This window comes from Rattus norvegicus, chromosome X (genome assembly GCF_036323735.1).
Source record: "Rattus norvegicus strain BN/NHsdMcwi chromosome X, GRCr8, whole genome shotgun sequence".
NCBI lineage: Eukaryota > Metazoa > Chordata > Mammalia > Rodentia > Muridae > Rattus > Rattus norvegicus.
This window is the reverse complement of record NC_086039.1, coordinates 125,491,118-125,755,894: the sequence shown is the minus strand read 5'-3', so window position 1 is coordinate 125,755,894 and position 264,777 is coordinate 125,491,118. Positions and strand designations below refer to the sequence as shown.

Sequence of the window (264,777 nt, the reverse complement as noted above, 5' to 3'; positions counted from 1 at the left end):
CTGCCTTGATCTTCCAGGGAAGGGGTCAAACAGTTTAGGGGTAGAGAAAGAAGCTCCTAGAATCATCTCAAACTAAGGGAAAAGTCCACCCAAGATTTCTATATACTAGACCAGTCCTAAGGCTATCCCCAATCTCCTCAGTGTTCAAAGAGTCAACAATATCAAAACAGACCCAAGGTCAGGAAATTGGCCCTGTGCGTCTGGATTCAGGGAAGGCAAAAACTACTGGGGTTAAGATCCAGGATGAAAGCTGGCTTGTTGGGGGTCAATATGGATAATGGGATGTGTGTTTAGATAGAAAGAATATGAACTAGAAGCCAAAGAGCTGAATGGATTCATATCTTAAATGTAAATAGTCCCAGTTAGTGTGTGCTAACATAATTAGTGTCTGTTAACTGCTAACACTTAGCCACCATGGTCTAAGTGTTCTTTTTGTCTGTTACTTTTTTTCTGTTTTAAAATTTTTACTTTTTTGATGTGATTGTGTGCACGTCCGTGTCAGTATGGCTGTTTGTGTGTGATGCTGTGGGTTTAGAGGTCTGAAGACAACTTTATTTTTTTAATTGGATATTTTATTTATTCCCCTCTGCAAACCCACTATCCCATCTCCCCTTACCCTGCTTCTACGAGGGTTCTCACTCACCCACTCACCCACTCTAGCCTCACTGCCCTAGCATTCCTCTATACTGGGGCATTGAGCCTTCATAAGACCAAGGGCTTCCCCTCCCATTAATGACAAATAAGGCCCCTTCAGCTCCTTCAGTCCTTCCCCTAACTTCTCCATTGGGGTCCCTATGAACAGTCCAATGGTTTTGGCTTCAAGCACCCGCATCTGTATAAGTAAGGCTCTGGCAGCTGAATCAGGCTCCTGTCAGCAAGCACTTCTTAGCATCAGCAATAGAGAGAAGACAACGTTCAAGAGTCTGGAGAGATGGCTCAACGGTTAGAGCACTGACTGCCCTTCTAGAGGTCCTGAGTTCAAATCCCAGCAACCACATGGTAGCTCACAACCATCTGTAATGAGATGTGATGCCCTCTTCTGGTGTGTCTGAAGACAGCTACAGTGTGCTTATGTATAACAAATAAATAAATCTTTAAAAAAAAGAGTTGATTCTCACCTTCCATCATCTTGGAATCTAAGAATTGAACTCAGGTAATCAGGCTTGCAAGGCAAGTGCTTTCTCTCCACTGAGCCACCCACCTCACTGAGCCATTTTGCTGGCCTACAGATTCTTTTGTTTGCTTGCTTGTTTTTCGAGATAGGGTTTATCTGTGGAGCCCTGACTGTCCTGGAACTCACCCTGTGGACCAGGCTGGCCTTAGACTCATAGAGATCCGCCTGCCTCTGCCTTCAGTATTCTAGGACTAAAGGCGTTTGCCACCACCCAGCTTGGCCCTCAGAGTTATAAACAGGGCTGAAGGTATAACTCAGTGATAAGTGCTTATGTAACACATGTAGGGCCCTCTGATCAATTCCTAGGACCTGGGTGGGGATAGGGAGAAAAACCTGACTGTACCAGAACCAACCGGAAAGGATAGAGGAACTAAACTTCTCCCCAGAGCATAGCCCAGAGTGACTGAATCTGAATCATATCCTGGAATTAGTCGTTTTCCAAAAGATCTTCCGGTGACTCTGACTCACCAGCAGGCTTCAGAATAACTGGTCTACAAGTTAAAGTTCAAATCCTTTACAGAGCTATGGATGGAAGCCATTGTATCTCCCCCAATTATATGTTGGATTCCTGTTTCCTAGTTTAAGAACGTGACTATATTTAGAGATATTTGAAGATGTATCTAAGTTATAGTGTGGTGGCCATAGTGGAACCTAATAATACTTGATTGATGTCCTTATAATAGGCAAGGAGGTCACTAAAAGAAATATCAATGATGCACGTACACGGTGATCATATGAGTGCCTAGGAATGAAGGTGGCAATGTGCAAGCCAAGGACCAAGGCCTTAGAAGAAAGGGAACTTTTTCACACCTTGATCTGAGACTTCATCCTTCAACAACAACAACAAACAACAACATTAGATTTCTGACCTGAGACTAAATAAATTTGTGTCTGGTATTTTTGTTATGGCAGCTCAAATGAACTAAGACAAAATGTTTGAATCTGGCCCCAAGTGCTTCTCTCAAGCCTCTTCCACTCTTTGTAGCCTCCCTCCCACTGAGCCATTTTAAATATTGAATCCAGGATGGAGAGATGGCTCAGCGGTTAAGAGCATTGACTGCTCTTTTAGAGGTCCTGAGTTCAAATCCCAGCAACCACATGGTGGCTCACAACCATCTGTCATGGGATCTGATGCCCTCTTCTGGTGTGTCTGAAGACAGCTACAGTTTACTTATACATAATAAATAGCTAAATCTTTACATATTGAATCATCAGGAAACTGTCAACCTCCAGGATTCTATTTAGTAAAATGGTATTAACAAATTACGCCTCTCATAAAGGTTGCATGAAGAACAGATGTGATCCTGTATTATTAAAATACTTTTCATGATGTCTGTTAAGGAAAGGCTGTATCGTGGTGTGTGTGGTGACCACTGCAGGGGAAATTTTGCAGCACAGGAAGGAAGTTAGGTTCAGCTTCAACCATAGGAAGGAAGAATAGCAGCGGGTAGCCAAGGGGAAGGATAGGGGTCAGCAAATGGAAAACTACCAAGAGGAAATGTCAAATCTAGGGGAATTCTTGCTGGAGGCTGACCAGAGTGATGAGCACAGAAGGAAGGATGTGATCAGACACTGAGGGTGGCGGTTGCTAGAGACTCAAATTCTTAGTAAAACTGGACTAACTGGACTTAGGACACAACCAAGAAGAGGCAGACTACAGTTTGATTAAGGATGAAGCCTTTGTCACTATGTAACACGATTAACATAGTGTACCACAGTAAACACACAGTAAATGTCAGCAGCTCCACTCTCGCCATAAAGCATTAACTGCCATACCAGCATCCAAGATATGTTGTTCCATTTCTATGCCTTATTATGTTCTGACCTGTCAGCTTAAATTCCACCGCTTCATTTACCCAATTCTTAGTTGTCCTTCAAGACGGAAGTCTTGGCAAGCTGTGATGCTGCACACCTGTGATCCTAGCTCTTGGGAAACAGACACGGGAGGAACAAGAGTTGAGAGTTATGGCCCAGCTTCATGGTGCGCACTTTTAACGACAGCACTTAGGTGGCTGAGGCAGGTCGATCTCTGTTTAGTTCGAGGTCAGTCTGGCTGAGTTCCAAGACAGCCAGAGCTACACAGTGAGACCCTGTCTTGAAGGAAATACCAATCAAACAAACAAATCCAGAACTAAAAAAGTGTTCATAGCCAGCCTTGGCTATATAGTAAGTTGGAAGCTATCCTGGGCTACATGAGACCCTATATTGAAAAATAAATTAATGCTGAAGTCTAATGTAGTCTGTTTTGATCTGCACCCAGGATCCCTCTTGTTGGCTCCACCAGACAGATGTCACTGCAGGAGTGGGCTCTGGTAAATGAGTGGTGGTGCACTTTAGAGAGAACCTAAATTAAGAGCATCGTGCATGCTTGGCATTCTGCTAGGTTTGCGATCAGAACATGAATTAAAAGAATGCCAGGGGATGCAATACAGTTTAATTGGTAGAATGATTGTGCCAGCATCACGTAAAGCAGGTGTGGGTCACTGCAGCATTGAGTAGGTGGAGACAAGAAGATGAAGAGTTCAAGGTAAGCCTGGGCTCTGTGAAGCCCTATCTCAGAAAGCAACACAACAAAAGAAAATGAAACAACTCTGGCCGAAGTTCGTTCTTTCTTTCCATTTGACTGGAGAGAGAGCTCAGCAGTTAAGAGCTTACTCATTTTGTAGAGGAACTGCGTTTCTAGAAATCGCATAGTGGCTGGCAACCAGCTTAACTCTAGTCCAGGTGTTTTGACTCCCTATTCTGGCCTCCATGGGCACTGTATGCACATACACACACACACACACACACACACACACACACACCTAAGTTAATTAATTAATTTATATTTTAGTTGTGAGACAAGGTGTCTGTCCCTAGGTTGCCCTTGAACCTGCTATATATCCTAGGCTGGGTTCCACCTTTCTGGTTCAGCCTCCCAAGTAGCTAAGATAAGAGCACAGCTATCTATCACCAGACTTGGCAGGTTTACGGTGCAGTAAAGTTTTAGAAATGCTTCTATGGCAAAGAAAACATCAAAAGAGTCACTAGATTTGTGCTTTGTTTTGTTGTATTTCATGTTTCCTTGAGACAGGCTGTATTCTAACTTGTGATCCCCAAGCTTCAGCTTTCCAAGCATTAGCACTGTAGGCCTGAACCCCTCTGCCTGGCCTATCACAAAGAATTGGAAATCAAAGCTGGCTTTTAGAAAATCACTATGACAGCATAATATACTAAAAGGATTTGAAGTTAGAAATGGAAAGGAACTTAGGAAACGATTGCAGTAACCCTGGAAACAAGAAAGTTCCCAGCAGAGAGAGTAGCAGTGTGTCTAAAAGACACGCTCTCAAGCTGAGCTTGATGAAGCGTATCTATCTTTCTAGCACCTGGCAGTCTGTTGCAAAAAGTTAGTGAATTTGAGGCCAGTCTGGGCTACGTGGTAAGGCTCTGCTCCAAGTACAAATAAGCCAAAAAAAAAAAAAAACAAAACAAAACAAAAAACAAAAAACAACAACAACAACGACAACAAAAAAAAACCAAAAATAAAACAAACAAAAAAACCAACTGAAGTATAAAATATAAAAAAAAAATTGCCTAAGCAGAAGTTTCTCAAAAGAAGATACAAGAATGCTAAATGGTCTTTAATACAAGTACTTGGGAAGCAGAGGCAGGAGGATCTCCATGAGTTTGAAGGTAGCCATGTCTATATAGTGAATTCTAAGATATACAGGGCTACATAGTAAGACCCTGTCTCAGAAACATAGCTAAAAGTATGTAAAAACAAAAAACAAACAAACAAAAACCCTCCTCATCACTAATCATCAGGAAATGAAATCAGAGCCACAAGGAGCTATCCACTTAGACCCTTAAAACTAATTGTATTAAAAACTATCGGGGTTGGGAATTTAGCTCAGCGGTAGAGCTCTTGCCTAGCAAGCACAAGGCCCTGGGTTCGGTCCCCAGCTCCGGAAAATAAATAAATAAATAAATAAATAAATAAATAAATAAATAAATAAATAAATAAATAAAAAAAATGGCTGAGATGGTAAATGAAAAAAAAAACTATCAAGGGGGCTGGAGAGATGGCTCAGTGGTTAAGAGCACCAACTGCTCTTCCTGAGGCCCTGAGTTCAAATCCCAGCAACCACATGGTGGCTCACAACCATCTGTAATGTGATCCGATGCCCTCTTCTGGTGTGTCTGAAGACAGCTACAGTGTAGTCACATACATAAAATAAATCTTTAAAAAAAACTATCAAGGGCTGGGGCTGGGGTGTATTTGGGTACTCGCTTGGCATGCCCAAGGTCCAGGATTTAACCTTTGGCACTTCAAAAAGCTGGGCACAGTGACACATGCCTGTAATGCCAGCACTAGGTTAACGTAGGCATGAGAGTCAGGAGTTCAAGATCCTTAGCTACACAGTGAGTTTAAGGCTTACCAAAGATACAAGAGAACCTGTCTCAAAAAAAAAATCAAATTTAACAACGAGGATGAGGATGTAGAGAAAAGAGAACCTTTGTACATAAGTTGGTACAAATGGAGACATGGTCACATGCCTGTAATGTCAGCATTTAGGAGGCTAAGGCAGAAGAATTGCTACAAGACTAGTCAGAAGGGGCTAGGGATTTAGCTCAGTGGTAGAGCACTTGCCTAGCAAGCACAAGGCCCTGGGTTCGGTCCCCAGCTCCGAAAAAAAAAAAAAAGACTAGTCAGAGCTGCATAATCAGTTTCAGGCCAGTTTAATCTGGAAGATAAAACCATACCTAAAGAAAGAAAAAGCATTACAAAAGTTCCAAACCTGACAGGTGTTTGTCGCATGTCTGAGTTCAAGTCCAGCCTGGTCTACACAGTGAGTTCCAGAACATTCAGATCTGTGCTGAGTTACACTGTTTCAAGAAAACAACAAAAGCCTGACAATGGTAATGCAAGCCTTTAATCCCAGCACTCAGGAGGCAGAGGCAGGCAGATCTCTTCGTTGAAGGCCAGCCTGGTCTACAGAGTGAGTTCCAGGACAGCCAGGGCTACACAGAGAAAACCCTGTCTTGGGGAAAATAAGAGAAAGAAAAGAGGGCTGGAGAGACAGTTCCTCTTCCAGAAGTCCTGAGTTAGATTCCCAGCAACCACATGGTGGCTCACAACCATTTATTTATAATGGGATCTGATGTCCTCTTATGGTGTGTCTGAAGACAGCTACAGTGTACTTATATATAATAAATAAATAAATCTTTAAAAAAGAAAGAAAAGAACAAAGAAGAAAAAGAAAATTCCTAAGAGAATCTAAAACATATCTACCATGTGATCTAGCAAATTACACTACTGGGTCATCTGCATTCCATGTTCTCATTAACTGCAGCAGTATTTATAATAACTTCAAAACAGAAATAACCTGAGTGTCTATCAACTGGTGACTGGATAAAAAACTGTGATTTGTGACTTGGATGGAGAGAACTATGTTAAGTGAAATAAGCCACACAGAGAAGACAGAATTGATCTCACACAAGTTGATAAAATGGTAGGTAGCAGACAGTAGAGAGTAAGGGATGGAGAGGGATAGGGAAAGTTTAATCAATGGGTAATTAAGTGGATTTGAATATGATTAAGAAGTTCTGGGGTTGGGGATTTAGCTCAGGGGGTTGGGGATTTAGCTCAGCGGTGCAAGGTCCTGGGTTCGGTCCCCAGCTCCGGAAAAAAAAGAAAAAAAAAAAAAGGAAAAAAAAAAGAAGTTCTAGTGTGTCAGGTGTGGTGACATGCCTTTAATTCCAGCATTCTGTATGCTAAAATAGAAAGATCTTTGTATGTTAGAGGACAGCTGGAGGTACACAATGAGATCTTGTCTCAAAACAAAACAAATTAGGCTTTTGAAAAAATTCACTAAGAGTGAAACTGATAGAAGATATTTAAACACATATACAATGTTTTTAACTATCACTTGATGTCCCATAAGTATGCACAATTTTTTACGGTTAAAAATAAATATAGCTGGGTGTTAGGATGTGCCAGTAGTCCTGACTCTCAGGAGGTTGAAGCAAATGATTGTCTAGGTTCAGGAGTTCAAAACCAACTTAGGTAAACATAGCAATATCCAATTGCTGAGTAAAGGACTAAGGTTGTTGGTCAGTGGGAGAGTCCTTGCCTAGCATGAGTTCAACCCCCAGTTCTATAAAACGTAAAGATATTTTTGTGCTTATTCTGTTGGAGGTCTTTCCATGCAGCCTCACATGCAGCTTCGACCAGCCTAGTACTTGCTATGTAGACCAGGCTGGCCTCAAATCTTCAGTGATCTTCCTGCCTCACATACCTCCCAAGTGCTAAGATTATAGAGCTGCTGCACTGTGCTGTGCGTGTTGGGATCCAGCCGTGTTTCTTTTCTTCCTTCAGCCTTCGTAGGGCCAGGCACTGTTGCACACCAGGTAGGATCTACAGGATCCTGGTCAGGCTGGGAGTACAGGGATGTGTGTGTGTGTAAGGTGGAAGGCTCTTAGCCAAGGATTTTAATGAAACAGCTCTCGTAGACAATATGAGCTTGTGTACATACACTTTAGTTGGTTGACCAAGGGCTATATTTGAACCTTGGAGAGTGGAAAGCTGTTTTCAGGGTAAATGAAATCATTGGCTTGAGTTTAAAGTACTGTGAATGCTTCATTTGTACGGAGAGGCATTCCAGTAATCCCAAGTACTTGCTAGGTAGGTTCTTATCAGGAAACAGGAAGTTGAACTTGTAGGTTTGCCAAGGACAATGTGACATTCCTCAGGTAGAAGATTGGGGGCTGGGCTCCCCAGATTAGGCAGAGAAGAGGAAGCCCCACTAAGAAAAAGGAGTCCTCCATTTTGCACCAAGCTCAGAGGGGCTATCTGGACACGGTAGACTGCTACCTTAAGCAGTGACAAGCACCACAGCACACTTGACTTTTTGTTTCTTATAAGGTCTTGTATAGCCTGGGGGGGTGGTATCTAATTTGAATTCACTATGTAACCTAGAATGAACCTGAATTCCTGATCCTTTTGCCTCTATCTCCCAAGGGCTGGGATTACAAAGCACGCACCACCATTCCCTGCCTAATACTTTGAACACTATATTACTACTATAAAAATCAACCACACACAGGTGAGCACAGTGGGGCATGCTCATAATCCCAGCTCTTGGAAAGTTTGTGAAGCGAGAGGATCAGAAGTTCAAGGTTCTGTTCAATACATAGGAGGTTTGGGGATAGCCTGGGTTACATAAAACTACCTTTAGAAATGCAAAACCAGGTTGGGGATTTAGCTCAGTGGTAGAGCGCTTGCCTAGGAAGCACAAGGCCCTGGGTTTGGTCCCCAGCTCTGAAAAAAAAAAAAAGAACCAAAAAAAAAAAAAAAAAGAAAGGCAAAACCAAGTTGAGCATGGTAGTACATGCTTTAATCCCAGCACTAGGAAGCAGAAGCAGGAAGAACTCTGTTCTTTGAGGCCACCTGGTCTACAGAGTGACTTGAAAGACAGCCAGAGCTACATAATAGAAAGACCCTGTCTCAAAAGCATTCTAATCGTAATCGTCATCAAAACAATAACAATAATAGAAAGTTTGTATAAATCACCTTCAATTCTAATTACTTTTTCCATTATATTTACCCCATTGAATTTCATCTTAATGTAACGTGATTTTATGCTTTATTAAAAAATGTATGGATTGAATTATTTCTTCCCCAAGTTTATATGCTGAATGTATGATTGTCACTGAGTGTCTGAATATAGGGCCTTTGGGAAGTAATTAGGTTTAAATGAGATATCTGAGATCATGTGTGTGGGGGGGTGTTCCAATGGAATTGGTGCTCTCGTAAAGGGATCTGTGTGAGAATCCTTATGTGGGGACATGGGAATCAGAAGCCTGCATGTTTACTGACAGGGGTTGTGTCCAGGTTTCCATCCTGCAGTCATAAGAATATACTATCCCTTGTTTCCATTACCCACTCTGTAATATTTGGTTATGGCAACTAGAGTGGGCACAGTCTTTATTTTTAAGATTGATTTATATTTATATATGTGAGTACACTGTCACTGTCTTCAGACACCGAGAGGAGGACATCAGATCTCATTATAGATGGTTGTGAACCACCATGTGGTTGCTGGGAATTGAACTCAGGACCTCTGGAAGAGCAGCCAGTGCTCTTAACTGCTGAGCCATCTCTCTAGCCTGTGAGGGCAGTTTTTTACTGATCATTTATCACATTTCTTTTCAGCAAAAATGAATATAAAATGACTCTTTAGATTACCATGGTGATATGCACCTGGAATCTCAGTACTTGGGATGTGGCCACCAGAGATCAGGAGTCCAAGGCCATTGTCATCTACACAATGAGTTTAATACCAACCTGGAATACATTAGGCCTCCTGAAATAAGAGTACTTTATTAGCAAGCATAAGTTTTTTTTTTGTTTTTTTGTTTTTTTTTTTTGTTTTTTTTTGGTTCTTTTTTTTCGGAGCTGGGGACCGAAACCAGGGCCTTGTGCTTCCTAGGTAAGCGCTCTACCACTGAGCTAAATCCCCAGCCCAGCAAGCATAAGTTTTAACTATTAGATCTTTTTTTTTCCTCGCATAGGTATAAATGAGTAGTACTATGTCATCAGAATGTGACAGAATTCAGCATCAATTCTTTCTTTTTTTCAAAGTGTGTGTGTGTGTAAATATATGTATATATATGTATATATGTGTGTGTATATATATATCACATACACAGCACACACACACACACACACACACACACACACACACACACACACACACACACACACACATGCTGCCCACAAAGACCATAAAGGGGCATGAACTAACTGCCCATGTGGGTGCTAAGATATGAACTCTGGTCCTCTGAGAGACCAGTAAGTGCTCTTCCTTTTTTTTTTTTTCAAGACCTGGTCTCACTATATAGTCCTGGCTGTCCTGGAACTCACTCTGCAGACCAGGCTGGCCTCAAACTCACAGAGACCAGCCTGCCTCTGTCTCCGGAGTGCTGTGATTTAGCATGCAACACTACACTTACCTTCCAGTAAGTTCTCTTAACCACAGAACCACCTCCTCAGTTTTGGTTCTTGCTTTCTAATTATCAAAAAATATTTTTATTATATGCATCTGAGTATACTTATGCCTGAATGTATGTCTGTTACCTGTGGAGAGCAGAAGTGGGTCTTAGATCCCCTCAACTGTCTGCCAGAACTGCTACTATAGCTTACAGCACGAGAGGGGGGCAGACGATGGGCCTCGGAACTGCTGAGACGGCTGGACTGACGAGAGGCCACAGCCTAAAGGAGCTCTTCGTGTTCGTGCCCGGTCATGGCTCCAAAGGCACTGAAGCAGACTCCGTTTACACAGCTCTTCACACTGAGTGTCTGAAGTGTTGAGTTCAAAGGGATCATTGGATCGGGTTCCGAGGCCAGTGACCGGCACCGGCACTAAGCCGTTAACAGCACAAGAACGCAAGGTGGTCCCAGAGCGTCTCAGAACCCGAGTCTCCCATAGCGTAGCTGTCTCCGAGAGCAAACTCCTGCTTCCCAACTGTCTTTCTTGTATCTCATTTTTTTTTTTGGTTCTTTTTTTTCGGAGCTGGGGACCGAACCCAGGGCCTTGCGCTTCCTAGGTAAGCGCTCTACCACTGAGCTAAATCCCCAGCCCTTGTATCTCATTTTTATAGAGCTATTCATCCTTATTTGGAAAAATCAACAAAAACTTAAAAAAAAAAAAGGCTTCTAGATCCCCTCATCTGAAGTTATGCGTGGTATGTATGGTGCTGACAATGGGACCTGAGACCTCTGAAAGAACAGCCAGTGCTCTTAACCATGAGGCCATTGCTGCAGGTCCCACCCTTGTTTCTATTTTTATAGACATAATACATCAAGAGACTTGTTCAAACACATAAGAAAATGAGAATAGGGGTTGGGGATTTAGCTCAGTGGTAGAGCACTTGCCTAGCAAGCGCAAGGCCCTGGGTTCGGTCCCCAGCTCCGAAAAAAAGAAAAGAAAAAAAAAAAGAAAAAAAAAGAAAATGAGAATAACGTGTCATAATAGCAATGGCATTTACTTATCTGAACTCATCCTGAGTCTTCTGTCAAAAAAAAAAAAGCACAAAAGACACATAGTGACTTATCAAAAATGATATATTGTAATCACTCTATTTAATTAAGCTTTCCCTTAAATTTGGTGAAAATGAGTGATTTGAATCCACTGGAAGTGCAACCGACCTGTCACTCATTATGTGGAGTTGTTTGCGACTCACAGTTTCTACCACCTATACCAAGAAGCTTATTGAATGACCAGTAGTTTTGTTCCTCTGTTGTCTTACTTGGAGATCAGTTAATTTGTTTGATATAGTCAGATAGTGCTGAAAAGAAGCTATTGATAATTTGAAGCAGTCTTTACCACTGTCGACTTTAAAATGAAATGTCCCTATCTTCCCTTGTGCTTTAAATATGCTTTCATTAATGCCTTGGCACTGCTCACTTACATTCATGAGTTTATAGAAATAGTGCATTATATAATCTCATTGACAGAATCAGTCAGACTGTTCAAAACAAATCCTGTCAATTGAGATTTGCACATTTTTAACAATCTGACTTTATTTTCAATTCAAATGAAAGCATTTGAATATAATATTTGTAAGCAACTACCACTAGCTCATTTATGAAGTCTATTCTCATTAACTTTTGCTCATTTTTAATTTAATTTTTAAAAATATTTATTGTTCATTTTATGTGTATGAGTGTTTGGCCTGCATGTCTACACACGGTGTACATGCATGTCCTGAAGGGATCAGAAGGGGACTGAGGTACTTTGAAATGGAGTTACAGAAAGTTACTAACTAACCTATGGGTGCTGGGAATCAAACCCTGGTCCTTTGAAAGAGCAGCCAGTGCTCTTAACAGATGAGCCATCTTTGGAGCTCTAAGATCAATGTTTTAAAGATATTGTCAGAGTCTCACTATGTAGCCCTGGCTGGCTTGTAATTTTCTATAAAGACCAAGCTGGTCTCAACCTAACAGATTCACACTCCTCTTCCGCTCAATTGCTGGGATTGAAGTCATGTGCCACCATCCCTGGCCTTATTCATGTATTTATTTATTTATTTATTTATTTATTTATTTATTTATTTATTTATTATTTCTTTATTATAAGCACACTGTAGCTGTCTTCAGACACATCAGAAGAGGACACTGGATCCCGTTTACAGATGGTTGTGAGCCACCATGTGGTTGCTGGAAATTGAACTCAGGACCTCTGGAAGAGCAGTCAGTGCTCTTTTTTTTTTTTTTACACTTGTTCTGTTTTATTCTTTTTTTTCCCCTTTTTTTAAAAATTAACTTGAGTATTTCTTATATACATTTCGAGTGTTATTCCCTTTCCCGGTTTCCGGGCAAACATCCCCCTAATCCCTCCCCTTCCTTATGGGTGTTCCCCTCCCCATCCTCCCCCCATTGCCGCCCTCCCCCCAACAATCACGTTCAGTCTTAGCAGGACCCAGGGCTTCCCCTTCCACTGGTGCTCTTACTAGGATATTCATTGCTACCTATGAGGTCAGAGTCCAGGGTCAGTCCATGTATAGTCTTTAGGTAGTGGCTTAGTCCCTGGAAGCTCTGGTTGCTTGGCATTGTTGTTCATAAGGGGTCTCGAGCCCCTTCAAGCTCTTCCAGTTCTTTCTCTGATTCCTTCAACGGGGGTCCTGTTCTCAGTTCAGTGGTTTGCTTCTGGCATTCGCCTATGTATTTGCTGTATTCTGGCTGTGTCTCTCTGGAGAGATCTACATCCGTTTCCTGTCGTTCTGCACTTCTTTGCTTCATCCATCTTATCTAGTTTGGTGGCTGTATATGTATGGGCCACATGTGGGGCAGGCTCTCAATGGGTGTTCCTTCTGTGTCTGTTTTAATCTTTGCCTCTCTATTCCCTGCCAAGGGTATTCTTGTTCCTCTTTTTTTTTTTTTTTTTTGTTCTTTTTTTTTTTTTCGGAGCTGGGGACCGAACACAGGCCCTTGCACTTCCTAGGTAAGCGCTCTACCACTGAGCTAAATCCCCAGCCCCTTCTTGTTCCTCTTTTAAAGAAGGAGTGAAGCATTCACATTTTGATCATCCGTCTTGAGTTTCATTTGTTCTAGGCATCTAGGGTAATTCAAGCATTTGGGCTAATAGCCACTTATCAATGAGTGCATACCATGTGTGTTTTTCTGTGATTGGATTACCTCACTCAGGATGATATTTTCCAGTTCCAACCATTTGCCTACAAATTTCATAAAGTCATTGTTTTTGATAGCTGAGTAATATTCCATTGTGTAGATGTACCATATTTTCTGTATCCATTCCTCTGTTGAAGGGCATCTGGGTTCTTTCCAGCTTCTGGCTATTATAAATAAGGCTGCGATGAACATAGTGGAGCACGTGTCTTTTTTTATATGTTGGGGCATCTTTTGGGTATATACCCAAGAGAGGTATAACTGGATCCTCAGGCAGTTCAATGTCCAATTTTCTGAGGAACCTCCAGACTGATTTCCAGAATGGTAGTACCAGTCTGCAATCCCACCAACAATGGAGGAGTGTTCCTCTTTCTCCGCATCCTAGCCAGCATCTGCTGTCACCTGAGTTTTTGATCTTAGCCATTCTCACTGGTGTGAGGTGAAATCTCAGGGTTGTTTTGATTTGCATTTCCCTTATGACTAAAGATGTCGAACATTTCTTTAGGTGTTTCTCAGCCATTCGGCATTCCTCAGCTGTGAATTCTTTGTTTAGCTCTGAACCCCATTTTTTAATAGGGTTATTTGTCTCCCTGCGGTCTAACTTCTTGAGTTCTTTGTATATTTTGGATATAAGGCCTCTCTATCTGTTGTAGGATTGGTAAAGATCTTTTGCCAATCTGTTGGTTGCCCTTTTGTCCTAACCACAGTGTCCTTTGCTGCCTTACAGAAGCTTTGCAGTTTTATGAGATCCCATTTGTCGATTCTTTTTTTTTTTCGGAGCTGGGGATTGAACCCAGGGCCTTGCGCTTCCTAGGCAAGCACTCTGCCACTGAGCTAAATCCCCAACCCCACCATTTGTCGATTCTTGATCTTAGAGCATAAGCCATTGGTGTTTTGTTCAGGAAATGTTTTCCAGTGCCCATCTGTTCCAGATGCTTCCCTAGTTTTTCTTCTATTAGTTTGAGTGTGTCTGGTTTGATGTGGAGGTCCTTGATCCACTTGGACTTAAGCTTTGTACAGGGTGATAAGCATGGATCGATCTGCATTCTTCTACATGTTGACCTCCAGTTGAACCAGCACCATTTGCTGAAAATGCTATCTTTTTTCCATTGGATGGTTTTGGCTCCTTTGTCAAAAATCAAGTGACCATAGGTGTGTGGGTTCATTTCTGGGTCTTCAATTCTGTTCCATTGGTCTATCTGTCTGTCTCTGTACCAATACCATGCAGTTTTTATCACTATTGCTCTGTAATACTGCTTGAGTTCAGGGATAGTGATTCCCCCTGAAGTCCTTTTATTGTTGAGGATAGTTTTAGCTATCCTGGGTTTTTTGTTATTCCAGATGAATTTGCAAATTGTTCTGTCTAACTCTTTGAAGAATTGGATTGGTATTTTGATGGGGATTGCATTGAATCTATAGATCGATTTTGGTAAAATGGCCATTTTTACCATATTAATCCTGCCAATCTATGAGCATGGGAGATCTTTCCATCTTCTGAGGTCTTCTTCAATTTCTTTCTTCAGAGTCTTGAAGTTCTTATTGTACAGATCTTTTACTTGCTTGGTTAAAGTCACACCGAGGTACTTTATATTATTTGGGTCTATTATGAAGGGTGTCGTTTCCCTAATTTCTTTCTCAGCTTGTTTCTCTTTTTTTTCCTTCCTCCCCCCCCCCTTTTTTAAAGATTTATTGACTTATATATAAGTACACTGTAGCTGTCCTCAGACACACCAGAAGAGGGCATCGGATCTCTTCACAGATGGTTGTGAGCCACCATGTGGTTGCTGGGAACCGAACTCAGGACCTCTGGAAGAGCAGTCGGGCGCTCCCAACCACTGAGCCATCTCTCCAGCCCGGCTTGTTTCTCTTTTGTGTAGAGGAAGGCTACTGATTTATTTGAGTTAATTTTATACCCAGCTACTTTGCTGAAGTTGTTTATCAGCTTTAGTAGTTCTCTGGTGGAACTTTTGGGATCACTTAAATATACTATCATGTCATCTGCAAATAGTGATATTTTGGCAGTCAGTGCTCTTAACCGCTGAGCCATCTCTCCAGCCCCATCCCTGGCCTTTATAGATTTATTTTTGTTCACGTGTATGTGCACACACCCACAGAAGACAGAAAACGGGTTCAGATTCCCTGAAGCTGGAGTTATAGGTGGTTGTGAGCCAAGGGTGTTGGGAATCAAACTCTGGTCCTCTGGAAGAGTAGTAAGCACTCTTAACTGCTTAGCCATTTCTCTCTCTCTCTCTCTCTCTCTCTCTCTCTCTCTCTCTCTCTCTCTCTCGACCCCTGCCCCTCGCCCTCTCTCTTTTACATGTCTACAAGCACCATGTCTTCGCAGAGGACAGCTTTCTGGAGTCAGTTCTCCTCCACTGTGCACTGTGTGGGTTCTGGGGATGGAACTCAGGTTGCCAAGTTTGGTGGCAGGCACCTTTGTGTACCTAAGTCATCTCTGCAGTGCTCATTTCTGAATTCTAAGATAGATGTGGCCATGACATTGCTGTCTGGAACAAGGTTCTGCCACCTTTAGTATTTCTTACCCAAACTCTCTTTTCTTTCTTTTTTCCCCATGGGACTATCTGTCAGTAACAGAGAAACACACAAGGCTATGACTCAGGGAGGCTTCTCGCCATCAATACTGCTCGTTTGTCATCCCTTTGATGTGTTATTGTGAAACATTTTAAACAAATGGAGAAGTTGACAAGCTGGCCTTGAACCTCTGAGCCTCCCTGGCTCCTGTTTGCAGATGCTGGGATTAAGGGCATTCGCCACCAGGCCTGACAGTATGTACACTTTGAACATCAATATATTGATTTGCTCCTTTGTTTGGTTTGTCAGAGGCCTTACATCTGATTCAAGTGTGATTTCAGAGGTTTATCATGATTCAACTTGTGGGGAAAGGAGGCAGGCTCACTTGCGAAAAGAAGAGTGAGGAGGGAAACTGAATGGGGGCATCGCACGGGCACTATTGAGAGAAAGGGGCTGGGGATATGGCTCAGTTGTTAGCACTTGCCTGGCATGCACAGTGCACTGGGTTCTATGCCCAGTACCTCATAAAATAATACACAGTGGCACCTGCCTGTCCAAGTCATTCCCAGCTATGTAGCTAGTCCAAGGCCAGCGTCTGCTTCCCAAAACTCAAACAAATAAACAGAAAGCCCACCTTGAAAAAAAAACCCTGGCTGGCCTTGAACTTTTTATAGATTCAAGGATAACCATGAGCCTTTGATCCCCCTGTCTCCACTTCCTGTTTTTTGTTTAGTTTTTTTATATGTATTTATTTTGCACACGTGGAGGCCAAAGAACAACTTGTTGAAGTCTGTTCTCTCCTTTCCTATGTGAGATTCGCTGATGTAACTTAGGCGGTCAGGCTTCTTGGCACACTCACGTTACCGGATCAGCCAACTGCCCAGCCTCACACCCACTTTTATGCAGTTCGGGGACCAAAGTATGGCCTTGTGTAGGGTATGTGTGCACTGTGCCAACTGAGCTGCACCCCCAGATTCTTTTTTTCTTTTTGGAGGTAAGGTCTCATCTAAAGCAGTCTAAGTCTAGCCATAGTTAACTAAGTCATAGTTAACTATGTAGCCCTGGCTGCCTTTTAACTCCTTATTTCCCACCATCTGCTCCCCCAGTAGTCGGATTAGTATGTGTAGTGATTGTTAATACACTATGCTAAGCCATCTATGCGATTATATACCTTAGAAAGTCTTTATATACCTTTTAGGAATATTAAGAATATTCCTCAGAGTTTAAGACTTTTGACTTAAATAAAGTATAAAGTATAAAAGAGAAAATATAGATTTGACTGCATTAAAATTTTTAAATTGTACATAAGTAAATAAACAAAGTAAAAGGACAGAATATGTACAAATATTAGAGACCCACGATTAGCGTCCAGAAGAAGAGCTTCAAAAATATAAAAATGTTAAAAGACAATCAACCCAATAAAATCCAGTAAAGTGCACAGATAAAAAATACAGAGAGTGAGAGGCCCGCCCTAAAATGTGTTCAGGTTTTCTAGTCAGTGGAGAAATGCAGCGTTCACACAACAAAGTGGAGAGAAATCAAAGTCTATGTCCTCAAAAGGGGTTACAAGAATGATGAGGTGGGCCAGCTAGATGGCTCAGTGGGCAAAGGAGCTTACTGCTAAGCTTGGTGATCAGAGTTTAATCCCTGGAACCCACGTGATAGAGGAAGGGAGGGAGGGAGGAAGAGAGAGAGAGAGAGAGAGAGAGAGAGAGAGAGAGCAAGCTAACCCTCATAAATTGGTCCCCGAACTCTACATGCAGACAAACTGTGGTGTCCACATACGCACACGGATGAACACACACATGGAATAAATGGATTTTTACAAAAAGAACAATAAGCACGTTCATTTCTAATACTCTAAAACTGCAAAGAGAAGCGGGTCCATCCCTGGGAAAGCAGATGACCCACCTGGAATATTCATGTAGTCGGCTTCTGCTCACAAGTAAATGGGAACCAACTCCTGACAGATGCGACAACCTGGAGAAACCTCAGAAACATTACACCCAATGAGAGAAAGTGTCCACAAAACAGTCCACAGGATGCAGAACACAAAAAAAGCAGCATATTGTCTAAACGATTTTCTAGAAAAATGAAAGGAAAGCGTTCAGCGTGTAGAGGCCTTGAAGTCCAGGAAAGAGTTCAAAGTCAGTTCAAGAACAGTGTGGGCTACAGGAGTCCCATTCTTAGGAAAACAAACAGGGGAAGGGATCACTCAGCAGTTAGGAGTACACACTGCTCTTGCGGAGGACCTAGATTTGGTGCCCAGCACTCAAATGCAGTTGTAACTCTAGCTCCAGAGGATTGGATACATTCTTCTGGCCTCCTTGGCCATGTACATTCACATACTCACACTCTGACACACACACACACACACACACACACACACACACACACACACACACACACATTACTACATGTATATATATATATATAAAACATTAAAAATAACAAACTAAATATATTAAAAACCTAAAATAAAAACAAAGTACTGGAGCTGGAGAGATGGCTCAGGGGTTATGAGCACTGACTGCTCTTCCAGAGGTCCTGAGTTCAATTCCCAGCAAACACATGGTGGCTCACAACCATCTGTAATGGGGATCCGATGCCCTCTTCTTGTGTGTCTGATTACAGCGACAGTGTGCTCATATACATAAAGTAAATAAGTAAATCTTAAAAAAAACGTAAAAAACCCCATGGTTCCAACCATAGCTAGTATAAACTAGGAATACTGGGACACCCCTATAACTTAACACTTGGGAGGCACAGCCTGAAGGATCAGAAATTCAACGTCATCCTTCGCTATGTAGCTAGTTTGAGGCCAGCCTGGATATGTGGAACTCTGAGTCAAAACAAAACAAAACAAAACAAAACAAAACAAAACAAAACAAAACAAAAACCCCACTGATGCACATGATTTACAGTGAAAGCTCTAACAAAATAGACTGAATTGTGATTAGTGAATTGCATATAAAAGCAACTAAGACAGCATACTTACTAGGCACTACCTGCATTCAAATTTTACATATGTCAACATTTTATATGGTAAAATATTGAGAGAAGTGATAATATATAAGCTCACATCATTAGAGTAGGAGACACAAAATCCAACAATACAAACCATTGATGGTACAGGGAAATGTCGTGCAAAGCTGTCTTGGAGAGTAAGTTAGCAATATCTAGTAATGCTGAAGGTGTCCAGACTCTTTTAAAGATTTATTTATTATATATGAGCACACTGTAGCTGACTTCAGACACACCAGAAGAGGGCATCAGATCCCATTACAGATGGTTGTGAGCCACCATGTGGTTGCTGGGATTTGAACTCAGGACCTCTGGAAGAGCAGTCAGTGCTCTTAACCACTGAGCCATCTCTCCAGCGCAGGTGTCCAGCTTTTATGGTTCACAAAGTGCATCTCATAATTTAGCACACAATTTCATGCGCCCAAAGAAACATATACAGAAATGTTTATTGCAACTTAGTTGGTCCCACTAATACCAATTTCATAATATCTCAAAGTGTCCTTGGCTTCACACAGTTTATCATACAAGCACATTGTGGCCAGACGCTGGAGGTGGTCAAGGATGTTCTGAGCTGCATAGCAAGTTGGAGGCTGAACCAGGGCTGTGTGAGGACCTGCCTCATAAAACCCAAACAATACTTCTGCCCCAAACAAAGCATTTGAAGCATTTGAAAATATTTATTTGTTTATGCATATATGTATGTATCTATGTATGCATGTGTGTGTGCTTTTTATAGCATTCACTTTTTTGTTTTTATGTTCCAATGTCTATCTATATATGAACACACACACACACACACACACACGCACGCACACACGCACGCACAAATATATTCTACTTTGTCTCCTCCATCCCACTAGTCCTTTTTCTTCCATCATCTCCTCTTAAATGGTTTTTCTTCTCCTTTCACATATCATATACACAGACATACAAACACACAATCACAAGCCCACACACACTCTCTCTCCCTCTGTTTCACAGACAGGAATGATTTTATGATTTTATGTATCTATATAAAATCTAGGAACCATAAATGGTACAGTACTAGGGGCCAGAGAGATGGCTCATCCGTTAAGAGAGCCTCCTGTTTTTGCAGGGGACTTGAGTTTCGTGCTCAGCATCCATGTCTGGCTATCACAATCTCCTGTAATTCCAACTCCGGGGACTCTGATGGCTTTTGGTCTCTGAGGGCACTTCCACTCCTTTGCACATGCATGCCCTCACATAGACACATAAAGATATGCATACTTATAGATTAACAATAGGAGGTAGAAGGCTGCTGGAGAGATGGCTCAGCAGTTAAGAGCACTGACTGCTCTTCCAGAGGTCCTGAGTTCAAGTCCCAGCAACCACATGATGGCTCACAACCATCTGTAATGGGATCTGATGCCCTCTTCTGGTGTGTCTGAAGACAGCTACAGTGAACTCACATATATAAAATAAATGAATCTTTAAAAAAAGAATAGGAGGTAGAGAGATTCCTTAGTGATTAAGAGTATTTGCTGTTCTTGTGGAGAATTGTTTGGTGGTTCACAAATAATTTTAAGTACAGTTCTAGGTGATCTGACACCCTCTTCTGACCAGGAAAACACTGGATGTTCATACATATATGCAGAGAAACACTCACACATATAAAATCAAACAAAATGAATATAAAAATATTTAAAGAAAGAGTAAATCTTTGAAAACAATCTAGATACAAAAGTATTTGAAAATGGACCATAGACCTATGCAGGAGTTGGGGTTGAGTTCTGAAGGTTCTAGAACATTGATTGGAGAGGGTTGTGGGTATATACTAAGAGCAGGCAGAGGAAGTAGGGTTGCCAAGGGCAATATGAAAAGGGAGGGATGTGTGTATAACTCAAAAGCAAATGGAGGTCTCAGGGTACTAAACTATCTTCTGTGCTTGGGTCCTTCAGTTGCCTCTAAACCTAAGCACTGTCCTGCAGAATAACTCAGCCTCATGGTCTCAACATTACCCAAATGGACTAAGAAAGGATGTCCACACGAAAACTGTATATGTCTGATTACAGCAGTGCTTTTTTTCTTTTGTCTTGAATTCTTTACGTAGCTGAAGATGACTTTGGATCCCAATCCTTCTATTCCCCCCTCTAAAGTGCTCAGATTAAAGGCCTGTATCACTTTGCCTAGCCTTATGAGGTAGTGTTTTTCATAACTTCCAAAATCTTGGAAGCAACCAAGAGACCCTTTAGTTAGTCAATGAAAAACAAAATCCAGACAATGGACCATTATTCGCATTAAAATTAAATACGCTTCCAAGCCATGGAAAGATTTCAAAGCGCTGAAACGAACAGTATTATATGAAGAAGGGACCCCGAAAGGACTACATCCTATATGCCTGCAACTGTGTGACACTGTGGGAGAGGCTAAATGAGAGTGAGAATAAAAGGTCACTTAGCCCAGGATGAGTTGGTGACAGGGACAAATAGGAAGAACATAGAAGATTTTAAAAGCAATGAAACTATTCTTCATGACAGCAATAATAATGGAAACTATTTGTTTCCACTAACATCGATTACTTGTGAAGAATGAAGCCTCCCCAGGATGAAGGATGACTCAGAGCTGGTCAGTCATGCCTTGGACACAACCCCTGGTTATATGGACTCCGTGAAGACTTGTAAAGTTTACACTCAAGAAAAATCAGAGCCAAGCCTTTTAGTAGTATATTAATGTCTAAAAGACGCGAGTCAATTCAAGATTTACATATTTTAAGGTATACAGCAAAAAATAAGAGTCAACTTAATGCCATCTCCCTGTCACCCCTGCCTGCCATCCTAAAGGCGACTACAGAGAAGTGGAAGGGGCCAAGTGACTGCAGCATGAACTGTGAGGTACACTTCTTTGGGGGATATCAACTGAGGCTGCCTTTGGAGAGGTCATATTCTGTGACTTTACCTTCTATGTAATATCCATTTACACAAATTTGGACTTTGTAGTCACACAAAACTCTGATTTTATGAATGTACATATTCTAAAAGCAGTTTGGTATTCCTCAGAGACAGGGCAGCAACAGCCGTTTCTCATCTGAACCTGGGAAGCAAAACAAACACACACAAAACCAAGACAACGATCACAACAAAACAACAAATAACTGCCTCATGCCTCATTTCCTTAGGAGACAAGAGGACAAGGCGTTCTGTCAGAACTCAGGTGGGTTGTGGGTTGAACCTTTGCCTGTGTGGATATGTGCAAAGCTAGGGCACTTGATGGAGTAATTTCTCCACAATCCTATTTCCTTTCATCATTATTAATTAAATTTCTGGCCTGGAAAGATGCCTCAGTGTCTTGGGTTCTATTCCTAGCACGCACATGGTGGTTCGCAACTATCCGTAAGTTCTGCAGGTACCAGGCACACATGGATGCACACATGTATTTAATGCAGAACACTCATACACATACAAGAAACTAAGGTTTTAAACTGTTAATTTGAAAGGCAGTTTTGCACATGTATACTGACAACTTTCACCTCTCTCCTCCTTATCTCCCCAAAGAAATTTTCTAGATCTCCTCCTTATCTCCCCACAGACATTTTCTGGATCATTCGAGACTCTTTGTTTTGTGATCCACTGGGATTAACCAGGGCTTTATGGTGTGATTTCTCTTGAAGCATGGTGGACTCGGCAGTAGGTACTGTGGAGTAGATGCTGGCCCCTCTTCTTCCGGGGTCTTATCAAGAGCCAGTATTTCAGAGGTAAAGAGTGGGATCCTGTGAGCCCCTCCCCGTTCCTTGACTTATTGATGGGGCTGGTGTTGTACACACCCAGTACAAGCAACTAAACTGTCAGTCAATAACTGTAGGAGTTGTATCAAATCTAAAGAATGGCTTGTCACACCCCTTCATCCTAGCTTTCAGTCATTACAGACTTCCTGTCCCCTTTTCCACAATGCTCCTTGAGCCTTGCAAGGATGATATGTCTTCTTTAGAGCCATGCCTACAACAAGCCTATGTCTTAATTGATGATAGTCACGGCATCAGAAGCCTTGGGTGCAAGCAAGAATGTAGACATCATGCTTCACACAAGGTACAGATGTTATTTTCTTAGTACGTTCATGTTCTAGAAATTGGTCTGCTTCCTCCAGCCAATACATCTGAGAGAGGGGGGGGAGGGAGAGAGAGAGAGAGGGAGAGAGGGAGGACAGAGGGAGAGAGGGAGAGAGGGAGAGAGGTAATTAGTGGTAAGTCGACAACTTTAACCTTTACACCCTGATGATTTCAGTTTTGTTACATTGTTCTTCCTGGAGGAGAGGTTCCCTTTTCTCAATCAACCCCTCTGATTTTCTTAAGTTTTAGTCTGGAACCTAGCTAAGTGGTAGAGTCTTGTGCTTACCATATTAAAACCCTGGGCATTCCATTCTCAGCACCAAAAGAAAATGTTGAGGAGAGATCTTTTCTGTGCGAGGGGAAAAAGCTCTTAAAAAGTGGTTGAAGGAATCAGAGAAAGAACTGGAAGAGCTTGAAGGGGCTCGAAACCCCGTATGTACAACAATGCCAAGCAACCAGAGCTTCCAGGGACTAAGCCACTACCTAAAGACTATACATGGACTGACCCTGGACTCTGACCTCATAGGTAGCAATGAATATCCTAGTAAGAGCACCAGTGGAAGGGGAAGCCCTGGGTCCTGCTAAGACTGAACGTGATTGTTGGGGGGAGGGCGGCAATGGGGGGAGGATGGGGAGGGGAACACCCATAAGGAAGGGGAGGGATTAGGGGGATGTTTGCCCGGAAACCGGGAAAGGGAATAACACTCGAAATGTATATAAGAAATACTCAAGTTAATAAAAAAAAAAAGTGGTTGGGCGTTACCAATGGTTACAGCCACGTCTCTGTCCAGATAGAGCAGACTAAATCAATATTTCCTCTTCTGGATGCTGTCTGAACAAGGCCCATTCCTGTTTGGGTATGCCACATGTTATAAGACATTAGGAAAAATTAAGGCTAACATTCACAAAGTCAATAACCCACAGGAAAACTGTGGATTGCTTAAAAATAAAATAACCTGTTGGAAGCCTGAAAAAAAAATGCCAATGTTAGAAAAAAAATACTAGGCACTTGAGAAATTAAATATGCAGCTTAGTTAGCTGCAAAGTCAAAGACACTATTGTAAAAAAACGGAAAAAGATGTCTTTCAAAACTGGAACTAGATTTTCTGATGGGGAGAATTGGCCGTTAGAAAAACCATGGCAGCTTGGGTACTAGGAAAATTGCACGAGCTCAGAAAGAATGATGACGTCTTTGCTTAAGACTCTCATTCTTCTTTCTGAACCATAGCTGAGAAAAATGCCAGCTGGAGAATCAGTGGGACGAAAGCGATAAAAGGGGAATTTGATGTGTGGCCAGGGGCTGGGAGTTGGGGGTTTCAGGTGGCTGGTGGCTTCCATGAAAGCGCTGCAATAAAGCTTTGTGAGAGGTGACTGAGTAAAAACGTTTCTCTTTCCTTCTCTCACAGCCTATACCTTCTCCTATGGATTCCATCCTCCCCTTGGCCTTTTCCCAAATCAGATTATTTTTGCAACTCTGCCTTGAATGTTCTTCCTGCTTCCTGACCTTATGGGGGTTCCGAAGTATGATGCCTAGAGTAAAAAGGCTTTAAGTTGGGCTTACTGTTCAGACATTAGAGTCCTCACTCAGAAGCAGTCCCGTGACATTTCTGCACCAGATTATCGGGGACCAGGAGCAGGGGAGGGACAAACAGTTGCATTGTTGGACTTTACCCCGCTCTGGTGCCGAATAGGACCATGGACTAGGCCACTTTGGCCTACAAGGGTTTAGCTGTGGGAGGCTGCCACCTGGTGGTCAGATATGGTAGGTGCAGAAGAATTCATAGGGGCCTCCCACCCTTATCATTTACTGACCATCTAATGTGAGCTATTTGCTTAAAGGAATTATCTCATTTAAACGTCACAACATTTAAATGCACCCTGGCTCACACCTATAATGCCAGCACTCAGGGAGCTGAAACAGGAGGATTGCTTAGTGTTCAGGGGAAACCTGAGCTAGAATATGACACCTTAAAAAAATGGAGGGGGCTGGAAATGCAGGTTGGCTGGTAGAATGCTTGCCTACTGTGCTTAAAGCCTTCTGTTCAATATCTGGCACTGCAGAAACCAGGCGTGGCGATGTACACCTATAATCCCAGCACTTGGAAGGTAGAGACTGGATCAGGAGTTCAAGGTCATCCTCGGCTACTTCAATTCTAGCCTGGGCTATATGAGACCATGCCTCAGAAAAGGAAAAAATAAAATAAATACCAAATCAAAAAAAATCCAATAAAAAGAAATGAAAAGAAATAAGCCTATCTCCTAGCAATTGTAGGAAGGCATGGTGGCTGAGGCCTGTAATGCCAATATTTGGGTGGCAGAAACAGAATTGCCTTGAGATCCAGGCTAGCTCAGACAACAGAGCAATACTCTTGTCTCCAAAGTCAAACCAACTCCCCTAAACGATCTCTTATTGCGGGTATCACCGTCACTTGGTACATGAATGATTTATATTAAACTGTTAAGGTAATTAAAGTTATTAATATGTAGCTCAATTGCTAGAATGCTTACCTAGCATGCTTGAAGTCCCGGGTTTGAGCCCCAGTGCCATGTAAGCTGGGAGTGGCTGCGCATGTCTGCAAGCCTGACATTTAAGGGATTGAAGTGGGAGGATCGCTGCGAGTTTGAGACCAGCTTTGACTAACATGGAGAGTTTTAGGATGATCTGGGCTACAGAGGGAGATTTTTATCCCCAAACCCAACTGACTAGTTAATTAGTGTGGTCGGTATATGGTAAATACTCAGCACAAAAGCAGGAAGTTATGTTACCTAATGCTGTTCGTTCATTTGCTTCAACTTCAGATTGTCCCGCCTACACGGGTCCTCACGATGGATTTTTTACTGATAAAAATACTGCTGTCTAGGCAGGGAGATGGCTCAGTGGGTAAAATATGTGTTGCATGGCCTGCCTTTCATCTCTAGAACCCACAAGAAGGGTGAAAGGAGAGAACGTCACAGGGTTGTTCTCAGACCTCCACATGCATACTCTGGCTTACTTGCCCAGCCCACATCGTGTGTGTACATATATACATAATAACAATGAATTAAAACCCAACTGGGTCTGGTGGCACATGCATCTAGTCCCAGAGCTCAGGAGGCTGCGGTAGGTAGATCTCAATGAGTTTGCGGTCAGCTTCATCTATATAGTGAGCTCTGGTATATGCATGCCCAGGATTCTGGCAAGGAAGACAGACTAGTGACATGTTCAATGACAGGCTGGCCAGTATTTTGCTTGACAACTTCAGTGAAGAACCAGTGTTGCACACATGAAACTCATAGAAGCAACGCTAGAAGAATTATTACACAGCAGAAGCAGCCATGATGTAGAGAATGTCAGTTTCACATCTGACATGGTTCTTTTATATAAAGAGCATAAATAAATGAGCATCTTCCATTGGAGAGAGGTGCAGGAGAAGTGGCACCTTTGATTTAGGGCTATAAGAAGATGAAGGGGTGAGAGAAGAACCATCACTAGTCAAATGATGTCTAAAAAGAAGAGGGAGGAGTTGGGATCCATCAGCAGAGAGGCTGGAGTTGCACAGATAATATCCAAGTCATTGCTGTGATTAACTCCCCTTCGTGGAAATGATGGAGTTTAGAAGGTGGGGAGTACTTTTAAAGGGCTGAAAGGTAAAAGCTTTAAAGCCTCGAAAGGAAGATGTTTGCCATCAGTAGTAAGCTACGCTTTGAATCTTGACAATTGAAAGATGTGTGTGTGTGTGTGTGTGTGTGTGTGTGTGTGTGTGTGTGTGTGTGTGTGTGTGTGTGTGTGTTTGCTGGGAATAAAACTCAGCTTTGCACATGCTAGGCAAGTATTCAGTTAGGGGTTTTGGTGTTGTTGTGCTGTGTTTTGTCAGCTTTGCAGGAGTAATCTGGAAAGAGGGAACCTCATTTGAAAACATGCCTCCATCAGATTAGCCTTCAGGCAAGTTCATGAATTTTCCTGAATGACGTTTGGTGTGGAAGGGCCCATTCTACTGTGAGTATTGCTACCACTGGAGAGTGGGCCTGGATTGTATAAGAAAACCAACTGAGGGAGCTATGAGAAATACGCTAGTTGATAGCATCCCTCCATGGTCTCTGGTTTAGTGCCTGTGTCCCAGTTCCTGCCTTGGGTTCCTGCCCTGCTTTCCTCTAATGATGGACTTTAGACTATAAAATGAAATAAACCCTTTGTTCTCCAAGTTACTTTTGTTCATGGTGTTTGTCACAGCGATAGGAAGCAGACTGAAACAAGTGTCCTACTGCCGAACCTATCCACACCCTCTCAGGAATCTCTTTTTAAAAATTTAAATAAGAATTCTTTTTTCTATGTATGAGTTTTTCCTACATGTATGCGTGTGTACCACATATGCCTTTTTGCCCTGAGGTCATAGGAGGGTATCAGTTCCTCTGAGATTGGAGTAGCAGCTGTTTGTGAGCCATCGTGTGGATGCTGAAAACGGAATCCAAGGCCTCTGCATGAGCAAGAAGTGTTCTTAACCACTGAGCCATCTCTCTAGCACTTTAGACATCTTCTGTCATCCTTAGAGATTCCATTAATCTCTCTCTCTCTCTCTCTCTCTCTCTCTCTCTCTCTCTCTCTCCTCTCTCTCCCCTCTCCCGTTTCTGGATCTGCTCATTTGACATTTTTCATAACTGCAAGAAATAAAACAAGACAATTGAAAGCCCATAGAGATCTTGAAGTAGTGAAGAGTGAGCCCGAGGCAGCTTTGTTGTTTGGCCTTGTTCGTTTCCTGCAGGATAAAGGACGTAGGCTTTGTTGGCTGAAATTGAAGGGCTAACTCATCCATCTAAGGTTGGTGTGCTCGCCAAATGCGATAGTAGATATGAATCAGTTAGCATAAAGCAAGGCTGAATAGGGCACAATGTTGACTAAGCATCAGTGTCCATTTAGCATGGTGCCTCACACCTGTAGACCCAGCACTTGAGCAGCTGAAGGCAGAAAACTGAAAAGTTGAGGCCATTCTGAGCTACATATCAACATGCCAGTATGAACACAAAAAGCAGAACTTGTGGAGAGGTCAAAGTCCTGGTTGGGCATGGCTGCAGTGGAGGTAACTTACAAAGGTTGGGCAAGGCTCTATAACTGAGAATGTGGAATGGGTGGAGTAGGTGTGATGGACTTGGGCCCTGGGCAGGGATTAGTGAACAGACAGCAGCAGAGATTTGAAAAAGCAGAAGCCCATGAGCCACAAAAGCCTATGCAAAGCACCCGAGTTCTACTACATGAATTGAATGACCAGTTTTGTTTCGTTTGTTTGTTTGTTTGTTTGTTTTTTTAAAGCATAGATTCTGGCCTTCTCTAGTCTTAAGCTTCGTTCCTTGATAGGTCTTTGAGGGTCATCCATTATGATCCATTACAGAGTCTAGAGGTCCCACTTTGGTCTCTAGGCAGTATGATTAAGTCCTTACCTAAATCAGTAAATAGGAAAAGGAAACAGAGACATGAGGGCAGTTGATGAGCAAGGAGAGCTGGATGAACGACTTTAGGATAGATAGTACACAGCCTAGACTGTGAGGAGAGGCATATGCCTGAAATAAGCACTTGGAAAGTAGAGACAGGGGGCCAGGCCAGCCTTGACTACATAGTGAGTTTCAGGCCAACTTAGTGTACATGAGGCCCTGTCCCCCAATAGACAAAAGAGCATATTTGGGGGCTGGAGAGATGGCTCAACAGTTAGGAGAACATGCTGCTTTTGCAGAGGACCAAGTTTTGATTCCCATCACCCAAATTGTGGCTCGTATCACCTCTAATTTCAATTTCATGGGACCCTATGACCTCTTCTGACCTCCATGGACATGCATGTGGTTCATATAATACATACATGTAGGAAAGACACTCATACAGATAAGATACAACAAATATTTTTAAAGGAAGGCATTGTGTGTGTGTGTGTGTGTGTGTGTGTGAGAGAGAGAGAGAGAGAGAGAGAGAGAGAGAGAGAGAGAGAGAATATGTTGTGAAGCAAAAGAAGGGAGAGGGTTTTGTAGGCTAGCCTGTGGTTGTAAGAAAGAAGGAAGCTAGGTTTAATGATACAGGGTTTCATTTTTATTTTTGATTTTATAATTTATCTACTTTTTAAAAAAATATACAGTGTTTTGCCTCTGTATGAGGGTCTAGGCCCCCTGAAACATGAGTTACAGATATCAATGACCTGCCATGTGTGTCCTGGGAATTGAACCTGGGTCCTCCAGAAGAACAGGAAGTGTGCTCTTAATCTCTGAGCCATTTCTCCAGGCCCGGATACAGTCTTTTAACCCCAGCTACTCAAGAGACACAGGCAGGAGGATTATAAGTCCAAGGCTAGTCTCAAAATAAAAAGTAAACAGAAGTCATGGGATACAGCTCTGTATTACAGAGCTTCACTTAACTGGCAGAAGGCCCTAGGTTGATTTTTCAGTACTGGGGTTAGGAGGAGGAAGCAAGACAGTGAATATGGTAATAAATATGATGAAAGTCCATTGTTTGAATATATGAAAGCATCACAATGAAGCACATTATTTGGTATAATTACCATATGCTGATACAAATGCTGGAGGAAATATAATATCTAGGGCTGGCAAGATGGCTCAGTCCAGGAAAACTTTAAAAACAAATGAAAATGAAGAAACAACAAAGACAGCTCAGTGGGTAAAAGCACTTGGGGTCAGTGCTTAGTCCAATGCCAAGGTCCCATTTGGTGGAAGGAGAGGACCAACTCCAGTACACTGTTCTCTGCCCTCCACATCCTCACATGTGTTTTGTCATGCAGATCTACACACATAATAAATAAAATACAGTAAAAACAAAATGTCTCTCTATGTGTATGGAGAGATGTCTGAACCCACATATGTAAAATCTGGAAGTTTACTTCTAAATATGAACACTAGAAATCTGTAAATTAAGCAATTTTAATTACTGTGGCAAGGGAGAAGCCCGCAGGAGAAGTCAGAGTACCTGATTTTTAAAACATAGCGAGAGAGCAAAGAAATCATTGTTCTGGAAGCCAGGGCACAAATCCCACGGTTTGAGAGTAAATTTGGATTCCTTATTCTGAAATGACAAGCAAATGAATGGGAAGAAATGGGGCGGGGGGTGGGGGGCAGACTGGAGGCTTTACTCAGAGCTGAACCCATGCGCCTGGGCAGGCTCAAAATACAAGAAGACACACATGCACACATGCACACATGAATGCGCACATGCACACGCCAGGGTGGACTAGGCTGTATCCATCCTATTGGCTCTTAGTCAGAAGTAAAACAAGAACTCTATCTGATCCAGCACAAGCACATGAGGAGACAGCCTCCCACTCAGGGCTCCATGTACACTAAGCAGACCATCAAGCCAACCTTAGTCCCCTACAGATGGTGTCCTCTGGGCTCCTCACTGTGTTCTCCAAATAGATCACACAACTTGTGTGGCCTGTGTCTGCCCATAGGTCTCCCTTCACCCAAGGATAATAACCTGGCCATTCCTCTCTGTCACAGTGTGTCAAAGGGATGATCCTAGTGACCTCACTTTCTTACTCATGGACAGGAACCCCCTGTGACTCACCCCAAGTTCCCCAGGTCATGGCTACACAGAACCAGGCTCCTCCCCAGCCAGAGTCCTGTGTGTTAGAAGACCCAGAGGGGAGTGGGTAGCTGTGACCTGCACAGGCCAGTGTGAGCTCCCACAGATCCACAGGAGACGACACATAGGCCAATAGAGTGCTGTGCAAAAGCCAAGGAGGGAGGAGACAAGAGGGGCTGTGAAATCAGGAGTGTGCCCCACAAGTGGCAGGCATCAAGGGCCCTTCTACTACCTCCATAGGGGCAGTCAGTGTGAGTTGAATTGGCTTAGGTGCATGGGTGCAACCTTAGCTATCATGAGAGGCCTGGAGGGTCCTTGAAGTCCTGCCATTAGTGAGGGTAATTTGTCAGGCTTGAGGGAGCCAGAGTGCCCTGGAGGCTGAGGTGAGCTACAGTTGGCTGTAGCTCAAACGGTAGTGATGGCCCTCCAATTCCAGATCAAGTGATGGCTTCTGAATGCCCAGAGCAGCCAGGACTGCTCTCTCTCTCTCTCTCTCTCTCTCTCTCTCTCTCTCTCCACGAAGGATCCCAGCCCCTTTTGGACAGTGGAAGGGAGGTGTCCCATCACAGGGAGACACAGGGCCAACCTTACCAGCTCTCCTAGGCCTGGAGAATTGCCCAGGCTACAGGAGTCAGACTTTTCAATCTAAACATAAGAATAAGGCAGGCACAGTGACACAAGTCTGTAATCTCAGCACTGAGAAGGTTGAGGGGGGAGGATCAGGAGTTTCAGGCCAGCCTGGGCTACAGAATGAGACTGATCTCAAAAACCCAGCAACAAAAAGAGATCAGGGTAATCTGTGCACAGAGGGACATTTGGCCCCCTCTAGGTGACATGGGAAAGCCTGACAGTGTCAGAGCAGAGGAAGCTCAGGAGGTCGTGCTCTGAATAATAGCCCACCAGTGTGTGGCCTTAGGACCAGGGATTCATACCCCATGTGGCTCTTGAGGTAGCATGTCTTTAAGCCTTCATCTGGATAAACTGTAACACCATAAAGGTTTTCTTTCAGCTCATACATGGGGATACGAATTGGTATATTCACAAAAGGCCAGAGGCTGGACTCATACGATTCTGTGAGGTTCTCAGCTAAGGTGTGTGTGTACCCTGCAATTGTGATGGGAAAACGTTAAATTTGGCGTAGCTCCAAACTATAGACTGAGTTTGCCATGGGTTTGTGGTTACAGGTTGTCTCCAGGGTCATGTGTGATGAGCAGGAAGGTGGTCATGTGTCAGTCTCAGTGAAGCTTGGTCTATGCAATGGAAGCATACGCAGTGTTTGAGGGAACGTTAAAAGTTAGCTAAAACCTGTCGTCTGTCTAGGAAGTGTTTTATATGGGTCACAATGTTGGAAGTGATGGATCACTGTATAACCCCTCCTAGGGTATCCCCTGAGAGACGCTAGAGATCAGGGGATGGGCGGTGGCTGTCCCCTAGCAGGAGAAGAAGGCATTTAACCTGGTTTGGTTTGGTTCAGTTTGTTTTGTTTTGTTTTGGTTTGGTGTTTGTTTGTTTGTTTGTTTTAGATGGTGGCCTTCTTGGGACTCATGTTATTTTCATTTGTTTGTTTGTTTTGAATGACCAAACTTTTCATTTAGTTTTTTTTTCCAAACAGGGTCTTAGAATGTTTTTGGTAAATAGCTTAGGAGGACTTTGGATTCCTTATCCTCCTAACCCTACATCTAGACTGCTAGGATTAGTAGAATGTACCACTGTACCTAACTCCAGAGTTTTGTCTAAAGAAATAAATAATAAAGGGGCCTTCAGAGTCTACGTTACTTCTGTCCTGGGCCACTAGGTTGGCCTCCTCTGTGGGCCCTCGGGCTACAGTCTAGGCAGCAGCAAGGGGCCCCCACCTGTGCAGGTGCAGAGTGGGCTGTAGAATAGAGGTCATCATGTCCTGTTTCCAAGACAACAGATGGAGCTGTTTGAGCCCCGCACTCGCCAGCTCCACAGTGGGCCGGAGGGCCTCAGCTGCAGCCACCCTTTTTTCAGTGCCCCATGCCAGCAGGGACCCTGAGCTGACATCTGGAGTAACCAGCGAGGGGCATCTCTGTTGCCATGCATAGACCAATTAAGGAGGCCCTGAAAAACCAGATGCCTGTATTTTCTGGGGTGGTGGCCTGGGCAGAATAGACCCAGGGGAAGAGCTGAGGACAAAGCCCCAGAAGTGGGATGAAATAAATACCCTAGCTACATATCTCCTGCTGGAAACCCATGAACCCAGTGCACCTCACCACAATATGATAGGTGATGATGCGGAGACCTATAGCAGATGATGTCATGACTGCAGGTCTCTTAGCTAAGAAATTAGTTGCTGTCAAAGGCAAGAGCCCCAAAGTATCAGATTCAGGAATAAGAAGGCTGTGGAGATATTCTCCCCCAAGAACCAGAAAAGCAATGGTTTGAAATGAAATGGAAAACCTCACTACAATGAAGGACTGAATATGAAATTATCTAAAGATTTATTTATTTATTTATATGAGTACACTGTAGCTGTGTTCAGACACACCAGAAGAGGGCATCAGATCTCATCACAGATGGTTGTGAGTCACCATGTGGTTGCTGCGATTTGAACTCAGGACCTCAGGAAGAGTAGTCAGTGCTCTTAACCACTGAGCCATCTCTCCAGCCCAATATGAAATTATCTAGATGGTTCATTTCAACATGACGAAGAGAAAGAGGAAGAAATGTGAGAGGCCGCACAATAGAGATGACATGCCTGTTGAAAAGTCAAATTGAGACCCCACAAGTGACCAACACCAAAACAAATCACAAAGTGCAGTTGTTTGTCAAATACAAACTGTGTCACTATATTACACTGCTTCTTGTTTGCTTATAAAAAGTCTGCAAGAAGCTTTGATTGTTTTTTCCTTTTAATCAAAAACCTGTTGGTGGAATATATAGGGAGATATTTAGGCTGGAAGGGATTTTCACTTGTTTTCTTTAGCTGGTTTGTGCTAATTGGGAGGAATTCTAAGAGTTACTTTTGCATTTTTTTCTGATCCACAACTGGACATTCTTGTTGATGTTCCTTGTGCTTGTAAGGAAAGAACTGAATTTTTTCGTACCCAGTCTAGTTTTCCACAGTCTTAACCAAATACATTACCATGTTAAAGCGTCAGTAACCTCTGCCCTGCTTCTTTTTGGTGCTCTGGGCAGACTTCAGATGAGGTTTCTGTACCATGTGGCTAACTCAGCGTCCCCTTTGTAAATCTGTCTTGACCTGCTAGACCCTTCTGCCAGTACACGTGGAATTGGAAGGATGGGGTTGTAGAACAGCAAAGGCTGTTGGACGTGAGGACCTCTTCTTCTCTCAAATATTCTGTCATTTGTTGCAGTGATGAAATTTGTGCATTGATGCCTACCAGTTCTAACACATGAAGGAAATAGATCTGCAGCAGGGAGGACAGCTAAGCTGCCTGATCTCTGTACTTCCCTGATTGACAGCTTAGTCAATACTCAGCTAATATTAGGTCATTGGCCCTAATTAGGCCTTAGAAAACAATTAACTGAGCCCTTTAAAAGTTAATGAAATAACCGATTTTATTTATGCATAGTGACACATTTTGAAAGGTTAACATTTCATATTTTTTAAAAAATGAGATTTGATATCAGCATTTTAATGAGAATTAACTGATATTGTCTTCTTTTTAAAAAAACTGAAGCTTTTTTTGCACAATAAGAAAATTGTATGTAACTAGCTATGTGATTTTTTTCTGAATTTACAGGCAAAATTATGCCTGACCACTTTTAAATGCAAAGATTTTTTAAAAGATTTATTTATTATATATAAGTACAATGTCTTCAGACACACCAGAAGAGGGTATCAGATCCCATTACAGATGGTTGTGAGCCACCATGTGGTTGCTGGGATTTGAACTCAGGACCTCTGGAAGAGCAGCCAGTGCTCTTAACCACTGAGCCATCTCTCCAGCCCAAATGCAAAGATTTTGAGTAGGCCCTGCTTTAAGGGAATATAATAATGTGCACTAAAACAAACTTGTTTTTTCTAACATGGTAGAAATTATTTAGATTTCTGACCCCGCCCCTGGAAATGAGGGGTAGCCTCTGTGTGTCTTAGTAGATGGCTTCCTTTGTAGTCCTCTTCAGGTTTTGGTAGCATCAAATGAACCTGCTATCTGGCAGACATTTAATGTAACTTCTGTTTATTATATACATGAAATAGCTTTTATCGAACAGCTTGTCTTTCACTTTAAATGTATGGAACTGTCATGATGTTAACATTTTTAAAAAGTGGGGCAAATTCAAAGACAAAAGGAAGATAGAAAGGAGAAGGAAGGAAGGGAAGGAAGGAAGGAAGTTGGCTCATTAGGTAAAGGTGCTTGCCACCAAGCCTGAAGGCCTAGGGTTGATATCTAAGATCTACATGGTGGGAAAAGGCTCCTGTGATTTGTTCTCTCACCTCCATATGTGAACTGTGACACTTTTATAATTCTCCCAAATAAATAAATATTTTTGAAAAACGGCAGTGTAGGCTTGGTGAGGCAGCTCAGCTGTTGGATTGCCGAGCTTGTATGAAGCTCTAGATTTGATCACAGCACTGAATAAACCAGTCCTGATGGCTCACATACCTGTAATTCCAACGCACCGGAAGTGAAGGCAGGAGGGTCAGGAATTCAAGCATCATATGCTATATGACGTGGTGGTTTCCAAAACAAAATACCACCACCCAAACAAACACAAAAGAAAAAGATAACAGGTCCCAGTTGAAATCCTTTCTCTACACCTTGGATCGCGTCTCCTAACTCCAGAGGTAACTATACCCCAAAATTGGACGTTTTCTTTCCCATACATGCTGCAGCTCTTAGCTAGTCTTCTTTTTTATTTTTTTTTTTCAGAATTTCGTCATCCAACAAGGGCAAGAAATACTAGTTTGTCAAGTTCATGTAGACTCCCCCAATCATTTTCCTTATGACTCTGATGAGGTTTACTTTGAACTGGTCCTTTGGGGTCGAGTGTCTTTGTTTTTGATGACTCTAATTTATTCACAACTGTGGTTGCCAGGAAGAGAGGAGTACAGTACTAAACAGAGCTGGAGCTGTAACTGAGTCACGTCAGTCACAAATGAGTGCTCCTCAGGCCTGGGAAATGACTCAGCTTGGAGAGGTATTTCCCATCCAGGCTGAAGACAGCAGATCAAGCCCCAGGAGTCACATGGTGGAAGGAAAGAATGTATTCCTACAGGTTGACTTCTAACCTCCCAACTCCATGGCACGTGCTGAACTAGGGATTAAGCTGGTTAGCAGATGAAAACATCTCGGTCAACAACAACAACAAAAACAAAAACAACACAACAATCCAGAAAAGATCTCACTCAAAGTGGTGAAGGACAAAGGAAACTGGACGTGTCTGATCGTGGTCTTTAATTTATAATATGAAATTAGTTACGGAGTAATGACATGGGAAGGTTATGACTGTAGAAAAAGGCCAGTTTAGGACAGATTGAGAAGTCAAGTATGGTGCATAGGCTTCTAATTCCAGCACTTGTGAGGCTGAGGTAAGAGTTTCGGTGTACTTGAAGCCTACCTGGGTTGCACAGTGAGTGCTGGCTCAATCAAGCGTGCATAGCAAGGTCCTGTTACACAAACTGGAACAGTTAAAGAGCTGAGCTGTCATGAGAGGAAAGGACAGCAGGTGCCTGGGGCACATCCTTTACTGATTTGTTCCTCCAGATCTACTGTCCATCTGAAGTGCTCCGTAGCCTCTGGCTGTCACATTGCCTTGGCCTTTGGAGAGGACTGGCCCGCTTTTACAGGGACTTATCCCCCGATGAGTTCCTGCAGGCTTGTTTGCTGGGTTGTTTCATCTGTGAGTCTAAGCTCCTCCTGCCTGCTAGCTCATTTCAGAGAATACTTGCTGTTTCCCAATGCACATGCAAGAAGCCTATCTCTTTCTTTACCATGTCAGGCAAAAGGGCATTCATAGCCTGTTACTTTCTTAGTCTGTGTTCTGCAATATCAGCCGTGGCTTCTCTGCATCCTGCCTAGGTGTTGCAAATGGTTGCTTCATAAGACACTTCTTTCAAAAATATGGAGGTAGGTATGGCGGCATAGTCCTTTAATCCCAGCACTTGGGAGTCAGTGTTAGGCAGATCTCTGTGAGATCAAGGCTAATGTGGTCTAACCAGTTCCAGGGCTATGCAATGAGACCTTGTCAATAAAATAATATATAAAGAAAAGACAAGGGGCTGGAGAGATGGCTCAGTGGTTAAGAGCACTGACTGCTCTTCCAGAGGTCCTGAGTTCAATTCCCAGCAACCACATGGTGGCTCACAACCATCTGTAATGAGATCTGATGCTGTCTTCTGATGGGAATGCATTCAAAGGAATGCTACAGTATACTCAATACATGAAGTAAAAAAAAATCTTTAAAACAAGGAGAAGAACATGTATGGTTGGGAAGAGGTGAGAAGGTATGCTTGGATCTGGGAAGAGTTAGGGGAGTAGTGGGAGCTGAATATGATCAAAATATATTGTATGATATTCTCAATAAATATTATGTTAGAAAAACCACATCTTGGAAGCCTGGCAAAGTGACAGAGAACATGCTTCTCACGCTGGCAAGGCTTCAGTTTAGTCCTCAGTAGGGGGTAGGGGAATAAAAGTATTTAGAAATATTGAGTCCTCAGCTTAGGAATATGTATTCTTTTCAAATGTTCAGATTTTTAGAGATTTTTTATTTACCGTATTATGTATATGAGCACACTGTCTCTGTCCTCAGACACACCAGAATAGGGCATTAGATCCCATTACAGATGGTTGTGAGTCACCATGTGGCTGCTGTGAATTGAACTCAGGACCTCCGGAAGAGCAGTCAGTGCTCTTAACCACTGAGCCATCTCTCCAGTCCCTAAATGTTCAGATTTTTAACATATTTGAGGCAAGTCTTATGTATTCTAGTCTAGCCTTAAACTCTGTGTAACTGAAGATAACCTTGAACTTCTGATTCTCCTGCCTCTATCTCCCAAATCTTGGGGGTTACAGGGGTACAGTACTGGGGATGGGACTCCTGGCTTCCTGCATGCTGGGCCAACACTGCCAATGGAGTTACAAGCCCAGCCTGAAATGTTGAGTCATGCAAAAGCAATTTCTGCTGTGCTCACTTGTGTCCTCTCTGCTTCCCCCACTAATCCTCATGATAAAAGAGACTTGCTTTCTTAATTTGTTAATTTCACAAGGGGCTCTCTGTTGCCCATGCTGGCCTTGACGTTATTGTGTGGGCCAGGCTGGCCTGGAGCTCACTGTAATCTTCCAGTGTAGAGGATGGCCTCAGCCTCCCAAGTATTGAGATTACAGCCATGATTATCAGTGGAATTCACTGCAGTGTCGAGGAGGAGGAGGAGGAGGAGGAGGAGGAAAGCATCCCTCAAAGAGTACTCACGAACATTTCTGTTTGTTCGCAGTGCTGGAGATGGAGCCCAGGGTAGTGTACACGCTAGGCCAACGTACTACCACTGAGTCATATACTTCCAGGTCCAAAAAAAACTTCAAAAGTTTTTCTTGAGTGAAAGCCAGGCCTGACAGCGTACGCCTATTACCTCAGTGCTTGGTAGGTAGAACCTGCAGGGTGAGAATCTAAGCCTAGGCCACATGAGACCCTGTCTCAAAAAAATTCCCAAAAAACCAAAAATCCAAAATTAATATATGAGTAAAAAACATAGAAAGAACGTTGGTGAGAAAGCCTTAAAAATAATAATAACAAGTGAATAAAAACAGTTAAAAGCAGCGATATTAGCAATTAAGCAGGATGGGTTCCTGATGAGTCACTGCCTTCGTTAGCAACAGACTTAATGAGGCAGACACTTGTTTGGACATCTTTCTCAGAAGATCCTGTGACCTCTCCATGGCTTATAATCATATCTTCTTGTGAAGGTGGCGTGGGAGTGTTCGCACATATTTCAGGGTTTCTGCTCAATTAGAGAGATAACAGGAGATGGTCAATTTCAACACAGCAGGCATGGAATTGTTTGAATCTTAGGAAAGCCTTCACACATTCTGAGCTGAGAAATCCAGACCGCATACTTTACAGGGGTGTGCCGGCAGTATCAATGGGAGGCTGAAGGAAACAGGCAGTAATATCAGGCCACCTAGAGATGCTTTAGGTGGGAACACGGGCAGAGGCTTTAACTGACTCGGACCCTTATAGCACCTATTACCAGACAATAGCCTGTATCAGCCCACCTCCTTTCTGTGGGGTATTTGCTTTTTTCATTGCTTCTGACCAATCAACATGTGTTCCTACTATAACCACTATGCCTCCTGTCCTGTTAAGGAAGTGTCCTATCCCCAGGTCTTGGCAAGATGAATAAGACACAACCTGAGTGCAATTGCTCATAGACTCTGGAGTCCACATAGACAATGAAGCCACTGTCACAGTATGCTATGATATGTGCTTTCATGAAGGTATTGTTGTTTGGTTTTCTTTTCTTGAAGATTTACTTTGATGTGTATGAGTCTTTGCCTGCATACATGCACGTATACAATGTGAATGTCTGGTTCCATTATCAGTACTAGGAAAAAAAGCAATGTTTGTGAGCACTGTTTCTGGGATGTTGTCATGATTTTCATAGACAGGGCAGTGAATAAAACAGATAACCGAGCCCATAATCTCAAAGTTTGGGAGGCTGAGGCTGGAAGATTACAGTGAACCTGGGCACACAATGACTTCAAGGCCAGCATGGACTACAGAGGAAGACCTTTCTAAAATTCACGGACAAATACAACGGGCACTTCTCTATTTTCATAGAGTTTAGTAGGGGAAGCAGACAGTATGCTAGGCCAGAAAAGGCCATTTGATTCCCCTGAAGGTAGAGTTAAAGATGGTTGTGAGCTGCAGGGTGGTTGCTGGGAACTGAACCCGGCCTCTGAAAGAGCAACGAGCAGTCTTAACCACTGAGTCAACTTTCTATGTCCTACCTTTTGGTTTCATTACTTTTCATTCAGAAAATTCCCTTTTTAGGCAGGGTTTCACTCCGGAACCCAAACTCACCTCACACTCTCATGAGTGGTCCTCTTGCCACTCATAATAGATGTGAGACATCACATTAGGCTTTGAAGAGAATTTCAAAATTTCAGGAAGAATTCTAGAAGAAAAAATCATAGGAAGGATACTTATATACCAATTACCGAGGCTTCACTTCTTAGTAACTCTATACCCCAGGCGCTTTAACATTTCTGTGCTCAGTGGTTGGGGATTTAGCTCAGTGGTAGAGTGCTTGCCTAGCAAGCACAAGGCCCTGGGTTTGGTCCCCAGCTCCAAAAAAAAAAAATTTCTGTGCTCGCTCGCTCTTCCTTTTTAAAATTAAAGTGTGTGTGTGTGTGTGTGTGTGTGTGTGTGTGTGTGTGTGTGTGTGTGAGAGAGAGAGAGAGAGAGAGAGAGAGAGAGAGAGAATTCATGCCCATGCTAGCATGCTCATGCCCATGTGTGTATTTGGAATTCAAAGGACAACTTGGTTTTCACCTTCCATTGTATGAGTATTAGGTATTGGACAAGTTTGGTGGCACATGTCTCTACTCTGAGTCATCTCACTGGCCATCCATCCATCCATCCATCCATCCATCCATCCGTGTGCCTTCTCTCAACTCTTGGAATGCAGTATAGACCCTGGCTCTTCCTCCCATGCATGTTTCCTAAAGGGTGTGGTAAACCACATGTTAGCTCATGCCTGTAATCCCAGCAATTGAAACACTGAGGCAGGAAGCTTGCCCCAAATGAATAAGAAAGCTCAGGATACATAAGCTATACTCTGTAGCCAAGGCCTGGATATGGAGTGAGACCATGTCTCAAAAAAGAAACAAATAAAAAAAATATAGCATTGCTGGGCATGTTGACACACATCTTTAATTCAAGCACTTAGAAGGTAGGGGCAGCAGATCCCTGAGTTCAAGGCCAGCCTGGTCTACATAAAGAATTCCAAGTCAGTCAGAGCTATATAATGAGACCCTGCCTCAAGAAAAAACAAAAGACAACACACAAAATCAGGCTAGTATCAACTTTTATCATTTTACATTTTTATCAATTTTATCATTTTACATTACTTTACATTTTTCACTTTTATTTAATCTAATGTGCTGTCTTATATTCCAGCTTGAGCATTTGATCCACCAGCTTCCTTTTCACTGATACCCCTTTCTGGTACTGAATGAAGCCTATACTCTGATTCTGTATACGTAGAATACATGCAGCTTAAAAAGATGAATTTCTTTTTTTTTTCTTTTCTATTTTTCGGAGCTGGGGACCGAACCCAGGGCCTTCCATTTGCTAGGCAAGCGCTCTACCACTGAGCTAAATCCCCAACCCCAAAAGATGAATTTCTTTAGAACACTAAATAATCATGGCACAGGCCTGTTAGAAAGTGTTCTACTCATAAGACATCATTTTGATTCCCTTAAAAAAACCAGAAACTAGTATTTTTAAAAATGTTTGTGTGCCTGCCTACGTGTGGGTCTGTGCAGGTGCCTGAGAAGACCAAAGAGGTCACCCAGTCCTCTGGAGTTGGAATTAGAGGTGGTTGTAAGCCACCGTGGGTGCTGGGAACCAAACTCAGGCCTCCAAAACAGCAGTATGCACTTTTGACCATTGAATCATTTCTCTAGCAAGTCTTTTTGCATTGTTAAAACATTTTTTCCTCGGGGGTGGCGTTCAGAACACTTTGAGATAGAGTTTCACTTGGTTGTTTAGATGAGCCTAGAACTCTCTCTAAAGCTCAGACTGATCTTAACCTGTGGTATTTCTGCCTCCACGTGCCAACTACCATGCCCATCCCTTATTTAAATATTTGAAGCAACTTTAAAAATAATAAGCTTCCACAAAAGACCATGCTTAAACATCTGCTTTATTTGTAAGTACATGAGTGTGTTGTCGAAAGTTATCCCATGTGTGCCTGGTGCTTGCGGAGTCCAGAAAAAGGTGTTGGAACCTCTGGAAGTGGAATTTTTGAGTCACTGAATGGTTTTGAAGCATAATGATATGGGTGCTGAAAACTGAACCTGGATCTTCTAGAGGAACAGCAAGTGTTCTTAACCACTGAGCAACCTCTCCAGCCACAAGGAACATGTTTATCTTGCTGAAATTGCACATGCTGGGCGTCAGGATTGTCCTCCCTCCACGTTATCAAACTACTGCAGCTGGAAGCCCTTGTCATAGCTTTTTGTCATCAACATCTTGCTCCACAGGGCTAACATATGTGTCTCTGAGACTAGGCAGGGAAATCGATACCCATGACAAATAGGTACCATCCTCTCCCCAGATGCTCATTGTTGAAACATCATCCACACAGGGGCTTTGTGCAATTTGATATTGATGCCAAATCACTTTGGAGTTGCCTGCCTCTTGCAACCATGGAAACAATGAACACAAAGCAGCAGGCTCACAGTCCTCATCTTCTTAGATGACTACTGTCTTTCCAGGAGTACATCTAGCCACTTAGGCTAGACGACAGGGCTATCTAGCTGGTTCTGGAACATGGTAAAGCTGTCTCCAAGTGTCCAAGCAGCACCCAGTATTGGCACCGCCCTCCTAAACAATCAATGACATCTTAATGTTTCAGTTTCTGGTTCAGATAAGACTTTTCATTCCTGTGAAGTCTGAAACTGAGAGTATTTAAGCTCCTTGGGCACAATCTAGTTAGACAAGTAGGGCAGACAGTGGTTCTGTGCCATCCTCTTTGTTTATGGTCTGGTAGATTTAGTGAAGCCTATCTGCCTCGTCTTACTTTGCCATAAAATGTCCTGGAATCTTGTAATAATAAATGTAATAATCAATGCTTCTTGGCTATTTTTAGGGTCCCAATCCATGGTTAATTTGAGGACTTGTAGACCCCTCCAGACTCACTGTAAGTGATACTACCCAGCCCCAGGTATATGGCCCTTCCTTGCAACTGTTTGTATAAGGCAGGGTCCTGGCAGAAAGCAGCTAGCTTACTCAAACTGAGGATCTGAGATGAGTAGAATGCAGATGTGGGTACAAAGAAGGCAACTGCTATAGAGTCATAATGTCTTCTGGGTTATAATACAAAAAGGCGATTTCTAGTTTTATTAGTCAGGGTGCTCTGGAGGAACAGAACTTACAGGATGAATATATATATATATATATATATATATATATATATATATGAATTCATTGGAGTGGTTTATAGGCCGTGGTCAGTCCAGTGCAATAGTATCTCTCAAAGGAAAGTTCAGCTGGACTTCAGTTTATGTTGGAATCCCAAAGAAATCGGTTCTAATACCAAAGAAGGAATATCTCAGTGACAAGATAGAAAAACTTGCTAGTGAAAGTGAGGGCAAGCAGGCAAAAAGTCAAAAGCTTCTTTCTTCTGCATCCCTTCAGGTGGACTGCTACCAGAAAGCATGGCCCAAATTTAGAGTGAGTCTTTCCACTTCCAAATGATCCAATGGAGAAAATTCATCACTGGTTTGCTTACCTGTTTGTATTTTAGTTTATCTCAGATGTAGTTAACTTGACAACCAAGATTACCCATCATTCTAACCCTCACCTAGAAAGGAGAAAAATAAACATTAACGTTTAATGAGAAAGGAAATTGTGGAAAGGGGATACCCAATAGCCATTATGTCCACTGGGGCATCATAGCATCCTCTCATCATGATGTGGCCATTGTTGCTTTGAAATTAGAGCTTCTGCATTTATATGTTTACCCACAGGACTCCCTCACAATGTTTGGCCCACTTACATTTCCTTGTGGAGAGGATGAGAGCTCTTGTGACAGCCCTTGAGGTTCCATCCCTCCCAGAGGATCTATAAGCAGTTAACGGTTGTTGTGGGGAGAGCAGACATTTCCTTTGGTGGTATAGAGGCCTGCCATTAACTGTCCATGCTCCCGTGAGTAACCACTTACTCTCTTGTAAGTAGCCCAGTTAAATTAAACTTACTATGTTAAGAACAGATGATGCCCAATTCTAAGTGATTCCATATGGTATACAACAGTGGATTTTGGGGCTATGCATGGCTGTAGGAGACACCATTTTACCAGCAGGTTTTGACTCTAGTCTGAGGAAGAAGGAAGACTGCAACCACTGGGTGGACCCAGAAACTGCACCATCTGTCAGGCACCACCCATCCAGCACAGACTGATAAGTGACTTATTCCTGGGAACAGTGAGGGAACCACCCTATACATTTATTGGGGAGACTTGAAACTGTGGGGGCACCTGGGTGTATTAAAATCTTATCAGGGAAGCCAAGCCTAAGAATTTATTAAACACACCAGATCAAGGAAAGGGCGTAACTCCTTCACCTGTATTCCCCAAAGTGATGGGCACCTAATGCTGGGATAGTGCGGCCCAACACTAATGTATCCTCTGACACCTAGTGTGCATTCAAGGACTGATGGCTTTTTTCCACTGTAGTTCATGGAGGATACTCTACTCTCTTGCCCATCCACTTGTCCATCTGGATCTGGACTGGATCAGTTTCCCTCCCATCCTGAATCTGATTTGGCCTTTTCGCCTTCAATTTTTCAATCTCACTGTCAAACACATAGCAGCAGGTTTTACCAGCAGCTCCTGTCCAGCACTAGTCTGGCTCACTATCTTCTCTACGCAGCCTTCTTCTTCAACCCACTTCTGGATCCTCTTGACCACTGTTGTTTTAACGTGTTTTTCACCCCACTCTAACTGTTCACTCTGGAACACATACATACACAGGCACATGCACACACAGTAAATGAATTTACTGTGTGCTATGTGATGAGTATTAACATTAGCAAATAACATTGGAATAAAGGAATCTACATTTTTCTCCACTGCCAAGCTACCAAGGTGGGCAGATTTTATGACAACTGCCTGTCATTAAATCTTCCAAATCTTGTGAATTTGTTTTTATTTAATAAGTTCGGACATTATGGAAGAGCACAAGCTTGTTTGTATATGTTTCTGGAACACTGTCATCCTAACACATTGATTCACCAAGCTAGGCTTGAGTCCAATGGTCTCTTTGCTCTGTCATTACTACCCTACTTGATGTGACTAGATGTTTGTTCGAGTTGTTCCAGGAAAAGTTAATGTGACACATGGCTGGGCATGAAGAGAACAGCACTACTAAGTACTCAGAGTGCTCTTTCCCTGCATTCGGTCTGATGCCACTGCATGCTGCCTACCACAGGCCAAAGCCAAGTGGAAGCCAGTGCTCAAGAGAGGAGTTCATGGGCTACGGACCGTGGCAAGGTCAGCTTCCAGGACAGAGTGCGAGGTAGAGAAAAGCAGAGACAGGAATTTGAGGACCCAGAAAAGGTAGTCAGCACTTTCTTGTCATGAGTGGAGCTCGCAGTATCACACTTCCTGTCAGGTCCACATGGGGCAAGCAAGCCAAGGAAGACTCTTTACAATGGCTGGCAGAACACAGAGGTGAATGCTAAGGTCCAAGTCGTTTGTTCTTGAGACAGGCCTCACTGTATGGTTTTGGCTGCCCTGGGACTCACTGTGTAGGTCAGGCTGGTCTCAAACTCAGAGATATGCAAGCCTCAGCCTTCTGAGTGCTGTGATTGAAGAAGGTGTGCACCATCACAACTGGCAAAGAGCTGAGTTTTTATCCAGGCTATCGTGAAATAGTGGGGTAAGGGGCCTATGTACTTAAGGTGGTGAGATGGAGAACATAGAGATTGGGAGAAAGCCAGGTGCTGATGCCTGTGGTCCTGGCCCACAGGAAGGAGAGGCATGAGGAGCAAGATACAGGCAATGGAACTGAGAGAGGAGATGGAGGAAGAAAGGATGGAGAAGAAAAGCCTTCCAGCTTCACTTCTTTTGTTCTGACAAAAGGCAACTTAGGGAAAAGAAGGGTTACTTGGCTTATAGTTTCAAGTTACAGTCCTTCATGGTCAAGAAGTGGAGGCAGGAACTCAAGTTGGTCATCACATCACATCACATCACATCACATCACATCACATCACATCACATCACATCACATCACATCACATCCATAGTTAAGAGCAAAGGGGAGGGAGGATAATGCATCCTTGCTTGGTTGCTTGGTTATGCTCAGCTAACTTTCTCCATGGCTATGGTTCTGGGCCTAGTTCCTGAAGTACTGCCACTCACCCTCAGTTAGGGGTCACCTTCCCTCTTCAATTAACAACCAAGACAGTCTCCTATACATGCCCATAGGCCAACCTGATTTAGGCAAATCCTCAATTGAGGTATATTTCCAGATCATTCTAGGCTGTGTCAAGTTGACAGTTCAAACAAACCACACACCTGTAATTCTGCACTTGGATGGCAGAGGCAGGGAAATCTCAGGATTGGAAGCTGGCCAGGATTACATAAAGAACTCTGATCCAGCTAAGCTACATAGTGAATCCCTGTCTTAAAACAGGGGGTGGGGGAGATTGCTTTTGTGACAGGAATTGAGAACAGGCAGAATGGCCTTATGGAGGAGGCATGCTTTGGAAATGGATTGACCTTGGGCCTTTCTTGTTCCTACGTGTCACATTATAATGGTATCCTTACTGTGCAGGTATAGCTTTGCCCCACAGTTCTCCTTCCTCAAAAAATTGACAGATAACAGGCACACTTTCCTATCAGAAGGTACCCAAAGGAGTCAGATTGCTAGAGTAGATCTGAAGGCTCCAACATGATGTTGATTACAAACATAATGGTTATTACAGGGGAAACATGCAATAGAGCAAGAACATACAAACCCCAGTACAGGAAAAGGCTGTGGCCTACCACTGGTCTGAAGAAACCAGGGGCAAGCTCAAATTGTCCTATGGGAGGACTTTCTGTTTGCAACCTGAAACCACAAAAGTTCAACTCTAGAACCCTGTGGGAGGGAGGTATGGAACAAAGCCAGGTACAAGTCATTACTCCACTAATGAACTGAAATACTGTGTCATCCAAAATAGGTAAAGAAGTCTGCGAATTGGACGAACATAAGACCTCCATTTAAAATTGGGCAAGGCATCTGAAAAGTCATATCTCTAAAGAAGACAAAATGAGTATTATTGACATTAAAAGATACTCATTAGTTATTAATGAAAAGCAAACCAAACCCTCAAGATAGCACTTTAGAAACACTAGGTACACACACTTAGACATGAGGAAGGGAGGGGGGAGAGAGAGAGATCAGTGCATAGAAGAGAATGCTGTATAATCCCACCTATGGAGAGTATTATGAATTTGAGATCAGGCTGGGTTATATGACAAGGTAAAGTCTCAAAATGAAAATCAACAGAACAGCAACAATAAAAATCAGAGGTAGACACAAATAAGGAAGTGCAAAGTAAAAATTAATAGGGAGTGAACAGGATCCAAATGTATAGAAGGGATGTATAAAGATGTCATAATGAAACCCATTATGACACTCAACTGGCATATGCTAGTAATTTTTGAATGCTGACAAGGATGAAAGGGAAAGGGCACTAGCTTAGGTGGTTATGACATAGGACAGTAACTTTGGAGAAATTTTTTGGTCATTCCTCAAAACTCTAGTGTTCCCATATAACCAAATAATTTCATTCTTAGGTATATGCCCAAGAAAAATAAAGACATGTTCCTATTAAAGTATATATTAGTGTTCATAGAAACATTATCTTAATAACTAAAAAGTGGCAACAAATGATGAGTGGATAAATGAAATTCACAAATAGAATACTATTTAGCCATAAACATAATTAGTACTCATATATGCTAAAACATGGATGAACCTTGAAAGCACCATACCATATTGTGCTAGTTAGTCTGAAATGTCAACCTGGGAAGAGAGCATCACTAGGGAATTGTCTAGATTAAGTTATTCTTTGGCATATCTACGGAGAAGAGTCTTGATTCTTGATTGGTATTAGAGGAGTCATCCATTGTGGGTGGTACCATTCCCTAGGCAGGGGATCCTGAATGATTGTAAGAATAGAAAAAAACTAGCCGAATAGCAAGAGAGCAAGCAGGAAGCAAGGGTGCATTTGTTTTTCTCTGCTTTTGACTGTGGATGTAATATGAATAGCTGCAAGAGTTCCTCTCTTAATTTCCATCAATGATGGACCAGCACCTGGAATTTTAAGTTGGATAACCTCTTTTTCCCTTAGTTGATTTTTATTAGGGTGTTTTATCCCATTAATAGAAAAAAGTAAACACATGCACACACACACACAACAACAACAACAACAACAACAACAGGACACAAGTGAAAGTAGTCAGTTGCTTAAGGCATCATAGAATGTGGTTCACTAATATGAAATGTATCTAATAATAAAATACAAGGAGAGAAAGTAAATCAGAAGCCAGTGGGTGGAGGGAAACTTGGGGAGATATGGGGTTTCTTTTTGTGGCAATGGAATATTCTGGAATTAAATAGTGATCATGGCTGCACAACATTCTAAATACATTAAAAACAAACAAACAAACAAACAAAAACCTGAAACAGGCCTCCAAATGTTTGTCTGTGGTAGAATGTCTGCCTAATGTGCCATAGGTGCCATCCTCGGCAACCTCCCAAATTAAAAAAAAAATTCTATCTTAAAATAGAGAAATGTATAGTGTGAATTATGCACAATTAGAACTGAGTAAAAACAATAACATTGTTGTGTAAACCATTCTGAAACTGTTTGTACTGAAAACTAAAACCACACTATTATATTTCCTTTTTTGATTTGGACAAGGGCCTTGGAAGAACCTTGACAGAATACTCCGATTAATTTCAAGATTCATCTTCATTAACCCTACATCCAACAGAGAGCTAATATCCAAAATATAAAGAGTTCAAGAAGTTAAACTCCAACAAATCAAATAACCCAACTAAGAAATCTAAACAGAGAATTTTAAACAGAGTAATCTTGAATGGCTGAGAAACACCTAAAGAAATGTTCAACATCTTTAGTCATCAGAGAAATTCTAATCAAAACAACCCTGAGATTTCACCTCACACCAGTCAGAATGGCTAAGACCAAAAACTCAAGTGACAACAGATGCTGGCGAGGATGTGGAGAAAGAGGAACACTCCTCCATTGTTGGTGGGATTGCAGACTGGTACAACCATTCTGGAAATCAGTCTGGAGGTTCCTCAGAAAATTGGACATTGAACTGCCTGAGGACCCAGCTTTACCTCTCTTGGGCATATACCCAAAAGATGTTCCAACATACAACAAGGACATCACTCCATCATGTTGATAGTGAGGAGTTCATTTTTCGTTTTATTTCCTCTCAGAAACTAGACGATGGACCATTTGCTATCTATCCTAAGTTTAAGGTATCCTGCATTTGCAGCTGATCTGCCTGACTGAGTCGCTTTAAGGCTGACAACTGCAGCCTTAGGTTAGCACCTCAAAAGTGACACAGCAGGAGGCTAGGTAAAGCCTCAATAGGAAATTGTGCTTCTCTGGAAACTGAAGTCTCTGGAAGAAAAGGGGAGGGGGACTTATCTCTGCCCTTTGTTCTCAGTACTTGTAAGACTCAGAGCCTGTGTTCACATGGTGAAAAAAATCATTGCAGGTCTGCACATTAATCCAGTCATAAATTAAAAAAAGGTTATAACAGAGAATGCCTATGTGCATATACAGTAGGAATTATCTGACTTAACTTTCACCATTTGCTACTAGCTTACAGGGTCATAGAAAAGTTTTAGACCATAATTAAGCCATCCTTAAAGTTTTAACAAATTCAATCAATATCTTATCTTCTGGTTTTGCACTTGGGGTCCTGTGGTGTATATCTTCTTTACTTCCTTCAGTTAATAGTATCTGTAACCCTTTGAAATGTGCCCTAAGACTTAGAAGTCTGCTATTATCTCAGAAGCAATTAAGCAGTCCTGTTATAAAAGGAGCTCCAATGTCTCTGTTGGGGTTGCCATTTTGAAACAATGGCAACCCTTCCATACAAGATGTTTCTGAAGAAAAACACTCTTTGCCTTTGTGCATTATCTGAGTCTGGGGTCTTCCTTCAGTGAGTTTTAGACCCTTACAAATAGCAGCTTTATTCATAATAGCTGGAACTATAGAAACTATAAATAATCCAGATGTGGGGCTGGAGAGATGACTCAGTGGTTAAGAGCACCCGACTACTCTTCCAGAGGTCCTGAGTTCAGTTCCCAGCAACCACATGGTGGCTCACAACCATCTGTAATGAGACCTGATGCCTTCTTCTGGTGTATCTGAAGACAGCTACAGTGTACTTATATATAATAAATGAATAAATCTTTAAAAAAATAATAATCCAGATGTTCCTCAACCGAAGAACAGATACAGAAAATGTGGTTTATTTACACAATGGAATATTATGCAGCTATTAAAAACAAGGGCATTAGATACACTCAAACTAATAGAAGAAAAACTAGGGAAGCATCTGGAACACATGGGCACTGGAAAAAATTTCCTGAACAAAACACCAATGGCTTATGCTCTAAGATCAAGAATCGACAAATGGGATCTCATAAAACTGCAAAGCTTCTGTAAGGCAAAGGACACTGTGGTTAGGACAAAACGGCAACCAACAGATTGGGAAAAGATCTTTACCAATCCTACAACTGATAGAGGGCTTATATCCAAAATATACAAAGAACTCAAGAAGTTAGACCGCAGGGAGACAAATAACCCTATTAAAAATGGGGTTCAGAGCTAAACAAAGAATTCACAGTTGAGGAATGCCGAATGGCTGAGAAACACCTAAAGAAATGTTCAACATCTTTAGTCATAAGGGAAATGCAAATCAAAACAACCCTGAGATTTCACCTCACACCAGTGAGAATGGCTAAGATCAAAAACTCAGGTGACAGCAGATGCTGGCGGGGATGTGGAGAAAGAGGAACACTCCTCCATTGTTGGTGGGATTGCAGACTGGTACAACCATTCTGGAAATCAGTCTGGAGGTTCCTCAGAAAATTGGACATTGAACTGCCTGAGGATCCAGCTATACCTCTCTTGGGCATATACCCAAAAGATGCCCCAACATATAAAAAAGACATGTGCTCCACTATGTTCATCGCAGCCTTATTTATAATAGCCAGAAGCTGGAAAGAACCCAGATGCCCTTCAACAGAGGAATGGATACAGAAAATGTGGTACATCTACACAATGGAATATTATTCAGCTATCAAAAACAATGACTTTATGAAATTCGTAGGCAAATGGTTGGGACTGGAAAATATCATCCTGAGTGAGGTAACCCAATCACAGAAAAACACACAGGGTATGCACTCATTGATAAGTGGCTATTAGCCCAAATGCTTGAATTACCCTAGATGCCTAGAACAAATGAAACTCAAGACGGATGATCAAAATGTGAATGCTTCACTCCTTCTTTAAAAGGGGAACAAGGGGGGCTGGAGAGATGGCTCAGTGGTTAAGAGCACCGACTACTCTTCCTGAGGTCCTGAGTTCAAATCCCAGCAACCACATGGTGGCTCACAGCCATCTGTAACGAGATCTGATGCCCTCTTCTGGTGTGTCTGAAGGCAGCTACAGTGTACTCATACAATAAAATAAAATCTTAAAAAAATTAAAAAAAAATAAAAGGGGAACAAGAATACCTTTGGCAGGGAATGGAGAGGCAAAGATTAAAACAGACACAGAAGGAACACCCATTCAGAGCCTGCCCCACATGTGGCCCATACATATACAGCCATCCAATTAGACAAGATGGATGAAGCAAGGAAGTGCAGGCCGACAGGAGCCGGATGTAGATCGCTCCTGAGAGACACAGCCAGAATACAGCAAATACAGAGGCGAATGCCAGCAGCAAACCACTAAACTGAGAATAGGACCCCCGTTGAAGGAATCAGAGAAAGAACTGGAAGAGCTAGAAGGGGCTCGTGACCCCATATGTACAACAATGCCAAGCAACCAGAGCTTCCAGGGACTAAGCCACTACCTAAAGACTATACATGGACTGACCCTGGACTCTGACCTCATAGGTAGCAATGAATATCCTAGTAAGAGCACCAGTGGAAGGGGAAGCCCTGGGTCCTGCCAAGACTGAACCCCCAGTGAACTAGATTGTTGGGGGGAGGGTGGCAATGGGGGGAGGATGGGGAGGGGAACACCGATAAGAAAGGGAAGGGGGGAGGAGGATGTTTGCCCGGAAACCGGGAAAGGGAATAACACTCAAAATGTATATAAGAAATACTCAAGTTAATAAAAAAAAACAAACAAGGGCATTATGAATTTTGCAGGGTAATGGATGGACCTAGAAAATAGCATCCTGGGTGAGGTAACTCAGACACAAAAGGACTTACATGGTATGTACTCACTGAGAAGTGGATATTAGCCAAAAAATACAGAATACCCAAGATACCCCACAAACCCAAAGAAGTTAAACAAGAAGGAAGACCCAAGTAATGGTGCTTGAATCTCACTTAGAAGGGGGAATAAAATAGTCATAGGAGGCAGAAGGAGGGAGGGAACTGGGTGGGAGAGTGGAGGGAGAGGAGAATGGGGAGGCAGGATTAGGTGTGGGGAGAGACAGGAGAGAAGCACAGAGGTCCAGGAAAATGAGTGGAAATCCGCAGCTGCCTTGGGTTGGGGGAGAGGAGAATCTCTAGGAAGTTCCAGAGATCTGGGATAGAGGAGGCTCCCAGGAGTCAATGTGGGTGACCTTAGCTAAGATATTAGAGACATGGAACCTGAAGAGGCCACCTCCTGTAGCCAGGCAGGACCCTCAGTGAAGGCGATAAGGACACCAACCCACTAAAAAAAACCTCTCAACCCAAAGTTTGTCCTGTCTAAAAGAAATGCAGGGGGGCTGGAGAGATGGCTCAGTGGTTAAGAGCACCGACTGCTCTTCCAGAGGTCCTGAGTTCAAATCCCAGCAGCCACATGGTGGCTCACAACCATCCGTAATGGGATCTGACGTCCCCTTCTGGTGTGTCTAAAGACAGCTACAGTGTACTCATATACAAAATAAATAAATAAATCTTTAGAAATGCAGGGATGGAGCAGAGACTGAAGGAAAGGCCAACCAATAACTGGCCCAACTTGAAACCCATCCCATGGGCAAGCACCAATTTCTGACATTATTAATGATACTTTGTAATGCTTGCAGACAGGAGGCCATAACTGTCCTCTTCAGAGGCTCCACCCCACCGCTGACTCAGAAGGATGCAGAGACCCACAGCCAAACAGTGGATGGAAGTCAGGAACTCTTATAGAAGAGTTGAGGGAAGGATTGAAGGCCCTGAAGGGGAAGGGAACCCCACCAACAGTCAACTAATCTGGACCCCTGGGAGTTCTCAGAGACTGAGCCACCAACCAAAGAACAAACACTGGCTGGAATGAGCCTTCACCCCCAACCCCCCATGTAGCAGACAAGCAGCTCAGTGTCCATGGCTGCCTTATCTGGACTCACTGGAAGAGGATGCACCTAATCAGGCAGAGACTTGATGAGTCAGGGTTGGGGTTGGATGCCCAGGGGAAGCCCCACCTTCTCAGAGAAGAAGGGCAGAAGGGAGAGGAGGAGGGACTCAGTGAGGAAGGAAGATTGGGGCAGAGGTTGGGATGGAAAGAAAGAATAAAAGAAACAAAAAGAGAAACAAAGAAAGAAACAAAGAAAATTTCATTTGCATTTAAATAGAAGCCCTTCGAACCTCTTACTACAAACTTTACCCTCACAGCAAGTCAACCAGGTAGTGTTTGAAACAGAGCTGACACAAAGCGCTCTAGTGTGAGTTCCCTCGGAATAGATCGCAAGCTGCTCCACCTCTGGGGAGAAGTAGGTTGTGGGCTCATAGTCCCAAGCCACACACTGGTGGGCTATTATTCAGAGCACGGCCTCCTGAGCTTCCTCTGCTCTGACACTGTCAGGCTTTCCCATGTCACCTAGAGGGGGCCAAATGTCCCTCTGTGCACAGATTACCCTGATCTCTTTTTGTTGCTGGGTTTTTGAGATCAGTCTCATTCTGTAGCCCAGGCTGGCCTGAAACTCCTGATCCTCCCCCCTCAACCTTCTCAGTGCTGAGATTACAGACTTGTGTCACTGTGCCTGCCTTATTCTTATGTTTAGATTGAAAAGTCTGACTCCTGTAGCCTGGGCAATTCTCCAGGCCTAGGAGAGCTGGTAAGGTTGGCCCTGTGTCTCCCTGTGATGGGACACCTCCCTTCCACTGTCCAAAAGGGGCTGGGATCCTTCGTGGAGAGAGAGAGAGAGAGAGAGAGAGAGAGAGAGAGAGAGAGAGAGAGAGAGAGAGAGAGAGCAGTCCTGGCTGCTCTGGGCATTCAGAAGCCATCACTTGATCTGGAATTGGAGGGCCATCACTACCGTTTGAGCTACAGCCAACTGTAGCTCACCTCAGCCTCCAGGGCACTCTGGCTCCCTCAAGCCTGACAAATTACCCTCACTAATGGCAGGACTTCAAGGACCCTCCAGGCCTCTCATGATAGCTAAGGTTGCACCCATGCACCTAAGCCAATTCAACTCACACTGACTGCCCCTATGGAGGTAGTAGAAGGGCCCTTGATGCCTGCCACTTGTGGGGCACACTCCTGATTTCACAGCCCCTCTTGTCTCCTCCCTCCTTGGCTTTTGCACAGCACTCTATTGGCCTATGTGTCGTCTCCTGTGGATCTGTGGGAGCTCACACTGGCCTGTGCAGGTCACAGCTACCCACTCCCCTCTGGGTCTTCTAACACACAGGACTCTGGCTGGGGAGGAGCCTGGTTCTGTGTAGCCATGACCTGGGGAACTTGGGGTGAGTCACAGGGGGTTCCTGTCCATGAGTAAGAAAGTGAGGTCACTAGGATCATCCCTTTGACACACTGTGACAGAGAGGAATGGCCAGGTTATTATCCTTGGGTGAAGGGAGACCTATGGGCAGACACAGGCCACACAAGTTGTGTGATCTAAGGAGCTTTGGAGAACACAGTGAGGAGCCCAGAGGGCAGCATCTGTAGGGGACTAAGGTTGACTTGATGGTCTGCTTAGTGTACATGGAGCCCTGAGTGGGAGGCTGTCTCCTCATGTGCCTGCACTGGATCAAATGGAGAGGCTGGTTCATTCCTTACTGTCAAAGTTTGGATACTGGCAAGTATTACCTGTAACCATGGGCTCTGCATTACTCTATGTCATGACTGCAGCTCTGAATGAGGTCTTCCTTCTCTCTAGTGGTGTGATATGTGTGTCTCTGACAGGCGTAGGTAGCAGGGGGATTTGCTGTCATAGATACTGCTCTTGTCTACCTCAGCCTTCTCCGTGGAGTGCTGAGGGTTGTGATATGTCAAAGGTTCTCTGTGTGGTCCTGGAGAGTAGTATTTGAAGTTTTGTGTTCCTTTAGGTAATAGGAAGGTTTGACACGAAATGCAAACCCTAATAATTTTTTTGTGTTGTGTTGTTGTTTTTCATTCTTGGCAGTGGGACAAAATGCATTCCCCTTTGTCCTCCACAGGACCAAGGGATTCCTGTCAAAATTCAAAGTAGCTAATGGCAGAGGAAGCTGGCGTGGCTGTTTTGCAGCACTCGGGAACAGACTTGGAGACCAGTGAGATGGCTCAGTGAGTGAAGCCCTTGTTACCAAACCTGCTGACTTGACTTTGATCCTCGGGGCTCACATGGTAGAACCAGACAACCAATTCCCTCAGATTGTCCTGTATCCTCCACACATGTGTTGCGATGCTGCATCCTCCCATCCTCCACACACACCAGCTCCCACCCCATGAGCACAAGTGTGTGCGCAGACACAGACTCTTACAGAAAATCCAGGTAAATATAATACATTTTTGCTTTTTGAGACAGGGTCTCACCATGTAGACACAGCTATTCTGGAACTCACTATGTACAGACCAAGGTGCCCATGAACTCACAGAGATTGGTGTATCTCTGTCTCTTGAGTGCTGGGATCAACAGTGTGCACCACAACTCCTGGCCTTGTAAATATACTTCCTTCAAGAAAAGAAAAAGAATGGCAGCAATGATTACATTGTCCTGGAGATTGAGACACAAATCTTAAGGACGGAGGATGAGGATGTGTTTGCGGACATTACGGGAAGGCAGGGAAGAGTTAGGCAGATCATTATCCCACTTGTGTGCCACTGCACACAGTTGGGCCTCCTTTTGTTGCTGTTGGGGGACAGTGGTGTCAGGGCCTTGGGGTATTGAAGTCACTTCTAAGGTTCCTTAGCTGAGCGTGGTGTAGCAGATCCTTCAGAGTGGTCATCTTGGGCCATGAAGTGCCCTCTCATTGGCCAGACTTAATCCTAAAAAATCAATTTCTAAGACTAGGGAGATGGCTCAGCAATTAAGAGCGCTCAGAAGGATCAGAGTTTGATTCCTAGAACCTACACCAGGTGGCTCAGAACTGCCTCTAACTCTTCTCCCAAGGGAGTTGACACCTCCTTTTGTCCTCCGTTGGCACCTACGCACACGTGCATACTCATCCATGTACATGTGCATACACATACATAAAAATCATCAACAAACTCTAATGACAAGATAAGAAAACAGTATGAGTATATCCAGGTGTGGTGGTGCACACCTGGAATCCCAGCACTCGTCAGGGACAGGCAAAGGGGATGAGGAGTTCAAATCCAGTCTGATCTACATAGTGCATTTGAGGCCAATATGGGGCACATGAGATCCTGTCTGTAAAACTAAAACGAACAGCGAACAACATGGTATGTAGGTAAAAACTAATACAAGGTTCTGAGAGGCTAAAGTGAAATTCTTGATGTTTGCATATGTGAGAACTATGCACACAAACACCTCCACAGTATTTGCGGATCAGTGACTGAGATTATTGAGACAGTTAAACCAGGAGGTTTATTTATTTTACGTTATTATTCTCGTGGTACTGAGGCCAAGTTCAAGGCTTTGTGTAGCCTAGGCAAGCACTGTCCCAACTCTATCTATTCCCAGTCCCTCAGTTAATATTTTGGCTAGAACTGAACCCTGTTCAGTGTTGTGTCCACACAATCTTAGCCAGAAGTTACAAACTGTAAGGTAGAACAAGGAAGAGTGTATAGAGAAGCATTGTAGAGGAGCATAGAGCTAAGTATATGGGTGTGCTGCAATTTCCCATGCTCATCCCAGCGTTGGCACTCGGATCACCAGGCCTCACAGCAAACACTACCCACTCATCCAGCTCGCTTTCATTAATCTTGTTCTAATTGTAATTTGCTGAATGTGATGAACAGAGTCTGTTTTCTGAACTATTTTGGGAATACTAGGAGTGCAAAGTAAGTCTTTTGTTGCTTTAAAGACTGTTTTCTTTGTTTTTTGAGATCCGATCTCACTTTGTAACCCTGGCTGGCCTGAATTCACTTTGTACGCCAGGCTGACCTCAAACTCCCAGGCTGCTTCTCCATGCTGAGTGCCGGGTCTCAACATGCATGCCACCACACCTGAACTTATTTATTTTTAATTATGTGTATTCGTGCCTAGAGAGATGGTTCAGAACACAGGGTGTCTTCCCAGAGAATATGGCAACTTAGAACTGTCTGTGTAACTCCAGTTCTAGAGATCTGACACCCTCTTCAGGCACCAGACATACCTGTGGTGCACAGAGAGATTTGTGCAGGCAAAACACGCATGCACACAAAATAATAAACATTTAGATAAATAAATCTTAATTATACATATGTCAGGGGTAGAGTATGTGCCCTTGAGTACAGTGAACTCTGCACCCGTCCTGTGGAGGATACAAGAGAGCATTAGTTCACTTGGAGCTGGAGTTACAGGTTTTGAACCCTCCAGTGTGGGCACTGGAAACTAAACTGGAGTTCTTAGCAAGAGCAGCTAGTGCTCTTATCTACTGAGCTCTTTCTCCAGCATTCTACCCACTGAGTTTGATCCTTCGCCAAATCATTGTGATTTCCAGTCATTGAGTTAAAAGAAAGAGACAGAAATCAGCATAGACATACCTAGATTGATTGATATAGCCACTCTACCTATATAATAGTCCATGTTCAATGGTAGCCTATAGGAGATGTCCCCTTCAAATACCAGGGACTATGTAAAAGATGATACAGCCCAGAGTATAAAATATATATCTGGAACAAGATGCCTATTCCATGACCGGGAAGACTGAGCTAATTATTTAGACTGCAGACCTTTCTCTCATGTTGCCACTTAGCTGCTGTGAACTGGCCATCAGTAAAACCAGTGTCTGTATCCATGTTATAGTTGGGTAAATCACAGAAAGCTATGGTTCTGGGTTTGTCTGTCATACTCTGATGGACCTAACTACACAATACACACACACACACACACACACACACACACACACACACACACACACACACACACTGGGATATGGCTATGTAGTATAGCCCATAATGTGTTGTCGATGACAGAAGGAACACAGGTTTGCTTTTGTTGATATTTATATTACTTACTGTCTTCTTGCTGCAACCACATCCCCATTAAAAAGCAACTTAAAGAAGAAGGGGATGACTTAGTTATTGTTCTGGAAGATATAGTCATTAAGGTAGGGAAGCTGCAGAAGCAGGAGCTGACTTGTCAAATGCACCCACAGTCAGCCAGGAAACAGGATGGCATTTTTCTCTGCTCAGCTTTCTTTCTCTTTTGTTTTCAGTCTGACACACCAGCCCATGGAATGATTCTATCCTAATTTGGCGTGGGCTTTTCACACCTCAATCTGATCTAGTGAATCAGCAAATGTAAACCCCTTCTAAGCCTACTGCCATGACAGCACAACTCTCTTCTACTAAGCCCCATTAATTCCTCCCCCTCCACAAGACAGGGTTTCTCTGTATAAAAGCCTTGGCTGTCCTGGAACTCATCCAGTAGACCAGGCTGGCAGAGATCTGCCTGCCTCTGCCTCCCGAGTGCTGAGGTTAAAGGTGTGCATCACGACTTCTCAGTACCTTGGTTCTTCATTTAGTTTTGTAATTTTCAGATAGGGCCTCACTCTGTCACCATCCTGCGGCCTTGCCCCTGTCTCTGCAGTGCTGGGATTACAAGTGTGGACCACCACACCAGCTTTAATGCCCACCCCTTAGAGTTTCCACTGAATCTCCATATGGAGAGAGACAAGCAGAGGGTTAGCATGGCAACCTGCATCCCCTCTTGGCTTGAGCTTTCCCCATCCCTTTCTTACAAGGCACTTGGCGATCCAAGACCCTCACCTACATCAAGCTGCTTGGAACAAAACAACTGGTCACTCTGCCCCAATAGCTCCCTAGCAACACATTACCACCTCCCCCCTTTTGTGGCTAAACACATTCTGCAATGTATCCTAAAACTAGAGACAGTGGCCTAGTTGAGCCTGGACCAGTGTTAGATGCATGTGTATAGGAAGACAAGCTGTATCCTCTGAATGTACTTTCAGGGAAAACACCTATGCCTATGCATTCTATGCCTATGCATTATTGTGCAAACATAAGACATGCACAGTGAACAAAGGCTTATATAACCCTAGCCAGAAGACCACTTATGCCTCACACCGAGTGTGGTGGCTAGTGTTTGTCAACTTGACACAGGTAGAATTATTTGGAAAGAGAGAACCTCAACTGAGAAGATGCTCCAACCAGAATGGCCTGTGGGCGAGCCCGTGGTGCCTTTTCTGGATTACTGTTTGATGTGGGAAGGCTCAAATCATCCTGAGTGGTGCTAATCTTGAGCAGCTGATCCTATGGTTTAGAAGAAAGGAGCCTGAGCTAGCCCTAAGGAGTAAGCCCACTCCTCCATGAACTCTACTTTAGTTCCCACCTTGATTCCTATCCTGACTTTCTTTTGTGATGGTCTGTGATATGGAAGTATAAGCCACACAAACCCTTTCCTCCCCGTGTTGCTTTTGATTATGACACATTATCACAGCAATAAAATCCTGAACACCTAGCAATCGACTCTTCCTTCTGGACCAGCAAAATGAAGACCCAGTGACCAGGGCTCTTGGGTAAATCTTACCTAGAGTCCATTGTTCCCTAGTTGTTTATTTACTCCGTGACTTGTTATAAAATCCCTTGTTGGCTTCCTATTTATGTGTGATCCTTCAATTCTCTAAGTAAGACTCTGAGACATTGGATTTAGACAGACTGACAATAGCAAGACTGCCACCGTGAGGACCAAAATTCTAGCACATAAACCTTTAGCACATGTCTAAACTAGAACCGTATCTAAACCATACCATGTGGTCTATAAAGATGCTGTTTCAGAGCTTACAGACCAGTGGGTCAGGGATACCCATATGACCACTATATAGGGGATACTGATTTGTTTTGAATGAGCATAGACATAGGATTTACGTCCATACCTTGCTAGTTATATGTGGTTATGTTAATGAAAGAATTGGCTTGTATTTGCTGAATAGTGGGAATCAGTAACTCAGATGTCTGCAGGTAGATGAATGGATACACAGACTGTGAGTATACACGTTTAACTGTGGGTGAACATTTGTTTAAATAAATCAGCTCTAGAGCTATAGAATGAATTTTAGGAGGTAAAATATTTGCCCACTACCAGGCTCAAAGTCCTGGGCTGTATCCCCAGTGCTGTATAAGCTAGGGCTGCTTGTAGATACATAGAATTCTGGCATTCCACATGGGAGGTGGAGGCAGAATCAGAAGTACAAGGTCATTCTTGGTTGGGTGCAGAGCAAGTTCGAGGCCAGCCTGGGATACACATAACCCCGTCTCAAAAATAAATAGAAAGAAAAACAACTGTTTTTTTTCTAGAACATACTCTATGGAAGCATAGACTCAGAAAAATAGTCTAATATGAGAGAAAAACAAATAGTAGAAGCACAGTGGTGAATGGTAGCCAACATTGGAGCAGAATTGTGAATGGAACAAAGTAAAGGCAGCTGCTATTGTGATGTAGCTGTGCAGGAAAGCAGTTGAGCGCTGCCATATTTCCTAACTTCTAAGCCACTCTGAAGAAATCCAGATTGTGTTTTGAACAGTGAAATCTTCTGATTTTTAAATCTTGGCTCAATTTAAACAGAGTGGAAGGAAGAAGGAGTGAGGGAGGGAGGAAGGGAAAGTGAAAGGAGACAGAAAAAAAAAAGAGTGGGGGCAAAAAATGTGCAAAGTAGATCTGACCTGAAGGACACCACTGTTTTTTTTTTTGTTTGTTTGTTTGTTTTGCTTTTGCTTTCATATAGCCCAGGCTGGCCTCACAGTCACTATGATGCCTTGACTGGCTTCAAACTCCTAATTCTCCTGTCTTCATGTCTCAAGAAACTAGCCACACACCACCATGCTCAACATGCTCCGCAATGCTCGGCAATTTCTCTACGGGATCTGTCCCTGACCTCATATCCTGAACTGTATTAAGGATCTTATTTTGACTGATTTTGTTTTGTCCCCTGGAAAGATTATCTGTTTAGTAAGTTGAAGCCATCTAGATCTGGATATGAATCCTGAACTAGGAAGAGAATATCTCCCAGCTTTCTGGCCACTGGGATTGAGGACAGTGGGCCATGTGAAAGCTCCACATGTTGTAGTAGGACATAGTATACACAGGATTCCTGGCCTGGACAGGCCCATGTTCACTGTGCCTAGCTTTCTTCCAATTTCCCCCTTTTTGTTTTGAAACAGGATCTTGATATGTGTCCAAGACTGTCCTGGAAGTCATTATGTAGACCAGGCTGATGTTGAACTTTTGATGATACACCTGCTCTTGCCTTCCAAGTTCGGCAGTTACAGACATGCACCACCACAGCTGGCTTGAGCTCTCCTCTCCCTCCCCTCCCCCTCCCCTCCCTCTTCTTCCCCTCCCCCCTCCTCCTTCTCCTCCACTTCTACCTTTTCTTCCTCCTCCTCTTTCTCCTCCTTCTCCTTCTTCTGCCTTCCTCTTGTGTTTTATTGATACGGTCTCATTGTATAGCCTTGACTGTCCTGGAACTCACTATGTAGACCAGATTGGACTGAACTCAAAAATATCTGTCTGCCTCTGCCTTCTTTTTTTAATTTTTTTTATTTTTTTTTATTTTTTTATTTTTTAAATTTATTTAATACTTAATAATTCTTTGGTTTCCGGGCAAACATCCCCCTCCCCCCTCCCCTTCCTTATGGGTGTTCCCCTCCAAACCCTCCCCCCATTGCCGCCCTCCCCCCAACAGTCTAGTTCACTGGGGGTTCAGTCTTAGCAGGACCCAGGGCTTCCCCTTCCACTGGTGCTCTTACTAGGATATTCATTGCTACCTATGAGGTCAGAGTCCAGGGTCAGTCCATGTATAGTCTTTAGGTAGTGGCTTAGTCCCTGGAAGCTCTGGTTGCTTGGCATTGTTGTACATATGGGGTCTCGAGCCCCTTCAAGCTCTTCCAGTTCCTTCTCTGATTCCTTCAACGGGGGTCCTATTCTCAGTTCAGTGGTTTGCTGCTGGCATTCGCCTCTGTGTTTGCTGTATTCTGGCTGTGTCTCTTAGGAGCGATCTACATCCGGCTCCTGTCGGTCTGCACTTCTTTGCTTCATCCATCTTGTCTAATTGGGTGGCTGTATATGTATGGGGCACCTGTGGGGCAGGCTCTGAATGGGAGTTCCTTCAGTCTCTGTTTTAATCTTTGCCTCTCTCTTCCCTGCCAAGGGTATTCTTGTTCCCCTTTTAGAGAAGGAGTGAAGCATTCACATTTTGATCATCCGTCTTGAGTTTCATTTGTTCTAGGCATCTAGGGTAATTCAAGCAGTTGGGCTAATACCCACTTATCAGTGAGTGCATACCATGTATGTCTTTCTGTGATTGGGTTAGCTCACTCAGGATGATATTTTCCAGTTCCAACCATTTGCCTACGAATTTCATAAACTCGTTGTTTTTGATAGCTGAGTAATATTCCATTGTGTAGATGTACCACATTTTCTGTATCCATTCCTCTGTTGAAGGGCATCTGGGTTCTTTCCAGCTTCTGGCTATTATAAATAAGGCTGCGATGAACATAGTGGAGCACGTGTCTTTTTTATATGTTGGGGCATCTTTTGGGTATATGCCCAAGAGAGGTATAGCTGGATCCTCAGGCAGTTCAATGTCCAATTTTCTGAGGAACCTCCAGACTGATTTCCAGAATGGTTGTACCAGTCTGCAATCCCACCAACAATGGAGGAGTGTTCCTCTTTCTCCGAATCTTCTCCAGCATCTGCTGTCACCTGAGTTTTTGATCTTAGCCATTCTCACTGGTGTGAGGTGAAATCTCAGGGTTGTTTTGATTTGCATTTCCCTTATGACTAAAGATGTCGAACATTTCTTTAGGTGTTTCTCAGCCATTCGGCATTCCTCAGCTGTGAATTCTTTGTTTAGCTCTGAACCCCATTTTTTAATAGGGTTATTTGTCTCCCTGCGGTCTAACTTCTTGAGTTCTTTGTATATTTTGGATATAAGGCCTCTATCTGTGGTAGGATTGGTAAAGATCTTTTCCCAATCTGTTGGTTGCCGTTTTGTCCTAACCACAGTGTCCTTTGCCTTACAGAAGCTTTGCAGTTTTATGAGATCCCATTTCTCGATTCTTGATCTTAGAGCATAAGTCATTGGTGTTTTGTTCAGGAAATTTTTTCCAGTGCCCATGTGTTCCAGATGCTTCCCTAGTTTTTCTTCTATTAGTTTGAGTGTATCAGGTTTGATGTGGAGGTCCTTGATCCACTTGGACTTAAGCTTTGTACAGGGTGATAAGCATGGATCGATCTGCATTCTTCTACATGTTGACCTCCAGTTGAACCAGCACCATTTGCTGAAAATGCTATCTTTTTTCCATTGGATGGTTTTGGATCCTTTGTCAAAAATCAAGTGCCCATAGGTGTGTGGGTTCATTTCTGGGACTTCAATTCTATTCCATTGGTCTATCTGTCTGTCTCTGTACCAATACCATGCAGTTTTTATCACTATTGCTCTGTAATACTGCTTGAGTTCAGGGATAGTGATTCCCCCTGAAGTCCTTTTATTGTTGAGGATAGTTTTAGCTATCCTGGGTTTTTTGTTATTCCAGATGAATTTGCAAATTGTTCTGTCTAACTCTTTGAAGAATTGGATTGGTATTTTGATGGGGATTGCATTGAATCTGTAGATCGCTTTTGGTAAAATGGCCATTTTTACTATATTAATCCTGCCAATCCATGAGCATGGGAGATCTTTCCATCTTCTGAGATCTACAATTTCTTTCTTCAGTGTCTTGAAGTTCTTATTGTACAGATCTTTTACTTGCTTGGTGAAAGTCACACCGAGGTACTTTATATTATTTGGGTCTATTATGAAGGGTGTCGTTTCCCTAATTTCTTTCTCGGCTTGTTTCTCTTTTGTGTAGAGGAAGGCTACTGATTTATTTGAGTTAATTTTATACCCAGCCACTTTGCTGAATTTGTTTATTAGCTTTAGTAGTTCTGTGGTGGAACTTTTGGGATCACTTAAATAAACTATCATATCATCTGCAAATAGTGATATTTTGACTTCTTCTTTTCTGATCTCTATCCCCTTTTCCTCCTTTTGTTGTCTGATTGCTCTGGCTAGAACTTCAAGAACTATATTGAATAAGTAGGGAGAGAGTGGGCAGCCTTGTCTAGTCCCTGATTTTAGTGGGATTGCTTCAAGTTTCTCTCCATTTAGTTTAATGTTAGCAACTGGTTTGCTGTATATGGCTTTAACTATGTTCAGGTATGGGCCTTGAATTCCTATTCTTTCCAGGATTATCATGAAGGGGTGTTGAATTTTGTCAAATGCTTTCTCAGCATCTAATGAAATGATCATGTGGTTTTGTTCTTTCTGTTTGTTTATATAATGGATCACGTTGATGGTTTTCTGTATATTAAACCATCCCTGCATGCCTGGGATGAAGCCTACTTGATCATGGTGGATGATTGTTTTGATGTGCTCTTGGATTCGGTTTGCCAGAATTTTATTGAATATTTTTGCGTCGATATTCATAAGGGAAATTGGTCTGAAGTTCTCTTTCTTTGTTGTGTCTTTGTGTGGTTTAGGTATAAGAGTAATTGTGGCTTCGTAGAAGAAATTCGGTAGGGCTCCATCTGTTTCAATTTTGTGGAATAGTTTGGATAATATTGGTATGAGGTCTTCTATGAAGGTTTGATAGAATTCTGCACTAAACCCGTCTGGACCTGGGCTCTTTTTGGTTGGGAGACCTTTAATGACTGCTTCTATTTCCTTAGGAGTTATCGGATTGTTTAACTGGTTTATCTGTTCCTGATTTAACTTTGGTACCTGATATTTGTCTAGGAAATTGTCCATTTCCTGTAGATTTTCAAGTTTTGTTGAATATAGGCTTTTATAGTAAGAACTGATGATTTTTTGAATTTCCTCTGAATCTGTAGTTATGTCTCCCTTTTCATTTCTGATTTTGTTAATTTGGACACACTCTCTGGGTCCTCTCGTTAGTCTGGCTAAGGGTTTATCTATCTTGTTGATTTTCTCAAAGAACCAACTTTTGGTTCTGTTGATTCTTTCTATGGTCCTTTTTGTTTCTACTTGGTTGATTTCAGCTCTGAGTTTGATTATTTCCTGCCTTCTACTCCTCCTGGGTGTATTTGCTTCTTTTTGCTCTAGAGCTTTTAGGTGTGCTGTCAAGCTGCTGACATATGCTCTTTCCTGTTTCTTTCTGCAGGCACACAGCGCTATGAGTTTTCCTCTTAGCGCAGCTTTCATTGTGTCCCATAAGTTTGGGTATGTTGTACCTTCATTTTCATTAAATTCTAAAAAGTTTTTAATTTCTTTCTTTATTTCTTCCTTGACTAGGTTATCATTGAGTAGAGCATTGTTCAATTTCCACGTATATGTGGGCATTCTTCCCTTATTGTTATTGAAGACCAGTTTTAGGCCGTGGTGGTCTGATAGCACGCATGGGATTATTTCTATCTTTCTGTACCTGTTGAGGCCCGTTTTTTGACCAATTATATGGTCAATTTTGGAGAAAGTACCATGAGGAGCTGAGAAGAAGGTATATCCTCTTGCTTTAGGATAGAATGTTCTATAAATATCTGTTAAGTCCATTTGGCTCATGACTTCTCTTAGTCTGTCTACGTCTCTGTTTAATTTCTGTTTCCTTGATCTGTCCATTGATGAGAGTGGGGTGTTGAAATCTCCCACTATTATTGTGTGAGGTGCAATGTGTGTTTTGAGCTTTAGTAAGGTTTCTTTTACGTATGTAAGTGCCCTTGTATTTGGGGCATAGATATTTAGGATTGAGAGTTCATCTTGGTGGATTTTTCCTTTGATGAATATGGTGTCCTTCCTTATCTTTTTTGATGACCTTTAATTGAAAATTGATTTTATTTGATATTAGAATGGCTACTCCAGCTTGCTTCTTCTGACCATTTGCTTGGAAAGTTGTTTTCCAGCCTTTCACTCTGAGGTAGTGTCTGTCTTTGTCTCTGCGGTGTGTTTCCTGTAGGCAGCAGAATGCAGGGTCCTCGTTGCATATCCAGTTTGTTAATCTATGTCTTTTTATTGGGGAGTTGAGGCCATTGATGTTGAGAGATATTAAGGAATAGTGATTATTGCTTCCTGTTATATTCATATTTGGATGTGAGGTTATGTTTGTGTGCTTTCATTCTCTTTGTTTTGTTGCCAAGGTGATTAGTTTCTTGCTTCTTCTAGGGTATAGCTTGCCTCCTTATGTTGGGCTTTACCATTTATTATCCTTTGTAGTGCTGGATTTGTAGAAAGATATTGTGTAAATTTGGTTCTGTCATGGAATATCTTGGTTTCTCCATCTATGTTAATTGAGAATTTTGCAGGATACAGTAACCTGGGCTGGCACTTGTGTTCTCTTAGGGTCTGTATGACATCTGTCCAGGATCTTCTGGCCTTCATAGTTTCTGGGGAAAAGTCTGGTGTGATTCTGATAGGTCTGCCTTTATATGTTACTTGACCTTTTTCCCTTACTGCTTTTAATATTCTTTCTTTATTTTGTGCGTTTGGTGTTTTGACAATTATGTGACGGGAGGTGTTTCTTTTCTGGTCCAATCTATTTGGAGTTCTGTAGGCTTCTTGTATGTCTATGGGTATCTCTTTTTTAGGTTAGGGAAGTTTTCTTCTATGATTTTGTTGAAGATATTTACTGGTCCTTTGAGCTGGGAGTCTTCACTCTCTTCTATACCTATTATCCTTAGGTTTGATCTTCTCATTGAGTCCTGAATTTCCTGTATGTTTTGGACCAGTAGCTTTTTCTGCTTTACATTGTCTTTGACAGTTGAGTCAATGATTTCTATGGAATCTTCTGCTCCTGAGATTCTCTCTTCCATCTCTTGTATTCTGTTGGTGAAGCTTGTATCTACAGCTCCTTGTCTCTTCTTTTGATTTTCTATATCCAGGGTTGTTTCCATGTGTTCTTTCTTGATTGCTTCTATTTCTATTTTTAATTCCTTCAACTGTTTGATTGTGTTTTCCTGGAATTCTTTCAGGGATTTTTGTGTCTCCTCTCTATGGGTTTCTACTTGTTTATTTATGTTTTCCTGGAATTCTTTCAGGCATTTTTGCGATTCCTCTCTGTAGGCTTCTACTTGTTCTCTAAGGGAGTTCTTCACGTCTTTCTTGAAGTCCTCCAGCATCATGATCAAATATGATTTTGAAACTAGATCTTGCTTTTCTGGTGTGTTTGGATATTCCATGTTTATTTTGGTGGGAGAATTGGGCTCCGATGATGCCATGTAGTCTTGGTTTCTGCTGCTTGGGTTCCTGCGCTTGCCTCTCGCCATCAGATTATCTCTAGTGTTACTTTGTTCTGCTATTTCTGACAGTGGCTAGACTGTCCTATAAGCCTGTGTGTCAGGAGTGCTGTAGACCTGTTTTCCTGTTTTCTTTCAGTCAGTTATGGGGACAGAGTGTTCTGCTTTCGGGCGTGTAGTTTTTCCTCTCTACAGGTCTTCAGCTGTTCCTGTGGGCCTGTGTCTTGAGTTCACCAGGCAGGTCACTTGCAGTAGAAAAGTTGGTCTTACCTGTGTTCCCGAGGCTCAAGTTTGCTCACGGGGTGCTGCCCACGAGCTCTCTGCGGCTGCAGCAACCAGGAAGATATGTGCCGCCCTTTCCGGGAGCTTCAGTGCACCAGGGTTCCAGATGGCGTTTGGTGTTTTCCTCTGGCGTCCGAGATGTGTGTGCAGAGTGCAGTCTCTTCTGGTTTCCCAGGCGTGTCTGCCTCTCTGTAGGTTTAGCTCTCCCTCCCACGGGATTTGGGTGCAGAGAACTGTTTATCTGGTCTGTTTCCTTCAGGTTCCAGCAGTGTCTCAGGCGCAGGGGTCCTGCCGCTCCTGGGCCCTCCCCTACGGGAACCCAGAGGCCTTATACAGTTTCCTCTTGGGCCAGGGATGTGGGCAGGGGTGGGCAGTGTTGGTGGTCTCCTCTGCTCTGCAGCCTCAGGAGTGCCCACCTGACCAGGCGGTGAGGTCTCTCTCCCACGGGGTTTGGGAGCAGAGAGCTGCTGCGGGCTGGGATCCGCGGGTGTGGGACTTCCGGTAAACACAGGAAGTGCCCGGTCCTAGAGGAATTTTGCCTCTGTGTGTCCTGAGTTCACCAGGCAGGTTCCTTGCAGGGGAAAAGTTGGTCCTACCTGTGGTTCCAAGGCTCAAGTTTGCTCGTGGGGTACTGCCTAAGTCCTCTCCGCGGCGGCAGCAACCGGGAAGATCTGCGCTGCTCTTTCCGGGAGCCTCCGTGCACCAGGGTTCCAGATGGCGTTTGGTGTTTTCCTCTGGCGTCTGGATGTGTGCAGAGTGCAGTCTCTTCTGGTTTCCCAGGCGTGTCTGCCTCTCTGAAGGTTTAGCTCTCCCTCCCACGGGATTTGGGTGCAGAAAACTGTTTATCCGGTCTGTTTCCTTCAGGTTCCGGCAGTGTCTCAGGCGCAGGGGTCCTGCCGCTCCTGGGCCCTCCCCTACGGGAACCCAGAGACCTTATACAGTTTCCTTTTGGGCCAGGGATGTGGGCAGGGGTGGGCAGTGTTGGTGGTCTCCTCTGCTCTGCAGCCTCAGGAGTGCCCATCTGACCAGGTGGTGAGGTCTCTCTCCCACGGGGTTTGGGAGCCGAGAGCTGCTGCGGGCCGGGATCCGCGGGTGTGGGTGCCTCTGCCTTCTTGAGTGCTGGAATTAAAGGGGTGCACACCATGCCCTGCCCTGGCCTTGAACTCTGTTCTTGACACAGATGATGACTAGTTAGAAAACAAACAAATCAAGGAAAAATTGACTGTTCAAACAAAATTTGATGAAATATCATTAGAAATATTGCTACAAGCTTGGTGTAGTGCAGTGCACCTGTAATCACCATACTCCAAAGGCAGAGGCAAGTTCAAGTTCAAACTCATTCTGTTATATGAGTAGTTTGAGACCAGCCTAGGCTACATGAGATACTGTTTCAAAAACATTGCCATAGAAATCCTTTAAAGACATTTAACAAAGATAATCTAGTAGTTCATTAGCTAAGATCAAGTGAGATTCATCCATGGGATAGGATAGTTCTGTATGATGAAATTTATTTATTTATTTATTTATTTATTTATTTATTTATTTATTCATATGCTAGAGATAACATTCAGGAATTTGTGCATGCTAAGTTTTTACCACATCACTTAATTATGCACCTATCTCCTTGTAATAGTTACTGAGTTAATAAATGAATAATAGGTAGAAATCTGAACGAACCTTTTAAATTGTTGACTTTATTACTATTATTTGTGTGGGTGTGCACATGTCAGGAACATGTGTGGTGTCCAGAGCACACCTCACCAGAATCAGTTTTCTCCTTCTAATTGGTCCTGTTCAACAAAAAGGAAGTCATGCTTTATATTGCAAATCCAGCCAATTACCCAGGGCTAGCAAATTCATGGATCTTGGAGAACCTAAAACCACCATTTTACTAAACAGCATACTCCTTAAGTTGTATTATGCATTTAGGGGTATATATACGTGTGTGTGCATGTGTGTGTGTGTGTGTGTGTGTATTTAACAACAAATAATCAAAAAAGAGGCCATGAATTTAAAAGTGAGGGGAGTGTATGGGAGGACGTGGAGGGAGGAAAAGGAAGAGGAACATGATGTAATTATATTATAAATCACAAAAGTAAAAGAAATGATAAAAAGCTTGTTAGCCCAGCAAAAACATTCATTTCCTGAGTGGTTCCCTTTCCCTATGTGCGAATTAGCCAATCAAATCAGAATGTGAAGTCAAACTCCCACAATGGGATAAGACATAGCCACCACTTTAGTCATGGCATAAAGGCGGAAATCATCTTGGTCAGGTGTACCAGGTACCCCAGTTTGGGGCTTGGTATAAAATGAATTCCTTTTTTACAAAAAGAACTGCTGGGCCTGGAGGGACAACTCAGTGGTTAAGAGCACTGGCTGTTCTTTCAGAAATCCTGGGTTCGAATCCCAACACCAACACTGGTTTACAAACTTCCTGTAACTCCAGTTTCAGGGAACAAACATACAGGCAAACACCCACACACAGAAAATGAAGTAATAAAAAATTACAAGACGAATCTATTTGCTGGGCAGGATACTTGGCTTAAATAGACTACTTGGGCACAAAATAATATATTCCTTTAAGTGACACCATATTACTCTCTGTATCTAACAGTGCTGAGCCACCTCACTAACACCCATATTATTGTCTTAATTAATGTGTCCCCAGAATAATCTGGACAAATTCAATGCTTATTTACAATACCCTTCTTTTTGAGGCAAGATCTTGCTATGGAGTGCTGGCTGGCCTGTAGCTCACGACGTAGACTAGGCTGACATTAAAAGGTGATGGCCTTGAATTTATGTCTCTGCCAACCAATTCCTGGGATTATAGGCATGTGCCACTGTGCTTGGCTGATACTATTTTTTTTTAAATTTTAATTAAACAGGGACAGATGGAGATTGCCTTAATATGGTTTAAAAAAATTAAAAAACAGGCCTCAAGTAAAAAGTCAGAATCATGTTTTTTTTTTTCCTCCTGTGTGTTCTTCTGTGATGGAGAAAGCACTAAAGCAGATGCTACAATTTGGAATTGAAAAAACTCTTTTAATTTAACCATCTACGGGAAGAGAAAAACATCTTTCAGTATCAGTCTCTGACTGAAGACGCATTGCTGCCCCTAGCAGTCAATCTGTCCTGTAAATAACACAGGCAGGGGAGATCGGGAACAAGCTGAGGAGGCCCTAGGTGCCCTGGCTGGAAGTGGGACAGCTGGCTCAACCAGAAGGGTCAGTATTTGTGTGTGGGCTGATGTTAAGAAAGCACATCAGATTCCAAAACACAGAATTAAGAGGTGTTATGTAATGAGTGGCCCAGGGCTGGTGGCTGGAAGGGGGGAGAAAGAGGAGGCAGGAGAGAGAGAGAGAGAGAGAGAGAGAGAGAGAGAGAGAGAGAGAGAGAGAGAAGAAAGGTTGATAACATAAAGCCTGTGTGATACCTGGACTATTTGTAAGATGGGGATCAGCCTGGAGAGATGGCTCAGTGGTTAAGAGCACTGACTGCTCTTGCAGAGGTCCTGAGTTCAATTCCCAGCAACCACATGGTGGCTCAAAGCCATCTGTAATGGGATCTGATGCCCTCATTTGGTGTGTCTGAAGACAGCTACAGTGTATGCATATACATAAAGTAAAAAAATAAATTTTTAAACAAAAAGAAGTGGCTCAAGGAGGCTTATGGGAAACCATTTAACTAGGATAGATGAATACTTAAGGACTAGGTAAGGGGTTTAGTGCTCATTCCATACTTTCCTTACCTAGGTTCCTACTGGTTGGTTGGTTGGTTTAAGGGTATGTTTTGCAGTGTTTGAGATCAAATCCAGGGCCCTGTATATACTCTGGATCCCTCAGCTGTAGCTCCAGCACTGAGCTTTGCTACAGTAAACAACATACTATGATTCTAAACTTTGACCTTTACAGCTGTCACTGAGCTTATTCTGCTTCTTCTTTGCTCCCATTTTCAGGTGTTTAGAGTGTTTACAATCTTCACGTTGCACATGTCACCAGTGTCTCAGGGAGACCTTAAAGTTCATACAATAGCAGCAGCAGCAGCAGCAGCAGGATCATCACCATCATCATCATCATCATCATCATCATCATCATCACCATCATCATCAGCAGCAGCAGCAGCAGGACCATACTTGAATTTCTTTACAGTAGTTTCACCCCAACATCTCTCTTTCAGTATTATCTCAGGTACGTTGGTTCCTTCTGTTTTTCCTTTCTTATAGGCCCTGTAGGGTTATTACTTTTTGGCTTCTGAGAATTTTATTTTCCTTTATGAGGTGGAGTCTCATCGTGTTGCCCAGACTGACTTGTAACTTGTAACACTCCTGTGTCAGCCTCCTGACAGCCGGGATTTCAGGCCTGCATTATCATGCTTGGATGGCTGTATTTGATGCTTTAACATCAACATCTGTTTGGCTGAGCCCTGTTCCCGAGTTGACTGTCAATGAGTCACCAAATCCAAGTTTTCTATTTTCTTCTGGAAAAGGCCAACGGATCAAGTACCAGTGGTTAAGGTGAGGAAAAAGATGTATGTGGAAAACTAGCAAACAAAAAATCCAAAGGGTGCTGGGCATGGGGCCCAGCCTTTTGTCTCAGCATCCGAGAGGCACAGGCAGGCGGGTCTCTGTTAATTTGAGGCCAGGCTGGTCTACAGAGAAAGTTCCAGGACAGCCAGAGCTCCACAAAGAAACCCTGCCTCGAAAGAGTCAAACCAAGCAACAAAACAAAGAAAAAAGAAAGAAAGAAAGAAAATAAAAAGCTGGAAGGCAACACAAATCATGTTAGAGAGCTCAGGTTTGCCAAAGAAGGAAGAATCTTGGGAAGATTATGCAGGGAAGAATTGATGTCTGCACGTCTCCAGGGGCTGTTCCAATAACCTGGAACAGAATGTTGTTTTAATCGCTCTTATCTTGGCGTGCTCATTTTTGAAATGGAGGAGAGATTCAGTAACTTGAGGTCAAATTAACCTTGTGCAGTTCTAGACAACCCCTTTTCTAAATGCCTCATCTATCTACATGCAGAATGGAGAGGAAACAGTCTGACCCAAAGGTCAAGGCAGCAAAAGAGATGTGCAGTTGGAAGGCAGATACGACAAGCTTTTCGACCGAGTTAGTCAGTCGTTGGACATGTGCGGGCTCAGTGCTTTCAGCAAAAGTGGACTCCATGTTCCTGAAAAGTAACCTAGGCAACCATTATCCTCATTAGCCACACAGCAGAAGTGGTGTTGACAGCAAGGCTAGTGGGAGACTAATAATATATTGCGCAGCTGCATGACCTCTAAAAACTAGAAATTTTAAAATCGACTGAAAGGAAAAGCAGCTAGCAGGTCTATTGAGGTTACAGATGTTCTCAAGGACATGGCATCATCTTTTAGGACATACATTTAGATGGACTTTACTTTCCTGAGAATTCTGTTTCAATTGTGATGAATTTAAATATAACGTGTGTGCCATGATTTTCTTTTGCTTTATTTTTTCCTTTTTTTAAAAAAATTGTTGGATTTTTTTATTTACATTTCAAATGTTATCCCCTTTCCCCCACCCAACCACCCACCCCTTCCCACCTCCCTGTCCTAACATTCACCTACACTGGGGGATCCTGCCTTGGCAGGACCAAGGGCTTCTCCTCCCTCTGGTCCCCAAGAAGACCATCCTCTGCTACATATGCAGCTGGAGCCTAGGTTGCATTATTTTTAAAAGACATTTTAGATACCCTGAGCCCACCCTTTTCCCCCCTTTACTCCTCGGACTTCATTTGGGTTTTCTTAACTGCTTTTCATTGGCATTGCTTATGTCTTTTACTTGTTTGTGCGTTTGTCTTGCAGTGTGGAGAATTGAAACCAAACTCCCCTGTATGCTAGGGAACTGGTTTCACTATTACCTTATACCCAAGCCCCCTGCTCAATTTATTTTGAGACAGATCCTCACTAATCGCTGACACTGGTCTTAAATGTATGCTTCCTGGCTCAGCCTCCCAAGTAGCTGGGACTACAGTCATCTACCACTAGTCCTAACTTCTTACTATGTTTCAGTTATTTATTTACTTGGAGTCTCGTGGGGCCCCCTTCTGGCCTTCAACTTGATGTGTAGCTGAGGATGGCCTTGAACTCCTCTGATGCTCCTCACCACAGCCTTAAAATCCCTGAGGACCTTATAATTTACGCTTCTCTTCTGGAATAAGTATTTCTTTTCCCTTTGGTGTTTTCTTTGAGTTCAGTTAACATTCCTTTCTTCCCTGTTTCCATTGTTGGTTTTTCCTTCTCCTGTAGTTTGTTAAAAGAAAACATTTGCTTACTTTTATTTTACTTGGTGGAGTGTTTTTGCATCCATGCTTGTGTGTGCCCTGTGCCCATGGAGGCCAGAAGAGGGCACTGGGTATCCTGAACTGGAATTACAGAAGGATGGTTGTGAGCCATCATGTGGATCTGAGGAACTAACCCTGGGTCCTCTGCAAGAACAAGTGCTCCTAGCCACTGCACCATCTCTGCAGCCCAATTCCTCTGCTTTGTGGTTCTTTTATTACCACAGGGTGGTTATTTTTATCCATGGGAAAGTTTTGACTCTTAGAGGCTGGGATGTAGCCCAGGCATAGATTACTTGCCTAACATGTGCAAGGCCTTGACATCAATTCCCAACACCACATACAGACACGAAATAAATAAAGATATATCTATAAAAAAGTTTTGAGAGATGTCATAGTTGTTAAGAGGACTTGTTCTTCCAGAGGATCTGGGTTTAGTTCCAGAATCCACGTAGGAGATAACAACCATCTGTAGCTCCAGGTCTAGGGAATCTGATGGTATCTCCTGGCTTTCTTGGACAACACACACGCACATAAACACACACACACACACACACACACACACACACACACAACACACCACTACACAGACATACATACAGGCAAGCCATGCATACATAAAAAGTTAAAATATATAAGGCTTCTTAAAAAGGTTTGACTCCACAGAGTGTACTGTGGCAAGCATCCGGTACCAGCAGTCTGGAGGTGGAGGCAGGAGAATCAGGAGTTTAAGGCAATCCTTGGCTCTACATTTAGTTCGAGGTCATCAAAAAGAAAAGCAAGCAAGCAAGCAATAAGGAAATGAAAGGAAAAAGAAATATAAAATTAGGACTGAGGAGATGGCCAAGTAAAGAAGTTTGCTGAGCCCAAAAACCTGGATTGTCATCCCTGGGTCCTACGTACCAGAAGGAAAGGCTAGTTGCCTTCTCACCTCCACCGGTGAGCTGAAAGACTCCGCCCCACCCCCAAGTTTAGAACAATAAGGTAATGAGAAGAAGGCTTCTTGTTGTTTTGTTTTGTTTTCTCATCACGACAGGTTCACTGGATCAATGGTAATAATGCTATGGGGCCAACATTTGGATGCCTTATTTGGTTGACTGGCTCAAGAGCACCCTCTTCTGTTGGTATAATGAGGTGCAGTTTCTTTGATGAACCTAGTTTTAGGAGGGAGGAGGAGGAGGAGGGGGAGGAGGAGGGGGAGGAGGGGGAGGAGGAGGAGGAGGAGGAGGAGGGCGACTTGATTAATGGCTGTGATGCTATTCCACCAGCAAGCCATTTTTTTCCTATCTTCTTGCCTTCATAAAGATTTCTAGCTCTGTCCTGTGCAGTGTTTGGCTTCTTCCTTTGGACACTTAGTGAGTGTTCTGATTCCCTAGGCTTCACACCTGCTCTTTGTGTTCACTCAGGGTGGACCTTTTATCCCTTTGAAGTACACAGTGTCGGTGATCATAGGTTTTGTTAGTGTTGGTACTCTACGGAATTCCTTTCTCTTTTTTCCATTTCCTGCCTGACATTTCAAATAAATGGAGTCACACATGTGGGCTTTCGTGACTGTTTTCAGATACGATTTCTTGAGTGTTTATCTGAGCACTACATAGTATGTACCATCAGTATTTTATTCTTTTTATAAGTGTGTAATCTTCCATTGTATAAATATTCTTTATTTTCTTTACTCATACATCAGCTAATGGATGTGTTGGACCATTTCCCATATATGACTATTATCTGGCTCGACTTTGTTTTATTGGTACAGCAGATTGACCCTCATACCTATAAACTGTACAACTCAGGTATACTCTAGCACCATTTTGGCTATTATGAATAATGTCATTATGAAGATTTGTGCAGTTTTTTTTGCAAACATATGTTTCCGTTTATTCATACCATGAGATAGGATTAATAGGACTTTTAAGAGCCTTATGTTTGGCATTTTAAAGAATGGCTAAATGGTATTTCAGAGGGCTTGTATGAGAGACTAGGGATATGGCTCACGTGGTAGAATGCTTGTGTAGAATGGATGAAAGCGCTGTGGTTTCCCAGTACCACATAAATTCTATGTCATGGTACATGCCTATAACCTCACCAGTGGGGGAGGTGTAGGCAGGAAGATCAGGTCCTGCTTGGCTAAATAGCCAGTTTGAAGCCAGCCTGGATTACATAAGATCATGTCTAAAAACCAAACCAAACCAAAGTAGTTGCATCATTTACATCCCTACCAGCACTGCATGACAGTATCCACATGTTCACATCTTCAACATTTGTATATTTTTAACTGTAGCCAGCCTGGTGATGTGCCATTATCATTTTCATTTGTATATCCTTTTTAAAGATTTACTTATTTTATGTACATAAGTACACTGTCGCTGTCTTCAGACACACCAGAAGAGGGCATCAGATCTCATTACAGATGGTTGTGAGCCACCATGTGGTTGCTGGGAATTGAACTCATAACCTCTGGAAGAGCAGTCAGTGCTCTTAACCGCTGAGCCATCTCTCCAGCCCTCATTTGTATTCCCTTAATGATTACTCCTGTTGAACATCTTTTTGAGCCTTATTGGCTATTTGTCCACTATTTGTGAGACAGAGTCTAATATCGACCAGTCTTACCTCAAATTCACAGACAACCCTCTATGTCTACCTCCCAATGTTAGGATTAGGTAAGGGTGTAAACCACCGTGCCTGGCCATTTGTACATTTTTATCAATTTATATTTACTTCTTTACTTTGATCTTTCGACAGTGTCTTACTTTGTATACCAGATTGCCTCGACTTTTTAGTAATCCTCCTGCCTTCACCTCCTGAGTCCTGGGATTAAAGAATCATGCCACGTTATCCAGATTATTTTCAATATTCTTTATGCATAAATATAATTTTATATATAATATTGGCAAATATTTCCCCCATTCTGTTGGCTTTTTTCTTTTTAAAACTTTCATTTATGTATGAATATTCTCTCTATATTATATGCACACACATAACTATCTATATCTCTCCATATAGTACATGCCAGAAGATGGCATCAGATCCCATTATAGATAGATGGTTGTGAGGCACCATGTGGTTGCTAGGAATTGAATTCAGGACCTCTGGACTCTTAACAACTGAGCCATCTCTCCAACTTCCTGTTGGCTTTCTCTTCATTGTCTTCTTACTCACTGTAGCCCAGACTGACCTCTAACAAATTATCTTTCTGCTTTAGTCATTTTCTAGGTATGCCCCACAATTCTCAGCTATCTTTTCACTTAAAAAGTGTTACATTCATTGTGTGTGTATGTGTGTGTTCAGATGACAACTTGTCAGAGTGTGTTTTTTCACAATATGGATTTTTGGGGATTGAATTTAGGCTGCAAGGATTGTTTGCAAGAGCCCTTAACAACTCAGTCATCTCACTAACCTTTTCTTCCTTCCTTCCTTCCTTCCTTCCTTCCTTCCTTCCTTCCTTCCTTCCTTCCTCCTTCCTTCCTTCTTCCTTCCTTCCTTCCTTCCTTCCTTCCTTCCTTCCTTCCTTCCTTTTTTTCATTCATTTGGTTGAGTGTCTTCATCATGCTCCATCTAATTTTTTGAGACAGGGTCTGTCACTGAACCTGAAGCTAGGGAACCTCTCACGTCTGCCTTCCCACAGCTAGGATTACAGACATATACTGCCACTCCTGACTTTTTATGTGGCTACTAGGGTCTAAACCTAGGTCTTCATGCATGCATAGTAAGGACTTTGCCAACTAAGACATCTTCCCAGTCCCTTTGTGAGACAGAGTCTCGTGCAGCACAGGTGAGTTTGAGCTGTGTAGCTGACCCTGACTTTGAACTCTTGAACCTCCTGCCTCTACCTTCTGAGAGCTGGAATTACAAGTGTATGCCACCACAACCAGCTTACTAGGGCTTTTGAGGATGCATTAAAAAAAAACCCTACAATTTAAACCAAAGGCTTTAAGCTTTATTCATTCATTTTAAAATGCATTAAAAAGTTGGAGAGATGGCTCATCAGTTAAGAGTGTACTCTGTCTCCACAGGACCTGGGTTCAATTCCTAGCACCCACATCAGGCAGCTTACAAGTGCCAGTACCTTCAGCTCCAGGAGTATTGGACACCTCTCTCCTCTTGGAGCAAACACACACACATACACACACACACACACACACACACACACACACACACACACACACACACAACAAATTAAGTTTTGCTTAATTTGTCCTCTATCATTATCCGTGTAATTCTTTTGAAGAAATGTCTCTCTTTGAACCTAAAACCCTTCTGGCTAGGCTGGCAAAAGTAATCTTTTCGTCTCTGCTCCATGCAGCACTGGAGTGAGAAGCATTGGTGCTAGTATCCAAACTCAGATCCTGATGGTTGCTCACCCAGCCCTAAGGCCTCCCCCCAGCACTTTTATTCACTCTTGACTCCTCTCACCTGAGAAAATTTTACTCAGCATCAGGTATGTCCATACATAAAATATGTCTGCACAAATCAAACATTTATTGATAACAAATAATAAAGAAATTTATTTTAGGCTTGTCATGGTGGCCTATAACATTAATATTAGCACTGGGCAGTAGAGGCAAGTGGATCTCTGTAAGTTTGAGGTCAGACTGGTCTATATAGTGAATTCTAGGTCAGCCAGGATGATACAGTGAAATTCCAGCTCAAAAAAGAAAGAAAATAAGAAAGAAAATTATTTTAAAAACTCTTGTATATGTGTGATTTTTACCATTTATTGAAGACAAAATTAAGATTGCACACTAACACAGAGCCTATTCTTTGTACATAAAAAATTAAATCCATGGGGTTGGGGATTTAGCTCAGTGGTAGAGCGCTTGCTTAGGAAGCACAAGGCCCTGGGTTCGGTCCCCAGCTCCAAAAAAAAGAACCAAAAAAAAAAAATTAAATCTTAGCTGAATATTTGATACTGCAGGATATAGATAATCTTCAACATTTTTCACAGTTGATCGATACTTTGACTTTATAATTCTCATGCTGTAACTGTCTCCTTGTATAAATAAAATGACAGAAGTTTATTTAGTGTCATTTTAGAGTGTGTTGGAAATTCTGTTCTAATCACAATCCAAAGTGCATTGATTTTTTAAAATGAAACCCGACAAGTCAGCTGTCCGCTAATCCTGAGCTCTGGATCCTGCCACTCAAAGTCAAAGAAGTCTTGGATCTTGGGTGCCAAGGATACGCTGAAGAAAGCATCCTTTAAATCCAGCACTGTATGCCAATGGTGCTCTGGAGGAACAGCACTCAAGAGGTTGTAGGGTTAGGGAATGTTGGGTGGATATCCATAACCCATTTGTTTATCTCTCTTAAGTCTTAAACCAGTCTATAATCTTTAGTACCAGGCTTCTTGACTGGCAGGAGGGGGATGTTCCAGGCTGATTGACATGGTATTAGGATCCCCACATTTATTACCCTCCTGATATGACAGGTTATGCCTTCCCTGGCAATCAGGGGCACAGGGTACTGTCGGACCATATAGGCTCAGCCCCTGACTTGAGCTCAATCCTAATTGGGGTCCAATGTTTAGGTATCCCATCTCCTCCTGTCTTTGCCCAAACATTGGGGAAGCAATCCTGCCAAGTAGTAATTTCAACAACTGGTACTCTTCAGCTAGAGTGGTGGTCAGGACATAGATAGGCTTCCTTTCTGAATCTAATAGTTTGGCCAATTCTGGGGAGAAATGTAGTTGTGCCCTCATTTTAGTCAACAAATCTCTTCCCAAGAGGGGGTATGAACACTCAGGTACAAGAAGGAAGAGTGGATTACCCTGCCAACTCCTAAGTCCACCATTCTTTGGATAGTCCATGAGTACTGTTTAATTCCTGTTGGCACCTGGACACAACATTTCTTTGAAGAAACTTTACCATCAGGCTTCAGCAAGACAGAATGTTGAACTCCACTATCTACAAGGAGACTGGTGGGTTTCCTTCCACTTTTAGGGTTACTCTGGGCTTGGGAAGGGGATACAAACCCCACCTCCCCTCATTCCTCATCTTTAGTTTCATCTTCTAAGGCCAGGGTTCAAATAGGCTTCTTCTTGGGGCATTCCCTGACCCAGTGGCCTTCCTCTTTTTTTTTCTTTTTTTTTCGGAGCTGGGGACCAAACCCAGGGCCTTGCGCTTGCTAGGCAAGTGCTCTACCACTGAGCTAAATCCCCAACCCCAGTGGCCTTCCTCTTTACAGTAAGCACATTAGTTCTTCCTAAAGTGGAGGCGTTCTCTATACTTAGCCCCCCCCCACCTCCTTCTTTAGAAGCCATCTGGTTTAGGTATCTCCTATGGTCTTCTGGTTTGGCTGTGACTGCTAATAGGATCTTTGTCAGGTCTCAAGTCTGTTGCCTCTGCCCTTTTCATCTGTCTTTTCTCCATTTGTTTCTCTGCACTTTCTCTCCCATTAAACACTTTCTCTGCCATTATCACTAAGTCTCTCAGTCTCTTTTCTCTTAACCTCTCAACTCTCTGGAGCTTTCTCATAATATCTGGTGCTGCTTGGTTAATAAAAGCTAGAGATAAACGCTGCTTTTGCTTCTGGTATTTCTGGGTCCGCGGGGGTGTCCATGAGCCTCTCTAAGAAAGCTGCATGGCTCTCATTATCTCCCTGACTAATAGCATACACCTTATCCAGGTTAGTGGGCCTTTTTGCAGTTGCCTTGAGACCTGTCAAAAAAGCCTGATAGTAAACCAAGAGGTTTCCCTTACCTTCAATGGTATTAACATTTCAGTCCAGACAGGTTAAGGGAAAGTCAGCATCAATGGTTGTTTGGTTATTTCGGGGTTCCCCTTTGGAGCCAGGCACTACTTTCCTGGCCTCAATTTGGATTCTCACCCTCTCTTCTGTGGTAAAGAGAACCTGCAAAAGCTGTTGACAATCATCCCAAGTGGGCTGGTGGATGAAGAGGACTTTTTCTAAGAGATTAATTAAATCCCCGGGCTTGTCTGAAAAAGGGAAGCTCTGAATTCTCTAGTTATAAAGGTCAATAGTGGCAAAGAGCCAATAGTGATGAGTTTGGTTTCCATGGTCATTGATTGGCCCCACTGCAGGATGACAGACTCCAACACAGGAGGCAGCCCCCATCAGCTTCATGTCCCTGCAGCAGGTCCCTGCTCCCCTGCATGTGGTGGGGCAGCTGCCTGTGGTAGAGCTGCCTGTGATGTTGGCTGCTGTTTCACTTGAGAGGTTAAATAAAGTAGGAGCGGAAAGATAACCTCCTCCAATGTTCCTCCTTGGAGGACCGGTTGGAAGAATGGTGCAAAAGGAAGTGGATGGTCCAGTGTCTCTTCCTTTACATGCTTGGGATTTTTGGAAGCCAAGTCAAGAACTTCTGCCTGTTGTCTGAGAAGAAAAAAATTTAAGCCAATGGGGCAGGTCCTCTAGGAGGACTTGCCAAATCACCACATAAGGTATTTGGTCCAGATGGCCAAGATTGGGTTTGAAAATGATTTTCTCAATCCTTTAGACAAATCTCAGGTCAAAGGATCCCTCTGGGGGCCAGCCAGTGTTGAAAGCAGGCCATTCCAACCTGCAAAATGTGGTTAATTTCTTTCTTAATAATGAAAGAGAGACTCATTTCCCTTATTTTAACATTCCTAAAGTGGCTAAGGCACAAGTTAGTGGAGTTGAAAGCGCCTGTCCCATGTTAAATGTCTGTCAGAAAATCCCCCTGTAACAACAGCATAAAGAACAAAGTGACAAACACAAAACACACACACACACACACACACACACACACACACACACACACACACACACACACACACACAAACTCGTCCTTTCCTCTCTATCATGCAGAAACAAGAAACAACCAGAAGGTGGCGGACACACACGCACAAGAAGGGAAACTCATCCCTTCCTCTCAGTCAGGAAGGAACAGGAAATAATCAGAATCGTGGGCGTGGAACCAAAGCTACCACAGAGCTGCCCCGGACCCACATAGCACTGTGCAGACAGGCCACATACAAAGGCCTGGAACAGAGGCCACCTCAGAGCACTCAGCCAGCCCTGGCCACGTGCTGTCCAGCCACAGCTGAGGACACCTGCACCTCAGCTGGGGACTCTCAGGTCTCTAAAGGAGAAACAGCACACAGCATTGACAGTTACCAAGAAGTTCATTTTTCATATCCTATTTTATCTCCACCCAGAAATTGGACCACAAGCCACTAGCTAAGTTACTTGCTCTCTGAGTTACTCTGGGGCTGGAAGCTACAGCTTCTGGTTTAGCACCTCATAGTAAGAGCAGCCCAAGCCTTGGCAGGGAATTGTACATCTCTAAGTTGAAGTCTGGGTGGTGGAGGGGGACTTATCTCTGCCCTTTGTTCTCGGTACTTGTACAACTCTCTGTGCATATGTTCACATCATAAAAAAGCTCACTGCGAGTCTGCACATAAATTGAATAAGAGGTTATAACAGAGAATGCCTATGTGCATATATACTAGGAGCTTAACTTTCACCATTTGTTACTAGTCTGCAGGCTCCTGGAAAGTTAAAGACTGTAACTAAGGCATCCTTGAAGTTTTGTTTAGACAAATCTAGTCAATATCTCCTGTTGCACCTGGGATCCTGTGGTGTGTATCTTCTTTTTGACCATTGGTTAATGGTTTCTGGAAACCCTTGAAATGTGCCCTAAGTTTTAGAAGTGTGCTGTTATCTCAGAATCAATTAAGCAGTCCTCTTATAAAACGGACTCAAATGTCTCTGTGGTTGTTGCAAATTCTTAGTGACCCTAGCATGCTGGCTGTTTCTGAAGAATAAACACTCTTTTTGTTTTTGCATACTGTCTGAGTCCATGGTTTTCCTTCAGCAATTTTATGACCGGTACATTACAACAAGGTGGTGAAAGCTAGCCAGCAGAAAAAAATAAACAGGATGGCATGTAGCAGGATCTGCTCATTCCTTCCCAGAAATGAACACCAGGGGCACTGTATCCCTCATGGACTCTGAACATCTCCCAAGGCCCTGTGCTACAACAGACTAGAGTGTCCACTGCAGAAGGATTCCACATTCACTTTAGTCATTTTTGCCGCCAAATATAGATTTTTAGGCCTCTTCATAACAGAATTAGAGTTATTCAGAACAGAATTATTGCAGTACCACACAGACACATAGACACAGACTACATAAACACATGGACAGACACTCAGAGACTCAGACATTACCAGTATTGAGACCCTCTGAGTTGGGTCCTGGTGGCCTTGGAGTTCCTGGCCAATGTATCAAAATGTTGTGCCAGGAAATGTTCATGAACCTCAAAAGACCACCAAGGAGCTGTTTCCAATGTAATCACATTAGAGTTTTTGATTACAAACTCGAGTTTGGGCTTACTCACCACTAACCCACAGGACTGTTTGGTGAAGCAGCTCCAAACTCTCATGGGGAAAAGGTATTATAGAAAATGGAAGCAAGGGGGTTGGGGATTTAGCTCAGTGGTAGAGCGCTTGCCTAGCAACGTAAGGCCCTGGGTTCGGTCCCCAGCTCCGAAAAAAAGAAAAAAAAAAAAGGAAGCAAGTGGGGGTGTGTCCATTTTGGCCACCATCTAATCGAATGACTATTGTAAGCCCAAAGGTAGGTGCTCTGAAGCAAGACTGTATACAATCAGGAACAGTCTGAAAGTACATCGGAAACAATCAGACTGATCTTTGATTCACTGTTGCTAGAAAGTAGCTAGGGAGTGACTCTGGCAAAGGACAAGCACTGGGTCCTTCTTGGTGTGTGGGTGCAGCTTGGCTTCAGCTGCAGGCCAAATTCTCAGGCTTTTTTCTTTTTCTTTTAAGATGGAGGCTGGTTCCAAGATGGAGTAGGTTTGGCCTCAGCAGTAAGTGCTAGCTAGCCCTAGCAACTTTTTATTTCAAATATATTCTATGTGCTTTAGCATGTGTCTATAAGATTTTTTGCAGTGTTTGAATGGCATAATTTCATCCTCATTTTTGTTGTTTTTTATTCAAAACTTATTTCAAACTCACTATATAGCAAAAAAAAAATCATAAATTCTTGACTCTCCTGCTTCCAAGTACTGGAATTGCAAACAGACATGTAACCCCAGGTTTTAAGTATTTCTATACATTTTTCTAATACATTTTTTATTGACACATGCAACTGTGGGTGTACCTGCACATATATGAGTGAATGTAGTGTAACAATCAGTTTTCAATTGATGCATTTAGTAAAATTACAGTTAATATAATTTGATGCACATTGCTTTTTTTTTTAATTAACTTGAGTATTTCTTATATACATTTCGAGTGTTATTCCCTTTCCCGGTTTCCGGGCAAACATCCCCCTCCCCCCTCCCCTTCCTTATGGGTGTTCCCTTCCCAACCCTCCCCCCATTGCCGCACTCCCCCCAACAATCTAGTTCACTGGGGGTTCAGTCTTAGCAGGACCCAGGGCTTCCCCTTCCACTGGTGCTCTTACTAGGATATTCATTGCTACCTATGGGGTCAGAGTCCAGGGTCAGTCCAGCACATTGCTTTTTAATGTAATATGTATCTGTTTATGTCACCTGTTCTGTGTTTACTGTCTTCCATCTAGTCTCGGATGGTTACGTTTTTAAAATTATTCATAGAAGAGGGGCTGAGTAGATCAATGGTACAGATTTTTCTTTTTTCTTTTTAAATATTTATTTATTTATTTATTTATTTATTTATTTATTTATTTATTTATTATATATGAGTACACTGTAGCTGTCTTCAGATACACCAGAAGAGGGCATCAGATCCCTTTACAGATGGTTGTGAGCCACCATGTGGTTGCTGGGAATTGAACTCAGGACCTCTGGAAGAGCAGTCAGCGCTCTCAATCGCTGAGCCATCTCTCCAGCCCCCAGTACAGATTTTTCTTAGCTTGTATGAGACCTCACATTTAATTTCTGAGAGGTAATGAAATGTATTCCCTAAAATAACTCCCTAACATACATTGTTTAATAACTTGGGGGGGGTGTTGTGGCACATCCCTTTAATCTCAGCGTTCATGAGGCAGAGGCAGGTAGATGTCTGTGAGATTAAAGCCAGTATGGTCTACATAGCCAGTTCCAGGACGGCCACTGCCAGAGACACACACAGAGACCTTATCTCCAAAAAATGTTTTTCTACTAGTTGTGATAGCACACTGATATCTGAAGAGGCAAAGGCAGGGAGCTCACAAGGTCAAGATCAGCCTAACTCACACATTCTCTAGGTGTGGTATCATACTACATTAATCCCAGCACTCAGAAGGAAGAAGCAGGACGATCTCTGTGGTTTGAAGACCATTGCGGTGAGTTCTAGGCAGTCAGGGCTACATAGTGAGACTTTTCCTGAAAAGCAAATTGTTACCAGTTTCATATATTTATATTTTTGGCTATCTTCACTTCATGTCGGTCTATAAGATGATCAAGAACACTGGTGAGGATGGGGCGAGTGGGGGTGGGTAGGGAGACCTAGTACCATTGTTTTACTAAATTATCAGTGTCTTTTTCAAACTCACATATTCACCTCTTTCTTTGTTCTTTACTCCCTGCTTCTGCCTGGGATTATCTTCCTTCAGCCTTAAGAACAGTGTTTAAATTTTGTTCACTGACTGATAGTAAATGCTGTCATGTGAAATTGTATTTATTTTGTTTTATTTATTGAAATATATTTCAGTAGCATACAATTGTAGGTGGACAGTCACTTTCTTATAATGTATTTTTCCTTTCTTTTTCCTTGTGTTATAAGTTCTCACTACTGTGAACCAAAGTTCCCAGAACAAAAAGTCATGTTCCTACCAGATGGAGACACCACAGAAAAACACAATCAAATGAAGAAGTTGTGGAATCCAGTCCTCATGAATGCATCTACAAAAACACTCTCACACCAAAAACCCAGGGAACCTTTCTGAAGAGGGGGACAGAAAGATCGTAAGAGCCAGAGGATCTGGGAGTTTGCTGTGTGACTGTGTCTTAGTAACATCAGAAGCTATACCTGTAAAGTCTCATCAACACGACAGCCTAAACATGTGCTGAACAAGGACCATACAAAGGAGCATGTCAAACTCTATGGTTTGGGGTGGGGGTGGAGTCCACAAGGCCTCAACCCTACATAAAGATCTACAGGCAACTGAACAAAACCAGGAGTAGGAGAGGTAGCTCTCCCCAGGGAAGTCCAGTGCCAAATGGTCAACCTTGAAAACATATATACAAGTAATGTCTTAGGGTTTTGCTACTGTGAAGAGACGTCATGACCAAAGCAACTCTTATAAGGACAACATTTCATTGGGTCTGGCTTACAGGTTCAGAGGTTCAGTCCATTATCATCAAGGCTGGAGCATGGCAGCGTCTAGGCAGGCATGGTGCACTAGGAGCTGAGAGTTCTACATCTTCATCTGAAGGCTGCTAGTGGAAGACTGACTTCTAGGCAGTTAGGGTGAGGGTCTTAAGCCCACGCCCACGGTGACGCACCTACTCCAACAAGGCCATACTTCCTAATAGTGCCACTCCCTGGGCCAAGCATATACAAATTATCACAAGTAACATATGAATGAAACAGGTTATATTTGGGAATATATATGTATATACAAACACATGTATGTATGCAATAACAATTGATGAACAAGAAGCCATGAATGTGAAGGGGAATAGGGAGGGGCATAGGGGAGGATTTAGAGGGAGGAAAGAGAAGGCAGAAGTATAATTAAAATACAATCTCAAAAATAACAAAAGAGGGGTTGGGGATTTAGCTCAGTGGTAGAGCACTTGCCTAGCAAGCGCAAGGCCCTGGGTTCGGTCCCCAGCTCTGAAAAAAAGAAAAAAGAAAAAAAATTAACAAAAGAGCTATGAAGGGTGATCAAGAGTGGGAATGTTACAGGTTGGGAGTCGAAATTATCTTAGAGTATTTTAGTCCCCAAGATAGCCATTTAGTGCCTACATATGTGTGTAACCTAACTTCTTTGTGACTAGTACAAAGATACATTTTGGGGTATATAGACTCCCTACCTTCTAGTAACCCAAAGGCTAAGAATTCCACCAGGTAACACCTGCAGCCTATTTGCCCTGTTTTGCTGTAACTGGACTATCTGATTTTCCCACCATTGTATTTAAAGTATCTTGATTTATGATCATGTTTGTTCTATTACTATAAAACTTTATGAAACTATTGATACATTGGAACACAATATTTGGAATAACTTAATTCTGTGTCCTGAGCCATGACACTCATATTTGGTTCCAGAATAAACTTTATTTCCTTTGAGCTGAAAAATGAATTTTTGCATAAGTGTTTTATAGTCATAATAGGCCTGGAACTCACTACATAGCCCAGGCTAGTTTAGTAGTTCAGACGTGCACTGACCGTATTACTCCTGTTCTCCTAGTGTTGGAATTGTAGGTCTGCATCACTGTATTCTCTCTCTCTCTCTCTCTCTCTCTCTCTCTCTCTCTCTCTCTCTCTCTCCCTCCCTCCCTCCCTCCCTCCCTCCCTCCCTGCCTCTGCCTCTGTGTGTGTGTGTGTGTGTGTGTGTGTGTGTGTGTGTGTGTGTGAGTTTACTCAATTGCCTGCTCATCTACCTATTGTCAGGACCCGAGCCTACTCTCTGCTCTGTCACCTCATACCTGGACTCCACCCTGCTGTGGACCACAGTAGCAGCTCCTTCCAGATTCTGTTAACCTATCAGTCACTGCTGAACTCCCTGGAATGTTGTTACAACCTCTTTAACTTGTATTCATGTTGTAAACACATATATGCATATATCAGAAATATCTACCCTGTAAACTATGATATGAGTTAATGCTTATTACTTAATTCTCTTTAAAATTATTTTAATTTTTTTGTGTGTATGTGTGTGTTGTATGTGAATATGTTCTTGTGAGTGCACATGTCTGTGGTTACCAAGGGAGTTAGATCTACCGGAGTTCGACATGCAGGAGGTGTGAACCAGCAGATGTGAAAGGCAGGAATTTGATCCTCTGGAAGAATGATGCATACTCTTAACTGCTGAACCGTCTCTGCAGCCCCTCACTTATGTATCATTTATTTAGTGATTAAGGTTAGAATAAAAGAACCTGTCTCAACCAAATTACTAAGGTAGGCAGGATTACCTGGCAAACTGTTATCATTGAAGCTGCTGACCTTAGTGAATTTATTGTTAGTCAGTAAATTCTGACATCATAGAAAGACACAGTTCTGTCCCCCTATATTTCTAGTGTAGTGCTCTTATAACAAATGCCTTGAGTTTGGTGAAGTGCCTCCCTCTGTATAGACAGGTTCCATTCACAGCTCTATGTCTATTGTCCCCAGTAAAGTGACCATAATCTTTTGATTTGTTTTTTGTTTGTTTGTTTTTGTTTTGTTTTTCGAGGCAGGGTTTCTCTGTGTGGCCTTGGCTGTCCTAGAACTCAGCTCTGTAGACCAGGCTGGCCTCAAACTCACAGATCTGCCTACTTATGCCTCTGGTGTACTGGGACATGCACCACTGCCACCATCACAGGGCAAGTGAGAATAATCTTATCAAACAATAAATCAAACATTTCATTCCTGTTTGTTCTTCCCCCACCCCCCGAGGCTTTTGAACCCAATCAAAAAGAATGCTGTGGCCATCAAAGACTTACATAACTGATTCCCCGGTTACAATTCAGATCTTATCATGAAGACTGCAGTTAACTAGTTGCTGGATATTCCAAGTGCCTCAGGGCTTCCCTCTCCCCTGCTTGCAACGTTCTTTACTAAGATACTTTCAAGCGGGCTTGTCCATATGTTTCGGCTCAAATCTCACCTGTCATCAGAATGGCTTTCCTAACTACCTTATATAGCACATCCCCCTTTATTCCTGGGAAACTTTTTTCACTCATAATAAAAGGTATATTCTACTACAACAACATTTTTTTGTAATTATATACATTGAAATTTGCATATATTAGCCCCTCTATTCCCCTCCCTTGTCCCTATTCCCCACCTCTTGTTGCTTCCCCGACTCCATGTAAACAGTTTTCCTACTTTCATCTCTCTCTCTCTCTCTCTCTCTCTCTCTCTCTCTCTCTCTCTCTCTCTCTCACACACACACACACACACACACACACACACAGAGCAGAGACAGAGAGACAGAGAGACAGAGAGACAGAGAGACAGAGAGACAGAGGGGGAGATTAAATCTAATTTCCCCATATGAGAGAAAATAGTCAACATTTTGGTTTTCTTCCCCCAGTGAACAATATCAAAACAAAACAAAACAAACACCCCCCCAACAGCTCCCACTTCAAAAGCATCGAGAGACAGTTTATTCTAGAGCCTGATAAAAGTGACCATGGCTCAGAATACTTTTGGAGTATTGGACATAACTTTTGGATCTAAAATGTTTCTCAAAAGCCCCCTTTTTAAAAGCTTCTCTGGGAATCAGTCTGATGGTTCCTCAGAAAATTGGACATAGTATTACCGGAGGACCCAGCTATACCACTTTTTGGCATATACCCAAAAGATGCTCCAACATATAACAAAGACACATGCTCCACTAAGTTCATAGCAGCCTTATTTATAAAAGCCAGAAGCTGGAAAGAACCCAGATGCCCTTCAACAGAGGAATGGATGCAGAAAATGTGGTACAACTACACAATGGAGTACTACTCAGCTATCAAAAACAATGACTTCATGAAATTCATAGACAAATGAATGGAACTAGAAAATACAATCCTGAGTGAGGTAACCCAATCACAAAAAAAAAAAACAAAAAACAAAAAACCACACACACACATATGGTCTGCACTCACTGATGAGTGGATATTAGTCCAAAAGCTCAGATTAGCCAAGATACAATCCACAGACCACATGAAGCTCAAGAAGAAGGACGACCAAAGTGCACATGCTTCAGTCCTTCTTAAAGGGGGGAACAAAATATTCATAGAGGAAATATGGAGACAAAGTTTGGAGCAGAGATTGAAGGAATGGCTATCATTCCTGCCCCACCTGGGGATCCAGCCCATATAAATACAGCCACCAAGCCCAGATAACATTGCTGATGCCAAGAAGTGCATGCTGACAGGAGCCTGATATAGCTGTCTCCTGAGAGGCTCTGCCAGAGCATGACAAATACAGAGATGAATGCTCGCAGCCAACCATTGAACTGAGAATGGGGGTCCCCACTGGAGGACTAGAGAAAGGACTGAAGGAGCTCAAGGCATATGCAATCCCATAAGAACAACAATACCAACCAACCAGAGCTCCCAGGGACTAAACCACCATTCAAAGAGTACACATGAACTCATATGTAGCAGAGGATGGCCTTGTTGGGCACCAATGGGAAGCGAAGCCCTTAGCCCTGCCAAGGCTGGACCCCCCTCCCCAGTGTAGGGGAATTTCATGGCGGGGAGTCAGGAAAGGTTGGTTGAATGGGGACACCCTCATAGAAGCAGGGTGAGGGGGGATGAGAAAGGTGGTTTATGGATGGGGGAAACCAGGGAAAGGGAATAACATTGGAAATGTAAATAAAAAATATAAATAAAAAATAAAAAAAAGCTTCTCACCCAAATTGCTGCTAATGGGAGGTGGTAAAACATGGTAAGAATTTGTACTTAGAGGATGAGCCTTCTGGTCATAGAGAATGTGCCCATAAATAGGATATAAGGACCCCATTCCTTTTCCTCCTTTTTAACTCTCTAGCTGCCGTGAGTGGTGCAGCTTCTTTAACTATATGTTCTTTGCCACAGACACATAAACAATGGAACCAAATTTACCATGGACTGAAACCTCCACTGCCAGGGTGCACTTGGCAGTTCTAGCCCTTGGGGAGGATCAGAAGCTGACGGCCAGTAGTAAGTTCAAGGCCAGCCCAGACTATAGGAGACCTTGCTCAAAAAACCAAAGCAATACCAAAGGAAACCAAAATCTCTCAAAACTATGGAGCAAAGTAAACCTTGCTGCTCTCCCCATTTTGTTCTATGGGGCCCTAGACAGGTGTCACTTAAAGGGTGTGATCTCAGGCATTTGTGACATTAATGAAAAACCAACAAACATAAAAATAAAATTCAGTGAGGAAAGGACAGAGTGTAGCATCTGTATAAGGGAAATTAAAGTTAACACAACATTCAAGGACCGAATTTTGCAAAGATGTTATCCCCAAATTGATTCATAAAGTTATTGAAATTCTTGTTTTAACACCTTCATGCTACTTGTTTGTGTTGTCTGAATGATTTTAATGTTTTATCTAATATAGGTATCTAGGGAGTTTATGAAAACAAATTTAATACAGGGAAGAGTAGAGGCTAGAGTCAGAACTCAGTAAATTACTTGCAAGCATGTAGACCTGAATTTGACTCCCAGCACCCTGGCAGGGTTGCACGTTTGTAATTAGTATTGGAGAAGCAGAGACAAAAGGATTTCCAATGAAAGATCCTGTCTCAAGAAATGAAGTGGGGTTGAGGGTTTAGATCAGTGGTAGAGCGCTTGCCTAGCAAGCGCAAGACCCTGGGTTCAGTCCTCAGCGCCGGGGGGAGGGGGGAAGAAATGAAGTGGGTGGTTTCTGTCACCAACACCAGGGTTGACAGCTGGCTTCTACACACAAGTGCATACTCGTGCACCCTCGCACATACATAAGAGTAAGTCTACTTCTACTCTACTTCAAACCAAACTGTAAGTAAGTAGAAGTTTTAATCATATCATTCAATCAATATATGGTAAAATAAATACACTTAACGCATATGATAATTTACATGTTGGTAAAGGTAGCATTTTGAAACCAATCGTGAAAGTATCAACTTATCTAATAAAATCGTCTGGCATTTTGGAAAAATAGGGATGCCTTTCTACCTCATTTCTTACTCTGGGATAAATTCAAATATCTTGAGGATTTAATTAATTGAAACATAAAAGTATTATAAAACAGAAACAACGTAGTGTGGCATTTGTGAAAATAACAAAATGTCAGAAACTCGAAAGGCAAAATACACAAATTTGACTGCACACAAGGGAAAAGTAAACCTATACAACATAAAATGTCAGAGATCGAAGTAAAAAAATGGACATAAATACTTGCACTACAGATCATAGAAAAACATTTGTCCAAGAAAAAAACCTTATGAACCAATAACCAACCAATAACCAAACTGGATAAAAGAAAAACATGATAGCTAATAACTGAAAGACACTCAACATTGTTAATAACTAATGGCATGAAAAGTAAAACACTTCCTTTGATCTATTGAATTAGCAAAGATTCATGTATTGACAGGTCTGTCCTTTGGAGGGGCAAACTATGAATAAATACATACAGGCTCTCATCGGGGTAAACAAGGCCTCTCTCTTCTATATTTAGTGTTTGGTGGCCTTAAAAGCCTTCTGGGGTTCTTTGGTAGTATCTATACCAGGAGAAGTGATGTTATCCAAGAGAAGGTGATAGATAAGAGTGTTGCTGCCTAACAAGAGTTATGTCCACAATCCCACCCTGGTATAGGGCTACAGAATTTCTTAGCTGATGGTTCCTCATGCAATGTTAAATTCAGGTATGCACGTAAGTTATGATTCTATTAAGACTGGTTCCTAGTAACGTGAGTAATGCTCTAATGATGGCTTTGCTTTCAATAGGTACTTTTGCTCAGTGCAGTGAAAGCTTGTACAGCACTTACACTGGTGCTGTTAATTATAGATCTCAATGGGGCTACGAATTGGTTTGACTTTTTAATAGACAATGGAGCAGAGGTGTTGTTCCACCTTTTTGCTAACCCCTTTGCTATCTGATGAAGGTAGTATTTGTATGGCATTTGTACAGTTAATAGAGCGTGGAGCCTGGAAGGTGTATCTAAGGCTGCACTTACAGGATGGAATACAGATCTGAGGAGTGGCCAGCCAATGACCTGTGTGTAGTCATGGTATCTGCTCACAATTTCTGCTTTGTGTGAGACATTTAAGTCATCTTTACTGTGAGTTTCTTCACTGAAGTGGCCAAACTCTCCAGTTTGTTTAGTGCTCGGAGAGAAGCCTGGGATGGTATAGAGAATACAGCCTGTCTATTGATATCCAGGGTAATGGGAGTCATCCTGAGGTTCTTCAAGAAAATTCTCCTTTGTGTGGAATATAGACCTGCTTACCAGATTTCCTGATTCTGACGACTATGATGGACCTTGATGGATACTCATTGGCTGGTTAGAGTTGTTTGCAGCTGCTCTGCTTTGAAGAGATCGCCATTTAGGCTCTGCGAAACTGGAGGCGAAGACAATTCCTTCTTGGGTTTCATCAAAGGGATAATGGCTTTTCGTCTAATTGTGAACTAATGCTGCTGCTAAGACTTCTATTATTTACCGAATAATCACTGCATATGGGACCCTAATAATCCGACACACCTGCAAGAAGTCCAAGTCGGGGCTGGGGATTTAGCTCAGTGGTAGAGCGCTTGCCTAGCAAGCGCAAGGTCCTGGGTTCGGTCCGCAGCTCCGAAAAAAAGAAAAAAAAAAAAAAAAGAAGAAGTCCAAGTCATGACCCAGCAGAGGGAAATGACTCATTCCAGATGTATCAATTAGATAAAGGAAGACAAACTTGAACAACTAGAAACGTGGCTTCTACGGATGTAGCACTACAGGATGAGGCAGAGTCAAATGTTAACTGACTGAACAAGTTAATATTTGTAAATCATTTAGAAAAGAGCCTGGTGCATAGTATGTGTGTATTTGGATGTATCACATACAAACCTCTCAAATGAAGCAACAGAAAAGACATGTGAGCTCTCAAGGATGTATTCTCAGAACACACACACACACACACACACACATACACACACACACAGTATCAGAGAAGAGGACTAGGAATCATTTTTGTATTTAAAATTTCTGCATACTAATACTAAGTGGGGCTGGAGAGATGGCTCAGTAATTGAGAGTACATTACTCTAGCAAAGGACAAAAGTTCATGTCAGTTCCCGGTACCTAGTTTGCTTCCTAGCACATTTGTTGGGTAGCTCACAACTGCTTGTAACTCCAACACACACACACACACACACACACACACACACACACACACACACACACACGTAAAAAGTATAGGGGCTAGAGAGATAGCTCAGTGGTTAAGAACACTGACTGGTCTTTCCGCCATCTTGACTCCTCTGGAGGCCTGCTGGGAACAGGACTTCTAAAAATAAATCGAGTATGTCTGGAAGGCTGTGGCGCAAGGCCATTTTTGCTGACTACAAGTGAGGTGTCCAGAACCAAAGAGCACACAGCTTTTCCTAAAATTGAAGGCATTTATACCTGAGATGAAAATGAGTTCTACTTAGACAAGAGGTGTGCTTATGTGTACAAAGCAAAAAAAAAAAAAAAAAAAAGAAAACCAGTGACTCCTGGAAGCAAACCAAACAAAACCAGAGTGATCTGGGGGAAAAGTAACTCGGGCCCATGGAAACAGTGGTATGGTTCCTGCCAAATTCTGAAACAACCTTCCTGCCAAGGCCATTGGATATAGAATCCATGTGATACAGTACCCATCCTGGATTTAAACTAATGGAGAGTAAATAAATAAAAGTAGATTTGTGCTCTTGTTTTAAAAAAAAAAAAGAGGGGTTGGAGATTTAGCTCAGTGGTAGAGTGCTTGCCTAGCAAGCACAAGGCCCTGGGTTTGGTCCTCAGCTCCGAGAAAAAAAAAAAAAAAGAACACTGACTGCTCTTCCAGAGTATCCAGATGATGCCTAATGAACGTCTTAACACTAGTCTTAGGGGATACAAATCCCTCTCCTGGCCTCTGCGGGCACCAGGCATGCATATAGTACACACATTGCATGCAGGCAAAAGACTCATATACATAAATTTTTTAAAAAATATTTAAAAGTAAAAAATACATAAGCTGAAAAAAGGGGTTATGTGTAGCTCAGAAACATTTCAATAATCTGGAAGATCAAATAAGAGAAATATCATTTAGCAGATCTTTCAAAGAGATAGAAATCTCTTGCTGACAGGAGCCTGATACGGCTAGCTGTCTCTTGAGAGGCTATGCCAAAGTCTGACAAATACAGGCAGATGCTCTCAGTCAACCATTGGACTGAGCATGGGGTCCCCAGTGGAGGAGTTAGAGAAAGGACTGAAGGAGCTGAAGGGGTTTGCAACCCCATAAGAAGAACAATATCAACCACCCAGATCCCCTCACCCCAGAGCCCCCAATGACTAAACCACCAACCAAAGAGTATACATGAAAGGACCCATGGCTCTAGCTGCATATGTAGCAGAGGATGGCCTTGTCTGCCATCCATAGGAGGAGAGGCTCTTGGTCCTGTGAAGGTTAATGCCAGGGACAGGAGGCAGGAGTGGGTTGGTGGGGGAGCACCCTCATAGAAGCAGGGGGAGGGAAGATGGGATTGGGAGTTTCTGGAGGGGCAACTGGGAAATTTAATTTACATTTGAAATGTAAATAAAAATATGCATTTAAGAAAATAAAATAGGACACTTAAAAAAAAAGAGGTAGAAATCATGAAGGATTAAAAGAATAGAGAACAGATTCAAGAGACTTGGTGTGGAAAACATTAAGAGTCCAGAAGAGCAAAGCTAGAGTAAGGAAGAGAGTTAACTAATTAATTTATTAACAACAGAACAAAGTTTCCCGGAGTTGAACAGAGATCTGTGTTTACCAACTGAAGGTGTTCACTGAATCTCATGAATGATATTGGAAAAAATCCCACAAAAACATAACAAAAGACATGCACACAAACCTACCCTTGAGGAGTCCCTGGATTCTAAGATAAAGAGAGGGTCTTATACGCTTCAGAACAGCAAAACCACTTTGTGGCTGGCAGCTGGCTTTGGGTAGTGGGAGGTACTGGTGAAAGGCTGGAGGCAGAGATCCAGGAGAAGGCAAGGGACTTTGCCTTTCTTTCTCCCACAATGCCTCTGGCCAGTGTCTATAGCAACTCAGATACTGCCCCATAGGCTTCCATGATATAACCTTGACCCTTGGGCTCCGGGAATATTAACTTCGATTTAACTTTCTGTGTAGACCATGTCCGCATTGTCCCTACTTGAAGAGGTTTCTATTTTCTAGTTGGACTGTAACTGAGATATCTGCCAAGGAAAATGAGGTAGGATTAGATCTTTTATCCACACCACAAAGGCTACAAAACAGTGGCTTCTAGTATTAGGGCTCTCTAGGAAGACAGAATTTATAGAATGAATATATATTAGAATATATGTTTTCTAAATGTATTATTATATGAGAGAGAGAGAGAGAGAGAGAGAGAGAGAGAGAGAGAGAGAGAGAGAGAGAGAGAGACTTACAGGTTAACTAGGCAGCTAACCCAACAGTGGCTGCCTATGAATGGATGGTCTGAGCATCCATTAGTTGTTCAGCACACAAGGCTGGATGTCTTGACTGACCTTGAGTGTATGCCAGAATTCCTAAGAATTCCTCACGGACTCTAATGTCGATGAAGGAATGGACATGCTAGCAAGGCAAAAAAAAAAAAAAAAAAAAAGCAAGCATAGGCAAAGAGTCAAACTGTCTTCTTCCATGTCCTTATGTAGGCTTCCAGCAGAAGGTGTGGCCAAGATTAGAGCTGGATCTTCCTACTTCAAAGATACAGATTAGAAGTGGACCTTCCATTTCAAGTTATGCAAAAAAGAAAGAAAGAAAGAAAGAAAGGAAGGAAGGAAGGAAGGAAGGAAGGAAGGAAGGAAGAAAAGAAAGAAAAAACCCCTCACAGGTGTGCCTCATTTTGGTGCTTTGGTTAATTCTAGACATAGTGAAGTTGACCACTAAGACTAGCCCTCACAAATACCAACTCCAAAATGTTGAGAGAAAAAGAACTAAAAATTCTCTTTTCAGCTGTGATTGGCTGCTTCAACAAGGACTTCAAATGAGTCCTCAGTTACTGGTGTTCATGGTCTTATAAAAATTACTCAAAGCCAAGCATACTGGCCCATGCCTTAAGTCCCAGCATTCAGGGGACAGAGGCAGGCAGGTCTCTGTGAGTTTGAGGCCAGTCAGGTTTACAGAGTGAGTTCCAAGACAGCCAGCTCTACATAGTGAGACCTTCTTTCCCTCAAACGAATGTACAAACCTCTTTCCATCTTCTTTTAGTATGTATGTATGTGTATGTGTGTGGTGTGTGTGTGTGTGTGTGTGGTGTGTGTGTGTGTCTGTGTGTGTGGTGTGTGTGTGGTTTGTGTGTGGTGTGTGTGTGTGTGGTGTGTGTCTGTATGTGTGTGGTGTGTGTGTATGTGTATGTGTGTGGTGTGTGTCTGTGTGTGTGTGGCGTGTGTCTCTGTGTGTGTGTGGTGTGTGTGTATGTGTATGTGTGTGGTGTGTGTCTGTGTGTGGTGTGTGTGTATGTGTGTGGTGTGTGTCTGTGTGTGTGTGTGGTGTGTGTGTATGTGTGTGGTGTGTGTCTGTGTGTGTGTGTGGTGTGTGTGTATGTGTGTGGTGTGTGTCTGTGTGTGTGTGGCGTGTGTGTATGTGTGTGGTGTGTGTCTGTGTGTGTGTGTGTGATGTGTGTGTCTGTGTATGTGTGTGGTGTGTGTCTGTGTGTGTGTGGTGTGTGTGTATGTGTATGTGTGTGGTGTGTGTCTGTGTGTTTGTGTGTGGTGTGTGTTTGTGTGTGGTGTGTGATGTGTGTAGTGTGTGTGTGTGTGTGTGGTGTGTGTGTGTGTGTGGTGTGTGTATGTGTATGTGTGTCTGTGTCTGTCTGTGTCTGTGTCTGTATCTGTGTCTGTGTTGGGACTAGTAAAAACTGACAAGCCTGGAACATGAAAGACAACTTGTATAATTTGCTTGCCTTTTCTTTCTGCCTCTTTTTGTGTGGTGACTGATGTAGAGGGCTACCTGGAAAGGAATAGAGGCCTTCCAAAAACCATGTAAATTAGGTCCTATCCCAGATGAGTCTCGTGCTGAGACCATAGCTATTTGATGACAGCCTATGAAAGACCCTGAGTGGACACACTGCTTGCAGTGTTTTGAAGGAAATCAGGCAGTGCCTAAATTCCTAAAATGCCTATGAAATCACAAGTCTGTAATTTATGCCAATTAAGTCATCATGTGTTTTTTTTTTTCTTTTCTTGTTTAGGAACACTAGAGATTGAAACCTGGATCATATAGAGGTTACTTTACACACATGCCATACCACTTAATCATATTCTAAGCTCAGCAATTAAGTCTTATGAAGTAAAAAAAAGTAGAATGCAAAAGCAAAAGCATTAAGCAGTTTATGCCTCAGTTTACCTTGTGTATTTTTCACGGTTCTGTTTGAGATAGGCTCTCTTGTAGTCCAGGTTAGTCTACAATATGCTAGGTAGCCATGGATGATGACCTTGAACTAGATGATCTAACCCTTTGTCTTCTATCATCCTAGTTCTGAAATTAGTCTGAACACCACATTCGGTTTCTATGGTGCTGGGTATTGAACCCAGGGCATTCTGCTTGCTAGGCAAGCACTTTACCAACTGATCTATAGTCCGAGCACTGCTGAATGCTTTTGATGTACAGTTTGGCAGACATGGTTTGTGGAGAATTGGCCTAAAAGCATTCAAGTTCACAGCATGTAATAGCTCATTAGTGTAAGTGCTTTTATCGTTAAAAACAATTTTTAAAACATGCAAACTCTGGAATCTGCTAAGAGCACATAAACCACAACTTATCAAAATAAAAGACAAACAGGCAATTAATGAATGATAAAGCTGAAGTAACCCTAAGAGACTATCTGTCCCTGGTTGGCTTCTCTAGGAAATACGTTGAGGGGTTAAGGGCACGGAATGGTTTTAGGGGAATAACCAACCTGTAAAAACAGGGCCAGGGCATGCGCTGAGAGTGCAAAACACGCCTGTATGGCTCAGCTGCCTCATAAGGGAATTGGTGAGCAATTACTGCCCCTATGACGAGCTGTGCATTGAACAGAAAAATGTTAAACTCTATCACCTCCTCTCATTTCATCTATTGCCTTGGGCATCCTGAGAGGATGACCTCAGCTCAAAACACTGAGGTGGAATGGGATAGTGGGATCCATTTGAAGCAAGGCATAAATGGTTCCTCTTTGTCTCTCTCTCTCTCTCTCTCTCTCTCTCTCTCTCTCTCTCTCTCTCTCTCACACACACACACACACACACACACTACCAGAAGCCCCCCAAACAAAAGCTTCATTTAAAAAGGTAAATTCAATCTACTAAAGCATGTACCTTTTTTGTCCATATGCAATTTGTAAAATGGTTCTACAAGTGCGTGAGTCTGCAGAGTGGATATTTCAGATCTGTCAAATGATATATTAAGTGATGTTCAGAGGGCTGCCTGCCAGAATGATGCCTTTAAATGAAACTATTTTGATGCCAACCTTACTTACATTGTCCTTAAACAAGCTAGACAACTGTGACATAATGAAGTCTTAAAGGGGATACTTTTTTTTTTAATAAAAAAAACCTGTTCTGTTAGATTGAGGTCTGCCAGCATTAAAGGTAGTATTTTTGTTTTTGAACTTTTCATTTTGGGGTTTTTATTTTAATTTTCTGAGACAGGATCTCATTATGTAGCCCTGGTGGAATTGGCAGTCTTTGTGTTGATCAGACTGGCTTCAAACTCACAGATAGATGATCTGTCTGCCTCCTGAGTGCTGGGATTAAAGGCGTGCACCACCACTAAGGGCAAGGGGCCAAGGGCAGTGTCTTAATATGTGTCAGGAAAGCAGAGGTGAGGTTACTCTGTGTCGGTGGGAAGGAGAAGAGGAATAGGAGAGGCACCACAGAACTGAAGGATGTATGGAGATACTGTAATAAAGCCCATTATTGTGTATGCTAATTAAGGACAGAGCAGTATTTGGGGAGGGATGGGCTGAGCTGAGCCCATGAACAGAATTTGACTACATGTAATGGCACTCCTGAGAATGGAGAGCCTCAGGGGGCCGCGAGAGCTCCAGCTGCTCAACTCACAGAACAGTCCTGACTATTTTGACACTAACTTGACTGGGTCTGAATCAAATAGGAAAAGTTCACAGATGCCCCATGTTCTGAACCTCTGGGACAATGATACCAGCTAGCTTACTGGGTTCTAAAGATTTTTTTTAAAGATTTATTTATTTATTTTATGTATAGGAAGGATTTCTGTAGCTGTCTTCAGACACACCAAAAGACAATATCTGATCCCATTACAGATGGTTGTGAGCCACCGTGTGGTTGCTGGGATTTGAACTCAGGACTTCTGGAAGAGCAGTTGGTGCTCTTAACCACTGAGCCCATTCTGTTGAAGAATCAAAGCAATAGCTCAGAGCAAAATGAAAGTGAAGTTTATTGGCAAAGACTCTTCAAATATACAAAGAAGGGCCCCAGAACTTGGAATCTACTGACTCCAGGGAGCACTAGTGTTTTATTTTGGGTTCAAGTACTCATGACCTGTGACTCCTCTACGGTAACACTGGACCTATAGTATTCAAACATCCTATCAATTGAAGGGATTGGGTCACTGTGTTCATGAGCAGGGAATAATTGCAAGAGGACTTTCTGCCTTGGTGCATAAGAACAGAAGCAGCTTCAGTAAGTCCCTTGCCTTGGTGCACAGGTATGGAAACAATTGTTGGTTGACTGGTTGATTGGTTGGGAAAAGGGTCCCCAGTCTTCTCTTTCTATTGCGATGTAATGAGAATAAACTTACTGTGAGTGAGGGGAAATGAGGTTTACTGATAGAGAGGAAGACTCAGAAAGGGCATTAAGTTCCCCTTCCTTCTTGTAGAGACCCATGGTCTCAACAGCATTTAATAACACCTATTGGGATATAGTCATTTATTATTGTGAGGTTTCTCCAGGTAAAATATATGTAGTCCAATTGTTCTGTAGTACTCTGAAACACCCTTATCTATATTTGATTTAGCATAGTCAATAAATTCATAAACCTCTTCTGAACATTCTTTATAATAAGTGTTCAAAAATTTTACTTCAATAGCAGGGATGGAAGAATGCTGATTAAAATGTAGGCAGCTATCAGACACCCTAAATGCAGCTAATCTGGCAGGAAATACAGTGAAAGTGTAGATGCACACATGCTTGCAAAATTTAAAATGAGAGTTTGAGAGATGACTCAACAGGTAGTGGAACTTATCACCAAGTCTGCTGACAAGAGTCCAATCCCTGGAATCCATATGATAGAAAGGCAATTCTGACTTGTTTGTTAAAAATTTATTCAGAGGCTTGGGGGAAGGATTGGAGAAGTCCACATTGTCTGCAGGGCAAATCTCAGAAGTCTCCCTGTTGCTAAGAGGGCAATACTGACTTTTCAAATTATTCTCTTACCTCCTGTAGCTCACAACTGCCTGTAACTCCAGCTCCAAGTTTGTCTCTGGCTTTTAAGAGCAACTGGACTCACCTGCACATACTCCCCCACAGAATTAAAAAGTATAAAATAACTCTTGAAAAGAAAGTTGGCTTGAACGGAGTTGCACAGCGAAGGGATCTGATGATTTTCCATTCTCTACTATGGTGATTCCTCCCCTCATGTTTTCTGTTTCTTGGGTCACTTTGTAGACCAGACTGGCCTCGAATTCACAAAGATCCTCCCAAGTGCTGGGATAAAAGGTCTATGCAATCAGGCTTGGTCATTTTAAATTAATTAATGATTAAAATTATTTTATTTTTAATTATGTGTATATGCCTCATGCATGTGAGCATGGGTGCACTTGAAGATCAGAAGACGGTCTCTAATCCCCTGGAGGTGAGGTTTCAGATGGTATGAGCTGCTTGACCTGTGTACTGGGAACTGAATTCTGAGCCTCTGAAAAGCAGCAAATGGGCTTAACTGTTGGGCCATCCATCCCTCTGGCATTGGTAGAACTTCTATTTTATGCTATCACTTAAAACAAAATCCTGGATTCTCATAGATTTCAGAATCATTTATATTTACAGATTTTAAATTACATTTATTTATTTTATGTGTACAGGAGTGGGACACAGGTATGCCATGGCAAAAGTGGTCAAATGTAGTCAGAGGACAACTTACAGGAGTCAGTTGTGTCCTTTTACAGTGTGGGTTCTGGGAATCAAGCTTAGGTCACCAGGCTCACAGGCAAGCACTTTAACCAAACGAGTCATCTCAGCACCCCACAGGTACGGTCTGTGAACTTTGTTCTTATTTCTAACTCTGCTCATTACCTAACTTTCCCCATATTCCGTTCTTCCCCGTTGCCAGTCCTCTTCTTGCACAGTTGTGCTTTCTGTTTTCATGTTCCTTCTCTTTTCCCACTCTCCTCCTCCCATGGGATCTTTTTATTCCCAGGATCTCTTTTGGACTTTCATGACTCATACACACCTAGCATCATATAGGTTTAAATCTAGATTCCTTATATGAGAGAAAACAGGAAGTATTTGCCGTTTGGGGTCTGAATTATATCCCTTAGTATATGTATTTCCAGTTATCCATTTTTCTGCAAATGGCATGATTTCATTTTTCTTTACGGGTGAAAACTTGCCTGGTGCATTTGTATTACATTTTCTTTGCCAATTATTTATTGATAGACACAGGCTAGTTCACTTCCTGCTTATTTCAAATAGTCCAGAAATAAATGTTGATGTACAAGTGTGTATGATGTATATGTAGTATGACTTTCATAGTGGGTACACCAGTTTACATACCAATGAATGTGTAAATGCTCCTCTGTCTCCTCAACCTTACCAGCATTTGTTGTCATTTGTTTTGATGATAGCCATTCCAACTGTGTGTGAATGTTTTTTATCTTGCTTATATGTCTGTCCATCGTGTGGATGTAGTGCCTATAGAGTCCAGAAGAGGGCAGCAGATGTCTTAGACAGTGGTACTCTGGTATATGGGTACTGGGAACCAAACCTGGGTCCTCTAGAAGAGTAGCCAGTGTTTTTAACTGCTGAGCTGTTTCTCCAACCCATGTATGTAATATATTTTTAAAAAAGATCTATGAGAGAAATTTTCTCCTGATTTGTTGTTTGCTTGAGGCAGTCGCATGTAGCTCAGGCTGCCTCAAGTTTGCTATATAGAAGATCTGGCATCCAAATCTTCCTGCCCCTGCTGGAATCACAGATATGAGCCATCATACCCATTTTTTTTTCTGCTTTCTCTTTTGGCAAGTTGATTGCTGGTATATAGAAAGGCTATGGGGTTTTGTATGTTGATTTCGTATCCTACTTTACTGAAAGTATGAGGTGCAGCTTCTCTGTAGCGTGGTCATGGTGTTTCAAGTGTAGACTCATGTCTGCAACTAGTGATACGTGAGCTTCTTGCTTTCGTATTTGTACCTCTCTTTCTTTTTAGCTAGAGTAATAAGGCAGATAAGTGGTATAGTCTTTTCCCCCTTTTATTTTGGGGAAAGTTTGTCGCATATTGATGTCAGTGCTTCTTTGAAGGATTGGTAGAAATTGGGAATACATCGATTCAGCATTTGTTTATAGAGAGACTTTATTTTTTCTGAAATTCTATTTAAAATGTAATAGCATCATCTATCCCTTCCTTTTTCCCATGCACCACCTCCCCTGTCCACTCCTTGCTACCCCTCCCATATCCCATTCATTCCCTTTCTAATTCACAACATCTTTATCCTTGACTAATATTGCTACACACATATAAGTACACAAACAGATAGCAGAGCCTGATAGATACATTCACTGTTGCTTACGTGTATATGATTTCACTTGGGATTGAATAATCAGTCAGGGGGCTCAACCTAGAGAAAGACTAATACTCCCTCTCTTGGCAGTCATTAGTTGCCTGTAGTTCTTTTGCTAAGAGTTAGACCCCATGAGATACACAGTCAGACCTATCTCTAAATACAACAAAAAGAACTTACTTAATTGCATCCCAAAGGTTTCTGTAAGTGATGCTTTCATTTGATTCAAGATGTGTTTTAAATTTTCTTCTTGACATTTTCAATGACCCACTGCTGGTTCAAAAATATATTATTCAGTCTCCAACATTTCTCTAGTTTCTGTATCGCCTCTCACTGTTTATTTCTAGTTTATTTTCACCATATTCTGATAAAACAGTATAAAACTTTTTTATGTTGGTTAAGACTTGCTTTGGGGGCTATAATGTGGGTTTATTTTAAAGAAGGTTTGATGGGTTTCTCAGAAGACTATACAGTCTATATTGGTGTATCTGTTACGTCTGTGTCAACTATGCTAAAGTTTACTTCAGAAGTTTCTTTTTTTATTCTTAGTTTGAGTGAACTTTGAAAAATCTAGGAAATGTTTTACAGATGTGAATGACATTTTTGCACAGAGGCATGCTAATATCTACGTTCCTCCAAATTTTGCATATGTGTTGCTAAAGTGAACACTCCATTTGGTTTTTATTAACAATTATTTTATATTTTATCCACTCCCCAAACTGGAGACTAAAATCTCTAATGTTTTTACTTCTGTACTATTTTAAACAAAATTGACATTATTGGCAAATGAAATTTTGCAATTATTCTATTTCTGGGTTAATGTTTTGATGCCAGTAGAGTTTAGAAACTCTCATTCTGATTGTTTTCAACCAAAACTTCAACACCTCATTCAAGTGGTAGAGTAGGCCTAACTCCAAAAATCTTGCTAGGATACTAAATCCTAAGTCATGAGAGAATGTTCCATTGTGAACATTCATGATCCCACCTTCACACTCTTCCATAACCAGCCTCCTAAGATTCATCTCCAGCTTTTTTTTCTTCTGACCCCTACAAATAACAGATACACCGAGTTCTACAAATCATCTGTGGATAATTTGAAAAGATTCATTTGGGGGCTGGAAAGATGACTTAGTGGTTACAGAGCATTTGCTGTTCTTTAAAAGAGTGTGAGCATGATTTCCCAGCACCCATACAGAAGTTCACAACCGTCTGTTTCTCCAGTTTCAGGGGATTTGATCCCCTCTTCTGACCTCTGTGCCTATTGGCCATACACATATATACACACAGTGTGCGAACACACATATACACACACAGTGTGCAAACACACATATATACACAGGGTGGGAGGAAAGGAGAGAAGGAGAGAGATACACATGCATACACATAAATAAAAAGAATAAAAATAAATGAAAATAAAATTAAACAAACAGGGCTGGAGAGATGGCTCAGTGGTTAAGAGCACCGACTGCTCTTCCAGAGGTCCTGAGTTCAAATCCCAGCAACCACATGGTGGCTCACAACCATCTGTAATGAGATCTGATGCCCTCCTCTGGTGTGTCTGAAGACAGCTACAGTGTACTTACATATAATAAATGAATAAAATCTTAAAAAAATTAAACAAACAAACAAACAAAACCCACACTAACTTTGTTCAACATCCTACAGATTTAGTACACATTTCCTCCAAGACAAAAATCTGTGAGTCTTGAGAAGGTTATAGTCATTGTGAGTGTATACTTTGAAACAAAACTTTCCAATTTCTGCCCGTGTCTCCTCTTTCAGTTCATTCTTTCATTGTGACAAAAATTTCAAAACTATAGGTAGAAATTCTTTCTGGTTTCTCTACCTTGAGGGTGTACTTTAAAGGATCACTTCTGATCCAACGGTCTTACTTTGACTAAAACACACCCTGAGGTGAGTATTTGAGGGCAAGAGTTTTTATCTGGTAGGTGATCCCAGGGAGCAATGGTGGGAAGTGAGACAAAGGAAAAAAAGGAAAATGATACAGCTCTTTAATGAATAGGTTATGCTAAGTGCAAATGGTATTCAACTCCCCTGGGACCTCAAGAAGACTAACTAGAAAGAATGTGCCTTAGCTGTTCCCACCTAAGAAACAAGAAAGCTGAGGTAGCCTCCCTCCCTTCACAGGGTTATGCCCCTCAGCAGCAACAGCACCAGTGTCAAGGGCTTCGTCCCCCGCTGGCACTGCAGCTATGGGAAACTCTGGAAATCCAGAGCAGAGTCTAGTTAGAGAAGGTGAGTCACTAAAAAGATGTATTTTAGAAGGCTGTATCTTGTCCCCTAGCTCCTTCCTCTCTCTCACTGTTTGGTTACTATGAGGTGACTAGTGTTGCTCTTCCCAGCCCTCCCCGCCATAATGCTCTGCCTCACTACAACCCATAAGTAATGGGAATACCCAACTAAGGACCAAGCCTTGAAAACTCTGAGTCAAAATACAGGTTGATCAGCTGGGCACTTTGTCACTGCATTTAAAAGAAAATATGAAGCACAGTCATCTCTGATTAAAGCTTGCTCCTGGTGCCCTTAACATCTTGACGTTTCTTTGATCCACCTTATATGTTGGTCAAACACAGCTTTGTGGACAGGAAGTCCTCAGACAGTGAAGCATGGGTGCTCGTACCAAGACACTACGAGTACAGAAACAGTGGATGCCTGGGGCACAGAGAGAGTAGCAAAGAGAGCTGCCTGTAAGTGGGTGAGAGAGCGAGGAACCTTTTCTTGATGTATCTTCATCTCCCTCCCTTTTTGGTGGAGGCAGGGGTAACGTATCTGTGCAATGGTTGCCAAAGGCATCGAGATGGAACATTTCCTCCTTAGACATCACATATTTCCTCCTTAGATTTTAAGCTAGTTGATTTGATAGTGCACTCCCTAAAAGCTGTGCAAATGGATGGGAATAAGGCAAAAGGGGAAAAAAAGAAAAATTCCATTTTATGTACATAGACCTTTCATGCCTGTGTTGAGTCCCTGTAACAGTCTTTCACAGATCCCGGAGCCTCTACCTTATGGCTCAGAGATGCTTTTGCCCGTGTAATGACTTATTTTCTCACAGGAAGGCTTGAGGGTGGGAGTGGCTGACACTTGTTTCACAGCTCCACAGTGTCAGGAATGGTGGATTTGTAGCCTTCTTGGCCTTTCTCAATATCACTAGGTCTATATTCAAGGCAAAAAATAAGGGAGAGGAGAGGGAGTAAGTACCTGCATCAGGAAAGCAAACACATTCCCAAAGACACCACGTGTTAGTTTCTTCCAACTAATATACCAACATATTGCAAATTTAGTGGCTTCAAGGAATACGAGATTAGTATCATTGTCTTGGACTTCTGGACATTCAAAGTGGATCTCACTGGGCTAAAAATCACTTTTAGCAGGGCCAAGTTCCTTCTGGATGCTGTAAGAAATGCCTTTGTCTTAAAGGAGTCAAATTCTTGGCTGGTAGTTTTTTGTTTTGTTTTTTTTTAACAGCCAATGAGTATATCACTCTGACACCACTCCCTTTCCCTCTTCCCCTCCCTCTCCCCCTCCACTCCTCCCTCTGTGTGTGTGTGTATGTGAGTGTGTGTGTGTGTATGTGTGTGTGTATGTGTGTATGTGTGTGTATGTGTGTGTATGTGTGAGTGTGTGTGTGTGTGTGTGTGTGTGCTTACAGAGAATAGAACCTAGTACTTCATGCAAGTCCCCTACTGAGTTACACTCTGAGACCGTGACCTCCATTTCTGTGAGCATGTGTTTTTTCTGAGTCTGCAGTCCTCCAGCTTCCACACTTAAGGACACTTCTTTCATTGTCTGTGCAACCTTAGTTTTCTCTTGTTATGCAGTCTAATGTATTCACAGGCTCTCAGGATATGAACATAGACATTTTAGGGGACATACATTACAATGCCCACTATGAGCCACTAAGTTCTCTTTAGCCAAAACTCAAACCAGAAAGGAGCTGATGGGAAAAATGGGACTGGAAGGGAGCACTGAGTCAGTGGAACAATGTCTCACACATCTTGATATAATTCCATCCGCGTGTGATTTTTATTTATTGTACGATTTCTATCCCCTACTCAAACAGTCCATGAGATAAAGAATAGCGTCTGTTTTGTTTACCATTGTGTTTTCAACACGTAACGTGGTACCTAACGCACTGCACCTTTTACTACACTCAGGCATTCAGGCAGAAGCACACAAGCACGCAAAGTGTGCATCCTCATCAACGACATAGTGGGTCCTTAAGCCAGGCTCGGTGCTGTGCACCTTTAGTTCCAGTCCTCAGGAAGCAGAGGAAGGCAGATCTCTGAGTTCGAGCCCGGCTGGGGCCACACAAAGAAATCCTGTCTTTAAAAATAAAACAACCAAAACTCAACAAAAACAATAACAATGAAAAATGGAAACAATTTAACTGTTCATATGGAGAAAATGAAGAAAACAACTGATTTTTCCCCAAAATAAATCTCTGTACATTTTAGAGCAGAAAATACCCTGCAGCCTATAACAACAAGGTAGATCTTAAATGTAATCACATGAATACTTGTGATTTATCATCAAGGGAAAATGCGAGTTGCAGATGTGTTATCTGACCTTATTTATGTTGTAGAAAATAACAGAAACTTCTTGTCCTGGAAAAGAAAGAACACAAAAATATCAACTTCTTGGTTTGGAAACATGGATTGATTTGGTCATACACACCTGCGATCCCAGCAGTCAGGAGGCAGAAACAGGAGAACCCAGAGGTCAAGGCCAACCTTATAAGTAACTAGTTTAAAGAAAGCCTGGGTTACATGAGTCCTTGTCTCAAAAAAAAAAAAAGCAGAAAAACACCAAAACAATTCTTAATGCCAGAATGCTAGAGAGGTGGCTCAGTAAATAAAGGTACTCACCACCAAATCTGACCAGTCCATGGAACTCACGTGGTGAGAGGCAGCCAATTCCTCTGTGTTGTCCTATGTCCCCCACAAGCCTGTCCACATACACACTTCATCTTCCAAAACAAGTAAATGGGAAAACAGAGAAAAGAAACCCCTTCTTTTGGTTTTGAACTTGGTTTTGAACTGCTCCAGAAACATACCATATTCTCCTTCTTTCTTTGCACTGGCTTCTCTTCCATCGTGCATTAAAATATTAATATGTAGCTGGTCTTTGCTAATTAGCGTGTTCTTCTTTTTCCCATCCTTTATCCCCATGGTCTCACCCCTAACACTAAAACAATAGAGGGGAGAGAGGATTTAGGAAAATCCCTGAATCCAATTTCTTTCCTTTTGTTTCTTCTTTGACCATGGCTACTAATAAACCTCAACCAACCTCCCAAAATGACCAACAACTACACCCATTCTGCCTCTTGGGGCCTTTGAATTAATGTACCCTCTGAAAAGTTTCTGGAATTACAAACATCACACAATCACAGAAACTAGCTGTGGCTGTCAAAACCATGTTTCTTCTCGATCAGGAGGAAATCGTGGTGAGCTGCTGTGGATCATCTGAAGAAGCGCCACATCCTACACCTGGGATTAAGACAAAAGCACATCCTTAGAATGTTTCTATTTTTTTTTTTAAAGAAACCCTGATTCCAGAATTCTTAAAAAATGTCGCTACATGTTTTAAGTCATTAATTGTGCTGTGTGTAGCAAGAAATTATAATAAGGGACATTTTCAATAAAATAAGTGCTTTTTGGGTTAGTAGCAAAGGTTTGCAGGAGGCCTCTCCTGGTCATTTCTAATCTGTATTCTGAATTATACATTCAAACCTTTCAATTTGTCTTCTTTTCTGTGTATGCTTTCCAGTGTTATCAGAGTCAGACATCCCTGCATCCACAGCTTTTCATTTCCTGTGGAAGAACTTTCTGTTGACATCTTTTTACAGATTGAACATTATTATAAGTAGGCACTGTGGAACGTGATTGTTGGGGGGAGGGCAGCAAAGGAGGGAGGATGGGGAGGGGAACACCCATAAAGAAGGGGAGGGGGAGGGATTAGGGGGATGTTTGCCCAGAAACCGGGAAAGGGAATAACACTCGAAATGTATATAAGAAATACTCAAGTTAATAAAAAATAAAAAAAAGTAGGCACTGTGGAAGCAAACCTTTCCCTATGCTGCTCATGCAAAGGAATAGTAAAAAAGCAAACCTTTAAATCAATTACTATCATAGGCCGTGCCTTAGGTAATAAAGAAGGTAAAGAACTCCAGGCTATACCGGACCCATTGTTTGAATTACTCTAGAAATTCACCACTCTTAAATCAGCGAACATTCACCAGTACACGGGGCTGTACTGGCGTAGGGAGGGCAAGATGCTCTGGGGTGTATTGGATACCTCCAGTTTCTTCATTTCCGGATTGAGTTTTCTTTTCTTAATGTTGGTCTTCATAATCACCTCGAGGTTTAGACTTGTGAAGGAGCAAGTCTGTTGAGGATAATAGTCTTGAAATGAGACGCTGTACAGAACTGGAAGAAGGAAAGGAAAGACTCGTTCATTGGGATACTTTGTGTGGGTGGCCAGTTCGTTTCTCGTAGGGAAGTCCTGGATCACCTGTCATGTTGGCTCCTAAGGAACTGCTGTTGTAAGCGGCTCACCAAGAGTTGAAGTTCATGTAGCCTTGTTGGGAATATGGAAAAGGAAGAAAGCCACAGGACTGCCAGTTCAGTCGGGAAGATCTCGATGATTCTGCACATGCACAAATGACTTGAAGTTTCTGTATAGACACTTGTACCAATCCATCTTCAGCTGACTGAATGTTGTATGATAGCCCTTCTCCAAAGCAGAGGTGGAAGGTTCTGGTTTCACCACACATTTATAAACACATTTCCTTTTTTGAATTGGCCTATAGATTGTAGGTCTCTTTTGTATATAACCTCTATTCTTTTGCTTTAAAAAAAAAAGTCTGTTCATATTTAATGCCCTGTATTAGTCAATGATTTGTGTTCAACATTATTTGAACCATTTGCCATTAACGAAAGAGAAATACTTATTTGTGTTTTAAATAAAACTGATATAGGAAAAAAAATAAAAAAAGAATCAGCGAACATTCTCCATTAATGTCTCTCCAACATGGAAAAAAGTTTAGAGGAAATATTAATATGAGCTGTCACAATTCGTAGTTCTGCTCTTTGTTCATTAAGGTCGCTGTACAATGGTTTCTTCATAGAGCTACCTGCCTTGACTGCCATGTCTAACATAGCAAGAAGCTCTGTCACTCTCCCTTCCTTATCCTCCACACTGTTTTCACCACATTCTGTGTCCATTTGTCTGTCTTATCCCATGAGGCTGTGGATCTAGGATATACATTGACCTAGATTGTTGTGATCTCAGTTGCTGAGTTCTTCAGTCGTCGAACCATTTCTTGCCTTTAAGCCACTGATTCTCAAAACCCGGTCTCCAGGCAAACAGCACCGGCATCACCTGGGAACTTGTTAGAATTGCAAATTATCTAAGCCCCACCCAGAACTACTAAGCCAGAAGCCTTGGGAATTTGGGCCCAGCAGCCACAGTTTTAACAAGCCCTCTAGGGGATTGTGACACTTTGGCTTTCTTTTCTCGTCAACACTTCCCCAACTTTCTTCTTCAGGATCTCTTCCAGGATGAAATATAGTAATTGTCTCACCTACTCTATCCACCCCAATACACCTTTCTTTTCTAAGATTTCTTTTACTTTTTTGTCTGGGAACGTGTGTGAACTCCCGAAGCCAGAAGAGAGCACCATATCTTCTGGGGCTAGAGTTACAGGTGGTTGTGGGTACTCACAACTGAAGGTCCTGTGCAAGAAGTAGCATATGCTGCTAGCTGCTGAGCTGGCTCTCCGTCCTGGGCGGATCATCCACATGGGTGATTTAGCTGCCGTTGCATTTCCAAGAAACCAACAACAAAGACCAACACTGAACTCTTTTGTTGTTGTTGTTGTTGTTATTGGTTTGTTTGTTTGTTTTGAGACAGGGTTTCTCTGTGTAGCCCTGGCTGTTCTGGAACTCACACTCAGTCTGTAGACCAGGGCGGCCTTGAACACAGATATCCATCTGTCTCTGCTATGAGTGCTGGGATCAAAGACATGCACCACCATCACCACCCTGCTCTGGACTCGCAATAAAAAAGTACCAGTGACTGAGGAGACACCAACCAACCTACCTGTGAAAGTTAATTGCACTGTGCCCTTCTGCCTTGAGAGATGGGAACAGTGAGTGATCCTAAACGGTATCAGTAAATATTTCGTTAGGAATTGCTTTGCTGCCTGCATGGTCTTTGTCCAACCTCATTTCCTTTGTGGGTCTCTCTTATCACTAAATCCTTTGCACTGCTTAGGCAGTTTCAATTTCTCCTTCCTGAAGAATGCAATCTGCAAGAGGCTCTTTGCTAATGAGAAATGGGATACTCATAATGGGGCGCGCACTGATGGTGATTACACGAATTATCACCCATGGTGGTTTGAGATCTAATGCAATTTTAAGTAAAGCTTTGCAAATTCAAGTGGCCAAACCACCTAATCCCTATGATGATGATGATGATTGCAGAGGATGCAGTTATGACCAACTCTTTCTGATAACCCTGGAGAGCTTACACAGAAAAGAGGACAAATTGAAGGGCTTGACTGCATAACTCAGAATATAGCAGAGAATCAAAGTGCATCTATGCCAGCATTAAAACAGTTTTTAGAGCCACAGAACAGATATGCCTGAAGATCATGCTCAGGGACCGATTATAAATGATTATATAAATGATTATACAGAGGCGCTGCATCAATTAAAGGAACAGATTTGCCAGGACTCTTAGGCCAAGTTAAAGGTACACCTGGGGAAAGAATAAGACCCTAACGTGTTGGCTGAAAATATTTGGCATAAATAGATGAGGCTGAGGAAAAAAATTAATCCCCATAGTCCTGTGAACCTTTCTTGCAAATTTAAGTAGTCCTTTATCCCTTCTAAAGGTACTAATCTACCTCTTTAATGGGCTCCACTGGAGTGTTCTTAAAAGAAATGCTGGTTCTTCTCAGAGCCAACCCTCACTACGCCTCAGTGCCCCTACTCTCATAGGAATTGTTAAGATCTCAGCTGGGCTCTGATGGTGCAACTCTGAAGGCAAAAGCAGGTGGATCTGGTGAGTTTGAGGGCAGTCTGTTCTGTAGAGCAAGTTCCAGAGCAGCCAGGGTTACACAGAGAAACTCTGTCTCGACCCCCTCAAAAACGGATTGTTAGATCTCAAGCCAAGTGTGGCCATGCATGGCCTTAAACCCTGTTCTCTGGAAGTGGAGGTGGGAGTTTTTTTCACAAGCACTCCAAATTCTCCTCACACAACTCCAGTTTTGGACCATGTTCCAATATTTCTCCCATTTTGTTTTCATATTTTAGTAGCGGAATATCCAAAGTAGTTTTTATTTGAGTTGTATATAAGCTTGTCATCTGATGCATAAGTAATGACTAATATTGGGATAGTGAAAGCATTGTGTACAATGTTCTGCCACCCACAACAGGGACCCAAGGGATGTCTAGCACTATTGGTTACATTACTATATTGATCTAAAAATCTAGATAATAGCTTGAAAAGAGATCCCTATGATTAGAAGTTCTTGTGTCTTATAGAACATAAGCCCATATTTGCCTCGCGATAGGAATTCAAGTGTTATAATGTCCTTTTGCAAATAGTAAGTGATTCAAATACTAAGGAAAAATTAATTGCAGCCCCATTTTTCTGATGAATTAGTGAGCATCTTACAATCCCACTGTCCAATTAGAAACACATTCATTAGTAAAGATAACGGGAACTTGACCCATCCAGTCTACAAGCTGAAGCAAAGGAGGGTGAGGAACATAAGCCCAATATGTTTGCTCAGAGACACTCACTGCAAATGCACAGGCCAAACCAGCTTCATTGCCACAGAGATTCTCAAGTGACATAGGACTCTGTGTTATTTGTAGAATAACTTTTCCCTTGGTGCATAGGGCCTTAACTTGGGCCCAGATGGGTAGACTTGACTTCTGATGACAGTAGCAAAATTATGGTTATGAAGTAGCAATGAAAATAAGGTTATGATCAGGGGTCACCACAACATGAAGAACTGTGTGATTGGCTTGCAGGAAGCAAGAACCCTAAGGAAGGTTGAAAACCCTGTTCTTGAGGAGAACAGTTATTAGGGCTAAAGTTGGCAAAATTAACATAATAAAGCTCAGTAGGAAGGCAACAAGTGACTGCTCCTCTTTTAAAACTGCAGCGATTGACTGGAATTCCTGGGTAAATATTTCATGCCATATAGATGCTGACTAGGTACTTGGCAGACTGCTAGACCCTCTTCTCAGATCTACTAAGCCAATTCATAGATCTGGGATCCCTAAATGAGGACAGAATTTGAATGTCTTTGAAAAAGAGCCAGCTTCTAGCCTTCTCAGAATTATCCTGTCTTTGAATTGATACTAACATTTCTATATTTTTTTAAAAAAATATCATTTATGTTTTGTTTTTGATACAGGATCTCACTATATACAGTCCAAGCTGTTCTGGGGCTCACTGTGTTGCTCAAGTTTATCTTGCTATAATCCCTGTCCTAGTCTACCAGCTGCAAAGCAACTGTTATGGCCTAGGTAAAATATTAAGGCCTATTTAGAATATAAGGAAACGTCTTCATATGTCATTTCTGCTGTTATTAGGGCACTTTCTCATACACAAATTGATGACATATTCTGTTATGTTCTGTGCCCTTGGAAACTAATCACAATGGAAGTCAGTAGAATTGCTTTGCATAGTTACCCACAATAAGCTTGGACCCAAACTAACCACCGAGCAGCACCTCCTGCACCTCTGTATAAGCTTTTATGGTACTTGCTTTTTTTTTTTTTTTGGTTCTTTTTTTCGGAGCTGGGGACCGAACCCAGGGCCTTGCGCTTCCTAGGCAAGCGCTCTACCACTGAGCTAAATCCCCAACCCCGGTACTTGCTTTTATAGGCTGTCCCTGGGACGGACTCCAATATAAGAGATACCTATACCAATGTAAGACACTATTTGGAATAAGACTTCCATTTTGGGTAGGGTCAAGTAAAGTTCAAGTTCCAAGACCTCTCTGGGAACTGACAATCTACTTGGCAGAAAGAGACATGTATGTGGGTAACAAACATCTTTCTTGTCAAGTTAAGACATGAATGTTGGACAAGGCAAATCTCCTACCATAGTTGAACACCCCAACCATTGGGAACAGGATAAGTGTACAACAAAGACAGGTTCCTAAGGAAGTTCCCTACTCCTAAACCTTGATTGGATCTTAACTCGAGGTCACCATTCAGGGCTTTGGCCAAGAACATGGTCCTGATCAGTCTTGGGGTGTGTTGTTCAATAAACCACCCCCAGTTGTCTGAGATTGGTGGTTGAATGGTTTGTCTAGGGATTCCCAGATCCCAACAATAACTTTTATTTACCAAATGTGATTGTCATCTCAGAGACTTGATGCTGAATAAGATCACCCTTTTTAGTTCTTTCTGAACTCTGGCTGGCTGGTTCAACTCAGTTTTTCTGGCTTAATCTCCTCTCCATGCTAACTAATTTTCAATGAATTGAGCTGCTTGGAAAAACTGCCTGTGAAGTCCATGAACTGAACGGCACCGACTGCATGAACTGAACAGAATGGAATGGAACTGTATGAACTCAACTGAACTCAGCTGCATTGAAATGAATCTCTCTGAGCTGCACAGAACTGCACTGAACTGTACTCCCTCATGACTCACTCTGACCCGCTCTTAAGTTCTTTCCCGTCTGTTCTCGGGCGTATCCTATTTCTGACTCATTCTGTGAAATCTTTCTCAGATTCATCACTTTGTCTGCTCCTCAATTAGAAGTCACTTTCAAACGTGGATCAAAGGTGTGTACTAAGGGCATGTCTGTATTCCAGCCAGACTGATTAAAAGTATGTCATTCTAGCCAGATCACACAGACGTAGAAAGTATTTGCATGTGATCCCTTGCCAAAGCAGCCATGTTGCTGGATTAAAATTCCTATACAACCAATGACTAGGATTACAGATATGTACCATTATGCCATTTTGAGTACAGATATGTACTCAAAGTTAATTCTTGAATATTCAGATGAGATGTCAGTTTTTCACAGAGTGGTATTAACTGAAGTCACTGCCCAAAAGCCTCATCTACATTAAACATTCTACAAGACCGATTGATTGATGAAACTTTAATGATTGTAGGGAGTTGGGGTGTTTCATGCCTGGAGTTAAACATTAGGATTAGTCTCCCAAATGGCCATGAAAATCCTTGACCTAAAATCCTTGTTACTATTAGATAAATAGATTTTGGAGTATACCAACAGACCCCTTAGTTTCTATCAACCCAAAATTTCATCAGATAACTTCTGAAACCTATATGAAGTTACCCTGTTTTGCTGTAACTGACCTCTGTGATGTTTCCATCAATGGATTTGAAAACTGTCTTGATTTACAATTTTCTTTTTTTTAAAGAATTATTTATTTTAGGTATATGAATATACTGTAGCTGTCTTCAGACACACCAATAGAGGGCATCAGATCTCATTACAGATGGTTGTGAGTCACCATGTGGTTGCTGGGAATTGAACTCAGGACCTCTGGAAGAGCAGTTGGTGCTCTTAATCTCTGAGCCATCTCTCCAGCCCCGATTTACAATTTTCTTTGTTCGGTTACTATAAAAACTTCATGAAACTATTACCATCTTGGAACATGGACTTTGGTATAACTTAAGTCTGTGTAACTAAGCCGTGGTTACTCTTGTCTTTGACTTTAGAACAAACAATCTTATTTTCTTCATTTTTAAAAAATAACCATCTTTTTAAAAATTTCTTTAAAAATGTTTTTAATTTTTTTAAAAATATTTATTCTTATTTTATGTGCACTGTTTTGCCTGCCTGCATGTATGTCTATGTCAGGGAGTAAGATCCCCCGGAACTAGAGTTAAAAACACTTGTGAAGTACTGTGTGGCTGCTAGGAATTGAACCTAGGTCCTCTGGAAGAGCAGCCAGTGCTTATAACTGCTGAGCCATCTCCAGACCCTCGAATAAACAATTTTAGATTCCCTTTGAAGTGGGTGCTGTGTTTTGCTTCATATTATGGGGAAGTAATATGGGAGCATATTAAATCAAATCTTGGTCTTGTTTTCACTGCAAACTTGCACCCATCACTGCCAACTCTCCACCTCACATTATTTTTCTGACACAGTAACCCCTGGAAAGAGAGGGATTTATAGAAATAATCTCTGCCTCTCCCTCCTTTCAACCTTGATACTGAACTAATATGGAATCCCAGGAACAATCAAAATGAGTCAAGCCATAACTAAGAACATGAAAATGAGGGTTGGGGATTTAGCTCAGTGGTAGAGCGCTTGCCTAGCAAACGCAAGGCCCTGGGTTCAGTCCCCAGCTCCGAAAAATAGAAAAAAAAAAAAAAGACCATGAAAATGTAATAACTTCAACCACACCATCTCCTCTTAATCTTGCCTACTTAATCTATGAAAAAAAGCTGTAAGGTTTGAGTATGATTATGGATTATCATTAGTTTGATCATGTGCTGGCATTGCTAATCAGAACTATGATTCAGAAGCTGATATCCTATTTGTAGTTTAGGATTTTATTGTATTTTTTGTGATGAAGCTCCCTATACAACCCCGGACTTACAGCTATCTGCTTGCCCCTGCCTCCTGAGTGCTGGGATTAATGACACGTACCAGCACACCTAGTCTTTATTCTTTTTATTTATGCATATGGGCATCCATGTCTATCTGTAGGTCCATAAGGATGCACTTGGAAGCCAAAAGAGAATGTTAGATTCTGTGGAGCTGGAGTTAGAGCCAGTTGTGAGCTCTTCAACATGCATGCTAGGAACCAAACCCAGGTCAAGTGTTCTTAACCACTGAGCCATCTTCCAGCCTCCTAAGGTGATATCTTTTTTGAAAAAGAAATGTAGCATTTAGCACATGTTGCCTTAGCAAACATTATCAGCTTGTCTTCGTGGATGTGGACTGAAGAAGTGGGTCAGAGGTTAAGGGTACTCACATCTCTTACAATTCCTAGCACTCACTTGGTGGATCACGACAAATTTTAACTGTTCCAGGGGATCTGATTCCTTCTTCCCACTGCAGCAGGCATGCACTCATGTAGGGCACAGACATATATGCACCCAAAACATTCATACACATAAGATAAAATAAATCTACAAAAATAATTTAAAAAAGAACATAAGTGTTTACCTTCATTCTCGAACTTCACTGTTACCTGCTGTTACAATCTTTTCCAAAAGAAAGTTGGTTGTCTTTTTTAATTCCACAGATATGATGATGATGATGACATTATTCCAATGGTTACATTGAACAGGAAGAGTGAAGCACACTAAGAGATTTATTGACAGTATAGAAGATAAAACCCATGTCTTAGTTTGGGTTTCTGTTGCTGTAAAGAAACACCATAACCAAAGCGACTCTTATAAGGAAAAACCTTAATTAGGGCTGGCATACAGTTTCAGAGGTTTGGTCCATTATCATGGTGATAAGCACGGCAGCATCCAGGCAGACTTGGGCCTGGAGGAGCCAGCTGAGAGTTCTACATCTTGATCTGAAGGATGCTAGAAGAAGGCTATCTTCTGCACTGGGCAGAGCCTGAGCATAGGAGACCTCAAAGCCCACCTACACAGTGACATACTTCCTCCAACAAGACCACACCTCCTCCAAAAAGGCCACACCTCCTCCAATAAGACCACACCTCCTCCAATAAGACCACACCTCCTCCAATAAGACCACACCTCCTCCAATAAGGCCACACCTAATTATAGTACTATTCCCTATGGCCAAGCATTCAAACACATACGTCTATAGGGGCCAAGTCTGTTCAAACCACCACACCCCATGAATGTTCAAGTGTCTGTTACATGGATGTTTCTAGATGGTTGATCCATTTGAAGATTGTTAAGATGTTCTTTAGGCTGGGTGTGGTGGCATATGCTTTTAGTTCTAGCCCTTGGGAAGGAGAAGGTGGCAGATATCTGTGAGTTTGAAGCCAACCTTGTCTACAAGCAAGTCCAGTATGACCAGGGCTATTACACAGAAAAACCATGTCTTAAAACAAAACAAAACAAAACAAAAAAAAAACATATTCTTTGAAGAGTCAATTAAAAGCTTTGGTACATTGCTTGGTAGAATGATTGTCCAATGTGCATGAGGCTCTAGATTCAAATCGTAGCACCGCACAAACTCAGCATATGAGTCCACAATGCTATCACTTGGGAGACAAAACCAGAATCATCAAAAGTTGAGAGGCGGGGGCTGGAGAGATGGCTCAGTGGTTAAGAGCACTGATTGCTCTTCCAGAGGTCCTGAGTTCAAATCCCAGCAACCACATGGTGGCTCACAACCATCTGTAATGCAATCTGATGCCCTCTTCTGGTGTGTCTGAAGACAGCTACAGTGTACATATATATTATAAATAAATAAACCTAAAAAAAAAGTCGAGAGGCATCCTCAACTTTTCTTTCTTTTGTCTCCAAAGTAATAAACGAGTCCAATGTGATGACCTATACCTTTAATCCCAGCACTTGGGAGGCAGAGGCAGGGCAGAGGCAGGAGGAAATCTTTGAGTTCCAGGACAGCCTGGTCCTCATAAGGCATTCCAACATAAGTCAGTGCTACACACAGAGACCTGGCTTAAGAAAGAGAGAGGGAGAAGGAGAGGGAGAAAGAAAAAGAGGGAAGGAAGGAAAGAAAGAAAGCAGGAAAAGAAGGAAGGAAAGGAAAGGAAGACAGACAAAAAACAAACTACTAAATTACTCTACACTTACTCCTGTGCAGACTCTAACAAGCTGACTACAGAAGAATGAGGAAAAACAAGGTAGGAAGTTGGTGATAAGACCCAGTAAGAGACACTGTCAAAGACCTCTAGAATGGACCCCTGCTGTGAAGATTTAATTGTCTTCAAAGTGTTATCTGCTATGGACGAGGCACCTGTGATCTAATGACCTATTTGAAAGATGTTAGTTGATCTATTTCCTCTTCCTCAGCTACCCTAGTGCTTCCTCAGTAGCCTCATGAATAAATGCCAGAAACTGTTGACGTGGGCCCTGTGTGTGGACTCAACAGCAGTGTTTCCTCACTGAAGCTGATCTGTCTGGCACCACTGTTGAACAGGCGGTCTTCTTATCGGCAAAGACCAAACACTGAAATACCAGAATGCCTCTATTCTTCAAGGGGAGCAGATGGTGGCCTGGTGGAAGGAGGTTGGTCACACTGGAACTCTTCCATCATGTGGTCAGCTCTAAATGTCGTCGCAGGATGAGAAATATACAATATGGATTTGCTTTTCATGTGAGGACTGCTTCTGCTGGCCCCATCCTGTGAACTCAGGGTATTTTAGTCATCATCGTGGTAATCCCTTCTAATGTTGTCACTGACAGTACGGTTTTAGGATGGAGGACACGTCTTAATAGACTAATCCCCATGGAATTTATTGGTTTCTATTACCTGGAAAAAGGCAGCTTGCAAGAGTGGTGACATTTGCTGCTGGAAGCACAGTTATGGCTCCAACGGGAAGACTGCAACTTCAGATGTTTGCACATTTAGGGTATTTTCTTAAGAACCTTGGAAGTACTTTTAATAACTATCATTTATTTTAGTTTTGTTTATGTGCATGTTCATGTGCCATGGGTATGAGTGCCAACAGAACCCAGAATAGGGTATCAGATCCCCTGGAACTTGGGTCACAGGTGGTGTGAGCCAACCCATGTGGGTGCTAGGAATGGAACTTGGGGGCTTCTAGAAGAGCAGCAAAAGTTTTTAACCACTGTGCACCCTCCCCAGTCCCCCTTGTAAGTTTTTTTAAATCAGGCTAATATGACTTTTGTATCTCACTTATATCTAGAATACATGGGTCCAAGATTCAAGGGGGTAGAATGATCCTTTTCTAAAACAATTTAGTGTTTTTAAAGTTCTTCCTGTGTGTCTGTGTATGTGAATGCCTGTACCCATGAAGGCAAGAAGAAGGTGTCGTACATTTTACAATTGGAGTTATAGAGAGCTGTGAGTCACTGAATTTGGATCCGCTGCAAGAGCAATACCTGCTTTTCAGCATGGAGCCATCTCTTCAGCCCTTCAGTTAATAATCCTTCTCAGTAATATTTGCTTTGCATCTTTACAGCTAGGAATCAGTGAATCAGAAAGTTCTAGCAACAAAGAGAGAGATGCTTCTGTTTGGGAAGAATTGGGAATATAGTATTTTAGGCACTGGCCCTGGTTCCAGACCTTTTATGCTTCTCATGATGTTGCACTAACAGGCAGACTGGTCACAGTTACTGAGGTAGGGTGCTTGCAATGGTTATCATCGTCGTCGTCGTCATCATCGTCATCGTCATTGTCGTCGTCGTCGTCGTCGTCATCATCATCATCATCTTTGCAACAAGTTCTTATGTAGCCCAGGATGGCCTTGAAGTCATTATGTATTAGAGGATGAATTTGAAATCCTGATCCTTTTTCACGACACAGGGCGACAACATAACTGGGAGGAGTCCCACTGTGGACTCAATTTTAGTGTCACAGAAGCCAGAGATCTTGAACCAGACCAATGAGTCATTACCATGAACATTTGCAAGTGAATGTGTGGACAGAGGGATAGATGTGGGTACACTGTGACATACTGTGGCTTCCACGATGAGATGTTTTCTATGGTTTTTTTTTTGTTTTTGCTTTGTTTTTGTTTGTGTATGTGTTTTCTATTTCGTGGGGGAAGGCTGCAAGGGTGAAGGGCAGATATGAGGGGATGGGAAGATGAGTGGGACTGAGGCGCATGCTGTGAAACTCACAAAATATCAAGAGGAAGTTAGAGAGAGAGAGAGAGAGAGAGAGAGAGAGAGAGAGAGAGAGAGAGAGAGAGAGATCCTGATCATCTTTGGTTTGGTTTCTACCTCTGTGAGTGCTAGGATCAAAGTCATATGCAGCCATGCACAGTTTGAGCATTTCTGGGGACTGAATCCAGGGCCCTTCAGATATTAGACATTCATTATAAACTGAACTACATCCTTGACCCTGGGCCAGTTTTTGAGACACTGGAACTGAATATATATATCAGGTTAGCCTTGAAGTCACAATTCTCTTTGAGAGTCCTGAGTTCTAGGATGACTTTTGTGCTTAGAAATTTTTAAGTTAGATACTTAGTTTTGAATTTCCAATCTCATTTTTCTTTAACAATAGTAATAAAGTTTAAACACAGTTTTCTTTTCTTTTTTTTTTTTTTGGTTCTTTTTTCTGGAGCTGGGGACCGAACCCAGGGCCTTGCGCTTCCTAGGCAAGCGCTCTACCACTGAGCTAAATCCCCAACCCCCACAGTTTTATTTTCAAATCCCATTTTTGCTTTGAGGTTTTCATCATTATTGAGGTTTATTTTCAATAGTTCTGGTGCTGCTTTATCCTATAGTATGTGTTTTCCTTGAGCTGTGGTTTATTTCAAAGTATGTTTTGAAGTTTCCAAAGGTGATCGATCGTTTTACATTTATCATTTTATTATTGCTTCCCAATTTAATGGCATCAGTGTGTGAAGATTGTGATCTGAATGAAGAGTGATTTTTTTGCAATGTGCTCACATGTGCTTTCTTGTGCCCAGTTTATGGTTTCACAAATGTTTCCTGGGTTAGGCCAAAAAGAGATGATTTTGTGTAGACTAGGAAAATGAGCTCTACTTTTCTGGTAGATGCAGTACCATGCTGTATAGGTGATTTGGCATCAGTGTGGCCCAATTGGTACTTTCACAAGTGAACTCATGTGACTTTGTTCATGTGTTTTGCAAATGATATTTGTTTTCCAGTTGCTAGCTATAGTGATGTGTGTGTATGTATATAATATTTATACTTACAATTTAATATATTAATATAATAGATAATATATTATTTAACATATTAATATATAATACAATACATATAAAATATAATATATAAATAAATATAAATATATAAGTATATGTATGTATATATACACACAAATGCTTTTCTATTTTTCTACATCATCACTGACTATTTTGTCCTACTTCCATCTATCGATTTCTGAGCAAGTCTCTTAATATGAAAGTAGGTTTATCTATTTCCCCTTGTAATACTGTTAGTTTTTCTTTTCTTCACATATTTCAGTTGTAACTGAATACAGTTAAGACTTGGATTATTTACTTGTATAGTTAATTGAAATTTTATGAAAGCAACTATTTTATCGGAGGAATATAACCTCTTATAGGACTTCTACTTTTTTTTCCTGGGTGTGGTGATGCACACCTTTAATCACAGTGCTTGGGGGCGGGGCAGAAGCATACAGATCCATAATTCGAGATCATCTTGATCCACATAGTGAGTTTCAGGCCACCAAGGCTGTCTCAAACAGCAGCAGCAGCAACAACGGCAGACTTTTATAGCACGCAGCATTTACATTTCAAGTTCTTTTTACATGTGTGAGCCATTTGGGAAGAAATAGTGTCTAGCTCATGATCTAAACTACCACTTAGAATTGAAAAGAATTCAAGCTATCAGTTATTCAATCCACTGTATAATGATGTATATCAAAGCATGTTGAAGGTCAAGATTTATCCAGACTTGAAAACAAACAAACAAACAAACAAACAAACAAACAAAACCACTATATTTCAGCCAGGCATTTGTGGTAGATGCCTTTAATCCCAGTACTCAGGAAGCAGAGGCAGGCCGATCTCTGAGTTCCAGGACAGTCAGGACTAAACAGAGAAACCCTGTCTAAAAAAACAAAACAAAAGAAAAACTAAAGCAAATCAAAACAATGTGATACTTAAAAAATGATAATATTCTTTGGCCTGTCACTAATGGCCTGTAAAGTAAATCTGATTGTGGCCTGTTTTTGTATAGGACTAAATTTTAAGGGTTTGTTTTAAAAGCAATTAAACAGTTGACTCACTTCTCTCCCTGACCCCCTTCTCCCTCTCTCCCCTTTCCCCCTCTCCTCTTTCTCTCCAGTGTTCCTGGCAGGGAGACCTCTCTTCTCTGTCTCTCTGTCTCTCTCTCTGTCTCTCTCCCTCTTCCTCTCCCTCTTGCTCCCCCTCTTTCTCTCCTTCCCTCCCTTCCTCCCTCCCTTCCCCCGCTCCTTCTCTGCCTGTACTTGCTTCTCAACTCCCCTTCTCGTGCCCTAAATAAACTCTCTTCTAAACTACACCCAAAAAAACCAACTAAACAACAACAAAAAGAATATGTGACGGAGATACACATATAGTAAAACTATGTATCATCTGGTTTTATAGAGAAAAAGGGTTTTGACCCGTATTCTGTACAAGATCAGTTAGAAGAGATAACCGCTGGCATATTAAAGTAGAAAGTGCAACAGTGGGCAGGGCCAGCAGGATGGCTTACTCCTCAAAGGAGGCACTTGTGTTCAAATACGTACATTTCCAAACCAATTTCATCTGGCAAGCTGTACCGCTACTGAACTGTACTCCTTGGTTATTAGGCCCACGTGTAAAATCACCAAATCTCAGGGACTAGCGAGAATCAGCACAGAGTGGTTCAAATGACAGTGTTATTCGTGGTTTGAGACCATTGAAATGTTAATAAGATCTGCAATGTATATGCCGTCGACAGGTGACTTCAATGCAATATTTAAACACCATCTATAAAGGCATGTATGAACAACCTGATTTACTATTTGCAGATTCAAGAATAACTAGGGAAGTTTGTAGATACTTAATTTAAACACGGGAAATTGAATATAGCATGAATGCAGTAGGGGGACTACTTTAAGGGAGGAAAGAGACTTAGGGGTAGGAAGGGGACCAGTGGGGACAGAAATTTGAGGGTAATGTGGAGCAAATATGAGCAAAGTGTAATGATACATATATATGAAAATATCATAAAGAAACTCATTTTGTATGCTTATTAAAATTCATCTTTTAAAAAAAGAAAATGGATAAAAAGGAAAACAAAATTGAAAACCGTAACTTGAACCCTCTGGAACGCAAAGACTAGGGTCTCTCAATCACTGCTCCCAAACTGGCCTGGGCTTCTATATCAGTTCACAGTGATCGCCGTGGGAAGCTTGTAGCTTGCTAGTAAGGCTTTTCAGAAATAGCGAGTAACAGACGCTTGAACAAATGCTTTCACAGTGAAATCAGCTCACGGTTGTTCAATAGACATGGTTTCAGTGTGTTGATTAGACAGTTCCTGGCCAGTGTGCACTATATTTAAGCTGCAGCAAAGCATGCTTTCTGTTCTTCAAACCAAGATGGCTAATCTTCAAATGACATCCTTACAAGTTTGTATCCTTTGTGTAGTGCCTGTAGGTGTGCATGCAGGTGTGCTTGTGTATAAAGGTAGAAGCCAGAGATTGATAATCAGATAGTTTCCTGTACTACTCTCACCTTATTATTTGAGAGTGTCTCTCTCACTGATTCTAGAGTCCACCAAATAGGCTGTCTGGCCAGCAAGCCCCAAGGATCCATCTGTCCCTGCCTCCCTAGTGCTAGCATGGATTGCCATACCTAGGTTTTTATGTGGATGTCTGAAATCCAAATTCAGGTTCTCAGGCTTGCATAGCCAGCACTTTACAATGAGTATGCACTTTAGAGTCTCGGTAAATGCTGAAGTTTTGGATTTTCCTTTTAAAAAGAATCTTCTAAAATGTATTTACCTTTATCGTATGTACATTTGTGTAGGTCTGTGTGAAAGTGTCAGATCTTGCAGTTAGAGACAGTTGTGAGCTACCCTGAAGGTGCTGGGATTTGAACACAGGTCTTCTGAAACATCAGTCAGTGTCTTTAACCACTGAGCAAGTCTATCCAGCCCCCCTCCCACCTTTTAGGGAGTTTTTTTTTTAATTTACTTATTTTACATGCACTGCTGTTTTACCTGCACGTATGTGTGAAGGTGTCAAATCTTTGAGTTAGTTACATGTAGGTGTGTATGTATGTTGCCGCATGGCAGTTGGGAGCTGCCATGTGGATGCTGAGATTTGAACCTGAGTCTCTGGAAGAGGTGTCAGTGCTCTTAACTACTGAGCCATCTCTCCCAGTCCAGGATTTTCCTTTTTTAAAGGATGCTCACAAACTCTAAATGTCAGATGTTTTATTTTTATACATGATGTTCAATTGAAAATGCCAGTTATTTTCTTTTGATTTTAAATTTTAAGTCAGCATACAAAGTATTGAGTTCATCATCCATTGTGGTGTGTGTGTGTGTGTGTGTGTGTGTGTGTGTGTGTGTGCGCGCGTGTGTGTGTATGTATATAATTATATTTCTTCTTTTTTTAAGAATTATTTATTTATTATATATAAGTACACTGTCGCTGTCTTCAGACACACCAGAAGAGGGCATCAGATCTCATTACAGATGGTTGTGAGCCACCATGTGGTTCCTAGGATTTGAACTTAGGACTTCTGGAAGAGCAATCAGTGCTCTTAAGCACTGAGCCATCTCTCCAGCCCAATTATACTTTATTTTCATTCATTCCTCTCCTCTCTTGTCCTGTCCAGTGATTCATCTACCTTTAGCTATTCCTCCCACTGCTGCTTTCTTATCACATGCATTCAATTTGTTTCCCAACTGTTGTGGCACAAAACTTCTCCTGGGAAGACACAACACATGCCTACTCACCCAAGTTAGGGAAACCATGCAGGGCCAAAATATGGGTACCATCAGCAAAATCTAATTTGGTGAACCAGTAAGTTTTGACTCAAGATAGCTGCAGTGCCAAAGTCCTCCCCAGCATGGGTGACAGCCCACAAAGCTGGGACCTGGAGCACACTGCACAGCCTGCAGGCAGCCCAACAAGTTACAGAGTGTCTTGTACAGGTGCCTCATTGGATCTAAATTTCTTCCAGGAAGCTCAACTGCTTTTTGCTTCTTCCAGTCAGTTAGTCTGGTCTCAGAGACTTCTTTGAAGTACAGCTTGACTTGAGTCTTTTTGTTGGCTTGGTTCTGATGCATCTGGGGGGGGGGGATGCGGAGGGGGGAACTCTCTGCTTTTACTGCTCCTCTGGCACAGAGGGGCTTAGCGAATCTGGTCATCAGGACTTCCTGGAGCTCTTTTGCATTGTTTACCTTGCTGCTTAAGAAGCTTCCCTATTGGGTGGAATGTTTCCATTTTGAGAAAATGGTTACACAGCACCAGCTCTCTTAAGATCTTCAAGTTGGACATTTTCAAATGATCTTCTCCATCTGTTTGACTGGGACTGCTTTGTGTGTCCTACTTCTGGGAAACACCTTCCACTTTTACTAGTACACAATAGGAAAATAAAAATCTCCGTTGGGTCTGTTCTGAAGCTTATGGAAGAAATGGTTTTGATACTATCTTGGTGAACTGAGCTGAGAAGGTGTCCCTGAGAATAGCTTTCACTGTCTGGGCATCTTTATGATTGTGGTCAACGTTGTCATTCAGGCAAACAAACTTCAAAGCTTTTTTTCTAATGCTATGTAACTGACTAGACGCATGAGAAACATCAGTACTAATCCAGTACTAATCTTTTTGTTTGCTTGGTTTTTTTCAAGACAGGGTTGCTCTTTGTGTAGCCCTGGCTGTCCTAGAACTTGCTCTGTAGACCAGCCTGATCTCAAACTCACAGAGATCCAGCAGCTTCTGCCTCCTGCATGCTAGGATTAAAGGTATGAGTCACCACCACCCAGCCATCAGAACTAGTAATTAAAAAATTTTACAGCTGGTAATGGTGGCATATGCTGTAAGCAGAAGCAGGCAGATTTCTGTGAGTTCAGAGCTGGCCTGGTGTACAGAGTGAAATTGCAGTTCAACTCTGGCTACAGAGTGAAATTTGGTATGTTTCCAGAAGCTATGTATCCTAGTTAGAGTTTCATTGCTGTGAACAGACCCAATGACCAAGACAACTCTTAGAAGGACAACATTTAATTGGGGCTGGCTTACAGGTTCAGAGGCTCAGTCTACTATCATCAAGGCAGGAGCATGGCGGCATGTAGGCAGGCATGGTGCAGGAGGAGCTGAGAGTTCTACATTTTCATCTGAAGGCTGCTAGGAGAAGACTGGCTTCTAGGAAGCTAGGGTGAGGGTCTCAAACCCACACCCACAGTGACACACCTACTCCAACAAGGCCACACCTCCTAATAGTGCCACTGCCTGTGCCAAGCATATGTAAACCATCATATCATGGAATATCATTTAGCCGAGTTATAGTAGCATGAAGCATTTTTGAGCAATTTATAAACCTGTGTTCCACAGTTTTCAAATGCTGTAAACTTAAAGGCAGGTCACGAATTCTGGTAGCCAGTGTTTAGTTTTCCTGTCATACAGGTTGGCATCAATTTCATTATAGGTTTGTATCAATTTCATTAAAGACATGTGCCCTGGTTAGTATAGTGTGAAGTTGACTCAAGCTAGAGTCATATGGGAAGAGGGACTTTAATTGTGAAAATGCCTCCATATGCTGAGTGTGGTGGCACATACATACCCTGCTGCCACACTTTAAGTCTTAATTTCAATCTTGCTTTGGTTTCCAAAAGCAACCACAGATTCTGATCCTGGTTAGTGCTCATATACCTTTTTTGTTTATTTTTTTAGATTTATTTATTTATTTATTATATATAAGCACACTGTAGCTGTCTTCAGACACACCAGAAGAGGGTATGTGATCCCATTACAGATGGTTGTGACCCACCATGTGGTTGCTAGGAAGTAAACTCCTCTGAACTGTCTATCCTTACCTTTCAACAGTCCAGTGTGGGCATTTGCATCAGCCTTGGTACTGTTGAAAAGAACAGAAACAGGATGACAAGAAACTTTTGGTTTTGCCACATTGAATACATGTCTGGCAGCATGCGAAGAAGAAAATAAGAGTCAGGTCCTTCAGGGTGTTTTGGCCAGCAAGGGTGTGTCCAGGGCAAGCACTGGCATCTTCATGCATTGCATCAGCAGACATTCCAACGGCTCCTTAACTCTCCGCTGGTTCTCTTACGTGCCTCACAAGCATTTCTCTCACTGCCTTCTGACCCTCTTCCACCTGTTCTCTGAGCTGCTGAAGGAAAGTGTATGATCTGTGCTGTTCACCAAAGTCTGAAACCAGTCAATTGGCTCGGGTGGACGGAACCAATCCTAAAAGGATTTCCCAGCACATTATCTTTATAGGAACTAAATAAAACATTCCAGAGCTACCTCTTGGAATGGGAATGTGGAAAGCACAGTTATGATGAAGCCCATAAAACACAGGTAGTGCCCATGCTTGTGAGATGAAAGATATATAGATCCGGCTCTCAGCAGCTCGAGCAGCAGTATTAACAGTGCCACCCCAGGAAGAATGAATGATGCCGGTGGGCAGAGGTCATGGGGATTCCCAAGATATGGGTGCACTGGAGGCTACAACACAGACCAGCTTCGGAGCTGCTGGGCTCTCTGGCTGTTGGGGCAGAAAAGGTGGAAGAGAGGTGCTGTCTCAATCTTCCAGTTCTTTTCTCGTCAGTGTGTGTGTGTGTGTGTGTGTGTGTGTGTGTGTGTGTGTGTGTGGTCAAAGGATACTTGGTGGGAACTGTGTGGACAGCGGGGATTATACTCAGATTTAGTGGCAAGCACTTTTATGCACTGAGCTATCTCTGGCCCAAGTAAGACTTAAGTTAATGAAAATGCATTAACAATACTTAGCATTCCATGAAACAATCCCATATAGATTAGGGTCTATAACAACATCCAGCACAAGAAATAGGTTCTAGTCAGAACAAAGAATGTATCTAACGCTACCACAAAGCCCACTAGAAGAAATCCTCTTATTTATACGTAGGCTGCATGTCTCTTGACTCTCAATTACCAGTTTTTTTTTTTTTTTTTTTTTTTTTGCCAACCAGCTCCTACCTTTTGCGAAATGTAAAAACGAATGCCTCTATTAACTGATTAACTGTATACAAATCTATATACACCTAGCAGTTAATATTTCTCCTGGGCTAGTCTGTAGTTATTGACTGGCCCATGTGGAAGCTTGGGTGCTTGGCTACCCTATCTTGGACACTTTCTGAATAACTCACTTGGTTTTACAGTGCTGCACACTGGTCCCGGGGCCTCATACATGCTAAGCAAGTGCTATACCACTGAGCTGTACCCGTAGCTTCCTCTCAAACTTTAAAACGGGGTCTCACTATTTTACCCAGATTGATATTGAACTCAAAGTTCTCCCTGCCTCAGCTTCTCACATAGCTGGGATTACACATATGTAGCACTGTACCAGGCAGAAAACCAACATTCTAGAGCTCGCTTATGGGATGAGGAAGAAGCTGGTACTTAAAAAAAATCCTTTCTTAGCTCATCTCCCCCTCTGACTTGTTCTTCTCTTTTACTTATGTCTCCTTAATAAACACTTGTGCCTAAATCTTCAACTCAGCCTATATCCTAAATCTTTAACTCAGCCTATACATACATGAAAACTAGTTTACAGCAGGGTTTATCCATGGAACAAAATTCCATGTACTCTTCAATTTAGCTTCAGTTATATTTTTAGGACAAGTGTGGGGGGGGGATATCCACATTTTTTGGTCAAAATATAAGAATGGTCTCTAGGCCAGTTGTTAATACCATTCTACTCTGAACATTCTCAAGCTGAGTCTAGCCCACATTGTTCTCAGCAGTATTGTCTTTCAAGTTCTAACTAGGATGGCCCACTAAGTGTTGCTCACAGCAAGTACAAAGTCCCAAAGTTTTTCACATTCATCCAATGAACACCATGGTCAACATCAGGTACAGCCCATTATAGTTTGAATTAATGCCACTGGGACAGGAGTTTTCAAGATAGCCTAGTACTGAGGATATTATGTTTTTGTTAGTAGTCACACTTATGCAGATCTACATGAAAAGAAGCAAGCCAATCAAAGAGAAACACTAAATATACAGTTTGAGGGGAAATGGAACACCAGGAACTGTAATGGAGCTAAGTCCAGTGCTGAAGAAGATAAAAATGTTTACAGAAGAACGCGATTCTAAGTGGAATAAAGGGAGTGGTGACCTCAGGGCAAGACCCCACCCAGCTAAGCTTCCAACGCGTGAAAAGGAATCAAAGAAAAGTTTAAGCAGCAAGGAAACCATCAGCAACAGAAAGCTGACGCAAATATAATTGAAGGATAGGGCCAAGTTCCAGCCCTACCAAACAGTGGAACTTGGCAGCTTCCATCACATGCTTCTGGCTTTAGAATCCAAGTTATATGGATGGGAGTTGTGGAATCTCCCTTCCAGACTAAGGAAAAGCCACTGAGGCCAGGAGTGTGTAGGGCTATTCCTAAATGAAGCCCAGAGAGACCATTGTCTGAAGTGGTGAAGGGGAAACCTGAATTGTACTGGAGACCACAAGATGTCAGGGATGCCAGAGCCATGGGATACCTGTCAAGGAAAGCCGGAGACCTGATGTGGAGCCGGCCCAGGAGAGAGAAGTGTGTTGCAGTCCACAAAGCTGAAAGGAGTTGGAGATTTGAAGAGTGCTTTGACGTCAGACATTAAGTTGTACGATTTGGAGTTTGCCCTGCTTTTGTTTTTTCTTTTTGGTCCTGCTTTCAGTAGAGACTGTAAGACTATGGGGACTTTAGAAGTTGGACTAAATGCAAGCCCATGGGGGCCAGGGTGTGAAATTGGCTCTTCAGAGCAATAGAACAATGAGTAAGATAAGGAGTGTGAGTCATTTGGCCCCTTCCAGTCCCAATAGACACTTTTAGCCTTATTTGATAAAGCAAGACACAGAATCATAGAGAATAAATTATGTGGCCAAGTCTATAATGTCAAGTAGTGAAACTCGAGGCTAGGAGTTGGGGCTTAGCAAAGGAACACTTACTTGCCTAACACGTGTGAGATACCTGGTTCCACTTGTACCATCATCAAAAACCAAACCTAAACAAAATGACGATGATGACAAGAGCAATAACAACAACAACAATAAAACCCAAGAAAACAGAAACAATCTTTCCTCTGAGCAATATACAGGGAAGAAGGTGGCCTCCGTTACCTGACTGAGTTTTGAGAGAGTAGAGGAAAATTAAACTGAAGGGAGGCCAGCAATAAAAAGTTGACAGGAGACGCGATTGTAATCTGGCCTCTGATAATGCCTATAAGATGTGTAGTTAGTCAGTTACCAAACTGGTTGTTTTGACAGAGCTGATGCTGAACACTTTCTCCTTTAGGATTCTGAGCGACCTGTGCCCTGCTGCTCTTTCTTCTTTACCTCGCCTGTGGGATTCCAGTTTCAAACTGAAGGTTTAACAGACAATGTAAAGATCTTTTTCACACCAAAGAAACAGCTAGGATAGGATGGAGCTGAGGAGACCAGCCCGGCACAGACAGCTCTAGCCTAAAATACAGAAGTTGTGAGGTAGATTGTATTAAGGACTTCATTTTGTTTGCTTTTCATGTGGTTTTTTTGGTTGTTGTTTTGTTTTGTTTTTTTGTTTGTTTGTTTTTGCTTTGGTTCTACCTCCTAAACTCTCATATGCTGTCAAGACTGCTTGACGTTACAGTTGCCTACAATCTACCCATCACTCCATGTATGAGATTGCCAACACAGTATGCGCCCAGTTGTAGCACTTTTCACAGACTTTGTTTGTAACCATAACCATGAGTTGTTGAGATCACCAAGGAACAATCCTCTTATCCACGGAGACAACAGCCAGATGTTGGTGGCAAAGACCAAGCAGGCAATGATAGAAAAGAGATGATAGCTTTGCAATCTTGTAGGGCAAGGAGCCAATTAGCTCTGAGTAATTCCTAAGGGAGTCATCCTATCACATAAAAATAGTTCTGCTGGCTCCACGAAAAGGGAGAACCAAGGCCCCAAAGGACATCATTGCACGTTAGTCACAGTCCACCTGTGACACACTGAGTTTGAGAAGGCACATCACCACGATGTGTGGCAAGGTAAGTTCTAATGTAGCAGAAGGGGACAATTTTACCCACCAAGGTGACAATGGTGAGTGTGTGTGTGTGTGTGTGTGTGTGTGTGTGTGTGTGGTGTGTGTGTGAGTGTGTGTGTGTGTGGTGTGTGTGTGGTGTGTGTGTGAGTGTGTGTGTGTGAGTGGTGTGTGTGTGTGTGAGTGGTGTGTGTGTGTGAGTGGTGTGTGTGTGCATGTGTGTGTGTGTGGCGTGTGTGTGTAGTGTGTGTGGTGTGTGTGTGTGTGGTGTGTGTGTGGTGTGTGTGTTGTGTGTGTGTGGTGTGTGTGTGAGTGGTGTGTGTGTGAGTGTGTGTGTGTGTGGTGTGTGTGTGGTGTGTGTGTGTGGTGTGTGGTGTGTGTGTGTGTGGTGTGTGTGTGAGTGGTGTGTGTGTGAGTGTGTGTATGTTGTGTGTGTGTGTGTGGTGTGTGTGTGTGAGTGGTGTGTGTGTGAGTGTGTGTGTGTGTTGTGTGTGTGTGTGTTGTGTGTGTGTGAGTGTGTGTGTGTTGTGTGTGTGTGTGTTACTGGTAACTAGTAGACTCAGCCTACTATAGTGGCTAGGACCCACCTCCAAAACACACAGAGAGAATAATAGCACCTACAATGTAGATGAAGCTCAAAGTTGGAAAGATCTCTAAGTGGGAGAGGAGATCCCTATGACAGACTATATAGAGAAATAAATATAATAAAAAATTAGTGTTTCCTGTCACATACAAACTGCTTCATAGTAATGGCTTCAAAAATCTCCAAAAGCTACACACAACCTTTGAAACTTTGTGTATATTTAGTTTCTTTTCATGAAAATGAAATCTGAAGAGAGCTGAGTATTCATACCTGGACTCTCTTTGAAACAGCAGAATTAAAAAAAAATGAGCCCATGTCATTGAAACTCAATGCTATATAGCTTTCTACTGAGTAGCTTTCAGACTTTTTTTTTTAAAAATTATTTATTTTATATATGTAATACACTGTAGCTGTCTTCAGACACAACAGAGAGGGCGTAGGATCCCATTACAGATGGTTGTGAGCCACCGTGTGGTTGCTGGGAATTGAACTCAGGACCTCTGGAAGAGCAGTCAGTGCTCTTAATCACTGAGCCATCTCTCCAGCCCTAAATTTAGCAAGTTTTATGAAATGGTCCATGTTTATTGGTGCTAATAAACTGAGGAACAGGCTGCGTTCAAAGTATGTCTGAAGAAAAATAAAAATATGTAGTATTGTTTTCCACCAGCTGTAACTTTTTAGAGAGCAATGAATTTTAATAGAAGAGGAAATATTTCAGTTTATTATCTAGTTTCAGATTATACCTGTAACTAATCTCTTAATGTCTTGTCTGACTCAAAAGTTTGAAAGCTGGGCTGGAGAGATGGCTCTTCCAGAGGTCCTGAGTTCAATTCCCAGCAACCACATGGTGGCTCACAACCATCTGTAATGGGATCTGATGCCCTCTTCTGGTGTGTCTGAAGACAGTTACAGTGTACTCATATATAATAAATAAATCTTAATAAAAAAACTTGCTAAATTTAGAAGAAACTGCTACTTTTAAATTTCCTATGTTAGAGGCTGGTGATATAGCACAACAGGCGAGAAGTCAAGCCTGATGGCCTGAGTTCGATTCTGAGGACCCACATGGTGGCTGGAGGGAACTGCACACATTGTCCTCTGACTTTCACATATGCACTGTGGTTTGCACATGTGTACACCCATGTACACATACTAAGAACATATGTAAAATAAAGTCCATCCATTAATATGTGTAGTAAAATTTATTTTCTTATGTGTGTTAATAAACTTTCTGCCAAATGTGTATTTCTTTTTACATCTTTATTTATGAACAGGTTATCGGTCTACCTCCTTGGCCCCAAATTTGTGTTTTTAAAATCCTTTATATTTCAGAAACAGAAAAGCATCCCTGTACATCTTTTATCCTGAATAAAATAATTAATCTGTTAATGTTCCTAACTGAATTGATAAAATAAATGGACCTTAGATTAGAGAAAGAAAACTAATGGGCTGGAGAGATGGCTCAGTGGTTGAGAGCACTGACTGCTCTTCCAGAGGGCCTGATTTCAAAATCCAGCAACCACATGGTGGCTCACAACCAGCTATAATGGGATCTGATGCCCTTTTCTCATTTGTCTGAAGACAGCTACAGTGTACTTATAGATAACAAATAAATAAATCTTAAAAAATTAGAAAATTATTCAAATTTACTATGTACACAAGGACATCACAGCAAGTCAAATCCAATGACTCAATTAAGTATGATCTGGAATTTTATATGCCCTATAATAACAATAAGTTATTATTACTCTTTGAATTGGGGCTATGCCCCTTCCCTATATCCTACACCCATGTATAAAGCCAGATGTGGCAGTGCAGTTTGCATCCCAGCTACTGATGAAGTGAAAACAGGTGAATTCAAGGGCTGCTGGTGAGCCAGTCTAGCCTTGGTGAGCTCAAGGTTTAGTGAGAGACCAGTTTTAAAAAATAAAGTGTGGGGGGGTGTTGGGGGATGGGAGGAAGATGTGGAGGGGGCTATGACTGGAAGGTAAATAAATAAAATAAATAATAAAAAAGGAAGTTGAAGAGGAGAGGATAGAGACAGATACTCAGTACCTACCTCTGACCTTTGCATGTAGCACACACACACACTCATTGAACAGGCAGGATGGCTCAGTAGGTAAAGCCCTTGCCTTGCAAGTCTGATAACCTAAAGAGGATGATGTAGAATAGACTTGTACACGTTGTCCTCGGTCTTCTCCGTGCATGGATTCATACCCACACGTCAAATACACAATGATGATATTTTTTTGAGGCATGCTTTCTCCACATAGCCCTGGCTCTCCTGGAGCTCACTGTGTAGACCAGGGTAGCCTGAAAGTCACAGAGATTCACCTGCTTCGTCTTCTGAATGCTGGAATTAATGACATGTGCTATCACACCTGGCTAAATATATAATTTTGAGTTATGTTTTAGTTATCATGTAAAATAATGTTTCCTTGTGGCATTTTCATAATATACACATTGTAGTTTGGTAATATTTACTTCCATAGTGTCCCTGGTACACTCTATTCCTATAGTGTCCCTTCTGCTTTATGTGTGTGTGTGTGTGTGTGTGTGTGTGTGTGTGTGTGTATCTAGATCATCAGTGAGAGAAAACATGCAAGATTTGTCTCATTTTTACATCGTATGTTTATTCATTTGTTTGTCAACTGAAATCACAATGCTATTCTCCTCAGATAATGCCTAATGAGTCGAATGCTAAGAATTGAGACGTCTGTGATTTGAGAAGATGCACACCGTTGGAACTGTCTTACTGTTTTAATTCTGAAATGTCCATTTGGTCAGACAGAAATGTGTGAGAGCTTTGAGGAAAACAGCAGAGGCTAGGCTGGGTTCTCAGGTGGAACATATTATTTTTAGACATGCTATTTTTGTCTGTCAGTGTGTTGATTATTTACATCCATTTCTTCAATAATGTGAGGTACGCCATTCATTTTCTGTAATTTTCCTCATCTGTGTCCCGTGTTCCTTCGTACTATTACAGTGATTCACATCCTTTGTGTGCTCTACATGAAGCTTTCTCTGACTGGTATTTCATCAGTTCATTGTGAGACTTCTTTCATACATTTGGTCCTTTTCTCACACTGACATTTTGTAGCATCATTTTTCTTTGCTTCTTTGCCTTTAACAAGATTTTCTTTTCCTTCATAGTGAGATCAGAAGATGAATACTTTCAACCAGGGCCAAAGTGCTGAAGCTATTATGAGTAGGCTAATGGAGACAGCAGAGAGGGGGTAATATCTGCATGCTATCTTCAGCAATATGAAGGAAGCAGGCACTAACATTGGCACGGAGTTTTGACCCCTGCCTTTCCTTTGTGCAGTGCCAATAGGTGAGTCCAATGAGGTCCTGCACCGTGGCTGGCACTCACAGTTGTCAGGGTCTTTGGCAGTTTGGTTCTGGCTCAAATGTGGAGGGTAGATGTCTATTTTCTTGTTTGCAGGTGTTCTCAGTAACTCTTGCCATTAAATTTAGAATATCCATTAAACACACCATTTGGCTACAGCAGGCACTGCTTCTGGCATTCAGATAATATGGACTGCTTTTGAGAACTCTCTTGAAGGTTTTCCACCCTTTACATGCTTGATTAACTTTTCCTTTTTTTTAAATCTTTATTTTTTTCATCTTTATTAACTTGGGTATTTCTTATTTACATTTCAAATGATATTCCCTCTCCTGGTCAACATCCCCCTAAATCCCCCCTCCCCTTCTATATGGGTGTTCCCCTCCCCATCCTCCCCCCATTACCGCCCTCCCCCCAACAATCATGTTCACTGGGGGTTCAGTCTTGGCAGGACCAAGGGCTTCCCCTTCCACTTAACTTTGCTTTTCTTATATGAATACCCTTTTATGGTAACCCTAGATAAAGCCTGGATTCTCTGCACATGGAATCTTATGGTTGAAGAGTTCCTGACAGGGTGATTTGATGAATGTGGTCTTTTTCCTGAGGTCAAGGGTCAGATTGCTGTAGGTCTTGGAGATGACATCAAAGGTGGTCTTGGTGAAATTGTCTAGGGTGGCAGTGAAGTCATGGTGACATGTGGAAGACATAAATACTAGCCATGAGCAGTGTTTCTTGGGCACTGGAGCAGAGACAGTGTCAGTGTGTCTAGGGATAGGGATGAGACTCTCCACCACAGAGCTATTACAGCCTGTCACCTTGCATGGAATAGTGTGAGGCTTGCTAATTTTGTTTTCTCAGTAGCTTCTCCACAAAAGGACAATGATGGCCCCTGGGATGCCACTGGCAACCTTCTTGGGTCTGTTAGTATTCAGACAAACATGACACTGTAGTCCTCAATGTTAACAAAAATCTTGCATCTTGTTTGCTGGCTAGCCCAAGTCTGCTTCTGCACTGGCATGATTGATCTTTAGACTCTCATCCTTAAGGGATGCTTCCAGAAAAAAAGTTAATAATCTTAACTCTTTGATGAGCAGGGAGAATAGGTAGATGTCATTCATGGACTTGATTCTTATGTCCTTGACTAGACTGCCAAGCTTGGTGACAGAAACCCACTCCTCTCTATCTTTGCGTCCATGAGCATTATGACCTTAGCCTGTTCCTAGAAGAAATTTCTTGGCTACCGTAGCCTGGGTTGCACTGGTCTTCAAGGCCATCTTCCTGAACTAGCATCATCCACTATTTGGTGTTTTCCTTGAGAAACAAGGGCTTTTAAACAAACACCCTGTCCCCAAAACACGGTCTTGTTGCAGCTCTAGCTAGGTTCAAAACCTGACTTGTGCTGAGAATTACAGGCATGTGACTCCACACTCCTCACAACTGTTTCTATCTCCCATCCTCACAAATTGATTTGTTTTAAACTCCTTAGTTGATAACTTGTTATTTTTTTCCACTGAATACTTTCTGTATTTAATCTGGCTTTGTCCAGTTTTAGAGTTGTTGTGTTTGAGCATCTGCTAATAACAAAGTCCCAAGTTGAGGTGATAGCAACTGGGTGCATACAGAGTCCCGAGTCTCACCACTGCATCCCTGAATTTCCTACTCACTGTCTTCAGGCCTGAGAGGAGGTGAGTCTTCTCTAGGTTAACATCTTCATCAGTGAGAACATCTTGCACATTTTCCTATCAGTATTGGTTACTTGGAACTATTAAATATGACCCAGAATATGGTCCTTGGATTGTTCAAAAAGGTCATCCTTTCTGGTGGCCAGTTGCTTTAAGGGCTCATTTCTGTTAGTTAAATTATTTCTCCACATCATCTTCTGGAAGTTGCTTCCACACTATGTGCCTGGATGGCCAGGGGACATATCTTTTAAATAGAAGTATAGGCTGCTTCATACTTTTGGGTCCCTGCCTCTAACTATTCTTTTGGATCCTAAGGAACCAGTGTTCTTCTTGTCCAGATCCACTCAGTTGTCTTTTCCCGGACTCACCCTCATACTTCTGGTTGCTCCTTGCAGAAGTGCATGAACCTTCTTCTTTGTGTCCTATAAGCAGATAAACCTTAGGTAAAGCCACCCAGATGTACAAGAATTTCCTGGTGGGGAAGGTGCCAGTTTATCTACCTGCTATATCACCGTCTCATTATTTTGTCTCCTTTTTGTCTATGACTCTAGAAACCCTTTCCTCTCCTCACGCAGTTTCCCATCTATTTTCATGTTCTCTCTCTCTCTCAATATGTATTTACATATGTTCATAAATGTTTGATTAGAACATTCTTTTCTATGATAATAGAGTATGTATTTTTGTTTGTTGACTTTACTTGGTTAATGAGTTTTCCATGGAGATGATCCTTAACAATTGAACAATTGACAGCCTTTCTTTTAAGCCAGGGTTATTCAAAGAGGGATCCTCTCTGTTACAATTTATTAAGCAGGTGTAGTTCCTGGGGCCTGTAAATCCAGCACTCAGGAAACCGAGGCAGGCTACTCACTGATAGTCTAGCTATTATGAGGTAACCTGAGTATTAAAAGTACATATTTTAGGGGTAGTAGTTTCAATTAACATTCCTAAAGCAATGATTTTAGACTTGCTTAGTCAAGTAGAAATCTCTCTTCCCTCAAGAAACATGTTTGAGAACACGTTGAAAAATGTGTCATTATTTCAGAGAGACTTCTTTTTTAAGAAGGTTGCTTGCTGTTTGTCAGTAGCTGTGGCCAAAGAAGAAACTACGGGGAAGAAGTTCGATTTCAGTAATCTCTCTGCTTTCTCCCTCTTTCTCCCCTATCTAGTGTTAGCAGGTGAAACAGGAGGGTGATCGAGGGTGGGAAAAATGAGACTCAGCTACACAGAGCCCTAAGATGACTTCAGTTTGGGGGTCCTTCTGGCTCTGCCTCTGATTACAGATTTGTGCAGATTTGTTTCTTTTCTAAATTTTCTTATTAATCATTTTATTTGTTTATATTTCAAATGTTATCCCTCTTCCCGGTCTCCCCTTCACAACCCCCCCCACTCTATTCCCTTCCCCCTTGCCTCTAAGAGAATGCTCCCCCACCCACTCCCCCACTCCCTCCTCACCCCTCTAGCAATAATGGATAGAACTAGAGAATATCATCCTGAGTGAGGTTTTGTTTCTTTTCAAAGATTTATTTAAAAACATTTTTTTTTGTGTGTGTATGGATGCTTGGTCCTCATGTATGTCTGTATACCACATATGTGCACTGTCATCAGACATCATAAGAGGGTGTCAGAACCTTTGGGATTGGAGTTACACATTCAAATCACCACTTGGGTGCCCTCTGGAAGAGTAACCAATGGTCTTAACTGCAGAGTCATTGCTTCAGGAATGATCTGTACTAAAGTATAACTATTTCTGCAATGAGTAATAACTCAGGACTATTGGAGGGGAGTGTGTTATCCACTTGAAGGTTTAGAAGTGGCCCAGCCATTGAGCTGTTTAAGGCATATAAAAATAGGAGGCTTCACTTGTCTTTTATTTGAGAACCCAGAACATTGGGACAGGTAAGGAGGAGTGCTGCCGTCACCACAGGGGTGATTTGAGTAGAGTTATTTGGGTTCAACAACATAATACTGTTATTATTACTTAATTACAGGTATTCAATTGTGCCAATAATGCTCTTTATAGCAAAAGAAAAATATTATTTTTGGAGTGGAGAAAATCCCTTGTATTTCTTGTCTCCATTAATCTTTTTCAGACAGTCTGTATATAAACTTTTGGCTGGCTTGGAGTTTGCTGTGTTGATAATACTGGCCTCTGACTCACAGAGATCCTTCTGTCTCTGCCTCCAGCCTTCATAAATCTTGAAGAACTACTGTCTTCTAAGAGCTTGACAACTGAAAAGTACAGTCCAGTAAATTTGTAGAATCTCCCTCAATAATGGTCATATTTGCTGCCTACAATAGTAAATTAATATATAAAAATTGGTATTAGCAATTTTAGGAAGTTGAGTAGTGTTTTTCCTAGCACTTCACTGGCAGTCCCATGGTGTCCATTTCTTTTCACTTGCTTGTCCACCTTGCATTAATTACTTCCAGGCTGAGGGGAAGTTGCTACGCTTCTGCCTCAGGCTCCCAAGTGTTGGAATTGTATCTGTGTAAGCTCACTTGTTCTATTTCTGAGATAATTTAGCTCCCCCTCCCCCAATAGTGAAGTACCAAACCAGAGCCCTGTTTAAGGTAGGCAAGTGCTCTAGACCCAAGTTACAGTGCCAACCCTGGTGGAATTTATTTTCACCCACATAGGGTGATATCTTCCATATTTTCTTACAGTAACGTTTTGCCTTTGTAATAAAAATTATTTTGTGGAGAGATTATAACACCGTAAGCATTGTTTCTCAGCATACTAATGTTCCCTAGCTTGACAGCTAAAGTAAGGAGTTAAGATTTTGGGGATCATACGTTTCCCAGCGTTTATCCATTATATTAGCACATTACTTGGCGTACCAAGTATCGTTGCCCTATTCATATTAATTTTCTATCCAGTAGTTAGTTGAGATATTTCTTATGTTCCTTTTTTTCCAGAAGCTCATGTCACGGCTTACAGTTCTAGCATCCGCCAATGCCTAACATACGGAGCGCTTGAAAAATTACGCGTTTGAATTAGTGGTTTGGGGTAGATATTACGGGAGATCATAAAGGCCAAAGCGGTCCCGGCATTTTTGTTTTTTGTTTTTTTTTAATGGGTATATATTCTAAAGGGAACTAGGGATGAAAGCCGTGAAGACCCCCGGCGAAGCCGCCTCTTTGTCGGCGAGGCCCGAGGCTTCCGTTGGGTGGGGAGGTAGGTGGGGCGGGAAATCTAAAACCGAACTCGCAGCTTCCGTCACTCCCCGTGGGCGGCGCTCCCCTTTGACCCCTTGCTCGCTCGCTACACATCCGGGCCACTGTTACTAGCGAGGGGAAGATGGCGGCCGCGACTGTGGTGGTTCCCGCAGAGTGGATAAAGAACTGGGAGAAATCAGGGAGAGGCGATTTGTGAGTGTTCTGGCTGGGGGAAGGCGTCGGGCGCCCTGAGGTCGGGGCGTTGGGAGCATGCAGAAGTGGGGTTCAGGGGCCGGGGGCAGCGGCACCCCCTCCCCCACCCGGGCGGCGATTGAGGATGGTTGGTTGGTCAGGAGTTTCGAACTGCCTGAGGAGCAGAGCCGGTGGCCGCCGCCGAGCGTCTTCCTTCTTCCAGTCTCCCTGAGAGCCCCGTGGTCCCTTCCGGAGCCCCGCTTCCTTTAGGTCTCTCAGCAGAACTTCCGTCTCGTCCCCTCAGGTCCCCCGTGCTCCTGCCCTGTCTCTTTTTGTCTGTCTCGCTTGTTTTGCCTCAGCTCACTCGGCTCCTTTTCTCTCCGTGGGTTCGCAGCTGGGGCTGTTTGGGTCCACACTTGCCATTTCTCTGTCTGTCCCGTTTTTCCTCACTCTGTACCTAAGGCGACTCCTGCAGTTTGGCGCCCGGCCTCTCCTGTGCCCGAAGTCTTAGGAGGGCGAACTGTCCCGAACTCTTTCTGGTCCTCGCCGCCAGTGGCAGAGGAGCAGGGGCGTCGGGGACAGCCAGGCTTGGCACCTCTGCTTTCTCAGGGAGTGTCAGCTCGCGCTGCCCTGGCCCTGCGGTCCTCGGGAAAGTGTGGCAGGGATTGCCGCTTTTTGCCAAGTCCCTACCAGCATGTCACTTCAGAGGGATTTCGGGATGGGATTCAACTTTTCCTGGTAAAATGTTTAGGAAATCCCATTTTGGCCTGGAACTGCAGCTAATGCTTGCCCTCCTCGAAGTTTTTCTAGTACTTTAGGATGTTTTGTTTCCTTTAAGTTCTAAACTTATTTTGTACCCCTGCCCAGTGATTTCCCACAGTAGTGGCTTTCTTGCCCCCAGTAGCCACCCCACCCCTACTCCCCGTTAAAGTGGCAAAATTAACACCGATTTGGGAAAGCAAAAGTTCTAATTTCTTCTTCTGAATCACTCTGGAAGCTTAGCAGTCAATCCTGTGTGAGATTAACTCTCCTTAGCTTCTGGAGTTGTCTCCCTCCAAACTCCCACACTCCAGCCCAGTATCAGGTTCCCAGTTGCTGGAGGGAAGATAGGAATCTGTGAAACTAAGTTACTTCAAAGAAACACAGTACAACAATTGCAGGATCATGCTCTTGTAACGTGACTTACTCCTACCACCAATTCCTCTTGCTGTTGTGTGAAATGTAACCGTGTGAGTTCTAGAATTGGATTGTCTGAGTAAGTGGCTAGCTTAGCTAGCTCACTTAACTAGCCGGGTGACCTTGGCTAAGTGCTTAACACTTGCACTGTTTCCCCTTGAGTAAATTGGGAATAATAAGCGCTCTACTCAAAGGATTGTTGTGAAGAGTAAATGTCTGTAAAGCTCTTGGCTTATAGTAAGTGCTCAAGTGGTAGCTGTTAAAAGTAACATTGTTTCAGCTTTTAGATATTTAAACTTCTTGGGACAGTCTTGCCCTTGCAGACTCTACCTCTCTGTTTAGCCATTAATTGGCCTCTGACATCATGCATATTTACTTTTGTATGCTAATGAGCTGAGAGGCCGTTGAAGAAAAGGGATGGCATCTCTTCCTTTTGGTACAACATGGCTTCCAGCAGATACTTGGAGTACCTTAGTGTTTTGTTAACTCACAGGTATGTCTCACCGTATCAGACAAGCATTCGTTTTTAATTTTGATGTGCCCTGAGTGCTGAGAAGGCAGGATGGGAAGCAACTTACCTAAAGCATTGTAGGTTTGAGGGTAATCCTTCCCAAACATTTAAGCTCATCGTGATTTAGCATCTAAAGCCTATTCATTTATGAACTGTCATGTTTGTGGCTGCTCCACTTCCTTCTTCTAGGTGGATTTCACTGTGTGTGTGTGTGTGTGGGGGGTGTAACATGTGTTCCGTCAGTGAGCTACATCCACAGACCAAGCTTTTATCAGTTTAATGTTTTTACTTTCACCTTAGAATGAGTATTAAGAATAGGGGGAGGAGCCCTGCCTAACTTCTGACTGGCAATAGGTGGAGGAAATCTAAGTGATATATGAAGCCAAGAATATAAAATGGAATTTGAGTTTATATATATTTACGTGATCGATGCTACCTAGTGTTAAAAGAGCTACTTAAAAACTGTATATGTGGGTTGGGGATTTAGCTCAGTGGTAGAGCGCTTGCCTAGTAAGAGCAAGGCCCTGGGTTTGGGCCCCAGCTCCGAAAAAAAGAAAAAAAAAACTGTATATGTATTTTCATGTGTATTTATTGTATAGCTTGTGGAATGTGGTTTGAATTACAGTAGAGCCAAATTATTGTGACAATTTAATGATTATATAAATATATATAGTTTCTGTTATTAAGAGAACTTAACTTTTCTCGAGACAGTGACCTTGTAGCTCATACTGACCTCGAATTTATAATTATCTGGGTGCTAAGATTATAAATTATAGACATATCCCACTATACTAGCTGAGAATTTAAAGTTGGATGACATAGCTTGGTGTGGTGGCTCATACCTGTAATCCTAGCACTTGGGAGGATGAGGGAGGAGTCCCAGGAGTTTGAGGTCAGTAGGAGCTACATGGTAAAAACACTTTGTTTGAAACACAACAATAAAAGCCAAAAGAAAATTAAAGCCACAAGGGCTTGAGAGACGTCTGGGGTGGGGAGTTAGGAGCATTTACTTATTTCAATTCTCAGGACCCACATCTGATGGCTTATGGTCTCCTGTAACTCCAGGGGATCTAAAACCTCTGGTCTCACAGGCACCTGTACACGCACGCACGCACTTAAAACATATCTAAACAAAACCCCAAACTGAATCTATTTAATATAATGAAATATTTTACGTTTTGCCTTACTGGTAAATGAATCTAGAGTCTTTGTATATACTAAGCAAGTACTACTTCTGAACTATATCTTTAGCTCTTTACAAAATTATTTACATTAGCATACAAAGTAATACATTTTATTAATGATATTTTCATACACATGTCATACTTTAATTTGCTGGCTTCTTCCTTACTGCTTTCCTTTACCCATTTCTTGATGGCCCTTTTCTCCTAACTAGTCCTGCCCTTTTCTTCTCTCTTCTCTCTTCTCTCTTCTCTCTTCTCTCTTCTCCCCTCTCTCCCCTCTCCCCTCTCTCTCCCCCTTCCCCCCCCCCTTTCCTGGAACTTAATTTGTAGAACAGGCTAAAAAATTTGGGGATTAAAGGCATTTATAAACCACCATGGCTGACCTTTATTACATACTCTTGATCTACCCTTTTCTTTCCTTCAAATTCACTCCTCTCTTACTGTGCCTTTCTGTTTTCATGACTTAGACATATGTATATGTACTCTTAAATGTCTTGCTTAAAATAATAATTTACTGTTTTATCTATTTCCCTGTAAATGTAATGATTTTGTTTTCCTTTATGCCCAGCCCATTTTGCTGCCACCGTTGTTGTTGTCTTCATCTTCTTTATCTTCTTTCTCCTCCCCCTCCTCTTTTCTTCTTTTGGGTTTTCAAGATGGGGTTTTCTCTGTGTCTCTATCTCTATCTCTGTGTCTGCCTCCCAAGTACTAGTTAGTGGTATGCCCCCACTATAGGCAGGCTTCCTTTTTTTTTTTTTTAAGACAGTGTCTTAAGTGTCCCAAGCTGGCTTTGAACTTCTGTATAACTGAGAGTGACCGTGAATATATGATCTTCCCTCTATTTCCCTAGTGCTGGAAAGTCCTAGAGAGGCACACCACACCCGGTTTATTCAGACTTGGGGATTGAACCCAGGGCATAAGGCGTGCTAAGGCAAGCACTGTACCAACAGAATTACATCCTCAGCCCTTTAATTTTCTATTTTGAGACAGGGTCTTGTTCAATTGTCCAGGCCAGCAATGAACATGAAATCATCCTACTCCAGCCTCTCAAGTTTCAGGGATGGCAGGCCTGTACTGTCAGGTCCTAATATAATGAAATATTTTAAACAATCACTATTTAAACAATGTAAATACATTACCATCCTCTACTTTGTTTTCATTTATTTGACTTCTTTTCCTTATATACAAACTTTGTTTCATATAGCTTAATTTTAGAGGTTTAAAAATCATGTTATAGATATTAGCATTTTTATCTTGTTAAATAGTATTGTGAATATATTACAAAATTTAAATATGAAATAGCAACTAGAAATGCTAAAAGTGAGGGTAGAGTAAATACATTTGGTTTTTGGAGGATGGCCATATGTAAGATTATTTCTTAGGTGGATTTTTCCCTTTTCATTTAATAATTTTAAATGTTTTTTGGCTTTTAGAGATAAGGTCTTTTGTAGCCCAGGCTGATCTGGAACTTGCTTTGTAGTCCAGGGTGACCTTGAATTCATTATCTTCCTGCTTAGCCTCCTCACTATTGGGATCTCAGGTATGTACCACAATGGCTGACTGATTATTCCTTTATGAAAGAGCAATAAGTGCTCTCCAGCCCTGACTTTCTTTAAAAGTATGTGTTGTGTTTCATGAGATTCCCAAGTTTTTATTGTTTGTTGTATTGTAGCAGTATATAGCTATTGTGAGAGTTAAAGTGTCTGTAGTGATAGAAGCAACATGATGGTGAGAATAAGCTCAGAGGTAAAGCAGTTTGCATAGTGTATCTGGTCTTTGCTATTTTCTGAGTTCTTCTTCTCACCCTTTAGCCCCATGGTTTCACCCTCTAACACTAATTAGGCAAGAAACAAGGATAAGAGGGGGAAGGGGAGAGAGGAGGAGGAGGAGAGAGAAAAAGAGATCCCTGAATCCGAATCCAGTTTCTTTCCTTTGTTTCTTCTTTGACCACACAGCTACTAACTGAAACAAATCCCTATAATGCTTCTGGGGAGGGCGGTTGGTCCTTGAATTTATGTACCCTCTATAAAGTTCCCAGAATTCCAAATGTCACACAATGGCAGAAATTATCTGCAGCTGGCAAAACTTGTATTTCTTCTAGAGCACAAGGCAAGTCACGGTCACCTGCTGCAGACAGTCTGAAGCAACCCCATGTCCCTTCGTGTAGGATTAAGAAAAAAAAGCACATTCTTATAATATTTCTGTGTTTTTTTTAAGAAACCAAAATTCCAAAATTATCAAAAATGTCACTATAGCATAGCATGCTCTGAATTCCCTGATCTTTAGCACTGAAAAAAGAAACAGAAAAAAAAAAAACCCCATAAACTGTATAGGGCATTTTGTAATTTTCAAGGAAGTAAACTCTTCTTTTTTTGGTGAAATATTCCTTAATTTTTTTATTGCTGATACAATTTTCAAGGCAGTATATGTGATGTAATGAAAAGACAGTGACAGAAAAGGCAGAGACATTAGGAATGAATATCTAATTGACATTCTACTGCATTATCAATAGTTGCTTTTTCCCCAAACTATGCCTCTGGCAGTCCTAAACGAGAAAGCATTCCTTTTTAAGCTGCTACTAACTAGTAACTTTTGGCTATAGATCATCATTGCTTCTGTCTCAGACTTTTACTTCCTGTCTCAAGGTAACCTGCAGTTCCCCTGACAACTCCTCTCCCACTAATAATTGTAGACCTTTTCTAGTGTCTTTAAAAAGGCCAAAACAAAACAAAAGCAACTCAAAAACTCTTTTACTGTGTCCACGACAACAGGAACTTAAAAAAATGTTTATTTTTTTTGAGATTATAATGTTATATCATTCCTTCTTCCCCTTTTCCCTTCAAACCCTCCATATAACCTCTTGCCTTCTTTCAAATTTATGACTGACAGAGCTTTTTTTTTTAAGATTTATTTATTATGTATAAGTACACTGGAGCTGTCTTCAGACACACAGAAGAGGGCATCAGATCTCACTACGGATGGTTGTGAGTCACCATGTGGTTCCTGGGATTTGAACTTAGGACCTCTGGAAGAGCAGTTAGTGTTCTTAACCGCTGAGCCATCTCTCCAGCCCTGACAGAGCTTCTAATGACAAATATGTTAACTGTATTCCATGAAAACCAATTGTCTGTTAGCCAGAAGATCATGACTTTGAGGAATAAGCTTTGTTAGTAATATTTCATCTGTCAAAACAGTCCATTACTCACATACTTGTACACTATTAGTTTTAGAGTGTATGTATAAATGTCACTTATTTTTTTCAACATTTAAATTTTGTCTGTGTGTGTTCATATAGGTGTGTATATTTATGCATTCTGGGATGCAGGTCAGAAGACAATTCTTGTTATTTATTTTTCTTCCATCATGTGAGACCAGGGGATTGAATTCAGGTCATCAGGCCCAATTGGCAGCAAGTGCCTTTACCCACTAATACAGTTCTCCGGCCCACCAAATATATTTTTAGATGTTATATAACTTGTAGGGCCGGAGAGATGGCTCAGAGTAAGAATGCGTACTGCTCTTGCATAGGACCAGAGTTTTATTCCCCTTGTCCATGTTGGGGTGACTCATAACCAGTTACAAGTGGTAACTCTAGCTGCGCCGGAATCCATCACCTCTGGTATCCCCAGACACCTATACATGATTTATATACACTCAAAGACATATACATAATTAAACATAATCAAAGGAAATCTTTAGGTTCTGAAGAGCTATCCCAGCAACTGTTCTACACTAGTTCTAGGAGATAATGTCTCCCACCCTCTTTTAATTTTGCAGGCTCTGTGTGTGTTCACGAGGTGCCCATGATTACACTTAAACACACATGCATACACCAAAAATTTAAACAATTCTTTAAAAGATTATAAAACTTGTATCATGATTTTCTTCTATAAGAGGTATAAAAATAGTAGAGGGCTCCTGAAGATTTTATTGTTTTATTGATTTATTCAGTAATTTGTAAGTATTGTTCAAGCTGGCCTAGAACACCTGGTAATTCTACTTCAGTGTCCTAAGTGCTTGGTCTCCAGCCCCTAAAACTTGTCTTTTGAGACAGAGTGTCCAGGCTGGCCTTGAACTGGCTGTATAGTTAATGATGATCTTGAATTTCTAATCTCACACCTTCACATCTCAAGGACTAGGATTCCATACAGACTGATAGTATCATACCTAGTTTATGAGCTGCTGGGGATCAAACCTAGGGCATAGAATACATTGTTGGCCAGCACTCTACCCACTGAACAACATCTCTGGTCCTGAAACTTTTAATTTGATTTCATATTTTACCTTGTATTCATGAATTAAGTGCAAATCTTTGTCTGTTTTTCTATTAAGAGAAATTCATTCTTCAGAAAATGTTGATGCAACATTAGGGAATTATTAAGTTGCTACTTTGTTTGCTAAGTTATTTTAGAATGCTGAAATAATTTGCCTTTAATGAAACTGCTTTTCCTACTTAGAAGGGTAAAGCTTTTGTTAATTTGTCTTATGATATTTCTTGCTTTCTTCATAAGTTCATGTTTCTACAAGGTAAAATGATTTTGCCCTCATATTTACTTTTGAGGGTAGTATTTTTCTTACAGCATTGAAAATAGATCAAGTACTATGCTTAAACTATTTAACCTTTTTGCTATATGTTTTTAAAAACTAATTGAAGCACAGGTGATTATCAATCTTTTATATTTGAAGCAAGCTTACAAGCTGTGAGTACAAGTACTTCAGGCTTGTTTATGTTTCCTTTTTGCTGAAAATGGGGAGTAAGATGAAAAGATAAATATTCATGTTAAGAAGATTCACAGTATACTTCTGAAATCATTAGAAAAACATAACTCATTCATTCACGTTTTTACAGATCTTTAACAGAAAGTAGGTTTCTGTGTTTGTTCTTAGGTGTTGAAGCAGCATTTCCATAATAGCACAGAACTATTTGACAAGTGGAAAAACTGGTAAACTTAAATATTAAGAGTATAAATTAATACTGATGTTTGGGCTGAGATAGAATATTTGAATATTTTAAGGTCATATTATAATGGGCAAGTATATGAGGTAATTTTGTCTGTTATCATCCTGTAATGTAGAGAAGTTTACCAGAAGTGTTTGACAGATAGGACAGTAAGAGGGATGCAACATTCAGAACCAATTACCTTTAAGGATACTTGCTGGCCTACTATTTGTAGATTGCTTCAAGAAGACATAGTTAAACTGATACTTGAAAAAAACTTTTTTGAGACAGAGTACTCCTATATCCAGGTCTGCCTTAATCTTTCCATCTTCTTGCCTCAGGTTCTAAATGCTTTTTTTGTTTTAAGGACACGTATCTGTTATGCCAGTGAATTGCCTGAATGTGATAACCCATTAATGATTTTGTATACAATTTTAGCAAACCTTTGAGATGATGACAATATTGTCTGCAGGCTAATAAATGTGCTTGTGGCCTAGTGACTGACAATATAAAATTTCTTAGTTATGTAATGATGACTGTATCATAGGTAGGAGTTTAGAACACTGACACAATCTCTCCAGTCACTGAAAGGCTTATTGAAAAAGACATGTGTTACTATTGCTGAAAGTAGATGAAGCTGGTGGAAATGTGAGGGAACAAAGGAAGAATTAAAAAAACAATTTCTACTCTCCCCTTTTGAGACAGGATTTTACTCTGTATTCCATGCTGGTCTAGAACTTGTGGTAACCCTGCCTCAGTCTTTCAAGGCTTTGGGATTTCAAATGCATGAATTCCTACAGCTTGTTGCAATTTCTTTCTTTTTCTCCCTCCCTCCTACTCTTCCTTCAAGACATAACACATCCCAGGTACAAGCTTACTGTTACAGTTCAGGTTGATCTTGATTTCTGATCTTTCTACTACCATATCCTAAGTGCTGGAATTACAGGTGCATGCCATGGTACTAGGTTTGTGTGCTGCTAGGAATCAAATCCAAGGCTATGTATGCTAGGTGATCACTGAGCCATATCCTGAGCCTACAGTGAGTATTCAGTACATGTATACAAAGCTAAGAACACCCAGTATATGGAAGGTAGAGGCAGGAGGATCAGGAGTTCAATGCCAGTTTGAACTGCATAGTGAGTTTGAGGCCATCTTGGGTTTTGTGAACTTTCTTCAAAAACCAAAACCCCAAGCCCTCTAACAATGTATACAGTGTGTAATCATCAGACTAGAGTAATTGGCATATGCATTACCTCAGATCAGCAGTTCTCAACCTTCCTAATGCTGTGACCCTTTAATGCAGTTCCTCATGTTGTGGTGACCCCCAGCCATAACATTGTTTCATTGCTGCTTTATAACTAATTTTGCTGCTGTTATGAATTGTAATGTTAATATCTGATATTCAGAATATCTAATATGCTACCCACAAAGGGGTTTCGACCTACAGGTTGAGAACTGCTACATCAGATATTTATCTATTGTGCTAAGAATACTTAAATCCTCTCTATTGGCAACTTCTTGAGACAGGTCTTTTTCCACTGAACCATCTTGCTAGCCCTGTCTAGTTGAATACATTTTTTCTTTTTTTTTTTTTTTCGGAGCTGGGGATCGAACCCAGGGCCTTGTGCTTGCTAGGCAAGCGCTCTACCACTGAGCTAAATCCCCAACCCCCAGTTGAATACATTTTTAAATAGGTAGTGAGTAGTTAATAGTTTATAATGGAGATTTTCAAATTTTATATAGATTTAATTAGTAATTGCTTTGCATTTGCCTTTTATTCTTAATTTTGAACGTAATTGTATAGCTAGTATTGGTGTTACTTGAGATAGGAGAATCATAGTTTATGGTTGGCCTGGGCTACAGACTGAGTTCAAGGCTAGCTTAATAAACTTGTCCAGACTGTTCAAAGAATAAAACAGAAGAAGGATAAAGGTCTATCTTATTGAGAGAGTGCTTGACTAGCATGTGCAAGGCTATAGTTCAGCTATAGTAGCAAAACAGCAAAGAAAAATGTATAAGTTAAGTTGTGGACCAGAAGGTGTTTATTGGGTTTTTCTAGCCAACAAATGGAATATCAAAGTATATGATACAGAGGCAAGGTAGAGGGATGTGGGTAACCTATAGCATAGATACTCTCTGTAAGTGATGGTATTATGGTATCATATTGGCATAAGATAGTATAGATAAACAGAAACTATAAGCTTTTTTCTCCCACTGCTGAGGATTGAATTCTAGGTATTGCATATGCCAGGGACATATTCAACCCACTCACAAATTGGACAGGAGTAGAGGGGCTGCTGGCAGGAGTTGGAGGTGAAAAAGGATAGAGTGGAATTGATAAAAATATAGTACTCATGAAATTGTCATAAAAGAAAGAAACTCGTTGATTTAAAGTGTTGGTATGGCTGGGCATGGTGGTCCATGCCTTTAATCATAGCACTCAGAAAGCAATAACAGGCAGACCTCTGTATTTCAAAGACAGACTGGTCTACATAGTGAATTCTAAACCAACCAAAGCTACATATTGAGATCCTATCTGGAAAAAAAAGTTGACCTATAAGATTTTTTTCTAAATTGTGAAATTGAACAAAAATATAAAGAAGTGCCTAAATATTAACATGTAGAGCATAGAGAGTTGTACAACTCAAATGCAATTCACGTGCCTATAAACTAACATTTAGAGGCTAAGACAGGAGAATCATGAATTTGAGGCCAGCCTTAGCTACATAATAGAAGTAGAGTTAAAAAGCAAGCTAACAGCTACATGTGTGGTAGGCACACATTTAATCCCAACACTCAAGAGATGAGCAGATCTCTGAATTCGAAACAAGCCTGGTCTATTGAGCAAGTTCTAGGCCAACTAAGGTTACATAGAAGGACCTAGTCTCAAAACAAACCATAAACTTATAAACAAAACAACAAAAACCAAAATGCATCTATTTTACATCCCCATCAGGTAACATAACCTCTTTTTCTGATCTCTCTTTTCACCACCTCTGTGATAATCATTATTTTGGCATTTGTGTTTTGGTCCTCCATATTCTGCATCATAATTTCTGGGATTATAGGCATGTGTTACTATACCTGACTTTTAGAGTTAGAATCACATATTAATGAGGATGGGAAGATTGGCCAAGCTGAGACAGGAGGATCAGGAATTTAAGGTTAGCTTGAGCAATATGAAACCTAGTTTCAAAACAACAGCAGCAAAACTTAGAAAAAAATGTCAGTGTGATTTGTGTATACTTCATTGTAGCTTATTATTTTCTTTTTTTTAAAACAGATTTATTTATTTATTCTATATAAGTACACTGTAGCTGTCTTCAGACACACCAGAAGAGGGCATAGGATCCCATTACAGATGGTTGTGAGCCACCATGTGGTTGCTGGGAATTGAACTCAGGACCTCTGGAAGAGCAGTCAGTGCTCTTAAGCACTGAGCCATCTCTCCAGCCCAGCTTATTATTTCCATTGAGCATCTTTTTAATATATTTTATTGGTCTTTAGAAGTTCTGGTTTATCCTCATGAGGATCTTCTTTATATCTTTTGTTTGTGTTTTCTGTCTTAGGGTTTTACTATGAACAGACACCATGATCAAGGCAGCTCTTATAAGGACAACATTTAACTGGGGCTGGCTTACAGGTTCAGAGGTTCAGTCCATTGTCATCAAGGCAGGAGAATGGCAACATCCAGGCAGGCATGGTGCAGGAGGAGCTTCGAGTTCTACATCTTCATCTGAAGGCTGCTAGAAGATTGGTTTCCAGACAGCTAGCACTTAGCACTAGGGTATTAAAGCCCACACCCACAGTGACACACCTACTCCAACAAGGCCACACCTCCTAATAGTGCCACTTCCTGGGCCAAGCATATGTAAACCATCATAATTTCCTATTAATTTTTCTTTGCTATCTTTGAGATGCTTCATGTTTGTGGGTTATATTGCATTTTCGTAGGTACATGCATATTCAATCTTAAAACAGTGACCTCTAAACATTTTTTTGAGGTTGGGTTTTAACTTTGTAGCCCTGGATGTCTTAAAACTCTATGTAACCTAGACTGGTCTCTAACTCACAATAAATTTTCCTTCTTCAGCTTCCTATGTGCTGATATGTGCCAGAAATGTGCCATCATGTCTAGCTAATAGTGATCTTTTTATGTTTGTTTTTGAGATAAGGTCTGGATATGTAACCTAGGGTGGTCTATAATTCATGATTAGCATCTGCATCCACACTGGGACTTAAAGGTGACTTTTGATGAACAGAAATGGTTCATTTGGGCTGGAGAGATGGCTCAGAGGTTAAGAGCACTGACTGCTCTTCCAGAGGTCTTGAGTTCAAATCCCAGCAACCACATGGTGGTTCACAACCATTTGTAATGGGATCTGATGCCCTCTTCTGGTGTGTCTGAAGACAGCTACAGTGTGCATAATAAGTAAATAAATCTTTTAAAAAAAGAAATGGTTCATTTTACTATTGTCAGATTGATCCATTATTTGCTATGCTAGTAGCCTTTATGCTTAATGCCTCTCTTTCCCACTTTTGTCATTCTTTGTATTTTTCAGACAGGGTTTCATGCTAGCCCAGACTTTCTTGAAATTCAAGATAGTCCTCCTGTCTCAGTCCTCTGAGTGAATAAACCTTCCTGACTCCAAGGTTAATGAGGTTATCTTATATTATTTTGGGAACTTTATTTTCTTTTTGAAATGGGGTCTTGATCTGTAATCTACCCTGGAACCTTGATTTGTAGTCTCCTAGAACTCTCCTCATAGGCCAAACTGGTCTCAAATTCAAGGCACTCCTCCTTCCTCCACCTCAGGAGTGTGGTGTATGGGCATATATAGGCATGAAGCATGATACCTCTTTCTTTTCATTTTGATTTAGCATTTAAAATCATTATTTTGTGTATGTGAATGTGTGTGGTGTATGTGTAGGGGTGTGTGTGTGTGTGTGTGTGTGTGTGTGTGTGTGTGTGCTTGTAATTTTGAGAGTGTGCTGTTGCATGGGTGTGGTGGTCAGAGATGTTCTCTCCTTCCACTTTGTGTAGGCTCTCTCTCTCCTTCTATACCTTTGTATGGGTTCCTTGGATTAAATTCAAATTCTCAGGCTTGTGGCAAGCACCTTTATTTGGTAAGCCATCTTGACAGCCCTTCATTTTTCAATCTTTTGTAGCTGGCATTGATTTTTATTGTGAGTTAGGGATTGTAATAGGTTTATCGTGATTGAGGTTATGAAGAAAATCTAGTCTCACACAGCTAAATAGCTAGCAAGGACATCACGATTATATTAAGCTTCTTGGATGATTATGCACATTATTGTTTGATATGTCAAAATCCTAATCTCAATCTCTCCCTCTGTCCTCTCTTTGTCTGTCTGTCTGTCTCTGTGTGTGTGTGTCTGTGTGTCTGTGTGTGTGTCTGTGTCTTTGTTACATATTTTTTTCTTCTTTGCCTTTCATGTGGTTCCCAGGGATTGAATTCACTCCTTATATTTATCTATCATCACAACTGGCTCTACTTTTTATTTTATTATTTTTTAAAGAGAGATTTTATGTTGCCAGACTGCTTTAGAATTCCAGGGCTCAAGTGACACTTTCTCCCTATACCCAAGTTTAAACAACCTTGGTGCCAGGTATGGTGGTGTAAACCCAGTATTCAGGAAGCAGAGGCAGGACTGTGGCAAATTCCAAGTCAGCCTGGTCTGTATAGTTAGCTAGGGCTGCATAGTGGGAGTCTGCCTTCTAACCCTCCAGTCTCTAACAAGAAGGTAAAAGAAACCAAACCAGAAACCCCTAGCTAAACCAGACCCCCCACCCCATCAAATACAAAGCAATAATATTGTGATACTTTGAAAATAAAATCCATTTGATTCTTTTTCATTTTGGAATGGATCTTTTATCCACAGTCATTTTACAATATACAGCGTCCATTTGGAAAACGACTTTCATTGAAATATCCAACTCTTCCAAATATTGACAAACTTCATTTTATGGTATCAAATACACATTCCTTAGCGTCACCACCAAAGATGATCAGGGAATCATCTGTGACAGTAGTCATCCCCATAGTGGCAGAAACAAGATTTTCAAAATTATTTTAGCTCAAAAGCTTAGAGTTTATCATTGACAACAAATACTGTTTTCCTTGAAGTAACAAACTTGGTTGGTTGTAATCATAGCTTGTTAGTTGTTTCTTAAGTGGAAAAAATGGTGTTCTATAAAAACAGGATAGTTAAGCTTACAGTTAAAAACCACTGTCATGTCTGAATATGTACCTCTGACTGGCCTGGAATTCACTATGTGGATCAGACTGGCCTCCAACTCACAGAGATTCATCTGTCTCTGCCTCCAGAGTGCTGGCATTAAAGACGTGTACTACCAAAAAAACAAACAAACAAACAAAAAAAAACAAAAACCACTGTCATGGGCATGTTGGTGACTACCTATAATCCTAGCATTTTGGGTGGTCGAGGTAAGAGAATTACATTGAATTAGAGGCTAGTCAAAGCTACATAGTGAGTATATTCCAACCCTAAATAAAAAACCCTGTCTGAAAAAATAAAGACAGATTTACAAGTAGTTTTCATGCAGACAACTGGTAATAATTTAATGTTGGGTAGGAATTGTTTATGTAAACTTCTCATTTTATCAGGGTATTTAAATGACATTTTAAAAAATGACAGCACTGGATATGATGTTACACACTTGGAATCTCAGTGCTTGTGACACTGAGGTTGGAAGATCAAGTGTGCCAGGCTAGCCTGGGCTACAAGGTAAGATATATGGTGTCTGCCAAACAAAAAAAACTAGGCAAGCACTCTGGAGGTAGAGCCACTGGGAAACAAAACCCTAACTAACTACCCCTCCAAACCTCAGATATTTTAGAGCTCAGACATTTTTTTTTGTTGGTTCTGGAGATTGAACCTTATGCATGCTAAGAAGTGACTTACCACTGGTCTATACTCCAGCCCTGTGTTCTGAATTTGCATAAATTAATAATAAATTTTTGATGCTAAGGATTTTATTCATAAGCAGTATTTCTTTAGACAGTCTCTGTGTTGCAGATATGCTGAAAGATGATGGTCAAGATATTAGGGTTGAGTGTTTGTTTTTTTTTTTTTTTTTGAGCATGTCTACTAAGCATCTGAGTTAGAAAATCCAGTAGCAGTTGTAAATGTGTTTGGTGTAGAGATAAAATTGGAGGTAGATACATCTAAGAATTACTGCCTTGGAAGTGGGTAAGATCCCACTGTGTGTATGGGGGAGAAAGTGGTGCTGCTAAGAGCAAAAACAATCAAATATAAGGACAAATGATCTTGCAAGCATAAGAGTGATGATTCCACTGAGAAGGAAAGGGAGGAAGGAAAAGGACTTGGACATCCTTAAGCTGAGATTGGAAATGCTCCAAAGTCTGAAACTTGAGTACTGAGATACTGCTAGTAGAAACTTCCATTACTGACAGGCTGAAAGAACACAGCTTAAAAGCATGGTTTATTTGTATCTCCAGGGAAAACAAGACCCTGTTAGTCCCTTTCAGCTACAGTAACACCTTTTCTGAGCATGTTCAGGTTCTCACTTGCAAGTCTGTCTACTAAGTAATAAAATGGCATATGTGTTGTCACTGTACAGCAAAATGTTGAATGCATAAAGTTAAATATATATGATTATTATTAGAGGGTTGTAGAAATGGTTTAGCAGTTGATAGCACTTAACTGCTCTTTCAGAGGATTTTAGTTCAGGTCCTGGGACCTATGTTGAGCAGCTCACAGCTGCTTGCCTGTAACTCCAGCTCCAGGGGATCTGACACCTTGTGCCCTCCACAGGCACATGAACATGCTATACACTAAGAAAAATAAACACACATACATGAAACCAGTTCTTTATATACGTATGAGGTATATATGAAACAAAATATATTTCGTGTTATGTTTTAGTCCTCAGTCTTATCTTAGGTACATAAAAATGTTTTGAACAGAAATATGCAAAAAAGTAATTTCTGGAATAGTTTTTGTTCTAAGCATTGTAGATAGGGTATAGATAAGGGATACCCTTCCCCTCAGTGTATTAATTCATATCCTGTAAGATGCCCCTTTTGGTGTTTTTTGTTTTGTTTTGTTTTGCTTTTATTTTGGGTTGCACAAACATTTTCTAGTTTCTAGTTTAGTAATCACCAACTCCTTGTCAATCTTGTTTCAGTTATATTTCCCTTTCATTATTTTATTGTTTTGTTTTTGTAGTAGATAGCATGTTATCTATAGTGTTATATTGAAGATGAGAATGCAGTATTTCTTTGACATTCTGATTTTATTTTCTCTGGATGGTGTATTATTTCATCAGTAGCTGGGACATAATGCTTTGTTAGTCTGTTTCCATGGTGTAAAAAGCCACTGACAGATGGTAGATTTTTTTATTAGGGATCTTAAAAGGAAGATGTTCTAATTCTATCATTTTATTGGCATATATTATTATACAAAATAATGGGTTTCATTATGATCTTTTAATTTCTGTGCACAATTTACTGTGGTCATATCCAACCCTAATCATTCCCTCTTCTCTGCCCACCCTCACTTACAGTGCTCCCTTTATGTTTTAGCCTTTGTTCAAAGGAAAAAAAGAGGGAGGAATCTAGATTTCTTACCCACCATTTCCTCTGTTGGCGGAAATAGTTCAAAATGGAGACATTTTATTTGAGATAGGGTCTCAAATTTACTATGGTAGTAGTTTGTTTTGGTTTCTTTACCTCCTAAATCCTAGGATTACAACCATGCATCACTATGTCAAGTAGAGACATTTCTTATTTACTGTTGAGTTACCCAATGTTCATAATGAGAGGCAGAAAATTTTTTATGTAAAAAATGATTTGCTAATTTTCAGAAAGATGGGTTGATTGATCTCTAATTCTGATGGGTTAAAAGGTTTTGTCATGATCATAGGTATTTAAATACATCTGGGACATTTCCATATACTCTTTAGGAGCTAAAACTTGTTCTTTAGGAATCAAATGTTTTAGGATTGGAAATTGATACTTTTTTGTTTTTTGTTTTTTTTTTTAATTCTAGTTTGCATTTATGCCGGATTCTCAGTGAAAACAAAAGCCATGACAGTTCGACCTACAGAGGTATGATTTTTAAAAGTATCATAGCTATCGTTTTTGCTTTGTTTAAAATTGTATATCTTTATTTGGTCTTATGTATGGAAACCAAAAGTATAAGAATGCATGTAATTAAGACCTTATGGTCAGTAATAAAACTGTAGTTAACACTAAGACTATACATCTTGGATACACACATTATTTCATCTGTCTTTTATAATTGTTTGTACATTTGTTTAAATTTCTGTAGTTAGCTGTACCAGTCATAAATGTGAGAGAAAGCTATCCTGAAAGAAAAACAGTTTTGCTCATATTTGTACTAGAAAATTTCCATCAACCCAGTTCAGTGTTTTTGCTCAAGCTGGATGTGTTCAGGTGGTATCTGGGGAGCTTGTTAAAGGCAGTTGTCATGGAAAATATAAGCAAAGGAGTGTTTGCTGTATACACAGATAGGATATATTAAGTAAAAATGTTCCATAATTAAGCAGGATGTAGATTTTACTTTTATGGAATTTCACTGTTTAGCTTTCATTAATTTAAAACTAGGAACATGGATTTGGCAAAAGACAAGCCAAAATAAAAGCAATTGTGTCTGATTTATAGTGTTTTTATTTATAGCTTTTATTGAAGATAGTCCTGTACTTTTTAGTATAAAGTCAGTATTTTTATAACTAATAGTTTATTTTATATAACAATTATTATAGTTATATGGCATTGTGAATAGATGATTAAGAACAATGTTTTTCCTATAGAAAAATTTATTTTGGTTTTATCAAAAATTGAGTATTATTTATTTTGGTTTTATCAAAAATTGAGTATTACCTTAATTTGAGAGAATATATTTATTAGATGGAACATTTGGAGGCTTGAGGGGAAAGTATTTTTAGCCAGGGAACACCAAATTTTGGTTTCTGTTATAGGAAGCGTTGTTTTAAGACTTAACATCTCAGCTGGGTTTGGTAGCACGTTCCTGTAATCGTAGAACTTTGGATGCTGAGATGAATATTGTGATTTCAAAGCCAGCCTGGGCTATGGAGTGAGTTCTAGGCTAATCTGAGCTGTATAGTAGAACCCTGTCTCAAAAACAACCAACGAAATAGCAAACAAAAAAGTCATTTAATGTGTCTAGGGTAAAACCCAAAAGTACTAGATTTTGACCTTGTTTATAAAGTCATATAATAAGGCTGTATAAATGTATAGCTCAGCAGTAGAGCACTGGCCAGGCAAATTAGAAGCCCCCGTTTTTTTTGTTTCCAGTATTCCAAGAAAATGTGTATGATCACTAATAATGACTTTCAAGTATGTGTTTGTGTATGTCTACACATTTGTTTTGCCTAGTAAAGTTGACTGCTGGAAGTGTAGGAAAGCATAAAAGCATTCATATATGTATATGTGTATAAAATTCTTTTCTCATATATTACATTCCAAACACAGTTTCCTCTGCCTCCATTTCTTTCAGTCCCCTCTTTCACCTTCCCTCTCCCCTAGATTTATTCCTCCTCTGTCTCCTTTCCAAAAACCCTTTCCAGGGATATCTACTGAAAGTGAACATGGCCTAACACGCTACACTGTGTAGAGACTTGTAAGTCATAGCCGGAAGTGGCAGTCCAGTAGGAACAAAAGGGTCCTAAGCATAGGCAGAAGAGTCAGAGAGCATTCTTTTCCCACTGTTGGGAGTTCCATAAGAACACTAAGATATGTAACCGTAATGGATTTGCAGAGGACCTAGCTCATCAGACCCATATAGGGTCTGCTTCAGTCTCTGTGAGCCCCTATGAGCCCTGCTTAGTTTATTCTGTGGGTTGTGTTCTTGTTGTACCCTCATTCCCTCTGGCTCCTAAAGTCCTTCCTCTTCCTCTTCTGCAGGATTTCTTGAGCTCTGCCTAATATTTGGCTGTGGGTCTTTGCCTCTGCTCCCATCATTTGCTGGATGGCTAGGCATCCATCTATAAGTATAGCAAAATATCATTAGGGATCATTTTGTTGATTCATTTGCTTGTTTCTTACCAGTTGTGTTTGGTTCTATTGTAGGTCTCTGGGTTGTTGTGCTCTATTTCCTGACCATCCAGGCTGTATCAGGCATGGGTTCCCTCTTGTGTGGGCTTCAAATTGAACCAGTCTTTGGTTGGTCATTTCCACAAGTTGTGCGCCACCATTACCTTGGCACATCTTGTAGGCAAAACTGATTATAGGTTGAAGGTTTTGTGCCTGGGTTGGTGGTACTGGGAATGCAGAGGCAGGAGGATGGATAGTTTGAAGCCACCTTGGGATACATTGTGAGACCCCTCCTCCAAAAGAGAAAGCACTCCCCAAACACTGGATTACTTACTTTTTCTTCTCTGTGCTTATTAGTTTTAGACTTACTTAATTTTGATCTTGTTTGATTGAAAATTTCAGTTTTGAATGATTGCATGAATCCTTAAAAGTATATGATTATAGGGGTTGGGGATTTAGCTCAGTGGTAGAGCGCAAGGCCCTGGGTTCGGTCCCCAGCTCCGAAAAAAAGAAAAAAAAAGTATATGATTATAGTTCATTTACTTGTTTTGGTTTACACATGAATCAAAAATAGTTATGGCTGTGGCCTTACTGTCTGAATAACCATTATTCTCCTTCCATTTCTCCTCTTTTTCCCTTTAACACACAGGCCCATTGCTTAATCTCTGCCAGTAGCCAAGCTTTGGTGTAAGATCCTATTTGGTGGTTCGTGGAGGAAACTGACTTAATCCCATCTTTAGAATCTGCTCTGTTGTGTCTTAGTTTTATTATGGATAGTATTCTCTCTTACATATTCCTTGTTATACATTGGAATTAAGTTCATTTGAGGGACACAATTTACATTGTTCATACTGCTTGTTCACTTTTAAAGTTTTCTCTGCTTTTTAGCAATGAAACAGTATTGTTGGCTAGACAGATGGTTCAGCAGTTAAGAGCTCATACTGCTCCTTTGAAAGGACCTGACATCAAACACTTATATGCAAGTATCCCTTTGTCTAGTTGCTAGCCTTAAAACTGCTTTTCCTAAAATGTTAGCACTAATGTGAAGTATTTATTGAATTATATATGAAGGTTGTATGTTTCCCTGCACATTGTGAATGTAAGTGTAAAGTTTTCCAACTCTGGCTATCTTGGTAGTTTTAAAGCACCATTTTCTTGGTTAGGGTTTCTGTTGCTGTAACAAAACTCCATGACTAAAGGTAATTTGGGGAGGAAAGGGTTTATTTTATTTTATAACTTGTAGCCTATCATTGAGGGACATCAGAGCAGGAACTCAAGACAGGAAGCTGGAAGCAGAAGCTAATGTTTAAGTCCTTCAGGAGTGCTGCTTACAGCCTACCCCTTACTCCTGCATACTTATCCTGCTTTCTTATAGTACCTGGGATCACCAGCCCAAGGGTCACAGTGCCCACAGTGAACTGGGCCCTTCTACAGCAGTCATCAAAAAACAATCATGAAAATGTCCCACAGGCCAGTCTGGTAGGAAACGTTTTCTCAGTTGAGGTTTGGTCTTCCCAAGTGATTCTAGTTTGTGTCAAATTAGCATAAAACTAGCTAGCACAATTGGCCCTTTGTCAACTTGACACACAAGCAAAGCATTGTTAGACCCTAACATTTCTTTTTGTTCATCCTCAAGATCTTGTATTAATGTTAATGTCACAATATAAAATATTCCAACTTTAAAAGTCTCATTCTTTAAAATTTCAAATACTTTAAAAGTTAACTTTTTAAAACATCGCTTCTTGGCTAAGATCAAGTGAAGTCTCTTTAAAACACCTAAAGTTTCTTTCACAGTTGAAGCATCTGTAAAATATCCATAGTCTCCAAAATACAAATTCCTTCTAAAAACTATAGTCGCTTTAACAATTCAGTCTCTGAACTATGTGTTCTTGTTTTAAAAGGTTATTTTTTTACTCCAGGAGAAAATAACCAGGGCGCAGTCAAAGAAAAGCCAAGGCAAAGTTTCACAGTGAACAGAGTTCGGTGCTTGATGTCTGGGACCTACTCATTGTCATCTGGGCACCAAGGGCCGTGGCAGTGGCACTCTGGCTTTGCCATCCACAGCTCACCCAGCTAGTTTCCTAGGCTCGGGCTGGCTCCACTCCATAGCTTCGCTGTCCTTGGCATTCATCTGCTTTCTCCAAAATACTGAGGTTTCCTGATATAACTAGGTTGCATCTTCACCACTGTCCTCTCTTGAGTTCTCTTCAGGGACTCTGATCCTGTCACAAGGCACGAAGTCTTCTTGTCTCTGTGACTGCTTCATTACTGGGCCTTCTACTTTGGTTGAGGCTGTATATTCACACATGGCCTGTCTTGGTCTCCCATGATGTCATGCCTCAGCTGCTCTCCATGTCCTCTTCAGTCCTGAGACTTTTACTGCAGCGGAGGTCAGACTTTTACCAATGGCCTCTCCTGGCTTCTCAGAGTGTTACTCTTCATAATTCTCTAATGCAGTGGTTCTCAATCTGTGGGTTACCACCTCTTTGTGCATCAAACAACCCTTTCACAGGGGTCGCATATCAGGTATCCTCCTGCATATCAGATATTTATATTATGATTCATAACAGCAAAGCTACAGTTATAAGGTAGCAATAAAAATTATATTCTGGTTGGAGGTCACCACAACATAAAGAACTGTTTTAAGGTGTCTTAACGTAAGGAAGGTTGAGAACCACTACTCTAATGCCTATAAAATGAGTAGGGAACTCTTCAGAATTACTTAATTCTTCTGCCAGCATGAGGTATAATCTTGGCTCCCTTAGGACCATAGCTTTGTTTTCTGACTCCAAGGAAATATTTCCCAGAAGATTTTGCCTCACTGATTTTGTCTTATCTTCTTCCTCCTCCGCTTCTTCCTCCTCCTTTTCCTTCTCTTCTTCTTTTGAGGCTGTGACTTTTTATTTTTTGTTAATTTTTTAATGATTTATTTTTTATTTTATGTGCATTGCTGTTTTGCCTTTTTTGTGTGTATGTGTAAAGGTGTCAGATCCTCTGGAACTGGACTTACAGACAATTGTGAATTGTCATGTGGGTGCTGGGAATTGAACCTGGGTCCTCTAGAAGAACAGCTAGTGCTCTTAAATGCTAAACCACCTCTCTAGCTACTATGACAATTTTTATTGAGGGCAGTCAGGCTTTTTATACCTTTATGAGAAATAGAATATAATGGCAGTTGCCAGGATCAATACCGTTGTAGTTGCCAGGATATAATGATGTTTGTAAGCTATTCAGGGTTCACAAGATTCATGTCTAAGACCAACTGTCCTGTCAAGCTTAACATACTTTCTTGACTTCTGAGGAACATACAGAGAAGCACAAAGTGGCCTGAACCTTTCACTGCCTGAGGAACTGCATTAGTGTCTCAAGAACTGCAGGGCATATTGTGCTCCATGAGCCATGGACTCTAACCTGAAAATCTGAGTCATACGTCTCAAGGCAGCCAGGCCAGACCAAGCCTATGGTTCCCCTGCAAGTTAGCCTAATTAGAGTGGATAATAGTGGATCTTTGCCTTATTAAAGGAGTTGCAGGAAAGAAAAATGTCCATGACTCCCACATCCTACTTGAAACCACTCAAGCTAGAGAGTATTGTATTCAGGAAGGAAGGAAGGAAGGAAGGAAGGAAGGAAGGAAGGAAGGAAGGAAGGAAGGAAGGAAGGGAGTCTCACGTCTCACATATTCTTGGCTTCAAGAATAATTGGTAATATGAAAATAATAGGTATCATAGGAGAATTCTTGTGGGCACTATCTTTCTGTTGAAAGAGGAAACATGTAAGAATATAGGGTTAATCTCAACACTTTCTCAGCCCACAACAATCAATAAATCCACATTTTTTTTATTTTAATTCTATTCATGTCTTCTGGTCCTTTTTGTTTGCCTTATGTTTTAAAAAAATATTGATTCTTTGTGAGTTATGCATTATGTACCCCCAACCCCATTTATCTCCTAATCCCTCTATATCTGCCCTCTACCCTTGCAACCTCCCCCACAAAAGAAAAACTAAAAATGAAATGAACAACCCCCCCCCCAACATCTTGGTGTGGAAGCTTTGGTGTGTCACAGTGTGTCACACAGTATGTATACCCTTTTATCCAAACAGCTTTACTTGCAAATGTTCATTGCAATGATTCATTCGTGTGGTCTGAGGTCTCTGACTTCTGCTATACCATCAAGACTGGATTCTCACCAGGATTGTTGCCCTGAGTCATGCAGATTCTGCAACTTAGCTTCTGTAGGACTGGTCCCTTCACACACTCCAGCAGCTCCTAGATGGGATAGATGTTGGGGTGGGCTTACTCAAAGCTCTGATCTGGGCCTGGCTGGTAGCTGAGTTGGTCAGCTCACTAGCTTTCATGTCCAAGCCAGCAGGCCAGCTCTCCCTTGCTTGCCGAGGTGAAGGATGGAGCCAGCTCTCCTGAGTGCCACAGCTGGTGAGGAGCAGGACTAGCTTTCCTGTGCTGGTCTTTTCACAATCACCACATATTTTTATGCTCCAGCTAACAAGCATCAGTTCCTAGGTTCTGGTCTCTTGTTAATCACAGGTATCTCCACTCTGCTGCCCTACAGATTCTTAACACAAAATATCACACAAATGGCCCCGGTAGAGTCTTTGTTTCCCTTTGAAACATCAAAAACCAAGTCACTATCATCTGCATTGCTTTCATCTAAGCTCCCTGATCTCTGAGCTCACAGCGCCCTTTTCAGCTCCTAAAGGGATTCTAACTAGGCTTTATTTTAGATTCCTTGTGGGTGAAATAGGGTGGGGAAGGATCTCATGTGTTCTTCCTGCCCCTGCTTTCTGAATGAATGACGGGACTGAGGACTGGCAGTTTCCTACCATACCTGGTGTTTGTATGTTTTGGAATAAGTTTCCTTTGAGTACTTTTCTATTTCATCATCCTGGGCATTGACCTCAGGATCTCAGAAATGCAAGGGAATCACTCTGCTAGGTGAGCTACATTGCTCTAGCTCCTAGGCTTTATTTTATATTTGTGTTTTAGTGTTTGGAGAGTGTGTCAGGTAGACTATGCTGATCTGGAACTTGATATATGTGCTGAGATTGACTGCAAATCTGTCTGTCTACCTCCATCTCCCAAGTGCCTGGATTACAGGTTACTATGCCTGGTTTTATGTCATAGGAAATAGAAAACAGAGCTTCTTGCATGGTAGGCAAGAACTTTATCAACTGATTATGTCAGTAACCCTCTATTAGTGTTTTTTAGCACTCCTTGTTTTTCCACTTTTAATGATTGGAAGGAGAAAAAATATACAGGAAAAAATGATTCGAAGGTGTTAAGGCAACTTCTAACTCCCTACTCAATAAAAGACTTACTGTTGAGGAAATGAAGTGGTGATAATAGCGTGGTTACTTGTAGTTGACAATTCTCATAAAATAGCAGTTTTTGTTTATATACATATATTTTTACTTTTACATAGGGCTTTATTTTTTGAATTCTGATAGAAATTTAAGAGGAAAATAAATTTAGATTTTGGAAAAAATTTCCTATTATGCTTAACTCTTCTCCTTAGGTTTCATTGTAGCACCAAGATTGAAGTGAGTGTACTCTGAACACATTTAGACAAATCTGTGAAAGTGGCTGGCAGGGGGGAAATGGTAAATTTTGTTTATATCTTGTTGGGGTATAGTGTACTCATTTAAAATATTTCTGAAATATTCTGAGAAAGTGCTTTAAAATGTGTTAGTGGGTCAGCTGTGTTAGTACATGTCTGTAAATTCAGTACCTGGGACGTTGAGGCAGAATTGTCTTTCACAACTTAATGAGACATTGTGTAATATTAAAGTGGCTGTGATTTTTGATAGAGCACTTGCTTAAACTCCAGAACTACTGGAAAAGAAAAGGAAGTATTGAAGAAGAATCAAAATATTAAATGATGTCCATAGTATATTAAATGTGTGAATCTGAGATTTGTAGCCATGGAGAAAAGAGAAGGAAATACTTAAACTCTAGTTTCAGTAGAGAACAAATGGTTAACTTTTCCTAAATCCATTAATGCTTTTGTAGAAGTAAAAGGATAAGTTCTTACAGTATACTCTTATAAATATGTTTTATTACTCATGTTTTATAATGATTATGAGAAATAAGAAAGAATAGATTTTCCAGTTTGCCTTTCTTGTTAAAGATACTATCTTTACACCCTGTCTTTTATGTTCAACAGATTTTCAGCAAGCTCTCTATGAGTTGTCATACCATGTCATTAAGGGAAATTTAAAGCACGAACAGGCATCCAGTGTTCTTAATGACATTAGTGTAAGTATATACATCGAAAACAGCGATTGTTGCGTATCTTTTCACTTTTGCTATAAAGCTCTTCGAAGTGTATAGCATGTATTTTGTCAGTATAATAGTTTTAAAGGTAATATTGGTAAACCATTTTTGCCCAACAGAAATTGATATTTTAGTCTTTTTTTTTTCTGGTTGTAGGGAAGACAGAGTTCTTCTATAAACTGGGTTGAGTAAAACAAAAGTACTGTGATGAAGTTAAAGCCTTCTTAACTCATATTTTGACTCTAGAAATATAGTATTTTCTTCAAATAATGTTACTTTTTGATAATTACTGTTACATTTTTCTTTTAAGAATTAAATTATCTTAAATTGTGGTTGCATTCATTTGTATCTACTTCCTACTTTTAGAAAATAACATCTAGTTTAAAAAAAACCCTTTAAGTGGCTAATTTGATTTTACTTACATTTACTGGAGGATTTAGGCCAGTAAATACTTCTAAAAGCAGATTGAGGGTAGATTACTAATGACTTCATTCTGTTTGTTTGATAATTTGATAATTGTTAAAGTGTTTATTGTAAACTCATAATTTCAAGGGGTGTGCTATTATGTTGTTAGGCTGATCTTTAGATTTGTGAAAATTATATGTCCAACTTTTCTAATACTGAGATGGTATTCAGGAATTTATGTGAATTTTCTATATGTTTCATGTTTCTGTAGTTCTTTTTTTGGGAGTTTGAATCTGCTTCATACGATTTTTGTGCTTTTCTTAGGTAGTTTTAATGGAAGTTTAAAGTTTAGCTGTTGTGATGCTTCCCAGCCCTCCCTAAGTACATTTGAGCAGTACGAGTTTTAATATGTCTTTTTCTTCCTTTCTAACCCTGTTTCCAGTTAAGATAGTTCTTATTGAAGTGGTTTATTTCTTTGGAAAAACTCTTGTGTCTTTCTACTTCTGTTTGTTAATTAATCTGAGAATTTGCATTCATAGCCCTTGAACAACTGATAGACCACTAAGATAATTTCCTTCTGTAAATTGAGAGTTGATATGATTTTAGTCTGTATGTACAGTTGACTGTAATTATTTTTCCATTCATAAAAATAGTCTAAATAAATGTTAGGTATACTGTGTTTTTGAAGTTATTGTGTCCTTTATTTTGAATACTTCATTAATGTCCATGCTTTTACACTGCATTGCCTTTGTCATGGCTTTTCCATACTAATATATATTTGTGCAGTATCTTAACCACACAAATGGATTTATATGATTCTTGGCAGCTGCCAGTGTTTTCTTTATAGTTTCTTTCTTACAGTCTCTAAAAATAGATGAATTTTAGGGTTGCTATAGTGCTAGTAAACTACTAATTACAGTAACTGAACTGTGATTCTTAGTAATGGGAAATGTCTCTAAAATTGATCATGAAGTAGCAAGTCAAGAGGCAAATGTGGGATAATGCTGGTGCTTTCATCTAGAAACAAGATTTTGGGTCAGTTTTTCTCCCCCAAAAGGTATAAACAAAGAGTGAATAAAGAAAATAAAAGAAAACTTGATAATCATTTCTTTGTCACAAAATCTTGAATTAGGGAATAATTGCTTTTAATTGATACCATTTTTAAATGTTTGATCTACTTACACTGTGTTTTTTTTTTTCTTTTTTGGAGAAAGGATCTTACTGTGTATATGTAGCCCTGGCTAGCCAGGGGTTTGGAGACCATACTGACTTTGCAATCACAGAAGCCTCCCTGCCTCTGCCTTTCTATACTAGGATTAAAGGCCTGTACCACACACCTTTATGAAACTTACTTGGAGAATCTAATGTAGACATGTTGGAGTTGACTTCTAGTTGATTGATGAGAATTGTTTTGAAATAATAACACTTTTTCTGTGCTATTCTGGAACTGACTGTAAATCTTTTTTTATTGTAGGAATTCCGTGAGGATATGCCTTCTATCCTTGCTGACGTGTTCTGCATATTAGGTAGGTAGGAAATGTTTATTTTGCATTACAACTTTGTGGTAAGTTCATGTTGAATGACTTCTTTCAAGGTTTCACAAACATGTAAATGTTTCTGTAAATCTTCAATCATTTTAAACTTTATACAGAATATAGTTTTGTAAATCAAGTATCATCACAATTTATAAATTAACTTTAGTATAATTTTTTGAGTGTTTGATATTGTATATTTACCTAAGTTTGAGGTAAATGAGCTAATTTCAAGTAAAAAAGTCAAGTTTTCTGACATTAATCTGTGTTTCTGCAATTTTAGTAACTATACCATGTCATTCAATGAGATTTCTCTGAACCTCAAACATTCTTAACTGTTGTTCCCTTTTGATTCTTAATTTTAAAATGAGTAAGATTAGTCAATCTCATTAAAAGTAGTTTTGTTTTGAGAGTTACAAATTGGTTTGTATTTATCCAGAATAAAAATTCTTGTAAGAATTTTTTTCTCCAAAAATGAATAATCCTTTGATTTCTAATTAAAGGTAGTGTTTCTGAGGAAAACATGGATTTACAAATAATATGTTTTGCAAATTTATTTTTTGGATTTTAGCTATTGATTAAATAACTGAGCATGGCTTCCCTATCAGTTTTGTGCTTTCTATAACTTTGAGTCCCAACAGATAACATTGCTAGACATATATTACCTTTAAAAAAGACTTACTCTCTGAGGGTTTGTTGAGTTGGAGTTACTTTAGTTTATTACTCTTAATGCCTAGGATTAGGTGAGTTACTTAAAATGGCTCACTGACTATGTAGAGTTTGGTCTTGGCTAATATGAATTCCCATTTGAGAATGTTTCAGGTTTCAGAACAGTGGCCATTTTGGGAACAGGTTAAAATATATGTGAGTGATAAATGTGAAAGGCAGGCCACTAATGAGTTGGCCATGTGTCCTAGTTTTTCCCCTCCTGACAAAATCATTAATGTGTTTTTTACTTTGAACTGTTTCGGTTTGAATGATAAAGTATATCTTCATGGTATTTAATTGACTGGTTTATACAAAATGAAAAAAGGAACTTTGTATTTGAAAATGATACTAACAAATATATTTAATGTAAAATAAATTCCAGTATAAAAATATTTTTTCTATAAGTTTTATATACAGGAAACCAATTTATAGGAGCTATTTTTGAAATATGTTGTTCCTTAATAGTGTTGGGAATATATTTTCTCTTTCTGTAGTAATCATTTGTTATTAGCCTTTTCACTCTATTTGATTCTTCTAATCTATTAGGTTTTTTTAAATTGATTTATTTTGTTAAAATACAACTTTCCTTGATTTTCTTTAGACAAATGAATTATTTCTACAGGTCATTGCATTTTATTGTAACATGGATTCATGATGATGATATTTGGTTACTTTGGGGGAAATTCATTCCATACTTCCCAACCCATTTTTACAGGCATGATTAGAATCCCATGCTTGGATAAGACTATCCTTGATGTGCCCCCTCTGGCACAGTCATCCTTGACAGGAAAAAATGATACAAGGTTGACTCCAGAACCAGTAGAGAAATTAGGATTAAGAGTGTGATCAGGGCTCTAAAGTTGGCCCAGAGCATAAAAGAGTACAGGCTGCTCTTCTAGAGGTCCTGAGTTCAATTTCCAGCAACCACATGGTGGCTCACAACCATCTGTAATGGGATCTGATGCCCTCTTCTGATATGCAGGCATACATGCAGACAGAACACTGTATACATAATAAATGAATAAATCCTAAAAAACAAAAAAGAATGTGATCTAGCTGGCTGGAAAGATGGCTCACTCGTGAATAGCACTTGTTGCTCTTGTGGAGAACAGAGATTCAGTTCTTAGCACCCACATGGCAGCTCTTCATTCGTAATCCAATTGTAGAGGGTCTTAACCTTTATAGGTACCATGCTTGACTGTGGTTCGTATACATATACTCAGTTAAAACTCACGCATGGTGACCCCAATGGAGGAGTTAGAGAAAGGACTAAAGGAGCTGAAGGGGTTTTCAACCCCATAGGAAGAACAATATCAACCAACCACACACCCCAGAGCTCCCAGGGACTAAACCACCATCGAAAGAGTACACATGGATGGACCCATGGCTCCAGCCACATATGTAGCAGAGGATGGCATTGTTGTGCACCAATAGAAGGGGAAGCCCTTGGTCCTACCAAGGTTGGACCCCCCAGTGTAGGGGAATGTTGGGGCAGGAATGTCAGGGTGGGGAGGCAGGAATGGGTGGGTGGTTGGAGGGGAACACCCTCATAGAAGAAGGGGGTGGGAGGACAGGATAGGGTGTTGATGGATGGGAAACCAGGAAAGGGGATAATACTTGAAATGTAAATAAAAAAATCCAATAAAAAAACTTAATGCACATTAAATTAATCTTTAAAAAGAATGAGAGTTATGTGTAATAATGATGATGATAGTAATAATAGCATAGGTGCTATTTTTGGAACACCTTTCTATCTTAGGCATCATGTTAAAGCTTTTCATCTTAATCTTTATAACAACTGTATGGTAGGTATGCAGATTGGCAAAATGAGGTTTACTGAGATTTTTTTTCCCCAAGGCAATGCAGGTAGCACGGTAGCCTTTGAACTTCAGTCCCTTTGTCTCCAGAGCCCATGATCTTTTTACTATATAATGTTGTGTTTTTAATGTGTTAAGAGTATTAAGACAATATATTCCTGTACTTTTCAGGTTAAGACACCTTTTAAAAAGACTAATCACATGAGGGTAGCCTGATAGGCTGATTCTGAGTAACATGGTACACTGATGAGACCTTGGAGGTGGGCCAGTTGGTTGGTGATATAGAACACATGAGTAGAAGGAAGCTGAGGGCTGTTTAGAAAATCATAGGAGAAATGAAAAAAGAACGTGCTAATTAAGGATACACGAGTAAGGTATGATGGAATGTTTATTTGAATGGTATTTTGAGTTAGAAAAATTATAATGAAAAGAGAGAAAGTATAATTGGGAGAACTACTAAAGTGAGCTTTCATACAGGCTAACAGACAGATTTACTAAGGTCCTGTTCAGTATTTCTACTATAATCACAAGCTGAGAGAAGAGTGCCTTAATCAGACAACTGGACTTAAGCACCATGTGCCTGAACTTAAGTACCTTAGTGATGTCATCTTAACAACGTTAGGACTCAGTGATAACTGGGAACCCCTGGAAAAATTAATGAGATCAATTAAGTCTTGGAAGAAACACCATTAAAAAGTGGAGACTAACTGGACTCAGGGGTATATGCTTCTAGTCCCAGCATTCTGGGGGTAGAGGTAGGTGGATTTCTATAAGCTTGAGGTCATCAGCCTGGTCTACAGAGCAAGGTTCAGACTTGCCAGGGATGCATTAGGAAACCCCATGTCAAGAAAAACAAGTTGAGATTGTATTGTAAGTTACATTGCATAAATCATGTTTTATTTGTGTGTGTGTGCGCGTGTGCGCATGCACACACACACTGTAGTGTATAGTACCCACAACCTCACAGATTCTAAGCAAGTGCTTATACCACTAAGGCACACCCATAGCCCCCAGAATTTTCTTAATGTCCTCATGTTAACTTTGTGCTACAGTGGCTAGGATATGGGCAAATGGCAGTTGTCAAGAAGTAATAATGAAGGGCCAGGAAAACATTTGATGCTTAAGAGTTGTGTTCGATGATAAATCTCCTTCTGTTTTGATTCTTCATGTTGACAGTAGAACATGAACTAAAGTAAAACTGTAGTAAGGTTATGTTATTTTTGGAAGATCTATTTAGTGGTACTAGTTATTACCTCAGTAAGACTGATGATGTTTATTGTACAGTCTAAATTACCAGTTGACTTTTTATTGGATATTCTATTCATTTACATTTCAAATGTTACCCCCTCTCCCAGTTTCCCCTCTGGAACAGCCCCATCTCATCCCCCCTCCCCCTGCTTCTATGAGAGTGCTCCCTCACCCACCTACCCACCCACTCCTGCCTCCCTGCCCTGGGATTGCCCTACATTGGGGCATTGAGCCTCCACAGGCCCAAGGGCCTCAGTTGACTTTAAAATAAGTAATTCTAAGCACTTGGGAGGTAGAAGCAAAGAGAAAGGATCAGAAACTTAAGGTCATTTTGCCTAATTAGTGAGTTTGGGGTCAGCCTTGACTGCAAGACACTCTCATAGGAAAAAAAAATATCAGTTAAAGCAGCGATTTGAAATCAACCTTTGTAATTCTGCTAATCTTATTTGAAAATTTTGATGTTTGGCATTTTGTATTAATTGTTTTATTTCTTCCACACCTCAGATCTAAGCTTAAATTTTCTGAACAATTTTCTAAAACAGAGAGAAGTCTATGGTTTTACATATTTCAGTATTAAATGCCAATATTGAGTGTTTTTATCTAGTGACTAGAATTCGTCAAAATAGGATATTAAAGATACCTTTTTTTAAAAGATTTATTTATTTAATGTATATGAGTACACTGTAGCTGTTTCAGACACACCAGAAGAGGGCATCAGATCCCATTACAGATGGTTGTGAGCCACCATGTGGTTGCTGGGAATTGAACTCAGGACCTCTGGAAGAGCAGGTACTGCTCTTAACCTCTGAGCCACCTCTCCAGCCCTAAAGATACCTTTTAATACCAACTTTTCATAGACTTGGTGACATTAGACTTCTCAACTTCATTGGTAAGTGACTCTTAAGGCTAGCAAACATCTTTGTGCCAGCCCTGGAGAAACTGAGAAAAGAGAATTGCTATGATTTGAAGGTCAGCTTGAAGTTCACAGCAAATTGAAGACAAGCCTGTGCTACATAGTGAGACCTTTTTATTAAAAAAAGAAAAGAAAACAACGACAAAATGCCAAGACTGAGAAGCTGCCTTAGTGAATAAAGCCTTTGCTAAAGCATGAGGATCAGAGTTTGGATCCCCAGCTCCCTTGAGAAAGCAGGGTAAGGGCTGTGTGGTGGTGCACGTACAACCCTAGTCCTAGCACCAGGGAGATAGAGGCAAGTGGATCTTTGCATTTGAGGCCATCTGTATTAAGTAATGAGACTGTCTTAAAAAGGTGGGGAAGGGGCCAGTATGGTGGCTTGCCTATTGTCCTAGTGCATGAGAATCATAGACAGGATATCTTTGGCAAGCTGGCTAGTTATATTAGTCAATTTGGCAACCTTTGCTTTCAGTGAGAGCGACTCTGCCTCAGTAAAGTGGATAACAATTGAGGAAGACACTCGACATCACCCTCTGGCCTCCATACACGACAGTGTTAATAGTACACTCCTGAGTATGCATAGTGTACATACATACCCACTCAAAAGGACTTGGGAGACAAAACAACCACCCACAAAAGTGGGCCTTTTTTTTGCTGTTTTTGTTATGACACAGCATCTTACTATTTAGTCCAGGCTGGTCTTGAACTCATGATCCTTCTGCTTCAGCCTTCTGAGGGCCGTGATTACAAGTGTGTACCACCAAGCCCAACTAATGTAGAAAAAGATTTTTCTTGTTTCCCAGTTCAACTTGACCATTATGGAATGTGTGTCTATTTTGACACCTCTGATAAGTGGTCATTTAAACTTTGTTAGAATTTTTCCTTTTTGAAAATAGTATTTTTATTTCTGAAATTTTGTTTCCTGTGATACAAACTATTTATGGATGCATGTTATAGGTTACAGGTTCAGTTATCAGTATTAAAAAAATGAAAGGTTTTATGAGTATATGAAAGATATATTATTACAGTTTTTAATTTTTCCAGATTCAGCAAAGTTATTTTATTTTTAACCAATTATATTTATTTTTGAGACAAGGTATTTCTATGTACCTGGTCTGACCTGGAGCCCATACTGTAGACTTTTATTGTGAGCCTTATGCCCCCTGCTCCTGGGTGCTGAGATTACTTCCAGGCATGTACTACCATACCTAATGCAGAAAGAGACATTTTAAACTACGTTTTAAAGAAGATGAATCTTTTAGTAGGAGAGAGTATAGAAAAATGAAATTTGTATCTCTTTTCTTCCCATTATAGATATTGAGACAAATTGTTTAGAAGAAAAAAGCAAGAGAGACTATTTTACACAATTGGTATTAGCATGTTTGGTAAGTTTTAAAATATATTTTTCCCTTCTCAATTTTGTATTGAATAAGTATAATCATAATTGATAATTAAAGATACTGACATTCAGTTGACTTCATGATAAGGTGAGATTTAGATCTTGAAATGGAATGTTTTGTGAAATTAGGTATGCAATTTCTGTGAAATAATCATAATTCTAAATTACTTAATTTATATCTATAAAAACCTTCAGTGATATTTCTGACCCAGTCAGTTCCTAACATAGAAATCTTAGGCAACTATGAAGTAAGTAGAATTTATTGTAGGTTGTTTTTAAACAGATTTTTTGAGAACTTTATTAGGGATAAAATGACATAGGTAGTTTAAAAGAAATAAATGCAAGTTGTGCTGTGGATGTAGTTTACTTAATAAAGTGCTTGCCTAGCATATAGGAAATCCTTGGTTCTATCCCTAGTACCCTATAAACCGGGCATGGTGACACTTGCTTGTAGTCTCAGCACTTGGGAGGTGGAGACAGGATCAGAAGTTCAAGATCATCCTTAACTACGATGAGTTCAAAGACAGCCTGGGATACACGAGACACTGTCTTTAAACAAACAGCAACAACTCTTCCCCACAATAATAGAAGTCACAGTTGTCCAGTAAGCCACTTCATGTTCATAAAATTACAGCCAAGGAAAAATACAGTTACTAGGATGTAGAAGAATGCCCTTGTCTTTTGGCTTACTGCAGACAATGTGCAATGCGGAAGTACTATCTTAAGTGAAAATTGAGTTAAATCAGGCTCAACATAATGAAATTTAATCTATAGTTTTACTCTATAAGCTGTGTATAACAAACATGTAATTTTAAAATAATTTTTGAAAGAGCTATATAATTTTCAGTATTTGGAGAGTCATTTTGTTGAATTGAAATTCGAGGCTTATAAAGAGACATGATTTTGTATTCTTCCATTGGAAAGATTATTTTGAATATATTTAAGATTATATGTACATAGTTGGAATGCTAAGGAATAAATGGTTTTTAATATTTTTTAATGCAGTATTTAGTTTCAGACACAGTTCTGAAGGAACGATTGGATCCAGAAACTTTGGAATCTTTAGGGCTTATCAAACAATCACAGCAGTTCAACCAAAAGTCAGTTAAAATCAAGACAAAACTCTTGTAAGTATTTGTGGCTTATATTAACAGATCAAGTAGCTGAATGTTGAATTTTCATTTTAATAGTAGCAGTTTCTTGAGGCTTTTTGAAGGCTGTTTTTTTTTTTGCTTGTGGGTAGCTTTTTTTTTTTAAAGAACATTTAAATTATTGAGTTTTCAGTGAGCTATCCTTGTGTTAACTTTGTTCGTATTTAAGTTTGAGATGACATTCTTTTTAAGAAGGCTTATTTTAAATGATGTGTTTGTGATCCTGGGCACATGAGTGTGTGTGTGTTTGGGGGTGGGTGGTGTGTGAAGGTGCCTTCAGAGACCAGAGGTGTTGGATTCTCCCTGGAGCTGGAGTTACAGGGAAGTATATATATATATAAATATAAATATATATATAAACTGAGGGAAATATATAAATGCTGGGAACTGAACTTGAGTTTTCTGAAAGAACAGAAAGTGCTTTTAAACTACTGAGCTACATCTCCAGACCTATATGAACCCGCTGGTTATTACTACTAAGTATTTTATAACCATGACTATATTCAGAGCATATTCAAAATGGTGGAAATATTGGTATGCTGGTATGCTCTCTTGTTAACTAATAATGCTTTTTATACTAAAAGATACACAAAAGGTTACAATTGATAGCCATTCTCATGATTGTTTTAAGTTAGTGATCTTCAGTGAGAGTACACTACATTGTTCAAGCTTGATAATTGAAATTAATTTTATCCTTTAATGATATTTCTGATTTCAGTTATAAGCAGCAAAAATTCAATTTATTAAGAGAAGAAAATGAAGGTTATGCCAAGCTGATTGCTGAACTGGGGCAAGATTTATCTGGAACTATTACTAGTGATTTAATATTAGAAAATATCAAATCTTTAATAGGTAAGCCATACCTGTGTCTATATAGTATGTGTTATTAAGATAAGCTTTATTTTTAACTTTAGATGATATCTATAAAGAAAAAATGAATCACCTTCAGCTGTATAGTGAGTTCATGGACAGCAGGAAACAAAATAGAACCCCATACCTGGGATTCTATAACTTTTAATTACAGTATTTTATAAGTATTTATAAAATTTATCATGATTTTTATGAAAAATGTTTTTGTCATTGTTACCTGTATGTATAGTCTAATGTTTTCTCTAATACTTCTGTCTGTAAATTTTAACTATATTTCAGACATTTTTATAGAGGGTAGAAAATAAATAAGAAAACTTTAATATTTGGAGAACTCTTGAAATCTGATATCTAGTCCTTTAGAATTTAATTTATAAATACAATTTATGACTTTGATAACACATTTCATCTTTATTTCTGAAAGTAGCAGATGTTATAAAAATATAGCAGAAAAAATGTTCTCTCTAGTTTTAAAATAGCATTTCTGTCACATTACTTTTGTCTTGAGCATTTGAAGAGAGTAGCTGACATTTATACAGGAGGAATGAATAGGGCAAACCTGGCTTTTTAAGATTGGCAAGAATTCCTAGTCCTATTTAGTAGGTAGTGTTCTACGGAGGGAATATTTTGAAGTTGTGTAAAATCCTACTTTTTGTGATGGAGGAATGTTATATCCTGTCTCATTGGTTACAATGTAGCTGCCTTTTACCCTCAGCTTGTGTTTTGGTTTTTGTTTTTAATCATTCTATTCAGTTCCATCTCAAATGGTAACAACTTCCTGGTTACTTTATGTGGATGCCTGCACAAAACATTAGGAGAAGGGATAAGGATTCAGCCAAACTTATATTCATTCCTTAGATAGAAACTCTGAAATAAAGAGTAGTCATTAAAATAAAGCTGTATTTTTTTCAGTCTTTCTTATTCTTTGACTTGGTTTTTGGTGACTCCAAGTGTACAAGCTAAGGCTGCATTCAGTTGAAATTTACCTTTTTCTTTGAAGTCAGGTTCTGGTAGCGTATGATTCTTATTCATTCATTCATTTATTTATTTATTTATACTTCTTTCCTACGGTGATTGAACATCAGATGAGTGCACCTCTAGCCCTGTAGGAGTCTTGTTGTCTTCTATGGCCTTGACAATGTCAGTGACCTGTTTTTAAAACTCCTCTAGTACAGATTTCTTTTCTTACCAGAATAGGCTGTGCATTTTTTCCTGCAGATTTTACCCTCTTTCATCTAGCTTGTGAAGCTTGTCAGTACTACCGTACTGCCATTGTACTGGTTTTTTTCTTCTTTGTACTGTGTCATGTCTTTACTTAAGATAGTGTTCCCGGGGTTGGGGATTTAGCTCAGTGGTAGAGCGCTTGCCTAGGAAGCGCAAGGCCCTGGGTTCAGTCCCCAGCTCCGAAAAAAGAACCAAAAAAAAAAAAAAAAAGATAGTGTTCCCTCCCTCTTAAGATCTCATGTTATGGAGACCCTCCCTGCATTTGCTTTCACTTTATCTTCTTTTATATGCATGTCTCTTTCCTGTTTTTTCTTAAATTCCTTTCTGGGTTCTGACCTTTTCCATACCTTTGTTATTTTGGGAGCATTTTCTTAAAGGTATGCTTTTATGTAACTGGAAATTAAATACTCCTCTCTCTTCAACTTTGCTCTCCTGGAAAAGAAGATATTATCTCTGTAGACCAACATGACACCATCTTCATTTCAGGCTTATGCTCCTCATGGATAATCTATAAGTAAAAATAATTTGATTTCTTGGTCTGTATTTATTCTAACCCATCTGGCATCCTGTAAAGTGTGGTAGACCAGATAGACTCAGATAGCATCATCTTAAATCATTCCTGGCCACCACTTTGAGCACTCCTTATATTCCTTGGGTTAGTTTTCTTGTTAACACTTAGTGCTATAACAAGTATAGTTGATTCTTTGTTTCTGTGAGGTTGAAAATATTTGTGGAAAATCTTTTACAAGTATTTATGTTGTATTAGTTTATCTTTTGTGATATGAGGTATGTAAGATCATATATATCAATTATATGCACATCTTGTTCCATTTTATATAAGAGACTGTAGCATCTGTTGATTTTGGCATCCTTAAGGCGGTCTTGGAACAAACTTAGACACTGAGTTTTATGTCTCTACCATCAGCTCTGTGAGGACAATGTTTTTTGTTTGCTTTGTTTACTACCCAATTTTTAAGGTTTAGTTGTTGCTAAATAAATAACTAAATGGAAAATTAATGAATATTCTGCCCATTTCTAGTGTCTGTAGTGATTTTCAGTCTCTTTTCTGACATGGAGAAATTTAGAAAGCTTCACTCCCTGACTCATTGTTTCTTTCTGGCCAGATAACCTTTTGTTCCCTCTGGTTGGTCAAGAAAGGAACTTTTCATGTAGAAATTGAGGTTAAGAATTTAATTTAATTTAATATTTTTCAACATTCAAATTAATTGGGTACACTCTCAATGGAACTCCATTTAGGTCTTGTCTCATCTGACCAAAAGGCTCTCACTTTACAGCATCCCACTTTTTATGTCATCATTGGATACGTTTCTTCATGTTTATTTCCACTGTTTTCTCCTAACGCACACACAATTTAGGTAGGTAATACTTTATACAAAACTCTCTTAGCTCTGCTATCTAATTAGCCATTTTGAGAACCTGATACCTAGTTTGGAAGGTATGTACACTGGGTACAGTTGTATTCAGATGCATTGATCTGAAAAACTCTTACTTATCACCCTTTAAGATTTTGGCAGATAAAAGTACACGTAACTGTTTAGCCTGTGTTGTTTCTTACTGTGTAAGCTCGCACAGAAGCAGAGCTGCTAGAATCGTGTGGTGATGATTGCTGTCTAAATTGTGACAGTAAATCTGAACAACTTACTAAGTAGGGATCAAAAGTGATTAGTACACTATTAATACATAGGTCCTTTCAAGGGAATTTTATGTCAAAGTGGTAGATATATATTTTAAAAAATCAAAGAAAAAATAGAGGTAGACTCGTTTTTCTGAACTAAACTATTAATATATACCTGTCTGTATTAAAAAAATCCAAACACATTTTCAATATGTTAAATATACACAATAAAAATGATTACAATAGTTTCATGTAAGTCAATGTTCAACACATTTTCTTTCTATTTTGTTCTATTTTTGAGACAGTATCTTGGACGTCACTCAGCCCTTCCTGAAACCTTGATTCCTTTGCCTAAACTTCTTGATCTTCTTGGTGGGGTGGAGTCTTTTTAATTGTTGTAGTTCTTATGTATTCTACTTCACTAGTCTTTCGTTTGTTATGCAGTTGGCAAAGTTTTCTCGTCCCTACCCCCTATTCTGTAAACTGTCTTTTCACTATGGTGTTCATTTAATTTGCTATACAGAATCTTTTAAATTTCATGTAATTCCACCTGTCATTTCTCGGGATCATTTCCTCTGCCATTGGAACCCTTTATAGAAAGTCCTTGTTTATGCCTAACCTGTGTTTTTCAGGGAAATTGACCTGTTCTTTTCTTTTGTTGTTGTGTTCTGATCTCTTATTCCTATCACATATTTTGAAAATAAGTTATTAAAATATTTTTATCTTGCCGTATATTATCATTGTTGATGACTTTAACAGAGATGATGTAATTACTTTTGAACTTATATGTAACTCTTTTGTTCTAGGATGCTTTAATCTGGATCCCAATAGAGTTTTGGATGTCATTTTAGAAGTATTTGAATGCAGGCCAGAACATGATGACTTCTTTATATCGTTATTAGAGTCTTACATGAGTATGTGTGAACCACAAACACTGTGTCATATTCTTGGATTCAAATTCAAGTTTTATCAGGTAAGAATGTGTATATATGTGTATTTGTAGATCAGTGTTATAATTTTGTATGTATAGTTTTATTTGTGTTGTATTATTTGCTAGTTTCAGCTCAAATATTTTAGCTGATGAGATAGAGAAATAAAAAGCTAATGATAGTTGTGACGAGCACTGTATTAAGAGTGTAGATGATTTGATGAGACAGTCTAGAGAAAAGCGGAATTAAATTTTGCCTCAGGAGACAGGTTCTAGTAAAACTTGAAGGAGTAGGAACGTGTTGAAAATTTCCTATGCAGAAATAAACTGCAAGACTAAAGATTGGTGGTGTGGGAATATATAACTGATTGAAGAAACAGCCGGTTGTTACTTGCCTGTTTTGTGACATGAGAAATGGAGTGATAGAAAATTGTCTCCAGATAGATTTTGCATTTTAGATTGCATAGGCCTTTGGCTACATGTTATAGTAAGGAATTGATTGTGCATATGAAGGGTATTAGAATGTTTTAGGGATGTTTTACATTCTGTTCTCTTAAATCAGTATAGTAGCTGAAGATAACCTATTTTTCTGGTTAATTCTCTTTCCATCTGTCATATTATTGCCACTGTTATTTTGTAAAAGATTTGATGGAGGTACCTAACTACCGAAAAGTCATTTCTGGTCGTATTAAGCTTTTATTAAAACATTAGCCACAGCTGCTACTCATTTTCCTACTAGAAGCTTAAGGGTCCATTCATAATAAAGGAAAATAGGTCAAAGCATTTTAGCAGGTTTTAAAGGCACCAAGAAACCAATGACAGAAATGGAAAGGTAGAGAAAATTTAACTTGGCCCATGATTAATCATATCATATCACAGTGAAGATTGATGACATTCTGAGAAACAAGTTAATAGTTAGTTTTAGATTAAAAGTTCTTTTGCATGAACATACTGTTAGTGGTATAACCAGTGTGTATCTGTGAGTGCTTAACAATATTTGAGCAATACTTTTGTATATTTTACAATATATGTTTAATATATATATATATATTTGGACTTTTTAAAAAAGATTTATTCATTTATTATATATGAGTACACTGTCGCCGTCTTCAGACACACCAGAAGAGGGCATCGGATCCCATTACAGATGGTTGTGAGCCACCATGTGGTTGCTGGGATTTGAACTCAGGACCTCTGGAAGAGCAGCCGGTGCTCTTAACCGCTGAGCCATCTCTCCAGCCCCATTTTTGGACTTTTTAAAAGTATATGAAATACTTAAATGTTAGAAACAACTTGTTCTTGTAAGAAATACTCTATACTGCTCTGTGTGACAATATTTCATTTTTGTTCTTGCCAGAGCTATTAAGTTATTGTGAGAGTGTAGTCTTATAGCTGCTGAAGGAAAGAGAATTGTTAGAGATTTGAAATAATTTGTGGTCATGAGAGAAAGTAAGGAAAGCTGTGTAAACCAAGTCTTGTTTAGGAGATGTAATCGTGGGTGTAGGCTCTTAGGAATGTGTAGGCAGCATGTATATTGGTCTCTTCCCAGTGCTCCTGTTCTCTCCAATCACTACCTGAAAATGCTAATGCCCTCTTTTTACAACTCACATATTGACAAAAGCACTTAAAGGGGAGGGACATGAATGTGTGGGTACAAGACTGTTTTATTCTCTTAGAGCGAAGCCATTAATTAAATCAAAGTAACTTTTTCCTAAGTATAAAACGTTAATCGTAATGCCCAAAGTACTCACTAAGAAACAGAAAAGGACAAGAAAGAAATACAGACAAAAGAAGCTGGTGATGTAGGGGATGAGGAGCAAAAATGCCCACAAAGCTTATCCTTATTATTAATTCTTTTACGTGTAAAATTGATCTCTCTAATTCAAAGTCAGGTTTTGGCAGAGTGCACTCAAAACAAAACAAACAAATAAAAAAAAAAAACCACGATCCAGTATTATTCTAGGTAAAAGAAAACTATATTCAAAGGTACAAATAATTTGAAAATAACAATATAGAAGCAGATACTATATTTGCATGTGGGAGAAAGCTGTGGTTCCCATATCAATATCAGATAGGGTAGAATTCAGGTCAGAAATTGTTATGAAATGATGATTGATGGCCTGTAAGACTGATGGTCTGTGTAGTATTTTTGTATATTTTATAATAGTTATAAACACAAATGAGCTAAGCACCATAGCCTCTAAATTTATGAAGCAGGGGGAATAGTTTTTGTTTGATCCAAGAGTATAAAACTTCTCGAGATGAATTCTTTAGAATAGGATTAACTGTTTAGAATAGGATAAACTGTTTAGAATAGGATTAAGAGTACAGTGCAACTGGTCATAATATATTCTATTTAAGAATCTCAGAAGAGATTAGAAGTTAAATATGCTTTTGTAAATTTGCTCTTTAACCAGCTATTGTCAATAGACTAGACTGATATGAAATTTATCCTGCAATAGTTATTTACCTTTTGTGTACCCTGTTCTTATCAATGATCAAATTAACTAGACATGCTGGAAATGATGGGCTTCTCCTGAAATCCAAGTATTTGGGAGGCTGATGCAAAAAACATAATGAGTTCTACTCTTCCTGGGGCTACACATTGAGGCCTCATCTCAAAATATAACAGAACATTAAGTGAATTGGGTCTAGTAGACCCATGTGGAAAACTCTACCCAACAATACTAACATATTCTTCTTAATGCACCTGGAACATTCTCCAACACAGGTCATATATTTAGAATTTAGGCCAAAGAATATCTTGAATTACAAAATATCTTGTGATTACATGGGGTGGTATTTGATTATAGCTATAGTGATGGACAATGATCTAAAATTTCTTGACATCGGTTATCTAAATTGAGTTTATGAGACTAGTGAATGTGGTTTTAATACATTCAAGTCATGTACCTCAGGACAGATTATCAATAATTTCCATAAGCTTTGTGAATTTGTTTTGATACCAAACTTGGACCATTATTTGTTTTTATTAAAAATATTTTAATATAAAATAACCATATATATGCACATGCTTAGAATCAAGAAACTATTGTTAAGTCGAAGACTTATCTATTATAAAAAATACAACAAAACAGTGTCTTCTTTAAATAACACAAATTAGTTAAGTTATGGTCATATTATGCATCCCAAGTGTGGCTGCCTGTACTTAAGTTGTTTTATTTCAGTGTTATTACAGTTGTGGGGAAGGAAACTTAGTATGTTGTCATTGTTTACCTTTTATTTACATTTGGCTTGTTAATTGCTAGTTAATCTATTAACAATAGATGTTTAAAGATTAGTTTCAGTATGTTTTTCTAGACACATAGACCCTCATAGTTTATCTGGAATTAACTTTGCCATTTTGTGTTTTAAATGCTGATTTATCTTAACTGTTTTGAAGAGGAAGTCTGGGTGTAAGTTGGCATAAAATTCAAGACATAAAAGTATAGAGTATGTACTTCCACATTTGTCAATGTTGTCTATATTGTTGCTTGGCCACTGATAACTAATTGAAAAGCAAGTATAAAAAAGTACAGTAAAACACCGCAATAACAACTCTGTAAACAAATGCAAATTATGTTATACAGTTTAAATCTCACATTCTTTTCAAGTCTCAGCTTTTACTTGAATATTCTTAGGCATTGTAATAGATGCTTAATCCCAAAACTGTTTTCTTATACACATCTGAAGATGTTTTGGGATGCTGGCAAAAGTCTTTGCCCTATTGTTCAGATGTTTGATTTTATAATGAAGAAATATTAAAGTGTGTTGCTTAATTTTTATTGATGATTGGTAGATAAGAATAGGTAAGATTTTAATTTTACTCTATATCTTAAGGAATTATTGTTCTTTTAGGAACCAAGTGGTGAGACGCCCTCGTCTTTGTACAGAGTTGCAGCAGTCCTTCTGCAATTTAATCTCATTGATCTAGATGATCTTTATGTACATGTAAGTCAAGTGTTTTGTTAAGAGTATTTCTTATGCATCCCAGGGGTGAGGAAGAGGGCTAGGCAATTATATAGCACTTCAGTGTTGGCTCTAGACTTCCAGGTTTTGTTTTTTGAAACCATTTTTGCTTTCTCTAAATTAAAAATATAGTGGATTTTCTTCTTTGATCAGCAATGGAAGGTAAAGTCCTCTTACTTACCCTTAGAGGTTTCAAGATTAGATATATAGCTCTTTTTAATCATCACCAGTGCTTAGCTCACGGGGAGAAAGGTCAAGTGCTAAACAATGTCGTTTTTAGGGTTTTTTATTTTATATATAATTTGTACAAATTGGGGATTGTCTAGAAACTGATAGGTACCTATTGCTGTACAGTATTTGAAGATTTCACCTCTAATGGTTACTGCTTGTTTATAGTAGCCTTGGCTATGGAAATAGATGATGCATATTACAGGGGTTGTAACATTCCTATTGTAGCTCACTGTAGTGCCTAAGAACTGAAAATAATTTTTGACTGTGTTTTTGTTTGTGTCAGGTTTATTAATATGAAATACTTAAAGTAATAATCCTCCACATGTACAAGGTAGCTAGATTTGAGATAATCAACCCTCAATGATGGAGTTGACTTTCTTTTTCATATTGATCTAGACACAAGTTTGTGACTTATGAGAATTGTAAAATTATTAATAGTTCTTGTAATTGAAGTTAGAACATTCAAATCTACCCTTTTGAATATATATATATATATATATATATGTATGTATGTATGTATGTATGTATGTATAGTACTTTGTTTAGTGTGATGCTTGGCTTTTAAAGGTGAAGTATGTCCTTTTTATTTTGTATTGTAGTCAAACACCAGGCCCAGTCTGCTGGGAAAACTCTGCTGTACTGCAGAGCAGCCCTGCTCCTGGTATTCTCAATGGAATAGGTATAGATTTTAGGTATATTTATAAATTCAGTGGGAAACAAACGCCGTAGTGTGAATTTAGAACTTTTAAAATACCAAAGATACAAAATATTTGTTGCTATGTAACTTTAACATGTATGTAAAACTCAGGTACTGATCTTTTAAAATTATTAGATAATAGGTCAAACTTACTTGGAAAGAATTCATAGCTGTGAATAAGCTAGGCTTCTTCTTTATAGCTGTACTAATTGAACAATAGTCTGCTTTTTATATGTGCAATCTGCTTGTAATAACTTGTGAAAATTTAATGATTTATTTTTAGCTCCTCCCAGCTGATAATTGTATTATGGATGAATACAAACGAGAAATTGTGGAAGCTAAGCAAATTGTAAGAAAACTCACAATGGTTGTACTGTCTTCTGAAAAACTTGATGAACGAGACAAAGAAAAGGATAAAGATGACGAGAAAGTAGAAAAGGTACATCACTTAGGCCAGGAAAACTTACACTGTTTACAATCATTATTTCATTTCTCATGCTTAATCACCTTATGGAGTATATTTTCTTTATTATATACACTGTGGCTGTCTTCAGACACAACAGAGAGGGTGCCAGATCCCATTACAGATGGTTGTGAGCCACCATGTGGTTGCTGGGAATTGAACTCAGGACCTGTGGAAGAGCAGTCAGTGCTTTTAACTGCTGAGCCATCTCTCCAGCCCTGGAGTATATTTTCTAAATTTTGATTATGTAAAATTTGATTTGGGTAATACTCATTTTGACTTTAATATGAATGGTACCTTCACAAAGAAAACTGCTCTTTTTTTCTTCTAAATTTCAAAATAAAAGAAAAAAAATCACAAAATATTGATTTTATTTTTCTGTGTATATGATACACTTTAAGTCCTAAAGGGATTCTCAAAGATGGTAATATCTCTTACATGCTATTGCATTAAGTCCAACTTAATTTCAAATTTATAAATTGTAATGCGTATGTGTTCTAAATGGGAAAATAAAGCAACAACAACAGCAAAACAAGAAAAAATGTCCAAAAGATCATATTTTTTCAATTCATTGAAAATTCAGTTACTGTGATGTTTCCCAGGAATTGCAACTGTTTGATGTACATTATATTTAGCTCAAGTTTTAAAGAGAAATATCTGTATTCCAAATATCATTGTTATGTTTATTCATTTTTAGCCACCTGACAACCAAAAACTTGGTTTGTTGGAAGCTTTGTTAAAGATTGGTGATTGGCAGCATGCACAGAACATCATGGATCAGATGCCTCCGTACTATGCAGCTTCACATAAGCTAATAGCTCTTGCTATTTGCAAGCTCATTCACATAACTGTCGAGCCTCTCTACCGAAGGTTGGTTACTCTGTACTAAGCATTAAGATACAGATAATTTCAGATTACTAAAAAGATCTGTGTAGTACTATCTTTTCTCTTTAAATCTAGCATCTGTTTCAATATTTCCTCAAAACATAAGAACTATTCACAGTGTATGTCAGCCATGTGTGCATGACTTCTCTCCTGATTTCCCAGTGTCCTAGAATGTGTGCTGCAATGGAATATGAAAACTCCAGGTTATGTTTCCCGAGCCTGTGTGCATTATTGAGAGTGAAAATAACTTTTTTCCTATTTTACCTTTTCTTCTTGGGAAGCAGAAAGTTTCCCTTTTTGTAATTAGTCTTAGGGAAACATTTCTCTATTTTGGTGTTAATGGTTCTGACTGAAGACAGACATGAAGACATTGTGACAGGCTTTCTTTTGGGAAATTACTAGTATAATTTTTTTTATTGTCTTGAATGTGTCAACTAGTCCTGTAGACATCAGCCTATTTGTAGGGAGCTTAGGAGCTGTATTGGCAGCAGCTCTGGCTTCCGCCTCATAGATTAGAGCCTGTTTCAAAAGCCACAACCTTGTCTTCTGTGTAGCTGCTGCTTTCATTGCGACCTGGGTTGTAGACAGTGCAGACTTCTCAGAGATTGAGCCCTGAGACTTAAATTAGGACTCCTGCTGTGTATGGGAAAACTCTGGGCATACTGTCTTATGACAACTTGAATTGGACAGTTAGCTTACCTATCACTACTTCCTCATACTCAGTATAGGTAAGCAGTAGATCCCAGATTGAGACATGTTTGATTTCACCTTGTCACATATCTGATGTCCATGCCTTACTCTCCATTCCTAGAACCACAGTCTCTGCTGGCCAAGCTTAACTTAAACTCATGTTAAATGTTACTTGAGAGCTACACCAAGAACTCTTCCTTTATTTAAGTTCCTATTTTGAACCATTGTCTTTCTGAGATTTGTTTTAACATGCTTACTGAATTTATTTTTATGTTTTGCCAGCTGAGACTTATTTACTGTAATAAAGTGAGTGATGACTAGAATAGTTAAAGCAAATATGAACAAGAAAATTATTGTTTTATATTGGAGACTGTATATATATATAGTGCACAGATTTCTAAATCTTGCTTTTTTTTTTAAATAGAGTTGGTGTTCCTAAAGGTGCTAAAGGCTCACCCGTTAGTGCTTTGCAAAATAAGAGAGCACCGAAGCAAGTAGAGAGCTTTGAAGATTTGAGGAGGGATGTATTCAATATGTTCTGCTACCTTGGTCCTCACCTCTCACATGATCCCATTTTATTTGCAAAAGTCGTGCGCATAGGCAAGTCATTTATGAAGGAGGTCAGTAAGTTTTCTTCCTAGTAGAAAATTAAAATTTGAAATAAAATGTGAATATATTTGTTTTCATGAGTATTTCTAGAAGCAAACAAACAAACAAACAAACAAACAAACAAACAAACATGAGTTAAGGAAAATTGTTTTTCCTTTAACAATTTGTGGAACGCCCAAAGTGTCCCATTGGTGATTATGTGTACATGTTTTAAAACTCCAGATCTAGGCATATGATTCAAGTATCTCCCTTAGGAAAACCTTTGGTTGATTTCCATTATAACTTGCACCCTGCTCCTCCTTACCTGTCTTCTTTCATGTAGTTTTGAGTCATTACTATTAATTGTTTGGAGGCTTTTCAACCTCTAACTGCTCAGGGCCTATTACTGTATTTTTTTCTTTGGGTGGATAAGGATTGAGTTTGGGGCTTTATATGGTTTAAGTATGTGCTCTGCTGTGGAGCTATGTCCCTAGCTCATTTGCCTTTTTAACTAAATTTTTTATTGAAATTAATTATATGAAAGAAAAATATATAAATTGTGAATATACAGTTCAGTGACCTTTTTAAAACTAAACACCCATGTGTCTACCACCTAAATCAAGAAATTGAATGGTTCCAGCAATGCCACTACCTCATTTGTAAACACTTAGACTATTTAAAAATTTTGTGGCGTAGAATGCTCATCTGATATAACATCTCTAGCCTGAGATGCTTAGTTCTCAACTTCTGATAAATCTATGTATGTATGTATGTATGTATGTATGTATGTATGTATGTATGTATGTATGTATGTAATCTATCTATCTATCTATCTATCTATCTATCTATCTATCTATCTATCTATCTATCTATCTATCTATCGATTCCTTTTGGGTATGTGCCCAAGGGTGGTATAGCTGGATCTTGAGGTAGGTAGATGCCCTTCTTCCTGTTGTTCCCCTGCCCCTTGTCCTTTACTTCCTTTCTGAGAAGCAAACTTTTTATGACATTTACTTTGTGTTTCTGTGTGTATATGCATGTATGCCACAGCACTGTGTGGAGGTCAAAGGAAAACGTGTGGGAATTCGTTCTCTCCTTCCACTGGTTCCATTCACTAAAACCAGCTTTGACGATAAGCATCTCTACCTAATAAGCCATTTCATCAGCCCAATAATATTTTAAAAACAACTAAACTTTTCATTATAGTTATTTCCTAGTAGATATTTATTTTCAAATAGATGCTTGTTATTGAAAGCATTTGTCGTACCCCCAGAGTATTTTTTCTGTTGTAATAATTTTATACACAGAGTTAGAGACCAAGTTCTGTTTTCTGTTTTTATAATTTTGAAATTTTATTTTTATTTTATACTTTTGGATGTTTTGCTTGCATACATGTCTATGCATTATCTGCATTGAGTTCTCACACAAGCCAGAAGAAGGCATTGGATTTCTCACTACCAGAATTAAAGATGTTTGTGAGGTACCATGTGTATTTGAACCCAAGTCCTCTGTAAGAGTAGCCAGTACTCTTAAACACTGACTCATTTCTCCCAAATTTTTTGTTTGTTTGCTTGTGCGCTCTCTCTCCTCTCCTCTCCTCTCCTCTCCTCTCCTCTCCTCTCCTCTCCTCTCCTCTCCTCTCCTCTCCTCTCCTCTCCTCTCCTCTCCCCTCTCTCTCTCTCTCTCTCTCTCTCTCTCTCTCTCCCCTCCCTCCCTCCCTCCCTCCCTCCCTCCCTCCCTCCCTCTCCCTCCCTCCGACCCCTCTCTGTCAGGCAGCATTTCACTGTATATCGCTGGCTATCCTGGAGCTTATAGACCAGACTGGCCTTGAACTCATGGAGATGTGAATCTCTTGCCTCACAAATGGTCACTACACATGACCGAGACCAAATTTAATATAAAACAGTCCTGCTTTTCAATGAGCCTGATCAGGGAGAACTACTGAGATGTTTATCTTTGCATTGTCATTTATTTTAATTGGTTTTAAGCTTAACTCATTTTTTTCATGTGACAGTGTTTAGCTATTTAGGGAATGGATTACAAATCAGACTTTATGTAACATTTTTGTGGAGCATAAAGGTTATTGAGGGGAATTGGGTAGGGGGCATCAGTCCTTCTTGGCTACAGCCTTCTTCATAGCTGACAGCAAGTTGCTCAGCTCTTCCTCCTTTCTCTTGGTGCAGCTCACTCTAGGGCAGTGGCATCAAATCGCAGCTTTCTTTTTTTTGGATCTTTTTTTTTCGGAGCTGGGGACCGAACCCAGGGCCTTGCGCTTGCTAGGCAAGTGCTCTACCACTGAGCTAAATCCCCAACCCCTATCTCACTCTTTTCTTGATGAACTTGAGGAAGTACTTGTCCTTGAACACCTTGAGCCACTTGTAAGGTGTCAATCTGTGGATTCATGTGTGGATTATGTCCCCCATGAACTTGGTATGCTTGGTGAGATGCCAGCAGTGTTGGCTGTGCCTTGATTTGCTGATGTACTTCAGTATGCTGTGGCCCTTGTTGAAGCCCTAGGCAATGGGCTTGTGCAGGGGACAGTGAGGAGGTTAGGTAGGAGGGGACTATGGCTTCTGTTCTCTGATGGCAGGCCGGACAGGAAGCTTATGTATCAGTTTTAACATTAGTATGCGTCCTAGGTTCAGATACTAAGTACCAATAGGCAAATGGCAACTCTATATAGATGGTGTGTGACTTTTTTTTAGGGGACTTGTTTTACTAAGATGTGATGTCAGGTACATGGTCAATTATATCCTTCCTAAAAGTATATTTCCATATAAGAAGAAGGTAGATAAGGTGTTTTTTTTTTTTTGGTAGATAAGTTTTTCAAACCTTACTCCAACTTCCAATAATTAAATTTTTAGATATGTGTGGGTCTCTTTTTGTGTGTGTGTACACCACATGTGTTCAGGTACCCGAGAAGCCAGAGATGACATCTGATTCCCTGGAACTGGAGTTAGAGTGAATTGTGAGTCACTGTGTAGATGTTGGAAATTGAACCTCTGAACACTGAGCCATTGTGCCAGCCCTCAAGTTGTTTTGGAACAACAATCCTTGAAGTTAATTTCAAAAAAGAAAAATCCCAAATGTAAAGAACTGAAATAACATTTGAAAATATTTGTGATACTGCTGACCTATTTTTTTTAAAGTTCAGGACATAGCAAATGCTGTCATATACTATTTTGTTCCATCAAGTAGTTAGCATGATGTCTGATTTCTCACTGCTTATTCCTGGGATCATGTGCTATACATGCATGCAAGGTGGGAATTGCCAGGGAACTAATACCATACTCCATTTCCTCAGCTTTTTAAAAAATATATTTATATATTTTGGATATGAGCCCTCTATCAGTTGTAGGATTGGTAAAGATCTTTTCCCAATCTGTTGGTTGCCGTTTTGTCCTAACCACAGTGTCCTTTGCCTTACAGAAGCTTTGCAGTTTTATGAGATCCCATTTGTCGATTCTTGATCTTAGAGCATAAGCCATTGGTGTTTTGTTCAGGAACTTTTCTCCAGTGCCCATGTGTTTGAGATGCTGCCCTAGTTTTTCTTCTATTAGTTTGAGTATATCTGGTTTGATGTGGAGGTCCTTGATCCACTTGGACTTAAGCTTTGTACAGGGTGATAAGCATGGATCGATCTGCATTCTACTACATGCTGACCTCCAGTTGAACCAGCACCATTTGCTGAAAATGCTATCTTTTTTCCGTTGGATGGCTTTGGCTCCTTTCTCAAAAATCAAGTGACCATAGGTGTGTGGGTTCATTTCTGGGTCTTCAATTCTGTTCCATTGGTCTATCTGTCTGTCTCTGTACCAATACCATGCAGTTTTTATCACTATTGCTCTGTAATACTGCTTGAGTTCAGGGATAGTGATTCCCCCTGAAGTCCTTTTATTGTTGAGGATAGCTTTAGCTATCCTGGGTTTTTTGTTATTCCAGATGAATTTGCAAATTGTTCTGTCTAACTCTTTGAAGAATTGGATTGGTATTTTGATGGGGATTGCATTGAATCTGTAGATCGCTTTTGGTAAAATGGCCATTTTTACTATATTAATCCTGCCAATCCATGAGCATGGGAGATCTTTCCATCTTCTGAGGTCTTCTTCAATTTCTTTCTTCAGAGTCTTGAAGTTCTTATTGTACAGATCTTTTACTGGCTTGGTTAAAGTCACACCGAGGTACTTTATATTGTTTGGGTCTATTATGAAGGGTATCGTTTCCCTAATTTCTTTCTCGGCTTGTTTCTCTTCTGTGTAGAGGAAGGCTACTGATTTATTTGAGTTAATTTTATACCCAACCACTTTGCTGAAGGTGAAGTTAGACTGCAGGGAGACAAATAACCCTATTAAAAATGGGGTTCAGGGGGCTGGGGATTTAGCTCAGTGGTAGAGCGCTTACCTAGGAAGCGCAAGGCCCTGGGTTTGGTCCCCAGGTCTGAAAAAAAAGAACAAAAAAAAAAAGGGGTTCAGGGGCTGGAGAGATGGCTCAGTGGTTAAGAGCACTGACTGCTCTTCCAGAGGTCCTGAGTTCAAATCCCAGCAATCACATGGTGGCTCACAACCATCTGTAATGGAATCTGATGCCCTCTTCTTGTGTGTCTGAAGATAGCTACAGTGTACTTAATGTAAATAAAAATAAATAAATCTTTTAAAAAAATGGGGTTCAGAGCTAAACAAAGAATTCACAGCTAAGGAATGCCATATGGCTGAGAAACACCTAAAGAAATGTTCAATATATTTAGTCATAAGGGAAATGCAAATCAAAACAACCCTGAGATTCCACCTCACACCAGTGAGAATGGCTAAAATCAAAACCTCAGGCGACAGCAGATGCTGGCGAGGATGTGGAGAAAGAAGAACACTCCTCCATTGTTGGTGGGATTGCAGACTGGTACAACCATTCTGGAAATCAGTCTGGAGTTTCCTCAGAAAATTGGACATTGAACTACCTGAGGAACCAGCTATCCCACTCCTGGGCATATACCCAAAAGATGCCCCAACATATAACAAAGACACATGCTCCACTATGTTCATAGCAGCCTTATTTATAATAGCCAGAAGCTGGAAAGAACCCAAATGTCCTTCAACAGAGGAATGGATACAGAAAATGTGGTACATCTATACAATGGAATACTACTCAGCTATGAAAAACAATGACTTTATGAAATTCATAGGCAAATGAAGGGAACTGGAAAATATCATCCTGAGTGAGGTAACCCAATCACAGAAAAACACAGATGGTATGCACTCATTGATAGGTGGCTATTAGCCCAAATGCTTGAATTACCCTAGATGCACAGAACACATGAAACTAAAGAAGGATGACCAAAATGCGAATGCTTCACTCCTTCTTTAAAAGGGGAACAAGAATACCCTTGGCAGGGTATAGGGAGGCAAAGTTTAGAACAGAGGCAGAAGGAACACCCATTCAGAGCCTGCCCCACATGTGGCCCATACATATACAGCCACCAAACTAGATAAGATGGATGAAGCAAAGAAGTGCAGGCGGATAGGAACCGGATGTAGCTCTCTCCTGAGAGACATAGCCAGAATACAGCAAATACATAGGCGAATGACAGGAGCAAACCACTGAACTGAGAACGGGACCCCCGTTGAAGGAATCAGAGAAAGAACTGGAAGAGCTTGAAGGGGCTCGAGACCCCATATGAACAACAATGCCAACCAACCAGAGCTTCCAGGGACTAAGCCACTACCTAAAGACTATACATGGACTGACCCTGGACTATGACCTCATAGGTAGCAACGAATAGCCTAGTAAGAGCACCAGTGGAAGGAGAAGCCCTTGGTCCTGCCAAGGCTGGAACCCCAGCAAATGGGATTGTTGGGGGTAGGGCGGTAATGGGGGGTGAGTGGGGGAGAGGAATGCCCATAGAGAACGGGTGGAGGGAGCGTTGGGGGATGTTGACCTGGGAACCGGGAAAGGTAATAACAATTGAAACGTAAAAACAAAAAAATACCCAATTTAATAAAGATGGAGGAAAAATATAAAAAATATACTTATGCTGCGCATATGCCTGTGCGTGTGTGTCTACATATACATCCCACAGAGTATACCTGTCGATTACAGAATATCGTGCTAGGGTCTGTTCTTTTCTTCCACTCTGTGGGTTGTGGGGAGTCAATCTCAGGTCATTAACTTTGTTCACAGGTTCTTTCACCACTAACAATCTCACGGCCCTTTGCTCAGATTTCAACCAATGAAAGATAAGAATTGATTGATTGTCTTCTAGACATTTCTAGAGACTCAGAACCTTTTTTATCCAAACAGCCAATTTTCAATTGGTGTTTCTTAGGGTTGAGTGCCTACACTTGAGTATAGTTTGCTTCTGGGGAAATCCAAACCAAAACATAAGAGTGCATCTTTAAATAGATTTAATGTTTAAGCAGTAATGTCTTCAAAAGTTATATGCACATACTATTTTTTGTTTTATAAAGGGAACTATTTAAATATAGCCATATCTAGCACTGGAAACATAGGAAAGACTTTTCATGTGTAGTCTCCCATCCATTCCTGTAGTTCTTTTTCTATGAGTTAGATTTTTTTAAAGTATAGAATGTAGTTTATTTAGGGGCATGGGAAGGGGAGTTGAGAAAGGAATAGAGAAAGAGAAGGGGCAGAGGAGGACAGAGTGGGGGAGGGAAGGGGAGAGGAGACGAGAAGCCCTCCAGGAACTCTTGGAGAGGAGGGGAGGAGGGGAAGGAGAGAGAGGGAGAAAGGGGTCAGGGAGAGAAGAGAGTCAGAGAGAGAAGGAGAAGATTGAGGTAGGTTTTTGAATTCCATATTATTTTTATTTTATCTTAATAAATAGCCAGGGCTTGCTTTAAACTCAACATCCTCATTCCTCTAGATTCTGGATTCTAGACATGTGCTACTTCCTTCAGAAGTTTTAATTGTTTTGTTTACTTGATTATTTTTTAAAAATCTGGATTTATGTGTGTGAGTGTTTTGGCTCCACCTTGGTCTTTGTAGCGTAAGTGTGCAATGTCTGCAAAGGCCAGAAGGGGGAGTTGGATTCAATGGAATTGAAATTACGGAGAGTAACTGGAGCTATAGCTAGCTATATACAGAGAGTAACAGGAGCTATAGCTAGCTGCCTCATGGGTTCTGGGTATCAGACCTGGGTCCTCTAGAAGAGCAGTCAGTGATTTTTACTGCTATACCACCTCTCTAGGTCGGTTCGAATTGATTTTAAATGGGACCTGTTTGGATCCTCTCTAGCAAAAACATTTTTTATAGAGTAGTTTTGATGCATATTTGAAGTAGTTTTAAATCTAATATACCACACCTACAAAGTACTTAATAATTCATATTTAGTATAAAAAATACGTAAGTAAAAATAGTGCCATAATGTTTTATAGCCATTCAGGTCATAAATCTTAAGTGTTTTTTTTTTTTTTTTTTAAAATCAGAGTTACGGTATAGTTTTAAGCAGCATTTGAAATAGTCGTGGGTTAAAAGCACTGAGTTAGGTCATTAGTCATAAGAAGCTATTTGTTTAGTTTTGTCTTCTTCATTTCTCAACTCTCTGAAACCTGTCTTGGTGAATTCCCTATCATTATTTTTTGGTACTGAATATTGTTCTATAGTGCCATCATCTGCACTGACTTTATAGAGTGATGTTGGAATCTCTTCTTTCATTTTGATGATAAACATAAATCTTCCTAAACAGAGCTGAGTGCTTTGTTTTGTCTACATTTAAAATTCAAATGCTCAAAGTACTTCAGACATCTTGTAGCTTAAGAGTTGTCACCTCAAAGATGGGATTTGTGTCCTCTTTCTGTTCAAAGGCTCAGTGCATGGTACTTTGTAAATAATGGCACATTGTATCCACTTCCTTGTCTCTCTCCTGTTCCAATGTGGTGTTCACTGTGGCATTGACTATTCTATGTTACCTCTGATCTAAGAATGAAGTAAACTAAAAAAAAGAAAATATAAATGGGGTAGAATGTGTTTATCTTTAAAAGTTTGCTTTTGATTTGCATGTCCCTCCTGATTATTTCTGTTTAATCTTTGCTATAATCAGTTTTGATGGAAAGGTTTAATGTTCTTCTAGGTAGCTTTGTTTTGTTTTCAATATTTAAATATATTTTCTTATGTAATATAAAAAAATTCAACATGTGGACATTCGCAACTCACTAGAGTAACTCAGGGAAGCAAATCAGCTACGTTACTGTGAAAATTAGGCTTATTTAAATCACCGTGTAGTAGGAACAGGGTAGCCTAGCTGCCCTTAAATGGCAAACAATAAAGCCTAGTTTTTCTGATTATGACCTATCCTCACTTCTGCCCCCTGTTGTACCTTATATGTTACCTGAGTTACCAGCTCTCTAACAGCAATAAAAAAAATGAAGCGTCAACAAACAATAGCTGTTTCATTTTTTCCTCCCTGGCCACTCTTCTATAATTGAATTCCTTGTTTGCTGACAAAATACATGTTGACTCAGCTGTATCTGTGAAAGAGAACCATATTTTTTTGAACCTGACAATTAGAAAAAGAAAATATGTTGTTAAGCATCTTGAATTATTGTTAAGTAAAGTAAAGCACTTAGATGCCTGTAATAACCTACTCAGAAGCATACAGACACCCTTCAAATGTTCGTGCTTGCATCCTAGCTTTCTCCTTCCCATGCTTGAGTTTTGAACTAGGCTTTTTCCTCATGTCTAGATTGTCCTTAGGTATCAGTTCTTTATTTGTACTTTTGGTTTTTTATCTTTGTACACATATACACTGGTAGGCACCACTAGCAATGTTTGTTTGTTTGTTTGTTTGTTTGTTTGAAACCAGGCTCCTGCCTTGGAACTCACTGTGCGCTGATACCAGACTCTCAGAGGTCTGCCTTCTAAGTGCTGAGATTAAAGGAATGAACCACTCTGCTTAGCTTTCAGAGTATTGTTAAGTGACTAGACAGTGTTGTCAAACAAGTCGCTTCAAGGTTCAGTCTGTATGGGGACAATACAGACTCAGGATGTGATTTTTTTTTCTTCTGTCAGCAGTGTCCCGAATATTTTGGACTTACTTTTTGTTGAGTGCTTTGGTAGTGGTGAATTATAATGCAACTAAAATTCATTTCCTTAATTTTGATATTTGGTTCCATTAGTATTTGATTTTATTGATTCTGCAAAACATCAGTTCTCTACCTGTGGGTCATGACCTATTTCCAATGGTCTTAGGGACTGAGATACTACTTAGTGGCAAAATTATAGTTAGGGAATAGCAACAAAAAAATTTATGGGTGGGGATCACTACAACATGAGGAATTGTATTAAAGTGTTGCAGCATTAGGAAGGTTGAGAAGGACCTGGATTGAAAATGTAAATACATTAGAATTTAAATGACTGTGATGGTTACAATTTCATTAAGTTTAGTAATTAATGCTTATTATGAGTTTTAGGAAGCTTTGGTTTATAAAGAGAAAAGAATTGACATTTAAAACTGATAACTTAGGGTTAGGAATATAGATCACCTGGCAGAATGCTTGCCTAGTGAATCAAGCCCTGGGCTTGATTCCTAGTACTATATAAACTGAATGTGGTGGCACATGCCTGTAATCCAATCATTGGGAGGTGAAGGCAGGAGGATCAAAAATTCAAGGTCAACCTGGACTAGGGAGTTGGAAACCAGCCAGGGCTACATGAGACACACTCACTCTCTCTCCCTCTCCCTCCCTCTCTCTCCCCATCCACCCTTCCCCTTCACCCCCCCCAACATACAGACAGGAATAACACCCCTCCCCGATTTGTACTTAAAGTTCATGGATTTTTAAAATTAGAGATTAAAAATATACATGAAAATTTGCAATATTTATTAGTGATAAGTTATATTTCAAATATATATGTATATAAAAGGCAAACAAATGTAATTTTAAGAATAAAAACTAAGGCAGTGGTCAACTTTCTAACATGATTGTTTTCAATTTTAGTTTCAGTCTGATGGAAGCAAACAAGAAGATAAAGAGAAAACGGTAAGAGACTGAAAAAATTAAATAATGGGTCAGGATATAGCATGCTGAATATTTTACTGTGAACAAGATTTAGCTATCCTTAGAAATAGTTATTTTATACTTTACCTGCTCAGAACAGCATTTGGCAACTCATAGAAAATTTTCTTTGAAGATTAATATCCTCTTTTTGAAGATTCCATTCTGTATAAAGAAAAGGTTACCTTCTCTGCTGCTTTTTAACCTCATTTACTATCTTGGATGGAAAAAAGACAATGATAGGGTGGGGAGTGTGTGTGTGTGTGTGTGTGTGTGTGTGTGTGTGTGTGTGAGAGAGAGAGAGAGAGAGAGAGATATTGATTTTTAATTAAAAATGCTAATTCCTTTAAGACCCCTATTTTGAGGGTATATTGAAATAAACCTTCTAATGAAATAATTCCTTTTCCTTTTTTAGGAAGTTATCCTTAGCTGTTTACTTAGCATTACTGACCAGGTATTACTTCCATCTCTCTCTTTGATGGACTGCAATGCTTGCATGTCTGAGGAACTGTGGGGAATGTTCAAGACATTTCCCTATCAGCATAGGTAAATACTTATTCAGTTATTAACTCCTATTCATTTTAGCATAGGAACTTCTAAGCATTTAATATTTGCTAAATTTTTACCTCATTTTCTTAAAGATATCGTCTATATGGCCAGTGGAAGAATGAAACTTATAATGGGCACCCACTTTTAGTAAAAGTTAAAGCTCAAACAATAGACCGAGCCAAGTATATCATGAAGTAAGTTTTGATTTTTTTTTTTGTATTTACCTCAAATATGTCTGGATATAATTTACTTGGTTTCAGCTATTTTGTTTAGAGTGTCAGTTTTCTTAAAGGTATAGCTGATTATTTATTACAGCTAGAATGAGTTAGTTTTTATGTTAGCTCATTTTAATTACAAGTTAATGTTTTTTAAATGTTTTTTAGGTTTATGTATGTGTATGGGGGTAGGTGTGGGAGTATGCATACCATGGTATGCATATGGAGGTCAGAATAGTGGCAATGGGTTCTCTCCTTACTCCATGTGTGTCCTGGGAATCAAACTCTTCATAAAATGATATTGATTCTACTTTATTTAAGTTATCTGAAGCTTATGAAAATTGTACACTTTATGTGAGTATTACTTTAGATACTAAAAACTCTTTTATTTGTTTTCAACAAGGATTTTGTCAGTTGTCCAAAATTTTATAAATTTATTTACAGTTATTCTAATTAAAGTTATGTTTTCTTTGGTTTCCCTAAGTATAATAGTTTGCAGTGATACTGTGTTTGCCCAGTATCTTGTCTTTGGACATTGGCTACTGGGAAAACAGACATGAACATGGTGACAGTTCGGTTTATAATGAGGTGTGATGATAGACAGAATGAAATATCTAATTAGTGGGGGAAGAAATTATTGCTGGTGAAGCTATTCAATTTGATGAACCTGAGTTTTAGCTTCAGAAATCTGTAGATAGTTTCTATCTTATCAAAATTAAATCAGGTTTTGTCATACACACACACACACACACACACACACACACACACACACACACACACACAAACACACACACACACACATATGAGATCGGGTCACATACACTATTTGTGCTAGGCACTGAGTTAACTGCTTTTTAAAAATACTAATTTTCTTGATTCTATAACTTTGATTCCTTCATCTCGGGTAGGATAGTACCTTGAATTATTCTCTTACTTCAAAATTTTTGGGTGATTTAACAATACTTGGTGGGTTGTATGTCAAGTTTTGTGGCATGGTGATTTGAGAGATACTCCTTGATCTTTCCTACCATATATCCTACCTCATTCCTGATGATTATACTTAAATCTGTACGAACATACTTGTTTCCCTAAGTGTACCATGGTCTACTTAGCCTTACTTCCCTTGTGTGTGTTTTTTGTTAGCTTGCCTTTCCCTCTCCATCTGGTGATTCATCTTAGCAAATGTGTCAGCTCTCTGAAGTCCCCACAGCACTTGCTGACAAACACAATTGATTTGGGTCACCAGTACAACTTAGGCAAATTAAGCCAGCATTCTACTTGTGCACATTACTATGATAGTGTTCCTTTTTGTAAATATATAAAATTCAGCAGATGAATGAATATACTGATTCTACATATAAATATTATATAGCATTTATCGTTCTATACCAAGCTTAGTTCAGGTACCATGGTATTCTCCAGTTTTGTCCATGTTGTGAATGACAGAATTTCCTTCTTTTTTAAAGTGAAAAGGGGCACCTAGTAAGAGCAATATTGGGGAAAAGAGGGACTTGAAGGAAAAGAGAAATGTTGATGAAAGAATACAAGATTTCACTTAGATATAAGAAATTATAGTTACATATTATACTTTGTGGCGACCACAGTCAACAATAATAATGTCTATTGCAAAATTTCCTAAAGAATGCCTTTTAAAGATTCATATCACAATAAAAATAAGTTTGTGAGATGAAAAAGCAATTTTGATAGATTTATTCCACAATGCCTATATAATATAACATATACAGAGTTTTTAAAGGTGTACATCCTGTTCTTCATGTACTCAATTCTCGCCCAGAGGAGAAAAGTAATCAGTATTTAGATTCTTATTTATTCATCCATATATATATGTGTGTGTGTGTGTTTATATATCCATATGTATATGTATATATGTTTATATATCCATATGTATATGTACATATACATATGGATATATAAAATGTATACATTCATTCATGGCAATGTGGATATATTATCTATACTTTTATTAATTGCATGTAAGTGCTGTTCTCAAATTTGTTACCTTTTTAAATTGTTTTTTAAAAGCAATGTTTATTTCTTTTTTTCAATTGGATATTTTCTCAATGTTATCCCCTTTCCGGATTTCTCCCACCCATAAATCCCCTATCCCATCTCCCTGCTTCTATGAGGGTATTCCTCCACCCACTCACCCTTCCCCACCTCCCCACCCCGACATTCCCCTACAGTGGGGCATCCAGCCTTGAAAGGACCAAGGGCTTCTCCACCCATTGGTGCCCAACAAGGCCATCCTCTGCTACATATGCAGCTGGAGCCATGGGTCTGTCCATGTGTACTCTTTGGGTAGTGGTTTAGTCCCTTGGAGCTCTGGTTGGTTATTGTTCTTCTTATGGAGTTGCAAACCCCCTCAGCTCCTTCAGTCCTTTCTGTAACTCCTCTATTGGGGACCCCATTCTTAGAGCAGTGGTTGGCTGTGAGCATCCACCTCTGTATTTGTGAGGCTCTGGCAGAACCTCTCAGTAGACAGCTATATCAGGCTCCTGTCAGCATGCACTTCTTGGCTACATTGTCTGGGTTTGGTGGCTGTATATGGGATGCATCCTCAGGTGGGGAATTCTCTTGATGACTTTTCCTTTAGTCTCTGCTCCAAACTTTGTCGCTGTATTTCCTCCTGTGAATATTTTTCCCCCTTTTAAGGACTGAGGCTTCTGTACTTTGGTCATCCTTCTTCTTGAACTTCAAGTGGTCTGTAGATTGTATCTTGAGTAATTTGAGCTTTTGGGCTGATATCCACTTATCAATGAGTAACCACAACCATGTGTGTTTTTTTGTGGTTGGGTTACTTCACTCAGGGTGATATTTTCTAGTTCCATTCATTTGCCTATGAATTTCATGAAGTCATTGTTTTTTGATAGCTAAGTAGTACTCCATTGTGTAGATGTACCACATTTTCTGTATCCATTTCTCTGTTGAGGGACATCTAGGTTGTCAGGAATAATAGCATACTTCTGTATTTCTTGTATTTGGAAATCTGAGGCAGGAGGATAATGACTTTGATCCCTGTCTTTACTACGTACTGAGATGAGACTGTGTCAGAAAAAATCAACAAACAAAAAAACAGGGAAATTCAAAAAACTTGGTTTTAAATCTGTATCTTTAGTTAGGCCAGGCTTGAGAGCAAGAACTGTTCTTCATTTTTAAATTCCTAATGCTTAGTGCTTTGTCATAGTAAGCATTAATATGAATGAATGCATATATAAATACAAATTATTATTTAGTATAGGATAATAAGTGTAGAATTTTTTTTTCTTTTTTCTTTTTTTTTTTTGGAGCTGGGGACCGAACCCAGGGCCTTGCGCTTGCTAGGCAAGCGCTCTACCACTGAGCTAAATCCCCAACCCCAAGTGTAGAATTTTTAATATACTTGTATTTTTGTTACATTTTAGCTGTAAATAGCTGTCGCACTAAACTATGAGTTTGCTACAACTTTTTACATTGACAATGGAATATATTAGTATATTATTTGTATAATGTTACAACTTTTTAAATCCTCATTCTTCAAATGATCATTGATTGTATTTTATATACCTGGTATTCTGGTAGCTTGAAGGTAGGACACCGTCAAGAAAATATTTGTTTAATTTTGCTTATTTTCTCTTCAGGGTAGTGAAGAGAAATGGAATAGAATAAAAAGTATACAGTTTATGTGAGTGAGGCGAGTAGGAGAATCACCTGCAGCACGTTCGAAATAGGGAAGGGTGGTGCTAAGTCAAAGGGCGAGGTGAATATGGTTTCAGATTTAAAACCAACGGTCTCTTTTCTCCATTGGCAGGGAACAGGAGGAACTGAGCTATAGGAAACAAGAAGGGGAAGCAGCTGATGATTACATCATTTTAATTATTGGATTGCTTTTATAACAAGAAGCTTCATAATATAATTATATTATTATTTTAAAAATGGTTAGATTCCTTGAGTTACAAGTTGAACTTGTAGTTTATTATGTACTTTTGGATGTTTAGTGGTGCTGGATGTACATTCATCTTAGAAAGCTTCTTTCATTTGTTCACTTGTTGCTGTTTATAGAGTTTCAGTTTTTGTTATGTAACCATCCCAAAAAACCTTCACATTTTGGGTAATAATTATGTTAAGTTTTAGGATTTCACTGATATAGATTTTTAGAATCTTAGAGAAAATGCTGATCACAGAAGGACAAAAACTAAAAGGAATATAATTTATTGATTTTTAAAAATTGTGTATCTTCTGGGTTCTGCTAAGACTGAACCCCCAGTGAACTAGACTGTTGGGGGGAGGGCGGCAATGGGGGGAGGGTTGGGAGGGGAACACCCATAAGGAAGGGGAGGGGGAGGGGGATGTTTGCCCGGAAACCGGGAAAGGGAATAACACTCGAAATGTATATAAGAAATACTCAAGTTAATAAAAAAAATAAAAAAAATAAAAAAATAAATAAATAGATGGGGGGCTGGGGATTTAGCTCAGTGGTAGAGCGCTTACCTAGGAAGCGCAAGGCCCTGGGTTCGGTCCCCAGCTCCGAAAAAAAGAACCAAAAAAATAAATAAATAAATAAATAGATGGAAGAACATATTCCAAACAGTAATCAGAGGGTGACAGTCGCAGGCAAATACTGTGTGGGTATACCTAGAATAGTTAAAAGCAAAGAGACAGAAAGTCAGATAATAATTATAAAGACAAGGGAGGAGAATGAGAAGCTGTTATTTAGTGTATTGAATTTTGGGGTTTCAAAAATATTTTTAATGATTCATATTTATATGGGTGTGTTTTGTCAACATGTATATCTGTATACTAGAAGAGGGCATTAGTTCCCATTACAGAAGGTTGTAAGCTACTATGTGGTTGCTAGGAATTGAACTCTAGACCTCTGGAAGAGTGTTCTTGACTATTGAGACATCTCTCTAGCCCCTAGTTTTAGTTGTGTATGATGAAAGAAATCTGGAGGTAGCCGGTGTAATTGTTGCACAACAATGTTAATATATTTAATGCCCATTAGACTGCATTTTTAAAAGAGTATATGTATATACATATATACATGTAACAATAGTTAATGAAGAAAGACACCATGGCTGTCAAAGAGGACAAGGGATCTGTGGGAGGAATTAGAGGAAATTTGGGGGGAAATGTTTTAATTGTATTATAATCTGAAGAATAGAAAAATGGTCATCATGGAAATTTTTATGCTGTATACATTTAACACAATAAGATGTGTCTGTAAGCCTAGTACTTTGGAAAAGCAAAAGGATAAGAAGTTCAAGTTTGTGGCCACATTGAACTATATGAGACCCTGTATCGATCAATAAATAAATAAATCTTAATGCAAACTAGACAACTTAATGTTGAGGAAAAAAAATTGTGTATCTTGAATAAGAAAATGAGAGAACTAATTTCTGAACTGATAAATGAAACTTTGTAAATCTAAAATACGTATGGTTCTTTTTAAAAAGTTTTTATGTATAAAGTAAGTTTCACCCTTAGTAGATAACTAGCATTTAAACTCTGAAATTCGCTTAGAGAGTCTACCTTTTGCTACAGAGTGGTTGAAATGCAGTTGTTTGCATGGATCAATTTGTTGTGTTTGAGTTTTCCACATGCTACAGCTGAGCTTATTAGCATCCTGAGTAATGCTTACAAGTAATGAGCCTTAACATTTCTCTCCCTTTATAGGCGTCTAACCAAGGAAAATGTGAAGCCTTCGGGAAGACAAATTGGCAAGCTGAGCCATAGTAATCCAACAATTTTGTTTGATTATGTACGTTTTGAAGTTAATATTATATTAAGACATTTTTCCTTTTGGTTACCTTTATATCAGTACAAGTGGAACTTTTCATATACAATATTTAGCACATTGATCTGTTTTCTAGTAATGTACTACAGAACTACTGTTAGGTTCTCAATAATATTTCGCTTTGAGTCACTTATAGTAATGTTACCTTCTTTTTAAGATTATCATTATTGAAATTTTTATATAGTATAGTTTGAGCATATTTTCCCCTCCCACAAGTCTTCCCATATCATTTCTACCTTCCTATTTACCAAACTCCATGTTTTCTCTTTACTTGAAAAAACAAACAAAAACCAAGACAAAAAATATGTACGGGGGTGGGGCAGACTCCATTTTAGAAAGACTGTAAGTAAGATTTAAAGCAGGACTAGCTATTACTATTACAGAATCCAAGTTTAGACTTCTTGGAATTGTTTCCTATGTGGAAAATGTAGCATTAGAAAAATACTCTAGGGGTTGGGGATTTAGCTCAGTGGTAGAGCGCTTGAGCGCAAGGCCCTGGGTTCGGTCCCCAGCTCCGAAAAAAAGAAAAAAAGAAAAAGAAAAATACTCTATATTTTTATAGCAATGGTAATGAAAACTGTTTTATATAAATGGAAAACAGTAGAGTAGAGGCACTTTGTTTTGTTTTCAAGGCAGAGTTTCTCTGTGTAGCACTGGCTGTTCTGGAACTCACTCTGTAGATCAGGCTGATCTCAAACTCACAGAGATCCTCCTGTCCCTGCTCCCCAAGTGCTGGAACTGAAGACCCGTGCCACCACTGCCTGGCTAAAACCACTGTGTACTATTCCTAAGTGTGGAAAAGTATGAACCTTACTTAGCATAGACTTTTTTATTTAGTTAATGCAACTTACTCTTTCTTGATCTTCCAGATCTTGTCACAAATCCAGAAATATGATAACTTAATAACACCTGTAGTAGATTCATTGAAATACCTCACTTCATTGAATTATGATGTCTTGGCCTGTATCCTTTCATGTAGAGCAAAACAGAGATTTCACATGTCCCTCTATTTACATGCTTGAATGATTTTTCTCTGACTTTCTTTAGTAATGATCTAAAGTTGGTCCAATTGGCTGATCTGTTGTCAGACCAAAGTATTGAAAAGGAAATTGTGTATTTGTGCATGTGTATGCATGTCCATATGTTAGCACCTTGTGTGGTATAAAGGGAGAGACACTCATTTTATCAAGCATGTTGATAGAGGTGGAATGGTACTTGTTAGGAGATGGGAATGAGGGTTGATATATAATGAGTATGGTGGCTATTTTCATTCCTCTCTGAAGATGTGGGGGTTTAAGGCTCTTTGTTACTAATGTTGTGATAATTTTTTTCTTAATGTGTAAAAGATTGTATCATTGAAGCTTTAGCTAATCCAGAAAAGGAGAGAATGAAACATGATGACACAACCATCTCAAGCTGGCTTCAAAGTAAGTACTTTTATGTATGGTAGTATGGTATGGTATGTATGTATCAGTGAGGCTAAGGAGGTGGTGAGTGCTGTGCTTTATTTGCCTGCCTTTGCTTTCAGGATTTGAAGTGCTTATTTCTCAAGAGTGCTTGATGATCAATATCTAGCCACTAAGATTGTTCTGTAAAGAGTCCGAGACCTTGGTCTATATGGATATTTATTAATTTACTAATTTTCTTTACTCAAGAGTCTATTTTTTTACTATGATAGAATTTGAGGAAGTTGTCTCTGGCCATACCACCCTGGACATGTTGAGTGTCATCTGATCTGTGAAGCTTAATGAGATTGGACTGGGTTAGTACATAGATAGGAGAATTTGGGGAAGCATTTGGAAGCTGATATTCCCTTCCTTTCTAACTTACTATTATTTAGAGATTACATTCTTTCCTTGACTAGTGTATATGAATCTAAATTTCCCACTGTACTCCAAGCCCCTTAAGTCAGGACTTAAGTTTGGTCTAATTATTTAGGTACTTAGTAAATAACTGTTAAATATTATAGATTAAGGACTATTGGTTAAAAGTGAGCTTCTAAGGTCAGCAAGGTGACTCAATGTGTAAAAGCATTGACTGGTCTTCTAGAGGACTCTGCTTCTAGACTCAGAACTGATGTGGTCACTCACAACCCCTTTAAACCCCAGTTCTGGGGAATCTGACACTTTTTTCTGATCTTTGTGGGCCCTAGGCATACACATGGCACATATACCTGCAGGCAAGACACCCATACATATTGCAAAAGAGCATTCTACTTCTAGCAGAATTACCTGTTTCTTTTGCTATCTACAACTGTAGCATGTTCCTAGATGTAAATAATAATTTCTGACTCAAAACTTTTTAGGCGTGGACATTTAGTTGTTTTAATTTACTTGGTATCCTGCATGATTGAGACCTAATTGGTTAGGGTGCATAGTTTGAATCACTGCTTTAGTTTGTATTATGACCAGGAGCAAGTTATGTGACCCATCTATTTTCAGTTTACCTCATCAGTAGGTTACTAACCTAAGACGATGATTGTAAAAACTAATCAATATAATGTGCTTACTTATGTATGCCTAATAATTATTAGCTATTACTATGGTAAAACTTCATTCAGTTATACAGTTAAAATGTACAGGGCTGGATGTCTCGGTGTTAAGAGCACTTGCTGCTTTTCAAGAAGACCAGGTTTCCCAGCACCCACACCACCTGTCAGGGGATCTAACATTCTCTTCTACTTTCCTTAGGCACTCGGTATGAACATGGCACACATATGTACATGTAGACAAACATGTATAAACATGCAATAAAAAGAAATAAATGATGTAAAAAATTTTCCATACCTCATTTTGCTTTAGAAATTGAATTTGTTGAAATTATATTTTTTTTTTGTTTCATGAACTATTTTTGTTTTTTATTTCATGTAGGTCTGGCAAGTTTCTGTGGTGCAGTATTCCGTAAATACCCAATCGATCTTGCTGGTCTTCTTCAGTATGTAGCCAATCAATTAAAGGCAGGCAAAAGGTAAATTATATGGAGATGAACTTCAATAGTTTAAGCACTTCTGGTGGTTTTGAAATTACTGTTTCTTTGAAAGACACATAGATTCAGCTGGAATAGTTACTTATTTATACAATATGTATTTTTTTTTTATTAACTTGAGTATTTCTTATATACATTTCAAGTGTTATTCCCTTTCCCGGTTTCCGGGCAAACATCCCCCTCCCCCTTCCCCTTCCTTATGGGTGTTCCCCTCCCAACCCTCCCCCCATTGCCGCCCTTCCCCCACCAGTCTAGTTCACTGGGGGTTCAGTCTTAGCAGGACCCAGGGCTTCTCCTTCCACTGGTGCTCTTACTAGGATATTCATTGCTACCTATGAGGTCAGAGTCCAGGGTCAGTCCATGTATAGTCTTTAGGTAGTGGCTTAGTCCCTGGAAGCTCTGGTTGCTTGGCATTGTTGTACATATGGGGTCTCTCGAGCCCCTTCAAGCTCTTCCAGTTCTTTCTCTGATTCCTTCAACGGGGGTCCTATTCTCAGTTCAGTGGTTTGCTGCTGGCATTCGCCTCTGTATTTGCTGTATTCTGGCTGTGCCTCTCAGGAGCGATCTACATCCGGCTCCTGTTGGTCTGCACTTCTTTGCTTCATCCATCTTGTCCAATTGGGTGGCTGTATATGTATGGGCCACATGTGGGGCAGGCTCTGAATGGGTGTTCCTTCAGTCTCTGTTTTAATCTTTGCCTCTCTCTTCCCTGCCAAGGGTATTCTTGTTCCCCTTTTAAAGAAGGAGTGAAGCATTCACATTTTGATCATCCGTCTTGAGTTTCATTTGTTCTAGGCATCTAGGGTAATTCAAGCATTTGGGCTAATAGCCACTTATCAATGAGTGCATACCATGTATGTCTTTCTGTGATTGGGTTAGCTCACTCAGGATGATGTTTTCCAGTTCCAACCATTTGCCTACGAATTTCATAAAGTCGTTGTTTTTGATAGCTGAGTAATATTCCATTGTGTAGATGTACCACATTTTCTGTATCCATTCCTCTGTTGAAGGGCATCTGGGTTCTTTCCAGCTTCTGGCTATTATAAATAAGGCTGCAATGAACATAGTGGAGCACGTGTCTTTTTTATATGTTGGGGCATCTTTTGGGTATATGCCCAAGAGAGGTACAGCTGGATCCTCAGGCAGTTCAATGTCCAATATGTATTTTTAAGGTAGAGTCTCATTATGTAATTCAGGTTGTCCTCAGAATTGAAATCTTCATTTAACCTTTCAAGTGTTAGAATTGCATATGAGGGAGGGGGGAAAGCATGCTTTTTTTTTTTTTTTTTTTAAACACAGGATATCATCATGTACCCCTGGAACTCCCAGTGAAATCCAAGCTGGCCTTGAACTCAAAGAGAGACACCAGCCTGCCTCTGTCTTCTGAATGCAGGGATTAAAGGCATGTGCCACTATGACCAGATACTGAATATTTAAGAGAATCCAGAAGTCAATACAGAGAGATGGCTTCTTTAGTACTATAAAAATTGACCACATATATACCTCATTAAAAGGACAGTTAACTTATTCCAGTATTAAGTTTTTTCTATAAGGGAGTATATAGGAAAAATACTTTTTGAATATGAATTTGATATATAAGGTTTATGTTTATTTGTAAATACTGAAGTTTATTCTGGGCCAGTGGCCATGCTTAGGCTTTGAATAAATAGATTTTTTTAAATATTAGCACCAGTTGATTGACTCTAGTCATATAACTATATTGTTTTTAGAAGATTTCTGATAGAAATTCAGTAAAAAAATAAAAACTCTTTGGTGTTCTGAACAAGTACTTTGTGTTTTTGGCTTTAAAAAATTAAGGATAATATAGCCTCTGGGTTTTGACAGGAGACTATTTGTAGCTTTGTCATCTCTGTCACTCCTATAATTTACTTTTTTATTTTTATAAGCTGTGAGAACACTCATTTTAATCTATAGTTTAGTTTGCCTTATTGTCAATACATATTTGTGGCCATTTAATTAAAACATTTTAAAAAATAGCTGAATGCTACATTTGTAACTGTTACAGCTTAGATGGATTGGTAGTTATGTATTTGTTTGCACAAACCCGCCTGTTTTAAGGAAGTATGACACATTGAAAAGAAGCCCCCGATACAAATATTAGGAACGTATACCTTTTTGTTCAGTAACATATTATTGATAGTTGTACTTTCTCCTTTGGAAATACTGTGTAATTAGAGAAAGTTACTGAAGTCACAAAGTGTTAGTTCCAGTGGCAGTTCTAAATGTTGCAGATTAAAGTATATTCCTAGCCAGGCGTGCTGGCAGATGGTCACAAATCAGAACACTTAGGTAAGAGGACCAGGAGCCTGAGGCCAGTACAGGATATATAGGGAGGCTTTTTCTCAAAAATGTATACCTGTTAACACATGGCTAGAAATGTGCTGCTTATTTTACAAAACACTTAAGGCTCAAGTACTGTAGCTTACCCCTTTTGTTTTTCCTTCCTTCCCCTTCTCTTTAAATTATGAATGAATGTTTCAGGACTTTATTCATTTTTATTACTTGGAGTTTTAAGGAGATGGCTTTCTGCTATAAAAAAAAACATTGAGCATCCTGAATTGGAGGATGAGGAACATGTTATTGGGCAGCTGTTGAAAATGAAATATAAACAGTAGATTAAGTGTTAGAGTTACTAAAGTTGGTGACAGCTGCATTGGTGTGAGCAAGTGGCTCTTTTCTAATGTGCAGTCTTAGACATTTGAGGGAATAAAAGACCATGACTTAAGTCATTTACTTCCTCAATCATTCTATGACGTATTTTGTGTTATTTCTTTTCTACTCGGTTCAGAGGTCTCAGTCTAGAGTTAGCAACTGTTGCTTTTGGAGTGCTGTGAGGTGGGACAGCAAACCTTAAGGGTGTGGTGGGGCAACAGATTTATCAGCAATAAAGGAAGAGGCTCTGTCCCTGTCTGTCTGTCTGTCTGTCTGTCTGTCTGTCTGTCTGTCTGTCTGTCTGTCTCTGTCTGTCTCTGTCTGTCTCTGTCTGTCTCTGTCTCCTTCTCTCCCTCTCTCTCTCCCTCTCTCTCTCTCTCTCTCTCTCTCTCTCTCCTGTGTGTGTGTGTGTGTGTGTGTGTGAGAGAGAGAGAGAGAGAGAGAGAGAGAGAGAGAGAGAGAGAGAGAGAGAGAGAGAGAGAGATAGAGATATACAGGTGAGAGAAGGAGGGTGCTGAGGGAGTGATGAAAGAGGAAACAAAGGAGACACACAGACAGACTGACCAAAAATGAGGATGAGAGAGCAGAGCGGGGCCAGGGACAAGAAACCACCTCTAAGAACACATTCTCTGACCTCAGCTAAAATTTCACTCAGACTTCATTTAAAGTTCCAAAAACTTTACAAAATAGTGCCATCAGATTGGGATCAAATCCTTAACACATGAACTCTTGGAGGACATTTCATACTTATTGACAATCAAAACAGGAGTGAGGTAGAGGTGTGTGTGGGGGGGCGGTCAGGCTATGGAAGAAGTGAAGGGAAAACTGAAAATGAGAACTGTGAGGAAAAATACATGAAGTTTGGGTAAAGAGAGAATGAAGATGTTTCAAATTATTTTTATTTTTGTATCCTATCTCCAAGCTTCAAATTAATCGAGGTAAAAGTAAATCAAAGAGAAACATGAAATACTTCCACTGTAGTACTAGAATGGATGTAACATTTATTTTGAAAATAAAATTTAAAAAACAAGCCTTGCTGTTTGTTTTCTTGCATTCCTTTGTCTAAGTAAAGATTATCAGGAGACTACTTATCATGTATTATTATTTTCATAGTTAAGGTTTTAACTTCAAATATATTCTTTTAACTTTTGCAGTTTAATTTTTGTATTTCTTTTAAATTTTATATTAGTTTTGACCTACTAATATTGAAAGAAGTGGTACAAAAAATGGCAGGAATCGAAATTACAGAGGAGATGACGATGGAGCAGTTAGAGGCCATGACTGGTGGGGAGCAGCTGAAGGCTGAGGTAAGTAAGAACTGCTTTTTTTTGTTTATTGAGTTTTTAAATTAAAGTGTATCTGTATCTGTGGCTTTGTTTTTCAAAGTGTCAACTACCCATTACAATTCAAAATTAAAGAGAAAATTATCCATAAGTAAATAAATTATAATTTTTTTGCATTGAGATCCATTTTGTATAGAATCATAAAATTTTTTGCCTTTCTCCTTGCTCACTTTTGGCATATAAATTATCCTTTTGGCCATTGTGTCCATACTGTATGGGCTTCTCATTAGTCATATAATAGCCATCTTATTTTGTCATATTGGCTATTTGGATAGTAGTCATGTTTATCAATCATTTACTTTGCAAAATGCCTGTATTCAAGTAACCTTTGCTCAAATTTCCCAATTCTTCATCACTATGCCTAAGTGTTGTTTCATATCATGTCATCACAAGAATGGTCAATGCAGTACAGTAACATATTTGGAGAGTGACCATGTTCATTTAACTTTTATTATATCATTCTGATTTTTTTATTAATTGTTGCTAATTTTATTTATTTATTTATTTATTTATTTATTTTTATTTATTATAAGTACACTGTTACTGTCTTCAGAAGAGGGCATGGGATCCCATTACAGATGGCTGTGAAGCCACCATGTGGTTGTTGGGAATTGAACTGAGGACCTCTGGAAGAGCAGCCAGTTCTTTTAACCACAGAGCCATCTCTCCAGCCTGCTAATTTCTTTTCTTTCTTTCTTTCTTTTTTTTTACATTTTTTATTGGATAATTTATTTATATTTCAAATGATATCCCCTTTCCTGGTTTCCCCTATGGAAGCCTCCTATCTCACCCCTTTCCCCCCGCTTTTATGAGGGTGTTCCCTCATCCATCCCCCCACTCCTGCCTCACCACCCTAGCATTCCCCTGTTAGGGCATGGAGCCTCCATAGGACCAAGGGGGATGCCTCCCACTGATGCCAGATAAGACCATCCTCTGCTACATGTGCAGCTGAAGCCGTAGGTCTCTCCCTGTACACTCCATGGTTAGTGGGCTAGGCCCTGGGAGCTGTGGGGGGTCTAGTTGTTTGCTAATTTGTTACTGTGTATAATTAAGCTTTATCATGGGTATATATATGCATAGGAAAAACATGATTTTTGTAGAGTTTCATACCATCTACAGTTTTCATTTATTCACTGGGATTGTAGAACACACCTGCCACTGATAAGTGGACAATACTGTGTGTGTGATTATAGTATAGAATCTGAACAGTATCTCAATACCTAATAATATCAAAACCATTCATGTTTTTCTCTTACCTTCTTTTTTAAGAACTGTAAAACACTAGTAATTGCAACTTTAAAATATACAAAAGTATAAAAGAAAATAACTTAATCTGCAATGAAAAGATTGTCCTTGATTTTTTACTAGAATAAATCTCTATCACAGTTTAATAAATCTTTTCACTGAATAAAAACATAATTCTTTGTAAGGTACTACCAAGGGAAAAATGGAAACAATGAGTTTAAGCACAGTTGAGCTACCATTAGCCAGATTATAATAAACGGTAGTATCATGAAAGCAATTTGTTAAGGAGAACTTAGAGATGCTTTATTTTATTCTGGTGTTGTTTTATATTAAGCCAGGCATGCTTTTTTATTATTCTTTTTTTTAAAGACAGAGTTCTTTGTAGTCACTTTAAGCTGTCCTCAAGCATTTGTAGTTGAGGATGGTCCTGAATCTCTAATCATGTTGACTCTATTTCCCATGTGCTTGGATTATAACTTCTAGCTCAGAAATATTTTAAAGATTATGTCTCAATGTTCTTGTGTGTCTTTTCTCAGTGAGATCGTGTGGAATACATTGAGCGTAGCAGTAATTTGTGTCTTCTGTTATGCAGGGTGGTTATTTCGGCCAGATCAGAAACACTAAAAAATCTTCTCAGAGATTAAAGGATGCACTACTGGACCATGATCTTGCTCTTCCTCTCTGTTTGCTCATGGCACAACAGAGGAATGGGGTAATTTTTCAGGAGGGTGGAGAGAAACACTTGAAACTTGTGGGGAAGCTCTATGACCAGGTAAGTGAAAGAAGCTTGGGTGTTGAGGAAGGCTTTTTTTTTAAACCCCAATAAAATAGAGATTGTGATGCCATTTGAAGCATATCATTTGTACACATCATGTGCATGTCAGGCACCTCTAATGCCAAATAGGCTTTCCTTAAGTAGGGCCCCTATTTCTGTGCAAACTGCTATTTACGAGATAGGTGTAAGAGATGTTATATGTAAGGTTTTCAGTTAATTAGACATTCCATCATGAAAGGCCATCATCATTGTTTGCCTTCTTTCTGATCTCTGGAAATTTGTTGCTTCTTATTTCTTAGTAATAAGATTGCTAATGCTTAAACCCATTTTGTTGGCTAATATTGTTTTTGTGCTTAATTTTTGTATCCTTTAAACAATGACAATGTTGTTGACTTCTCCTTGCATACACACATATACACGTGTGTGTGTGTGTGTGTGTGTGTGTGTGTGTGTGTGTGTGTGTGTGTAGTTTTATAGAAGTTTAGGTAAGTGTTTTGAGAGTCTCTTGGACTGTCCTTGGCTAACAACTCAAAAGATGGCTTTTCCACTAGTGCTAAGTTTCTGTTTAATGGTCTATGGCTCTTAGGAGAGTGTTGTTAACTCAGATGGGAAATTTTCATTTACACTATATATTTAAGCACTGATTTAACATGTATTATGAATATCTTTATGTAGATAATTGATAGTATGATTCCTTATGACATTTTTGACATCTTTACTTTTACTTTACCTCTTCTGTATTTCTCTTCCTCCCCATTCCTATATTAAAGATTCCCTTGTTTTCTCCATTGCCCCCTTTAAGTCAGCTGTCTCCTGTTATTTTCTTCTCTGTTGTTCCCCCCACCATAGTGGTCCCTCTATACTTTCCTGGTTTCTCCAGTTTTTATCCTCTAGCTGGAGATGTAGTAGTAGGTTATAGATCTGTGTCACTGTACCTAGAGCTCACATGTTCTCTCTTGTTGGAGGCCACAACGTAGGAAAATATATATGACTGATTATAAATATGTGAATATGTAATCCTTGTTTTAATTTAAAATTTTTTGGATATCTAGTAATACATGTTTATAGGGTTCGTTGTCACAATTCAGTACTTGTATATAATGTGTAAATTATAAAATTGGTAATTTCTATTTTCATCTTTTTAAACATTACCATTCCTGTTGAGAAATACTGATTTCCTTTCTTCTAGATGTTTATATGTCATAAATTACTATAAGCTATAGCCAGACTATGTTGACTGCATCACTAGAGCTTACTTCCCTATGTAAATGTGTTGTGGTAGTCCAGCTCCCACATTTCTCTACTCTTTCCAGAGACACCCTTAGCCTTTAGTATCTACCCTTTTCACATTTTTTAGACTTTATGGACAAGTGGGGATATGTGAAAATTATCTTTCTACCCCTTGTTAATTTCACTAAACATAGTATCCTTCATTTCTGTCTCTGCCTATATTGCTGGAATTTGGATTCTTAGTTGTCAATTAAATTTTTGTTAAAATAACATATCTTATTCATTTGATAAAGATTTATGTTGGTTTTGGAAAATGTTAACATCTGTTTTTTTGTTTTATTTTTAATTTAGTGTCATGATACCCTAGTACAGTTTGGTGGGTTTTTAGCATCAAATCTAAGTACAGAAGATTATATAAAACGAGTGCCTTCAATTGATGTGCTCTGTAATGAATTTCATACACCTCACGATGCAGCATTTTTTCTGTCTAGGCCAATGTATGCACACCATATTTCAGTAAGTACAAATGTTTTCATTGGGGTTCAAGAGTAATTTTGAATGGTTTATACAAGTATTTGATTGTTAAATATACCCTAATTTGATAAATACAGATTACTCTGATTTTCTTTTACTATTCTTGTCTCAGCAGTGAACAATGAAATGCTGTTTTAAAGAATAGGTCTTCTATTACTTTCTCCACAGTCAATTCATAGAGACCCAGCATATTCTCCACTCTGTTAATTTGGATTTTGGCCCTGTTCTTTGTTTTTATTTTTGTTTTTAATTCTATACTGTTTGTGGGTTTTAGTCCAATTTTGGGGATGAAATGGTTTAATTCTATAATGTATGTGGTATTCACCCCAATCATTGGTCCTCTTCTCTTAAACTAAGTTTCCCTCCTTATTTCCTATAAAGTTTCTGTTATACAGTGTGTAGCAGAAGTATATAGAAAAACACTAGGGAGAAATTTGGCATTTAGTTGATCATGTAATTGAGAATACTCTGTTAGTGTTTACATAGGAACAACTGCTACAGTCTTAATTGATTTAATGACCACTTCACTGTGTAATTTCTTTCCTGTATATTCTAGAGGATTAATGGGAACAAAAATGGCTTTTGAACTCCTTTAAAATCTCTCATTCCAGAGAATTCACGGTTATATGTAGTTAATGTCTTACATTCTCACCTTCACCACATCAAAAAGTCTCATCTAGGGGTTGGGGATTAACTCAGCGGTAAAGCGCTTGCTAAGGCCCTGGATTCGGTCCCCAGCTCTGAAAAAAAGAAGAAAAAAAGTCTCATCTATAGAAAAATAGGACCTGATTTCTTGAAGAACATACGTGGAAGAAATGCTTTATCTGAGGAATTTCATGTCATATTTTACTACTTTGAGAACTGGACACCCTAATCAGTAATGAGTCCTAGCAAAAGAATACCTGGTTGTCTGAGATATTCCTCATCAAAAAATGGAGCAGGTCATTCATACCAGTGAGATATCTTTTGTGGGGCATGAAAGTCTTTTCTTTTAAGAGATATACAATCTAATGAAAGAAATGACATTTCTTTCTCAGGGTTTAAGAAGAAAGAACTATATAGTTGCATTTATATACTCCAGGCAATAATAAAGTGCCCCCAACCCACCTCATATATAGGCCACATGCCTCTTTGGAAAGGGAATTCCTCAGCAGCCTAGGATGCAATTGGATGGGCAGCCACACTGCTCCAACTTTGCTGCTTGGATGAAGTCCTCAGTGAGCCTTTGATGAATGTGGGAGAATATATAAGAAAGTGATAAGAAAGTTGGAGTTATGGTTTTCAGAGCATGTGGTTCTCAAGATCGTTTTCAGCACCTATGTGGGAAGAGTCACAACATTTTTCCAGTTCCAGGGGATCAGGTATTCTCTGGCTTCCACAGGTACCCATGTACCCCCCCCCCACACACACACACAGAGACAGAGAGAGATTAAAGATAAAGTCATTTTTAAATGGGAATATCTGCAGACTCCCCTCAGGAAATTGACTACCACAGGTCTTCAACCAATTACTACTAAGATTCTTGGCCTGACAAAAAACTTTTTGGACGTAAATCAGTGGTACTATACTATTCTCTGTTTGATTGGAGATGTAAACATAAGGGTTGGAGAGATGACTCAGTGGTAAAGAGCACTGACTGCTCTTCCAGAGGTCCTGAGTTCAATTTCCAGCAACCACATAGTGGTTCACAACCATCTGTAATGGGATCCGATACCCTCTTCTGGTGTGTCTGAAGAGAGCAACAGTGTATTCATATAAATTAAATAAATTTTTAAAAAATTTAAAAAAAGATGTAAACTTAAGTATTAGTTTAATTTTAGAAAAGGAAAATTAGCATTGTGGATGAAATATAACCATCTTTTTGATTAGCTTAGTTTTCTGACTAGGTATTAGTACGAGGTCTACTACTAGATTTGCAGACTCAAGACCAGAGACTTGGGGAGATTGGTGTTATTGGTGCTATTATTCTGTTTTCTCATAACCTAATTTTCACTTTTAATTATTCAGACTCATCTTGAAACAGAAGTGAAACGAAGGTTTTTCTTGCACTAATTGTTCTAGACTTTTCCTGTTGAGGTAGTCAGATTGTCATATACAGATAATTTCAGCATTGTTTTCTCTCATGTCTGTAGAGCCTTAGCATATATCATTCCACTCATCTAGATTCATATTAGTTGCCTTCAGCAAAATCTTTTATTTAAATTTAAAATCTTTTAACCCTAGTTGTTCTTAGTCTCTGATATAATTGGTATGCTTTTCTATAGCTAATGTTTTTGTAGCTTTATCAGTTTTGTAGTTTCAGGAGTTATCAGCCTGCTCTCTAGCATGGATATCAAAATAAATAAATAGTTCTACTTCTAGAATAACTACAAGATTCCTAGATTTTGCCTAACATACCATTGAATGTAATAGATTGTACACTTTAGTTTAGTCATCCTGGTTGAAGCCTAGTCAGTCCCAAGGCAGCTGAGACTATTACCAATCAGTGCAGAACTCAGAACCTTTGACTAATGATCATCTGGTTATATACTTAGCATAAACTCAATTATTTCAATGCCTTTTCTAATACAAAGAAGCAACTGGTTGCAGAACTTCTCTTAGATTTACCTTGAGGATCATGCCTTTTCTTGGCAAGAGGTCTTTCATCATAAAATGGCTGAAAGGTGTGAGAATGCATATTAATTTTCTTTGCTGCATTTGGCATATATTCTGGGAAATAATTATGTCAGTATCTTTTCACTAATAGATTCGTTTCTACCTCGTGTAACTGAAAGTATAGTCTTCCTCCAATTCTCTTCCTAATTAGGACAAGCAGTCAGGACATAGAAACTGTAGCATCAGTTCTCACATGGCTTCAATTTAATTCACTGCAGGTACTTAGGGAAAATTTTATTTGGCTTGGCAGTAGACTAATATAGCTGGTTGCTCTGTCTAGAATGTTGTCATTTTTAGCATTGAAGTCTTGCATTCTGGGAAGCCTCTAAGTCTGTGACAAAACTGGACATTTAGTTTCTGAGGTAGTAGTCTCAGTGACTTTTTATAACCTTTCTTAGAGGCAGTCCAGCTTATTGACACATGCCCTATTGGAGATAGTAAGTCAAATTTTATTGAAAAAAATTAGTTAAGAACATGAAACTAAGGATTGGAACAGACTTCAGAGGTAATTTATCTTGGAATAAATGTTTCTGGTAAGAAATTAGAATTGCCATAATCATTTTGTACAAGTATATATGATATGTTTTAACTTTTTATCTCCAGTCAAAATACGATGAACTTAAAAAATCAGAAAAGGGAAGTAAACAGCAACATAAAGTCCATAAATACATTACATCATGTGAAATGGTGATGGCACCTGTCCATGAAGCAGTGGTCTCCTTGCATGTTGCCAAAGTCTGGGATGATATCAGCCCTCAGTTCTATGCTACATTTTGGTCGTTGACAATGTATGACCTTGCAGTTCCACATACCAGCTATGAAAGAGAAGTCAATAAACTTAAAGTCCAGATGAAAGCGATTGATGACAATCAGGAAATGGTAGGTTTTGATGTAGCAATGCAAATAGAGTTGTGACATTTATGCAGTACTAGTTATACTTTGTAATTATTTTAGTTCAAGATTCTTGATTCTTCAATCTTATTCTTCTATGGTATTTTAAGTAAATTTAATGGTAACATCTCAATGGTTGGGGCAGGATCTTAGGAAATAGTTGGAAATCATGATTAAAAAATAAAAGACATGCATGTGTTTTCTACTGAACACTGCCATAGCAACCTAATGTTATTTGTATGGATTCTATTTCAAGAGCAATAGGAATTCCTAAAGATTATTATCATCCACTGTGTGTGTGTGTGTGTGTGTGTGTGTGTGTGTGTGTGTGTGTGTGTAGGTATAATTCAGCAAACATAGGGAGTGGCATGTGGTTTAATTGGTAAAAAGTTAGGCAGGTACTGAAAATTGGGTAGAATAGTAAATATGATATATTTGAGAGTTAATTTAGATACCTTAGCTTGGAAATAACAGATGCAAAGAATGGAACTTTAAAAAGATTATGAGATTACTATGAAGAGTGATTTTGATAAGTATTTAGTCTGAGGTCAGTGCCTTTTAGAGTCCTTTGGTATGAGGTACTGAGAACTTAAGCTATGCTAGAGACAGTGACAGTGCATGTGGCCCATAAACAAGTGAAGGCGTGGAGGAAAGCTAAGATGACTTAGTTTTTGCCTCCAATGGATAGCACCACAGTGAGAAGGTGTGTGAAGACTCTGTGCCACTGGTTAGGATGTGCTGAATGGAGAGAAAGGTCAATACATTCAGGCACACCTACTGTACCATCATGCTGCAGGAATCCTAAAGGAGAGCCGCTTTTCTCTTTATACATGCAAGCAGGCACTGTAGACACAGTTGAAAAACGATCTGACTTTACTTTGTAGCCTCCAAATAAAAAGAAGAAAGAAAAGGAGCGTTGCACGGCCCTTCAGGACAAGCTCCTTGAAGAAGAAAAGAAGCAGATGGAACATGTTCAGAGAGTACTTCAGAGACTGAAACTAGAGAAAGACAACTGGCTTTTAGCAAGTAAGTTCTTGGGATTGACTCTTCCTGCTGCTGCTAAATTGCAAAAGCAAACATTTCTAACTTTGGCAGTTGTTGAAGTGATTATGCACATTTCTGCTCTGTTCACTGTTCTCTTTAATTACTCATTACCACAGAAGCAACCTCATATGTTCACTGAAGTGACTGATGACAGTTTGCTAGTGAAAAAAAATGAGTTTGTAAAGATAATGCTGATAGCTTAGTATTTAAATCTCCTGACATAAAGAAACATAGTATAGATATTGTATACCTATAATATGGACATTATGTATAAATATCCACAGAGTAAAAGTGATAGGAATCTTTATCACCTCATTTGTGGTTTTATAACATTGTGTGCACTACAGTTAAAATGTGGTCATGTTTGGTAGCCTTCAGGCACTTGAGGAAGAAGATAACTGCTTAATATGTTCTTTTATTTTTAGAGTCTACCAAAAATGAGACCATCACAAAATTTTTACAGCTGTGTATATTTCCTCGATGCATTTTTTCAGCAATTGATGCTGTTTATTGTGCTCGTTTTGTTGAATTGGTACATCAACAGAAAACTCCAAATTTTTCCACACTTCTTTGCTATGATCGAGTAAGTTGTTATTGCAACCTTTAAAAAATTCACATAAACACAGCTAAGTATTATAAACTCTAGAGGCATTATGTATACAGTGAATAACATGATCTTAAAAGCCAAGTTCGTGACCTGGAATCCTAGCTTGACTTCTTTCAAACATATTATATGTCTTAGTTAGGGTTTTGCTGCTGTGAACAGACACCATGACCAAGGCAAGTCTTATAAGGACAACATTTAATTGTGGCTGGCCTACAGGTTCAGAGGCTCAGTCCATTATCATCAACTCGGGAGCATGACAACATCCAGGCAGGCATGGTGCAGAGGAGCTGAGAGTTCTACATCATCTGTAGGCTGCTAGGGAAAGAAAGCTACGAGGTCTCAGAACCCAATCCCACAGTGACACACTTCCTCCAACAAGGCCACATCTCCTATTAGTGCCACTCCCTGAGCTAAGCATATTCAAACCACCACACTATATCTTTCACAATGTATTTAACCTCTCTGTGCCTCAGTTTTCTTATGTATAGAAAGGGACTTGCTTTGTAAGGTTGATCTGAGGGTTAAATGTGTTGCTACATATAAGAACTCCATGAAATGATAGGTATTGCACTCAAGGATAACCTATTCACTCAGGATTTGAATTTAATAATCTCGTATCTTCATAAGTGGGGACTTTCTATATTCTATAAGTTTTACTCCTCAAAATGAAACTAAAGAAAACAACCTTCTACCCGAATAAAAGCCTTTGTACATTCACACCACATGAAAAGCAGGGAAGTCTTTTAGTGTCATATTCATGGATTTTACATCTTGCATTTTTTCTGACATTACTGTTATTTATAGGTTTAAAATATGTGTGTTGTAGTATGTCTGCTGCATATTTTTTATCACTTTTGCTTTTGCCTACTGTCTATTCAGTCTCAGTCAAAATAACTCTCCAATAGGCATTATGTAATAAAATGATAATAACAATAGCCTTTTCTTTTATTTATTATAAATTAGATTTCTTCATAAAAATACACTTAGATACTTTATGATTGCAATTTTTTACAGTATCTATAGTTGCCAAAAAAATTCTGCAGGTGTGAATATAATAGGAGAAAGTACATTTTTTATTAAATTTATCTGTATATTGTGATATGTTTTAATATAGTCTTATAATATTTTCAGTTAGCTTGATTTTTTTTTTGAACGTTTCTCCTCTAGGTTTTTTCTGACATAATTTACACGGTTGCAAGCTGCACTGAAAATGAAGCTAGTCGGTATGGGAGATTCCTTTGCTGTATGTTAGAGACAGTGACCAGGTGGCATAGTGATAGAGCCACTTATGAGAAGGTATATAATTAATAAATCTGTTTATATTTTACTTGTGTGTGTAATTATTGCTTCAGATTGGTCAATTTTTAAAAGGATTTAAGATTTAGATATAAAGTGATACTTAAAATCACAAATAATATATTTTAAAAAGTATCTTTTTTATTCTATTTCAACTTGACATTTCAAGTTAATATCATTGGGTAAGCTGAACTTTTCTTTTACATAAGAGTCACTGATCTGGTCTTATTATCCTATTTTGTGGGAATGAATTTTACCTCTAAAAATGAGAACCTTATTTTTCTTAGGAATGTGGAAACTATCCAGGATTCCTTACCATATTACGGGCAACTGGATTTGATGGTGGAAACAAAGCTGATCAGTTAGATTATGAAAATTTTCGACATGTTGTCCACAAATGGCATTACAAATTAACCAAGGTAAAAAAGAGTGGATATTATTCAGGGATATTTTTCTTCTTCAAACCTGAATTTTATGATAATCGTTCTTTAAACATCTGTTATAGGCCTCGGTTCATTGCCTTGAGACAGGCGAATATACTCACATCAGGAATATATTGATTGTGCTAACAAAAATACTTCCTTGGTACCCAAAAGTTTTGAATCTGGGTCAGGCTTTGGAAAGAAGAGTGAATAAAATATGCCAAGAAGAAAAAGAGAAGAGGCCAGATCTTTATGCATTGGCTATGGGGTAACACAATTATATTTTAATGTGATTTATGAGACTAGATTACAGAAGGATTCTGAAGATGTGAAAATGTTTTACAATGTTGAAGTCTTATCTTCTGCTTTACTTCAGGAGATTATGGGAGATTATGCGATCATGTTCCCACAGGCTGGTGAGAGTTGTCACTTCTGATTATCAACTTCCGGTCTATACTGGATGATAGTTTTAAAGAAATATATTTCTTGTAGGGGGGAGATAAATTTAAATAGTTCTCACATCTTGAGGAGCAAAAAGAAAAAGGCTCTCTAGTTAAAGTGTTAGTTTAATTTGAAAGAATGACTTAAGGTTTTAAAACACTCTTAAGACCTTGAAGAATATACTGAAAAGTAGTACTTTATTTTCTAGAACCAAGTAACAGAGTGAACAGCTTGCTAATTTTATTTGACTAAACTCAATATTTATGGTTTTTTTTTTTTGATTTGTGTATGTGTATTTAAACACTCTGTGCGACTTTCAGCTACTCGGGGCAGTTGAAAAGTAGAAAGTCACACATGATACCTGAAAATGAATTTCATCACAAGGATCCTCCTCCAAGGAATGCTGTTGCCAGTGTACAAAATGGGCCTGGTGGTGGGACTTCTTCATCATCCATAGGAAGTGCGTCTAAATCAGATGAAAGCGGTGCTGAGGAGACTGGTATGCTTGTTTGTAGATACTTCTAAAAATGTATTAAAATATTTTATCACATGATAATTACAATGCTAGCCTCATATTGCATTTTATTTCCTAGTTATGAGTATGTAACTATTAAGAATTAATCAGCCTCCTGGGCCTTCCTAATTATCCACTAATCATTTTCTGTGAAGTCAGAGTTTGTATTTAGAGTTTGCTAACAAAAACCTTGTTTTTATTTTAGATAAATCAAGGGAGAGATCTCAGTGTGGTACAAAAGCTGTTAATAAGGCTTCTAGTACCACACCAAAAGGGAATTCAAGCAATGGAAATAGTGGCTCTAACAGGTAGGAACACTGTACCATACATTACAAATCTAACCCCTCGTGTGTGTGTGTGTGTGTGTGTGTGTGTGTGTGTGTGTGTGTGTGTGTGTGTGTGTATGTATGTATGTATGTATGTATGTATGTATGTACATTCATATATAAGATATATAAGTGGTCGTGCAAGCTTGCCACACTGCGTGTAGAGGTCTAACCTCATATATTACTCCACTCCTTGTACCTTGAAATTGAATCCTCTTTGCTGCATATACTAGGCCAGTTAGCCTGCAGGCTTTCAAAAGAGAAGCCTACAGGCTCTCAAAGATTCTCTTTTCTCTGCCTTCCATTCTATGTTAGGAGCACTGGGATTAGATGAAGTCTATTGTGCTTGTTTGTTTGTTTGTTTGTTTGCTGTTTGTGGGTTCTGAGAAGTTGAGCTTCCTTTCTTATACTTGCATGGCAAGTACTTTACACACATAACCCTCTTCCTAACTCCAGAGTTCTTTCATTTAAAATATTATTTTTTAAGTTAGCATGCAGAATAATTGTGGCATTTCTACATATGTATGCCTTTATTCTAATTTGCCCCTACCCCAGTGACCCCCCTTGCTCCCACTGTCTCTTGCTAGTCTCCCTTCTTTCTAAATAATCTCTCTTCCGTTCTTATGGTACATGCATTCTGTTATTTTCCTTTCTGCCTCTTGTTCTTCTCTTATGAGAACTGTTCTTTTTTCCTGGTCGTTTTTCTAGTTTCATAACGTTTATGGTATTTACTTACTGAGATAGAGGTTCTGTACATGAAAGAAGACATGATATTTGCTTTTTTTGAGCCTTTCTAATTTCAAGTACTGTAAAGATTTCTGGGTTGAATTCATTTCCCGCAAATGCCATCATTTTCAGTTTTCAGTTTGGTTGAATTTCATTTTGTATGTATCCTATACTTTCTTTATCCATGAATCTGTTATAAGTAGGCTGGCCCCATTTATTGTAAATAGTGCAGCAATAAACAAAAATGTTAGTATCTTCATGTTATATTGAATTAGAGACCTTTGGGTCTCTAAAAAGGTCTCTAATTATTAATACACCCAGGAGTGGAACAGCTGAGATGTTCTATTCTTCGTTTTTGAGAAACCTGTATGTACATCGACTTCTCCGTGGTTGCATGAGTTAATGTTTCCACTAGCATGCTTTAAGTATAATGTTTTACCCACATTCTCACCGACTATTTTTCTTGTTTATTCTCTTGATGAGAGTCATTCTCACTGGTTCAAAGCAGTTCTAATTTTTATTTCTCCGATGGCTGAGATGTTGAACACTTTTTAAAAGTATTTATTGGCCATTTCTATTCATTTTATGAGCTATTTATGAGCTCATTACTAGCCTGTTTATTTATTAGGAGAATTTTGGAGAATCATTTGCAATTCTTATTTCTAAATATCACTTTCCTGTCTGAGACATAATTTGCAAAACTTTTTCTCTCAGTTTACATGCTGTCTACTCACTCTGATGACTGTTTCCTTAGCTGTGCAGAAGCTTAATTTCAACTCTTAACATCGAGGCTTTCATCTTTGTATTGATTTTGAGCAGAATGAGTACTAGAGATCTAGATTCATTGTTTTACATATCAGTATTCAGTTTTCCCAATACTAGCTGTTGTAGATACTGTCTTTTTCCAGTCTGTTTTTGATACTTTTGTTGAAAATTAGGTGAGTGAAGGTAATTATTTCTTGCTTCTCTATTCTGTTCCAATGATCTCCACTTATCTATATGTTTGTCCCACTACCACACTGTTTTGGTCCCGTGGAGCTCTAGTATAATTTGGGATCAGGTACTGAGATGGCTCCAGCATTACTTTTGCTGCTGAGTATTGCTTTGGCCATTCCAGGTTTTTGGTATTTCTTTTTCAGTTTTAGATGTACATGTGTACGTGTGTGTGTACGTGTGTACGCGCGCACGTGTGTGTAATTCTGTAATGAAGAATTTCATTTGAATAATACAGGGATTGTGTAGAATATACAGATTATACTGGGTAATAGATCCATTTTCACAACATTGATTCTCCTAATCCATAAGCATTGGATTTTCTTTTCTTTTTTTTTTTTTTTTTTTATTAACTTGAGTATTTCTTATATACATTTCGAGTGTTATTCCCTTTCCCGGTTTCCGGGCAAACATCCCCCTCCCCCCTCCCCTTCCTTATGGGTGTTCCCCTCCCAACCCTCCCCCCATTGCCGCCCTCCCCCCATAGACTAGTTCACTGGGGGTTCAGTCTTAGCAGGACCCAGGGCTTCCCCTTCCACTGGTGCTCTTACTAGGATATTCATTGCTACCTATGGGGTCAGAGTCCAGGGTCAGTCCACGTATAGTCTTTAGGTAGTGGCTTATTCCCTGGAAGCTCTGGTTGCTTGGCATTGTTGTACTTTTGGGGTCTCGAGCCCCTTCAAGCTCTTCCAGTTCTTTCTCTGATTCCTTCAATAGGGGACCTATTCTCAGTTCAGTGGTTTGCTGCTGGCATTCGCCTCTGTATTTGCTGTATTCTGGCTGTGTCTCTCAGGAGCGATCTACATCCGGCTCCTGTCGGTCTGCACTTCTTTGCTTCATCCATCTAGTCCAATTGGGTGGCTGTATATGTATGGGCCAAATGTGGGGCAGGCTCTGAATGGGTGTTCCTTCAGTCTCTGTTTTAATCTTTGCGTCTCCCTTCCCTGCCAAGGGTATTCTTTTTCCTCATTTAAAGAAGGAGTGAAGCATTCACATTTTGATCATCCGTCTTGAGTTTCGTTTGTTCTAGGGATCTAGGGTAATTCAAGCATTTGGGCTAATAGCCACTTATCAATGAGTGCATACCATGTATGTCTTTCTGTGATTGGGTTAGTTCACTCAGGATGATATTTTCCAGTTCCAACCGTTTGCCTACGAATTTCATAAACTCGTTGTTTTTGATAGCTGAGTAGTATTCCATTGTGTAGATGTACCACATTTTCTGTATCCATTCCTCTGTTGAAGGGCATCTGGGTTCTTTCCATTTTCTGGCTATTATAAATAAGGCTGCGATGAACATAGTGGAGCACGTGTCTCTTTTATATGTTGAGGCATCTTTTGGGTATATGCCCAAGAGAGGTATAGCTGGATCCTCAGGCAGTTCAATGTCCAATTTTCTGAGGAACCTCCAGACTGATTTCCAGAATGGTTTTACCAGTCTGCAATCCCACCAACAATGGAGGAGTGTTCCTCTTTCTCCACAACCTCGCCAGCATCTGCTGTCACCTGAGTTTTTGATCTTAGCCAATCGCACTGGTGTGAGGTGAAATCTCAGGGTTGTTTTGATTTGCATTTCCCTTATGACTAAAGATGTTGAACATTTCTTTAGGTGTTTCTCAGCCATTCGGTATTCCTCAGCTGTGAATTCTTTGTTTAGCTCTGAACCCCATTTTTTAATAGGGTTATTTGTTTCCCTGCGGTCTAACTTCTTGAGTTCTTTGTATATTTTGGATATAAGGCCTCTATCTGTTGTAGGGTTGGTAAAGATCTTTTCCCAATCTGTTGGTTGCCGTTTTGTCCTAACCACAGTGTCCTTTGCCTTACAGAAGCTTTGCAGTTTTATGAGATCCCATTTGTCAATTCTTGATCTTAGAGCATAAGCCATTGGTGTTTTGTTCAGGAAATTTTTTCCAGTGCCCATGTGTTCCAGATGCTTCCCTAGTTTTTCTTCTATTAGTTTGAGTGTGTCTGGTTTGATGTGGAGGTCCTTGATCCACTTCGACTTAAGCTTTGTACAGGGTGATAAGCATGGATCGATCTGCATTCTTCTACATGTTGCCCTCCAGTTGAACCAGCACCATTTGCTGAAAATGCTATCTTTTTTCCATTGGATGGTTTTGGCTCCTTTGTCAAAAATCAAGTGACCATAGGTGTGTGGGTTCATTTCTGGGTCTTCAATTCTATTCCACTGGTCTATCTGTCTGTCTCTGTACCAATACCATGCAGTTTTTATCACTATTGCTCTGTAATACTGCTTGAGTTCAGGGATAGTGATTCCCCCTGAAGTCCTTTTATTGTTGAGGATAGCTTTAGCTATCCTGGGTTTTTTGTTATTCCAGATGAATTTGCAAATTGTTCTGTCTAACTCTTTGAAGAATTGGATTGGTATTTTGATGGGGATTGCATTGAATCTGTAGATTGCTTTTGGTAAAATGGCCATTTTTACTATATTAATCCTGCCAATCCATGAGCATGGGAGATCTTTCCATCTTCTGAGGTCTTCTTCAATTTCTTTCTTCAGGGTCTTGAAGTTCTTATTGTACAGATCTTTTACTTGCTTGGTTAAAGTCACACCGAGGTACTTTATATTATTTGGGTCTATTATGAAGGGTGTCGTTTCCCTAATTTCTTTCTCGGCTTGTTTCTCTTTTGTATAGAGGAAGGCAACTGATTTATTTGAGTTAATTTTATACCCAGCCACTTTGCTGAAGTTGTTTATCAGCTTTAGTAGTTCTCTGGTGGAACTTTTGGGATCACTTAAATATACTATCATATCATCTGCAAATAGTGATATTTTGACCTCTTCTTTTCCGATCTGTATCCCTTTGATCTCCTTTTGTTGTCTGATTGCTCTGGCTAGAACTTCAAGAACTATATTGAATAAGTAGGGAGAGAGTGGGCAGCCTTGTCTAGTCCCTGATTTTAGTGGGATTGCTTCAAGTTTCTCTCCATTTAGTTTAATGTTAGCAACTGGTTTGCTGTATATGGCTTTTACTATGTTTAGGTATGGGCCTTGAATTCCTATTCTTTCCAGGACTTTTATCATGAAGGGGTGTTGAATTTTGTCAAATGCTTTCTCAGCATCTAATGAAATGATCATGTGGTTCTGTTCTTTCAGTTTGTTTATATAATGGATCACGTTGATGGTTTTCCGTATATTAAACCATCCCTGCATGCCTGGGATGAAGCCTACTTGATCATGGTGGATGATTGTTTTGATGTGCTCTTGAATTCGGTTTGCCAGAATTTTATTGAGTATTTTTGCGTCGATATTCATAAGGGAAATTGGTCTGAAGTTCTCTTTCTTTGTTGTGTCTTTGTGTGGTTTAGGTATAAGAATAATTGTGGCTTCGTAGAAGGAATTTGGTAGGGCTCCATCTGTTTCAATTTTGTGGAATAGTTTGGATAATATTGGTATGAGGTCTTCTATGAAGGTTTGATAGAATTCTGCACTAAACCCGTCTGGACCTGGGCTCTTTTTGGTTGGGAGACCTTTAATGACTGCTTCTATTTCCTTAGGAGTTATGGGGTTGTTTAACTGGTTTATCTGTTCCTGATTTAACTTCGATACCTGGTATCTGTCTAGGAAATTGTCCATTTCCTGAAGATTTTCAAATTTTGTTGAATATAGGTTTTTATAGTAAGATCTGATGATTTTTTGAATTTCCTCTGAATCTGTAGTTATGTCTCCCTTTTCATTTCTGATTTTGTTAATTTGGACACACTCTCTGTGTCCTCTCGTTAGTCTGGCTAAGGGTTTATCTATCTTGTTGATTTTCTCAAAGAACCAACTTTTGGTTCTGTTGATTCTTTCTATGGTCCTTTTTGTTTCTACTTGGTTGATTTCAGCTCTGAGTTTGATTATTTCCTGCCTTCTACTCCTCCTGGGTGTATTTGCTTCTTTTTGTTCTAGAGCTTTTAGGTGTGCTGTCAAGCTGCTGACATATGCTCTTTCCTGTTTCTTTCTGCAGGCACTCAGCGCTATGAGTTTTCCTCTTAGCACAGCTTTCATTGTGTCCCATAAGTTTGAGTATGTTGTATCTTCATTTTCATTAAATTCTAAAAAGTTTTTAATTTCTTTCTTTATTTCTTCCTTGACCAGGTTATCATTGAGTAGAGCATTGTTCAATTTCCACGTATATGTGGGCATTCTTCCCTTATTGTTATTGAAGACCAGTTTTAGGCCGTGGTGGTCCGATAGCACGCATGGGATTATTTCTATCTTTCTGTACCTGTTGAGGCCCGTTTTTTGACCGATTATATGGTCAATTTTGGAGAAAGTACCATGAGGAGCTGAGAAGAAGGTATATCCTTTTGCTTTAGGATAGAATGTTCTATAAATATCCGTTAAGTCCATTTGGCTCATGACTTCTCTTAGTCTGTCGACATCACTGTTTAATTTCTGTTTCCATGATCTGTCCATTGATGAGAGTGGGGTGTTGAAATCTCCCACCATTATTGTGTGAGGTGCAATGTGTGTTTTGAGCTTTAGTAAGGTTTCTTTTACGTATGTAGGTGCCCTTGTATTTGGGGCATAGATATTTAGGATTGAGAGTTCATCTTGGTTGATTTTTCCTTTGATGAATATGAAGTGTCCTTCCTTATCTTTTTTGATGACTTTTAGTTGGAAATTGATTTTATTTGATATTAGAATGGCTACTCCAGCTTGCTTCTTCAGACCATTTGCTTGGAAAGTTGTTTTCCAGCCTTTCACTCTGAGGTAGTGTCTGTCTTTGTCTCTGAGGTGTGTTTCCTGTAGGCAGCAGAATGCAGGGTCCTCGTTGCGTATCCAGTTTGTTAATCTATGTCTTTTTATTGGGGGAGTTGAGGCCATTGATATTGAGAGATATTAAGGAATAGTGATTATTGTTTCCCTTTATATTCATATTTGGATGTGAGGTTATGTTTGTGTGCTTTCATTCTCTTTGTTTTGTTGCCAAGACGATTAGTTTCTTGCTTCTTCTAGGGTATAGCTTGCCTCCTTATGTTGGGCTTTACCATTTATTATCCTTTGTAGTGCTGGATTTGTAGAAAGATATTGTGTAAATTTGGTTTTGTCATGGAATATCTTGGTTTCTCCATCAATGTTAATTGAGAGTTTTGCTGGATACAGTAACCTGGGCTGGCATTTGTGTTCTCTTAGGGTCTGTATGACATCAGTCCAGGATCTTCTGGCCTTCATAGTTTCTGGCGAGAAGTCTGGTGTGATTCTGATAGGTCTCCCTTTATATGTTACTTGACCTTTTTCCCTTACTGCTTTTAATATTCTTTCTTTATTTTGTGCGTTTGGTGTTTTGACAATTATGTGACGGGAGGTGTTTCTTTTCTGGTCCAATCTATTTGGAGTTCTGTAGGCTTCTTGTATGCCTATGGGTATCTCTTTTTTTAGGTTAGGGAAGTTTTCTTCTATGATTTTGTTGAAGATATTTACTGGTCCTTTGAGCTGGGAGTCTTCACTCTCTTCTATACCTATTATCCTTAGGTTTGATCTTCTCATTGAGTCCTGGATTTCCTGTATGTTTTGGACCAGTAGCTTTTTCCGCTTTACATTATCTTTGACAGTTGAGTCAATGATTTCTATGGAATCTTCTGCTCCTGAGATTCTCTCTTCCATCTCTTGTATTCTGTTGGTGAAGCTTGTATCTACAGCTCCTTGTCTCTTCTTTTGGTTTTCTATATCCAGGGTTGTTTCCATGTGTTCTTTCTTGATTGCTTCTATTTCCATTTTTAATTCCTTCATCTGTTTGATTGTGTTTTCCTGGAATTCTTTCAGGGATTTTTGCCATTCCTCTCTGTAGGCTTCTACTTGTTTATTAATGATTTCCTGTGTTTCCCTAAGTGTGTTCATGTCTTTCTTGAAGTCCTCCAGCATCATGATCAAATATGATTTTGAAACTAGATCTTGCTTTTCTGGTGTGTTTGGATATTCCATGTTTGTTTTGGTGGGAGAATTGGGCTCCGAGGATGGCATGCAGTCTTGGTTTCTGTTGCTTGGGTTCCTGCGCTTGCCTCTCGCCATCAGATTATCTCTAGTGTTACTTTGTTCTGCTATTTCTGACAGTGGCTAGACTGACCTATAAGCCTGTGTGTCAGGAGTGCTGTAGACCTGTTTTCCTCTCTTTCAGTCAGTTATGGGGACAGTGTGTTCTGCTTTCGGGCGTGTAGTTTTTCCTCTCTACAGGTCTTCAGCTGTTCCTGTGGGCCTGTGTCTTGAGTTCACCAGGCAGCTTTCTTGCAGCAGAAAATTTGGTCTTACCTGTGGTCCCGAGGCTCAGGTTCGCTCGTGGGGTGCTGCCCAGGGGCTCTCTGCAGCGGCAGCAACCAGGAAGACCTGTGCCGCCCCTTCCGGGAGCTTCAGTGCACCAGGGTTCCAGATGGTCTTTGGCTTTTTCCTCTGGCGTCCGAGATGTGTGTGCAGGGAGCAGTCTCTTCTGGTTTCCCAGGCTTGTCTGCTTCTCTGAAGGTTTAGCTCTCCCTCCCACGGGATTTGGGTGCAGAGAACTGTTTATCCGGTCTGTTTCTTTCAGGTTCAGGCGGTGTCTCAGGCGCAGAAGTCCTGCCGCTCCTGGGCCCTCCCCCACGGGAGCCCAGAGGCCTTATACAGTTTCCTCTTGGGCCAGGGATGTGGGCAGGGGTGAGCAGTGTTGGTGGTCTCTTCCGCTCTGCAGCCTCAGGAGTGCCCACCTGACCAGGCGGTTGGGTCTCTCTCTCACCGGGTCTGGGAGCAGAGAGCTGCTGCGGGCCGGGATCCGCGGGTGTGGGACTTCCGGTAAACAGAGACCGTGCCTCCTAGAGAAATTCTGCTTCCGTGTCCCAAGCTCACCAGGCAGCTTTCTTGCAGCAGAAAATTTGGTCTTACCTGTGGTCCCGAGGCTCAGGTTCGCTCGTGGGGTGCTGCCCAGGGGCTCTCTGCAGCGGCAGCAACCAGGAAGCTCTTTTCTTTTTTTTTAATTTTATTTTCATGATCCAGTCAGTTTTGCTGTCTAAAATTTATTTGTTTAGTATTGAAAATAGATTTTTTTCCCATACAATATATTCAGATTATGATTTTCCCTACCTCAACTCCTCCTAGTTCCTCTTGACCTCCCTACTTACCCAAATTTACTTCCCTTTCTTACTCTTCATTAGAAAACAAATAGGCATCTAAAAAATTCATAATGCTAAAATAAGATAAAATTAAAGAAATGTAAGCTGAATAGGACAGTATCTTCTTCAGTTCATCTCTTTTTATTTCTCACTTTATTAGTCTTTTATTTCCTCAGGATTATTCTTAAGTATTTTGTTTTCTGTAAAGTTATTGTGGATGATTTCTTCCTCAGCAATTTAATCCTTAATAAATAGAGCTTTTAATTTTTATGTTACTTTGTAGCTTTTTAATTTGTTTAATGTGTTTATTAGATATAAGGATTTTTCTGGTGTAGCCTTCTGGGTCTTTTAAGGATAGGATAGTGTCACAGTTTTAAATAGAAATGGTTTGAAGTTTTTCTTTCCTATTGTCTCTTTTACTTCATTTTCTTGTTTGCTGCTCTAGCTAAGATTTTGAGCACTATATTCAATGAGTTGAGTCTGATTTTGCCTGAAGTGCTTTTGAAGGTTTGTTATATGGTCCCTGTATTTCTAGTTCTCTTAGGACTTTTTTTCATGGAGGGATGTTTTTATCAAAGTGTTTCTCTGCAGTTATTGGCATAATCTTGGAATTTCTAACCCTGACTCTGACTATCTGCTGTACTATATTTCTGGAATCATTCTTACATCCTTGAAATGAATTGAGTTTGATCATGGTGCATGATTTTAATGTGTTCCTGAATTCTGTTTACAAGATTTTAATAATTTTTGCATCTTGAGCTAGACAGATGGCTCAGCAAGGTTAAGAACACTGGCTGCTCTTTTACATGACCCAGGTTCAATTCCCAGAACCCACATGACAGCTAATAATCATTTGTAACTCTAGTTCTAGGGGATCTGATACCTTCTTCTGGCCTCTGTGGGCACCATGCATTTATGTCATACACAGACATGCATGGCATGAACATACTTTCAAGGAAAACATACATTGACATAAAGTAAACAAACGAGACATGAAAGATTTTTTTAATTTATTAGATGAATTGTCTATAGTTTAGTTCTTTTACTGTATATTCAATTTGGATATAAGGGTAATATTGACATTGTAGAATGAGTTCGGTAGTTGTCTGAGTTAGGTTTTTACTGCTGTGAACAGACACCATGACCAAGGCAAGTCTTATAAGGACAACGTTTAACTGTGGCTGGCTTACAAGGTTCAGAGGTTCAGTCCATTATTATCAAGGTGTGAGTATGGTAGTATCCAGGCAGGCATAGTGCAGGAGGAGTTGAGAGTTCTACACATTTATCTGAAGGCTGCTAGCAGAAAACTGGCTTTCAGGCAGCTAGGATGAGGTTCTTATAGCCCATGCCCACAGTGATACATTTACTCCAACAAGGCCACACCTTCTAATAGTGCCACTCCCTGGGCCAAGCATATTTAAGTCACCACTGTAGTGTTCCTTTACTTTTCTATTTTATGGAACACTTTGAGGATCTTTGGCATTGGCAATTTTATAAAGATTTGGTAGGATTTATTAGTCAATCTGAATGGTTCTGGCCTTCTCCTCTGTCTTATTGCTTGTTATGGAGCTATTTAAATTGCTTGTATTCCCTTGATTAAATTTTGATTGATCATATGTATGTGTGTATGTATGTGGAATCTAGTTTTTTCTAGATTTTCAAGTTTTCTTCCTTGAAGATACTGGACATCATTGGAATTAACAGTAAACTCACCCTTTTCATCTTTAATGTTTATTAACTTGAATCTTCTATTTTGACTAGTTTGGCTAGACCTTTACTAATTTTTTTCAAACAACTAAGTTTCTTATTGGTTGAATCTCTATATTCTTTTAATCTCTATTTCAGAAATTTCTTCTATGACCTTAATTATTTGTTATTGGCTGCTTTATTATTTGCTTTGTTCTTGTTTTTTAAGACATCATTAGACTATTTCAGACTTCTGATTTTTTTTATGCAACCATTTATAGCTAGAATTGCCTTAGTTGTATTTGAAATAGTCTAGCATGTTGTGCTTTAATTTTCCTTTGATTCTTGGAATTTTAAATATTCCTCCTTGATTTCAACTGCCCACTGGTCAGTCATGAGTGTATTTTTCAGTCTCCAAGTAGTTTTGTAGTTTCTCTTGCTATTGATTTCTGTTATAGTCCACTATGTTTAATGAGATAAAAAAATCATTTCAATTCTGCATTTATTAAGACATACTTGTGGTCAGAATAGGTCTCCTTTAGAGAGCATCCTATGGGCTACTGCAAAGGATATGCATTCAGTTTCCAATGGATAAAATACTCTCCAGATTATCTGTAAAGTCCATTGGCTCTTTGGTCTAGTTTAACTTTGCAGTTTCTTTTTTTTTTAGTCTGATTGGCTATCTAAAGTTGATGTTGGAATGTCAAAATGATCCACTTATTTTAATTGTTTGATATTCTTGAACCATTCATATATAGCTATATTATTTAACTGTTAACAAAGAGTTGGACTCTACTATGTTAGCTAGCAGAAGAGGCATGCCAGCTTGATTTTGGCTTAGACTCACTTGGTACATTGACCTCTACTTTTTGAGGTTTACTCTGTAGGCATCTCTAGATGTGATATGTTTCTTGGAAACAACAAACTAATTGTATTTGCTTTTTTTTCCCCTCAAGACTTATTTATTATGAGTACACTGTAGCTGTCTTCAGACACACCAGAAGAGGGCATCAGATCCCATTACAGATGGTTGTGAGCCACCATGTGGTTGTTGGGATTTGAACTCAGGTCCTCTGGAAGAGCAGTCAGTGCTCTTGACCACTGAGCCATCTCTCCAGCCCGTATCTGCTTTTTCATTCAGTCAGCCACACTACCTTTCTTTATTGGTAACTTGAGGTCTCTACTTCCAAGGTTACTCCTCTCTCATTTTGTCATATACAGTGAATAGAATGGGATTCCTGTTTATTGTTCACCCACCTGCTATTTGTGTCACTTTTTTACTGAAATCTGTAAGTAGATTTGAGGGTAGTGAGGGGCTGTCACTGGAGTAAAACTCCCTGCCCCCCACCCCCCGTGTGCGTGCGTGCGTGTGTGTTTGCGTGCGTGTGTGTGCGCGCGCGCATTTGCATTTGCATTTGCCAGGGGTCTATGAGATTGGAGCTGTGTCTGGCTTAACTTGCTTCTTTTCAAGTGTTACCTATCTTTTATTCTGTACTTTTCAGGCAACCTGTTAGTACCTTTGTGAATTTCTGAAGGTCATTGTCTCATTTTCGTGTGTGTGTGTGTGTGTGTGTGTGTGTGTGTGTGTGTGTATTAAACTGTGAATAGAGTTTACTTTTTTTTTTAATTTAGAGAATACTTTATTAGTTTTTGTAATCAAACCCACGTATATAAGACCTTACATATTTAATACAGTGTGTTACCCCTGTACAAATGGAAAAAACTTAAGTTCAACATTTCTAGACCAATATGGCTGTTAATTTCTGTACAGTGCCAACTCAACACAGTAAACGGGGATACTTTTTTCCAAAGTTGACAGCACAGCTAAAGTTTCAAAAAATTCAAATTATATATCTGTATATATATATTTATATTTATATAAAAAGACCAATAATAGCAGTGTGTTATGCATCAACAGCAGCAACGGCTTTTCCAGGTTCTGCAGTCATCTGAACAAAACTGTAGAGACATCCAGCACACTCCATTAAAAAAAAAAAGTAAAAAAAAAAAACAAAACCCGAGAAAACAGCACAGTTCTGTTACTCTTGTGGTACCTGGCACCATTTTTTTTTTTAAAATTAGCTTCTCAATCATCATCTGGAAAGAAAACATTCTGAGCAACATCATTAAAAACAGCTCTGATAAAGCACGGTCACTACTACGTATCATAAAGCAGGTACAAGCTATTTTACATCCACAGAGGTATGATACAGTACTGTCCTACATCTATAATACTAGAGGATACAATTTAAAAGGCATTATTTGAGACTTGATTCTACTTTTCCAGCAGAGGGCTGGTGTGACACAGCTTTGTAAAGAAACATACTCTAGACAGGATTTCCTTTCACTAGTGGCACACTTCTAAGGATTCATTCTCTCCATGAATGTCAGCTAAAACCGTTATTAAAAAAATGAAATATCCCTAGAACAAAACCGTATAACCACCGGATTCACATGAAGATGACCTAGTGGAGACAAGCTGGACCTCACCTTACCAACAAGCTATCAAATCTGTTATGTTTAAACAGTGAGACCTCCAAGGAAGGAGATGCCAAGTAGTGCTTCAAAGCTTCGGACCACAATCAAACACAGCATCCTTTTCAACAGAAGCAGAAGCTCATCTGAATATGCTCTGAATATGTGTGTGTGTGTGTGTGTGTGTGTGTGTGTGTGTGTGTATTAAACTGTGAATAGAGTTTACTTTTTATTCGGATTCCTCACTACTATTTTACCTGGAAGCCCCCTTCTTCTTCACAGACCTCATTATCCATTAGTGGAATGGTAGATGATAGTAATTCAGCAGTACGAAAGTCATGGGTACTAGAGTTTGAAGTTTTGTTTTTTCCAATTTTATTTTGTTTAGTACTAATTAGAGTTTACATAGTTCTGTTTTGTTTAGCAGCCTTATTTCTCCTGCAGAGATAGTGGGTATTCAGGGAAATACAGATGGGGAAGTTTTGGGAAGTTTTAGGATACAGTTCTTAAAGCTTGTAGACAATATGAGTAAGGCTTATTAATATAAGAAAAGCTTATAGTAATTTTGAAAGTAGTCAGTACAGCTGAGGAGTCTGTTTCCTGGTTTGCCTTTAATTGGTTTGCTGGATATAGTTTTGGTCATTTTGTTATCCTCAAAGTTTGTATACAAAATAATCTAACATTAATTATTATCATTTTAATTATTGTTTTAGTTATATGTTCAGGAATATGTGTTGTTTGTTTCACATGAAGAATTACTGACTTATCCTAAAGCTCTTCTTTATCCTTTTGAGGGTTCCTCTTAATTTCACGACATTTTTTTTAAGTCAATGGAAGCCCTTTCTGAGTTTTTTATTTGCTTATTTTGTGTCTGTTTCTTCATTGTCTGTATGTCAACACAGGGTTTCCCTCTGTAGACCAGGCTGTCCTCAAACTCACAGAGATCCACCTGCCTCTACCTCCCAAGTGCGGGGATTAAAGGCATGCACCACTACTCCTGGCTCACTTATGATTTTCAATATGGGATATATTTGATGATTATTTTTCTAAAATATTTGTTTCTTTTTATTCTTAAGCAACAAAGCTGTTAAGGAAAATGACAAAGAAAAAGTAAAAGAGAAAGAAAAAGAGAAAAAAGAGAAGACTCCAGCTACAACTCCAGAGGCCAGGGTACTTGGTAAAGAAAGTAAAGAAAAACCGAAGGAAGAGCGGCCAAATAAAGATGACAAAGCAAGAGAGACAAAGGAAAGAACACCTAAATCTGACAAAGAGAAGGAGAAGTTCAAGAAGGAAGAAAAAGCAAAAGATGAGAAATTCAAGACCACTGTCCCCAGCGTAGAATCAAAATCGACTCAAGAAAGGGAAAGAGAGAAGGAGCCATCCAGAGAAAGAGATGTAGCAAAGGAAATGAAGTCAAAGGAAAATGTTAAAGGAGGAGAAAAACCACCAGTTTCAGGGTCCTTGAAGTCACCTGTTCCCCGATCAGATATCTCGGAGCCTGACAGAGGCAAGTATACCTTTTCATATTTGTTTACTTTTTGGACAGAATTATGCTTGTTGGTTATCTCTTTGTCTTGATACGGTAGTGATTTTGTTAGTGCAACAAATATTTGCTCTTAAAAGTTGCTCATTTTTTGAAGTGTTTTAAATGACTGGACATGCACCTTATTCTGACTATTTCTTTTTGTCCAAACAGAACAAAAACGCCGCAAAATTGATACTCATCCTTCTCCATCACATTCCTCCACTGTAAAGGTTAGTATAGCCTGAGGAAGGCAGCATCCGTATTAGGCTCACCTGTTTGGAATACCAATGTCCTGACTTCCTTCAAGTCTTGTGCCAAGTATTCACTGGAGCCACTGGAGGTTTTATATTGCATTAGAAAATGAAATTTTTCTGTATTGGTGGACTGATTTTTCCTATTGAGTATTTTTCTTATAAAAATGTTAGAACTTCAAGGACTTAGCACTAATTTTATTGTGTTTCAAAGTGCAAGAGAAATTTTACCCAGAAGTGCCTCACTGCTTTAAGCAGTCCTTTTTGGAGTGCAATGGTAGCTACAAGCAAATGAATGTTTTCAGCAGAATGAAGCTATTTTTCGGCATAAATGTTGAAGATTATATAGCACTGAAGACTTCCTGAATGATACAGGATAAGCAAGATACCTCTGAATTTATCAAGCTTCTTGATGAGCATCATACCGATGTGCCTTCTAAGAAAGAGTCTTGAAAGGAGTTCCATTTTAAAGTCTCCTTGGTGATCAGTTCTCCTGTAGTTGTGTTTATTCAGTGAGCATGCAGCTTCTGTTGTATCTTCCCTTGGAGGTTTGTTTATACCCATTGGGTTCCCAACAAGTTGAACCTTGCGTTACGATAAGAGCAGATGTGGCATCCAGTCCTACCTACCACCCAGCAAAGAGAAACCCCAGGCATTCAACTGCAGCACAAAATCGTGGGTGTAGCCTTCTTGAAGACTCAGGGTAGCCATTCCTTGCTCCATATTTAATTTTAATTCTAAAGTCATCTAATTTCATGGAATCTTTGAATTTGCAGTACGTTGAACTTTTAAAACTGTAAGTTAATTAATTCTTCATCCAGAGCACTGTGGTGAAATAGTGTGGTTGGTTTCTTTCTTTTTTTTTTTAACCTTTTTCCTTATGAGAGGCATAAGATTGAATAATCATGATACTTTGCAACAAAATATTGATTACTGTTTTCTTCTAATGCCACTGAATTTTCTAGCCAGAATAAAATGTTTATATTTATTGGAGTCATAAATGAATAAAATTTGGACTTTTTAAATTAGAGAATAACTATAAAAATATCAGTTAATTTTTTTCATGGTGACTGCTACTGTTTTCAACTTTTGGTAGAGAAAAATGTTTTGCCTTTTTATAGCCTCTTAATTACTTAAAACTTAATATGAAATATGTGGCATCTATGTTTATTTTTAATTTTCAATCAGGACAAAATTTTAAATTTTTTATATTTAATATTTATAATTTTTAATATTACAATTCCATTTTATGGTTTTGATTTTTGTTTTTATTGATGATATTCATATTGATAGTGATTTCCTGGAATTTATCCTCACAAGAAATAGCTGGTTTGTTTCTAGGTTACAGACATACTTCCCAAAGTTCCTCTGGGTTCTGAGAACTATGCCAGCTCACCTGTCATCTCCATTCATTTTCTACAGGACAGTCTCATCGATCTCAAGGACTCTTCAGCAAAGGTTTGAGTCTTTTAAAATAATGCCTAAGTAAACCAGAAATTGCTAAACTCCTTTATTTAGTAGGGGCCACCACCCTAGTAAACTTTGTATGCTAGGATTGGTGAGAGAAAGCACTCAGTTTATATAGAAATCACCTTTAAAGTTTCTGACCAAAAAAAACCAAAAAACCAGATGACAATGGGCTATATAGACACATTATTATATGTGTGTGTGGCAGTATTTTTATATATTCTTTCTTGCCGTACTATGCATTTTTCTTTTTATGATTTAGATTTGGGAGAAAGAGAGTTGCTGGTTTATTTGGGATGGTTGGTAGGTAGACTTTCATAGTTTCATAGAGCAAACTTGCCAGTTTTACTGCTTTGTTTATAGATAACTCAGAAATACAAAAAAGTAATTTGCTGCACTCACAGAACTTTTAAAAACCGAATTCATCTCAATCCATAAATTTCTTTATATGTCCCTCTGCTGAAGTATCCTTATAGTAGCTGTGGCATAGCACCAAGAGATAGAGTGAATAGAAAATACTCATTCTCCTGGAAGGAAGCACTCAACTTGTTGGCTCTGTTTATATGTCAGTATTAATTCTTTGGTTTACACTACTCTCCTGGGTATTTTAATTCTTAAAAACAGTGTGCAGTTCGTGTATTTTATTACGGAGTTCATTTCAGTTATACTTGAATTGTCTACTGATCATGTCATTTTGTCTTATGAAATCTGTATCCTCTTTACTTTGGTTTTTCTACTTTTTTTCTACTTATATGCTAAGTATGATTCTTATAGATTAAATGGAATTTTGAAATGTCTGGATTCTGGGCAAACATTTACTAATTATTAGTCATTAAGATAGCCAAAGTGCCTATGTCTTAAAAATATGGCATTGCTTTTAAGATAAACTATTATCTGAAAGTTTATATACTTTGAAAAATTGTACTTTTTATTTTAGTATGCTAAACTACAAGTTTAAAGTAAAATCTTTTTATTGGCTGTCATAAAAATGTACTGCATTAGGTCTTTGCAGCCAGTTTGGGATTGGATTTGACAGTCTCAACCAGTAGCTTGTGTGGAGTGTTTTATATCCACGGGCTTCTAATAGTTTTAATTTGTTAGTATTTATTTATTAAGGCATATGTCGAAGTGGTTTGAAACCTGATGCTAAGGTTAACTAGATTTACTTGTCAGTGAAGATTATGATTTCTTGCATTTGTTGTGAATATTGTTTTGTCAGTTTTCTATGTCTAGATGATGTATATTTGCCTCACCTCATGCTTTTAACAGTACTATGAGTTAAATAGGGCAGATGGTAGTGTCTTTTTGACAAATGAAAGACTGGGCTATTCCCTGTGGCATACAATTTGTCATTACCGAAAATGTGAGATAAAATTAAGGTTTCCTGGCTCTTAACATCCATTTTAATAATAGCTGCAAACCTTTCCTTAGCTCCTTTAATATGTTTATATTACTTTTTAAATGTGCTAATTGAAGTCAATTTTCCGTTTTTGTACAAGAAGATTTTTGTGGGCACTTGAAATTCAGTAGATTATTCTATATGCATGGAACCAGAAAGTTTGAAAATCCCCCCCCCCACACACACATAGTATTAAAAATTATGAGATTCAATTCATTTTTCAGATCCTTAGCTTAGCATGAGTTCCTAAGGTTCTAGAGTAAGGTTTAGCCACTCAGGAAATACTTTTAATGAAGTCATAAGCCTTTCATGAGCAATCTAAAGTAGTAATTTGTATAATAGCTGATTTTATAGTTTTAAGTATATAGGAAATCTATTAGCATTTGACTAACTTGGGATAAAATTTCCTGGACTTTGAGCAAATTATATAGCCTCACTGTTTTCTGGGGCAGCTTTTAATTCCTAGAGGTTTTACTGTAAGGTATTTGTCTGTCTTTCATGTTCTCTTGTTACTTGTACATATATAAAATGGTTTCCTTGATTTTAGTTTGATTTTTCTTTTATGCTATGCTTTGTCCCCAAATTTTCCTTCTTAAGAATTCTTGGGTATTTTACTTTACAATTCATGGTAAAGTAATACATAGATTTAATTTTTTGATGAGATTAAAAGACGACTAACCTAACATAGGATCCATATATTTTGTCAGCTCCCTTTCCACTCCCATTTCCACCTCACATGCTTCTACTCCAGCCAAGGCTTGATTTGGAGTGTTGGCTAGATTCCTTTATTAGATCTTAATGGTCTCAATCTAAAAAAATAAAAGTCAAACCAGTAACAAAATCCTACAGTATTACATATAGATTGTTCTATCATGTCATTAGCTTTATTTGGCAAATAATGTGTTAAACATCCATTGTAGATGTATATAAAAGTGGACTAGGCATCTAGTTGGAGATGTACTAGAAATGATTGTGGACAGAAATAAATAGCCTGAGATTAGTAGGCAAACCCCATTACAGAAGTGGCATATAAACAGTAACAATATTACTAGGAATCTACCGGGAAGTGAACTGCAGAGCTGAGAGATAGGTTAGGTGCTGATGGCTTTCAAGCTATTTTTTGAAAACCTGAGAATTTTAAGATAAAAGTAATTAATTGTTCTAGTAAAGTAAAAAGGGACTATTGGTGGCCACAGAACTTTAGGTTGCAGTGTGGTAGGATATAACTGTGATGATTATGCAGCATGCTCACAATGCCTAAACAAAGAAGTATAAATTCTACTCCCTCAGTGATTCAGTAAAAGGTGCTGTCACAATTAGAACAACGACAAGGAGGACATTAATTGTTTTATTTCTAAACCTAGAATTGGATTGTGTATCAGTTTAACTATTTGACATTGAATTTCAATAGTGAAATATTTCACTATTAATGCCAGAAGTCCTAGAGAAGTTTCTTAGTTCTTTACAGTACAGAATTCAAGTAGGCATGTAACAAAATGGGGTTTTTTTTGGTGTGTTTGGGGGGGTACTCTAGTAGTAGGAGAAATGAAGCAGTACTTTAAGGAAATTGTTAGGTGTTAAATAGATTATTGAACTTATTTTATCTAATCCATAAATAATATTAAAATATGGGGAAATATGCAGTGAATTTCAAAATTAGAAAAATATTTTAAGTGTCGTTTAAAGGCATAACCAGTAAAAGTATCTTTTGGATAGTACTTTAAGACTATAGATTATTCTCTTAATATTTGTTATCGATAAACACTTTGACTATTTCAGTCATTCTTCAGTTTTTAAACATAGATTTTCTTTTTTAAAGAATCCACTCTGTTGCTTTGATAATATTTCTTAGGAAACCGAACTGAAAATATTTGGTGGTATTTAAAAATAAGTGTTTAAACTTCAAATTGATGGTTCTTTTTCTTGCATTTCTTAGATTATCATAGGATTCCTTACTGTAAAATTATTTTACCTTGCATTCACTGTTCTGTTTCTTCCTAGGGTATATCTAGAATTAGGTAGCTACATAATGAATTCTATTTATTATTCTTTGAATATATCATACCACAGTTCTAAATGTCATAAAGTTAGGCATCCAATTTTTTTCCGAGTTCTTCCTATACATTTTCTTTTATAGTGGATTTTTACATTTCCAACTTTCAGAAGTAAGATTTTTTTTTCTATCATTTGGAATTAGAATAACCTTAATGTTTGACTGTTTTATTACTAATAGACATTCTTACAGAGAATATTTGTTCTGTCATTTTTCAGTCTTCCGAGTTTAGTCACCATCAGCTGACCTGGTGGTGTCCTGGGCTGTTTAGAACCAGTGAGATAGAATTCATAGTTGTGATTATTTGATAGAACTATGGTGCTTTTGGAGGTAGAGAATATGCATCAGTCTTTGTATTTCCAAAAGTATTTGAGATAATCACTGCCTGGTTTATATCAATGCAAAATGGATGTACTAGCAAAATCATGGCTAGGTTTTATTTATACCTTTTCTGCCCATTGTCATTGATTATTAGTAGATGTTAAGATGTTTAAATATCCCAACTGCATAGGGATAGGGATATGTTTTTGTCTTTTTCAGCAGGGAAAGTCTAGTCATTGTTTTTTACAAGGAGAATGCTAGCTTCTGAATTTACTGGAAATGTTACTTGAGGCAGTAATGAACTGAGTTAAAATGGGAGTACTTAAAGGCCTAGGATTAAAGCCTTTGTAAATGTGTTACATTCGTTTATTTTAGCTCTCATAAAATACGCAGATAACTAGTTTTGACTTTATATATAATTACCCGTTATCTTTCATTTAGTAAACAAAAATACCGAAGGCTGCCAATTCTGGAAAACTAATAATCTTTAGTAATATTGCCTTAATTTTAACAGCTCTACATTAACCATAATCCTCCACCACTGTCCAAGAGTAAGGAGAGAGAAATGGACAAGAAAGATTTGGACAAGTCAAGGGAAAGATCCAGAGAAAGAGAGAAAAAAGATGAAAAGGACAGGAAAGAGCGGAAAAGGGTTTGTAATTTTTAAACATTAGCTTGGAAAACTTTATTTTGTGTATAGTAATGTGTTTTTCTGCTTTTAGAAAATACTGCTTTGTTCCACAGCATTCTGTTTCAAGTTTTAGCTGGTATTTTCATCCTAAAGTGTGTCTTCTATCTTCTACAATAGAGAACTTCAGCTTAGTAATCTCTTTCATGCCATTTTACCAAATATGTGGTACTGCAGATATCCTCCAGTGCTAGTTAGTGATGCCATTCTTGTATAAAAGTAATACTTCAAAACAAAAATAAAAACCATAACCCACGATCAATGTAGTTCACAATTCTTGGTTCTAGGATCATTCAAACAATGACCGTGAAGTGCCACCGGACATAACAAAGAGGCGGAAAGAGGAGAATGGAACAAGTAGGTAGACTTAACTAATACCTTGGAAGCAGTCATCTGCGTGAACCTGAAAAGCCTTTCATTGTTCTCTTTTGTAATTTTAGTGGGGGTTTCAAAACACAAAAGTGAAAGTCCATGTGAGTCTCAATATCCAAATGAGAAAGACAAAGAGAAAAATAAGTCAAAATCTTCAGGCAAAGAAAAAGGCAGTAGTGATTCGTTTAAATCTGAGAAGATGGATAAAATCTCCTCTGGTGGCAAAAAGGTAAATTAGGAATGCAAAGGAACTGTATACTTTTCAGAAAACAATGTATTTTATTATTCTTTGAGACTGTCATATATGAGTACTGTATTTATATCATTTTTACCCCAAACTCTTGATTCTGTTTTCCTGTGTCTTCCCCCAACTTCCTCTAAGCGTCATGACCTCTTGTATGATTATTACTATTACACTTCTCTCTGTGTCTGGCAGTATAACCTGCTGAGTCCATTTAGTGCTGACCATACCATTCAGAGGGCTAGTCCTTAGAGAAGGCTGGGTTTCTTTCTTTCAAAGCAGCCGTTAATTGTATGGGGCTCTTCATCTAGGGGTAGGGCCTTGTGAGGAAAAGAATTACTCCTGTACATTTAGTGCTTCAGTGTATATGTAGATATATTCTTGCCAGTTAATCAATTGTTAATTTTGGAATGGGAACAGGAGGATTGGGAGGGAGCAGGTTCTCTGGTTAGAAAATGTAAGCTAGATGTGCCCTAAATTACTGTGAAGTTAAAATTAGTATACTTCTGAAGTTGTTTTTCTCTCCTTTTCATTCTTAGCATTTCAGTTCCTTCTTTTGGGGGTAGGGGGTGGGGTTGTTTCTCAGTGTAGCCTTGGCTATTTTGGAACTTGTTCTATAGACCAGGCTGGCCTTGAACTCCTTGAGATCCTCCTAGCTCTGCCTCCCAAGTGCTGGGATTAAAGGCTCGCACCACCACCACCACCCAGGTCACCATTTCAGTTCTTTATGCGTACTTTTTCCTCTATCCACAATTTGTTGTTTTTAGTTTCTCTTAAAGTATATCTGTATATGTATAAAGTACATTCTTTTATATACTTATGAGTGATACTCACATCTTAAGCATGTGCCGTGAAATAATTGACGAGCCACTAAGTTGTAAACTGTTTACAAAGGCATTATTATAAATGTTAAAAATGTATAGTGTATTGATAGTTTTAAAAAGCACTTCTAGAAAAGTAAAAGTAAATGGTGGATAATTTAATTCTGTATGCTTCCAAAGATAGGCTGTTCCTTTTAATATTTTTCAGTTGAGATAAGTTCACAGAATAATTCAATTAAAGCAATGGTCCTTAACCTGCGCATTGCAGAGGCTCTTTTGCAAAAACCCTTATCTCCAAAATATTTATAGTACTATTATTTATAATAGCAAAATTATATTTATAAAATAACAAAAATCATTATACGGTTGGGATCACCATAACATGAAGAACTATATTAAAGGGTCACAACATTAGGAACGGTTGATAACCACTGAATTAAGTGGTATGTATATTTGCGATATTGTACATTTGCTGTTTGTCTAGTTACAAAACATTTTAATTGTCCCAAAGGGGAAGTGTAGGTTCATGATACATTCATTCCTCACTTTGCTTTCCCCAGTCCTTAGCAACCACTGATCTTCTTTCTGTCTCTGTGGAATTGCCTATTTTTAACCTATCATATAAATAGAATTATAAAATAATGTAGTCTTGTATCTGCCTTCTTAGAATGATTTTGAGATTGTTCTTCCATATTATAGGATCTGCTATTACTTAATAACTTATGACCAAATAATACTCCACTATATGAAGATACCACATTTGTTTTAGTTGCTGGATTTCTCTTTAGTTTTAAGACAGAGCCTCCCTCAGTAGCCCAAGCTGGGTTGGAGCTTCCTCAGTACTTCATCCTACCCTCAAACTCAAAGTCTTCCTGCCCTAGCTTCCCTAGTGCTAAGATTTTAGGGGTAAGCCACCACAGCCAGCCAATTGTTGTACTTTTAGATTGTTTATGCTTTTTTGGTTATAACCATTTGTGTACTGATATGAAATAATTCGTTTGACTACCTTCAATTTTCTTGGATACACCTAGGAATAGAATTTTTAGGTTATTAGATAATTTTGTTTAGCCTTTTTAAATTGCTGCCAAACTTTTCACAGTGGCTATATAGCTTGCATTTCCACTGGTAATACATCAGGGTGCAATTTCTGTACATTGTTGTCAACACTGGCTCCTTTTTATTTTAGTTTATTCATAGTCATCCTAGTGGATATGCGTGGTAAATCATTGTGGTTTCGATTTGTATTTCCTCTGTGACTAATAGTATCAGTTGTCTCTCTTTCCATGTTTTTGTATATCTTCTTTGGAGAAATCTTTTCACATCATTTTCAAAATGAGTCTTTTATGCACTTAGAAGATTTCTCTAGATATTCTGGATATGTGACTGCTGTACATTTTTGCAAATATTATTTCCTGTTTTATAAGCTGTCACACTTTTCTATGGTGTATGAATGTTTTCACTTTTGGAGGAGTTCAATTTCTTTGTTACGTGTAGTTTTGAAGTCATTAAGCAAGTTTTTGAAGAAAAATTATGGCTGGTAGATGATAAAAGATGGTAGAAGATAATTTCAAGCTGTTTTTTTAAATGTATTTGATTTTTCCTTTCCCAACTAATTTCATCATTCCTCATAGGAATCCAGGCATGATAAAGAAAAGATAGAAAAGAAAGAAAAACGGGATAGTTCAGGAGGAAAAGAAGAGAAGAAACAATATCCTTTTTATCTTTATATTTCACTCACTGTAGTAGAAGGGTTTTTGATACCATTCATGTTTAGAATTAAACCTTTTATGTGATCTAAATATGCAGTTTATTAGTTTTAAAATGATATTTGTAGTTAACTTCAGTGTACAATCTGAGATTTGAACTTCATGATATTTTTAAAAAATGATTCTGTAGTGACAGAGATGTTTAATGACAAAAGTTGTATAGGCTCCTTGTATTTTAGTAGTTGCTGTCCCTTCGTATTGTTACCAAGAGAAAAAATAGAAACAGAATCCCTTGGTTCAGGGAAGATGGTGACTAGAAATGCAGAATGATGGGACAGATAAGCAGAGCTCTCAGTATTTGAGCTTACTAGGCTGATTAGAGCTATTTAGGCTTAGGAATATAAGAGGAGTCATACCAAAAGAGGTAGGACATTATTCTTTTCTCTCCCAAGGTTGTTTTCCCTTAATAAGTCATCTACTCATAAGTCCTCTGACAAGCACAGATAATGAACAATTTCAACCAAGGTGAGTATTTTCTCCCCTCCTTTTCATTTAGAGAGATACCTAAAGAAGTTCTAGAAATGGTAAAGGAACTAGATTAATTTTGCAGGGTACAGCTACTCAAATTTTAACTGACTATGACGACAGAGACTTTTTTTTATAAAATTTGCAGTTATTTTAAAGCTCTTTTCACTTTAAGCTTGCTGATTAGTTACACTTAAGAAACCATCAAGATGTATTTAAGAACACCTGGTTTTCTCTTTGCCACCTAGTCCCATCATTTCTGGAAAAATTAATTATGTTTTTAAAGCACATATAGTCCAAAAAGTGGTGGTGTTATTTATACTTTACAGGTGAAGAAATTAAAAGTCTGAAAGGTTGAAGCAGGTCACAGAGTCATTAGAAAGCAAAGTTGACACTAAGGGCAGAACTTTAGTGTTTTCTGTTTTTTTTGCCTTTAAGTTTTTGTGCCTTTCTGTCACTGTTCATGTTTTATAAAGTCAGAAATTATGTTCTGTACTTTTAGCCAGATTTTAAATAGGCAAATTTGTTTTCAAAGTAATGTATTTGTTTTCTATGATGTATAAAATGTTTTAACTATCTTACATAAATTATATGACTACTTATTTTTGGATGTTTTATAATTATTGAAGTATGTAGAATGATTTTTTTCTCCGTTAATGATTCCAGGTAGACATATTTGAAGTTGACTTTCCTTTATTGCTCTTTTTTTTGCTTTCATTGCAATTGTTACTTTTTAATAATAATAATAATAATAATAATAATAATAATAATAATACAGATACACCCACAGTTTATACCTTATCTCCAACCTGAGCTGCTTCTAATTATTTATGGAACCAGACACATAGCAAACTCTACTTAATGCTGTGTAAGGGTGAGAAATGTCTGGGAGCTATTTCAGTATATGGTTTAGGATATTGGATTTGTCATATTTATTTTGGTTGCAATGCAGGAATTTGAGGTTGGAAGGTAGGTGACCAAATGAAAGGTATGCTTGGTTCACTCTGTTTCTCCCTGTGTCTTTTTGAATAGTAGAGTAGGATAAGCAAGAATATGAAAGAACATTTAGCTTTAGTATTTTTTCTTCTTATTTTGAGACAGTCTCACTATATACCCCTGGCTGGTCTTGAACTTGCTATGTAGATCAGGGTAGCTTTGAACTCACAAAAATACCCCTGCGTCTGCCCTCTGAGTGATAGGTTTAAATGTATGGATCGCCTTGTCTGGTTAATAGTCTTTATTTCTTAAATAGAAAAATTGTAAGAGAAATAGTATTATTCAGTCTTCCAGGCATCCTCTGACTGTCTTCCTGGGGAACTATTTTATATATATTTAGTATATATAATATACTATATAATATATACTAAATACTGTGCATACTATATGTTTTTTATTCTAATCTTAGAGCCTTTTGATTTGTTTTTATTTAACATGCTGTTAAAGAAACAAAGAACCTTCCTGTCAAATTTGCATTTGAAATAGATCAACCATGGTCATTGACAACTTTCATTGTGATCTTACTTACGTATTTGTGTTCTCTCAGCACCCAGGTTTGCTTTTTTATACATGAAGGTTTTGATACAGATTTCCATGAGTTATATTTACATTGGCCATGGAGTATCCCTTAGGAATGAAAGGTGAGGGCAATAGGATTGGAAAGGACTAGCTCTTTGGCTGCTGGTCTTGTAGTAAATCTAGAAACAGATAAGCTTTACAGGTATATTTAGCTTGCTGACAGTTGTGTCTGTCCCACGTACTTCCTTCTGGGACAGACTCTCACTCTTGGTGGTTTATGATTGATTTTCTTTGTCTGGTTATTTTCTGGTTGCCTCTGTATTTGGGCTCATTCTGTGGTTGGAGAAAGCTCTTCCATTTTTCTTTTCACCTAAAACCATATCATTTCCTATAGTCTGTCCCCAGGGTGTATCAAAATCTGCCTCTCTTGTTCCCCTGTTAACTTGATTCCTAATCTGCAGAAAGAAGAGCTGCTAACACATCACATTGCCATTATTTTATCCGCTCATTTTAAGGTTGGGGATTCAGTTGAGAAATTACATCGATTTGTTGTACCCATCTAAGTGCAGACATATTAAAAGGAGAACATTAGGATCAAGAGAATACCATGCATAGTGGGATTTAGATTACTTTCTTTTTAGACTCTCCTGTCCTTTCTCCTATAAAAATAGTTTCTAAACTCTTGTGTTTGTTTTTACCTGCAAAATCTTTGTCTAAATTCGACCTCTCCTTGAACATCACTAGCTACTTTTACCTTTAGCATTCTCTTTTACTTTAATCATTAAAAATCCTTGCCTGAAACTTAGGATGTAGCTCAGTGGTAGATTGTCTGCTATGTACAAGGCCCAAAGTTCAATTCCCAACACCGAAGGGGGAAAATAAACAAAAAACTCATGCTAATTAAATCATTATCAAACAACCATTCTTTTCTTTTATTACCTGATAAATGTGACCCACAACTCATTCTGTCCATACTTTTAGTTCACTGCATTTCTAGCCTGCCATTCAAACAAGCCCCATTTTTTTTTTAACTTCTAGTGTCATACGTGTAACCTAGTACTTTTATCCTATAAGTCTGATACCAAAAGTTTCTAGTCTTGAACAAAATTTGCCTTGTTAGGTTTACAAGGTTTACATTTAGAAAGCATAGTTTTATTTGTTTGTTGGTTAGTCTGAAGTAGGCTCTTACTCTGTATTCCAAGCTGGTCCATAACACATTGTGTAGCCTAGGTTGATATCAAATCAACACCCACAACACACACACACACACACACACACACACACACACACACACACACACACACACACACACACACACACACCAGTTCAGCCTCAGTTGTGCTGGGATTATATGCATGTACTATTGTGCAAAAACACTATATCTTAATATTCTTTAGCAATTCAGAAAAATCAGCCACTCAGAATTTCAGTTTCATTTGATGAAACATTTGACATTGTGTTTTGATTTCTATATGGTAGCAATCAAACTTTGACCTACATGCTTTCCCCATAGGACAAGGATTTTGTGGAGAAAGTGGTTAGGGGAGGAAGAGGCAGGCTGTTTACTCCAGCATTCCATACATGGTTAGTTTTGTTTCTGTTATAACTTAGCCCCTGTAGACGTTGATTTTAAAACTCCTATTCTAGCCTTTTCCCCCCTTCTAGTTTGTACTCACAGATTCCTAACTTTAGGAATGCATTGGCATTCTACAACTTGTCTGAGTATGGTAGTAACTCACATTAGGAAATGTAGTATTTGATGAATTTATTCTCAGGAACTAGTCATTGCTCATATGTGAGCTTGTCCTAGTTACTGGTTCCCACATTTGTATGAATATGCTACAGATTCACATGCTCTGCTTGTGATTTGTGTTGAACAAATGATCTTACCCATTCTTCTAATCAAACAAACAATTATTTTTCTTACTATGTGTGATGTTTAGGCATTATGCTAACTGAACATAGAAATCTATATATAGAATTAATAACTGTAATATGAAATGATTTAGTCAATGAAAACAATACTGGTGAGGAACAATACTCAAAGAAAGTTTTTCCCTCTGCTATCAAACAAGAGTATTTTATACAAGTATATTTATACATGTTAACTTATACTGTTTGATAAAAGGGAAAACATACTGACTAATGATTGTTTTATATCTTTGAAGATATTTATTGAGAGCAAATTTCCTTTTGTTTTTGTTTTTTTTTATTTTGGTTTATATATAGCAATCATTTAATATGTTTAAAGCTCTTGTTAGGAGTTTGAAGTGATAGGCACAACTATTTTCTCTGCATTACCATTTGTATTCTTTGGAAGTGCTAGCCGTGGGTCCTGTAAAGCAATACTCATAGACACTAAGTAGTTGAAAGAATTCTGTACTTCCTTGCTTTTCCTTTTCAGGTAGACACATATTCACAAGATGCTATTTTGTTTTGTGTCTTCAAGGTCTCAACATTGGGATAAGGGCTTATAAAAAGTTCTTCTCCCACATTTACCCATTTGTGTGACTGTCCTCTCTGTACATTTTTCCTTCTGACAGGCAACCCTGTCTGTCTGCAATTGGGTTTCAGCTTAAAAGATTCTCAACTTTAACTTTGTGTTACATTTCATTGGCACAGAACATCCCAGGGACTGTGTTTGCTGTAAAAGTTTGCAAGGGCACCTGCAGGTGGAATGCTAGATTAGGATGTCTGTCCCTATGTTTTTCTCCTCATAACTTCTTCCTTGCGATTGTCAACTTCACCTTTATATGTGCTTCAGCTTTGGAGAGAGAGGGAGAGGGATAAGCATTGAGGGGGTGAGTCATGAAATATCATGGTAACTTGAAATGAAGGCAAATGCAGGGAACACAGTACTGTGCTACCCCATTTGAAGCAGACACTTAACCATGAACTAGCTACTTTTGGGGCAGGTTTGTATTTTAAAGTTTCTCTTAAATTTTTAAATATTATCAAAAAGGCTATTTTAAGAAATATCTGAATTATTGAATCAGATAAAAAGAATTGAGAACGTTGAGATAGTTACTAGTATAATCTAAAATGATCTTTATATATGTAGTCTGCTCTCAGCAGAATAGGACACTTTTGCTTGACTGTGTTCTGTGTGGCATTAAGAATGCAGTTGATAGCTTCAAAAGAGTATATGTGTGTGACAGAGAGCAGACTGAACTATCAACAAATCCTAATTGGGAAAAAGACAGGGTTCTGTGACACCTTGGATTTATAAGCTAAGTTCACTTATTTATGATGGTTAATATGATGCACATTTTAAAAATATCATTATATAAAATTAAACATAGAAGAATGTGACATATGATTGGTATATATTCAGTGTTAGTGAGTAAAAGCGTAAGTGTATAAAGGGCAAAAAATGAACTCTGAGTTTGGTACTGTTTCATCTCTATGCCTTCTTAGTGTTTTGGAATTTAAGAGACAGGAACTCACTTTGAAGCTCAGACTGTCCTGGAATTCTGTATAGCACAGGCTGGCATATAAGCCACTGTGATCCTCCTGTCTAGGGTTATGTTTGTTAGCAGCCAACTCTTCTCAAAGTTCATTGAGCTTTGGGATGGATTTCAAGTTGTAACCCCCAAACCTTAGTGTTATTGAATAAGACTGTGTGGACACCCTTGAGATGTCGTGACTAACATTGAGTATCTTCTTTCCATTTGCTCTTGTACTTGCTGATTTGTCATTCCAGGGTGTGGACAGACCCCTAAGCTGACCGTCTCCCCGTGGAGGATGCCAAAGCTCCATGAGTCACTCTCAGAATGACATCTCCCATAATTAAGAGCTTCTGGTGCTGTCCATTTTATGGGAATTTGCTTTAAGTCAGAAGATGCATACACACCACCATCCTTTTGACAAGACATTCCAAAGTCACTGATTTTTCAGAACATTTTCACCTGCAGGCAATTTCTTGGAGCAAGGTCCCTGTGCATACAGTTTTTATGTGGGATACGCCATCCAGAAGCAGCATCTAATGGAAAGTTCACTAACTGACTTTTAGTTCATCTTTCTTTCTCAGAAAGGAAAGGAAATTGCCTCTTGGAACCAATTCCTTAATGATGTAGATAGGTTGCCTTTGTGTGTGAATTCTATAAGTGTGAAAACATTGGGGTGATTATGTTGCTTGGAGGGTTTTGGCTTCTTAAAAAATTTTAATTTTAATTCCAGTTCATGGGAAAGATGTTTGTGGTTTAATGGCAAAAACATTTTTTATCATTTAATGTACCCTTAAATATGTCCACAAAAGTTTTCTTGTCCCTAAGGTATTCTCATAGTGTGACATGATCATGATTGAGACCCCATTTCTTATTCTGAATATTGTCATATGGATACCATGATGTTCTTTTTCTTTTTTGGAACATTACATAGACATGATTAATGACCCAGTTCTTATTCTCACGAGTATGGTCATGTGAATACCATGAAGTTCTTTATTGGAACATTGTTCATTTTCAGTCTAAAACCCTGAGATGCAGTCAGCATTTTAAAGTGGACAGTCCAGTGGTTGTTAGTATACTCACTGTGTGGTGCAGTCATCCACAGTCTAGTCTCAAAGTGCAGGTTAGCAGTCATTCTTATTTCTCCTCGTTCTTCAGCCACTGGAAGCTACTGACACATTTTCTGCCTATGAATTTGCCTGTTTTGGGACATTTCATATAAATGGAATTGTGCAATATCATGTCCTGGGGGCCAGGGTTCTTTCAACTACCATCATGTTATCAAGACTTATCCATGGTGTAGCATGTGTCAACAATCCATTCCTTCACAAGGTTAAATATTCCACAGAATGAATGTGTATCATGTTTTGTTTACCCATTTATTCATTGAGGGACAGAAACAATTATATTTTAAGTAATAAAATTAGAAGGTTAACAGCAGTGTATCCAAAATTATAATTGATGGTGTCAACATTATACACAGTATGCACAGAATGCTGTGTAGAAATGATGTGTAAATTACTTGTCAGCATTTCATGCAAGTGTAATTATTTTCTAAGGCCCCTTCTAGCTATGATTTTTTGGAACTGTGTGAATGTAGTATATTCATTAATAAAGTTTAATGCATTAAGCATTAATTTAAAATTTGAGAACAATGTTAGGCAGATAAATTATTTGCCACATGCTGTAATGATCATGTTTTGAATTTATTTCATTATGCAGTATTTGAAAAATGTCTACATAAAGGAAAGGAAATGAGTATAATTGAGTCAATATATTTTTAAAGCAATTTTTATAATTTAGCAGACATTGCATCTTAATATAATTCACTATTAAAATTGTGTCCTTGTGGAAAAATCGATATCATTTTCTATTTCTTTTGATGATCATGTAAAATAGATTCCTTTCCTTTGTTAAATGTTCTGTTTATTTTTGATACATTATTCCTTGCACCTGTAGAATCTACCTGTTACTCTTTAATCTTTTTCTCTACCCCAGAATCCTTCCACCCTATCACACACAGAAAATGTTTCAATGTTTCTTAAAATTCATAGTGTCTTTATGATTTCTAAGAATAGACACAGACACAGAATATATTTCCTCATTTTCTGGGAACTTTCTGCAAGTCTTTGTTATTGATAGAATTCACTGAAGTTTCTTCCTAAATGGGTCTTTTCCTTTCCCCTTTCTTTCCCTTTGATCACTCCCCGGCCTTCTCTCAATGGCCTCTTCTTACCTTGCTTTGGCCTTCCTCCTCATTCTCCCTTAGTCACTCCCTCCTTGTCTATCTGTATAACCAGTTTGTTTCTTTTAGGTGGAAAGTATGAAATGAAATCATACAGCTGTGACCAGAATTGTATTTTCTCGAGTAGATTTCTGAGAATTGTGAATGAAGCGGGCCCATTTTCAGTTACCTGCTTTATTGCTCCATGCAGAAAACCTAAAACTGTTGTGTTGTATGTTATTGTACTTTAACTTGTTGCTTAATTTCTACATGTTTATTTTCAGTAATGGCTGAAAGTGTTAATTATTCCATATTTTAGCACAATGTGCTGCATATACTTCCCAATAAGCAAATAAGGTTACATGTGTACAGAATTTCACTTTTGATTAAATATTGCCTGGGTTTCAAGTCCCTCCCCCCATTTGAAATGCTTCCTTTTTAATGTTGAAACTGAAAATAAACAGTTACTGAATGATTTTGAATTTACCTCATCTTAGAGCTCAGTTTTAATTTATTTGGCCTGTTTTTAATATGAGTCACTAAAAATAAAGTGGAGCACTGTCTTATGCAGTGCCTAAGAATTGTTTTATATAGTATGTGTACAACATTAAAACATGTTCGACAAAGAAAAATATACCAGCGCTCACTTGTCCCTTGCCATTTTTTTCTTGTAATTAGGACATTTTGGGGGTAGAAGAGAAAAAAATTAATTGTGTTTTAATTTTACAGCTACCGGAGCTTTGTATTGCTAAACTTACATCTGGAAACGTTTCACGTGACATTTTTAAGAGAATTTTTTATCTACTGAATTCTACCAGTGTAACCATTTTTTCTAAATAAACAATAGTTTTCTCAAATGACTATATCATCGTGTATATTGTTACTTATTTAGTATAAGTTAAAAGTTAATTTAATGATCTTTTGGCCCTTATTTTTTTTTCTGCATGGTCTACAATGTCAAATAACATCTAATAATATAGAATCATTGTTAATTACTTTTTGCACTTGGGGTAAGCTCTAGACTGAAAACATCAAATATTGTCTATTTTCTCAATGTCTTGAAGACTATATCTACACAAACCAGAATTTTCAGAGTTGGAAAAGGATATAGTTATTAAAAAGATTGAGAAATTTGACCCTATCTTAGAATCGACAAAAGAATATATGTTCTAATATTCCTTTTTGGGTAATTGTAATTTTCTGAAGATAAGCAGAACAGTTCTCTGTGGGAACGGAATTTGCGTATTGACTTTTGAATACCTGTAACATACCTGGCAAAAAATATTTCATAGGAAAAACATCTTCATTAAAGTGATTTGTAACTGTGAGAAAAGAACTATGATTTACTTTTAAATCATATATGTGAAATATGTTAAAGAAGAGCTGTTTATTTTTTGACCTAGCATCAAGGATTTACTTATTTATTTTTAAAAATACTTTATATCCCAAATGTTGCCCCCTCCTGGTCCTCTCTCCCAGAGTTCTCCCTCCACCCATACCCTTCACCTCTGAGAAGGTGCCCCACCACATACACTTCACTCTGGTTATTAAGTCTCTGCAGGATTAGGTGCATTCTCATTGAGGGCAGGCAAGGCAGCCCTCTGCTAAATAGGTATCTTGGGGTGGGGGGCTGGGATCAGCCCCTGTTCTTTGGTTGTTGGCTCAGTCTCTGGGAGCTCCCAGAGGTCCAGGTTAGTTGACACTGCTGGTCTTCCTGTGGGGTTGCAGTCTCCTTGAGAGTCTTCACTCCTTCCCCTAATGCTTCCATAGGGGTCCCCGACCTCAGTCCAATGTCTGTCTATGGGTATCTGTATCTGTCTCAGTCAGCTGCTGGGTAGAGCCTCTCAGAGGGCTGCTGTGCTAGGGTCCTGTCTGCAAGCACAACATAGCATCATTAATAGTGTGAGGGATTGGTTCCTGCCTATAGGACAGGTCTCAAAATGGACTGGTCACTAGTTGGAAGTGACTGAAGTGACTGCATTTTTTTCTTAGACAGGATCAGTTTTGTGTCAAAAGTTTTGTAGTTGGATAGCCCACTCATCCCTCCACTGGGGGTCCTGTCTGGTGACTGGAGGTTGTCTCTTTAGGTTCCATATCCCAACAGTTGGGGATTTCTGCTAAGGTCACCTGCATTGACTCCTGGATCCTCCCTCATCCTGGGTCTCTGGGACTTCCTAAATAATCCCCCCATCCCCAACCCTGGCATATTTCTGTTTATTCTCCTGGTCCTCTAAGGAATCTATTCTGTCTCTTTCCATAACTGATCCTTATCCCTATGCCCCTAGCTCTCCCTTCACTCACCCAGGTCCTTCCCTTCTTCTCTCCATGACTGTTGTTCCTCCTTGTAAGTGGGATTCAACCTTCCTCACCTGGACATGCCTTCTTTAACTTTTTTGGTACTGTGGGATGAATCATGGGTATTCTGAACTTGTTGGCTAATATCCACTTATCTGGGTTACCTCACTTGGGATGATGTTTCCTAGTTACATTCATTTGCCTGCAAAATTCATGGTGTCTTTGTTTTTAATTTCTGAATAGTATTCCATTTGGTAAATAAACCACATCTTCGTTATCCATTCTTTGGTTGAGGGACATCTGGGTTCTTTCCAGCTTCTGGCTATTATAAATAAGGCTGCTATGAACAGAGTGGAGCATGTGTCTTTGATGTATGTTGGAGCATCTTTTGGGTATATGCCCAGGAGAGGTATAGCTGCAATGTCCAATTTTCTGAGGAACCTCCAGACTGATTTCCAGAGTGGCTGTGCCAGTTTGCAATGCCACCAACAATGGAGTGTTTGTCTTTCTCCACATCCTCTCCAGCTGTCACCTGAGTTTTTATCTTACCATTCTGATGTGTGTAAGATGGACTGTCAGGTCATTTTGATTTGCATTTCCCTGATGACTAAGAATGGGGAACATTTCTTTTGACGCTTCTCAGTCATTTGAGAGTCTTCTGTCGAATTCTCTGCATAGGTCTGTGCCCCATATTTTTGATTGAGTTACTGCTTTATTTATTTATTTTTTTGGGAATTTTGCTTACAATAACTTAAAAGTAAAACACAAGAATACAGCTAAACTAAGGAGATCAAAGTCTTCTATAATGAAAACACTCCCCTTCCCCCTGCCAAATAGATCCTGGATTTGGTGTGCAGACTCCAGTTACCTGGGACCTGATCTAGAGTATTTCTCCTTTTGGAGATGCCTTCGGGATGTTTTAAGTGCCTCTTCTATCCTAGAAGCAGAACAGAAGTGTCTATCGTAATGGACCATCCATTTTTGTTAGTGGATTCAGACAACAATACATAATGATAAGTAGAGGAAGATGCTCTGAGGAGGCTGGGTGAGGCAGGGCTCACTCCTTACTACCTTTCAAACAGCATAATTATGACTTGAAGATGAATAAAACAGGACATTCAGTGGTAGATAGCATGATATGAATTTTATCCCAGGCTGACCTCACACCATTTAGCTGAGAGAGTCCTTAGGTTTCTGACCCACCTGCCCAGTGCTGACATTTTATGCCTGCGTGACCATTCCGGTCATGAAACGAGCTTTATGCTCTGCTGCTATGTGTATATTTTTGATAGCTTTCCTGTGTTGTCCTTTCTGGTCTTGACAAACATGCCTCTGTCTCCGGAGTACTGAGATTACAGTGCATGCCACCACATCCAGAGTGAATCGATTGTTTACAAGTGATAGAGGCTGACATACTAGTGATACCCATGAAAGTCATCCAATATGCAGAATCTGAGTTTTAGTGAGCTGCTTTGAGGTTTGTCACTTATATGCAATGGTCTCCCCCCCCCCCATTTTTATTAAATTGGGTATTATTTACATTTCAAATGTTATTCGCTTTCCTGGTTTCCTGTCCATCAGCCCCCTAGTCCCTCCCCCTCCCCTTCTATATGAGTGTTCCTCTGCCCATCCTTCCCCCATTACCGCCCTCCTGCAAACAGTCCCCTACACTGGGGGTCCAACCTTGGCAGGACCAAGGGATTCGCCTTCTACTGGTGCCCCAAAAGGCTATTCTCTGTTACATATGCAGTTGGAACCCAGGGTCAGTCTATGTATAGTCTTTGGGTAGTGGCTTAGTCCCTGGAAGCTCTGGTTGGTTGGCATTGTTGGTCATGTGGGGTCTCAAGCCCCTTCTGCTCTTTCAGTCCTTTCTCTGATTCCTCCAATGGGGGTCCCGTTCTCAGTTCAATGGTTTGCTGCTAGCATTCACCTCTGTATTTGACATGATTTGGCTGTGTCTCTCAGGAGAGATCTATATCTGGTTCCTGTCAGCATGCACTTCTTAGCTTCATCCATCTTATCTAGTTTTGGTGGCTGTAAATACATCAGCCACATGTGGGGCAGGCTCTGAATGGGCATTCCTTCAGTCTCGGCTCCAAACTTTGCCTCCCTATCCCCTCCTATGGGTATTTTTGTTCCCCATTTAAAGAAGGAGTGAAGCATTCACATTTTGGTCATCCTTCTTGAGTTTCATGTGGTCTGTGCATTGCATCTTGGGTAATTTGAGCATTTGGGCTAATATCCACTTATCAATGAGTGATATGCAATGGTCTTAATCTTAGATGTATTAGTGTGCTTGGGATATTTATATTTCATGTAAGATCCCAGCCTCCTCAGAGCATTTTCTTGTCACTGAACATGGAAAGAAATTACTTGCATTTTCCAAGAAACCAAGTTTTGTTCCAAAAAATAAAACAGTAGGAAGTACCAGGCTTTGTGGCACAACTTTAGTGCAACACTTGGGAGACAGAAGGTGGATCTCTGTGAGTTCAGTGTCTTGATCTATTTAGTGAATTTCAGGTCAGCCAGGAACATCTCAAAAGCAAACAGAGGCACTCAATTGGCAGGTCCCCTGCTGTCCAGACACCACCCAGATCTCAAGGGACCCGATCAAAAGCTCGCTGCACCGAAATCCTGTGGGAGGGAGAGCTAAACTTTCAGAGGGGCAGACAACCCTGGGAAGCCAGAAGTGACTACACTCTGCCCACATTTCTGACTCCAGAGGAAAACACCTAACACCATCTGGGACCCTGGTGCACTGGGGGGCCCCTGGAAAAAGCAGCGCAGGCCCTCCTGGTTGCCGCCTTCACAGAGAGCTCAAAAGCAGCCCCCCACAAGCAACTTCAGCCGTGGGACCACAGGTAAGACCACCTTTTCTGCTCCAAGCGACCTGCCTGGTGGACTCAGGACACAGGACCACAGGAACAGCTGAAGACCAGTAGACAGGAAAGACTACATGCCCGAGAGCAGAACACTCTGTCACCATAACTGGCTGAAAGAAAACAGGAAAACAGGTCTACAGCACTCCTGACACACAGGCCTATAGGACAGTCTAGCCACTGTCAGGAATAGCAGAACAAGGTAACACCAAAGACAACCTGATGGCAAGAGGCAAGCTCAGGAACCCGAGCAACAGAAACCAAGACTACATGGCATCATCGGAGCCCAATTCGCCCACCAAAGCAAACACTGAATATCCAAACACACCAGAAAAGCAAGATATAGATTTTAAATCACATTTGATCATGATGATGAAGGACTTCAAGAAAGACATGAAGAACTCCCTTAGAGAAACACAGGAAAACATAAGTAAGCAACTAGAAGCCTATAGAGAGGAATCACAAAAATCCCTGAAAGAATTCCAGGAAAACATAAATAAACAAGTAGAAGCCTGTAGAGAGAAATCACAAAAATCCCTGAAAGAATTCCAGGAAAACACAATCAAACAGTTGAAGGAATTAAAAATGGAAATAGAAGCAATAAAGAAAGTACAAAGGAAAACAACCCTGGATATAGAAAACCAAGGGAAGAGACAAAGAGCCATAGATACAGGCATCACCAACAGAATACAAGAAATGGAAGAGAGAATCTGAGGAGGAGAAGATGCCGTAGAAATCATTGACACAACCGTCAAAGATAATGTAAAACGGAAAAAGCTAGTGGTCCAAAACATACAGGAAATCCAGGACTAAATGAGAAGATCAAACCTAAGGATAATAATGTATAGAAGAGAGTGAAGACTCCCAGCTCAAAGGACCAGTAAATATCTTCAACAAAATCATAGAAGAAAACTTCCCTAACCTAAAGAAAGAGATGCCCATAAACATACAAGAAGCCAACAGAACTCCAAATAGATTGGACCAGAAAAGAAACTCCTCCCTTCACATAATAGTCAAAACACCAAATGCACAAAACAAAGAAAGAATATTAAAAGCTGTAAGGGAAAAGGGTCAAGTAACATATAAAGGGAGACCTATCAGAATCACACCAGACTTCTCACCAGAAACTATGAAAGCCAGAAGATCCTGGACAGATGTCATACAGACCCTAAGAGAACACAAATGCCAGCCCAGGTTACTGTATCCTGCAAAACTCTCAATTAACATAGATGGAGAAACCAAGATATTCTATGACAAAACCAAATTTACACAATATCTTTCTACAAATCCAGCACTACAAAGGATAATAAATGGTAAAGCCCAACCTAAGGAGGCAAGCTACACCCTAGAAAAAGCAAGAAACTAATCGTCTTGGCAACAAAACAAAGAGAAGAGAAGCACACAAACATAATCTCACATCCAAATAAGAATATAACAGGAAGCAACAATCACTATTCCTTAATATCTCTCAACATCAATGGACTCAACTCCCCAATAAAAAGACATAGATTAACAAACTGGATACGCAATGAGGACCCTGCATTCTGCTGCCTACAGGAAACACACCTCAACAACAAAGACAGATACTACCTCAGAGTGAAAGGCTGGAAAACATCTTTCCAAGCAAATGGTCAGAAGAAGCAAGCTGGAGTAGCCATTCTAATATCAAAAAAAAATCGATTTTCAACTAAAAGTCATCAAAAAAGATAAGTAAGGACACTTCATATTCACCAAAGGAAAAATCTGCCAAGATGAACTATCAATCCTAAATATCTATGCTCCAAATAAAAGGGCACCTACATACATAAAAGAAACCTTACTAAAGCTCAAAACACACATTGCACCTCACACAATAATAGTAGGAGATTTCAACACCCCACTCTCATCAATGGACAGATCATGGAAACAGAAATTAAACAGAGACATAGACAGACTAAGAGAAGTCATGAACCAAATGGACTTAACAGATATTTATAGAACATTCTATCCTAAAACAAAAGGATATACCTTCTTCTCAGCTCCTCATGGTACTTTCTCCAAAACTGACTATATAATAGGTCATAAAACAGGCCTCAACAGGTACAGAAAGATAGAAATAATCCCATGCGTGCTATCAGACCACCACGGCCTAAAGCTGGTCTTCAATAAAAATAAGGGAAGAACACCCACATATACATGGAAGTTGAACAATGCTCCATTCAATGATAACCTGGTCAAGGAAGAAATAAAGAAAGAAATTAAAGACTTCTTAGAATTTAATGAAAAATGAAGGTACAACATACCCAAACTTATGGGACACAATGAAAGCTGTGCTAAGAGGAAAACTCATAGCGCTGAGTGCCTGCAGAAAGAAACAGGAAAGAGCATATGTCAGCAGCTTGACAGCACACCTCAAAGCTCTAGAACAAAAAGAAGCAAATACACCCAGGAGGAGTAGAAGGCAGGAAATAATCAAACTCAGAGCTGAAATCAACAAAGTAGAAACAAAAAGGACCATAGAAAGAATCAACAGAACCAAACGTTGGTTCTTTTGAGAAAATCAACAAGATAGATAAACCCTTAGCCAGACTAACGAGAGGACAGAGAGTGTGTCCAAATTAACAAAATCAGAAATGAAAAGGGAGACATAACTACAGATTCAGAGGAAATTCAAAAAATCATCAGATTCTACTACAAAAGCCTATATTCAACAAAACTTGAAAATCTGAAGAAAATGGACAATTTCCTAGACAGATACCAGGTATCGAAGTTAAATCAGGAACAGATAAACCAGTTAAACAACCCCATAACTCTTAAGGATATAGAAGCAGTCATTAAAGGTCTCGAAACCAAAAAGAGCCCACCCAGGTCCAGACGGGTTTAGTGCAGAATTCTATCAGACCTTCATAGAAGACCTCATACCAATATTATCCAAACTATTCCACAAAATTGAAACAGATGGATCACTACCGAACTCCTTCTATGAAGCCACAATTACTCTTATACCTAAACCACACAAAGACCCAACAAAGAAAGAGAACTTCAGACCCATTTCCCTTATGAATATCGACGCAAAAATACTCAATAAAATTCTGGCAAACCGAATCCAAGAGCACATCAAAACAATCATCCACTATGATCAAGTAGGCTTCATCCCAGGCATGCAGGGATGGTTTAATATACGGAAAACCATCAATGTGATCCATTATATAAACAAACTGAAAGAACAAAACCACATAATCATTTCATTAGATGCTGAGAAAGCATTTGACAAAATTCAACACCCCTTCATGATAAAAGTCCTGGAAAGAATAGGAATTCAAGGCCCATACCTAAACATAGTAAAAGTCATATACAGCAAACCAGTTGCTAACATTAAACTAAATGGAGAGAAACTTGAAGCAATCCCACTAAAATAGGGACTAGACAAGGTTGCCCACTCTCTCCCTACTTATTCAATATAGTTCTTGAAGTTCTAGCCAGAGCAATCATGCAACAAAAGGAGATCAAAGGGATATAGATTGGAAAAGAAGAAGTCAAAATATCACTATTTGCAGATGATATGATAGTATATTTAAGTGATCCCAAAAGTTCCACCAGAGAACTACTAAAGCTGATAAACAACTTCAGCAAAGTGGCTGGGTACAAAATTAACTCAAATAAATCAGTACACAAAAGAGAAACAAGCCAAGAAAGAAAATAGGGAATCGACACCCTTCATAATAGTCCCAAATATTATAAAATACCTCTGTGTGACTTTAACCAAGCAAGTAAAAGATCTGTATGATAAGAACTTCAAGCCCATGCATATACAGCCATCCAATTAGACAAGATGGATGAAGCAAAGAAGTGCAGACCGACAGGAGCCGGATGTAGATCGCTCCTGAGAGACACAGCCAGAATACAGCAAATACAGAGGCGAATGCCAGCAGCAAACCACTGAACTGAGAATAGGACCCCCGTTGAAGGAATCAGAGAAAGAACTGGAAGAGCTAGAAGGGGCTCGAGACCCCATATGTACAACAATGCCAAGCAACCAGAGCTTCCAGGGACTAAGCCACTACCTAAGGACTATACATGGACTGACCCTGGACTCTGACCTCATAGGTAGCAATGAATATCCTAGTAAGAGCACCAGTGGAAGGGGAAGCCCTGGGTCCTGCTAAGACTGAACCCCTAGTGAACTAGACTGTTGGGGGGAGGGCGGCAATGGGGGGAGGGTGGGGGGGAACACCCATAAAGAAGGGGAGGGGGGAGGGGTTACGGGGATGTTGGAAACCGGGAAGTGAAATAACAATCGAAATGTAAATAATAAATACTCAAGTTAGTAAAGATGAAAAAAAAAGAAAGAAAGAAACATGCTATCCAAAATAAATAAATAAATAAATAAATAAATAAATAAATAAATAACAGAATGAAAGTATTTTAAATGGCCATGGATATTAGTGACTGGGTGATTATGATTGCTCCTCTCCCAACTCAGTTCATAGCAAAAGTGGTCCAGATCTACAGGTTTTTGATGATTTTATTTGGCCCAGGAAAACAGTTTGGAAGATTCACAAGAGGGTATATAACTTGATATTTATGATAGCATTCCTTTTGTTTTTGCTGTCAGAAGTGGCTTTTTTCATATATTATGTGATTATGGTTGCCCTCCCTCAACTCTTCCCAGATCCTCCTCACCCACCGAAATCTGCATCCTTTCTGGCTCACTTTAATTAGAAAACAGACATTTAATAAAAACAACAACAACAACAGCAATAATAATAATAATAAGACAAAATGCATGAACAGAAAAACAAAGCTGTAGTAAAAGTTGAAAAAACAAATAATAGATACACATATACACACATACAGATACACACACAGACACACACAGACACACACACACACACACACACACACACACACACACAGGCATCAACATCAATCCCTTAAAAACAAAATTGGAAGCCATAGTATATAAATAAATGTCCTGCAGGGTTAGGGGGTGCAGAGTGGGGAAAGCCCATCCAACACACTATTAGCAGAAAGCAAAGACCAAAACACCTCAAAAATATCATTGAGTTCTTTTTGTCTTAGCCATTTCCTGCTAATAGGCACAGGCCTGGACTTGAGAGTGTTTTCTTTATCCCCAGTGAAA

At 39.7% G+C, this 264,777-nt stretch overlaps 1 protein-coding gene and 2 pseudogenes across 2 annotated transcripts; 1 reads left to right on the top strand and 2 right to left on the bottom strand.

Moving 5' to 3' along the window:
• LOC691151 (similar to 40S ribosomal protein S2) lies at positions 136,373 to 140,809 on the bottom strand (annotated as a pseudogene).
• Thoc2 (THO complex subunit 2) lies at positions 140,756 to 255,346 on the top strand. 2 transcript variants are annotated; one of them, XM_006257504.5, is made up of 39 exons: positions 140,756 to 140,908; positions 157,752 to 157,810; positions 165,958 to 166,049; positions 167,947 to 167,998; positions 174,005 to 174,075; positions 175,095 to 175,216; positions 175,959 to 176,092; positions 179,774 to 179,940; positions 183,754 to 183,846; positions 185,076 to 185,231; positions 185,953 to 186,125; positions 187,255 to 187,450; positions 197,363 to 197,404; positions 197,835 to 197,965; positions 198,061 to 198,162; positions 203,857 to 203,941; positions 204,847 to 204,940; positions 205,324 to 205,404; positions 206,848 to 206,944; positions 210,825 to 210,942; positions 212,816 to 212,995; positions 214,580 to 214,744; positions 218,021 to 218,296; positions 219,193 to 219,334; positions 219,778 to 219,935; positions 221,127 to 221,255; positions 221,543 to 221,674; positions 221,761 to 221,945; positions 222,439 to 222,617; positions 222,838 to 222,940; positions 237,001 to 237,431; positions 237,621 to 237,679; positions 239,042 to 239,158; positions 243,455 to 243,592; positions 243,916 to 243,985; positions 244,069 to 244,229; positions 246,694 to 246,770; positions 247,248 to 247,293; positions 252,512 to 255,346. In XM_006257504.5, the coding sequence occupies exons 1-38, from the start codon at positions 140,838 to 140,840 to the stop codon at positions 247,273 to 247,275; spliced, it is 4,866 nt and encodes a 1,621-aa protein (XP_006257566.1). In that variant the 5' UTR covers positions 140,756 to 140,837; the 3' UTR covers positions 247,276 to 247,293; positions 252,512 to 255,346. The 2 variants fall into 2 exon arrangements, with proteins under 2 accessions (XP_006257566.1, NP_001178685.1); NM_001191756.2 differs by having other exon boundaries at positions 140,808 to 140,908; positions 239,123 to 239,158.
• On the bottom strand, positions 252,145 to 253,181 carry Thoc2-ps1 (THO complex 2, pseudogene 1; annotated as a pseudogene).
• Positions 255,347 to 264,777: the final 9,431 nt, after the last annotated feature.

Coding starts and splice junctions, on each gene's coding strand:
- Thoc2 (XM_006257504.5), top strand. CDS start 140,838: ATGGCGGCCGCGACTGTGGTGGTTCCCGCAGAGTGGATAAAGAACTGG. Junction 197,405..197,834: donor AAGAAGATAAAGAGAAAACG/GTAAGAGACTGA, acceptor TTCCTTTTTTAG/GAAGTTATCCTTAGCTGTTT. Junction 221,256..221,542: donor ATAGAGCCACTTATGAGAAG/GTATATAATTAA, acceptor TATTTTTCTTAG/GAATGTGGAAACTATCCAGG.